The 263,590-nt window shown below is 45.3% G+C and overlaps 4 protein-coding genes, 1 long non-coding RNA gene and 1 other non-coding gene across 12 annotated transcripts in view; 3 read left to right on the top strand and 3 right to left on the bottom strand.

Moving 5' to 3' along the window:
* Positions 1-32,659: 32,659 nt before the first annotated feature.
* Positions 32,660-103,173, top strand: LIMD1 (LIM domains containing 1). Its single transcript, XM_032649384.1, has 8 exons — positions 32,660-34,766; positions 69,456-69,557; positions 93,028-93,095; positions 95,634-95,696; positions 96,579-96,709; positions 97,325-97,376; positions 97,890-97,958; positions 99,115-103,173. The coding sequence occupies exons 1-8, from the start codon at positions 33,380-33,382 to the stop codon at positions 99,250-99,252; spliced, it is 2,010 nt and encodes a 669-aa protein (XP_032505275.1). The 5' UTR covers positions 32,660-33,379; the 3' UTR covers positions 99,253-103,173.
* A 3,292-nt stretch (positions 103,174-106,465) lies between these two features.
* On the bottom strand, positions 106,466-106,538 carry TRNAR-ACG. Its single transcript has one exon. It is a non-coding gene; the product is annotated as a tRNA-Arg (tRNA).
* A 307-nt stretch (positions 106,539-106,845) lies between these two features.
* SACM1L (SAC1 like phosphatidylinositide phosphatase) lies at positions 106,846-163,656 on the top strand. Of its 2 annotated transcripts, XM_032648051.1 has the most exons (20): positions 106,846-106,978; positions 123,695-123,792; positions 126,461-126,535; positions 128,063-128,190; positions 134,269-134,418; positions 137,187-137,246; positions 138,156-138,189; positions 142,421-142,522; positions 144,588-144,673; positions 145,454-145,540; positions 146,048-146,116; positions 149,260-149,339; positions 151,800-151,898; positions 154,445-154,583; positions 156,659-156,728; positions 156,845-156,917; positions 157,703-157,796; positions 157,916-158,008; positions 158,678-158,735; positions 161,817-163,656. In XM_032648051.1, the coding sequence occupies exons 1-20, from the start codon at positions 106,947-106,949 to the stop codon at positions 161,951-161,953; spliced, it is 1,764 nt and encodes a 587-aa protein (XP_032503942.1). In that variant the 5' UTR covers positions 106,846-106,946; the 3' UTR covers positions 161,954-163,656. The 2 variants fall into 2 exon arrangements, with proteins under 2 accessions (XP_032503942.1, XP_032503943.1); XM_032648052.1 differs by lacking the exons at positions 106,846-106,978; positions 128,063-128,190 and having other exon boundaries at positions 123,718-123,792.
* A 3,550-nt stretch (positions 163,657-167,206) lies between these two features.
* On the top strand, positions 167,207-173,274 carry LOC116761801. Of its 2 annotated transcripts, XR_004352110.1 has the most exons (5): positions 167,213-167,284; positions 167,945-168,072; positions 169,320-169,720; positions 171,329-172,346; positions 172,987-173,274. It is a non-coding gene; the product is annotated as an uncharacterized LOC116761801 (long non-coding RNA). The 2 variants fall into 2 exon arrangements; XR_004352111.1 differs by having other exon boundaries at positions 167,207-168,040.
* Positions 168,088-211,843, bottom strand: SLC6A20 (solute carrier family 6 member 20). Of its 5 annotated transcripts, none has more exons than XM_032648050.1 (11): positions 211,664-211,829; positions 199,264-199,404; positions 197,388-197,479; positions 193,245-193,472; positions 189,033-189,143; positions 187,838-188,079; positions 186,456-186,618; positions 177,177-177,381; positions 175,537-175,696; positions 174,039-174,204; positions 168,088-168,234 (listed from the first exon to the last, which is right to left on the bottom strand). In XM_032648050.1, the coding sequence occupies exons 1-11, from the start codon at positions 211,782-211,784 to the stop codon at positions 168,157-168,159; spliced, it is 1,707 nt and encodes a 568-aa protein (XP_032503941.1). In that variant the 5' UTR covers positions 211,785-211,829; the 3' UTR covers positions 168,088-168,156. The 5 variants fall into 5 exon arrangements, 4 of the variants coding, with proteins under 4 accessions (XP_032503941.1, XP_032503940.1, XP_032503938.1 ...); XM_032648049.1 differs by lacking the exon at positions 168,088-168,234 and adding an exon at positions 172,276-172,551 and having other exon boundaries at positions 211,664-211,843; XM_032648047.1 differs by lacking the exon at positions 168,088-168,234 and having other exon boundaries at positions 173,389-174,204.
* A 47,580-nt stretch (positions 211,844-259,423) lies between these two features.
* The window catches only part of LZTFL1 (leucine zipper transcription factor like 1), a 26,016-nt gene continuing 21,849 nt past the window's right edge, over positions 259,424-263,590 (bottom strand). The window contains exons 8-10 of the mRNA XM_032647318.1: positions 262,064-262,240; positions 260,951-261,054; positions 259,424-259,849 (exon numbers count right to left, since the gene is read on the bottom strand). Coding sequence (XP_032503209.1) covers positions 259,831-259,849; positions 260,951-261,054; positions 262,064-262,240 — 300 coding nt within the window. The 3' untranslated portion in view covers positions 259,424-259,830. The remainder of the gene's footprint in view (positions 259,850-260,950; positions 261,055-262,063; positions 262,241-263,590) is intronic.

Genomic DNA, 263,590 nt, shown 5'->3' with positions numbered 1-263,590 from the left:
GTGGGAGCGAGAAGGTGAATTGAAAAGCAAGCGAGGATGAGCACGAAGCCTCTCGAGCAGCCTGGGAGCTTCTGGACCCCAGACATTGCACTGCCTTAGGCAGGTGTTAGGAACATAAGGCTAAACTGAGGAGGCACAGGGGCTGAGGAGCAGCGTGAGCAGTCACTGTTGAACAGGTTACAGAGCCTCAGCATCGTGGCGGATTGTCTCCCGCCTTCAGGCTAGATGGAGAAGCCATTTGGATCGTGTCCAAATATCCATATGCGGAGTGGACACTGGGGTCTTCAGAAGTTGCTCAGGGGAATTCCCTGGCGGCCCAGCGGTTAGGACTCAGCGCTTTCACTGCCGTGGGCCCCGGGTTCGATCCCTGGTCAGAGAACTAAGATCTTGTGGGCTGGCGCAGCCAAAAAAAAAGAAGTTGCTCGGAATCAAAAGGCAAGCAGGGCTAGTCTGGCTGCCAGCACTCCCACCACTTCTCAGCCCTGCCGTGCAGGCTGTTTCCACCCCAGCCCAGCTGGACTTGCCTGCCGGGCCTTCTCTGATCCTGGTACTCAGGCTCTTGGACGAAGTACCACTTCCCACTGTGAATGGTGAGCAGCGCTTCCTAACCACTCCCTCAGGGTGTAAAATTTGCTGTGAAGTGAAGCGGAACGGAGCTGGTTCCAGCCTCGGATGGAACCAATCTCAGAGCCCGCTGCAGCTCAACAGGGAGTCTGCTCATGTGCGCCGCAGATGGTGATGCCGCCATGGATGTGGCCCCCAGAGCCAGTCATTAGGAAGAGCAAGTCCACCGCAGGGGGTGGGACTGATGCCACCCAGGCATCTCCTCCTGTGCTTGAGCCACAGCAGTTGGCTGCCAGGGAGACCCTGTGTCATTGTATATTAGGGTGATCCTGGGTTTCTGTGAAGTCAGCTATCAGGTGCTCTTACCAGAACTGGCCTAAGCCACTGATTACTATTTAATAGGGGGAGGAGGAGGAGAATCTAGCCATTCTGTGACACTGAAAATCTGTATTCATTCTCTGATGCCTTTTTCTGAAGTAGCCTCAGATGTGGTCCCCTGCACTTCAGCAGTTAACAGATGACTTTTTTTAATGGAATAAAATGTTTGTCATGTATGACTTTGGGACATATGTGTGATCCTGGAATAGCCACCATATTCCAATTCTGGGAGTTAATCAGGAACAGATTGAGGTATTCCATCGTCATCTGAAGCACTGGCTATGTGCCTGACTCCACGTGGACTGTTATAAAGTGGGATGCATGGGGAACTTACAGAACATGGTAGACCATACTGACTCAGGAATGTTAGTAACAGCAACTAAGTCACTTGACTCAAACTTAATATTCTGCCTGATCCCCATGCCCAGAAATCCTGGTTTAATTGATCTGAAGTGCACTTGGGCATCTGGGAAATCTTAAAAGCTCCACAGGTGATTCTAATGGACAGCTAAGTTTGAAAACCACCGGATTAATTGATGCATTTGAACCATATGTCTAACTAGTCCTTTCTCTCCCTAACCTTCAGCTTAACTGGGATGAATTTGATAACGACCAAAACACAATGAAGTAGAGCTGGGAAAGACTAGGACCAGAAGGGAACGCAGGGGCCGGAACTCTGGAGCAAATATTTAAGATGTTCCTAGAGCTGACTTGAGTGTACACAATCCAATTCCATGTACCAGCAAATGTGGATTAAATATAAGTGAACGGATGAGGCTATTTGGTACAAGGAGGCGAGTGAGTGTTTTTGCTTGATTGTCTTGTTTATTCCAGAAGTAACGTAAGTGGTCTTGAGTCTGTCAACAAGATGAGTGTAGGGAGCCCTTTGCACATAATCTGGCCAGAGCAATGGGCGAGTCCAGCCTCAAGGCCACTGGACTAACCAGCACGTCTTTGGAGACCTTTTTCTCCAAGAGGATAAAACTTTTAAAAACAAGAGCTCATTGGTACTACTGAGATGGTTGGTGTAATGGAAAAATTGAACAGAAAAATCTGATCCCTGGGGTGGGAAATGATCTCAGTCCTTTATTAACTGCCTTGATTAGGTCAAAAACTGGACTCAACAAGTTCACTTGCATTATGTCATTTAATTTCCACTAAAACCCTAGAGGGAAGGAATTATTCTCTCATAAATATGAAGATACCCAGGTTCTGAGGTTCAGTAATTTGCTCAGTTTCCACAGCTAAGTAGAAGAACTGAATCCAAACCCAGGTCCTCTGGCCTCCAAATCCCCTTATGCCATCCACTGTACCTACCAGTCCCCTCACCTAATTGCCCATCTTGCTTGAAGTCAGGAAAATTGAGATGTTGGCTGGAAGCTTGGTGCTTACTAGGGAAGCCTCGCGACTGAATGGAGTGGCCATTATTCTTGTTGCCTTTGCTGCCTTGGCTTGGGGTTTACTGATTGATGGCCTGAGGCTGCTGGGGGCAGATGGCCCAGTGGTGTGAGCTAGAGGTTTGTGGCCACATAAAGAAGTCCACCAGAAATCCTTGCAAGCCACTCATGGCCCACAGGCTTCTTGGCAGGCCAATGCTCAGACAAGATGGCCTCCAAACCAAAAGCTGAGGATCCAAAGTTGGCTTTGGTTTTCATTTCCAGGTGGTTTGATTCCCGAACTGAGCCCAAGTCAGGGTTATGAGGCCACTAGTGCACACGGACATGCAGCAACATGCACCTGGGCTGATGACATTTCTGCTGGGCCACAGTCGGCCATTACTCGGGCCAAAGAGGGCATGGTTCCTGCATCAGCTGCCCTGGCCTCCACCACCAGCTGCCCTCTTGGTGTTTCTCCGCCTAGGAGGGAAGGGAAGGAGGCAGACAAGTCTACAGGGTCATTCTGTGCACCAGGAACCGTGCAAGAGGTTTTGCTGGTGCTCTTAAATCCTCACATCAGTGCTAGAAAGTGGGAATTATGACCCACATCCTATAAAGAAGGAAACTGAAGCCTAGAAAAGTATAGTGGATTACCTACATCATGCCACTGATAGCTGCTCAAGCCAGGATTCAGCCCCAGTTCTGCCTTTCTGTTCACAGCTCATGCTTTCTCTTCAGCCCCAACCTGCCTTCAGGGAGGGAAGAAGTGGAGTGTCTTGGGAGGAAATACAGCTCTTGTTCTTTCTCTCCCGGGAATTCTGAACTGGAGCTCTGGCATGTATGTGGCCCCGCAGACTGGAGCCCCACACTCATGATTCACCTCCCCGCAGACCCTCCTTAAAGAAGGGGGCTGGGCTTTTGTACCCTGAATCTGTCCATCACTGGCTGTGGGCCAACACCAGGTGGAGGGGGATAGTTAGTAATTTCCTGGGCATCTTGGGATGAAGGGACTCCCACTGGCTCAGGGAAGGTTTCCAAAGAGGAGCACAACTGAGCCGTCGGCAGCCAGCATGCACGGGAGCTGGGGACAGGCACCCCTGCTTGTGAGGAGGACCCGGTGGAGCACCCAAGGCGACCACCACAAGAAGAGAAGGTGAGAGTCCTGAGAAGCAGCGAGTCTGTGGATGAGGAAACGCTCTAGACAGACACAGAGTCACAAGAGACGCGGATGAACATAGGATGGAGTGAGGACAAGCTGAGCTGCCTTGGGCCTGCCTCGATGCCCTGGGCTGGGTGGCTCCGGGCAGTGCTGCTGCATTCAAGGCAGTGGGTGAGACCAAACTGGAAGGCGTCATTCCCCCTTTTGCAGATGACAAAACCGTGGCTCACACAGGCTGTGACTTGCTTAAGGTCCTACAGCAAGTGATGGAATATCTTGACCCCCATTCTGTGCTCATTCCACTCAGGGGCCCCTGCCCCTACCCTGCAGGAAAAGCCTGGTGGTACCGCCAGGCAAAACTTAGCTCAGGAGGTAAATATTCTTAATTGTGGAAACCATCAGGGTAGACAAAATGAGTAAAGCCTGTACTCTGTTTCTTCCTGTGAGAAGAGCAAGCAGAAAACATCTGTTTCATGGGCTAAGTTCTGTCTGAAGCTCAGAGGGTGGGCGGCCAAAGGCTTTCATCCAAGCTGATGAGTCTGGAGATCGGAATCTGGGGTGACCAACAATGAGCAAGGAGGAACCCCCCCAAGGGTGGGTGGGCAGGCAGTGCTGGCAGGGAGGGGGCAGCCTGGAACGGCTGAGGAAGGGCCAGTCCTGTGGGGAGCAGCCTTGGATCCCAGGGTGGGGCCAACAGCCGTCCAGAACGGTTGACCTCACTCCAGATCTTCATTGCGTCTGCCCACATGAGGGAGCGGATGCAGGGGTAACAAGGCCCTGCGGGGGTGGGGAGCCAGGCCTGCTGGAGTCACGCGCCTGGAACCCAACAGTCATGACTCACCTCCATGCGCCTCAAGCCCTGAACTTGAATTCCAGTTCTTGTCTGGCTTCTGGAAGAGCAGGCCCGTGCCAGACACCCAGTGATGCCTGAGATGCCCCGATATCAGCAGCAATAATAACATTTACCACTTACCGAGGACTAGTTATGTGCCAGGCCCTGTTGTAAGAGCCTTACCACAGAAGGGGCCCAGCTCAAGACCACATGAGAGGCTGGCAGAGCCGTGATTCCAACCCTACTCCACCACATTGCTTCCCAAAGGCCTTGATGCAAACCAGCCCTGAGCCTCCTGGGTTTTCCAAGACAGCCCTGATTTCTGGCTCTCAGAGTACCCTAGAACCTGCCAAGCCCACACTTCCTGATCTGAGGACACCTGGGTGAGCACCTACCTGGTGCCCAGGGAGAGGTCTGGGCTTTCTCTCTGAGCCTGGGACTGACGACTCCCAGGGAGCCCTCACCTTTGAGCCCCATCAGTGAGACCTAGAAGTCAGGGGGTCAACTTTGCTCTACTCCACATACTGCGAGGAAAATTCCATGGAAGGGGAGACCTGGCCTGGGCCTGTGGGCACAGTGAGAGCTGCCTGGCCTCACAGCAGCTGGGCCAGTGTCTTCCCCAGAACATCCTTTCCTCTGCCCACAGAAGAACCTCATCTGTGATTACTTAGGGGTGGTTCGCCCCAGCCCCCTCTAAAGGTGGACTCGCCTGCCACACCTGCTGCAGCTGCACCCTCATGGGCTGCCTCAGGACCAGGAGAAGAACCGGGCCTGGGCAGGGATCCCCTTCCTCAGACACTGTGAGGTGAGGGGCGAGTGTCCAGTGGGTATAGTGGACACTGTGGGGTCAACTAGGGAGGCGGGGCCACCCAAAAGGTGCTATTATTCACTGAACCTGGAATGTCATTCATCAGGGAAAAAGCAGCTCCCTTCCAATAGAAACAGGGACAGGGTGGGCCAGTGGGGCTTTGCGAGGTGGGTTCCCCAGGGGGCTCGCTGTCAGTGGGCAGGACACAAGGCAGCCACCACGTGGAAATAGGCTGAAAAGCCAGATGTCACCAAGTATCTCCATGATTAGTTGTCTGTTAACCTGTTACCAGATAACATGTTAGCTTTCTAGTAATATCTTAATTGATTTTTATTATGGCCTGAATGTAGCCCCCTAAAATTCATATGTTGAAATCGTACTTCCAAATGATACTAGCAGGTGGGGCTTTGGAGGTGTAACTAGGTGAGGTCATGAGGGTGCAGCCCTTGTGGGTGGGATTAGTGGCCTCATGAGAGTCACAACAAAGCTTGCTTCCCCTCTGCGTTCTGCCACATGAGGACACAAGAAGTCAGCAGTCCACAACCCGGAAGAGGGTTCTCACCAGAACTCGACCAAACTGGCACCCTGATCTCAGACTTAGCCTCCAGAGCTGTGAGAAATAAATTTCTGTTGTTTATCAGCCATGCAGTCTATGGTACTTTGTTAGAGCAGCCAGAACTAAGACAACTACTAACATCTTAGGAGTCAGTTCCCCTCTTAGTGAGTGCAGTAGACCTCAGTTACAAGTTACCTCATGATTACCTGCAACCCCTTAACTGTGCACTAACACCTTCGTGGTCTGCCAGTGTCTTGATTGTCTACCAATCATCTTGAGCAATAATTTTTTAAAAATTATCAGCTGTTAATGTAACTATAGCAGATAAACCCCTAAGCCACAGTGGGCTCACTCACTCAGCAAACTTTATTTCTCATTCCCTAAGTCTAATCCTCTGGAGAAGGGAGCAGGGAAGGATCCTGTTCCATCCTATTCCAGCTTGAGGGAGGGACCCAGGCTGAAGGAACCTCCACCACCTTCACCTCTTGGCTCTCAAGTTACCCTGCACGTTGATATCCAGCCCTCAGATATGGGCAGAGAGAGGTGGAATTTCATGAGGTTTTCATGGGCCGGGTCTGGAAATGGCCATACATCACTTCTGCCCACTTTCTCTTGGCCTCAGGGAGCTGGGAAATGTGGTCCCAGCTGGGCAGCCCCTTCCCAAGAACAACTCTGCCTAAGGGAAGGGGAACCCAAATCTTCGGTGGGCAGCCACCTGCCTCCACCACCTGAACAATCTTTGCTTTTAAATTCTTGGCTGTCTGTGTAAATCTGTTATCTTCTAAATAACTCATTTGTCTGCTGACACCTGGATATATAGGCATCTCCTGAGTGACGACTGTTTACCTTCTAAGTGTGTGAACGCTGCCAACAGTGGCTCTGAAATAACTCATTCATCGCCTGCCGGCTGATGCCGGCCCTGCGCTCTGTCCTGAGCTCCAGGCCTCACTCCAGAAATGTATGAAATCACAGATCTGCTTTGTGCCACTTTATAAATGACTGATTTTTACTCCAAAGGTCCGTTTATTGGTCTCTAGTTCTCCCCACTTTCCTCCTCCATGAGATTCACTCATTGATTAATGCAGACAGTTTGGAGTGTTTTGCTGGTTTGGAAGATGTGGGGCATTTTAAAAGGTAGAGAAAGGCAGGTTTCCCACGTGCCCTGCTGGAAACCTGGGATATTCTTCAGATTCCTGTTACTGAAGGGTCAGAGCTGTTCATTAACGGTAGAAATGTGACACAGCCCTAAATGCTTCACCTTGTTTTGGCCCTGGAGACTTAACACCCCCACCCCACCCCATCCCACACCACACACGCCACACACACGCCACACACGCCACACACACACCACACAGATGCCACACACACACACGCCACACACACGCCACACACACAAACGCGTGCGCCACACACCACACAGACCACACGCCACACACACACACCACACACACTCCTCAGACCACATACACACACGTCATACACACAGCCCATACACAACACACGCATACCGCATACACACACACCCCACATATACACACCCACACCCACACCTCAACACACACACCCACACACACATAGATACCACACACACATAACACAATACCACACATACTGCACACACACCCCGCACCATACATGCCAGCATACAACACGTGCACAAGCCCACAGCCAGAAACCTGCTTTGGGGGAGGTAACTGGTAATTCAGTTTTGCCTGACAGAGGATGAGCTTCACACCAGGTGACTAGGAGTGTCGTGGGGAGGGCAATTTAGTCTTGAGGATTAATCCAAGCCACAGCTGCCAGTCAGGGAAGGGCCTGAGGCTGGGGCCAAGGCGGACAGTTACACAGGGAGGCCCCCATCCTCACCTGGGCTCAGGTGACACCATCACCGGAGGCATCAAACTGCAGGGAACCCTCTTGTGACAGCACCCACCTATGGTGGGAGTCGTCTGCATGGTTGATGGAAGCACAGTAATAAGTCGGGACTCTACTGTGTATTAAGTTTAACTTTGTGCAGAGATTGAGCTCGGCAAATGGCAGGTGAGATGGGGGACCCTGGAACTCGGCTTGGCTGGAGTCCCCGCTCTCCCAGGTACTGGTCCTGAGAGCTCAGCGGGCCGCTTAACCCCCCGAGCCTCCGTCTCCTCACCTGGGGAAGTGGGGATGACAGTTTTAACCTTGGCGTTGTTGCGAGGGTTCGATGAGTTCATGTATGTAGAAAGGCTGATGACTCGGCCAGTGTTCTTATGATTAAATGCTTTATCCCATTTAATCCTCACCAGATGTGCTGTGAGGAGGTTAACAAGCAGGGCCCCACTTTACGGATGGGCAGACTGAGGCTTGGAGCTGTCGGGGAACCTGCCTGAGGTCGCCAGCTGGTGAGTGTCTGGAGGTGGGTGCTGTTGGTTTCTGTTTCATGATCTGGGTGCTGATGGCAGAGTTTAAGAGGATTTGTTGACCTGTACGCTTAATGTGTATGAGTTTTCAGAATCTCTATTTCCTCAAATGTTCACTTTTTTTAAGAAGTCTATATAAGCTACAAGGATATATATTGTACAACACAGGGAATACAGCCAATATTTTATAATAACTATATATGGAATATGACCTTTAAAAATTGTGAATTACTGTATTGTACACCTATAACTTATAGAATATTGTACATCAGTTATACTTTAAGAAAAAAAAAATCTATAACACCAAGTGCTAAAAGCAAAAAAAGCCAGTCATGACCTACCCAGCAGGACCCTGGGCCAGCCTCCCACAGCTCAGAGGCTCCACCGCCCCACAGGGACGGTGCCCACCAGGATGCGCGAGGTCATGAGCTCTGGTACACAGTAAGTGCTTAGCACAGGATAGGTCCTTTCTCTTCCCCTTTTCCGCGCTTTCCTGGCCTGAGACAGGGCCCTGCGGAAGGGAACAGAGAAGGAGAGGAGGGTTCAGAGACCTGACCTTGGTTTCCCCATTTCCCCTCCCAGAGCCCTCCCTTTCCCTGCGGCCACAAATGACTGCCAGGTGGTCACAGGTGGGGGCAGGTGAGCTGAGGCACAGCCCCAGGGCCAGGGCAGGGGTCAGAGGTCTGGGCGGGGGCCTGCCTAGGGTAATGACAAACAGGAGCCTCCCAGAGGGTGGACTTGGAGGTCAGGGAGAGGTGGGGGCAGGGGGCGGAAGGGTCTTCGCTTCCCAGATCCCATCTCGTTTTTATGCAGGTGCTGATCTTTCAGTGCAAGAGCTAGGAATGTGAGTTGGAGGCCTCTCCCCACACACTCTACCTGTGCCCCTCCTCCCCGCAGGAGGTCCGGGACAGATTCCGGGTGAGGACAGAACACCGGGTCACCCGCAGGGTTGAGGGCATCTGTTACTGCAGCCCCACAAGCTGCCATAAACCTCTGATCAGCCGTGCTTTGCTCTTTGCTGTGCTGAGCAAAGTGTACCTGGAAATGAATAAGACGCCGTCTCCACATGATGGGTCCACTCCCTCCCACCGCTGCCTCTCCACACTCCTCCGAGGTCACTCTGCTCCAGAAACACCGGCTTCTTTGCTGTTCCCGGGCACACCAGGCACACTCCTGCCTCAACATCTCAGACTTGGAGTCCCTCTACCAAGAAAGCCCCTCCCCAAATCGCTCCTTCTCTCACCCCCTCCTGGTCTCTGTGCTCGTAAGGTCTTCCCTGACCATCCTATACCAAATACCACCCCATCCCCAGCATCCCCTACCCCCTAGCAAATAATGACACAGTTTGCATATTTATCTTATCATTTGTCTCTCCTTCCAGAAGGTCAGCATCGTGAGGGCAGGGACTCATGCAGCCTTATTTATTTATTTACAGCAATTTTAGTCTCTGCTGTGTCTCAGACCCAGAACACCATCAGGCACACAGTAGGTGCTCAGTAAATATTTGCATGAATGATTCTAGTCCTAAGTGGGCTCGGTGACCTTGAGCAAGTTGTTAAACCCAGCAGAGGTTTTTATTTCCTTAATTACAAATTGAGGGAATTCCCTGGCCGTCCAGTGGTTAGGGCTCCGCGCTTCCACTGCAGGAGGCACGGATTCGATCCCTGATAAGGGAACTAAGATCCCACATGCCATACGGCGAGGCCAAAAAAAAAAAAAAAGTATAACAAAATTGACACAGTGATGCCAGCTGCTGGGTGAGATGGGCATCCTGGAAGGGAAATCTGCTGAAAATAGTCTGGGGATATTTTGTAAACTAGAAACTGTTGAGCAGCACTAAGTAACAGTCTGGGGGTTTCTCTGCCAGGGGAACAAAAGGACAGCAACTGGATGGTTTCCTGCTCTGTCTTTCAGTTAAGCCTTCAGTTCTGGCCTCTCTTGCCTGGGCTGCCACAGAGTCATTGTTAAACGTCAGTCATGGGACATTGTTGGAGCACATCAGCCTCTTGCAAATATTGTTTGTGTGTGTTTTAAAGTCTTGGTTGTCAAGGGTTGGGCTGACCCTAAGGACTGGAAGCCCTCAGGGGAGAGAGCTTCAAGTAAAGCCACAGGGAGATGGTGAGAAGGCAGTGAGTTGCTGCTGGCGGAAGCGCTGTGGGTTTATTTTTAAGGCTGGAAAGGAGAGGTGAGGGAGCAAAATGTGATGCAGTAATCGGGGCCCAGCTGTCCCTGGCCTGTTGCTGGATATTTCCCCCGAGGAAGGAATGAAATGGAACTAAGGTTTCTATTTATCATAAGGCTGGGGCCAGAGCCCATGGGAGCCAGGCAGGGGAGATGGGCGGGGGACAGCCATAGACCAAAAAGAGCCTGTTGCTATGTTGGTGGTTGTGGACACTGGCTGTGGATCACAATGACCCTCTCTGGGCTAGATCCACAAAACCACTGGACAGTAGCATAATGCAAGACTGGAAAACAGTGACCCATGGGCCAAATCTGGCCCACCACCTGTTTTTATAAGTAAAGAGTTTTATCGGAACACTGCCATGCTCGATTATTTATGAATTTTCTGAGGCTGTTTTTGCAGAGTTCAGTAGTTGCAACAGAGACTCTATGGCCCACAAAGCCTAAAATATTTATTATCTGGTCTTGCACAGAAAAAGTTTGTTGAACCTCAGAATGATGGGAGGGACACTGGGCTTGGGGGGCCTGAAAACCTGTCTTAAGTTCTGGTGCACCTGTTTCCCATCTGGTGCCCTCAGGCAAAGCTTTAGCCTCTCCAAGCCTCAGTTTTTCTACCTGTGAAATTGGGTGTTAATGCTCATTCTACCTACTTGTCATGAGTGTTGAATAGATAATATATTTATTATATCTCCTTGTATTATTTTTCATGGGTATTTTAGACGTCACAATGTGCAACCTTAACCAATAATAGTCTTCCTTGAGTTAGTGTTGTAATCACTTCACAATGGACAAATCTAACTGTTCTGACAGAACTATCCCCTCCTGTCCTTTTGTCAAATTATTGTCAAATTATGAGCTATTGTCAAAATTATTTATACATATGTTATAAATCCCACACAAATTGCTTATTATTTTTGCTTTAAAAACAAAAAAAAATAGTCTTTTATGTTTACCCAAATACTTACCATTTCTTATATTATTGATTCTTCCTGCAGATCTGGCCTTCAGTCTGAGATAATTTCCTGTTGGCTTAAAGAATTTTCTTTGGTATTTCTTTTTCTTTTTTTAATAAATTTATTTATTTATTTATTTATTTATTTATTTATTTATTTTTGGCTGCGTTGGGTCTTCATTGCTGTGTGCAGGCTTTCTCTAGTTGTGGCAAGCTGGGGCTACTCTTCATTGCGGTGCATGGGCTTCTCGTTGCGGTGGCTTCTCTTGTTGCGGAGCACGGGCTCTAGGCGCGCAGGCTTCAGTAGTTGTGGCACGTGGGCTCAGTAGTTGTGGCTCGCAGGCTCTAGAGCGCAGGCTCAGTAGTTGTGGCGCACAGACTTAGTTGCTCCACAGCATGTGGGATCTTCCAGGACCAGGGATTGAACCCACGTCCCCTGCATTGGCAGGCGGATTGTTAACCATTGCGCCACCAGGGAAGTCCTTCCTTTCTTTTTTAAAAAATAGATTCACATGCAGTTGTAAGAAGTAATGCATACCCTGAGAAAACCATAATTCAAAAAGAGACATGCACCACAATGTTCACTGCAGTGTTATCTACAATAGCCAGAACATGGAACCAACCTAAATGTCCATCAACAGATGAATGGATAAAGAAGATGTGGCAAAAAAAAAAAAAAAGAAGATGTGGCACATATATACAATGGAATATTACTCAGCCATAAAAAGAAACAAAATTGAGTTATTTGTAGTGAGGTGGATGGACCTAGAGTCTGTCATACAGAGTGAAGTAAGTCAGAAAGAGAAAAACAAATACTGTATGCTAACACATAGAGAACGGACTTGATGACATGGGGTGGGAGGGCAAAGCTGGGGCGAAGTGAGAGTAGCATCGACATACACACTACCGAATGTAAAATATTTGGCTGGTGGGAAGCAGAAGCATAGCACAGGGTGATCGGCTCAGTGCTTTGCAATGATTGAGAGGAGTGGGATAGGGAGGATGGGAGGGAGGCTCAAGAGGAAGGGGATATGGGGACATGTGTATGCATATGGCTGAGTCCCTTTGTTGTACAACAGAAACTAACACAGTACTGTGAAGCAGTTATACTCCAATAAAGAACTATTTTTCAAAAAAACAGATAACTAATAAGGACCTACTGTATAGCACAGGGAACTCTACTCAATGCTCTGTAATGACCTATATGGGAAAAGAATCTGAAAGAGTGGATATATGTATCTGTATAACTGATTCACTTTGCTATACAGCAGAAACTAACATAACATTGTAAATGAACTATACTCCAATAAAAATTAAAAAGGGAAAAAAAAAGTAATACAAACAGATCCTGTACCATTTCCCCCGATGATAACATCTTGCAGAACTGTAGTATGATATCACAACCATGATAATGAAATTAATAGAATATACCGATCTTATTCAGATTTCCTCAGTCTTTCTTGTACTGATCTGATGTATGTGTGTGCATGCGTTTAGTCCAGTGCAATTTGATCACAACAGTAGGTCCATGTGTCCCCCACCATAGTCAAGATACGGAACAGTTCCATCAGTATAAGAATTCCTCATGTCGCCCTTTTATAACCACCCCACCTCCCTACCACATCCCCACTCCTTCCTTAACCCCTGACAATAGCTAATCTGTTCTCCATCTCTATAATTTTGTCATTTTAAGAATGTTACATAAATGGAATCATATGGTATGTAACCTCTGGGATTGGCTTTTTTTTACTGAGCACAATTCCCTTGAAATTCATCTAAGTTTTTGCATTTATCAGTAGTTTGTTCCTTTTTATTACTGAGATGCATTCCATGGTATGCACATACTATCTGAAGGACATCTGAGTTTTTTCCAGTTTTGGCTATTACCAATAAAGCAGCTATGAACATTCATGTATAGGCTTTTGTGTGAACATGAGGTTTTATTTCTCTGGGATAAATGCCGAAGAATGCAATTCCTGGGTTATGTGGTAATTGTTTATTTACTGGCATGTTTTTGAGTTCACTGATTCTTTCTTACCCTGTGTCTAGTCTACTGTTAAACTTATATATATAAGGAATTCTTCATTTCAGATACTATATATTTTAATTGAAATTTTTCCATTTGGTTTTTTTTTTTTTTTTTTTTGCGTACGCGGGCCTCTCACTGCTGTGGCCTCTCCCGTTGCGGAGCACAGGCTCAGCGGCCATGGCTCATGGGCCCAGCCGCTCCGCGGCATGTGGGATCTTCCCGGACCGGGGCACGAACCCATGTCCCCTGCAATGGCAGGCAGACTCTCAACCACTGCGCCACCAGGGAAGCCCCATTTGGTTTTTTTAAAATAAGTTTTCATTTTTCTGTTGAATTAGTCCATTTTTCCCCTATATTTGTCTATCTGTTTACATAAATTCTTTAATGTATTTAAAGTTATTTTAAATACCTAGTCTGCTGATTCCAACAGCTGGGTTATCTGTGGGTCTGTTTCTATTATTTGTTTATTTTTTCACCATGAAAGATCACGTTTTCCTGCTTCTTCATGTGTCATAATTTTTTTTTTAGTGTATGCCAGACATAGGTATAAAAGCACACTAGAGGGCTTCCCTGGTGGCGCAGTGGTTGAGAGTCCGCCTGCCGATGCAGGGGACGCGGGTTCGTGCCCCGGTCCGGGAAGATCCCACATGCCGCAGAGCAATTGGGCCTGTGAGCCATAGCCGCTGAGCCTGCGCGTCCGGAGCCTGTGCTCCGCAACAGGAGAGGCCGCAACGGTGAGAGGCCCGCGTACCGCAAAAAAAAAAAAACACACTAGAGAATGAGGTGGATAATATTCTCCCCAGAAAGAACTTGCCCTGTCTTCTGTCAAGAAGCTAGAGAGAGGGGCTGATCTTCTCACGTGCTCAGGAGTTGAACTCTCGGGGGGCTAATAGCTTTGGTAGTTTCAGTTCATTAGTTTCAAGTCTTGAATGGGTGTCAGGCCCTTCCCTCTAGCAGAGATGGTCTCTGAACAGGTGGCTAAGGAGATCTGGCAATTCTGAATGTCATCCCCAGGAAGTCTGCTGGATTTCTAAAGGACATTCTTCTTTACCAGGCTAATCACTGTTCATCTACAAGGCTTCCCTCCAGGAAACCTTCCCAGAACTTCTAGGCTACGTCAGAGTTCTTCCCCCACCACCGCCACACGCACCTTCCACCATGCCTTTGCCCCATTGCTTTGGAATGACCTGGGTTTCTACTCTCTCCTACCCTCTCTCAATCCTGTCACCATGTAGGCTCCGTAAGAAAAAGGATTGTGTCTCATCCCTCTCTGTTTCCCATCAGTAGATAGTGGTTGTGAATTGGGTCAAAAGCTAACACTTACTAAATATTTTTGAATGAACAAGCAAGCTTCTGGAGGAGCGTATTAGCAGAGGGGTGTAGGGTCAACGTGGCATTTAGAACAGGGTTTGGCACTGGGTCTGCAGTCAAGCCCAGAGCAGAGAGGACCTTCATCCATCCACCTAGCCCTTCTGAAGGACACGGCTTTATCAGGCAGTTAAGAAAAGGAGACAACAAAGTAATCGAAGGCAGGGAAATCAACACTGACCTTGCTGGGCAGGTTTTGGGGATGGTTGTTACAGGAGGAGAAGCATATTTGGAGCATTTTATGCATATCTACATGTAACTAAGGAATTCCCTTGATGGAGGAAGAAGATTTAGGCACTGTCTTCCCATCGTGGAGGACTGGATAAGAGTAGGGGTGAGCAGCAGGTGACCCAGAGACATCCTTCCTCACTGACCGATGGCACATCGGCACCTACCCAGTTTCACCTTGTAAACTTGTTTCCAAGAACGTTTCCATCGGTACACATGCCAGAGTCACATGATGAAAATGAGGGTGGATGGGTACTCCCCATTCTGCGAGAAAAAGATGGACCCGGGGTCTGAATGATGGGTTCCAAAGAGTGGTTATGAGTCCCCTGCCACAGGAGACAGAAGCAGATGCAGCAAGATGGTGCCAAAGTGAGATGGTAATATACTGGCTGCTACTGAGGGGAGGTGCTGAGGATTGTGGGAGATCTCTGGCTCCTGAAGGGGAGTGGAGTCAGTCAGGTGAAAACAAGAAGGTGGGGTGGTCCCAGCAGAGGGGACAGCCTGTGCAAATGCTAGGCGGTAGGAAAGTACTCAGCATCTTTGAGGAACTGAAAGGCCAGGGTGACCAGGACATAATGAATGAGGGCAGGGGACCATGCAGACGTGGGCGGGAGCCCGTTTAACTATGTTAAGGATTCTGGATTTATTTGAGGTTGATGCTGTTTGCAGTTCGAGAATGCTGACTACAATGGATATTGGTTGAAAAAATGAGTGAGTGGGTGAATGAATACATATTATCAAGTAAAGAGATGAGAGGCATACAGACGTAAAAATGGAGACCCAAATGGGACAGTGAAACTTTCAGTTGAGGCCAGAGATGCTGAGAACTTCTTTCCCGTGTGGCACTTCCCCCCAGGGCCCTGGCCTGCTCCTGCCAAGTCACAGAGGAGGGAAAGAGGCCCTGCTGAGCTGGGGCCACCACCATCTGTGACCCTCCACGGGAGACCAGCTTCTCAGCCCTTGCACTTTCCTCCCAGGTTCCCGCTGTCTATACAGGGAAGAGACACCCACACACGCACGAGCAGCAGGGCCTCTGAGATCCAAGGCAGCCCTGAGAGAGAGATGAGACCCATAGAATGTTCTCTAAACAGTGCCCCTGAGTAAGGCATCCGCACCTGCAGAGCCACCACCCAGCCTCAGAGGGCTGACTTGACAGTTAGGATGCTTTACTGTAAAGGGCAGGAGGGCAGCCCCTCCAACCTCCACTTTCCTTCCTTTTCCCCTCAATTTGGAATCCAGGTGTAGCCCTGTTTTTCCATATAGATTTGGTGTGAGGTTTGTACACACTTGAGGGAGGGATGTAAGGGTGCCCTTTCAGCCAAGGTGACCCACTGCTGCCCAGGAGGTGACAACACTTCATCATGGCCTTTCATCCAGCGGCCTCCCCATCCCCATTTTAAAATTCATTCATGTGCATGACCACCTGGGGTGAAGGTTTAACTGGGAGTGTTTCTCACTGATTTTGAATAAACCCAGAGCCCCAGTAAGCCCTAGGAGGCTGCCTCCCTCTCCCAGCTGCGCCCCTCTCCCCATTGAGCTCAGCCACACCCTCTTTCAGTTCCTGGAGGGTGAGCACTGCCCCACCACCCGCTCAGTCCAGATGCCCAGCCACGCTTCCCCTGGTTCTTCCCCTCGGCCTGCAACACACTCCTGGTTGAAACGTCACCTCCTCACAGAGTCCTCCCTAACTATCCCACTCCTCACCTATGCTTTGTCCCTCCTGCCCGATTGCTCTCATAAGAACATGTTCTTTGCCTTCCCCAGCACTTTTTACAACTTGTAATTCTCCATCCATTGCGTGACTGTCCCAGGTGCATCTGCCTCCTGTTAGCTGGAGGCTCCACGGGGCCACGAGCACATCTACTTCATTCCCACGGCTTACCCGGCACTTAGCACAGGGCCAGGCACTGAGTAGGTGCAAGTAAATAATTGTTGAATGAATGAAATGAACTGTTATTACAGTGCATTTTCCAATCTGCCTCACTGCGAGATTCCGCAGTATCGGTTCCCGGGGCTGCGGTAACAAAGTACCACCAACTCAGCGCTTTAAACAGCAAACATTTATTCTCTCACAGCTCTGGAGACCAGAAGTCCAAAATCAGGGTGTTGGCAGGGCCGTGCCCTCTCTGAAGGCTCTAAGGGAGAATCTTCTTTGCCTTTTCCTAGTTTCTGGTGGCTGCCAGCAATCCTTTTTTTTTTTCTAATTTGAAATTTTTTAAAATTTTAGTGAACATTCCATATTGTTAATTTTTCTGTAATTTGCCTGTTCATATAATTTGGACATTTACATTGGGGTATTCTTTTTTTGTTTAATTTCTTTATTTTTCGCTGTGTTGGGCCTTCATTGCTGCGTGCGGGCTTTCTCTAGTTGCAGAGAGCGGGGGCTACTCGTCGTTGCGGTGCACGGGCTTCTCGTTGCGATGGCTTTTCTTGTGGAACACAGGCTCTAGGCACGTGGGCTTCAGTAGTTGTGGCACGTGGGCTCAGTAGTTGTGGCTCGTGGGCTCTAGAGCACAGGCTCAGTAGTTGTGGTGCACAGGCTTAGTTGCTCCACGGCATATGGGATCTTCCCGGACCAGGGCTCGACCTCGTGTTCCGTGGTTTCAGGACTTAATGAAGCTCAGGTTCTTGATGTCTCATCGCAGAAAGAATTCAGTGAGAGACAAAGTGATAGGTAAGAAGTGGATTTATTTAGAGAGAAACACTCCACAGACAGAGTGTGGGCCATCTCAGAAGGCGAGAAAGGCCTGCCAGCAATCTTGACATTCCTCTCTTGCCCCTGCATTGTCCCAACCTCTGCCTCTGTCTCCACATGGCATCTCCTCCTGACTCTCTGTGTCTCTCCTCTTCTTATAGCGATACCAGTCATGTTGGATTTAGAGCCCACCCTACTCCAGTTTGACATCATCTTGACTAATGACATCTGCAACTCCCCTATTTCCAAATAATGTCACATTCTGAGGTTCCAGGAAGGACATGAATTCTTGGGGACGGGGTGGACACTGTTCAACCCAGTACAGGTCTTCCGCTGCTCTTTTCCATCTGATTTCTCTACCTCCTGCCTATGTTCCACTCACTGCCAGCCCCACACCTCCCCTTGGTAAATGATAAAATGACCCTGTTACTTCACCATCCCTCCCTGCTCCCTCCTCCTCTCCCATCTCTCTTCTCTAATCTCCCAGCACCCAGAATCCCTGGTTAAAGTCACATTCCCTGACAAACAAGAGGATGGACTGCTGACTGCGTCCCATTGTGCTTTATGTTTCTCAGTGTGAAGTCACATGTCCCCTCATACTTGAACATGGGAATCACCAGCTCACTGAGGTGCCCATCATGGGGACACTCAGTGACTTGGGCAGACGTGAATTAAGACAGGCTGGAGCTCAGTGTCAGCGCTCTGCAGCAGGCACCACAAAGGCATGGGGACGCCACCTGCACCTCTCATGAGGGAATCTGTCTCTTCAGAAGGGGACAGAGGGAACTTCCCTGGTGGCACAGTGGTTAAGAATCCACCTGCCAGTGCAGGGAACATGGGTTCGAGCCCTGGCCTGGGAATATCCCACATGCCGCAGAGCAACTAAGTCCATGCGCCACAACTACTGAGCCCGTGTGCCACAAATACTGAAGCCCACACGCCTAAAGGCCATGCTCCACAACAAGAGAAGCCACCGACCGCAATGAGAAGCCCGCGCACTGCGACGAAGAGAGCCCCCACTCGCTAGAACTAGAGAAAGCTGTCACGCAGCAACGAAGACCCACTGCAGCCAAAAATAAATAAATAAAATAAGTAAAATTTTAAAAAATAAAATAAAATGTATAAGGAACTCAAATTTTTAAAAAAAAAAGGAGAAGAAGGAGACAGAGGGATGACCCCAATTAGAGACAGACTATGGCATAAGACTGACCTTGCCCTCCAGGCAATGAACACTGGGGCTGTTTGCTACACTCCCATCAATTTCTGGAAGCTCCAGGTGTGCTAACTTGGATCCTCTGAGACGCAAATACCAAGATGAGATTCCAAGCCTGCGTAGGGGATGGGGAGGGAGATGCGGGAGGCTGGGAGAAGGAGATGCTGGTTGACCCCTGGGAAGGAGAGAAGGAAGGGAGAAGAAAGGTCTTCCCCAGGCCAAAGTTGCCTGTTGGAGGAGCCCTGCATCTCCCAGGCACAGGCCTGTCTTAGCATCTGTTCCCGCCAAGCTGAGCCAGGGGCTGGGAGCAGCGCATGGGACATGTAGCCTCAGCACACCTGGGTTCAGAGCCTGGCATCAGGCAATCGTGCTCCCCACAGCTGGAGATTGGAGGGCCTACCAGGGGCTCCCAAGGGCCAGCAGTTCTCTCCCAGCCCTGCCATAAACTCAGACCCTACCAGGGGAAGAAGCCTGGGGTCTAGGGGATCCCAGGTAGGTCAGCTCTCAAGTGGGTGGGGGCTGCAGGAGGGGGGCCCAGGCGCCCTGAAGGTCACCCATGACAGCCAGCCTGCAGCAGGAGTTTCCATGAGGCATTTTCACATCAATTGAGGGCAGGATGCCCTCGAAGGAAATGAAACTGTGAAATCATTTTCAACACAAAAGGCCCATTTATTTTGACAAGAAAAGAAAATAGTCACTCCAAGCAGCCCTCAGATGTGGTGGGCGCCCTGTGGACACCCGCTGCATCTTAGTCTTATGGTCACAGTGCTCGGAGGGCATGGGGCACATCTTTTCCATCTTTTGGGGTTGTTTTTTTACAGGTTTAGAGGATTGTGATCATTTTTACTTCTCAGTATTTTGCATTTTGAGTTCCCCAGTAGACTGGTTGTGCTAAATTGACCAAGCGTAAGGCATAGCTTTGGCCTCAGGGGTACATTTTTAGCTCCTCAACCGTTGAGGCTCAAAGAAGAGGAGGAGGGTGGGTATGAAGACGTCAGCAGATGTGAAATCAGGCAGACAGAAATAAACGGCGATCCTCCTTCCTGTCTGTAGGGCTCACGTTCCCCATGTGGCAGGGCACTTCTCCCATGTAGCAGATGGGGAGTGGCTTAACACCCAGGTCCTCAGTTCACAGTTCCTCTAGCAGCTCCGAGGGCGTTCCTCAGGCTGCCCGCAGGCTGCCCTCACAGCTCACACCCCAACCATGTTGGTTGATGAAAATGTCACAGGCACTCTTCTCTTTTTCGTGTTGCTCTACAAACATAGCACAAAGGTCCCCAAGTCCTCTGGCGTGGAGTCACCCACTTCCATATCACCCAAGTGAAGTAGATCCAGCCCCTGTTCCCATGACACCAGGGAAGCCATGGCCCTCCCCACGGAAACTGTCCCCCACAGTGACCTCCATGGTGCAAACCCATAACAGGGATTGACCCTCCTCTTAATGTCACACACTCTTTCTTCTCCTGGTACCTCCCTGGCTGCTCTGCCTCAGGCTCGTTTTCTGTCTCTTCCCTCTCTTTGAGCTCTTCAGGACTTGGTCCTGGGCCCTCTGTCCTTCTCTAGCTACACCCCCTGCCCAGGTGAGCTCACTCAGCCTCACGGCTTCGAACACCAATGACTCCAAATCTAATGTCCAGCCAGACCTCTTTTCTGGCTGCTCAGCTGTCTTCTTTGCCTCTCCTCTTGATTTCTCCCTCCAACCCTGTTTCCCTCCAAGTCTGCTGCCTTTCAGTAAATGACCCGTCACCCGTCGCTCAACCATCCAGTTGCGCAAATGGGAAACTTAGGAATTATCCTTGATTCTCCCCATTTTCTTGCCTCCCACATATCCATCCACAATCTCCAGGTATCTCGAGTCCGTCCACTGTTTTCTGGCTCCAGGGCCATCTCCCTGATCTCAGTGCCATCCCCTCAACAGCCCTACAACAGCCTCGCCTTCTCACCTGTCTCCCGGCGCCTACCCTTGGCACCAACCCCACTCCCAAGTCTTTTCTTTTTTTTTTTTGCGGTATGCAGGCCTCTCACTGTTGTGGCCTCTCCCGTTGCGGAGCACAGGCTCTGGACGCGCAGGTTCAGCGGCCATGGCTCACGGGCCCAGCCGCTCCGCGGCACGTGGGATCCTCCCCGGACCGGGGCACGAACCCACATCCCCTGCATCGGCAGGAGGACTCTCAACCACTGCGCCAGCTTAGCTCAAATCACATACTTGCCTTAACAATCCCCAGGGCCAAACCCAGCGGTGGGCCATTGAGAGCCCCCTCCCTGTCCCAGCCCTGCTAGCCTCAATGCCCCCTCTCCCGCAGTGCTCCCTTCGTTCCAGCCACACTGGCATTGCTGCCCCAGAACTGGGAGTTGCTTTTCCTCTGCGAGAATGCTCCCCCAGTATCTGGCTTTTCCAGATCTCCCCTTAAATATTCTCCCTAACAGGCTCCCTGAAAATGCCTGTGCCTTTATTGTACAGAGAACTTTCCTCTCCCCCTTTACTTAAGCTCTTCCTTTTGGACTCTGAGCCGCATGTGTTTTGGGGGGAGGGGGTTGGCAGGCTAATAACCAAAAGGCTAACTGATGATTTTCATCTGCTCCAGGGCCTCACTGTTAGTACCACAAAGAATTGGCTGAACAAATAAATGACACCTGTTCTCTTGCAGCGCCACAGATCTCCTACCACACTTGTAGATGGAGCCCAGGGTCAAGGGCATGTGCTTTTCTCCCCAAAGACTATCTCCATGAGCTGAAGAGGGACCATGAAAAATCCTATTCTCCTTCTTCTAGGGCAAACTGTAGGGGTCATGGCATTTCCCCTCCTTGCTTGTGGTGACTACTTAGTGTACGGAGCTCTTGTTAGTACGGGGCAACTCCACCCCCTGCCCTACCTCCTCCCTTGGCAGCAGTGACTGAGAGGGGGAATCACCTGACTTAACCCGGCCGGTCAGAGTTCCTTCCCAGGAATTTGGGTTTGAGACAGAAAAAGCAGAGTCAATCTCCCAGTGATTGCCTGGACTCCAACAGGCAGGACCTGAGCGTTGGGGGTGGTCACTATGCAGCCAGAGAAGCCAATGGCGTGGCCGTGGTGAGCAGAGAGGAGAGGGCTGAGGCAGCACCCTGACTGAGCACCATCTTTCACACACCCAGCATCACCCGCATTCCGGGCCTTATACACCATGACAGATCCTGCTGTCAGCTTCCTTTATTCTTAAGGTAGGTTGAGATGCGCCCTTGTCACTTGCAAGCAAAAGAATCATAAATAATTCAGAGGGGAAATATTTGAAGATTCAGCCTATGGATGGTTAAATAATGGGGCTCTTTATGAAAAAGTCCCCTGCAGTCTGGCTTCTCTAGAACCAGACAGATCCCAGTGTGACCCTGGACTTATTACTTAACCTCTCGGAGACTCAGTGAGCTCATCAGTAAAGTGAGGATAATAATGTGCACCAGTGGAGAAGATAAAAGGGGTAAAAAGGTTATGGCAACCAGGATTTTCTTATCATCTGCCCAAGGCTCTCTATTCCCAGGCATTGGTGTATTTGGCAATAGTATCAAAAGCTGAGGCACATACCTTAAAGATGAGGCACATACCTTCTGACTCAGCGTTGCTTGTATAGGAATTTATCCCAAGGGAAGAGTCATATTATGCTAAGATTTATGAACATCAGTGTTTACCATAGCCGAGAATTGGAAACCACTCAATGGTAGGGAACCGGTTTCACAAGTCATGGTATATCACTGCCATAAATAATGTTTTAGATTGTGGGTCTTAACCTTTTTGGACCCCTTAGAGGATGTGAGGAAAACTACCAGCTCTGTCCTTGGGAAAATGCTCATAAATACACTGTCACGAAATTTAGCACATCATTTCAGAAAACTGGTGGATTCCCAGAAGCTCCATTTAATGAATTATGATTTGAAAGAATCATTTAATGATATGTGTCAGTGTACTCAGTGGCATAAACTGAGTAGAAAAAATTCAGACTACCAAGCAGTCTGTACAAAATGATCACAATTTTTTTTTTTTTTTTTTTTTTTTTTTTTTTTTTTTTTTTTATGCGTTACGCGGGCCTCTCACTGTTGTGGCCTCTCCCGTTGCGGAGGACAGGCTCCGGACGCGCAGGCTCAGCGGCCATGGCTCACGGGCCCAGCCGCTCCGCGGCATGTGGGATCCTCCCAGACCGGGGCACGAACCCGCGTCCCCTGCATCGGCAGGCGGACTCCCAACCACTGCGCCACCAGGGAAGCCCTTGATCACAATTTTGTAAAACAAAAATAATTTACGTACACACACATATTCATATTCATATTCATACACATACATATGGTCAGCTCTCCCTTTAAGAGAGAACCTGCCAAGAGGAGGTAGTTAGCTGAGAGCCTCCAGCTGCAACATTGGAGCCAAGGCAACGCTGTCTCCTGGCAGCCACAACCAATGACTAAGTGTGGTGGAGTACTCCGGCCTGGTCATTCCTGCCTAGCACGAGACTCTTCTAGGCAATCTTTGTGCTGGAGCTTTACATGGCGTTGGCCAAAACTCTCCCAGAGCTCACTGCAGTCTGAGGCTCTTCCTGCCCAATCCTCCTTCCTTCTCCCTTTGCCCTCACAGGTGTTAGACCTGTATCACAGTCTGTGGGCTCTCCCACCCACTTCTGGTCCCTCACCCCTTTTAATTTCACAGGTGATATTTGAATTAATCATTTGCACTTTAACTCTGTCTTGGCTTTTGCTGCCCAGGGGGCTGGCTTTGATATTCTTCTATGTACTTGCCATGCTTTCCCAAATTTTGTCAATTAAATTATTTTTGGCATCAGAAAACATGTTTTCTTTTACATGAAACACAAATACATATAAAGATGATATCTTTATATTCACATACGCTCTGCAGATTTGAAGCCCCGATCACGAAATACGTTTGCTTTACAAAACTTGCGTTTCGGGGCCTCCCTGGTGGTGCAGTGGTTAAGAGTCCACCTGCCAGTGCAGGGGACACGGGTTCGAGCCCTGGTCCGGGAAGATCCCACATGCCACGGAGCAACTAAGCCCGTGCACCACTACTACCGAGCCTGCGCTCTAGGGTCCATGAGCCACAACTACTGAAGCCTGCGCGCCTAGAGCCCGTGCTCCGCGACAAGAGAAGCCTCCGCAATGAGAAGCCCACGCACCGCAATGACGAGTAGCCCCTGCTCACCACAACTAGAGAAAGCCTGCACATGGCAACGAAGACTCAAGGCAGCCATAAATAAAATAAATACATTTTTTAAAAAATTGCATTTCATTAACCTGCATCAGTTGATCTCCTGTCTCACAAAGAAGACAGGATGCTTAGCAGCAGCAACAGAACTTTTGGAGCTTTCAGAGCAGAGGGCCAGCCCTGGGCGGGCTGGGTGTACCCTCTCTGTCCCCACTGGAGCCCCGTGCTATGCCCCAAATCCTTCGTCATTCTGTTCCAGCATTCTGGATCCTCTCTGCCGGAACAGGGCTGGATAACAGAGACACACACTCTTTTTTAGCTCCTTTTTTCCCAGATCCCAAGCAGATGGGGCCTCTTAAGGGTCAAGAAAGGTCCTGGCTGCTTTGATTCGTTGAGACTCCCAGTACATTTGAAAACAAATAGCATCAAAATAGAGTTCAAAGTTTGTGGCATATTTTAAATATTTACATTTAACTAAATAGTATGTTTAGCATGCTCAAACTCACACAAAACTTCCACACTCATAGCATGATTACAGGATTTTTTTTTTAACTGGAGTATAGTTGAGTTACAATGTTGTGTTTGTTTTAGGTGTACAGCAGCCTGACTCAGACATTATACATACATCTATTCTTTTTCAGATTCTTTTCCCATATAGGTTATTACAGAGTGTTGAGTAGAGTTCCCTGTGCTATACAGTAGGTCCTTGTCTCCTAATTTATCCCTCCCCCCCCAGGATTTTTTTTGTTTGTTTTAATGAGTTCCTTGTACCCAATATGGGCAATGTGGCTGGTAAAGGGATAGAGGCATGAAGATGTGTGATAAATGTCTTCTTGGTTCAATCTTGGTGCTTCTCTGTTTGCCTTCACTTCAAGACAGAGATGAAAGTGTGAGCCTGGGGCGCTGTGTGAGGGGCTGACAGCCCCCTTTGGCGGCCCTTTGGTAGACAGACCACCTTCTGCTTCTGTTCGGCCTGATTTTTTTCAGGTGGACCAGAGACTCAATGGTTTAATTTTTAGCTATCCTTCTTTTTTCTATCTTTAAACTTTATTGGCCTTTCCTCCCCACAAATACTAACTGTAACCTATTTACCCTAAAGCATGAAAAGACATGGAGGCTTTACTAAATGAAGGAGCCAGTCTGGAAAGGCTACATACTATATGATTCCAGCTATATGACATTCTGGAAAATGCAAAACTATGGAGGCAGAAAAAGATCAGTGGTTTTCAGGGGTTAGGGAAGAGGGAGAGATGCGTTGGCAGAGGAGTTTTAGAGCAGTGAAACTACTCTGTATGATACTATAATGGTGGATGCGCATCATTTTGCATTTGTCCAAGCCCATAGAATGTACAACACCAAGACTGAGCCTTCATGTAAACTGTGGACTTTGGGCGATAATGATGTGTTAACATAAGTTCATTGACTGTAACACATACACCACTCTGGTGCAGGATGTTGATGGTGGAGGAGGCTGTGTGTGTAGGGTCAGGAGGCATATAGGAAATCTCTGTATTTTCCACTCAATATTTCTATGAAATTAAAAATTGTACTTCTGAGTACACAGAAGTGTACTTTCCACTCAAAACTGCTCTAAAAATTAAGTTTATTTAATATTTTAAAAAGGACGTGTGGTTATTATCTTCAGGCTGCACCCAGTGGAGGTCAATTCCTAGGTGGGGAATTCGTGGATTCACAGACTTAGGTGCAGACTGACATCATTCAGAAATCACTCGAGGTAGAGAGCAGACATCCAGGGATCAAATCCCAACTCATCTACTTACCAGCTGTGCGTCCTTGGGCAATTTACTTAACCTCTGTGAGCCTCTGTTTCTCCATCTGTAAAATGGAAGTATAATGGAATTTATTTCAGACAGCTGTTGTGAGGATTAAATGAGATAACTTATGGCAGACTCTTAGCTGGTGCTCCATAAATATCAGCTATTACTAGCATTGTTATTATTCAAGATAATATTCATTCAACAGTAACTAATGAGCAGTATGCAAGGTACCAAGGTGAACAAGGCAGAGCTGGTTCCTACTGTCACAGAGCTTACAGGCTAATCCAATCCTCCCTCTAGAGACACAGGGTGTTGGGAACAGAAGACACAGTTCCCATTCAGGCTTTGCAGGCAAGCACCCACTGATATACACACCCTGGAAGCAGCTTCAGTAGCCAAGTGATTTCTTAGGTGATTTTGTTATGAGAGGTGATGTGGCACAGAGCCGGGCTGCCTGGGTTCCGATCCCAGATGCCTCCTAGCTGTGGAATTTCAGGCAAGTTCCTTACCTCCTCTGTGCCTCAATTTCCCCACCTGTATAAAGGAGGGGATAATGGAACCTATCTCATGAGCTGTTGGGAGGATTCAACCCTGTAACATATGTAGAATACAGAGAATGGTGCTGGGCAAAGCGTAGGTGCTATGATGCTTTTAATAACCGCTGTTCTTGTTATGACTCATCAACGGTTCTAACCCTGACCCCAGTGAGATGGTAACCAGCAGAAAACAAGGCAGAGCTCCTGTTGTCGATGAAGAAATCCAGGCAGCATGGTGGAGTTCTCAAGAATATACCTGCTTCGTGGGTGTTTATCCCACGGCTATGCTTGCACAGGTGTGGTACGGTTTATAAGTCAGTCATGGCCACAGAATACGTAATAGCAAAAGCCTGGAAGCAGCCTAGATTTCTGTGAATAGGAGACTGGTTAAGAAATCCATGACTCACCCAAAGACAGAAATATTAGCCCTCTGAAAGAATGAGGCAGCTGCATGTGAAATGATATGAAAAGATTTCCAAGAGTATTGTTAAATGCAAAAAGCAAGGGGCAGTGCACTTTTACTTTCTGTGTTAAGAAAAAGAAATGCGCGTGCCTGTGTACTTTGGTAATATGCCGGTGGTTGTCTCTGGAGGGGCACTGGGGCTCAGGGGCAGGAGGGACTCCTTTTTCCACTGGGTGCTCATTTGCACCTTTTGAATTTTAAGCCATATACATGTATTACTTTAAAAAAAAAAAAAGTAAGCAGAAAATTGGTGCCGATTCAAAACTCAATCCAGTTCATTGTTCTGTTAAACATATTCCGCTGATCTCCGAGCAGATGGCCCGGGAGGGGTTGGGCCAGGGCCAGGAGGCAGCCTCCCTCCCCGTGGGTGTGTGGGGAGCCACGTGGGGCCCTGTAGCTGGCACATGCCTGCAGCTCGTCTTCCCGTGTGGCGGGAGGCCCAGGGTGTGGGACTGAGACTGGGGAAGGGTGGGCTCCAGTAGCCTGGCAGGGGCTGCACACACAGAGCAAGGTCACGGTCCTAAATCTGGGTCTGGCCTGGGCAGCTTTCCAGGGGAGACAACCATGAGACAAAGCCTCGTCAGAAGCACCAGGAAAGGGCCTTCATCGCAGCTGCTTCTCTCCATTCATGGGACAATTCCACAGTGAAACTTGGGACCAGAAAAGCCTAAGGCTCAGGAAACAGATTTGGAAGGACCAGGGCTTCCTGGCCTGCTTGAGACATTGGTGGGATGGAAAGAGCCCAAAGGAACCTGGGTTCTTATTTCTTCATCCATTTGCCTGGCTGAAATACAAAGATTCTTTTCAGAGCTCTCCCTGAAGTAGCCCTCCAGCTTTAGGACACACACAGCATTGTGTGTAGGGACATTCCCTGTAGCCAAGCAAAAGTGACAGAGAGGCCCTTTCAGTTAACTGCAAAATAAGCAGGGCTCTGTCCAAAGACAGGAGCCCTTTGCCTCCTGGGCCCCGTGGTAATTCATAGGCTGTCTAAGCACCGTTTACTGCCTACAGCCTATTGGATGAGTGTTTTTCAAATGCCGTTTAGTCAATAATTCTTTATACACACTTATATAAAAAACATATGTATGCATGCAAACAGATATTCTTAAGTCCAATATCCTTTATACTTTCAGACACACACACCTACAATTCTATGTAGTCATACCCTTGACTAGCAAGATATATGATATGTGATGCAGATCAAATATTTGGTACAAGGTAATCAAACAAGATCTGCAGAGGTTTGCAGTGACATACAGTTACAAGAGTAATAATACAGCCTCCTTTCTTTGCTTCTCTGAATCTGGGTCACCATTAAGTCCAATTAAGTCTTTCCACCTATAGATGGTAACATTTGTACTCCCTTTTTTGATGTGTCTCGTGCATTCACTTACCAAGCATTTGGGGAACACTGCCAGGCACTGTTCTAGGTTCCTGGGATATAGCGATGAACATAATGTGCAAAGACCTGTGGCCTTGTGAAGTTGGCATCCTGATGAGGAGACAGCCGTTCACTGTGGTGGCAGGTGGGGATGGGGATGGATAGAGGGGCATCCAGACTTCCCAGGGGAGTGAGTGTTGAGTGGAGACCTGAGGACTGTAAGTGAAGGAGTCACGGGGATATCTGGGGAGCAGGCTCTAGGCAGACAGACCGCAACTCTCTTGCCCACTCTAGTTACGTTGCACTCACTTGGCAAAAGCCAGCCCTGGTTAGACCCAACTCTCCACCTACGCCACACCCACATCCGTGCAGCTGAACCTCCTCTGGAGAGACACGTGCCCCATGCTGGCTGGCCTCGTAGCAATTCAGGCCCAGGATCTGGGGTGGGGAGCACAGAGGAAGCTTCATGCTTCCATTACAAATGCTTCTCCAGCCCATTCACTCTCTCATCCCCCTAGACGGCCAGTTCCCAGCAACAACTCCCTGGCCTCACTCTCAGCTAACTCTCTTTACCTCCTATCCCGCTGAGGAAATTAATCAGAAGAGCTACCTACCACTCCAAGATGCGAACCCCTTACATACTTACCGATCAGATTATTGCCCAAATCCTTGCTCTTTATTACCATGGAAGAAATGTGCAGGGGAGCCCAGCCCCCCTTTGCTTCTCAGGCATGCCACTCCCCAAATCCTCCTCTCTCTCTCCTATATTAGCAATTCTCCTTTCCCTGGCCACTACCTCATTCACATCTGCATAGAAACAGGCAGTACCATTTCCCGTATTAAAAAAAAAATTTTTTTTTTTAAACTCTCTCTTAGTGGCACTTTTCCCTTCATTCCACTTTACCCAACAAAACTCTTGGGAAGAGTTGTTCAGATGGCTACCTGTCTCTAACCTCTCTCCTTCCTTGTACTCTTCTCCAAGTCTTTGCTCAGGGGTCACTTTCTCAGGGAGACCTTCCCTGACCATTGTACTGAAAATGGCACCCCCTCCATATGTCCTCTTCCCAGCTTCATTTTTCTCCCTAGCTCTCATCACTTGCTGATACCCTCTATAAGGGATGTATCCATTTTGTTGATTATCTACTCTGCCCCCCTACTGGGATGTAAGTCCAAATAGGACAGTGATGTCTGCTAATTTGTTCATCTGTCTGCCACATCCCCAGCACCTGGAAAAGGGCCCAGGGCATCAGAGGTGCCCAGCAATGTTTGTTTGGTGAATGAATGAATGCATGGTAAGGGCTGGGCGAGGAGCGGCAGGGAAATCACTGCAGCCGGAGCAGACTAAGCAGGGGGAATAGGGGAAATTAGGCGGGAGGGGTGGCAAGAGACCCGATCACATAGGGTCCAAGGGGAGGGTCTTACTCTAAGTGTGGTTTGGGACACTGCTGGAGGGTTTGGAGCTGCGAAGGGACATGATCTGATTGATGTCACTGAGACTCTGGGCCGGTCAAGGTGAAAATTCCACATTTCCACAGTATGCTCGTGGGCAGGCAATTTTTACATCCTCGTGCTCATGAAAATAGACTTCAAGGAAAACAGACTTAAAGGAAAGTTCTGTGTTGCTGATGGCTTTTGTTATATAGAAATGGCTTTACAGGTAAAATAGAATGTAGGACATTTCTCACTCAGCAAAATGCAACACAACAAAACAAAACATTACTGGTAAGCACTTACACAGAACCATCCATGCTCACCTACTTACTGATAAAAATATTTAGCTCTTCAGTATGTTGCTGTGTAAACAGCTGGTGTGCAAGTATTAACACATTTTTTGAGATGTTAACCAACAGACATTTCTGAGCCTATGGTACAGGCAAAACAGGCCTGTATTAAATAACCACAGCTGGGATTCTAAATGCTGGGCCCAGAATTTGAAAATGTCTCTGCCCCTTAAGCATTCAACAGCAGCAGTAAAACACCCAGCAGTCTCCTGGCGACATCCAGCATTTCTAAGTACCCTTTCAGGCGGTATACTATGTGATCCAATGCTCGTGAGATGCCATCTTTATGAGCTGTTTAGTAAAGGTATAAGGTATTTGCTAAGAGGGGACAAGATAGTCTGGCCAGGAACTATGTGGACTGTGGGTTTAGGTCTATGTGTTTAGTTGGTGGAGTTGGTGCAGCTGCTTCTAGAATTGCAGTGGGAGTGGGGAGTAAAGTCCACAACTCTGAGCGTTCCTGGCAAGCCAAAATGGGGGTACGGGGGCTTAGAAGGGGACCAAGGATGGTGGGCCCTGGCAGCTGCCAAGCTAGGAAGAAAAGAGAAGACTGATTCTAAAGAGGTGCTGGCTGGTGTTTATGGCTCTTGTACCAGGGTCCCAGTTATTATAACTGAGCACACAGGAAGCTGGCTCTGGGCTTGCTAGACTTTGCAGGGGGGCGGCTGCATGTTCCCAGTGCTTCGTTAGCTCCTTCCCCAATACTGAGGGTCAGGCAAAGCGGGCCACAGCCTTCCACTTTGATAGATGTCCTCACCCCTCTGGGCATCAAGGGTCATTGCCACAGTGCTTCTAGGAAGCTCGGGACTTGAGACTCTAGACCAGTGGTTCTCAAGTGTGGTCCCAGCAGCAACAGCATCACCTGGGAACTTGTTAGAGATGCAGATTCTTAGGCTCCACCCCAGAGCTGCTGAATCAGAAACTCTGGGGGTAGGTCCCAGCAACCAGCGTTGAATAAGCTCCCTAAGGAATTCTGATGCGCGTTGCAGTTTGGGAACCACTGATATAGACCAGTTCCAGGCGATGCTGCTGCTGCTGGTTCTGGGACCATACTCTGAAAACCAGTGTTCTAGAAATTTCACAAGCAAATCACTCAGGTAGGTTATGAGTAAATCCAGTTATTAAATAACAAGTATTACTGAATACCTAAGGGCTGTTTAACAGTGATTGCCTCTGTACAAGGGGATTGTGGGCAACTCTTAAAAGTTGATGTATCTCTGTATTGTTCAAAGTTGTTATTATAAACATGTATTACTTTTGCAGATAAAAAAAGATATTTTAAAAATATAAATACCTCATTCTTTAGAGTAGTGCTTCTCAAACTTCACTGTGCAAACCATTTAGGAATCTTGTTAAAAATGCAGATTCTGGTTCCATAGGATGGGGGCGGGGGAGGCAGGGCTGTGAGATTTTGCATTTTCAGCAAGCTCCCTGGTGATTCCAGTCTACTGGCCCACGGGCCACCCTTTGGATTTACAGAGTACAAAGCACTGTCATGTGTATTACATTTTTTGTTCCTTGTTACAACCCTGGCAAACAGATTCACTAATTCACTTATTCAACCATTAGGTTCTACAACATACATATACTGGACATACAGATATGGTCTAATGGGGTGGAAAACCAACCAACCACCAAAAAACCCACATGTAAACAGGTAAACAAATATAAATAGTGATCAGAACTGATCAGGAAATAAAGAGGGTACCGAAAAAGAAGGGCTCTAGGAGGAGGTGATTTTGGCAGTGACGGTAAGGATGAGCCACGGAGAAGTTCAAGGGCCAGCTCTCGGTAGACACCAGGAAGCTCCTGCAGCTAGCAGGCAGGGAAGGAAGACCCCCAAACCCGGACGGGGGAGAGGGTGGAAGCAGGGCCCGCCAGGACAGGAAGGCCGTGGTATTGGGCCGATTTCAATCCAAATGCGGGGTAAGCATTGAGGGTTTAAGCAGGGAAGTGACTGGTCTGGTATTTGCCTTGGGATCACGCTGGCTGCTGTTCAGGAAATGAAACCTCTCCAGGGTCTCCTCGGAGGTGGTGCAGGGAGTGCTGGGCCATGCGAGGGCGCCCAGGAGTCAGGCCCGGCGCCCTCAGAGTCGCGTGGATCTATTCGGGGGGGTCAGGAGTCCCCTCGTGAATAACGAGCCACCAGGGCACGTGTTTTTATTGCCGCACAGAGGACTTCAAATAAGCGCGCTCCGGGCAACAACATGACTTTTAACCCTTTCAGAGGACTTGGGCTCGCATCCGCGCTTTGCTGGTCACGATGGCATCTTGGACACTTCCCCCTCGGTGCCTCAGTCTCTCTACCTGTCTAGGAGGACTTGGGCCAGCCCACGGGTGACACCCTGGGTCGCCAATCCTGCATCCCCGTTTAGGGGGGAGGGAGGCTGGGGCAGAGGCGGCACAAGGGGCTGGCTTCCCACCCGGGAAACTGAGGCACGGTGGGGAGAGGAGCGCGCGCCCTCCACACTCCCGCAAACTCCAGGCGGCCCGTCTCGTCTCCACGCAAGCTGTCCAGGCCGCCTGCCAGCCGTCTCCACGGAGTGGCCCCCGCCCAGCCCTGCCCGAAGACCGGAGCTGGGCCGGGCTTCTCAGGGGGCGGCAGTGGCGGCGGGGAACTCGGCGCCATCACCGGGCTCGAGCGCTGGAAGAGACGCGCGGGACACACCTCCAGCTTCCCCAGACCGGTCGGGCGCGGGCCTGCCCAGGGGCGCCAGCCTCTGCGCGCGCCGACCCCGCCCCTCGCCGGCGCCCCCGCCCCTCGGCCTCCTCCTCCGCCTCCGCCTCTTCGCAGGCCCGCGACGTGCCCGGCCGGCGACCGAGCTGCAGGGACGGCGTCCGGCGCGCTCACTTCCGCGTCCCGCCGCCCTCCGGTCCGCGCGCGCCCAGCCACCGCCGCCATCGGACAATAGGCCGCCCGCCCGGCTGCCGTGAACTTCCTGCCGGGGCCCGGCCGGCCTGTGTGCCCCGGACCCTGATCCCTCTCCGCGCCGGCCAGGATCGCAGCTCCGCGCCACCAGGGGAAGCAGCGGAGGACCGAGCGCCCGGGACGTTCCAGCGCCTCCCGCCGCCGCGCCTTTGCTCTGGCCCGGCGGGTAGGCGGCCTCTGCGCTCTTCGCTCTGGGCGACTTAACCCTGTCCAGCGGCTGCTGCCTTGTTGTGGGTTTCCGAGTTTGGTTGCTTAAGGAGGATGTGATTTTTCCCCTCCTTATTTCTTTTTCCTTTTATGATTTGAAACAGAGAAAAGAACTCACAGCCAGCTCGTACAGCGAAGTGCCACCAGCTACCCCCACGTGGACACCTCCGAGAGGAAAGGGAATTGGAAGCAAACTTGGTCCAAGTGACTTTGAGGCCTTACCCTCGGCTGGACTCTAAGGCCTGGGGTCATGACTCTCATGCTGGGCAGGTGGAAGGCTTTACCTGTCCTGGGCTGGACGTGAGTCTCTGCCCTTCGCCAGCACCTCCACCGGCCCACCTCCACACACTCAATACCCAGCATCTAGGCTAGGCCCGGACACTTGTCAGCAACATGGATAAGTATGACGACCTGGGCCTGGAGGCCAGTAAATTCATTGAGGACCTGAACATGTATGAGGCCTCCAAGGATGGACTCTTCCGAGTGGACAAGGGTGCAAGCAACAACCCGGAGTTTGAGGAAACACGCAGGGTGTTTGCCACCAAGATGGCCAAAATCCACCTGCACCAGCCGCACCAGCTCCTGCAGGAGGAGACCCTGCCCAGGGGCAGCCGAGGTCCTGTGAACGGTGGGGGCCGCCTGGGCCCACAGGCCCACCGGGAAGCTGATGGAGGCAGCAAGGTGACGGGGGATGGCGCTGCGAAGCCTCCTCTCGCTGCCTCGACAGTGGCCCCTGGGACAGCCACAACCATTGCAGCTGGGCAGCCCTTGTCCCCACCCCAGGAACAGAGGGCCAAGCTGTGTGTCCGTGGCGCAAGGCAAGGCAGCCAGGACTGTGGATCCAAGGAGAGCGTGGCGAGTTCTGAGATGTCTGCTTTCCGTCGGCCGGGCCCCTGTGAGGATCCTTCCTGCCTCACCCACGGAGACTATTATGACAACCTCTTTTTGGCAAGCCCCAACTGGGGAGATGAACCAGCTGTGTCCCCCAGCATCAGACTGGGTGTAGGAAGTGGGTGGTCTGGCATGCCAGGGAGTGGCCCGCCACTGTCCACACCCTCCAGGGTCCATCACCTATACCAGCAGCAGCTTTCCCCGAGCTCCAGCAGGTCATTGCAGAGCAGCCAGGATGGTGGTGTTGGTGGCCACAGCAGTGAGAAGCCAGCTGCTCTTTGGACCACCGCCTCCTCCCAGCGAGTGAGCCCTGGCCTCCCTTCCCCAGGCCCAGAGAACGGGGCCCTACCGAGACCTGCTCAGCCCAGGACCCCTTCTTTCTCAGCGCCCCTGGCCCTGAACCGCTCCGGTCAGGGACCTCTTCCAAGAACAAACTCGGGGGTAGGGAGTGAGGTTTCAGGCATGATGCCCAAACCCACTGTGGACCCTCAACCCTGGTTCCAGGATGGCCCCAAATCTTACCTTTCTAGCTCTGCCCCTTCATCCTCGCCAGCCAGCATGGACAATATGCAGCTGGGTGCAGTCCCTGGGCCGGGTCCCAAGCCTGGCTGTACAGACCCTGGCGTTGGTCCCAAGCTCAGCCTTGTCCATCCAGTGATGTCTACCTTGCCCGAGTTATCTTGTAAAGAAAGTCCCTCTGGCTGGTCCTCTGATGGCAACCTGGGGCCTGTGCTCCCAGAGAGCCCCGGTTCCCCCAGGGTGAGGCTGCCTTGCCAGACCCTCATCCCGGGCCCTGAGCTTGGACCCACGGCTGCCGAATTGAAGTTAGAAGCCCTCACCCAACGTCTGGAGCGTGAGATGGATGCTCACCCGAAGGCCGATTACTTTGGTGAGTGAGAGACTGGTGTGATTGCCCATAGTGGGTGATGGGGCCCCTGCATTTGGGCATTTGGGGAAAGTGCCCCCCACCAGGGATGCTGTAGCTCTCCTTGAGTGGCCTGCCTTTTTGTGTGTGTGTGTGTGTGTTCCTCTTTCAGCTGCTTCTGAAACTTGAAAAGAAACTTGAAAGTATCCCTAGGCAGAAAGCAGATCTTGCAGCTGGGTGTTACCCATGTGCGAAGGGCAGGATTACTCATGACTGCTCCCCCAAAAGGGAAATGCTGTGATTTTGGATTTCAAAGGTTTTGGGGGTGACTTAGAGCCTCTCTCAGTGACTGGCTCAGGCAGGACTTGAATGGGCTTCTCAGGTCCAGGTACCCCGTGAGTGTTCCATCTGTAGCTGGCTGGGCCAGGTGGCTCTGACTGTTTGAGGACCAGTGGTCGGGCAGGGGCTCTCGGTGGCTCCCTATGTGTGCGCGTGTCTGCCTGCAGGTTCTGTGTTCAATTGAGGGAGGTGAAACACTGACACGGAAGGCTTTGTTCTAGAGCAGTAGTTCACAAAGTGTAGTTTGGACCCTTAGCCTGGGAACTAGTTAGAAATGCAGATTCTTAGGCTGCACCCCAGACCTACGGCATCAGAAACTGTGGGGTGGGACCCAGCAATCAGCATTTTCACAAGCCAGCCCAGGATCCTGACGTTCTGGGAAATTTGAGACCTGTGCATTAGGTACCTTCTAACTCAGGAACGGCACCCCACCCCGCCCCGCCCCCGCTTCCAGCTGGCAGCCAGGTTACACCCACAGTCCGTGGCTCCCAAGAGGATAGAAGATGCTTCTTGCTGGTTTCACTCCAACTTGCAAGTTTTGTTTTCTTCTCTTTTAAAGCCACAAACTCTTGGAGACTGCTAGCTTCAGCTTTTTTCTCCTCACAGGGCTTGGAGGCAGCAGAAAAGCAGTGATATGCTTCTGTTGAGTAATGATGTAGCCGTCTCATAGGAGAGCTAACTAGAAAGACAGCCTACTTTTAGAAGAGTCTGAGGGTTGCTTTTATTTTATTTTTTCATTTTTGAACTCTGCACAACTGAGGTCACGATTTCCCCACACGAGGCCTGTGAACCGTGGGAAGCTGAGTGCCGCTGGGGTGGCAGCTCTGTCAGGCAGGGTCCGGGAAGGCCCTGGACAGGGAGGGTGACCGGCTTGCTCCTTTCCGTCTACCTCATTCTGCGTCAGTGAGTGATTCTGTCCCGAGGTGCTTGGAGGGGTGGGGTCCGAGGCACTCAAGCTAGCACTGTGTTCTTGCTTCTCATGAGAGCCTCACGGGAACAGCTCTCACACCACCCTGGGCAGTCAGAGGTTGGGGTGACTGTTTACTGGCTTATGTTTTAGGGTACCCTCTTACTGTGAACTGTTCACTGGTTTATGTTTTAGAGCACGTAGCACCCTCGTACTGTGAACCATCTCTTCTCCTTTGCAAATCCCCCACTTTGGGAATAATACTTGGCTGGAAGAACTGTGGGTTTTTTAGTTCAAACTGTTGTTGAATTGTTTTCTTCCAGTTTTATTGAGATATAATTGACGCAGCATTGTATTAGTTTAAGGTGTACAGCATAACGATTTGATTTACATGCATCATGAAGTGATCATCACAGTAAGGTCAGTGGACATCCATCATCTCATGTGGGTACAAATTAAAGAAATAGGAAAAAATACTTTTTCCTTGTGATGAGAACTCACGACTCTTAACTTTCATATAGAACACACAGCAGAGTTAATTACATTTATCATGTTATACATTACACCCCTAGTACTTACATACCTTATAACTGGAAGTTTATACCTTTGACTGCCTTTGTTCAATTCCCCCTCTCCCGCTCCACCCCCCTCCCACCTCTGGGAGCCACAAATCTTATCTCTTTTTCTATGAGTTTGTTTTTGAAGTATAATTGACCTCCAACACTATGTTAGTTCCTATTACACAACACAGTGATTCGGTATTTCTATACATTTCGAACTGATCGCCGCAATAAGCCTAGTTACGATATGTCACCTTACAAAGATACTATGTAGTTATTGACTATATTCCCCACACTGTACATTTCATACCCATGACTCATTTGTTTTGCAACTGGAAGTGTGTACCTCTTTCCCTCACCTATTTCTTTCCTTCCCTACCCCTGTCCCCTCAGGCAACCACCTGTTTGTATCTATAACTCCGTTTATGTTTTGTTGTGTTTGTTCATTTGTGTTGTTTTTTTGATTCCACGTACACATGAAATACAGTATTTATCTTGAATTTTGAACTCAAGCTCATTAAACAACAAAACGGCAGTTTTATTTTTTCAGGGAGGCAAGTTTATACACTGCCTCAGAGCAGAGATACTGGCTAACACTAGCCATTCATTCAGCCCATGTTTATTGAGTGCCTACTTTGGGCCATGGGGTACATAATGAATGGGACGGACAGAAACCCCTGCTTCCCCAGACCAGACAGTGCAGTAGAGGGAGACAGGAGATGAACAAAATAAATAAGCAAGTATGAGGGAGAGAAATAGGAAGAGGAGAGGATGGAGCCTCCGGGCAGGGAGTGGCAGGGAGGTTTCTGGTTTTAAATCAGGTGATCAGGGAAGATCCCATCGAGAAGGTGGCATTGGAGCTAGGCTTGAAGGAGGCAAGTCTGAGTCTGCCCAGGGAAAGGGCTTTCCCAGCAGGGCAGACAGCAAGAGCAGAGGCCCCGGGACCTGGGCTGTGCCAGGCAATGTGCTAGACACTGTTTAATTTACTCATGTAATCTTAGGAAGCCCATTTCACCAACCTGGAAACTGAAGCTCAGAGAGGTTAGATTATTGATCCCAGGTCTCACAGCGGGGACTGGGTGTAGCTGGGGTCTGAGCCCCACAGTTGGGGCTCCCTGCCCATTTTTCTAACCAGCATTGCCCAGCTGCCTCCCAAGCACAGATGTGAAAGTCTGCTTTATTTATCTATTTATTTTTTTTTTTTTTTTTTTTTTTTTTTTTTTTTGCTGTACGCGGGCCTCTCACTGTTGTGGCCTTTCCCGTTGCGGAGCGCAGGCTCAGCAGCCATGGCTCACCGGCCCAGCTGCTCCGCGGCATGTGGGATCTTCCCGGACCGGGGCACGAACCCGTGTCCCCTGCATCGGCAGGCGGACTCTCAACCACTGCGCCACCAGGGAAGCCCTATCTATTTATTTTTATGGTTGTTTTTTCCTTAATTGAGGTGAACTTCCTATAACGTAAAATTAATCATTTTAATTAATTTGGAATTAATTTAAAAAGTAATGAGTGGCATTTAGCGCGTTCGCCGTGTTGTGCGAACACCACCCCTATCTAGTTGCAAAACATTTTTATCACCCCCAGAGGAAACCCATCCCCATAAATCAGTTGCTCCCTAATCCCCCAACTCTCCCAGCCCCTGGCAACCACCAGTGTACATTCTCTCTCTCTGGCTTTACTTATTCTGGGTATTTGATACAGAGGGAATCATATTGAAGTTATTTTTTGACTAAGCATTACATTCACGTGTAGAAAATTTAAAAGACGCAAAAACACATAGCGTGGAAAATGAGTCTCTTTCTCACCCCGGTTTCTAGCCGAGCATCCTGGCGTGATGAGTGTATATGTGTGTGTATCTCCCTGTGGGCCTGCTGTCCACCTGCTCTTTGCCTTTCCCTCTGAACAGTGCGTCTTGGCAGCTGTTCTGCATCAGCACGCGTTGAGTTGGCTCAGTGTCACCCTCGGTGGATGTGCCCCGGGTCACGTAAGCAGCCTCGTGGTGGACTTCAGAAGGGCCAACTGCAAGGTGAAAGCCTAGCTTTGTGACAGACTCCCGGGGGCGGGGCGGGGGGTAGGTTGCAGGGCTGGGGGCTTTGTGGCCTTTAAATGTTGCCTAGTTGCCCTCCGCAGAGGTCATGCCAGGGACCCCACTGCCCATCATATAGGAGAGGGCCTGCCCCCAACTGCTTTGGCAGCTGAGCTTCCAGCCACTCTAACGGGACTGGCCACGTGGCCAAGGAGGACGTCTCTCCTCTGAGCACCTGCCCGTCAGTATGTGGCCCAGCCCTGCTCTGGGACCTTGGACAAACTGTCCCTCTGAGACCTCCCCACTCATCCACAGTACGAGGCTCTTGGCTGGTTGAGGGGCTCACATCGGCAGATGTCTTTCCCTTCGCTAGGTCTGGTGTTATTTGAAAGATTTAGTCGGTCCAACACGCTACATTTATTACATAAGGATGAAATTTTACTTCTAAATAGAAGAATATCTATTGATACTGGGCTCTCGGCAGAGAGAATCAGGGTAACGTTAACAGTCATCATCGGAGTCGATGTAATTCTAGGCAGAAGCAAAGCAAAGTTGCTGTTTGGGTTGTTACCTGGACCCCTTCCTGGGCATTTGACCTGTGCGAGGAGCTTGTGAATCCCTGCTACCACCCTGGAGGACACTTGGGTTTGAAGACACCTCAGTGTCCAGTTATTGATCAGTTATTGATCAGCTTATCACCGAGGACTCTTCTGGCACTTTCCAAGGCCAGGTCTCTGTGGCTTCGGGACAGTTTGGCCCCAGGGAGGCATTTCTTCCCCCTCTTTCTCTCCCATGTTCCTCTGTGGCCTCTTTGTGTCTTCCAGTCCTTGAGGAAAGAGTTAAGGACAAACTCTTGATGCTTCTTAGAGAACACTGTTGGGTTTCCATCTCCCTGGGCCTTGCGCTCAGAAGATGCCCCCCACCCCACCGTGTGGTTGTTTTCACACCACTGTGTTCCCTGCAGAGGAAGTGAAGAGGCCCTCGTGCCGTTTGTTTACTCTCACCCGTCTTTTCTTCCACGGTAGCCATCTGTCCTCCTCACACTGGTCGTCTCCCCCCTTTCTAAGGAAAAAGGACCCAAATAAACCACCTGCCACAGGCTGGGTTTCCCGGGAAGCTGACTCTGAGACAGAGTCTAGCGTGCAGGGGGCTGACTAAGGGTGCTCTTGGGACCCTAACTGTGGAGTGAGGAGGAGGAAGCAGGAGTGGGCAGGGAGGACCCCAGCTGCCGTGCGGGCCTGACAAGCCTGGGCCGACCCCAAGGGGGCTCGGGAGCTGGAAAAGCCCTCAGGGCCGCCCCGCGTTCCGCCCCGGCGTGGAGGTGACCGGGCAAGGCGGCTCTGAGTCGCTGACAGGTGAGGCTCCCTCCTGCCCCCCCAGCGGCTGGGCCAAGACTCCTTCAGCGAAGGGATCTGGGTGTCCACCACATCCCCGGTCCTGGGCAGAGAAGACCCCATTCCTGGTGACCTTGGCCATGATTTTAACCATAGTGACGTCTGTTGAGCGCCTGTATGTAACCTTCACAGCCAGACTCCGTTATTCTCTGTTTACAGTTGAGAAACCAAGCCCGTGATATGCTCAGGACCACACAGGTGTCCGCGGTGGTGCTGCCACGCCAGGTGGGGCTCTGATCGCTTGCACGGGAGAACTAGGTGGTCTTTCGGGGCTGAACTGGATGTTCTCCATTTGCCCCTCCAGATTCACTCTCCGCCCAGCTGCTGTGGGGGCATCAGTGGCCTCCCTGCCCCTTCCAGGCCTTCTTCCCCATGGTCAGGACTCTGGACCTGCAGCCCCCGGCTCCTTCCCTCCCTGCTGTGTGTGGGTCTGGGGGACCAGGCACTGCTAGTGCCGCCCATGAGAGCCACACTCTGAGGCACCAGCGGGGTGGCGAGGCAAGAGGAAGCTGGTTTCAGGGTCTCTGTCACCCAGCAAGTGGACGGACGGGCCCTTCTCCACCTACATGGAGAGAGAAGCACCTGGCTCTGTCTTTAGTTTTCCTGTCTTGGGTGGACATTCCTGCTGCAGTATTTGAACTCAGAAAACTGCAACGGCAGACCTGCCTTAGCCTGAGAGCCTGAGAACAAGTGTGATTCCTTCTGGGGATGGTCCTGCCCTGCCAGGGACCAGGGAGCCTGTCACACTTGATTTCATTTTACTAGCGACGCAGGAGGTGAAATAAGCAGTCCAGACAAGGAACCCGTGAATGTCCTATCTGCTCCCTCCCATTGGACAGTCTCTTCAGCATCGAGCTGCGTGTTGTCTTAATGACCTTTCAAGCACGTCTTATCTGACTTGATCAGCAACAGACGCTTGAAATATGGGGCTTAAGTCCAGCCTGGAATGCAAAATTGAGGATGATTTTCAGAGCATTTGTCATGTAAAAGGAAACAACATGGGCCAATCCTGTAGAAGAGGGGCCCCTCCAGAATTCAGGACAGGGGCCTGTGTGCACCCCAGAGGCCCTGCTTACCCCCCAGATATCAGGCATTGCAGTAAACCCAAACCAAGTGCTGAAGTAGCAGAAGTGGGCAGAAGATCATTAACTACCTGGCCCTGTCTGAGTAGCTGGCATGACCAAGTGTGGGAACTTCTGCCCACATTCCTTTTGGAGACATGGTGCCATAATTTGGACCTGCCGAATCCAGGCTTCTATAGCCATGGAAGTAAATTTCTGATCCTTTGGTAACTTTTGTAAATGACACTCAAGAATCCAATTCTGGGCTTCCCTGGTGGCGCAGTGGTTAAGAATATGCCTGCCAATGCAGGGCACACGGGTTTGAACCCTGGTCCGGGAAGATCCCACATGCCGCGGAGCAACTAAGCCCGCGAGCCACAGCTACTGAAGTCCACGCGCCTAGAGCCCGTGCTCCACAACAAGAGAAGCTGCCGCAATGAGAAACCCACGCACCACAACGAAGAGTAGCCCCCGCTCACCGCAACTAGAGAAAGCCTGCGTGCAGCAGCGAAGACCCAATGCAGCCAAAAATAAATAAATAAAATAAATTTATTTTTAAAAAAAGAATACAATTCTGCCTGTCTAGCCTAGCCAGTGTGCACCCTGAGACATGGGGATTCCCAGCTGTTTAGAAATTGGGTAGCTTATGTGCATGTTGTTTTGTAGGCCAGGTAATCTTCCCTTCAAAACCAGGAAGGTATATATTTTAAATTTTTTTTTTTTTTTTTCTGTACGCGGACCTTTCCCTGTTGTGGCCTCTCCCATTGCAGAGCACAGGCTCCGGATGCGCAGGCTCAGCGGCCATGGCTCGCGGGCCCAGCCGCTCCGCGGCTTGTGGGATCCTCCCGGACCGGGGCACGAACCCGCGTCCCCTGCATCGGCAGGCGGACTCTCAACCACTGCGCCACCAGGGAAGCCCTATATTTAAAATTTTTATTGATGTATAGTATACATATATTGTAGATGCTCAGAAAGTGAAGACACGCAGCACACAGATCAAAGCACAGAGCACGACTAGCACCCAAGAAGCCCCCTGCGTGTGCCCTCTCACAGTCACCACTACCCGCCAGGGAGAGTTGTGACTTCTGACTGCAGACATGAGGGTTTTTAAAAAAAATATTTATTTATTTATTTGGCTGGGTTGGGTCTTAGTTGTGGCACACGGGATCTTTCTTTTTTTTAGTTGTGCACGCTGGGTCTTCAGTTGTGGCATGCATGCGGGATCTAGTTTCCTGACCAGGGATCGACCAGAGATCGAACCCTGGCCCCCTGCACTGGGAGCACGGAGTCTTAACCACTGGACCACCAGGGAAGTCCCCAAACATGAGTTTCTGAGCAATTGTGTGGTTTGAAGTAACTTCTGAAACCTTGAGATAATTAAAAAACCTTTCATGGCAGGTTTTTGGATGGATGGAGAGCGCATGGCTGATCCGAGCGCAGCTGAGGCTGGGGCAGCAAGGAGTGCGTGCTGTCAGCAGGGCCATCCAGCTCACTCTGTACCGGTGGCTGCTCCCGTGTGGTCAGTGGTCAGGGCTCCAACACTGTTTTGGTCCTCTGTGTTCTCTGGAGGGATGGACTTTTCATCATACGCTTTAGCCCTGTCCCTACTGCCCGCTCTCCCCACAGGATTTCTCTTCTGAGATTTCGGGGTAGGGGGACGATCAGCAACCCCTACAGTTCATTCAGAGTGATTCATCTGTTCACTGGGTCCACATGTCGGCAAGGCGTGCTTGTCCACTCCCCGCTGTGCTCTTAGCACTGGGCTTGGGAGGACATTGGAGGGTCAGACTCAGCCCTTGCACTTGGAGTGACAGCCACTCTTCTGTCACCCCGGCCTCAGGCCTGCACTCGGGGTGTCCCTCCAACCCCGCCGTGATCACCGGCTTCTGTCGCACTGGCCTTGTTGCCAGTCCTTGAGCTAATGGAGTTCTTCCCCACCACAGGGCCCTTGCCCTTGCTGTTCCCCAGCCCACGTCCTCTGACCAGCACGCTGCTGCCCCCCTGCCATCCCCCTCGGGGTGGCGGGTCTCCAGCTGTAGCCCTGGCCAGTCCTGACAGCTGTTTCCCACGGCAGCTGCCTCATCCCATCAGGCTGTCTTTCTGAGGTTCTCCCTCCTCGGAATGTTTCTGCTCTGTTCCTCTGTGACCAGGAAAAAATGTCTTGTTTTTTCCATCTAATTTCCCTGCTCTTTCCACTCCTAATGCAGAACGTCGAATTGACCTTTAGACATGACTATTCTTGCCAGAGGTTTTTTTTTTTAAAGTTATGTTTCTTTACATCTCTGGATCTCCCGCTCAGGAGAAGGAACTGTGGAAGAAATGCATCAGGTGTTTGGGGGTGAAGCAACCAGGTGTTCTGGGCCCGAGCCTACCAACAGCCCCAGGTGTGATGTGGGGCTGCTTGCTCTTCCTCTGTGCTGAGCCAGGGCCACCTCTGAGGGCTCTTCCTAACCCAAAGTGCTCAGGCTGTGGGTACAATCGGATGCCGATTTTAGCTGATCGAGTAACAAGGGACTGGGCAGCAGTATTGTCCACAGTGGCGAGAGCCCGGAAAGGTGGAGGGCCGAATGGCCTAGCATCTCATCTCCCTTCCAGGCCTCTACAGAATTAAAAAACAACTTTTTTGTTTGTTTAGTTACAGTTACATTTTCAGTTGTAAGCGGTAGTCATTTTTACTGTAGGTATTCTGGAAAATACATACAGTTAAAACAAGAACCATGAATCACTGACATGCCTGCCACCCTTAGAATAATCAGTGTTAAGATTTTCTGCAGAAAGTTTCCAGTCCCAAGTAGCGGCCGCAGCCCGCGGTGATGCAGGCTGCATGGTGTGCTGTGGTTCATGGCTCTTTGGCCAGATGTAGAAGCGTTTACTGAGTTAGAAGCCAGTTTGCTCTGCGGTGTGTCTGATGAAAGTGAGATTAGGAAGGACTGAAGATTTCCTGTAGGAAACAACCACACATGGGGAGCCACTGATATTATGGGGGTCACCCACCCTAGAGCCCTTCTCTTAAAAAATAAATTTATTTTATTTACTTATTTATTTATATTTGGCTGCATTGCGTCTTCGTTGCTGTGCGCGGGCTTTCTCTAGTTGCAGCGAGCGGGGGCTTCTCTTCGTTGCGGTGCGCGGGCTTCTCATTGTGGTGGCTTCTTTTGTTGTGGAGCACGGGCTCTAGGCACGTGGGCTTCAGTAGTTGTGGCACGAGGGCTCAGTAGTTGTGGCTCTCACGGGCTTAGTTGCTCTGCGGCATGTGGGATCTTCCCGGATCAGGGATTGAACCCATGTTCCCTGCGTTGGCAGGTGGATTCTTAACCACTGCAGCACCAGGGAAGTCCCTCCAGAGGCCTCTTGAGACTCTCATTCTAATTAAACTTGGGGTCCCTAGTGTGGGGGACAGCTGGGAGCACTGGCCATGGGGCTCACTGAGCTTGTTTTTGTTAGCATATCCCAGGACATCTCTGAGGGCTCTTGCGGTACCCTCAGCGTTTCTGGGTCTCAGGCTTGAAATGGGACAGTGGCCTTGGGGCCTGGCCCTGTCAGGGCCCCAGATCGTGGGGCTGGGTGGTTGTCTGTTGAAGGAATGCAGGGGCCTCAGTTAGGGCGTGGAGGGGGAAGAGGAAGGGATGTTTAGCCAGGGTTACGGCTCTGAGATAGTTTTGCTAAAATTTATTGAGCAGGTTGCTCCGTGTCAGGCACTTTGCTAATCATCTCACACGCATTAACTTGTTTAATCCTCCCAACAACTCTATTTTATAGATGGGGAAACTGAGGTTCACAGAACAGAACCTAAGTAACTTGCCTAATGCATTTATGAAGGAGCTTTGCTGAGTCCAGGATCCTGACCGCCGTGCTGCGCTGGCTCGGAGCTCCTGGGAGCACGGTGGCTTTCTGACAAAGGGACCCCAGAGGGCATTGTGGCTATGAGTAAATCAGGCCTGAGGTCTCCCGCTTCTCTGGTGGAGCAATGAGGAGGCAGGCCGTGGATGGCTGCCCAAGCTGGTTAGAGGGGCGGATCCCACTCTTGCAGCTAGGGGTGCACCCAGGTTCATCTTCAGGTCAGGAGCCTGGGCTCGTACCGGCCCCTCCCTGCCGGGCAGTGACAGAATCGTGGAGGCTCAGAGGCACATACATGGGCTGCGTAGGGGCTTTGACTGCCCACAGCCCCTTGACCCTTGACTTTTCCTGTTCCCCTGAAGGGTGTTGGTTAGGGCGAGCGGGCCATGCCCTCAGGGGTGCCTGTGTGACACCCCCAAGGGTTCTGGGCAAGGGCAGGGGTGTGCCAGCCCACACTTTCCTTGGGGGCAGCTAGGATGCCTTGGTCTAAGGGTCAGTATCAACCCCAGGCCGTGTGCGGAGATGCTCAAAACCCAGCGTTGGATGAAACTACACTCAGAGTCCATCTGGCAAACCGAACAGAAACCTTACCCTAAAACAAAACAGGCCTCCAAAAGTTCCCAGGCGTGTTAACCGCAGGGTAGTACTTGTCACCAAATATTTATATCCATTTCGGGTTTTGTTTTTCATCTGTCCCCTCCCAGGGAAACCAGCTGGACACAGAATCTCAGGGTCACGCTGGAAGGCTGGAGGCTCTCTGCCTGGGTGTTTCCGAGGGAGTATTTTAGATCCAGGTTATTTTTAAATTTTGAGAGCCACGGTGTTTAGACTTGGCCAAGTTCTTCCCTCATCTGTTTTGTTCTGTAGTTCGTCTCTGTGTGTCCCAGGGGAGCGTGGTCCGGTTACTCCCGGTCACTGGAAGTTGGTCAGGAGCGTATCAGGGCCTCTACCTTCCTTCCCCCACACATGTCTTTGTAACATATTGAAAGTTCTGGAAGCCTGCCATGATGCTGTCTGTCATTCAAGAGGAGGGGACTTCAGTTCAGCGTGGGTCTATCCTGCCGCTGATCCTGGGAGGTGCGGTGACCCAGGTCATTCAGGACGTCGTGGACAAGGCCCCCGTCTTATAATGCAGGCCCTGAGTCGGGGTGAACCCATCACAGCAGGCTCTGGGCCCAACTGCATGTGACGGTCACCTCAGCACGATAAGACAGTAGCAGATTGGCCTTTTGCTGCCTAGAGCCTGACAGTGGCTTCCCTGTTCTCCCAAACCTCCCCATGAGCTGAATTAATGGTTTCCTTTCAGCGGAGCGGAGCCGAGTGGTGGCCATGTTTGCTCACATGACGATCAGGGCTGGCCCCAGGGAGCGGGGTAGAGGTTTCCCATCTGCTGAAACATCGCCTGTTCTGTTCCCCTCTCCAGCTCCTTACTTTGCATTGCTTCCTGCTGGTGCAGTAAGGTAGTGAATTTAGAGAGAGATGGATTTCAGGGCTGGGCCCCAGGGCGTTTGCTGACAGAGTTACTGTCACATGGAACATGCTGGCAGCAGGCTCGGCAAGATGCAGGCCTGCCTGGCGATGCTTGAGGGCTGTGCCGGCTTGGACACCCTGCTTCACTTTGCTGCCCTTGGTTTCCTCACCTGACAGGGACTGGAGGTCCTGTGCTCCTTCTAATTCTGTTTCCTTTCCTGTGCTCCGAGCCTCCAGAGCCACGTTTGGATTCAGGGCTGTTGCCTGGGAGGAGACTCCTGGCTGTGAGGGTGACAGTGTTTGGAGGCAGGACCTGCTTCAGACACTGTATGCGAGGCATGCGGGCATCAGTTGAATGGAAGCTAGTCCCTCATTGGCTTGCAGAGAAACCAGCAAGAGCGCAGAAGCCCAGGGAGGGAAGGACATGGAAAACAACAGACACGCCCCAGGCAGCAGGCCAGTGGGTGGTGATGGCAGGCGCTTCTGGTTGGCCCACCAGGTCCCTCCGTGAGATCATGTCCCAGCAGAGGTGACTCCAAAATGCCCTTCTCCCACTAATAATGCTTGGTCATCATCGGCCTTGCTCATGAACTCAGAACTGTATCCTTTTGGGAAAAAAAATGGACACTCTATGATAAAACAGCCCTTAAGAAATAAGGAAAGTGAGGAAATAAAACCAAACACTGATTTAGTGATAAGATTCAATACACAAAACACGGGGCCTGGTCTATAGAAGTTACTCGTGAACTATTTGTTGAATGAATGAATCATGGCGTGCACTTCTAATGTTATGCAATCAGAGTAAAAAATCAGAATGTTTTAGTTACAATGCCTGTGGGCTGAGACGCAGTGGATGCTACAGACACAGTTTCTTTGTCACCTGTTCCCGGTGGTAGCTGTGACGTGCTGTGCTGATATCTGTGCTCCCCTGTCTGAGTAGAAGGATGAGCTTATTGGGCAAGGACTCGGGTGACATGGCCGGTGGCAGGTGGGCTAGTCTGTAAGCCTGGAGAAGTCCTGTTCCCCAGGGCAAACTTGAGACATGACCACGTTTTGAGGAGGAGGGGATTTCGGTAGGACAACGTGGAACCTGGGTGCATCTCTGGATGGTTTCCTGTCTTGCTTGGCTGGGTGGAGCTTTGGAGGCAGTCCTGAAGCAGGGGTTGTGGGCGTGAACCTTGAGTGGGGCACTGACTTTCCGGCCAGGTTCCCAAGGCTCTCACGGACCCCAACCCCAGTCCTACCCAGACCCTTCCCCCACCTCTGTCCATCACCACTTCCAGTTCCAAGCCCAAATAGCGTATTCCCTCAAGAGCCATTATGGATCGCCTACTGTATACAAGAGACTGGATTAGAATTTGTGGGGCTTCTTTTGTGCCAGACTTATTGCCTGGCCCTCTGCTGGGTGTGGGGTGTCTGTGCTGGTCACTGTTGTACCCCCAGGGCCTAGAGCAGTGCCTGGCACACAGTAGATGCTCAGTATGTACTTGAACAAATGGTGAACGCCCCGGCCAGTGGAGGGAAGGGATGTTCCCTGACGCCCTCCTGAGTGGCAGTGCTTTGAGTGGGGTGTTAACCCTGTGGCGGGCACACAGCGCCGGGCTGGCTGTCCACGTCCCTCACCCTGACTGGTCGTTACTCGGAAGAGCTTTCCTATGTGTGTAGAAGGTGTCTCGGGTAGCTGAGGAGTGGGGGCCCGGAAGAGGTTGGGATGCCAGGTTTGTCTGGGTGGAAACTTCACCGAGCTCCAGGGACCGGCTGAGCAGAGTCCTGGGGACGTTTGGATGGGAGCAGGGAGATGTGCTGACAGATGTGTTCTTAGCTGAGTAGACATTCCTGTTACACTGAAAATCAGAGTTTGAGGAGCTCTTTGTGGGAATGAAAAGCCATATAAGACTGTGGGCTCTGGAACTGCCCTGGGCAGACTGCTCAGCATCCTCATGCCTCAGTTTCCCCGTTAGGAAAATGTGGATATAGTTGTTGTGAGGACTAAGTTAATTAGTACAGTCTGTACCGGCCAGTGCGGGAGCCACAGCACAGGAGGCTACCAAGCACTTCAAGAGGGGGCTGGTTTGAGTTGAGATGTGCGATACATATGAAACATACGCTGGAGTTTGAAGACTTGCTATAGGGAGAAAAAAGTCAAGTACCTCCTGAATATTTTTATACTGATCGTATGTTGACATGAGAATACTTTGGATATGTTGGGCTGAGTAAAATACATCATTAAAATTAGTTTCATCTGTTTTTACTTTTTAAGCGTGGCTACTTGAAAGTGTAAACTGACGCGTGGCTTGCATTATTTTTCTGTTGGACGGGGCTTTGCTCTGTGAAACCCTTAGAACAGGCTCTGGCACGTGGTGATCGTTTGCTGGACAAGCACTTACAGTTAGTATTTTCTCAGGAGTATCAAAGCACCTTTACCTTTTTCCATCTGAAAGCCAAGCTCAGTTGATTCATTCATACCCAAAAATGCTTAAACAAAAGGACTGTGGTTTGTCCAAAGGAGACTGATGTCATGGTTGCCACCTGCACCCCCTGAACAGGCTCACTGAGGCTCATGTGTATTCTGATGGAGGAAGCAGATACTCTGGGGTCTGAAGCTGGTGTCTGCACAGGGCGTGATGAAGCAGGCAGTCTCTGCAGCTGAGCCAGTTTTCCGGGACCTTAACAGGCCCCTCAGTTTAGCAAGTATAGGCAGAGCATCCAGAGAGGTCACCCATCCCGTCTCTGTAGTTAGAGAAGTGTTTCCTGTCAAGAGGTGGGAAGTGGGCCCTTTGGGATTTGGCCCCTCTGGGGGCCCCGCTGACAGGCTGCCCACCCCGTGAGCCTCCAGCCAGGCTCTGGAGGCCTCGCCTGGGCGTGCAGGAGAGTGGCCAGATCAGGGTGGCTTTCCAGGCAGCTTCCAGAGACCCAGTTATCTGGGGCTTGTTGTGAAGTAGCTGAGGCTTCCCTCTCAGGTGGCGGGGCTCAGATGGAGTCCCTTTGTTGGCCAGCCTTACAGGTCAGTTTTAGAAGCCCAGTGGACAGGAGACGGCAGCCCCTCGTCTGTCCGTGGTCCACCTGTGGCTGCCACCCTTGTTACCCATGCCTGACAGTGGGCGTGTGGGTGTGGGGAGGGCAACTCTGCCCAACTTTACAGCCAGGGAGCAGAGGAAGCCAACGGAAGGAAATAACATACAGTGAAATAACGTGTAGTTCGGTGAGTTTTGACAAACACATGCACCCGTGTAACCCACACTTCTATCAAGACAGAGCAGTTCCACCCCCAGAAAGTTCCCTCCTGCCTCTTCCAGGCAGTGTCCATCCCCAGGCAACCCCTGTTCTGATTTCTTTTTTAATCATTTATTAGTTTTGCCTGCCCCAAAACATAATGTAAATGGATCCATGTGGTATTCATACACAGTTGATCCTCATTATTCACGGATTCTGTATCTGTGAATTTGCCTACTTGCTAAAATTTATTTGTAACCCCAGACCAATACTCACAGCATGGGCTTCCCTTGGTGGCACAGTGGTGAAGAATCCGCCTGCCAGTGCAGGGGACACGGGTTCGAGCCCTGGTCCGGGAAGATCCCACGTGCCGTGGAGCAACTAAGCCCATGCGCCACAACTACTGAGCCTGTGCTCTAGAGCCCGCGAGCCACGACTACTGAGCCTGCGCTCTAGAGCCTGCGAGGCACAACTACTGAGCCCACATGCCGCAACTACTGAAGCCCGCACACCTAGAGCCCATGCTCCGCAACAAGAGAAACCACTGCAATGAGAAGCCCGCGCACCGCAACGAGGGACCCGGCTGAGGTTGATCTGGGAGAGGTTCTGCCTGCTTGTTTCTGCTCTCATATTGTAAACAAGTGTCCTTTTCATGGTCTGTTTAGTGCAATGTGTTTTTTTTGCATTTTTGTGCTCTTTGTTGATGATTTCTCTTTTTAAAATGGCCCCCGTGTAAAACAATGGCTGAAGTGACATCTAGTGGACCTAAACTTGAGAAGGCTGTGATGTGCCTTACGGAGAAAATACATGTGTTAGATAAGCTTCCTTCAGGCATGACTTACAGGGCTGTTGGCCGTGAGTTCAATGTTAATGAAGAACAGTATATACTAAATAAGGTGTCTTTAAACAGAAATGGATAAAACAAGTTGTTTTTTGTTTTTTTGTTTTTTTTTTTTTTTGCGGTACACGGGCCTTTCACTGTTGTGGCCTCTCCCGTTGCAGAGCACAGGCTCTGGACGTGCAGGCTCAGCGGCCATAGCTCACAGGCCCAGCCGCTCTGTGGCATGTGGAATCTTCCCAGACCAGGGCATGAACCCGTGTCCCCTGCATCGACAGGTGGACTCTCAACCACTGCACCACCAGGGAAGCCCAAGTTGTGTATTTTTTGATGGCTGAAAACGTTGTGACCAGAGGCTCACAGGAACCTAACCTTGTGTTTCCTCTGGGAGCAGTGATTCACTATTCACTAATTTGGTATTTGTGGTGACTTTATGGAACATAACTGACTCAAATAGCGAGAATATACTGTAGTACTCTTTTGTCTGGCTTACTTCACTCAGACAATGTCTGAAATTCATCTCTGTTGCCGCCTGTATCAGCAGTTGGTCCTCTTGTACTGCCGAGTAGCAGCCCATGGTATGAATACACCACAGTTTTTCTATTTCCCTGTGGAGGAACCTTGGGTTCTTTCAGTGTAGAGCCATTATGAATAAGTCTGCTTTGATCATTTGTGTGGACATATGCACTCATTTCTCTGGAGTATGTATCTAGGAGTAGAATTTCTAGATCATACGGTAGGAGTATGTTTAACTTTTACAGCAACTGCCAGAAAGTTTCCCAGCGTGACTGTGCACGTAACCTTCCTACCAGCAGTGTGAAAGCCCTCCCGTGGTTCTTTTATATATACTTAATTGAAGTATGGTTGATTTACGATATTATATTGGTTTCAGGTGTACAGCTTAGTGATCAGTATTTTTGCAGATTATACTCCATTATAAGTTATTACAAGATAATGGCTATAATTCCCTGTGCTATACAGTATATCCTTGTTGCTGATCTCCTTTATACATAGTAGTTTGTATCTGTTAATCCCATACCCCTAATTTGTCCCTCCTCCCTTCCCTCTCCTCTTTGGGAGAGGGAAAACCACAGAGCAGAGACTCTGGTCTCGGTTGAGTCTAAACCACAAGTTTGTTTTCTGTATTTGTGAGTCTGTTTCTGTTTTGCATATACACTCATTTGTACTATTTTGTATTATGTTTCTGTATCTTGAGTCTCTGTTTTGCATATCATTTATTTGTGTTGTATTATATAAGTGATATCATACAGTATTTGTCTTTCTCTATCTGAGTTATTTAGCTAAGCATAATATTCTCTAGGTCCATCCATGTTGCTGCAAATGGCAGAATTTCATTCTTTTTTATGGCTGAGTAGTATTCCATTGTGTGTGTGTGTGTGTGTGTGTGTGTGTGTGTGTGTGTGTATGGCACATCTTCTGTATCCACTCATCTGTTGATAGGTGATTACATTGCTTCCATATCTTGGCTCTTGTAAATGTGCTGCTATGAACATTGGGGTACATATACCTTTTGGGGCTTGTTTTTTTTTTTTTGGTCACACCACATGGCAAGCGGGATCTCAGTTCCCTGGCTGGGGATCGAACTGGTGCCCCCTGCAGGGGAAGCACAGAGTCTTAACCACTGGACTGCCAGGGAAGTCCCTGCATGTACCTTTTTGAATCAGTGTTTTCATTTTCTTCAGCTATATACCCAGAGGTGGGTTTGCTGGATCATACGGTAGTTCTGTTATTATGTTTTTTCGGAACCCCCATGCTGTTTTCCTTAGTGGCTGCACCAGTTCTGTGGTCCTTGACTCGAGCGGGCTCAGGAGTTTCTTTGGGCTCTCTCTGCTTGCCACTTTCTCGGCCACCTGCTCTCCAAGCTGGTGTTGCTTGGCTAATAACCTTCCAACTTCTTCTGTTGAAATATCTTCACAAGACATTTTCATCCCTTTTCTGGTAGTTACTATGCTCTTGTTTTTTTTTTGTTGTTGTTGTTGTTTTTGCGGTACGCGGGCCTCTCACTGCTGTGGCCTCTCCCATTGCGGAGCACAGGCTCCGGACGCGCAGGCCCAGCGGCCATGGCTCACGGGCCCAGCCGCTCCGCGGCATGTGGGATCCTCCCAGACCGGGGCACAAAGCCGCGTCCCCTGCATCGGCAGGTGGACTCCCAACCACTGCACCACCAGGGAAGCCGTATGCTCTTGTTTTTTTAAAAATTTTATTGAAGTGTAGTTGATTTACAATGTTGTGTTAATTTCTTCTGTACAGCAGAGTGACTCAGTTATACATACACGCTAAGGGAACTATGTTCTCTGAAGGGTTTGATTTTTTTCACCAGCTTTCTTCTGTGTTTTTTGCCATTTTTAAAACATTTAAACAAACAGAACTAACTGTAGAAAAGTCAGAACATATAGACAAAGATAATAGTAAAAGGCACCCATGGTTCTACCTAGGGATAATCACTGTTAAGACACACTCTTTTAAACACATAGATATTTAATTTTTTAAGCATCTTAGTGAATTGAGACTTTGGTGAGAACTGTGCTGGTAGAAGGCCTCTCGGTATGTCACAAAACTAGAGATCAGAAGCCAGTGAATGAGGCACTTTCCATTTCTGTTGCTTGTTGGAAGTCGTACTTCCGTTTAGTTTCTGGAAGTGCCCAGGGAACTTTGTGTCACCCCAGCTACTGTCTTGACTTTTTTTGCAGGGCCAGCGGCCAGTAATTATGGAGTCCTCACCGAGAGCTGGGGGCCTCTCCCCGCTCCACGCAGCAGGAAACCCTTCTTCCCTCCTGTGATCACCAGCAGCTCATGGGGCTCAGTCTCAAGGCAGCCGGAGAAGGGTCGGCCAGTTCTGATCATCAGAAAGTCTTTCTTCTGTCTGGCCAACCGTCTTCCTGAAGATCTGACCCAAGTGGCAGCCAGGTTGAGCCTGTTAAAATGGCCAAGTCCTGTCACTCCTGGGCTCAGAAAAAACCTTTCATTCCCCTCTTCCCCATTCCTCACTCCCAGAATTAGAGCCATCGTCCAACTAGCCTTCTCCGTCCACATCCTCCCTCTCCTGGTCCATGCATGGTGGACATCACTGTTCCAAGCTCCTTCCTCTGGGTGGGTTAGTTGTTAAGGCCCTTTCCTGAAAGATGTCTTGTTCTTGGTCCCCCAGGAAACTCATGTCTGTGTGTGCCTTGCAGGTAGCTCACCTATCCTGCAGATTCTAAATGGATAGTCTTAAAAAGCAATGTTTTGGGGCTTCCCTGTTGGCGCAGTGGTTGAGAGTCCGCCTGCCGATGCAGGGGACACGGGTTTGTGCCCCGGTCCGGGAGGATCCCACATGCCGCGGAGCGGCTGGGCCCGTGAGCCATGGCCGCTGAGCCTGCGCGTCCGGAGCCTGTGCTCTGCAACGGGAGAGGCCACAACAGTGAGAGGCCCGCGTACCGCAAAAAAAAAAAAAAAAAAGCAATGTTTTGTCTTTTCTCAGAAAGAGGAATGAATGATTTACCCTGTGTTACACTCAGTCAAGCCTAAAAGTGATGTTAAAACCTCTGTTTGAAAACCACCGTTCCCATGTGAGGCTCAGGACCATTTATGGAGGAGCGATGTGCAGGGGTTTCACCCGCGCCATCTCTCAGGCTCCCTGAAGCCCTGCAGTGCGCCGGTGACTACTTCCCCGTTTTGAAGCTGGGGGGAGTAAGACAGAGCGATGCAGTAGCTTGCCCAGGGTGGTTCACTCGCTCAGCCATAGAACCCGACAAAGCCTGCTTCCAGACTTTCCCTTTGTTCTAAGGGAAATCTTTCGGTGGTGTTACTCTGCCACAGGCACTGAAGCTGGAGACTCAACTGAGACCAGAGTCTCTGCTCCTGGTTCCCCAGGGTGGGGGAGGAAGGGCAGGAAGAAGGGCTCTGTTTGGAAACTGGAGAGAGCAGACATGTCCCCTCAGCTTCAAGGTTCCACCGGCACTGTTCACTATGTCTTTGTCCTGCTCCATCACACCCTTTTCTCGTCTTGGGTGAATGTGGATTTAAAGCATCTCTAAACTAAGCTTCGTATTACTTCTGAGGAAAGTTCAGGACTTTATTTCTTCCTTAAAAAAACGACTTTCAGGGGCTTCCCTGGTGGCGCAGTGGTTGAGAGTTCGCCTGCTGATGCAGGGGACACGGGTTCGTGCCCCGGTCCGGGAAGATCCCACATGCCGCAGAGCGGCTGGGCCCGTGAGCCATGGCCGCTGAGCCTGTGTGTCCGGAGCCTGTGCTCCGCAACGGGAGAGGCCACAGCTGTGAGAGGCCTGTGTACCGCAAAAAAGCCCACAAAAAACAAACAAACAAAAGAAAAACGACTTTCATTCCTGTTCCTTTCTGGTTCCACGTGGTTAACCGTGCCTGTGGCATTGATTGGACCATCGTCTGAGGCTTCTCACTGATCTGGGGTCACTAATCTCAGAGCTTCTCTGCACCACAGCAGTCCTCTCTGACCCAGATGGTGACTGGGCACCCCGCCTGCTGTGTTTTCCCTTGTGGGGTGGATGCAGAGCATCGGGGCGCTGGGAAAGTGCCGAGTAGGGAAATGCACAGAGCCGTGTGGGCAGCAGAGGAGCCGGGGCGGGGTGTGTGGGTTGATCCACTCATTCATTCATTCATTCATTCAATGAGCAAACGTCCATCGAGCGCCCACGTGTGCTGGGCAGGAGCAGTTACCCCTCTGTGCAGTTAGATGCCCTGGGGGAGCGGAGGGGAGCTCAGATCTGAGTGCCTGGGGTCCCCCACAGAAGGACTCAGGAGTTTTGTGAGGTATTTGGAGTGTGGGTGCCTGTCAGGGGAGTGGCTGATATGTTTTCAGTCTCAGGCCTGGTAGGAAACTAGGGAGGAAAACCCCTTTCCTGGAAAGGGAGGGAAGGAAATGAACTTTTGGGGGGTACCTCCCATGTGCTGGGAGCAGTTGCAGGCACTTACATGATCTCAGTTAATCCTCAAAGTTACCCCATGAAATGTATATGTTATTAAAACTCATCTGGCAGGTGAGGAAACTGGACTTGTGCCCAAGGTGGGATCTGAACCCAGTGTTTATGCCCAAACCCACTCTTTCCAGATCCACCACAGGAGGGGGCCGGGCCATCCTCAGGCTCAGCAGGAGTGGCCCCTGGTCCTGGGGCTGGCGATGCTCCATGTCCTGATGTGCTTGGTGTTTACATAGGAGTGCTTATTTTGGGAAAAATCATTGAGTCGTAAACCATGGGGTTTTCTTTATGCATGTTATACTGCAGTAAAAGTGTTTAAAAAACAAAAAACAAAAAAACACCAAAACGCTCCCTAGAAAAGGATAATGAACTCTAAAGTGTTTTACCTGCTTATCTTCTTGCCTAAATTGGTCACCAGTTGTGTGGACAATAAAGGCCACCTCTTCTTTATGCTTGAACTTGGGTTGCCAGATTTAACAAATGAAAATATAGGACACCCAGTTGAATTTGAATTTCAGAGAAACAATGAATATTTTTTTAGTGTGTAAGTAGGTACCATGCAATGTTTGGGACATACTTATACTACACAATTATTCATTTACCTGAGATTCAAATTTGCACGCGGTATACTTACACTAAAGAATTGCTCACTGTTCATCTAAAATTCACAGTTAACTGGGCGACTAGTATTTTATCTGACAACCCTTGTTTGAGCTGAGAGCTGAAGGGGGTGAGAAACGCCACTGAGCCTCCTCTGAGAAATCAGAGGATTCTGAGGCCAAAGGCAAGAAAATAATCTAGGAGAAAAGCAGTTGGGGGCAGGATGTTAGCTGGGGGATTCTGAGATGCTGGAGGGAACTTGAACCAATGTCAAGAGAGGGTTATGCAGAATAATCTGACAGGTAAGGGAGTAGTGATATAAATGCTGTACCACTCAGCCTTCAAAATGGGTTCTGCTGGAGGTTGATGTTTGTTCTAGCAGTTTATGTTTGTGCAAAGATCCTGGGGAAAATGCACAATTTTGAGCCTTCTCACAAGAAAGAGTGATGTTAGAAGTGAGCTACCTTGAGAAACTGGCTTCAGAATCTGTGACAATTTGAGCAACAAAACAAATAATGATAGAAATGGATTATAACCCAGAGAATAAAATAAATATCCGTGAGTCCTTACTGAAATAAATAAATGGGGAGAATTGGGGGGAAAACTCTTGTACAGAAGATCCTATTAGTGAAATGTAGAAAGAAAGATGAAGATAGGAAGGTCACCATTTGAAAAGACCATTGTAATAATTGTTTCAGGCAAGAATCAGTGGAGGCTGAATAGTGGGCAAAAATATATGATGAACAAATGGGTATTTGCTTAATGTCAAAGTGTTTTCCCATAAATGTCTTAATAATTACAAAGAGAAAGTAAAACTTCACAGTGGAGAAACCTGGCAAACTCTACCTTAAGAAGAGATCAAAGTTAATCTCACCAGTAGTTAAGACGTATCAATAGCATGTATATCCTGATATGATGCGCTGTAAAGGGCACATCATTACTTCTGGGGTGTTCCTGCCAGATACACATAACCTCGATCTGATCATGAGAAAACGTTAGACACGGCCAGAATGAGAGACAGTGTGCAAAATAATTGACCACTGCTCTTCAAAAGTGTCAAGGTCATGTAAGACAAAAACAGATAAAGGATCTGTCTCTCATAAAAGGAGACCAAGGAGACACTTACTAAATGCAGTGGATTTAGTTCTGGCATTGGCTCCTGGTCCAAGAAAAATGACATTAGTGGGACAGTTGCTGAAATTTGAATGAGGTCTATAGATTAGTGTATGTGTGTGTATGTGTGTGTGTGTGTGTGTGTGTGTGTGTGTGTGTGTGTATAATATATATAATATGTATTATATCAGTGTTAATTTCCTGATCTTTGGTAATTGTACTGTGGTCGTACAAGAGTTAACATTTGGGAAATCTGGATGAAGGGTATATGGAAAGTCTTTGTATTACTTTTACAACTTATTTGTGAGTCCAAAATCACGTGAGAAGCCCCTGAAAGTGAATGAACTTGGGGGTGGGGTGGGGGGAGCAGTAACTTTGTGTGTGGGGAGGGGCTGGTTGAAGGGCTGCAGGATGCTCTGAGGAGCAATCTTCCTGTAGGTATCAGAGCGTGAGGTGGCGGATTTGCATTATATTGAAAACATTGTTTAAATCTTAAAAAAAACCTTGTTTTTGATTATGATGGTAATGTATCTTCATTTTCGAATATATGAAGAGGTTAAAGAATGACATAAAAATCCTCCCGAGCCCCTACTTCTCAGCAGTAAACATGGACGATAATTAGTGTTCTTCCGCGTGGTCATGACTTTATCTGTAAACATACTCTTTAAAAAAACAGAATAGAGAACAATGTGTCCATATGCATCGTGGTCCCCTCCCCTTTTTTCATTTAACATTGTATTGTGAACAGTTTGTGTCATAAAAGAATACTCTGGAACTGTGTTGCTCAATACATGGGATTATTTAAAATTAAATTTTAAAAATCCAATTACTTAGGTGTACTAGCCACATTTCAAGGGCTCAGCAGCCACTTGAGCTGTCATATTGGACAATCCAGAATAGAACATTTTCATTATCACAGAAAAAGTTCTATTGGGTGGTACCGCTGTAGAGTATGATATTTTTAAGCTGTGTAGTATTTATTTATTTTGCGTTACACGGGCCTCTCACTACTTGTGGCCTCTCCCGTCGCGGAGCACAGGCTCCGGACGCGCAGGCTCAGCGGCCATGGCTCACGGGCCCAGCCACTCCGCGGAACGTGGGATCTTCCCGGACCGGGACACGAACCCGTGTCGCCTGCATCGGCAGGCGGACTCTCAACCACTGCGCCACCAGGGAAGCCCCTGTGTAGTATTTATTTAACTTTACGTCTTCATTCGGGTATTTATATTGTTTTCAATTATCCATGCTTAAGTGTTTTAATAATAGTTTGATGACTTTTTTTTTTTTTTTTTTTTCGGTACGCGGGCCTCTCACTGTTGTGGCCTCTCCTGCTGCGGAGCACAGGCTCCGGATGCGCAGGCTCAGCGGCCATGGCTCACGGGCCCAGCCGCTCTGCGGCATGTGGGATCTTCCCAGACCAGCATGTGGGATCTTCCCAGACCGGGGCACGAACCCGCGTCCCCTGCATCGGCAGGCGCACTCCCAACCACTGCGCCACCAGGGAAGCCTGACTTTTTGTTTTTTTATAACTGCTTTACTGAGATGTAATTCACTCGCCATAAATCCACCCTTTGATAGTGTACAAGTCAACAGCTTTTAGTATATTCACTGAGTTGTACAACCATCACCACTGTCTAATTTAGAACATCTTCATCACCCCAAAAAGAAAACCCACCCCCATTAGCAGATGCCCCCTTACCCCCTCTCCCCCAGTCCGAGGCAGCCACTCATCTGCTTACTGTCTCTGCATATCCATTTTGGGCAGCATCTTTGATTTTTTTCTTTGGGAAAAATTCTATTAAATTCTTGGATCAAATGGCGTGAAGACTTTTTAAGGTCTTCTTCTAGTTATTTATTTACTTACCGCGCCATGCCACATGCGGGATCTTAGTTCCCCGACCAGGGATCAAACCCACGCCCCCTGCAGTGGAAGCTTGGAGTCTTAACCACTGGACCGCCAGGGAAGTCCCATTTTTAAGGCTTTCAATAGGTGGTGCCACACTGCCCTCCAGGAAGGTCGTCCACATTTATGCTTCCACTAACAGTGTACGAGAATGCCCTTTTCTCTGCACCCCCTGTGACACTCACCATTGTTATTATCATTGTTTTTGTCTTTGCTGCTGAGACAGTGACGAGTGGCACCCACCTTTGCATTTGGCTCCTGGGTGGAACACCTTTTCCTGTGCTGATTGGCATATTTCTATTTCAGATTAGAGTTGAGAAAGATAACTGGGCTCTGTGCAGAGAGACTGGAGGAGGGGGAGTACGCAGGTGGGCGAGCCCAGAAGCCACAGCACAGGGTGCCCTGGAGGCTGTTGAACTCTTTCCTTCGGAGAGCGGAGAGCAGGGAATGATTCGGGCCAGAGAATGGGAGTGCGCTGGGGCAGAAGTGCCCCTGCAGGTTGTCTGGCAAGGCTAGCTAGAGCTTACGGTGGTGATTGGGAAACTGCGAGAGAAACTTCCTTTCCCACTGCAATGAAGTGAAGCCGTCGTTGGTTTTGAATAGCTTTGAGATTGAAGAAAGTAGCCTGCTGCAATGACCCCGTAGCCCAGAATGGCCTTGAGTACGTCCTTTGTAGCTTGGTGAGAGTATCACCCCTTGACCTGGGAACTACAGGGTGCGTGGGAGAGAGGGCAGGCAGGGGAGGCCCGGGTGCCGGGGAGGATGTGTTTTGTTGTGTTTTCTGCATCCATGGTTCTCAGCCTTGGCCGAGCCTTAGAGTCAACTGAGGCGCTGTGGTCCCATCCCCAAATTGGAACCAGAGTCTCTGGAGGTGATGGTGGGCATCTACTTTGATTCCTTCCTTGAGAGGCAGCCCTCTGCCTGGGAGGCAGGAGCCCGGCACCCACCGCCTTCAGGGCTTTTTCCATGAGCTTATATTGTGGCTAGGAGGAAGTCTGTTGCTGAGGCCATTGGTCCAGCTCTGCCAAACGCTTGGCCCCTCTTCTAGAACCTGTTGACTCCCAGAGCTGCCCAGAGCCGCCCAGGTCCATAGGCTGCAACCTTCTGCTGAGAAAAAGCCTCGCTCAACTTGTGTGCAGACTAATTCATCCAAATCTGTCCTCTCAGCCACCCCCAACCTGACTGCATGCCCTGCCCCTGGCTTCTGCCCCCTTTCAGCGTAGTATGTGGTCCACGGCTGTGTGATGCCATGTGATGTGCAGCATCCGTTCAGAGCTAAAAAGGACGCCCGCACCTCTCAGAGGCCTCCCTTCCTCACTGGGAGAGGAGTGGTCACCCGGACAAGGCCCAGGTGTGAGCTGGAGGTGCAGGGCCACTCCCATTGGCTGGCCTGATGGAATCTTTTTATTTCAAACCTTATCCTAACAATAAAAGGTGGCGACTTGGCTGTGTGTTCAGTTGAAGGAGTGCTGCACGGTCCTCAGGCTGTCTGCAGTAAGGAGGCAGGGATTCTGCTGTAGCCAAAACCTCACGCTGAGGCTGCTTTGCGGGCCTCCTTGTTTATAAATCCTGCCTTTGCAAGCCAGTAGGGAAGATGCCATGGCCCTAAACCCAATTTGTTTTTTGGCTTTGGGTGTACAGGAGATCATTGAATGCCAATTTGGGATCACTTCCTTCACATGGAACGCTGCCCAGGCTAGGCTGGGTGGTGTCTGCATTCGATCAGTTAGGCTGTGTTATTCGTTCTCAAATAATCTTCCTGGAACTGTTGCAGTGGGCCGGGACATTCCAGGAGGCAGAGTGGGCTCTGTCCCATCTCAAGTGTCGTGGTTTCCCTTTTGTCTGTCACATACTCTTGAGGTTCCACTGATACTTTTTTTGAGAAAAATTTCTCCCCGCTAAGCCGTTTGGAAACCACTGTTGTGCACCAAGAGAGTTAGGCCGGCTTGAATTAGTATATAAACAAAAGGTTTTCAAGATACTGGATTCAGGCAAGGATAGACAATGATCCTTGAGAGATGGGAAGCAAATGGGGCAGGCCCTATGATTGTCCCAGCTTACTGCCTTGAGAGAGTTTCCAGACATTGACACAAGGAGGGAGAAGGGAGAGAGAGCCTGGGAGACTCCTTGAGTTAAAAGGCTGCTGAGGGGACTTCCCTGGTGGCGCAGTGGTTAAGAATCCACCTGCCAAGGGGACACGGGTTCGAGCCCTGGCCCGGGAAGATCCCACATGCTGCGGAGCAGCTAAGCCTGTGCACCACAACTACTGAGCCTGTGCTCTAGAGCCCACGAGCCCCAACTACTGAGCCCATGAGCCACAACTGCTGAAGCCCGTGTGCCTAGAGCCCGTGCTCCACAACGAGAGAAGCCACCGCAATGAGAAGCCTGCGCATCACACCAAAGAGTAGCCCCTGCTCGCTGCAGCTAGAGAAAGCCTGTGTGCAGCAATGAAGACCAACGTAGCCAAAAATAAATAAATATACAAGTAAATTAATTAATTAAAAAAAAAAAGTGCTGCTGAGATCCTGGGGGGAGACTAAGGCAGCTGGATTTCATAGGACTCTAGCAAAATCTTTCCAAAGCATGTATCTGGTAAAGGACTTGTCTCTTGAATATGTAGGAAATTCTCATAACTCAAGAAAAGGAAAAAAAAATGAGCAAAAGATTTGAACAGACACCTCACCAAAGAAGATACAGATGGTAAATAAGCACAGCAAAAGATGCTCTGGTGCAACATCGTTAGTCACTGGAGAAATGCAAATTAAAACCACAACGAGGGGGGAATTCCCTGGCGGTCAACTGGTTAGGACTCCGCGCTTCCACTGTAGAGGGCATGAGTTCAACCCCTGGTCGGGGAACTAAGATCCTGCGTGCCATGCAGAGCAGCAGAAAAAAAAAAAACAAAAAACAGAACCAAAAACACAGTGAGGTACTACTACCTACCTATTGGAATGGACAAAATCAGGATGACTGCCATTCCAAGTACTGGCAAAGATGTGGAGAAACTGGAACTCTCATAAACTGCTGGTGGGAATGTGAGATGATAGATCTTCTTTGGGAAACAGTTTGGCAGCTGCTTCTTTTTTTTAAAAAAATATTTATTTATTTATTTTGGCTGCACCAGGTCTTAGTTGCAGCATGCAGGATCTTTTAGTTGCGGCACTTGGACTCTGAGTTGCAGCATACAGGCTTCTTAGTTGTGGCATGCAAACTCTTAGTTGCAGCCTTCGGGATCTAGTTCCCCGACCAAGGATCAAACCCTGGCTGCCTGCATTGGGAGCTCGGAGTCTTACCCACTAGACCACCAGGGTAGTCTGGGCAGCTTTTTAAAAAGTTAAATATACACTTACCATAAGCCTGAGCCAATCCACTCCTAAGTTACCCAAGAGAAAAGGAGAAATATGTCTATACATAAACACTTGTACACAAGCAGCTTTATTTGTAACAACCCCGAAGTGGAAACCACTCATGTTCATCACCAGCTGAGTGGCTAAAAAAATGGTGGTCCCATCACACAATGGACAGCAACTCAGCAGTGAAAAGGAATGAGCTCTTGGTGTATACAGAAGCTGGGTGAATCTCAGAATCATTATGCTGAGTGAAAGAAACCAGACAAAAAACGAGTACATGCTCTAGGCTCCATTTATATAACCTCTAGAAAATACAGACTGAGCTCACATTGGTGGTATAGTGGTGAGCATAGCCTTCCAAACTGATCTCTGCTGACAGAAAGCAGAGCGGTGGTTGCCCAGGGAGGGGGCATTAGAAAAGGCGTGAGGACATGTGGAATCTTTGGGGATGGTGGGTGTGTTCACTGTCCTGATTGTGGTGATGATTTCACAGGTGTATTCAAATATCAAAAGTTATCAAATTGTACAGTTTAAGTATGTGCAGTTTATTGGGTGTCACTTATACCTCATTAAAGCTGTTTAAAAAAATATCCCTCCGGCTAGAGTTTGGAGAATGGATTAGAGGGCAGTGAGTCTAACTACAGGGCAATAGTTGCATATCCTTTCCTCCCTTCTCTTAAAGTTTAATTCCTTCTTTCCCTCACTTTCCTCCTGGCTTTGGAGCTTGGATTACTATAGCAATATGTGATTGACATTTTATTGCTTTCCTCTGTTGAGGAAAAGTAAGGATTTCCTTTAAAATCTTTTAACTAAGGGACCATGTGGAAAGCAAAGGGTGTCTAGGAGTCTTTTCTTCTTGTTGAGTCCTGTCTCGGAAAAACTCACTTCTGTTTCTTTGTGCTACCAGTGCTCACACTTCTGACACCAGATGTGTGGTTTTTCCCACACCAACCAATTCTCCGACACCAGCCAGGTGTCCTACAGTTCAATTCAATCGGATGCTAACTGGAGTTAGCACAGACCCCACAGGAAGGACTCAGTCCTACAAGTCCCCCTCCCACTTTGCCAACTATGCCTCTGACTGGCTATAAATCAGAGTTCCCCCCACCCCCTCCTTGGGTTTGATTATTTGCCTTAATGACTCACAGAACTTAGGGAAACACATTTACCAGTTTATTATAAAGGATATGATATGATGGATACAGTTTAACAGTTGGATGAAGAGATACATAGGAAAAGGTCTGGAAGGGTCCTGAGTACAGAAGCTTCTGCCTGGTGTAGTTGGGGTGTGTCACCCTCCTGGCATGTGGTTGTGTTCACCAACCTCGAAGCTCTCCGAATCCTGTACATTGAGGAGGCTTCATCATGTAGGCATGATTGATTATTAACTCATTTTCCAGCCCCTTTCCCCTCCCTGGAGGACGGAGGGGTAGGGCTGAAAGTTCCATACTTATAAGCCTGGCTTGGTCTTTCTGGTGACCAGCCCCCAACCAGGAGCCCACGCAGTGTTTCCTCATTAGAACAAAAGATGCTCATTTTGCCCAGGAAATTCCAAGGGATTTAGGAGCTCTGTGTCAGGAACTGGGGTCAAAAACCAAATATTAGCAGGAACTTGGGGCAGAGACCAATATATGTATTTCTTATTATTTCACAAGCCCGAGCCTCTGCTCGGCCCTGGCCACTTAAGCAAACTTACAGCACAGGACTTTGGGTGAGATTGGTCAGCTCACCTATCAGGAGTGGCATAGTCTGGTTTCCTGGCTCCTTGGATGACCATTCCATGAGGGCAGGGTCGGAGTGCAGTCATGCTGCTCACCATCCTACTGCCAGCGTCTGCAGGGAGCCTGGCTCCGAGTGAATGGTGGGGAAGCACTCGTGGGGTGAATCCTTCAGCTGCAGTGTCCCTGGCAGACGGGTAGGAGGAACAGAGGGTCTGCGTGGGGGCGGCCTTGTGATGGAGGTCCCTGGCAGAAAGATGGCCTTGTGTGCGTGGGATAGGCCAGCATGGGAGGTGGGCCGGGTGGCCACCAGGAGATCTGGGGCAGGGCTGGTCTTGGGTCTGAATCCCTGAACAGGTTGTATGTTGGGGGCAGCGGGTGGTGAGTAAGGAGCTCCTTCTTTTTTTTTTGGGGGGGGGGGGCGTGTGTGTTGCAGGAATAGCCACACAGCTGCCAACCAGATGGGAATAACGGGACCTTTGAGTTAGAACTTGGGCTCAGATTCCATCTTTCAAACCTCCCAGCGGTGTGACCTTCAGCGAGTTACAGCACCTTTCTAGGATTTCTAGAACGTGGCTTTGAGAAAGGGGATGCACATTCAGCGTGCACTGGATGAACACTCCTAGCTCAGGCTCCGGGAGGTACGTTATTTCCTAGAATATGAGATTTACTTTGTCTTTTTTTTTTTTTTCCTGCCAAAGGAAGACTAGATCTATTTCTTGCCCATGAAGTACTTTTCTGTCCATTTACCACAAGCCACAGGGATGAAATATTTTCTTACCTACTTGGCTTCTTGTGGGACCTCCTCCGTCCGTGACTGATGGTTTAGAGCACAAGCGGCTTCCTTCCTTGTTTTGTATCTGCACTCGATGCTCAGAGTGGTGAGAAAGGATGTCAGCATCCCCAAGGAATGAGAGAGAGTGAGGGGGATGCTGAAGTCAGTAGGTCCCAGCCCTTGGGTTAAGAGGAAGCCAGAGAGAGTGTCACTCTGCTGACTGCAGGAGCGGAGGAAGGCCTGATGTGGAGAGATAACGCAGCAGGAAGCCCAGGGAGGCCTGGGCAGTTGTCAGTGTCCACTGGAAGATGCTGCCCACCCTGTCTCTCACTTTACGAGCTGGAGTGAGAGGTTGTCTGATTTTATTCCCCAAGCCCAGGCAAGATGAGTTCATGTCCTTGTGACCCAGGAGCATCCCTCTGACTCAGGAGATGTATTCCACCTCTCCTCACTGGCAAGCTGTCTCCAAGGGGGTCCTCTTCCCACACTCCCATGCAGACAGGTGGAAGGGCTGATCACTGCTTCAGTTGAGTCTCACTGCTTCTCTGGGCTTTGCAGCTAACATTTCTACGGGGCTTAAGCGCAGAGACCACAGTGATGGAGAGGGAAGAAGTGAGGTTGCGCTTGGGGTGGTTTTGTTCCATGTTCGTGAGCAGAATTACATTCACGTTGCTTTGAGGTTCCATCCAGGCTGCTTTGAGCGTGCTTTGGTTGCTGCCGGACAAACCAGCCGGTGTTGCTCTTTGTAAAGGTTTAGAGTCCAGTCCCAGGGCACTTGGGATGGGTGGTCTGGAAATCAACCCCAGGATCACCAAATAGTATAATTAATACCTTCTCTTTGTCCGATAGTTGCCGTTTTTCAAGAGAAAGGTCTCCCCCCGTCACCATGTTTGAATTATACCGTCAACCAGGGCTCAGTAGAGGCCCACGTTGTCTATTTCTCTATTTTTATGTGTGTTTGTTGAGGGCATAGGAGTGCACTTTGTCAGGGGCTGCAGGTGTTCAGAGATGCATAAGACTCTGTAGAAGGCATTTACAGGGGTGTGTGTACCCCAGGTACAAGGAGGTGAGGGCCAGGGCAGAGGGGAGGCGACACAGGCTGTACGTGGAGCTGCACAGAAAGTGATTCAGCTCGACAGTTCTTCACGGAACCCTTGCGGAGGCCACAGTTAAGACGTGGCCCTGTCTCTCTTTTTTTGGATTTTATTTTATTTTATGTTTCAAACATTTTTATTTATTTATTTTACTGAAGTATAGTTCATTTACAATATTGTATTAGTTTCAGGTGTACAGCGAAGTGAAAAGAATATATATATTCTTTTTCAGATTCTTTTCCATAATGTTATTACAAGATATTGAATATGCGTTCCCTGTGCTGTACAGTAAATCCTTGTTATCTATTTTATATACAGTAGTTTGTATCTGTTAATCCCATACTAATTTATCCCTCCCCCTCTTTTCCCTTCGGTAACCATAAGGTTGTTTTCTACGTCTGTGAGTCTATTTCTTTTTTGTAAATAAGTTTATTTGTATTACTTTTCAGATTTCACATATAATAATGTCTTTGTCTGACTTACTTCACATAATATGATAATCTCTAGGTCCATCCACGTTGCTGCAAATGGCATTAGTTCATTCCTTTTATGGCTGAGTAATATTCCATTGTGTACCTATATACACCACCTCTTCTTTATCCATTCATCTGTTGAAGCACTTGGGTTGCTTCCATATCTTGGCTATTGTAAATATTACCGCTATGAACATCGGGGTGCATGTATCTTTTCAAATAAGCGTTTTTGTCTTTTCTGGATACATGCCCAGGAGTGGGATTATTGGATCATATGGTAATTCTAGTTTTAGTTTCTTAAGGAACCACCAGACTGTTTTCCATAATGGCTACACCAGTTTACATCGATGTGGCCCCTATCTTGAAGGTGCTCCCAATTCACTAGGAGAGGCAGGCAGTGCCCAGGTAACCAGTAACCTGCCACAGCACAGTAGGTGCCGTGTCCAGTGCTGGGCACACCAACCCCATTGCTTCCGTGTCCACACACACGCCTAAATGCCAGAGGCCCCGCCTGGCCCACTTGGGCCACCTGCTTCATTGGCCGGCCGCCAGCACCACTGGTTTCTAGAGTGATAAGCCTGCTGCAGCAGGTTTAGAGAGGAGTGGTACTGGCAGAACCCTGCCGTCTTCACTCTTCCCTGCTAGCTGGACACAGCTCCGATTGTGCCAGCAAAGGAATGCAGTTTGCCCAGAACGGATGTATTTCTTGACTTAAGAGCAGCCTAAGTTGTATGTGAAATAATCAGACAAAAAGAAATGCTGATGCCTCTGAGTTCCTCGATGTTTTCAATTTCATCATGCTGTTTGCTAGGTACAGAAATACCAGCTGTCCAGTAGTTTCATCCTGCATATGTGTGGGCGTGTGCGTGCATGCGTACCCACACACAAAGGTAATTTCATAGCCAGTAAGAAAGGGCGGAAGAGAAGGGCCTTGGGGAACTTGCTGGGGTGTTGGAAACATTCTATATCTTGATCTGGGTTTACATTACATAGGTTACTTGTCAAAACTCATTGGATGATAGCCTCATAATTTGTGCATTTCACTGTTTGAATTTTATCTTGGAAAAATAACTGTAAGCAAATAATGGACTCATTAATGACATGCAGGCTGAAGTGTTCAGGGTGAAGTGGACTGCTGTCTGCATCTTACTGTGAAAGGTATCACAAATAAGATGGATGGTTGGATCGATTAAGGGATGGGCAGCAAAATGCTAACAATTGTAGAATTGAGGTGGTGGGCATGTGGGTGTTCCCTGTATGATTCTTCCCATTTTTCTGCATGCTTGAAAGTTTTCATAATAAAATGTTAAAGCAGAAGAACTACAAATACCCACCACTTGTGATCCCTAGAACTTTCCATAAGCGAATTCCCCCAAGAGCCAGTTTTCTCGGCTGACCCAGTACTGTTCCTACAGACGGCATCACCTGCTTCCTAAGGGAGTGTTGGTGAAGCGACGTGAGGGCCCTGGGCTTAGTGTGTTCTCTGTGCACCTGGCGTGGTTGGTGTGGGTGTGTTTCATGAAGGATGTGTTAGCTTGGACTTCCTTTGAAGGTGATGCAGTCTATCAACTTGAAATGATAAGAACTCTGAAACACAGGGCTTTCTGCCCTGTAGGCAGAATGTGGCTGGGGATTTGCAGCCTTGAGAACAGCCTGACAGATGGGAACCAGAGCTAGAAAAGGCTGGCTGAGCCCCTGACCAAGGACATGAGCTGGCTACCCTGATGGATGCTGGGGGACCTTTTTACGTATATTTAAATTTTTGAAAAATTAGTTATATATATTTTATATATAAAGTGTATAGAGATGTATAATTGATTTTTCAAAAATTTTAACATTATACAGTATATTTAAACAGATCCAGGGGAATTCCCTGGCAGTCCAGTGGTTAGGACTCGATGCTTTCAGTGCCATGGGCCCGGGTTCAATCCCTGGTTAGGGAACTAAGATCCCACAAGCCACTCGGCACGGCCAAAAAATTAAAAATTTTTTAAAATTAAAAAAAACAGATCCAAACACTTTTTGAGACTAGACTTTTTTCAGCTATAACAATGCCTGCCCTTGTAAGTTTTTTTTTTAATACAGAAGATGGAGAGAAGTAAAACCAGCCATAATTTTATAGTTTTGGTATATTTCCTTCTTGAATCTTTTTTTAAAAATTTCATGCATTATTTACATAATTGTGATCTTTTTCATTTGAGTATAATGGGGGAGTTCTTTGGAAGGGAGATTCCAACACCTCCTTTTATGTGGACTGGCCCACATAAGGGACCATATAAAGGAACCGAAGAGTGGGCATAGGGCACAGACAGGGGAGCCCCGAGCAAAGGCAAGGAGCTGAGACCCAGTGGCCAGGGGCAGGCGCAGGGCAGAGCACTGGGCTTGCAGTCTGAGAGACCTGGGGCTTGGGGGCCTGATCACTCGTTGTAAAAAGTGAGGTTAGTAAATCCCCGTTGGTGGTTCCCATTGTAAATTAAAGGAAATAATTTGTTTGAAGTTGCCCAACCTGTGTATTTGGCATATTGTAATCCTGGTGCAGCATTTGGACATTGTCTTATAACGGTGGGAGGCTTTGAAAACTTTGGGCAACGGAGGAGATGGAAGAAGTGGAGATATTCTTAACATTAGCACACTGGTGTGGAGGGGGCCTGAACACGAACCTGGGGCCTGATTCCTGCAGTGGAAAGAACTGATAGTTGAAAGGCTGACGGAGGGAGACAGCATGAGAGAAAGACATTGCAAAGGAGTAAGCCTCCGGATTTGGTGATGGGCTGGTTAGGGGAAGGGGTGGGTATCTTGCTTTGTCCTTTGGCTTTTTTTTTTTTGCGGTACACGGACCTCTCACTGTTGTGGCCTCTCCCGTTGCGGAGCACAGGCTCCAGACGCACAGGCTCAGCAGCCATGGCTCACGGGCCTAGCCGCTCTGCAGCATGTGGGATCTTCCCAGACCGGGGCACGAACCCGTGTCCCCTGCATCGGCAGGCAGACTCTCAACCACTGCGCCACCAGGGAAGCCCTGTCCATTGGCTTTTTATCACTCACTTTACACTGTTTCCCTCCTGACTCACTGCCGTGTTCTTTCCCTTGCAGGAGCCTGTGTGAAATGCAGCAAGGGGGTGTTTGGGGCCGGCCAGGCCTGCCAGGCCATGGGGAACCTCTACCACGACGCGTGCTTCACCTGTGCGGCCTGCAGTAAGTGTGTGTGTGTGTGTGTGTGTGTGTGTGTGTGTGTGTGTGTGTGTATGCGTGTGTTGAGGGACAGGGTAAGGAACACAGGGAACCAGGAAGGGAGGAGACGGAAGAGCATCCTTCCTGGAGACACTTGGCCCATGTCCCTCCATGGTCCTATGGGAAGGCAGGACAGTGTCCTCTAGAACAGGGTTTTGTACCACCAACACAAGGCCCATCAGGGTAAGCTGACTTATCACAGAGTACCAGGGTTTGCCTGGGGCCCACTCTGGTGGTAGTGGAGCAATCCCTAATAACATCAGGTTTGTAATGCATATCAGAGGTCTCAGAAGAGTTGGGAGGAAAGCGCTGGGATTCACCATTGTCTGCCCTGTTGTCAGTTTTCTCCGCCACTGTGGAGACCAGTCAGTCAGTTACCCCTGTGTGAAGTAGGGTCCTTTCACAACTCTTTGGCCCCGATCTTTCATTTGGAGGCTGCTGTTCATTGTGAAGTGTGAGCGTGTGCGTGAATGCCTGTGTGTATGCATGCCACACACGTATCGATGCCTCTTAGCAAACACCTCTGGGCATCTTCGTACTGCATTATGGGCATTGTGCCTAAAGCAGCAAACCAGGAAACTAGGCCTGCGCTCAGCTCAGCAAACTGCTCATTGAACTGATGCCATCTACAGTGGAAGATTCTAACACATTGCAGGCTGTTTGCCAAGTCTGACGGAGCCATGAATTGTGCTTTTTTCACGGTCTCTACCAAAGATTAATTTTGAGGAGCATTTTTGAAAAATGTCCCACTGACATCTCCACTTCTACACCAAGGCTGGCAGCTGTCTATTAAAAGGAAACATTACAACAAAGCCAAAGAGAGTCCGGGACCAGGGGGTCTTATCGTCTGGCCCAGTGGTCCTCAGTCCTGGCAGTTCATTAGAATCATGGGAGGGTCGGGGGGAGAGATTTTAAAAGCCAGTGATGGACTTCCCTGGTGGCACAGTGGTTAAGAATCCGCCTGCCAGCGCAGTGGACACGGGTTTGAGCCCTGGTCCGGGAAGATCCCGCATGCCGCAGAACATCTAAGCCCGTGCGCCACAACTACTGAGCCTGTGCTCTAGAGCTCGCGAGCCACAACTACTGAGCCCGTGTGCCATAACTGGTGAAGACCGCGTGCCTAGAGTCCGTGCTCCACAATCAGAGAAGCCACCGCAATGGGAAGCCCGTGCACCGCAACGAAGAGTAGCCCCCGCTGTCCGTAACTAGAGAAAAGCCCACGCACAGCAATGAAGATCCAATGCAGCCAAAAAAAAAAAAAAAAAGCCAGTGATGCCCCAGCCCCACCCTGACCAGCAGAATCAGAAGCTCTAGGGGTGAGGTTTCTAGAGTGGGGCACATGTATTGTTTCTAAGCTCCTCCGGTGACTCCCAGGTGTGGCCAGAACCGAGTACCTGGGATTAGTGCCAAGCTTCTCATTTTAGAAGCCTCCGGAGACGGAAAGAGGAGGGACTTTCTCGGCTGGTTTGTGGCACAGCCCTCAAGAGCCCTCTGGTTCCCAGTCTGAAGTTCACCAGGTGGGCATGGGCCTGCCATGCCTTGGTGGCACAGGCATATGCCCAGTTCCAAACCTTAGGCTTCATCCTCACCGTGGTTTCCCATAAAACACATGCCTAAGGGTTTCCGCCTTGATCGTTGCTCACCTTTGTAGGGAAAATTGTGAAAGACTTTGAGATGGATCACACCGTCTCCCGAGAGTCCGCAGTGGAAATGTAGGAGTTTTCTGGTTATTGGATTCCCTGGGTCTCTGGGCCTTTCCTTGCCTTTGAGCTGTGTTACACTCTGTAAGTTGCAGAGTCTTGACGGCAAGGCCCGTGATTCCTGTCCACAGCAACGCAAACCGCGTCTGGCAGAGATTGACCAGTTTTGCACCCATTAAGCAAATTTACTTCAGCATTTCTGATGGCCTGCATGTGGATGGTTCTTTGCTGTCTCCCAGTTGTAACATCTTATTGGTCTCTTATTCAATGATGCATTAAATAAAATCTTTGACCTGTGTTTGCGTTTTATCTGTAAAGAGTTGTGATCACACCTTCTTTTAAAAATTATCTTTGACTTTTGGCTCCTGTAACTGTTTCTTAATATTTGCTCTACCTTTCAGGAAAAAAGAAAATAAATATTGAGTAGAGGCTGTTTTTATATCTCAAGCAATTACCATTTGAGCTAGAAAGTTGTTGGGGGGCAAAAACTACTGGTGAGTCTGTTGATTCCACCAGTGGCTGCTTGACTAGCTGGCAGTTCCTTAATGGGCTGAGTTTATTGTCAAATTATGACAAACACAAACACTCAGGAAGACAGCTGCTTTGGGATTTTGCTTGTTTCTAGCATTTAAGGCCCTTGTGGTCTGGTCTGTGTTTTATGCTTCCTACTTCCTTATCACAGTGAGACAATTTGTCTCTTCCCCATTCACTCCCTGGAACCTCCTTTCCCCCCTCACTTCGTTGCATTTAAATTCTGTCCAGCTTTAGGACCCAGCTCCAATGCCTCCTCTTCCAGGAAGCCTTCCTTGTTCCCCAAGCAGGAAAGAACCGTTTCTCCTGAACTAGGCATGCCCTGCCTTCTCGCATAAACAGTGAACCACTGTCTGTGATTCTGGTGCTGCCAGCAAACCAGGGCCTAGAGCAGACTTGCTGAAGGAAGGTCTGAGTTCCATCAGAAAGTGAGTGTGGTGGCATTCCTGTTGTGGGTAAGCATACAGCTTCCTCCCCACTCACAGGGAGCAGTTGGAGATCCAGGCACGTGTCTGAGCAGCTTCTCGTGGACGCCAGAAGTGACTTGCCTTTGTTCAGTTAACTTACTGCTGCCAGTAACTGCTTTCAGCAGAAGGAGGTGCCAGGGTGGCCCACGTCCTGCCTCTGCGAGTCCTCAAGGATGTCTGCATGAGCCTCGGCACATGGACACAGCACAGTGGGGGCCGGGCTCTCATCCAGTCCGTCCCCTCCTTCGTTGGGGAAGAGAAAATTGGGGTCAGAGAGGGAAAGAGACTTCTCGAGGTCGAAAACCGAGCAGTTGAGCTGAATCCATGGCTCCTGAATCCAGATTAGGTTGGCCTTGCACATCTGTTTGTCTGGTTGGTTACAGTGTGTGTGAGAGCGTACTGTATATATGTGTGTGTGTGTGTTTTCCCATTTCATTTATGAGAATAATCTAGCTTGAAACACCGTCAAGATGTATTTCTGTAGGTACACGCACGTGCACACACACCGGCACGTGTACACACTTACTACTTGGGTCTTATTGATACTTGATTAAAGCATAATATTGGGATCTTATTGAGAGCTCACATGCACTTACAAGGCCAGGCCAAGGCCCGACTGATTTGATCAGTAAAGGTAAAACAAGCTACTTCTAGGTTCAGACAATTTATTCCCTTCGTGAGCAACAAAAAGGACATGCCGAAGGTGCCTTTGTCCCTTTCCCACACCCCAAAAAGGACAACACTGAAACAAAAGGGCCGATGACTGCAGTGTAAGTTATGGGATGTTAAGTAGTCAATCCTGAACACGGCTAAGTCGTCATGAGTCAGCAGCTCCCTTCATTCAGAGGGGTGGGGCAGAGAGCCCTCACCTCATCAGAGGTGAGAGACTGTCTCGTGTCCCAGAGACAGCCCTAGAGCAGTTCCTCACAAGCCGCTCGTCCTTTGTCCCGGCAGGATCCCAAGGTGTTTCACACGCCCAGACAAACCTCTGACTCCGGATGGTGCAAGTTCTCCCGGGCACCTCGGCCAATTCCCCATCTGCCAACAGGCAACAATGTTTAGTTCATTTTTAGTTGTGGGAACAACATGACAGCCACAAAAAATTTTAAAGACAGTAACCTGGTTTGTTATCATTCTAGAACAGGTATTTGCACTAATATTTTCCCTTCGAGATTTTGTCCAGATTTATACACATTTTTTAGAGTTGTGATCATAGAGTGTAAACCAGTATTGTATCCTTTTTGATTTAATATTGTGTCATAAATTCACCCTAGTTTGTAGTCTTCTTCATAATAATCATTTTAACAGTTACATAGCTGTCAACTCAGCCGTTCCTCGGTTTGATGGCAGGGAGCGAGTGTCTCCGTGTCTCGGGTTTGTTGGTTATTACACGTGGCCCCAGTGAATGTCTTTGTGCCTGCGTGCTTTTCTCCCTCTGCTGAGTTGTTTCCTTGGTGTTCGTTCCCAGAAGCAAGCATTCAGGGCACGATGCGTGGGCGTTTATGTGGTTTGTTAAAGTTCTTTTTTGACATGCTCCTCCCTCGGCAGTGGGTGTGTTTGGTTGCCATGGAGATGTGTGCTGTGGGTCTCCGTCTCCCACCTCGGCTCTGCCCACCCAAGGTGGCCAGGCCCCCCGACTGGATGCTCTCAGGAGCTGTTGGCACAGCATGGGTGGGGGGAGGGTAGGCATGGCCTTGGCCAGCAGCCATGTGCCATGTGTCTGGACACCATGTGTCAAGTGGCCTGAATGAGGAGAAGCTGGCGCCTGTCTGTGGCTTGAGAGAGGCGGAACAAGAAGGAAGAAAAAGGGTGCGGGACTTGGGGGGTCAAGTGACGTCTCCTCGGCACCTTCCAGGATAGACTGTGAGGCAGAGGGAGGCCAGGCTCTGTGTCCTCACCCCAGGCCGTTTTAGGCCCAGAAAGTAAGATTTTGTTCATTTTGTAAAGACTAAATAAATTCCATCCTGGAGGCATGGGGAAACCAGTTTGCCACGTTCACGGCCCCTACTGCTTTTTAGCTGTGTGAGTTGGAAAACGATGGACGAGATACGACATGCTCCTCCCCAGAAGCTGATAGACCACAGGGTGCCCTGGTCTTTGGGGTAGGGCTTGGGGGGCAGGCAGTCCTGAGGCGGATGGGGATTATGCCCAGCACAGGCCTGAGCTCAGAGGAAGGCAGCTGGGGGCCGGATGGGGTCCACTGACAGAACAGGGCTGGGATGTGCAGGTCATGGCCAGAACAGGTGACTCTTGAGTGTTGTGACCTAGTGTTTATGTGCCTGAGTTGGTGGTGCACTTAGGGAAAAAACACAACAAAAATAAGGATATATGCCACTGCCCATCCCACCTTCCCAAAACCAAACATCCATGCCTGTTAAAGGTTGTGAAGGGATTTTATAGTGAAATCTCACACATTTATTTAGACCCCATCTGGGAAAGTCTGTCTAACAGAGTTAGTGAAATCCTGCATCCAGAACACCAGAAAGTGCCATTTCATTCCGTCAGGTAAACGAAGCAACTAGAAATAAGCCCAGAGCTGTGGGACGGAGGTTCTTAGTGAGTAAATCAGTGATTGGTGATTCATCCATCAGTAAGTTCACATCTGAAGTGCGGCAGGGTTCTTGGTGGTTGTTTTGTTTCTCTTACCAAGTCTAAGCACTGCCTCTGAAATCATGTTAACCTTTTTCATGGACTTTGTATATGCCTCCTCACCAGCCCAGCCTTTGGAGATGCCCAGATTCTGAAATAGTTGAGCCTGAGCTAGGGAGGTCTCCCTTTAATTCATGGCAGGCACGCTTTCTTAAGAGTCATCTCAATATTTGTAAGTAATTCGCAGGTGAGCTTTCTAGCTTACTTTCGGCCTGACCCTGCCCTGATCCTCTCACTCGCAGTAGCTCACTAAATCCTTATTAACAGCCCAGTGAGTTCAGCATTGTTATTACTCTCATTTCACAGACGAGCAGAGGCTTGGAGAGTTTCGTTTGCTTGTGGTTGGTTATATCGGTGTTAAATAGCCTGGTTGGCACTTGAACCAAGGACCGTGTGGACCCACAGCCCTTGCTTGCAGCCACCGTATCAAATTAGCTTTGCTTAGAGAGACACTGGATCTTGCCATGACATCTCAGGTTCATCTCTGCCTGGGGGCTGTGTGACAGCAAAGGTTGGGTTTGGGGATACTTTTGACTTGTGAATGCAGAAGAGTGGCCTTGTACTTGGAATAGGGGAGCTAGAATTCAGTAGTGGGTGGGATGTACCCGTAGGAGAGAAGTGGATTAAGGGCTTTGATTAGAGGTCTGTTCCTTTTTAAGGGCTTTGATCCCTGAATTTCTGAGCTGTTGAGTCATCCCAGTAGTCCTCATCAGATTCGGCATTTGTGTGCGAGCTGAATGAGTCAGCTGGATCTAGGGAAAAAGCTGAATGAAGATCATGAAAGTGAGAAAGGGACAGTGGGCAGATACAAAGGAAATCAGCGGGTGAGGGTAAAATCAGGAAACGACCAAAACAGACGGAGCTGGGCAAAGGGCTGTGCAGGTTGGAGGAGAGCAGAGGGGTGGCTTTTACTTGACGTGTCATCAGACGGTCACTTGTCCCTCTCCAGCAAACCCAGTTCTGCTACGTGCACCAGCATTGGGACCAGACTTGGTTTCCCAGGTCAGACTCTGTCGATGCAGTGAGAAGCCATGATGTCCCCGACAGTGAGAGAACATCAGCTTCTTCGTGCCTGTGACACTAAAGGAGTCTCTGGAATTTTTAAGCTATGTTGTGAGGGTAACTCCAGCGCGACCTGTGTCATTAATTGCCACACCTGCATTCCAAACACTTTTCTTATATTTGCACATGGATAGTTTGGGTGGAGATCTGCACCCTTCCCTCCAATAATCCCAGACCAACGGTGAGACTTGGTGGTACCCAGTGTGTGCTCAACTCTAAGAGCAGAATGGAGGGTGCTCTGACACGACGGGGCTCATCACACCCTGATAAGCACATGACGTTACACTGGGTGCCTCATCTCAGACCCAGAACCCTGGATTTAGGGAGTGAGGTCTTTTACAGAAAACTGAGCTTTATTCTGGCACCACAGTTACTGCTTGGGCCTCCTTTGTGCCCTCATCTTGCTAAGGGCATCTCTTCTCTGTTAAATGTTCTGTCTCTCAAACGTTCTCTTAAACTTCTGTCCCCACCTCTGGCCCTGTGATGGTTAATTTTATGTGTCAACTTGACTGGGCCATGGGGTGCCCAGATTTTGGTCTAACATTATTCTGGGCGTCTGTGAAGGTTTCTTGATGGAGTAACAATTGGTAGACTGAGTAAAGCTCTCCCTTACGTGGGTGGTCCTTACCCGATCAGTTTTGTTCAATAGAACAAAAAGGTGGATGCTTCTGGAGTAAGGGGACTTCCTCCTGCCTGACTGCCTTGAACAGGGACACCCGTTGTTTCCTGCCTTTGGACTGGAGCTACATCATCACTGTCCTGGGTCTCCAGCCTGTTGACTGCAGATCTTGGGACTTGTCAATCCCCATAATCATGGGAGCCAATTCCTTACAGCCCATCAACCTCCCTCCCTCTCTCTCTCTTCCTCCTATGCCTTCCCCGTATATATACTGACAGTTTCGTCTGCACCCAGGCTTTCTATCAGTGCTCTGATGCCTCTGACACGGGTTGTACGATGAGCCACTGTTTGCAGAATATTTGCTTGGTCATCTCACGCCCCTCATTTGCACAAGAGGAAGTGGAGCCCCAGAGCGGTTGCATAGCTGGTCTGTGGGGGACTGGGGTCCCGAGTCAGGTCCAGGTGGCTCCACAGTCTATGTTTTTGCCATCTCTCCGGTCCTCACCCTTTACCAAACACCAGCCCCAGTCCCGAGAAGCTTGTTCCACCTGCAGACATCCTGATTCCTGAAGTCTACAGAGCAGAGGCCCGCGCGTGCATGACGAGCATCCCAGGGGGGTCCGATGCAGTCAGCTGGGATCTTGTCTGTGGCCATGTGACTGGCCTCACCCCCACCCACTTACCTTCATTTGTCCCCCAGCTCCCTGGCTGCTTTTCTGAGCTCTAGACGTGCACCGTCCAGTAGGGTAGCCACGGCCGCATGTGACTTTTGAGTGCTTGAAACGTGGCTAGTGTGACTGAGGAGTTGACATTTTTATTTCATTTTAATTAATTCAGTTTAAATTGAAATAGCCACACGTGGCTAGTGGCTACCATATTGGACATTGTAGGTAAAGTCTCTACTCCTAAGCCATAGTTCACTTATTAATAAGAAACAATCAGTAAGTTTATTGTTTTTACTTTATGCGTCACAAAGGCAATATAGTCACATTGTAAAAAAAATACATGTGGAAGAAGAAAATCACCGATAACCCCAAACCAAACCAAAACAAAACAAAATAATGTTGGCTATACCCACATGGACATCATTTTTGCCAGGTTGTCATCACAGTACTTGCTTTTATGTTCTGTTTGTTCCATTTAGAAGTACGTCATATGCTTCTTCCTCATTGCTCTGTGGTCTTCTGTTGACTTGATGACTCACAGCCAATGCAATCTTCCTGCCAGTTAAAGTTTAAAGGGGACGAGAATCCTTATTACCACATGAGCCAGGCGTGGATCCTGTGATCAGGTTTTCAAGGACCAGATGCACCTCCGGGGCACTGAGCAGCCTGGGAGTCTGGCAAATCCATTGCCAGGACAGACTGTGCAAGCAGCAGCCCCTGCAGTGTCCACTGTTGGTGGGTTTGCAAGCCAGCGGGGGCCCGGGGGCCCCACTGGGGGAAGACCCTCTCTGTTCCTCCTGTGGATCACTGCTGTCCCTCCTGACTGCCTCAGGTCCTGTTTGCTGCCCTGCCCACCTCCATCCACACAGTTGGCCTTTGAGCACAGCTGTGAGGAGACCACTCCCCTGCTCTGAGGCCTCAGCCACTTCTTCTCATAACATCATAGTCCGATTCCTTTACTTGACATTGAACACATTCCTTCCCTTTCTTGTCTGCTCTCTTGCCACTGTCTCCTCCACCCTGTGTCCTTCGGAACCTCCGGCCACACTAAACATCACCCACCCTTTCCTACCCCTGTCTTGTCGCCCTCACACTTCATCCCACCAGGTACGCATCACTGTCCAAGCGATGTCCTCCATTGTGATCTCTGCTGTGGCTCCTCTGATGCGGGTTTCATACACACCTTGTTCATTTACCTGTCTTGTGGTGTTTTGAATTATGATTAGATTGAAACTGTTGGCAGGGGTCTATGCCTCCCCCTCTGTGGTCAGTTTTGTGAGAACGGGGACAGTGTTTAACTGACCTTGATTTACCCTTGATCTGCCATCTTTAGTATAATGCAGGGCACACAGTTAGCACTCAGGAAATGCTGGAGGGCACAAAGGTGGCATTATCCATTACCCTGTACCCATAAGCTTTCACTCCCCATTCCCCATCCCTCTTTTTCTAGCCCTAAGCAAGCACTCCTGTATAGATTTGCGTACTCGGGATGTTTCATATAAATAGAGTCATATATATGTGGTCTTTTGTAACTAGCTTCTTTTACTTAGCGTAATGTGATCCAGAGTCATCCACGTTGTAGTGTGTATCAGAACTTCCTTCCTTTTATATTTATTTATTAAAATATTTATTCATGTATTTATTTATTTTTGTCTGCGTTGGGTCTTCATTGCTGTGCGTGGGCTTTCCCTCGTTGCGGTGAGTGGGGGCTGCTCTTCGTTGAGGTGCGTGGGCTTCTCATTGCCGTGGCTTCTTTTTGTTTTGTTTTGTTGCGGAGCACGGGCTCTAGGCGCACGGGCTTCAGTAGTTGCAGCATGCGTGCTCAGTAGTTGTGGCTCGTGGGCTCTGGAGTGCAGGCTCAGTAGCTGTGGCGCACAAGCTTAGTTGCTCCGCGGCATGTGAGATCTTCCTGGACCAGGGATTAAACCCATGTCCCCTACATTGGCAGGCGGATTCTTAACCAGTGCGCCACCGGGGAAGTCCCTCCGTTCCTTTTTATGGCTGAATAATAATCCATCGTATGGATAGACCACATTTTATTTATCCATTCATCAGTCAGTGGACACTCGTTTCCACTTTTTGGCTGTTATAAATAAGGCTGCTATGAAGATTCCTGTGCATGTTTCTGTGTGGACATATTTTTTCAGTTCTTTAGGATAGATATCTAGGAGTGGAATTGCTGTGTCGTATGGTAACTCTATGTTTAACTTTTTTGAGGCACTGTTTTGCAAAATGGCTGTACCATTTTACATTCCCACCAGCAGTGTATGAGGGTTCCAGTATCTCCACATTCTTGCCAGTACTTGTGATTGTCTGACTTTGATTCTAACCATCCTAGTGAGTGTGAAGTTGAATCTCAGTGTGGTTTTGATTTGCATTTCCCTGATGACTGATATGGAGCATCTTTTCATGGCCTATTTGTATGTCTTATTTGGAGAAATGTCTATTCAGATCCCTTACCCTTTTTTTTTTTGGCTGCACCGAATGGCATGTGGGAACTCAGTTCCCTGATCAGGGATTGAACCTGCGCCCTCTGCATTGGAAGCTCGGAGTCTTAACCACTGGACTCTCAGGGAAGGTCCCCCCTTAGCCATTTTTAATTGGGTTATTTGTCTTTTTATTATTGAGATCTAATGGTTCTTTATATGTTCTACATGTAGATATCCTGTTAGATATATAATTTACCAATGTTTTCTGTTATTCTGTGCACTGTTGTTTCACTTTCCTGATGTTATTATTTGCAGCACAGAAGTTTTAAATTTTGATATAGTCTAATCTATCTGTTTTTTCTTTTGTTTCTTGTGGTTTTGGTGCTTTATCTCAGAAAACATAGACCTACCAAATGTCACAAAGATTCATGCCCTGAGAGCTATAGTTTTTAGCTCTTAGGTTGAGCTCTTGGATCTATTTTGAGTTAATTCTTGTATGTGGTTTGGGGTAGAAGTTCAGGTTCATTCTCTGGCGTGTGGATAGCCAGTTTTCCCAGCCCCGTCTGTTGAAAAGGCCGTTCTTTCTCAGTTGGATTGTTGTGGCAAATTCGTTAAAAATTCATTGACCCTAAAATGTAAGGGTTTACTTCCGGTCTCTCAGTTTTCTTCCATTGCTGTAGTCAATTATCTTTTAAAGAGATTTAACTAATGAGAACAAAATCTTATATTTCCATGCAGTTACTGTTTCTAGTCTTCTTCATTCCTTTGTTTAAATCCAGATTTTCATCTGGTACCATTTTCTTTCTCCTTAAAAGACTTCCTTTAGGGCTTCCCTGGTGGCGCAGTGGTTGAGAGTCTGCCTGCCGATGCAGGGGACACGGGTTCGTGCCCCGGTCTGGGAAGATTCCACATGCCGCGGAGCGGCTGGGCCCATGAGCCATGGCCACTGAGCCTGCGCGTCTGGAGCCTGTGCTCTGCAACGGGAGAGGCCACAACAGTGAGAGGCCCGTGTATTGCAAAAAAAAAAAAAAAGACTTCCTTTAACTTTTTTTTTTTTTTCCTTTGGTAGTGCAGATCTGCCCGTGCAGAATTGTTTCAGCTTTTGAATGTCTGAATTCAGCCGTACTTCACTTTGGTTTTAAAAGATATTTTTTCCTGTGTGTGGAATTCTAGGTCGATAGTTCTTTCATTTTTAAAAAATGTTGTTTCACTGTTTTCTTGCTTGCTTTGTTTTCAATCAGAAATCCAGTGCCATCTTTATCTTTGTCTCTTTGTGTGTAACATGTCTTTTTCCTCTAAGATTTTCCCTTTATCATTGATTTTGAGAAGTTTGATCATGATGTCCCTTGGTACACTTTTCATGTTTCTTGTGCTTGGGGTTTGTTGAGCTTTTTGGATCTGTTAGTGTATGGTCTTCATCAAATCTGGAATATTTTTGGCCATTATTTCTTCAAATTTCCTGCCACGCCCTCCTTTCCCCTTCAGGGACTCCAGTGGCCCCTTGGTCCGGCATCTTGAAGTTGTCCCATGGCTCACTTTAATGGTCTTTTCTTTCTTTCTTTTTTAAAAAATTTAATTGGAGTATAGTTGATTTACAATGTTGTGTTAGTTTCAGGTGTACAGCATAGTGATTCAGTTATACATATATACATATTCGTTCTTTTTCGGATTCTTTTCCCATATAGGTTGTTACAGAGTGTTAAGTAGAGTTCCCTGTGCTATATGGTGGTTTCTTGTTGATCATCTATCTTATATATAGTAGTGTGTGTATGTTAATTCTAACCTCCTAATTTATCTCCCCCCCACATTAATGGTCTTTTTGTTTTTTAGATTCTTTTCTCTGTTGCATTTTGGACAGTTTCTATTGCTATGCTTTTAACGTCATAGATGTTTTCTCCTGCAATGTGTAATCTGCTTTTAATCCCATTCAGTGTATCTTTCATCTGACATTTTAGTTGTCATCTCTAGCAGTTGAATTTGGGCCTCTTAAAAATATCTTCTGTGTCACTGTTTAACTTTTGGAGCATATGGAATAGAATAACAATAACTCGTCCTTCTTTACTAATGCTAATGTCTGTGTCAGATCTGGGTTGATTTCCATAGATTGATTATTTTCTCCATTATGGGTTGTGTTTTCTTGCCTCTTTACATGCTTGATCATCTTTGATTGGATGCCACACATTGCGAATCATACCTTGTTGAGTCCTAGATATTTTTACATTCCATTAAATCTTCTTGAGCATTAAATCTTCTGGGGTGCAGATAACTTATTTAGAAACAGTAATCCTTTCCACTGTGGTTTTTATGATTTGCTAAGTGAGTTTAGAGCAGAGCTCAGTCTAGGGGTAATTATGCCCCACTCCCGGGGCAAAACCTTTCTGAGTATTTTACTCAGTGTTGCGTGGATTATTATGTGTTTTCCTAGTCTGTCTGGTGGGAATAGACCGTTTCCGGCCCTTGTGCACACCAGGTACTGTTCTCTCTCATCCTTTCGGATGTCTTTTACCCCCAGCGGTGGTTATTTTCTTCACAGGCATGTGCTGATCCGTGCTCTGCTAAATCCTCAGAGGAGACCCTCTGCGAATCTCCAGGATTTTTTCTCTGTGCAGCGTTCTTTCCTCTGACTCAGATAATGATGGTCTGGAATAGTGGGCATGGAAAACTAAGGAAAAAAAAAGACTGGGGAGTGGCTAGTGAGAAGAGGATTGCAGTGAGGAGTGGGCTACTCAGAGTGTGGTCCTCAACCAGTGCTGACCAGTAAGGACAGAAGCACAGAAATTGAGGCTTTTCATAACACTCTCAACAGAAACTGGAAACTTCCATAACAATTTGACAGAGCATGTTGAGGCTTGGATTTCATATGTTTCATTTTCCCACATTATTGTATTTTACGAGAAAATAAGTCTGACAGGTGGAAATTAAAAACAAAACCCCCAAGACCTGGCCCTTTACCACAGAAAAACTGAGGAGGGAACAGTGACCTGGAGGATTTGGACAAAGAGGGAGACGGAAGTGGATGTGACTTTTAGTTTCAATAATTGAGGGTTTTTGGGCTTCCCTGGTGGCGCAGTGGTTGAGAGTCCGCCTGCTGACGCAGGGGACATGGGTTCGTACCCCGGTCCGGGAGGATCCCACATGCCGCAGAGCGGCTGGGCCCGTGAGCCATGGTCGCTGAGCCTGCGCGTCCGGAGCCTGTGCTCCGCAACGGGTGAGGCCACGGCAGTGGGAGGCCCGCGTACCGCAAAAAAAAAAAAAAATACTTGAAGGTTTTTGAAGGGATCCTGGCAACGGTGCCTTGCGTCACATGCTTAGCATGAGCCAGTGCTGTGCTGGGCCCCACTATGATCCCTGATTTTGTCCTCTCCTCAGCACCCTCTTTGGAGGAACCCAGGGGTTTAGGTGCCCAGCCAGCCTCTCTCTTGGGAAGTAGCAAAGCCAAGGACCCCAGCCTGAGCTTTTCCACTTTCCTCTTTCTTCCTGTTCCTCATCCCCCTGGGGCAAGATGAGCCTGTGGAATCCAGGTTGATCTGTTCACTGGAGCCGAACCAATTTGGTTGGTTTCTTTCTGTTGCTTTGTTGTTAGCAATACCTTCTAACCGTTATCCTATTCTGGAAAAAGCTGTTTGAAGCAGTAGATCCAGTAGACCTTTGTGGCTGATGCAAGTGTTCTATAGCTGCCCTGGTCACAAGTGGCTTTCAGGGACTTGGAATGTGCTTATTCAAGTTGAATTGACTTTTTTCTTTTTAAGATTTATTTATTTATTTATTAGCTGCCTCGGGTCTTAGTTGGAGCACGCGGGCTCTTTGTTGTGGCGCACGGGTTTTTTCTCTTCTCTAGTTGTGGCGCGCAGGCTCCAGGGCGCGTGGGCTCTGTAGTTGTGGCGCACGGGCTTAGTTGCCCCGTGGCATGTGAGATCTTAGTTCCCTGACCAGGGATCCAACCCGTGTCCCCTGCATTGGAAGGCGGATTCTTTATCACTGGACCACCAGGGAAGTCCCTGAACTGAAATTTTAATGTTATTTTATTTAATTAATTCAGTTACATATCAGCAGCCACACATGGGCCGGTAGCCACTGTGGACGGCACAGGTAGAAGTTACCAGTTGGAACGGTGCAATAAAAACATGATCTAAACAATTGCTAGCTTTTACTTTTCTCAGGAAGTATCTTCCTTGTTGGGAAAACCTTGCATTTTTACTTTTCAAGGAGATATTTTAGAAACTGAAATTGGCGGTGAAGTCTTACAGCCAAGGGCCAATTACTTTTCCAGAACAGATGAGTTGTTTCTATTTCTAGAAACAAGGGAGAATGGTGAGTATTGCAAGTTTAGTTTTATTTGTCACATTAAATGGTCAGCCTCTCTTTGTGTCATCCTCAACCGCTGTTTCCTTCACCAGGCTACACTGACTTTATCCACATGTTTCTGTTTTCATCTGAAGGTGCCCCTGAAGGCATATATAAAATACTCATTCACTGCATCTATGGGAAGTGACTTTTTGGAACGGATTCTCGATGAATCTTTTTTTTTTTAAATTGTGAACATTCTTTTATTTATTTATTTATTTTTGCCTGTGTTGGGTCTTCGTTTTTGTGCGAGGCCTTTCTCCAGTTGCGACGAGCGGGGCCACTCTTCATCGCGGTGCGCGGGCCTCTCACGGTCGCGGCCTCTCCCGTTGCAGAGCACAGGCTCCAGACGCCCAGGCCCAGTAGTTGTAGCTCACGGGCCCAGTTGCTCCGCGGCATGTGGGATCCTCCCAGACCAGGGCTCGAACCCGTGTCCCCTGCATCAGCAGGCAGACTCCCAACCACTGCGCCACCAGGGAAGCCCTCGATGAATCTTTACATTTATTAGTGAATATTTTATAAACTATTGTTGTGATCGGAAAATAAAGAGCAACTTTGAGTACTGTATTCTAAAGCTGTGGAAAAGCTCTTTATTTGGTATATTTTTCTTGTGCATGTCGCTATCCGTTTCCTGTTTCAGGGACTAGAAGCAGGATGATTCTGAAACTAGAGTTATAAAGATGTAACCCGGACACACCCGCCCTCTCAACAGCTTTATGTTTGATGCTAATTGTTATAGGGATGGTCTAGGTCTTAGCACTTTGTTTGAACAAGATGAATCTCTTCAAGTGGAGATGCTGTTTCAGAGACAGTCCTGAGGCATAGCCTAACTCTGTGGTTCTCCAAGTGTGGTCCTTGGACCAGCACAGTCAGCATCACCTGGGAACTCATTAGAAAGGCAAATCCCCAGGCCCTTCCCAGACCTACTAAATCAGAATCTCTGGGGAGGGGCCCAGAAATCTGTGTTTCAGCAAACTCACCAGGTGGTTCTGAAGCATGCTGAAGTTTGAGAACCGCCGGCTTAATTTTCTGGTGTTCACGCCTCGACCATTGTTTTATCTTCTGGTGTGTATGAGCTCTGGCATGGCACAGCTGGCTCCAAGTATGTGCCACCATAGGAAATGTAAGGACAGTGATTTGTCACCACTCAGGGGAGTCACGTGGGGAAGAGGTGTGATTAGGAAGGTCAAGAATCCACCTTCTTTCCCTCCCACAGTCTGAGAAATACTTGTTCCGGGACAAAGGGATAGTATATTGTTAGGGGAAGGGTGTTGACTTAGCACTAGTGAGACCTGGGTGCAAATCCCAGCTCTTCTGCTTAGCTTCGGTCACACAGCCAAGTTTGCCTGACCACTTAAGCTTTTGTTTCCCCATCTTCAAAACGAAGACTCAGTACAACTGCATATAATGCGATAAGTGGAGTTAACCTGCTTAAAGCGTGGGGTCACGTTATTGCAGGATTAAGGAAATGACCCCCGCCAACCTTCCAACACCCGCCTGCCTGGAATTCGCAGCCGGTAGTGCTGCTGCCACCTGTCCCTGTCGTGGCTGTGGTCTGGCGCCACCTAGTGGTGGTTGTCTGCTCTAGCTTATTTGTCGATGAGGGTGATTCTGGATCCTGCACTTGATTGGAACTTTCCGGACAGTGGCCGTGATTCCAGGAATTTCCAGGTTCATTGGTTTCTATTTCATTGGCTAGATCTGGAGTAATTCAGATGGGAGGATACTTCTCTCTGCCTCCCTGCTTCTCAAGATGAGTTTGCTTGCTGTTTCCTGCCTGGCCTCACTGTCACTCCATGTGTCTGTGGTAGAAGATGGGGGTCAGTCACCAGTCACGTTATAGCCACATGGGTGCCATCGCAGGGGATTTTTACAGAATTGTCAAGACAAAGAGATACAACGTAGGTAAAGTGCCCAGTACACAGAAAGTGCTTTAAAAAATGAAAATGCCCTTCTCCGTTCCCTGGTAGGAAGAGAGAAACTGGAATCCACGTGGAGGTGTGCACTCAGCAAGCATTAAATAGTGCGGGCGGGCTCATGGCACAATGGAACAAGCACGCACGTCAGAGTCAGACAGCCTGGCTTCCAACCTGCCCACTTACTGCCTGGGCTAGCCTCTCTGAGCCTTGGAATTTATGAAATGGAGATGATAACTTTTAACGTATAAGTATGGTGTTTTTATGAAGAGAAGAGGAAACCCAGAGAGCTGGGAGCAACCCTGGGTGTCATTTCCAGTGATTCCCAAGAGTAGGCAATTCCTGCATCTTTGCACTGCTCCATGATGTTGACACGTGACAGGTTCTATTTCTGCCTAATTCTTGGGTGAACCCTTTCCACGCTGGCTGGATCCTAGAGTAGGTGACACAGAGTGGTTTGTGAAAACATCTCGTGAAAGGCATGTAGCAGGTGTGGACAGAAAGGGGGTTAATGATGCAGTGATATGTGTGGCAGTGTTTTCAGACACCTTTAAAACTTTTTTTAGTATATGAAACTTCTAAATATAGTACTTTGAAACATAGAAGGCAATCAACAGATGTTAATTTTTTTTCTCTCACTCTGACAAAATGCAAACTAAATATGGGTGTGGGAGCCAGTTTCTAAATGCAGGGGGTCTTTTAAAAACTTTAGTTGAAAACCGGAGGTTGGAGTCCTTCAGAGCAGAGGAAGGCCCCACCTTCTCAGGACTGTGGCGGAGTCCTAAATATTCTTTCTTTTTTTTTGGTAATAAGGAAATGCAGATGCAACCTCTGAGCCCTCCCTGGCTTCTGGGGTCTGGACATGGGACTCCTCAGCTCTGGGGCCTGGCAGCAAAGGATTTGTCTAGGGAGTTCCCTGGAGGTCCAGTGGTTAGGTCTTGGCGCTTTCGCTGCCGAGGGCCTGGGTTCGATGCCTAGTCAGGGAACTAAGATCCCACAAGCCGCGTGGCCAAAAAAAAAAAAAAAAGAGGATTTGCCTAGCCAGTGGGCACTTTTTAAAATGATGATCAAAGTGATACCTGTTCATTATCAAAAGTTTGGGGATGTGTAGGAGAGTATAAAGAAGCAAACAACTAGCGAACATCCCGCCACCCCACATCCTACAGATACCTACCGTGTATGTCTCCTCAGAGGCACTGTCATTCTTGGACAGATTTCCTTTCCAGTCTTTTTTCTTTGGAATTTCTTCTTTACGTTAGTTGAATCTTACTTTTTTTTTTTTTTTTAACTTTTCACATTATTACGTAAGAGTTTTCTTTTTAAAAATTGAGAAGAAAGTATTGTTTCTCAGATTATGGATACATAATTCCAGAAAAATTTAATCTAGAAATGTATGAAGCAGAAATTTCTCTCATACCATCTTCCAGTGTCCTGAATACTAGAAAAAAATTTAAATATTGAAAAGTATGAAGTGGTAAGTGAAATTGCCCTTTAATACAACCTGTCAGTGCTATATAAGTTTTAAAAAGAAATTTATAAAATTTTGAAAATTATGAAATTTCCCTGTCACACCATCAGCCAGTGCTCACCACTATTAGTCTTAATATGCAGTCTTCCAGTTTTTTTTTCATATCAGTGGTGTATGGGTATAGGTTACTGAAATGGAATTGTACTATAAATATAGTTATCTAGCTTGCTTTTTTTCACTTACTAATGTTAATTTGAGTATCCTTCTATATAGTATAAGCATTTTCGAATACCAATGAAACACTTTATTTGACTGGTATTTTAAATGGCTACATATTACATTTAAATGTGTTTTGTTTTATGTGGTCATTTCTCTAAGGCTGCCAATTTGGATCTAAGCAAACATTTATTCACATTTCCGATTCTTTCCCTAAGCTAAGTCCCAGACAGCCCAATTGAGTCAGAGGTAAACATTTTAAAGTTTCCTCTCCAGGGTGAGTTAATCATTTTACACTCTCCTCTATAGCTTACAGAAATATGCACTGACAGCCATCACAAATGAATATGACTGTTTAAAAAAATCTTTGTTGTCATCATAAGTGGGAAAAGCTCTTGTTTACTTTGTGTTTCTTACAGTGCTGGAGGGTTCGACACTTGTTGCACGTGTGATGATTTTCCTCTATGATTTTTGGAACAGGTGATCTACCCTCTATTAAATCAGAAAGCTAATTCCTGCTTAGATTCTTTAGAACTTCCCTGACCCTGTTCCAGGAGCCAGAGCGGGGCGTTCTCCACGCCTTGCCTCAGTAGCCTCACCTCTCTCTAGGAAGTCCTGTGCGTTTCCAGACGGCCTCCTCGCTCCCTCTAGTGGCCTCCTCAGTAGGTGCAACCTCGCTTCCCTTCCTCTCATCAGAACCAGGTCATCCCAGTGGGACGTCCCAGAAGGCAGCAGCAGAGCAACGCCCTCCACGGACTTGCAGCCAGACGGTGTGGGGATTGTTTTCCTCTTAGGGTGGGCTGTTTGCGTCCTTGTCGCCTTGGCTGCTAGGGAGGGACTGGAAGCAGGACATAAGCTCTCACCGCGAGCCTGGCAGGGACACAAGGTAGAAAGGATACTCTAGTTAGTTTTCATTTTCCTTTCTAAAACTGAGCCCTGCGGAATCTTTTTATAGAGGGGAAATTTGTAAGTCAGTAAAGTAATTAAGTTTAACTTCCATGGCTGTCAGAGGGTTCTGTTAGTGAACCCTGAAATCACTGAGCTGTAGGCACTCATTCTTGTTATCCTAGTTTAGTTGGGAAATGCTTTTGAAGGTTCTAGAATGAGAACTTCCTAGAACAACTTTGAGGTAAGGATGGGAGGGAAACTTTGGAGAACTAAAGACTTCTAACGTATGCCTCATTGCCATTCACACTCTCTCACTCCATTAAAGTTTGTTTCAGGCAATAAAAATAATATACATAACCATTGCAGAAAAAAACTAATAACATCACCATTTCCTTTACTCAGAGATAATGACTGTGTATGAGCATATAAGTGTGTCTGTATATCCATGTCTGTGTACACACACACACACACACACACACACACACACAGATGTTTTTAACCCCATTTTGCAGTATTTTAAATATTTCTCCACTAAATATTTTTGGAAAACAATCTTTTTTTTTTTCTTTTCACTCTCCTCTTCCTGTCAGAAACACATTCTTTAATATGGCTTCGTAATAGTACATAATTTATCTGATAAGAATTAGATATTTGGTTGACACTCATTTCTAAAAAAATGTACTTATTTAATTTTTGGCTGCGTTGGGTCTTTGTTGCTGCACACGGGCTTCCTCTAGTTGCAGCAAGCGGGGGCTACTATTCCTTGCAGTGTGCGGGCTTCTCATTGCGGTGGCTTCTCTTGTTCTGGAGCATGGGCTCTAGGCACGTGGGCTTCAGTAGTTGTGGCACATGGGCTCAGTAGTTGTGGCTTGTGGGCTCTAGAGTGCAGGCTCAGTAGCTGTGCTGCGCGGGCTTAGTTGCTCCATGGCATGTGGGAATCTTCCCGGACCCATCTTCCTCGAACCTGTGTCCCCTGCACTGGCAGGCAGATTCTTAACCCCTGCGCCACCAGGGAAGCCCGACACTCATTTTTTTGTAAGCTGTTATAAATGATGCTGTGATGAAGATCCTTTAAACAATTTGATTATTTCCTTGGGGTAAGTTCCTGCAGTAGAATTTTTGGGTCACAATAATCCAAACTTTCTAAATTCTGTTGAAATTTGATATTAAATTTGTCTTAAAAAGCCTGTTTCAGTTTCTGCTTTTCCTTGCAGAGTGGAGAGTGTCAGTCTGTCAATGTCATTACCAACACTGTCATTCTTTTTAGCCTTTGCTAATTGGATAGACAAAGCTTGGTATACTATTTTAGTTTGCAGTTATAAAAAAATATGAGAAAAGTTAAGGATTCTTTTATATTCATTGGTCATTCATACTACTTTTGTCATTTTCCCCCCATTCTTTGCCCAGTCTTAAAATATTGGGCTGTTCATTGAGTAATTTGCATATTGGGGTTAAGTTCTGTTTGTCATATAGTACAGGTGCTTTTTCTAGCATGTCGTTTGCCTTTTGGTTTATAGTGTTTCACCTAAAGAAGCTGTGTGTGTGCCGTTTAAAAACGACAAGAAAACAAAAAGCTACAAGAAAGTACCATAGGAAATAACCCTCATTTACGTACCACCCAGAATGCACAAACATTTATCTGTTGTCATTTTGGCTTATTTTTAATAAAGGAAGAAGAATATTACAGATAAATTGGAATCATGTTGGTTCCCCCTCCTGTCCCATTTCCCCCTTCCGCAGGGCAGGTACTATTATGAATTGAGTGTATGGATCCTTCCAATCCCAGCTTTTATACTATTACCTCATATACAAGTATCAATAGACAATATATAGGACTAGTTTTTGTGTGTATGTAACTGACATATACACTCTCTCTCAGAATAATGCATCATTGAACAGTTTTCCTCATTTGCATATGAGGATTTTCAGTTCAATTCATAATGATACATACAGACCTAGCTCATTCATTTTGATTGCTGTTTAGTATCGCATCCATTGAATATAACTCTAAATTCTTCCTCAATGTATTTATCAATTTTTCCATATTGGTGAACACTGAAGATGCTCTGGGTTTCTCAGTTTTCATTTCAGCCCTGCAGTGAACATCCATACATGCACCTCCTTCTGCACACTGGGGGATCTTCTCAAGGGGTGTCCCTAGCGGTGTGTTGTGGGTAATGTCAATTTTCAGGTCAACTGGCTCTTGCCAATTCTTCCCAAAGTGGTCAAGCCAATTGACATTCCCACCAGCAGTGTGAAAGGGTCCCTCTTTTGTCTCACAACTTTGCCAAGACAGGTAGTTATCAGACTTGGTGAGTTTTGCCCATCTAGGGATGAGTTATCTTCTCATTGTGGTTTTAATTTGCATGCACTGATTGGTGGTGGGATTGAACATCTTTTTCAATGGTTGTTGCCTAGAGTTTAACAGGTTTTGTAATAGGGAAGAACCTTTGTATTCTATTACAAGTTAATCCTTAAAGGCATGTTGCCTTTAAGCTTAAAGTATACATAATGGCCCATCTCTGGGAACCCTGGCTCCCAGGTAATGCGCATTAAGCTAAAATACCTTTGTTTAGCTCACAGGAAACATCATTTGTTTAGCTCACAGGCCCACCCGTGAATGGCTGCATCCCCCCCGGAGGCTGACTGGAACCAGGAAATGTTCGGCTTTACTCCCTCCCCTTTAGTATAAAAGAGCCTGAATTCTAACTCAGCCACGGTGGCTCTTTGGAATAGAAGTTTACCGTCTTCTTGGTCTTCTGGCTTCCCGAATAAAGTCGCTATTCCTTGTCCCAACGACTCGTCTCTCCATTTATTGGCCTGTCGTGGGGCAAGCAGTATGAGCTTGGATTCAATAACGGTTTTCTCTTCTCTACACCTTCCTTTGATCTTTTTCCCCATTGGGTTGCGTGTCTTTTCTTAGGATTATTAGTATTCTTTGTATGTTTTAGATACTAATGCCACGTTGTATGTTGTAGCCATCTTCTTGTCCCTGACTTGCCTTTCCTTTTATTCCATTTATTGCCTTTCCCTTGGTTAGACTGCTACCAAGACCTCTTAGTTTGAGGCTGAGTTGAAATTACAGTTACGTCCTCAGGGGATGTAGCACATGCTCAGAGCATTAAAACGTTCTAGAGGAGCCCATCAGAGGGTTGGGGAGACATTGAGATAACAGTAAATCTGGCAGCAACTAACACCCCGCAAAGGGTCTGACGGAGAAGGTCAGGGCCTTCCTGTTAAGCTTAGTATAGAGGCAGGCAAGTGGATGGTCAGTGCATGGAAATTCTTACCATGCTAAAGTCAAAGACAGTTGCCTGTATTTTCTTGTAACAGCTTTTGTTTTTCGCACTGAGGTCTTTAGTCCATCTGGAGTTTTTTGCTTTTGTAGTTTCATTTATTTCTTTTTGTGGCTTTTCCCCTACGTTGATGCTTTCAAAGTCCTCTCTGAGCTCCGATGAGTCTCCATCAGCAACCTCTCCCTCGTTACCTTGTGCTCTTTGCCTGCTCTGGGGCGTCACAGGCAAGGACACCCATTGTGTAGGGAGGGGACTTCTCTGTGTCTCAAGCAACCATCAATATTTTTGACATCGGTGATTTTGGTTTCAGGTGACTTTAGGCCTAAGGAGCTTGATTCCACTAGTGTTTAGAATTCATTCAGTCTTTGAAACTTTCACGGAGTTGTTGGGGTGATTTGTGCGTGGCCCTGGAGGTTATTCTCAGATCTGGGGTTGCTGCTGAATACAGATCCAGGGTCCCCCACCAAAGACGCTTCCGCTTACCTCGAACAGGTGGCCCATTTGGTTTTTTCATAAGGGATCCAAGGAATTGATACAGTGTGCTATTCTTGTCAGTGTCCTAGCTCTATGGAAACTTAAAGGTACATCTAAAGAGTCAAGGTGCTTGAATTTTTCCCACTTCCACCCAACCCCACTGAGATCAAGAGAAATAGGAAAAATCATCATTTTTTCAACAGTGTGTGTTTTCTGTCGTTCAGATGAAAAAAGATGTGAAAGTAAGGAAGATAAGAGCTCACCAATTTATAGGAATTTCCTGATAGGTTGTCACCAGCATCCCCTGGAGAATATGTCAAAGGTGATGATGCCCAGTGTCTGTGGGAGACGGCAGCGTCACAGGAGACTGTTGCCTGGTATCCCCACATGTGGATGCCTCTGCCATCTTGTCACCCAGTGTCTTGCTGGCTTCTTTCTCAGCAGAGAGGAGGTGCGAGAAGTGGGTGTAGGATGATTCCCAAGTCAGTCTGCCAGGCAGCAACCACCAGGGAACCCTGTCTTCTGGCCTGAGTCTACCTGTTACCAAGGACCACAGCAGCTTTCAGGAACCAGAAAATGTTATCGATAATTGGCATTTTTTGCATGATTATTTTGCATTATTATTCTTTCTGCTTTAAAAGATTTTGCCTTTCTTTTCTCACTGCATATTAACATTTTCTGTTTACCCTGCCTTTGTGTTTTTTCCTTAGGCCGGAAGCTGAGAGGAAAAGCCTTTTATTTTGTCAACGGCAAAGTGTTTTGTGAGGAAGACTTCCTGGTGAGTTTGTCACCCAAGCTTCCCCTCCTTTCAGTCCTGCCCTGAGTCAGGCGGGGAGCGTGCAGAGAAGCTGGGCTAAGCAGAAGAAGGTGGTTTCTCTCTGCGGTCCCTAGTGCCATCTGCAAGCTGCACTGCTGGAGAAAGGTGTCCTGACTTTCCTTCTGCAGAAGCATGGGGTGGCCCACGTTCCCAGGCAAATGACAAACTGCAGAGCTTTGTGCTTTTCAGGGACTTGGGGGTTGCTCAGCGTGTCCTCTTGTGCTTTGCCCATTTCTGCCTTCTCCACCCAGCTCTTAACTCTCTGGGACCCTGGGCCCCTTACTTCTCATCCTGCCTGCCTCTCCCACGCACATGAAAGTCTGCCCATGTGCCAGTGACTCCCACGTCCGAACTCCGGCCACGGTAGGCGCCTCTGAGGCCAGCTGTTCACAATCTCCCTGCCCGTCAGACAGTCCCCAGGGTTGTCCCCAAGCCCATCCGCCAGCCCCTCCCACTGTACTTGAGAGTCACCTGAAGCAGAAAAGTCCCCTTGCCTGGGACCTTATCTCTGAGAACAGTGTCCTAGGTTCCTCCTCTAGCCCTCCGATTTCCTATCTCTCCTAGAGTGTGGCCAAGCATTGGGCCTGGTGCCCACCGCGTCCTCCCCCAGGCCTGTGTGGCTCGTGACGTCAGCATGGCTCCGCCGGCCCCTCGCTGCTGTGCTGCGTCACTGCCCGGGCCCGGGATCCAGGGTTCAGAGCATGCGCAGGAGCTCTCCGCGGTCTGGGCAGCCTCCCATCTCACTCACTCTGAGGCTTGCGGTTCTCTGCACGCCATGGCCCCATCCTGTGTGCCTTGGCTTGCACTGGGTCCCCTGCTTGGAATGTCTTCATCCTTCGTTTGCCCAGATCGCCCGACGGCCCTCACGTTCCCCCGCCTCGCAGTGGATCTCCCCTCCTGTGTGCTGCTGCCCCGGGCTTGCCAGTGGTCAGAGCACCTCGTGTCTGTTTACACGTCTTTCCCTGGCTTGACCGTAACTTCCTAGGGAGGGAGGAACCTGCTGCTTCACCTTTACACCTTCAGACCCTAACACAGTGCCAGGCATGGAGCGCCGACCGGTCAGTGGGACCACCAACGTGAGACCCAGAGCTGGCTCGGGGCCAGCTTCTCTGGGGATGTGTGGGTTGACTCATTATGACTCGTGTTTGCCGGCAACCGCCAAGCAAACCCAAGGAAATTGCTTCCTGCGTGCCCTCAGGAATCACTTCCTCCACATGTTCACTTCAGTCTCCGGCGCTGTGTGTTTGATAGTCAGATGGTGGCACACCAGAGTTGACTGTCTCCCAGTTTCACATCTGATGGGCCAAGTGCCTGTCCTGCTTCTGGAGTCTCATGGGCTCTTGGTGGGCCAGGTGCCCACCCCTGGGCAAAGTCTTGGGTGCTGGACGACTGTGAGGCTCTGATTGGCCAGGTCTGAGCCAGTGCCTTGCCTTGGAACCCATCATGGGGTCAGCCCCACGGGAATCACAGGACCACAGGATGGGGAATGGGGCTGGATCCCCAAAGAAAATAAAGAACTGTTACCCCTAGAATCAGGAGGAAGTGCTGGGCAGCAAAACCCCACACTACGTGGTGTAGAGTTGCAGAAAATTTCCCTTTTCTTTTCCACCTTCCTTTCCATTACATTTCCCTTATTAAGTTGTGTTTGCAATATTTAAGCTTCTAGTATCTTCCAGCGTGTAGTATCTAGTCTGTTTTCTGAGGTGAGTTCCTCGTTTCTTTCAAGACTAGAGCTGTGTGTGTGTGTGTGTGTGTGTGTGTGTGTGTGTGTGTTTTGGTAAGGTAAGGTAAATAATGTTTATCCAGTTTCTTTGAAGCTAATTGTAAAAGGCATTGGCTTTTAAATCAGACCCAGACTTGAATTTGAATCCCGTCGTTACCCCTTGCAGGCTGTGTGACCATGAGAAGGTCAGTTAACCTTTCAGAGCTTCCCTTTGCTTCCATTTGAGAAACGGTGTAATATATACCTTGAAGAATTGTGTTTTTTTTGTTGTTCTTTTTGTTTTTGTTTTGAAGAATTGTTTTGAAAATTAGAGTGATGGTCTCAAACTTGAGTGTGCATCAGAATCCCCTGAAGGGCTTGTGAAAACTCAGGATGGCTAGGCCCCACCCCCTGAGTTTCCAGTTTAGTAGGTCTGGGGTGGAGCTGAAGAATTTGCGCATCTGACAAGTTTCCAGGTGACGCCAGGGAACTCTGTTTTGAGAACCACCGGATGAGAGACTGACGCCTCTCTCTGCGCAGCCCCTTATGCAGAGCCTGGCATGTCATGGGCGCCTGGGTGCAGCTGTTGAAGGCGAGTGGTATTAACATTTGTAATGGCTTTTGTGGCAGAGGATATTCCGTGATTCATCACACTGTTGTCCCCGGGGTCATGACAGATCCTGTGTAGAGTGACACATCTTTCTGAGAAATTCCTTGTGTTCCTCATGACTGGCGGGGAAGTAGCAAGATTCCTCTGCCCCGCCTGGGTTTAACTTTCTTTTCTCTTTCCACTGCAGTACTCTGGTTTCCAGCAGTCTGCTGACAGGTGTTTTCTTTGTGGACATCTGATCATGGACATGGTGAGTAGGGTCAGCCGAACAAGATAATAGCATGGTGGGAGGGGGAGGCATTCAGAGAAAAAAGAAATTAATAATTGAGAACAGTGTTTCCTACCTTGATTTGTGGCTACATCTGGTTTTATTAAAAGAAGACCCCATGCTTGCTTGCTTACTGTAGTAGCACCCGCATGGTGAGTTAATTTGGTGACTCACTGACACCACCGTAGACAGGACGTTCTTTCCCTCTCTTCTCTCTCCCACCCTCCGCATCTAGGCTCTGTTCTGGTTTCAGGATGGCCTCTTACAGTTCCAGGTATCAGTCACATCCAGATCAAATGATGCCGAGAGGAAGAGGGTGCATGGGGCTTTCTCCTCGTTGTGTTTAAAAGCAGCAGCAACAAAGAGGCTTTACTTACAATTGAATTTGAGATAATCCGGGGCCGAGTCACGGGCTTCTGGATTATCACGCTGCAGAGTCAAAGCTGCTTAGTAGGGGCACCCGGGAGAGAGAAGTTAAGAGGTTTTTCCCAAGCTCTTCCATTTCCTTGTGGAGTTTCCTTTAATCTTTCAATGTATTTGCTGCTTCCCAAATCTGAGGTGGAGCCTTTCATGGCCCTGCTTTGCATCATTTCCTGCAGAGAATCATGCTTTTTGATCGAGAACCCTCCCTTCTGGAGGTTTGTGAAGTGCAGGAGAAGGATACCATTTGGTTTCCTCCTATTTATACCTGTAACTAGGTTAGCCTTTCCTGCCCCCATCATTGCTTGACTTGGTCCAAGGGAAACTGGGATGAGGGTGGCAGTTGCTCATATGGACCCTCAGCCTGATGTGTCTCTCCCTTCCACTGGCACTTCCTTCCCTATAATCCCAGCTGAGTCCTAACCTCTTCCTTGGCACCCCCAGATCCTTCAGGCCCTGGGGAAGTCCTACCACCCCGGCTGCTTCCGCTGTGTCATCTGTAATGAGTGTTTGGACGGGGTACCCTTCACTGTGGACTCAGAGAACAAGATCTACTGTGTCCGGGATTACCACAAGTAAGGAGAGCCACTCGGGTAAGCCACACTGGCTGAAACTCAGCAGGGTGGAGGGTGGGGACCTGCTGAGGCACGTCTGCAGGCTGCTTGCACTGTTGTCGACAGTGCAGCGAACGTGCAATGGTTTTGAGGGGTGCAGCACGGGCCTCGGGGGTCAGCGGATGCCCGTGCAGACAGGAAACTGGTTAAAGAATTACATTTACTGGGAAACAGGACCAAAAAACCTATAATCAGATTCCTGACTAGGCCTCTGGAGGAATGTGCCAAGCCCTGTGGCTCCAGCCTTACCAGACTTCAAAAGGCCCTGATTCAGGGCTGGTCTCCACCACCCTCAGCTTGCCTGGGCCTGTATGAGGCACCATGAGGGGCGTAAACAGGTCAGCCTCCAGCCCTAGCAGAGTGAGAGGGGGCAAATGCGCTTGTTACCTCTGAGGAACAATCCCGAAGCAATAGTCCCAGGAGTGTGCCAGGTCTGTCTTTATAGACGAACTAGAGGGATTCACGTGAAGAGTGATGGGTGGGAGGCAGGGCCGGGCCAGCGAGGAAGGCTCCAGGCACAAGTCTCCCCGAAACACCTCAATATGCCCTTCACTGCTTCTTTGCTTCTCCCGCCAGGGTGTTGGCCCCCAAGTGTGCAGCCTGTGGCCTTCCCATCCTTCCACCTGAGGTAAGATGCTTTTTCAATTCTGCTCCTGGGGTCTTCCAAGAGATGAATATTTCCCTGGGTCATTTACAAGATCTGTGTCCTGTCCTTATACCTTTGTAAAAATACTTCTAAAATCTCAACTCTGAGATAAATGGTGTCTTCACCAAGAAGCCCGTTTCTCATTAGCTGCCTTCCCTAGCCCAGTGTCCTTCTTATGCCCTGTTTGTCCCTGTAATTGGGTCAAATTCTCTGACTTGATACTGACTCCCAGATTAGATGAGCAGATGAACAAGACCAAGTAGGTGGTTTTTTCACTGTTGACTCTGACATTCCAGATGGTAGAACTGCATCCCTCTCGGTTCCTCTCATCTACTATATGTGTCCTTTTTTCTGCTGGTGTTAGTATCCACTACTGATTCCTGCACTTCTCCTAAGGCCACCTACTTGCTGCCCCAGAACCCTCCCCCACCCTCCTGGCAGCGGAGTCCGATGGCCCCCCATATAGCCTCTGGTTCTTGCTTTCCTTTGGTCCAGGGCTCAGATGAGACCATCCGAGTCGTGTCCATGGACAGAGACTACCATGTGGAGTGTTACCACTGTGAGGTAGGCCCCTCCCTGCCCTAGAAGGCCCCCAAAACCCATCCTAGAAGTCCAAGAGGAAAGCATCGTGGGTTGATGGAGACAGGATGTGGGCAAGGGGCTGCCCTCCAGAGCTGACAGAAGAAGTGGGGTGAAGCCTGATTTGGTTGGTGGTGGGGGGAGGGAGGTTGGAGAAGATGCATAAAAGTCTTTACTGTTTTCTCCATGTTTGTGACCACCAAGTCCTGAGCCGGTCACAGCTGCTCTCCCTGAAGCCACAGAGTGGGAGGGTCACGGGGAGTGTGGGCTTCAGGTCCTTTTGGGGGGCCAGATTGTCAGGCTGGTGTGTGATTTGAGGAACAGACTCCCTCCCCTCCAGCTTGTAGTCTGTTCTATCTGCCGGGAACCCCTTTCTCAACCGAGCCCTGAAAATCATGAAGAAACCCCCCTTGGAGACAGGCATGTCACTGGTTGGTGTAAAGGCAGGTGGGGCCCATCTGTCCCTTCTCTGTTGTGTCACACCCCAGGCTGAAGGAGTCACTGGTGCCCCATGACTGTCAGGAGAGCCAGAGGTTGTGAAGGGTGCAAACGCGTTAAGCGCTTGTGGAATTTCAACCAGAATTAAGTGGATTCACCCAAGGAAGGAGATTTATTTTGTGATGCTGTGGGTAGGGAGAACAATGAGTGTGGGTGACATATAGCTTGATCCCACTGCCAGCATTGAAGAAATAGGTGGGAATCACTGTTGGTTGGTACCCCAGGTGCTGGAAAAAAAGGTAAAGACACTTGCTCAACTGTGCTTTTATTCAACCCAATATATCCAAAACGTTATCGCCTCTACATGCAGTCGAGAGAAAAAAATTTTCCTGAGATATTTTATATCGTTTTTCTGTCCTAAGTTTTGGAAATCTGGTGTGTGTGTTTGCACTGACATGACATCTCATTTCTGACCAGCCCCATTCCAAGTGCCGGAGAGCTTCATGTGGCCAGTGTTGGACAGTACAGTCCAGACCCTCACTGGGCTGGAGCTGCGTGTCTCCGCACCGGCATGTTTTTTTGCCCGGAAAGAATCACACAGCGCCCTCTGCTGGTTGTACGGGACTGTGTGTGGCCTTTGTGTCACTCTTGCAGTCTGTTTTGTTTTGTTTCGTCACCACTGGATATTTTTGCCTCACCCCAGGACTGCGGTCTGGAGCTCAATGATGAAGATGGTCACCGCTGCTACCCCCTGGAGGACCACCTGTTCTGTCACTCCTGCCACATCAAGAGGCTGGAGAAGGGTCACTCATCCACAGCCCTTCACCAGCACCACTTCTAGCCAGAGCCTCCTGCAGACCTCACGGTGGGGAGGAGCCAGGGTTGCACCATGAGGAGTCCGCTGGTTAATTCCTGTCACCCCTGGGGACGGATTGGGATTGGGGGAGTGGAGGGGAGGCAGGTGCCTTTCCTTTAAACAGGGAGGGGATCCCTGCTGGTCTGGGATTATGTATTTTCCAAGTGCCTTTCACTGCTGCCACACCCTCATCAGATTACTCAGGAAGAAACCCCAGCAAGCGAGTGGCATGTGACAGGAGATCTCATTAGTGTGACTGAATGAACCTTCCTGTCCCCTCTGGGAAGAGTTCACACTTCAGTGGGAAAGGTTTGCACTGAAGAGAGATTTCAGCTGCTGATATGTTCAATCCTTTCCCTCCCCTTCGGAAAATACCTGCACCCAAACACCCCCTCCCAGCCCCTCCCCCGCCCCACACACACCATAATTTAAGATTTCCTTCCACTCCAGAGCTTCAGTTCTTCTGTAGAATGGCTGCAAATTTTAATTGCATCATTGCAAGAGGGATGCTCTGACATGTGCTTTGTATCTTAGGAAGAATTCACTTGGTAAAGCAGAGCCAAGGTTTGAAATAAGTGAGATGGGGTTTTCTCCTTGTAGCCTAATAGCATTCTGTGTGCCCCTGGGAATCTTCACTCCTTTAAAGGCAGCTGGCGGCCTGATGGAGGATTGATCCTGTTCTAGGAAAGTGTGCTTTGGGATGAGAACTTGGTGCAGGCGCCAGGCCTCTTTTGCCCGCCTGTTGTGCTTTTTTTCCTCTGGAGCTCTCAAGAATCTGGGACTTCAGAGTTCCCCCTGCAAAGGCTGGTCTCGGGATCTTTCGTGGGGATCCTCTTATGCCTATTTTTGCTTCTTTAACAATGGACTTTGGGGAAGTGTGCCCACATACTGAGACCTGACCCCTTATTAATGAGGAGAGTTTTTGTGTGTAAGATCTCAAAGCCAGCCTGGGAGAGAGTGCCTGAGCATAAGTTATGATATTCATTTCACAGGTTCCTCTCTTGCCAATTCAGGCATTATGCTGGAAGAAACCAGTATAAGGTACACCGCTTTTGTCTGTTTTTTTTTCTTTTTCTTTCTGTAAAAATTGTTTCCCTCTACTTTCAGTCTCCCACACACAAAAAATACCTCACAGATAAGAGCTTCAGATTAAGGAGGAATTTGGCCATCACACTGGACTCAGCCAGTGTGTGTTAGGAACCTCTGGCTTCGCCCAGGTCAGACCAGTGGGTCAGGGCACTGTAATCTTAAGTAAAGTTCAGCTGGGAATAGATCTGATTGATACTGGGTGCTCCTGCCTTATGCATTTCATCATGCTGGCTCCCCGGGATGGCAAGGGCTAAGGGAGGGCCACCTACTGGCAGGATTTCAAGGCCACCTCTGCACTGAAGAGGCAAAATGTGCCCTGTGTGTCACACTCCTGAGGCCAGAGGTCAATACCCCTGGGTATTTCAATGAGAAGAAAGTGTGAGAAAAAGGTTGGCTGGCATTTGGCTTCTCAGCCCATGGGGAGGGACCCTGGGCCTTGTCGCAGGAGGGCAGGGGCCATCTCACCACTGCCAGCCAGGCTGGGAGCATCTGCTCTCTGCCGCCTCACCTCACATCCAGAGGGAAGGGATTGGGTGGCTGGGGCCTCGGAGGGCGTCAGTGGAACCCAAAGGCACAGGGACTCACAGACTATTCACTGGGCCCAGTTCTAAGCCTCTAAGCCATGCTTTGACTCCTTTGGTAGCAGTTGCCTGTAAGAAGCACAGAAATGGCACCATGGATTGTCTTTTCCATTTTTGTTAAATTCATTCTGCTGGAATCCTTTGGCCAGATGTCACTTCAGCCCAAGCTGTGTGATTCTATTGGTTCCTTTTCACAGGCTGAGCCTCCTACAAACCCATGAATGTTGATAGGAGGGCTAAAAATCCAGGGGGCTGGGGAGGTGAACCCTGGGGTCCCCCCTCCCTTCCCAGCACACCATCCAGCTCAGCCTTGGCAAGGCTGGTGGGCAGATGGAGCCAGCCAGTATGTCTCAACCTGTCTCTGCCAACCTAGGATTATTTCTGGCCTTGATGACACACCTTTGCTCCACTGTCAAGTCAAGCAGAGGAAAGAAAATTGCCTTGGAGCCACATCAGAAGTAGCAGGGGTTTGTTTGCAAATTGGTAACAGCTGACCCTTGAACAGCACGGGTTTGAACTGCATGGGTCCATTTATATGTGGATAATTTTCAGTAGTAAATACTGCAGTCAGTACTACACGAGATCTGTGGTTGGTTGAATCCACGCTGCAGAGGGACCACGGTTACGGACGGCCGACTATAAGTTATATGAGGATTAACCCTTAAGTTGTTCAGGGCATAACTGTAGTTTAAAAATCTGATTCACTTTTTAAATGAAATTTTTAAAGTGTCCTTGATTGAGGCAATTTTGATATCTCAGCAAATATTTTATACTGCTGAAGAAGAACAATAAGAGAATTTCTAGACAACCTCAAAATCTGAGCAGCAACTTCTCTTACTGTCAGTGTCCCTGGAGAGGGTAATGGGTAGGAATCTCCTACCGGTTTTGTCTCCTCCTCAGGCCCTTGCAAAAAAACCATGAATAGATGCCCACTTACCTGGTATTTTAAACTTTCTATAAATTATTAGCCAAATAGAGCTATAATGGGGTTGTATTTCTAGGCATGTAGAAAGAACACACAAGCACTTCGTAGACCGGGATGAATAAGTTTGTTTTAAAAGGCAGAGCAGATAGCCTTGAGTTCCCTAGATGACTCTTGGACTTTAGATAAACAAGAATTATGGCGTGATTCCAGATGCCAAAGCCAGCCTCCAGCCTTCTCCCTTGCCTCACTTTGCCCTCTAGTTTTTTCTTGTCATTTTTCACCCCCCCCCCAGCTAGGGTCATTCAAAAACGGCCTGAGTTATCTGAGAAAAGTCAGGAATGCAGCTTGGCCTGTCATAGCAGGATCCTCTCTCTCTGACATTATCCTCCCATCTGCGGCTGAGTAGAGAGTGATTTGTTCATTTTTCACACAGAGGGGCATTGAGTCCTGTTGGGTCATTGCCTGCACGTGGCGGCAGGGCTTTCCATCTCTCCGTGGTTAGTGCTTGAGCGAAAGCCTCTTTCGGCTGAGTCCACTGAGGTTGTGCCACTGAGTCCTGGGTGGCCGGTGGGATTACCAAGGAGTTCTGATTGCTTTCAAGTGCTGCCATCACCTTGTTTCCGTGGACTTGAGTTACCCAAGATGAAAAACAGAAATGTTAGAATTTGAGAGAATGATCTGGAATTCACACTCCTTTGCAGGCTGTTTTTGTGTGCCGTTTCCCACACGTGTGAAAGTATGAGAGCTACGACGGCTGCTAGTGCCCTTGCAAAGAATGTGTGCAAGACTTGACCCCAAACCATTGTTGCTTGATGCGCTTGTTAAAACTGTCGACCAGGAAACCAAGTGCTTTGTATTCTCCTTTGTGCCAGGAATGAGTCCTAATTTCCCAGTTACTATTGGAAGTAACTTTTAAAAGCAGTAGGAAAAAGATGAGGAAGATGTGTTAGCTATCAGTTGTTCTGAGCCAGAACTGGACAGATAAGGGAAATTTCTATCTAGTGTATGAAAATTTCACTCTGCAGGGAGATTATTTTCCCCTGTGTCTCTTCTTTTACTTTAGTTGATTCAAAATATTGTTCCTGTAAAATTATTCAAAATTTTACTGTTACTATAAAATTATTCTGAATATTGTTACCATAAAATTATTCAAAATATTGTTAACTATAAAATTATTCAAAAATTTACTGTTACTATAAAATTATTCCAAATATCATGACAATAAAACTGCCTTAATTTGTAGACTATTAAAGTGATCTCCAACATAATCATGTTTACTGGGTCTGCTTTTGTGTGTATGCGGTAAGCAGATGGGGCTTTTTGCTAACGGGATTTGGTCTTTTAGAGCTCTCGATTCTTTTTTTTTCTTTCTTTCTTTTCCATTATGGTTGATCACAGGACATTGAATATAGTTCCCTGTGCTATACAGTAGGACCTTGTTGTTTATCCATTCTGTATGTAATAGTTTGCGTCTGCTAATCCCAAACTCCCAGTACAACTCTCCCCCGCCCCCTTGCCCCTTGGCAACCACAAGTCTGTTCACTATGTCTGTGAGTCTGTTTCTGTTTCATAGATGAGTTCATCTGTGTCATATTTCAGATTCCACTTAAAAGTGATATCATATGATATTTGTCATTTCTGCCTTACTTCACTTAGTATGATAATCTCTAGGTCCATCCATGTAGCTGCAAATGGCATTATTTCATTCTTTTTTATGTCTGAGAGCTCTGGATTCTTAAAGAAATATTCGGGCGTTGAAACTGTGTAGGGTCTCAGATTTTATCCTACTGGCAAGCTAATAAGCTAGCATGCCATGGTTTTGTGGATCCTGGCAGAAGTTATAAGACTCCTGGGTCAGAGACAAAGGACACTTTATTACTCACAGTTGCAGCAGTAGCATTTCACACTGTAAGCCTTTGCACTAGTTGCCTGAGCTCCAGTTCCTACAGGGCCCCGTGAAGGGGGCCAGGTGATACCTGCATATGCGGTGGGCTGTGTTACAAGAGGAAACCCAAGCTTAGAGAACCACAATCTTTTATAAATGGGCAGTAAACCTGCCTGACTTTTGCTCCAGAGAGAGACACTATCTCTTCCATCCAAGCCTGTTTACTTCTCAAACATCCTTGAAAAGGTAGTCTGGAAGTAAGGCAGTGCCTCCCTCACAAGGCGTGTAGGAATGTGAGAGACGCTTAGAGAATCGTCTTTCAGTCTTTCAAGCATCCAGTTTCTTCACCTGGGACCTTATTATTGAGACTTTTCAGGTCATGCTCAAAACGGTGGTCGTTTTGTCTCCTTCCCTTTTGTGTATGTTACTGTTTTTTCTAATGAGGTTATGACCAAAGAATTCCAGAGGTGAGTGACCCTCTAGAGTTAAGGCAACCACATACAGGAAGGCAGGACTTGCAGAGGGAAGGGGCAAGCAATGAGAGAGTGGCTATTCCGATTTTTACAAATGTAGGCTGCTGTTTTTCTATGACCCTCCCTGATGCTACAAGGGATGAAGATGTAGTCAGGGGAAATGTCTGGGCCAGGGTGTGCCCAGGACTAGAGATGAGGTCTCCCGATTGCTAACTAGCATGGGAGAAGGGGTGAGGAGCCAAGGTATGTGATTGCCATCTATACCCAGACAGGGAATAGCCCTGAGTCGACTCACGTGGTCAACCCTCTGGTGCACAATAAGCCCTCGGGCAGGGTGGCTTTGGGGTCAAAAGCCTGGATTCAAGTTCTAACTCAGGCTCCACTACCAAACTGCTCAATGAACGTAAGCAAATTTAGTTCCCTCATCTGTAAAAATGGGGATAACAACTGAACTTACCTTACAGGACTATTGTGGAATTGACTGAATTAGTCCAAGTAACGAGCTTAGAGCTCTTAATTTTTCAATAATAGTCACAGGTTTTAAGACTTACTTGATCTTTCCATTGGGACAACTAACAAAATAAATTACAAATGGGTTAAAGTACATGGACAAAACGATACAAACACAATTTGAAAAGAGCAACAGAAGAAACCATAGGGTAAATATTGGTAAACTGGAATATATAAAAGTGAAAATTACTTGAGGTTCAAAAATATTATAAGGAAAAGGAAAATATAAAAGATAAGCTAAAAATTGCAATGCGTTCGATAGCTGAAGAATTAATATCCTTAATATATTTAAAAGTTTAAATCTATAAGAAGAAAATGAGTACATATATCAAGAGAAAATATATACATCAAGTAATATAAGTAAAAGGAAGTTCTGTTTCTCAGTTAAGAAAAGTGCAAAAAAATCATAATGAAATTTATAATACTCAGTGTTAGCATGCAAGGAAACTGATGCTATTGATGTAAATGTGTATTTCTTTAAATTTTTTGGCAGGCAACTTGAAAATATATGCCAAAGTCCATGAAATGGACCTTAAAAATGTCTCTCTGATCATTCAACATCTAAAAATTTATAAGGTATCAGAAATAATTCAACATAGCATTATTTTTAAAAAAAGTGTTAAACTGACAACAACCCAGATTCCCAACAAAGAGGGTAATGTTTAAAATATCTAGTTTTTTTATGGGTTATCTTCAAAGAATGTTTAATGACCATAAATCTCAGACCCAAAGCTAAGGAGACAAAATGAGAACACAAAGACATTTGTGACAAAACCCCAAATTTGGAAAAAATACGTGTGTAGGTTTATATTAAAAAGTGTGGAAGAAAAGTAAAAGTCCATAAGGAAAAAAAATTATGACGTTAATAGTAATGACGGCGGGGGCGGGGATTATGACGTTAATAATAATTATCTCGGGATGGGAATTTGCGTTTTTTTGATTCCCAGTACTTTTCTGTATTTTACAAGTTTCCTGTAATTTGTTCAGGAGGAAAAAACGTTATATTGGAGAGATTAATTGATCGACTGAATGATTAGTTATGGACAGTGTCGGATGTTTCCGCCACTTTTCAGGTTTGACTCCCCTTTCCGCCACAGACCTTTTGGTCCTTCTCAGGTCTTCCACCCAGGCGCCAATAGAATGAGGGGTAATATATAATACTAGATTACCTGGGGTCTTCGTACTGCAAAAACACCCATGTGCTAAGGTTTGCCGATTCACTGGGGACCAGGAGCTCTCAAGGGACAGGGCTGCAGACTCCGATCACTTTGCGGACCCCCTCTAACGCGCGCAGCCGCACTGCAGCGTTCGCGTCTCCGGGACAGGTTAGACCCAGAGCTCACCAGATCCCGGTAAACTGGGACCGTGCCGCTTTTTACGTCACCGTAGGGGTTCTGCTCCACGGGAAAAAGGGCCAGAACTGCTGCCTTAAATGCGCTTTTGTGTCATCCGCTAGCTAACCTCGGGCCACAGCACGCCCCCCCTACTGCAAACTACCACCATTCTAGGTGTGTTTTCCCACATGTAACCCATTTACAGAGTCTCCTCGTGTGCATCATTAATTAGGACGCTTTGCAGTTTACAAACCACCTCACACAACTCCGGCTTCCAAACACAGCTTAAAAGATGACATTTCGGGCACAGTAGCGTTAAAATTCAAGATATTTAACCTTCACACCAGAGTCCTAAGGACGTCCTGTAACGTCAAACCCAGTTGTAGCTAAAAAGCACGCCTCGAGCCAGCCAGGAGTCGAACCTAGAATCTTCTGATCCGTAGTCAGACGCGTTATCCATTGCGCCACTGGCCCCGCACTAGCAAGAATAGCACTGTAGCATAGATCACGCCTTACGCAGCTACAACAGGCTCCCCGACACTAGCGCTGCGCTTCGCCCCTGCACCGGGCGTCACGGCGCTAGTCCACAGCTCCCAAGGCTCCGCCTTTTCCCCCACCACGCGCTCCGCCAATCCGCAGCGGTGACGTCACGGCGCTCTTCGGCGCACTCCCATCCACCGCATCGGACTGCGCCTTTAGCGTTCTATAGCGCGCGCGCTAAGTTTGTCCACGGCCGCCTCCCGTTCGGGAGCAGCCCGGCGGGGCAGGGAGAGGAGGTGGGACGAGGCGGGGCGTTGCGGCCGCCGTGCCAGGGTGACCGGTTTCGCTGTATTCGAGGTGGCGGGGCGGGTGGAAAGAGCAGGGAGGAGGCTGTGGTGCAGGATGGCGGCAACAACCTACGAGCGGCTGAAGCTGTGAGTTCCGCGGGCCGGAAGCCGTTGCCCGAAGGGGTCTGCGGGGCGGCGGGTGGGGCGGCAGGTGTGGGCCGCCGGCAGCGGGGAGGCTTCTTGAGTTCCGGGGCTGCGGGCCGGGTGTGGGAACCCCGCGCGCTCCTCGCCTTACTTGCCGGGCGCGGCCGCTCGCGGCGCCGCGCCCGAGTCGCCACAGGCCCGGGAGCGGCTGTCCCGCCAGCTTTTCTCCGCTCAACTCGGCCTCAGAGCCCACGGCAAGGGACCGAAGCTGCGCACCGTCTTCCGGCGAGCCCGGCTCGCCGTTTGGATGCAGCCCTTCGGGGCACGCTCCTCCCCACTTTATTTTATTTTTTATTGTTTGGAGAGGTGGCGGCTAAATTTATCCTTATTGCTTAGGAGAGAAAACGAGAAGTTTTTTTTTTATTTCATGGACCCATAGCAGCATGTTAGAGGCCACACACAAATGGATAAACCTTTATCTGGGCATTGAAGCCTTCGTGACCGGTCTTGAGGATGCATGAAAAATTTAAAGTACAGTCAGTACTCTTAAGGTTCTAAAAGGTTTACTTGTCTTTAAATATTATACCGCCATATTATACCGCCCAAGCATAAAGAAGATTGTTAAGTCCACGTGGACAGTCAGGGGCTACTGTCGAGAATTTTGGCCCTGTAAATTGACTTTTCGGTAAAGCCAAGCTCTTGAGGCTCTGAGAAATAGGCTCTGGTTGTTAGAGTTGTAAATTAGGTATTTGTAGGGTTTGGGGTTCGTCCTGGGTTTAAAACAAAAGCAAAAACATGTATTTCCCTTAGCATTACTATCAGCCCCTATGCTTTTCTTGTCTGTGAATAACTTTGTTCTACTCACTTTGTGTTTAATGCTTTACCTCTAGACTGAAAATCCAGTGACCACATCTCAAAGTCTTTGGCAGCAGCAGCAGATGTGATTATTGAGAAGCTTATCTATCCCTAAATAAGTTAAAACATCTTGGGACTTAGGCACAGTTATCGCATTTCCTATACAAGGATATGAGGACATCAAGATGTGGTTTCGGCACTTCCTATGCTCCCCAGAACCTCAAGCTCACTTAACTTTCTGGAAGGTTCAGTTAAAAGTTAGGGCTGCAGAATTGGAAGTGAGGCCATCTCGACATCAGATGTTTTGCATAAAAGAAGATTACTTTTTCCTCAGCCCACCCCCCTCACCACTTATCTTCACTGTAATTCCCTTGAAAAACCCCAGCTGCACACTTCCCTCCATATTTTCCTTGTTAGATTTCCTTATTCTCTCCCGCTTCCCCATCACAGGGTGATCACCTTGTTGGTGAATGAGTCTAGGAAAGTGTCTTTGACTGAGGTACTGGCGGGGCCAGTGTCACGTGTGCTGTGTTGGCTAATTAGGTTATTGTTGTCTACCTGATAGTCACTAAAGGGTTTTAATGTGATCCTACACCAGGTCTCAGTTGTGTTTAAGAAATATGGAGCCTTGGCTTGATTGCCGCTCAGCGTTAGGTTACGAAATGCAATCGAATTTTCCTGTGGCAAAGATTGAATGGGATGGAGAACTTGAGAGTTATGATGATAACTGCCAAGGAGGCAATAAATACACTAGTCCAGACCTTAAAAAAAAAAAAAAAGCTCTATATCCATAAAAGAGAAAGGAAATTTGGCACTGAAGTGGTGACGCTGATGCTTTTGTATTGATTTTTGTGAGAAGTGGAAACTATAAATTTGTTTGGGGGAGAAAGTAAATCTGGGGTTATATGAAAGTCATTCTCTAATTTTTCAGTGCTTAACTTTTTTCCCTGAAAAAAAAATAGTTCTAAATGCTCCTGTAAATGAAGATACAACTTTTTTACAACTTTGTTTTTCTTTGCCAAGGAGTTTGTGAGTTGGAGTCTCTGCTCATTTCGTTTGGCCCTTGCTGCTCTGAGGCGTGGTTTTAAAATGGGGCCTCCGACCTAAGGTGTATTCTTTTTTAGATGCATTGGAGGTGGAAGTGGTTTCTGATCCATATAAGAATTATAGGACATAATGGCCATTTGTAAAAGTGCCTAGAGATATGTTTTAAGGAAGATCCGTACAAGAGATAGTTTGATTATTGTATTATGAAAGTATTGTTATTGGGTTTATTTAAATATCGAAGTGCTTGGGATTTTAAAAATTTGTTCTGTGTTATGCCATACATTTTTTCTAGTCCATCTCTGTCCTGTGGTGTTCACCTTCCTAATGCCCTAAGTTTCATCCTCTACTGTCCCGCTTACAATCTCCAGTTCCATTTTATTGACTTACAGGAATAAGCCCACATTTCTTAGCCACCTGTATTCTAGCCTCTTCACAGTCTATCCCCTAACCTTATTTCCCGTAACTGCCCAGTGCTTTTTTTTCTTCTTTTTTTTCCCTTTCACCAGACTTGGCCACCCTCTTTTTGCTTCAAGCTTGGGCTTATTTTGATCTTTCTATCCAGAATGTTTTCTTCCTCTCTTCCCCTCTTTACATGCTGATCACATCTATGGTAGAGCCGAGACAACTCTGGTTTTTTAAGTCAGAACAGACTTAGATTTATTTAGACTTAGATTCACCTGCTATTTGCTGTGTGTCCTGACCATGTTACTTAATCTCTCTGAATGGGGTTTTCATCTGTAAAATGGGAACGTTTCTACTTCACAGTATTATAAGGACTGAAAGAGCGTAGATGAAGCCAGCATACTTAACAGATACTCCTCGTCTCTGCGAAGCCTTTTTTCCAATGTCTTTTCCTTCACTGAGCTCCCATAACAGTCTACTGTCACAGGAACTAGACACCAAACGTCTACATGAGTTTTCACATTCTGTCTCTTATGATTCGTTAGCAGTGTACTTACTGTCTGATGGACACGAGGACTGAAAGAATGATCGAGCCATAGCACTGTTTGAACCACTCACTTTGCTGCCTAGAAATGATGAAGTCATTAATAAATACTTTGTTTCTCCAACTAGGTTACAAATATGTAGAACATATTAGAAACACCTTAACATTGATTTCTTCTCTAGTCCTCAGTTCCTAACGTAAAGCCTGGTGCATTGCAGGTCCTCAGTGGATCACCTAAGTAAATGAAAAGAACTTTCCAGTAGTCCTCGGACATGGTATAGAAATGAGTTACTTAACAACTGAAAATAATTGACATGTTCATTATGGATTTTTGATGTAGAAAACAATATTGATTTAAACATCCAGGCAGTTCTTAATATTCCTATTTTGCAACTCCTTTTTTCATTTAAAATCATTTGTGTAAGCCTTTGTAATGTCAAACAGTGATAAGTTTGAAATTGCAAGACAATTAACAGAAATCCATGATTGGAAACCTTTAAAGCATTTTTTTTCCTTTTAAAGGTCAGGTGAAAAAAGTATAAGGCAGAAAGTGAATCAGGTTGCAGCTTCTATCTGAAGAAACATTGTTTCCTCAGTTAAGAATGGACTTTCTTTTTAAATCATTGTCATAGCTGTGAGGTCAGCCAAGGGAGAGGTGATAGAATCCTGAGGACGGATGTAAACTAAGCAGTTCTGTGATGAAGATATATGTAGTTTATACAGTCCAGTGAACATTCAGATTACTCACACATCTCTCTTCTTGACTGCCTTCATCCAATTCCACCTCTCCCGTCCACCCCCGCCCTCCCGCCCATCTCTGATAACCACAAATCATATCTCTTTTCTTTGAGTTTGTTTTTGAAGTGTAATTGACCTACAATGCTATGTTAATTCTTGGTACACAAGATAGTGATTTGGTATTTTTGTACATTTAAAAATGGTCACCATGATAAGTCTTGTTATGATATGTCATCATACGAAGATATTACATAGTTATTGACTGTATCTCCACAGTGTACGTTTCATACCCTTGACTCATTTACTATGTTTTATAACTGGAAGTTTGTACCTTTTAATCTCCCTCACCTATTCCTTTCCTTTCCCTACCTACCTCCACTCCGGCGACCCTCTGTTCTCTGTAACTCTAACTCTGCTTCTGTTTTGTTTGTTCACTTGTTTTTTAGATTCCATGTATAGGTAAAATCATACAGTGTTTGTCTTTCTCTTTCTGACTTATTTTACTTAGCATAATACCCTGTCGGTCCATTGGTTGTTGCAAATGGCAAGATTTCATTGCTTTGTTATGGCTGAGTAATATTCTGGTGTGTGTGTGTGTGTGTGTGTGTGTGTGTGTGTATCTCATACATGTTTTTTATCCATTCATCTATTGATGGGCACTTGGGTTGCTTCCATATCTTGGCTTTTGTAAACAGTGTTGCATTGAACATAAAGGTACGTATATCTTTTCTAATTAGTGTTTTGTTTTCTGTAGATAATTAGGAATGGAATTGCTGGATCATATGGTAGTTCCATTTTTAATTTTTTGAGGAAGTGCCATACTCTTTTCCATAGTGGCTGCCCTAACTTACCAACGGTGCAGTGTTCCCTTTTCTTGACATTGTCGCCAACACTTATCGTATTTGTTGTCTTTTTGATAATAGCCATTCTGACAGGTGAGAGGTGGTATCTCATCGTGGTTTTGATTTGCATTTCCTTCATGATTAGTGGTGTTGAGCATCTTTTCATGTGCCTATTGGCCATCTGAATATCTTCTTTGGAAAAATGTCTGTTCAGATCCTCTGCCCATGTTTTACTCATGTTGTTCATTTTTTTTAAAACTTTATTTATTTTTTAATTTATTTTTGGCTGCTTTGGGTCTTCACTGCTGCGCACGGGCTTTCTCTAGTTGCTGCACGTGTACTTCTCATTGCAGTGGCTTCTTTTGTTGCGGAGCACAGGCTCTAGGCACGCGGGCTTCAGTAGTTGTGGCACGAGAGCTCAGTAGTTGTGGCTCGCAGGCTCTAGAGCTCAGGCTCAATAGTTGTGGTGCACGGGCTTAGTTGCTCTGCAGCATGTGGGACCAGGGCTCGAACCCATGTCCCCTGAATTGGCAGGCGGATTCTTAACCACTGCACCACCAGGGAAGTCCCTGTTCATTTTTTTTTGGATCTTGAGTTGTTTGAGTTCTTTCAATATTTTGGATATTAACCCCTTATCAGATGTATCATTTGAAAATATATTCTCCCAGTCAGTAGGCTGCCTTTTTGTTTTATTGATAGTTTCCTTCACTGTGCAAAAGCTTTTTAGTTTGATGTAGTTACTTTTGTTTATTTTTGCTTTTGTTTCCCTTGCCTGAGGAGACATATCCAAAAAAAATATTACTAAGACTGATGTCAGAAAGCATCCTGCCTCTGTTTTCTTCTAGAGGTTTTATGGTTTCAGGTCTTACGTTTAAGTCTTTAATCCATTTTGAATTTACTTTTGTGCATAGTGTGAGAGAGTAGTCCATTTTGATTATTTTGCATGTAGCAATCTCGTTTTCCAAGCACGCTGTCCTGGAGAATGTTCCATGTGCACTTGAAAGAAGTTCTTTCTTTTTGTTAATGTGTATATCTTATAGATTTTTGGTTTGTGGTTACAGTGAGGTTTATATATAGCAGTCTGTCTGTCTATGATTATTTTAAGCTGCTGATCTCTTATATCAGACACATTTTAAGAACCCTGCATTTTTGCTCCTCTCCTCCTCCTTGCCCCGCATGCTTACTCTTTTGATATCATCTTTTATATCTTTTTGTTTCGTGTATCCCTTAACTACTTATTGTGGATGTAGGTGATTTTACTGGCTATATCCACTGGCTGCAGAGCTCATGGTGTCCCAGAGCTCGTGTTGGCCTGCTGGTGGGCAGAGCCCGGGCCCAGGGGGCTGGGCTCGGTCCTGATATGGCAGGCTGTGGGACTGCGGTGGTCTTGGGGCTGTTGTCTCTCCACTGGTGTGTGGGGCAGGGACCTAGGGCATCCCAGGGTTCGTGCCTACACATGAGTGGGTAAGGCTGGTCCTAGGGCTAGTGCCAGCCCACTGGTGGGCTGAGCTGGGTCCCAGGGTCTCTGGTGGCAGGATCCTGGGGCTAGTACTGGGACCCTGGTGTCTAGGGGTGGTCCTGTGCCCTTTGGTGGACAGGGCTGGGTCTTGGGGCATAAGAGAGCATGTCTGCTGGTGGGTAGGTAGGGCTGTGTCTCTGCCTGGCTAGTTGATTGGCCTGAGGTGTCCCTGGTACTGATGCTGATGGAGCCAGTGTAGGCAGTGGGTGGGGCCAGGTCCTTGTGCTAGTAAGCTAGAAGGAGGACTCCAAAATGGCACTTGCCACCGCCAGTGTCCTTGTGGTAGAGTGAGCTTCTAAAGATGGCTGCCACCATCTTTGTCCCCAGGGTGAGCCAGTTGCCTCCTGCCTCTCCAGGATCAGCAGGTGAATCTGACCTAGGCTCCTTTCATATTTTTGCTTCGGTCCTGGGTCCTGGAGCATGTGAGATTTTGTGTGTGTCCTTTAAGAGTGGAGTCTCTTATTTCCCACAGCCCTTTGGCTCTTCTGAAAGTAAGTTCCACTGGCCTTCAAAGCCAAACGTTCTAGGGGCTCATCTTTCTGATGTAGGAACCCCGAGCTGGAGAGCCCGATGTGAGGCTGGACCCCTCGCCCCTTGGGGAGAGCCTCTGCAGTTGTAATTATCCTCCCATTTGTGGGTCGCCCCCACTGTGGTATGGGTCTTGGTTACACTGGCTCTCCTCCCCTCCTGCCCGTTTTGTTGTTCCTTTTTTATATCTTTAGTTGTAGAAGATCTCTTCTGCTAGTCTTCCAGTTTTTCTCATCAGTAGTTGCTCTGTAAAGAGCTGTAATTTGGTGTGCCTGTGGGAAGAGGTGAGGCCAAGGTCTTCCTGCTCTGCCATCTTGGCCACACATCTCCATGGGCCTTTATTTTCAAAGCTTAATAGGCTTTGAAGTCCATGGTCTCTGGGATCAAGAAGAGAGAGTGCAAGCTCATGCCTATTTTGATATATCTTCCAAAATATGTGTCATCTTAACAGAAACTAGGACTCTGGGTTGATATCAAATCCCCTGTCTTGAAAGAAACTAGGTAGTATTCCTGTTCTGTTAGTTAATAGTTGATACCTATTGGATTCTGATAACCTCACCAGTTTATTGTAGTATACAGTATTACTTTGAACTTTAGAGATTTGATATCAACAGCATAGTTAATGACCAGATAATCTTCTTGGAGGGAATTTCTTTAACTTCTAAGATCTATTTCATAAATAAGTAATGTGAGAGAGTTTTACTGAAATGAGAAACATCACACCAGTTGAGGGCCATTCTTTTTGCAACAGGGAGAAGATTTTGCCTAGATATTTGTTCATCACTGAGTCTTCTGTCTTGGTTTCCATGTACTTATTACATTGAGAACTTAGCAGAGCCTGTTGACTGGTTAATTTTGGAAAAACTCCAGGCAGAACTTGGTGTTAGTGATACTTTGTAGACTTTCTATTTAGAGAACACCCTGCTTCCTCTTTCTCTTCTTATAAGTTACAGTATAACTTCAAATCCAGTTAAAATTTGACCTCTCATGATCTTTCCTTAGCTAAGAGAAAAGAAACAATTTTTAAAATTCCGTTTATTCTGTCACTGAGCCAAAGAAAACATTAGTTAAGGGCCATATAGAAATAACAACTTAATGTATGTGTCTTCTGACTAATTATGTTCTATTCTCTAAGAAAATTGAGCTTTTACTATCTTGTGTGAGAATACCAATGGGAATGGATAAGCTTAGAGTCCTTGTCTGCAGAGGCTTGGTAGCCTGTTTGGTGAAGATTTTTTTTTTAATAAATAAATAAATTTATTTATTTGTGGCTGCATCGGGTCTTTGTTGTTGGATCTTCATTGCTGTGTGCAGGCTTTCTCTAGTTAAGGCGAGTGGGGTCTACTCTTTGTTGTGGTGTGCGGGCTTCTCATTGTGGTGGCTTGTTGCAGAGCTCGGGCTGTAGGCGCACGGGCTTCAGTAGTTGTGTCACGCAGGGTCAGTAGTTGTGGCGCATGGGCTTAGTTGCTCTGCGGCATGTGGGATCTTCCCAGACCAGGGGTCGAACCCATGTCCCCTGCATTGGCAGGCGGATTCTTAACCACTGCGCCACCAGGGAAGTCCCTGGTGAAGATTTAAAAACAAAAATAACAATAAAACCATAACCCCAGCAAAAATTATACCCTGAATGTTTACTCAAGTGTTTCTGACTGTAAGTGCTAGAGAGTTAAAGTTAATTTCATGAGCTTTTGAAATGAAACCTGGGAGCATAAAGCTTACAGAATAAAATTTATTGCATAAAACACACTTCAGATCAGTATTAAGGCCAATTAAACAATGGTGGGAAATGGAAGGAGGGAAAGGAGAAGAGGAAGGCAGCAAAGGCATATGTAGATAGCTGAGTTGGGATGACACTTGCTGTTATTAGTTGGATGAATTAGAGCGATTACTTGTAATTAGTCTTAGAAATGTTGATTAGCTGGCAGTCTCTGTTCATATCTCCAATTCTTGCTCCAATTCTTAAGCCATTTTCAATAACATTTATCAGAGCAGCCTGGTGGCAGCACCAGCAACTTAGATTCTAGCAACATCTCTCTGAGAGGTAAGACCCAGCAAAGGTCCCAGAGCCCTTAGGCTAGATAGAACTCTTTACCTTGATCCACAATTACTCTTATTTTTGTTCTTTTAACACCTTTTTAAGCTTAATTTTTATTATAATCTGAGTATATGGTTTAAAGCTAAGTAACACAAAGCTTAAATATTAAAAGAGCACTTTTCAGCACTCCCAACTCCCACTGTCCCAGAGGCATCTATCAATACTTTCATTTTTTTACAATGTTTATTTATTTAGGTTGTGCTGGGTCTTAGTTGTGGCATGCAGACTCTTAGTTGTGGCATGTGAACTCTTCGTTGTGGCATGTGAACTCTTAGTTGCAGAATGCGGGATATAGTTCCCTGACAAGTGATTGAACCCGGGCCCCCTGCATTGGGAGCGTGGAGTCTTACCCGCTGGATCATCAGGGAAGTCCCAGTATTTTCATGTTTTTAAGCAGTTTCTTCTGGTATTTTGCTTTACACTTCTAAACAACATGCTTATACTGCTATTTCCTGATTTGTTTTTCAGTTTCAGTCATATGATGACTTTTTACTTCAGAAGATGAGAATTTAGCTTTTATACCTCTCTTCCTTTCCTCCTCTCAGTGTGGTTATTCAGTGTTCACATTATTATGGTTGTGTAGGTATGACTCAAAGGAAGTCAGTAATGTATTATAATTACATTTCCTTATAAAAATGCTTTGTTTTTCCTTGAATTAAAAAGTTTGCTTGACTTTTCTTTAATGTACCTGTTGCTAATTAATCTTCAGTCTCTGGGACAGCAGTAAAACTCCTCTGCTGATGGTAACTGTCAATTCATCTTCTTCTGTGAGGCTTACCTCCAGGAGCCCTATCCCCTCTCCTTTAATCTGGACTGTCTGTTCTTTAGGCCTGTTGCATTTACCATCATCATGAGAATTTCTTTTACCTCTCTCCTGTTTTGAATTCCAAGTCTAACTTGATTTACTCCATGTTGATGAAACAACTTTTCCTTCTTTCCAAGAAAGAGTGAAAGAGAAGTATCTTTTGAGATATTGCACATCTGAAAATGCTTTCATTCTGTCCTCACGTTTATTTGTTAGTGTGACTAAGTAGAGAATTCCCAGAAATTATTATCCTTCAGAATTTTAAAGACCTTGCTGTTGAATAGTCCAATGTGTTGCTGTTGAATAATCCAATAGTGTGGCTGTTGAATATTTCAGCACTTCTTTCTTAGTTTTTTTTTTTTTTTTCTGGAAACTTTGGGATTGTATCTCTATGGTATTTTGAGTTTTACACTTAATGTGCCTCTGTGTGTGTGTGTGTGTGTGTGTGTGTTTCATATATTTGGTGGGCCTTTTACATCTGGAAACTTGTCCTTTGGCTTGAGGTTTCTTCTTTGTTTTTGCACTATTTCTTTGATAAATTTTTTTCTTGTGTACTCTCCTGGAATTCCTGCTAAGTGGATGCTGAACATCCTGGATTGTACCCCTCTCTTTCTTCCTGTCTTCTCTCCCCCTCCTGTCTCTTTCCATCTCCCCCTTTCTTCCTTCCTATGCTTTTCCGTTTTACGGCTCTTATCTTTTTATTCTGTTCTCAAGGAGAGTTCTTCAGTTTTATTTTCCAGTCCTTCTACTGAATATTCAAATAATTATTTCTGCCGTCAGTCCAAAAACATATTCTTGCTTGCTGAATCTCCTTCTCCCCCCCTCCCCCTCCTTCTTTTTGGTATTTTTGTTTCATGAGTGCAATGTCTTCTCTCTCAGGCTACCAGTTATAAATGTGTTTTGAAGTTTTATTCTGTTCTCAGCATAGTTTGTTTACCCAAAGTTATTTTTCTCTTTGTTTCGTTCTGTGTCTTCTGTGATGGAAGCTTAGCTCAAATATCTGGTGATCCTCGGTTGTCATTTCATGTTTGAGAATGAGGCACTAAAAAATGGATTGGAAGGGTCTGTTTGTGGGTCAGGATTTGTCAGTTGGTGGCCTTCGCTAGAGTGATGGTGCAGGAACTCAACTGTTTCTTTGGGGGAGGTGCCCTAAATGTCAGCATTTGCAGGTCTTGTCTTTTGGGCTAGTAAGTTTCTTCAGAGACAGTATTCATAGCTCTTTCGGGAGTTGGGGGAGTGGGATGCTTGGCTTTTAGCCTTCTGGGAACCTGGCAGAGGAAGAGGGTGGATGACTTTCCCAATCTGTAAGCAGACCTTCTCTGTGTCTCCAGACTTTACTTGACTCACTGTGGTCCTCAGCTGTGCCTGGTTTCTGGAGTTCAGGTCTTCTCTTGTTGAACTGCTGTAAGCATTAAATCATATGGTTAGGGAGGTACCTGGACTCTAGGTTTGGGTAGGGATCTGATTGTTCCTTACACAGACTTTGAACCACCTTACTCTTACCCCCAACCCTGCAGTTAATCTCACTGCCCCACCTCATCCCCAACCCAAGTCCTTAGTTCTTGAGGCTTTTCAGCACTCTACAGCTGGAGTCTGCTTACTTTGTTGGCTCTCACCCCATAGGCAGTTAGATTCTGTAGTAACTTAATTAGCCCATTTCTAAGCACTTTTCTTCTTCCACACCTGCATTTGAATGACTAGTATCTGCCCTACAGCCTGCACCCACCTCTTGGTACTACCCAGATTCCATCTTCTGAAAGAATATCAAGGCTTTTTCTCTGGAGGGTTTTCACTCTTGGAAATTCATTTCATTCTACTTCGATTACAAAGCTAATTTGTTGATCTTCTCATTTCACATGTACCTAGCCAGACTGGAAGTGTTATATATAGTATATTTCACCTTCATATAAAAGAAATTTTCGTTTCTAACTTTGTAATTTTAAGGATTTTGAACACATAGTGAGGTTATTAACTTTGACTGCGATTATTAGGAATGCAGCTATTTCTGTGGCTGTATATTTTTTGTATATGATTTAAAGTCTTAATTCAAGATGTATATATATATTAAAAAAAATAAGTTGATTTGCAGCTGCATTGGGTCTTCATTGCAGTGTGTGGGCTTTCTCTAGTTGTGGCGGGCAGGGGCTACTCTTTTTTTTTTTTTTTTTTTTTTTTTTTTTAGGGGCTACTCTTCGTTGTGGTGCGTTGGCTTCTCATTGCGGTGGCTTCTTGTCGTGGAGCACGAGCTCTAGGTGTGCGGGCTCAGTCGTTATGGCTCATGGGCTTAGTTGCTCCGCGGCATGTGGGATCTTCCCAGACCAGGGCTCGAACCCGTGTCCCCTGCATTGGCAGGTGTATGCTTAACCACTGCGCAGCCAGGGAAGTCCCCAAGATGTATGTATTTTTTCAGTGTTCCACACCCTTCCAGATCAGTTTTAAATTTAAATGTCAAGTTGGGAAAATTTTTTTAATTGCTTATATTAGGGATACTTTTTGTTCCATGTATATTTTGAAATATATTTATTTATGTATTTATATATATTTTTTACATAATTATACATATTAAAATTTTAATAGGAGATTTTTCTGCTCTTATAAATATTTGATTTTATAATAAATTTCACTGACTAAAAGGTATCTGTTAGGTAACACACCAAAACTTGTATATGGAAACAAGTATGATTTTTTTAAATTCATTGACTTCATTCAAATAATTTATTTTTATGGTAGAAGTTTTGCAGGTGAGAAGCTTAAATACATTGGTTTTAGGGCCCCGTCAGTTACCAAAATTCAAGGATGCTCAAGTTCCGTATATAAGTGGCGTAGTGTTTACATATAACCTATGTACATCCTCCTGTATATTTGAAATCATCTCTATATTATAATACCTAATACAATGTAAATGTTATGTAAATAGTTGCAAATACAATGTAAATACTATGTAAATAGTTGTAAATACAATGTAAATGTTATGCTGGTGTTCAGCAAATTCTAGTTTTGCTTTTTTGGAACTTTCTGGAATTTTTTTTTCTTGAGTATTTTCAATCCACTGTTGGTTGAATCCACCCTTGTGGAACCCATGGATAAGGAGGACCTACTGTATATAGATAAAAGAAGTCAAAGTATAAGAGGGTGGAGCTATTGAGGGAACACAGTATGCATTTCTCTACTGGCTGTTCATTTAGATGCAAGCTTTGTGTTTTTGTCCACTGTATTGAAAAAGTGGAGGAATTTGATTTCTGAGATTGTATGTTGATAATCATCTCTTATATTCAGAATAACATTAGTTATTAAAGAAGTAACACTATTTGTGTGAAGTAAACTGTGGTAGCTTCCCCCTCCCCAAATACAGCTGTGAATTTAGAAGAGCTTAGGGCCCTGAGCAATATGAAGAAGATGGATATAATAAAACCCAGGGACTTCACTCGTGGTCAGAACTGTGTAGCATTCATCAGCCTTTGTCTCAAATGTAAAACTAAAGCGGCTGAGTAGGAGCAGTGGTGATGGCTTTGTCAAGAGACTGAGACAGCAGAAGAGAAAACTAAAGCTCAGTGGTATGAGGTCATTTAGTAAAAAAAATAATGCCGCCATTTCGTGGAGTCTCTTCTTAGTGCCAGGCATGTCACACATATTCTCTCATTTACCCTCACCGATCACTTACCACTTTTTAATAGAGAGAAAGCTGAGCTGGGAAGTTCAGTGTTTGTTCAGGGACTCATGACAAGTAAGCATGGAGTTGGAATTCAAACCAGGTTTGTAAGAGCTTAAAACCTGTAATTTTTTCACCATACTGTGTTACTGGAATTTGAAGGCATCATCTTTTGGTAGGATGGCCCAGAAATTGATGTGTTCAAGATCCTAGTCAGTCAGGAAAACATTGTTACTTATACTTAGGTTAAGACATAAGGAAAAAACCTTGGTTTAATAAAATATAAATTAAAGACACTCCATTAAAAATGGTTTTTAAAATGTTTTATCACTTAGAAACTCACACACCAGGTATCAAACTCAATTGAAGGAAACATCTCTTTGTTTTGTTCCAGGAAGATAAAGTGTTTTTGTGTTTTGGCCAGGGGTTAATGTGGAGATTATTTCATTCCAGGAGGGATTTGATCACTGTAGTAGTTTTCTATTGCTGCTGTACCAAATTACCATAAGCTTAGAAACTTTAAACAATACAAATGTATTATCTCTTAGTTACTGTCGTTCAGAAGTCCAATATGAATCTCACTGGGCTAAAATCACGTTTCATAGTGGAGGCTCTGAGGAAGAATCCAGCTCATTCAGGGTGTTGACCAAATCCATTTTCTTGTGGTTGTTGGACTAAGGTCCCTGTTTTCTTGCTGGCTGTCAGCCTGAGGCCACTCTCCTGTCCCTGCACGTGACCTCAACATCTCAGGAACTACCAACAACTTGTCACATCCTTCTCATGATTGAAATCTTCATTGTAGGAAAGCATTTCCCATTGTAGGAAAGCATTTCACGTGACTCTTTCAGATCCTGAGCCTGTTTAAGACCTGGAAATGCAGTGGGACATCTGATGCACAGGCATTTAAACAGCATTTAAAAGATTGGGGGTTGTTAGGGTGTGGAGGGATTCTAAAGAGTGAGGCTTATAAAATGCCCTCTGATTTAGAGAAAGAATTTTTTCCAAAGGCTTTTATAAAGAAGTCTTGTTTTTCAGGTCTACTTTTTGTTTAAAATTTTTGTTTCTATTTGGTACTTGTTTTTTTATTTATCACCTACCTCCTTGGCCCTAGTACTTGTGTAATGCTTAGCACATGGTAGCTTTTCAAAAAATTTATTGACTTACTCCTGGAGTGCAACTTACCCTTGCACAAAACATCTTCAGATATGGACTGATGTGTTGGATTTTTTTTTTTTTTTTAATGATTCGAGACTAGAGGTGAACTATCCTATGACTAGATTGTCTGGAAGTTTTTTTACACTTCCTTTAGTTTGTTTCAGGACCTCTCACTTTGCTTCTTTTTATAGGTTTATTGAAGCATAGTTGACATATAATAAACTGCACATATTTAAAGCATGCACTTTGATACATTTTGATATATTTTACACCTGTGAAACCATCACCAGTATCAAATGAATACAGTCATTACCCTTAAAAGTTTCCTTGTCTGTAATCACTCCCGTTTTCCCTTCTTTGTGCAAGTTAAACATACAACTACAATATGACCCAGCCATTCCACTTCTAAGTAGTCATCCAAGAGAAAGGATGCATATGTCTGCCTTAAGACTTGTACTAGAATGTTCATAGAAGCTTTATTCATAATATCCTAAACTGGAAATGGCACAGATGTCCATCAGCAAGTGAATGGATAAACAAATTGTGATATATCCATACAGTGGACTACTATTCAGGAATAAAAAGGAACATATATTTAGTTTGAATTGAAGACTGCCATATTTGAAGCAGATTTGTTTCCTTTGTTGCATTTCTTATTTTGTATTAAAATTGACTTTCATTTCCTTGGCATACCCCATTCCCACCCCATGGAGGAAATATTAAGAAGTTAGTTATAGATGAACCATAAAAGGATGTAAGTTATATTTGGATAATTAAGGGTTGATTATTCCTCAAAAACTAAGTCAAAAATGGTCAGTATAGTTTGTTCTGCTACAGGACTTGTTTCTGTAACACCAAATAGATTATACATGGTCAGTAAGTAAGAAATGATGGGGCTTCCCTGGTGGCACAGTGGTTGAGAGTCCGCCTGCCGATGCAGGGGATACGGGTTCGTGCCCCGGTCCGGGAAGATCCCACATGCCGCGGAGCGGCTGGGCCCGTGAGCCTTGGCCGCTGAGCCTGCGCATCCGGAGCGTGTGCTCCGCAACGGGAGAGGCCACAGCAGTGAGAGGCCCGCATATCGGGAAAAAAAAAAAAAAAAAAGATGTCAGTGATGGTGTGTGGGTTTATTATATAAGATTTTTCATTGGCAAGAAGAGTAGAACAGAGGGAGTAGAATTTAAAAGGAAAGGAAAAAGCCCTCAGATTGGCTGCTGCACAGACAGATGTTCTTTCAAGTGTCGTTTAAGAACAGCAGAGATTAGTCCCTGGAAAAACAAACAAGCTAGTTCTCGCCCCAACTCTGGTCAGCTCCTGGAGGCCCTCCATACCTGCGGGTTCCGTACCAGCAGGTTCCAACTTGGTTGAATCCACGGTTGCAGAGGGCTGACTGTACTGCACCATTTAATATGAGGGACTTGAGCATCCACAGATTTTGGTATCTGGAACCAATCCCCGGCAGATACCTGTATTTACTCCTGTGCCCACCTTAACAACAGCCTCAGTCTCCATTGTTTTAGTGCCTGCAAATCTTTATTTTAACTTTATTTAGTTTTTGTTGATTGTTATTTCCTGAGGCAGTCCCCAGCCATGCTGAATTGCTTGCCTGGAGTTATCCGTTGTACCTCCTGAGGAGCCAACTGTTAATTTTTGTTGGACTCAGGTTACAAAGTTGCATAAATTCTGAGTACTCTGCTAATTGTACCCCCTTTATTTTTTAGTTTGCAGGATGCGGGTTTTTTTTTCAAGAACACATCAGTGGCATTCAAACAAAATACAAAAATGTTAAAGTAGTTTATTTTAAACAATTTCCTGGAAATGTGTTTCTTAGTGTTTTTAGCTAATACTTAAATCTTGGTTACTATGTGTCAAGTGTTCTAAATGCTTATCAAAGAGTATCTCATTTTATCCTCACAACAATGCAATTTAATGAGTCTGGTATTATCCTTATTTTATGGATAAGGGAACTGAGGAACACAGGGGAGGAGTAACATGCCCAAGTTCACACAGCACAGTCTGGTTCCATAGAATGTGCTCCTGACTACTGTGCTACATTGCCTTCTGCACCATGTTGAGTATAAATTAGATTTTAGTATGATTTTCTTACGTAAGTCAGAGTGGTAGTTTTACAGCGAATTAAAACCGTATCAGCATTAAATTAGGTGAAAAGAGTTGCAGTGAACACATAAGGACAGCATAATAGCTTTATCTATTCAGAAGCTGGGAAAATGTCATTTTTTTTTTTTTTTTGGCGGTACGCGGGCCTCTCACTGTTGTGACCTCTCCCGTTGCGGAGCACAGGCTCTGGACGCGCAGGCTCAGCAACCATGGCTCACGGGCCCAGCCGCGCCGCGGCATGTGGGATCCTCCTGGACCGGGGCACAAATCCGTGTCCCCTGCATCGGCGGGCGGACTTTCAACCAATGCGCCACCAGGGAAGCCCAATGATGTCAAATTTAAACACTGTTCAATTGTTATAACAGGTTTTTTTGGAAGTCTTCATTTCACTTCGTTATTTATGGTTTTAAATTTCTTCTTAGGCATATCACACCTGAAAAATTTTATGTGGAAGCTTGTGATGATGGAGCAGATGATGTACTTATCATCGACCGTGTGTCCACAGAAGTTACACTCTCAGGTATTTCATGGCCAGATTTAGAAGTGTCTAGAAAGAGTTTACACTTAAGTTGCAATAGTTAAATTAATGAGATCCATGTGAGTGTGTGGATATCTGAGTGTCTTCTTAGAAAATTTTAATTCTTGCTACCTCATTTGATTTTTATGCATTAATTTTATACTTTTTCCTTTTCATGAAAAGGAGAAATGATCTTGAAAATTTTAGGTAGCATTTTACTATTCATAAGGATTTAAAAACTTTCTTTATTTGTTCCCTTATCAATACCGTAACAGGATTGGTTTTGTTGGTATGTTAGGTTCCTTTCTAGCTGTAAGATTTGAATTATTTGAGTGTGAGAAAGTTGTTTTAGCATTAAGTGTGTGGAATGTTAACAGCTGATTTGGTTTTGAAAATATTCATGACTATGAGGATAATTTAATAAATGAAAAATAATATATACATCACTGGGTAAAACTTGTGTTTTAGGCAGAATGATTTTCCTAAGCTTTATCTATCTATCTTATCTATCAATCCAGTTATAATTTAGCTTTGCTTCTCGGGTGTGTGAAAAGCAACTTGTTTTTCAATTGTGTGGAACACTGATTTCTGACTAGATTAATGTGAAGTAATTTTGGTAACGAATTAATGTATCATGTGATATCACATTTAGAATTTCATATGTTTAAAAATTTACCTCTAGATAGTGTTCTGTATTAATTTTTTTCTGAAGGGCAGTCTTTGAGTAACCATAGAGTAGGCATTCGGTAAATGGTAAATATCCTTTGAACGGATTAAGTGAAACATGAAAATATTTTGCATAGGATACTAAAGTGTAAGAAAGGTAGGACTATAAATCTCCATTTCCTTGGTTGTCTGCTTTTTCTGGTAAGCTTTTCCTTTGACCAAATAAAGTAAGAGCTGTTTTAGTTTGATAATTTGGCATTTCCTGTGACTGTTGCTTGGTGACTGCTCTCTCAGAATAGCTGACTGATTTTAACCACCCTTAGTGTACTTCTGAAATTTAGTCCCACTACTTCTTTATAACATATTGATTCAACCCAGTGTCTTTTTTGGAGGGGAGGCGGGCTGGGGGTGGTGGGCCTTGCCACGAGGATCTTAGTTCCCCGACCAGGGATCCATCCCGTGCCTCCGGCAGTGGAAGCTGGACCACCAGAGAATTCCCTACCACCTAGCGTCTTATAAAAACTTTAGTATGGATGTATTTTCAATTATTTTTTGTCCTTTCAGTGACATTTTATTTGTAAGTAGGGAATGCAGACCCATTTGAGTGGACAAAGCTAAAGGTTTTGAATAGTTTGGATGTAAAAATGATAAGCAAACAGTCATTGGTAGACACATGAAGAGATACTTTGACCTGAAGCTAGTGATGATGAGGGGCTGTCCATCACAGTTTCTCTGGCAGTTTCCTTTTACCATTGGGAATGCAAACCATTGCCACCGAAAGAGGAATTTTTTTTCTTCCCTGAAAAACCAACATAGTCTTAGGAATTATCATAGTGTTATTGCTATTATGCTCCAGTTAATGTAACTTACAGCTGTATCAGTAGTACATTTATGTTTATCAATGATCTCAGTATATTCAGAATCTTCTCTGAGCTTTAAACTGCACTGGTATTTCCATTTTTCATGGTAATTAATTATGGCATAGTATTGCTAAGTAAATTGAATTATTGAGAGAAACAAGTGAATTTTAGACCTTATTCAGAATTAGTTTATTTAGAAAAACAGGACTGCCTTTAAGAAACAGGACTGGAGTTTACAGCAGTGTTTCAAAATGGGTCCCAGGCTGATAATTAAACTGTGACTGAAAGAAAAATTTTATAGCCACATAGGTTTGGAAAACTTTGAATTAAACAGTGGAACAGCTTTCGTTTACTGTAGGCTTTCTCAGAGCCTTTAATTTCCTACTGTGCATTGTGACTCTGGGAGAAGGAGTAGAGTTAGTATGGATGTAGCAAAATAAGTTTCTTTGACTGGGAGACCCTACCCCCCCCCCCCCTTTTTGGGCATTATTCCCTAAACTAGAGTTGTACAAAATATGTTTTGTGAAACATGTTGGCTTAAAGTTTAACAACTGTGAAATGAACCTTGTAATGTAAGGTAGTCTTTATTAATAATGGCATTATTGATAAAATCGCAGCTAATGATATTGCCTCCCTGGATACCTGTATCAGTTTCTTTTAGACGTGAACAGGAGGCTTTTCCTTCCTCCTCCCCTCTTGAATCTTGGCCTCCATGTCTCACATTCTTATTAGGGAATTAGGCGAGTCCTTTTTTTGCATTCCATTTGTTGCATGTTGAGATTAAAATCTTGTTTCAACTTCCATTTACTTTCTAATTCTCTTAAAGGGGTAAAGATTTGGTTTCTGACAAGAGGTTGAATAAATTTGGTTGAAAATTGGCATTGGAAATAACCCTTAATTTACGTAGTGAGGTTGCTGAAGCATGTTACTTTTGGCACCATATTCTAGACAGGCAGAGACCTTTATATGTAACATGGACATCATTGTTTTATATTCTGCCAAAGTGGAGGTCTAACGCTAATGAAGGAATATTGTTTTCTTAGAACAAAGCGTGCATATTGAAGTAACCATTGAAATGAAACTACATTTCTCTTTCAGTTGGTGAGCTTTTTCTAAGTGATTTTTCTTTACTTTCTTCTTTAAAGTCAAGAAAGATATTCCTCCTTCAGCTGTCACAAGACCAATATTTGGTATACTGGGCACAATTCATCTGGTGGCAGGTAAGAAAAATGAGCTAAGATGGACAAGAAGGTAATTAAATTGATGCTATTAGAGTATAAGATGAAGGCACACTTTATATCTTGCTTTAGGCAATAAATCTGTAGGTGTTTGTCATTCATTTATACCGCAAATAGCAAGTGGTTAAATTTGTAAGCCTGAGGTTCTTTTTTTTTTAATTAATTAATTAATTTATTTATTTTTGGCTGCGTTGGGTCTTGGTCGCTATGCGCGTGCTTTCTCTAGTTGCGACGAGCGGGGGCTACTCTTCATTGTGGTGCACAGGCTTCTCATTGCGGTGGCTTCTCTTGTTGCAGAGCACAGGTTCTAGGCACACGGGCTTCAGTAGTTGGGGCTCATGGGCTCCAGAGCACAGGTTCAGTAGATATGGCACACGGGCTTAGTTGCTCCATGGCATGTGGGATCTTCCCAGATCAGGGCTCGAACCCGTATCCTCTGCATTGGCAGGTGGATTCTTCACCACTGTGCCACCAGGGAAGTCCTGGACCAGAGTATTCTCAACCTTCAACTCCATGGCTCTGTGTTATTAGGAAAGTGATGGTTTTTAATCTAAATTTTATTTCATTGAACTTTTGAAAAGTTCCTATCGTATCAGGCACTGTGCTGGATGTTATTTATAAAAGATGCAAGTCCCTTTTGTCCTGTAGCTTACAGTTGAGTGAGAGAGGCATTTAAATAGTAAATTACTGCAGAACAATGTAACAAGTTCTAGGAGAGAGATGTACATAGGAAAACTTTCAGGGAGGGCACTTGTGGTTAGAGCCTTGAACAGACGTGAAGAATTAATCTAGTGGTAAAGGCTTACCCTGGTTTATTTGTGGGAGGAGGAGGTGGCCAGGATCAGGGTTGGTGTATTAATGCATGGTGCTGGGATCGCTTCTTGATTCCTGACCACCCATCTTTGGAATGTTGCAGTAACCAGTTAGTTATACTGCCCCAGCACATTTCTCTACCATTTAGAATGACATGAAGGACATGGGAGGTGTAGATATCTGCAGTGGCCAGATACTATGACCTATGATGCTTTAAGCTACACGTCGGGAAATGCATTAGCAGAGGCCCGTATGCTTTGGAGATGACAGGAGAGTGAGAGAGAAGCGTTCTCTGTCTGTACTTTCCATCTGCTAGGATCACTGCTCTGGTTACCAGAAGCTTTTACTTCTATCTTTCTGAGAAAAAATTTGATCTTTCAGTAAAAATTTGTCTAAATAATATGCTGGTCTTTCTATTCATAAATTATAAGATTGCTTTTCAAAAAGTATGGGTCCTTTATCTATTTAGCACAGCTCTCGCCTTTATTTATTTTGGCTGTGCCTCAAGGCTTGCAGGACCTTAGTTCCCTGACCCGAGATCAAACTTGCACCCTCGGCAGTGAAAGCGCGGAGTCCTAACCACTGGACTGCCAGGGAATTCCCGTAACTCTTGCCTTTAAAGAATAAGGACTGCTATTTCTGGCTTTACAGTTGCCTTATTTCTATTTATGTGTACTTGGCTCTGCTTTTTTGCAGGTAATTATCTAATTGTCATTACCAAAAAGAAAAAAATAGGTGAATTTTTCAATCATGTAATCTGGAAAGCAATAGATTTTGATGTCCTTTCTTATAAGAAGACAATGTTGCACTTAACTGATATTCAGGTAAGAACTGGAAGCACTTACTAATTGCAAAATCCAAAGAAGTCCCGTGGGGTGGATGGGGAAGGGAGGTGGAACACAAAGAATGTTTGATGGATTTCTTTTAAACCTAATTTTTTAAACAATGCATAGAGCATGGTCACTCTACATACCTAGCCCTAAAGTGTATTTTTTAAAAAAACTGTTCATATATTTTATTGCACCTGGGTTTTTTTTTAACTGACTCAATTCTTAGATATGAAATTTCATACGAGAGAAAAGGACAGACTGAAAATGCACATGTAGTCAACACGTAGATTTAACTTCATATCCTTTTTGTGAAGAAATAAAATATTAAATATCTTTCCACCATTGTAAAGCAGTTATACTCCAATAAAGATGTTAAAAGAGATAAAAATAAAAGGGATGCTCCTATATATTACTAAAAAAAAAAAATTATCTTTGAAGTTCCACTCATCCCGTTTCATTCCCTCTTTCCCTAGGGAGAAAGCTTTCTTCAGTTTTGCCACATGGGACTATAAGTGTGTGTGCATGTGTACACGTTCAAACAGTCCTCTTTTTGCACAGTTCCTATGTGCATGGATTTCAGTTACCACAGTTTAGTTAACACCAGTTCCCAACAACACAGTTTAAATTTCAGTTACCATGATATATTGACCAAAGAATTAGCTCACCAAAGATGAAAGTGCAATGAAACAAAAAATGACGACTCTAGAAGTGAAATTCAAACTGAACATGAATAGAGTATAGAAGAAATAGCTGATGGTGGGAATAAGAGATTCTGGATACGCAGCCAGAGGTCTCAGTGAAGGTGATGTTATCGACATTAATGGTCAAGTGGTTGTGATGAAAAGGTTGAACGTGTCCCAGAGCAAGTAATGCCGGTAACAAACTTCACGTTAAAGGAACTCACAGAAGTGTTTCATGATGTTAATAGTACAAAGGATTAAGTGTTAGAAGCTAGTTCAGGCTTAGATGTACGACAGTTCATCAGGGTGTAGAAAAGATGGTATCATAAGTTACATGATGAGAAGAATGCAAGCACTGTTCAGGCTACTCTTGATAAATTTTGACCAGAAGTAAAATATTTTTAATTATCAGTGTTTCAAATTACAGTATACTAAACAACGTGTTACTATTTTTTCATTTCCCTATACATTTATAACTTACAGTAGGAGAGTTTTTAATGTGTTGATTAAAAAAATTTTAAGTCACGGAATGATCCTAACTTTCCTATTGATTATTAAGATAGTTTAAGATTATTAAGATTAAGATAACATGGTCATTTTTATAGTCCCACCCTATCATGCAAAGTGAAGATTGCCTGTATTCATTTTCAAATAATATCTGTTTTTGCTTGCAGTATATTTTAAAACTTACATGAATGGCATTAACCCTGTTCTAGTTTTTGAAAATTACTTTTTTTTAAGTCAACATTATGTTTAGAGATTTACATATGTTGAGTACTTGTTTTCTAAATGTACTTTATAGTATTTGCTTTTTAAAAATTTTAAGCTGTATTTTTATTCCCAGGATTACAAAAAGTTTGTTTTTAAAAGAAAGCTAATTATTCTAAAATATGTATCTTACCTGTGATAAACATTAAAAAAAAATCAGTCCTAGCACTATTGTCTTATTGACTAAGTAAAGCTGTAGAGTATGGTTTTTATACTTTAAGCTTAAAATTTCTTTCTTACTGTATATCTATCAATATATTAATAAATTCTCTGAGACATGATAATTTAAGGCAATAAAAATGGTTGTTTTCATTTAATAGCCTAGTAATATTTACTTGAACAGTTTCTTCTTTATTGCTATAGTTTGTTTTCAGGCTATGTAACTAATTTTAGCATTCCTTGCTGTATATGCTTTGCTTATTTATACGTTTCGTGTTTTTACAAAAATGTTGAGGCCAAATTAAAAATTTTGTATGTAGATTCGTAACATGAATTAACACGTTAATCATTTGCTAAACATTAGACAGTAACAAACATTAAAAATTATTTTTTAAAACAAGGATAGAAACAAATGTCAATCTTGGTATTCATTGGGAAAGCCAGCTAAAATGATTATCAGAAAATAAATAGATATACTGCTTTTACTGGATCTTCCTTTATTGCTTATTGAAGTATAATTGACTTACAATATTATATTAGTTTCAGGTATACAACATGGTAATTCAGTATTTTTATGCATTTTAAAATGATCACCATGAGAAGTCAAGTTACCATCTGTCACCATACAAAGTTACTAAAATATTATTGACTGTATTCTGTATGTTGTATATTATATCCCCATGACTTACTTATTTTATAAATAGAAGTTAGTATCTCTTAATCTCCCTTACCTATTTCATTCATCCTTCCTACCCCTCCCTCCCCACTGGCAACCACCAGTTTGTTCTCTGTCTGTGGGTCTGTTTGTATCATTTTTTTTCCTCTTTAAAAAATTTTTTTATTGGAGTAAAATTGCTTTACAATGTTGTATTAGTTTCTGCTGTACAATGAAGTGAGTCAGCTATACCTATATCCCCTCCCTCTTGGACCTCACTCCCACCACCCGCCCCTATCCCACCCATCTAGGTCATCACAGAGCACTGAGCTGAGCTCCCTGTTCTATACAGCAGGTTCCCCCTAGCTAGCTGTTTTACACATGGTAGTGTATTTATGTCATACCTAATCTCCCAGTTCGTCCCACCCTCCTCTCCCCCCTGCTGCCCGTGTCCACATGTCTGTTCTCTATGTTTACATCTCTAATCCTGCCCTACAAATAGGTTTATCTGTACCATTTTTCTGGATTCCACATATATGCGTTAATATACGATACTTGTTTTTCTCTTTGTGGCTTACTTCACTCTCTATGACAGACTCTAGGTCCATCCACATCTCTACAAATGACCCAATTTCATTCCTTTTTATGGCTGACTAATATTCCATTGTATATATGTACCACATCTTTATCCATTCATCTACCGTTGGACGTTTAGGTTGTTTCCATGTCCTGGCTATTGTAAATAGTGCTGCAGTGAACATTGGGTGCGCATATCCTTTTGAATTATGGTTTTCTTGTCAGTGTCTTACAGTTTTCTAATGATGGGTCTTTTACCGCCTTGGTTAGATTTATTCCTAGGTATTTTATTCTTTTTCATGCAGTTATAAATGGGATTGTCTTCTCAGTTTCTCTTCCTGTTAGTTCATTGTTACTGCATAGAAATGCAACAGACTTCTGTATATTATTAATTTTATATCCTGCCATTTTATTTTTAAATATTATTTTATTTTTGGCTGCATTGGGTCTTCATTGCTGCATGTGGACTTTCTCTAGTTGCGGCAAGTGTGGGCTACTCTCCGTTGTGGTGCGCAGGCTTCTCATTGCAGTGGCTTCTCTTGTGCGGAACGTGGGCTTTAGACATGCGAGCTTCAATAGTTGTGGCACGTGGGCTCAGTAGTTGTGGCTCGCAGGCTCTAGAGCGCAGGCTCAGTAGTTGTGGCGTGTGGGCTTAGTTGCTCCACAGCACGTGGGATCTTCCCGGACCAGGGCTTGAACATGTGTCCCTGGCATTGGCAGGCAGATTCCTAACCACTGCACCAGCAGGGAAGTCCTATTCTACTAGTTTTTTGGTGGCATCTTTACTTTGGGGTTTTGTATAGTATCATGTCATCTGCAAACAGTGACAATTTTACTTCTTTTCAATTTGGGTTCCTTTGATTTCTTTTTCTTGTCTAATTGCTGTAGCTAGGACATCTAATAATATGTTGAGTAAAAGTAGTGAGAATGGGCATCCTTGTTTTATTCCTGATCTTAGAGGAAATGCTTTCAGCTTTTCACTGTTGAGCTTGATGTTGGCTGTAGGTTTGTCATATATGGTCTTTTTTTTTTTTTTTGGCCCCGTCACGTGGTTTGTGGGACTTTAGTTCTCTGACCAGGGATTGAACCTGGGCCCTCAGCAGGGAGAGCACGGAGTCCTAACCACTTGACCGCCAGGGAATTCCCTGGTCTTTATTAATAATGTTAAGGTATGTTCCTTGTATACCCACTTTGTTGAGAGGTTTTATCATAAATGGATATTGGATTTTGTAAAAAGCTTTTTCTGCATCTATTGAGATGATCATATGGTTTTTATTCTTAAGTTTGTTAATGTGATGTATCATATTGATTGGTGGATATTAAACTGTCCTTCCGTTCTTGGGATCAGTACCACTTGATCATGGTGTGTGATCTTTTAAATGTACTCTTGAATTTGGTTTGCTAATGTTTTGCTGAGGATTTTTGCATTTGTGTTCATCAGTAATGTTGACCTATAATTGTCTTTATCTGGTTTTGGTATCAGGGTAATGCTAGCCTCATGGAATGAGTTTGGAAGCATTCCTTCCTCCTCAATTATTTGGAATAGTTTGAGAAGGATAGGTGTTAACTCTTCTGTCAATGTTTGGTAGATTCACCTGAGAAGCCATCTGATCCTGGACTTCGTTGGTAGTTTTTTGATTACTAATTCAGTTTCGTTACTGGTAATAAATCTGTTTATATTTTCTGTTTCTCCCCGATTCAGTCTTGGGAGATTGTACGTTTCTAGAAATTTATCCATTTCTTTTCGGTTGTCCATTTTATTGGTGTACAATTATTTGTAATAATCTCTTATGATCCTTTGTATTTCTGTGGTGTTGGCTGTAATTTGTCCTCTTTCATTTCTGATTTTAGTTAGGCCCTACCTCCTTTTTTCTTAATGAGTCTGGCTAAAGGTTTATCAATTTCTATTTATCTTTTCAGAAAAACAGGTCTTAGTTTCATTGTTCTTTTCTGTTGTTTGTCCTGGGGTGTCCCGGCACTGGTGCCGGCCTGCCGGTGGGCAGGTAAGCCCCTGCACTAATAGGCCAGAAGGAGGACTCCAAAAGGGCACTTGCTAGCACCAGTGTCCTCGTGGTAGAACAAACTCCCTGAGACAGCTGTTGCCAACATCTGCATCCCCAAGTAACAGTCCCAGTTGCCTCCTGCCTCTCCAGGAGGCTCGCAAAGATCACTAAGTGGTTCTGACTTAGACTCCTTTTAAATGCCTCCATGCTAGAGGACTTGGAGCATGTGAGATTTTGTATGGGCCCTTTAAGAGTGGAGTCTCTGTTTCCTACAGTTGTCCTGCTCTCCTGCACACAAACCCTTCTGGCCTTCAAAGCCAGACATTCTGGGGGCTTGTCTTCTTCGTGCAAGATCGTTGGCCTCAGTAGCTGACGTGGAGCTCAGACCCCTTGCTCACTGGGGAGAACCTCAGCAATTGTGATTATTCTCCCCATTTGTGGGTCACCTACCTGAGAGTGTGGGTCTTGACTATACCAGGTCTCCACCCCTCCTACCCATATCTTGGTTTCTTCTTTATATCTTTAGCTGTGAAAAATCTGTTCTACTGTTCTACTAGTCTTCAGGTTTCTCTCACAGATAGTTGTTCTGTGAATAGTTGTAGTTTTGGTGCACCTGTGGGAGGAGGTGAGCTCAGGGTCTTCCTACGCTACCATCTTGGCCACTTCTCTCTCTCCTGGACTTTTCAGTCTTTGCTTTTTTTTTTTTTGGTAAAGAATTCCATTTTACTTCCCAACTAGCCCAAACCAGTAAAGTTTCTTAGGAATGAGGATGGTATTGTTCTCTCGTTATTGACTCTGTTACTGGGCCCCTCGTGAATTTATGTTTTTCTTCTGTCAAGTGAGGATAATTAATGCTAAACCAGCAAGGGGTTGCTCTGAAGATAAAGGAGAATCTCTGTAAAGTGTCTGGGGCACAGTAGGTCATAACCTAAGGTGGTGATGTTTTGGTAAAGTAACTCTTCTGCCCTTTAAAGTAAAAATTGTGAAGGATACCAATGGGAAAGGAGGTCTCCCTAATCAGTTAATATAATACCCTATGGTGTGGAGCATTGTCCATGTATCAGGAACTGTCCCAGGTCCTGGGGAAATGGTGAGCATCCTGCCCAGTCTTTGAGCCAGTGGCATTTAACAGGGCTGAACTTTCAGGTTTTTATTTTCACTCTTTTGTCATGTTGATAGATTCCTTTTCAAGTACGAGATAGACTGATTATTTGCTCTCCTTTGTTTACAGTTACAAGATAACAAAACTTTCCTAGCAATGATAAACCATGTCTTGAGTGTGGATGGATTTTATTTTTCAACAACATATGATTTGACCCATACTTTGCAGCGGCTGTCTAACACTAGTCCAGAATTCCAGGAAATGAGTCTCTTGGAAAGGGTAAGCTTAATCTTCAGTTATTATTACTTTTTTTTTAATTTTAAGGAGCTTTTCTCTATTTCATCCATAAAATACATATTGATTTTTCTCAGTCCTGGCTCTATCAGGATCATGTATGGGGCTTTGAAAGTATACCATGTTTCAAATAGACATCTCATTTCCAAATTCAGGACCCCAGAATCTGTGTATGTTACACAGACAGGATTGAGAACCACGGGGGTCCATTTTTAGAAATCTAGCTTGAACATGAATGTTGGTAATTTCCTAGCTCTCTGTGTTCTGTGTTGTAACAGTTATTAGCATTAGGAACATAATTGTACTTGTAAAATTAATGTTCTAATGGATGATGTTCTTTCTGCAGTGGTGCTTTTTATAGTTTTTACAAGTAGAAAAGTAACAACTTAAGAACTTGAAAAATATGCTTTTGTTTAGGGTGGGGTTTTTGGTTATTTTATTGACTTAACTGTATCTTTAAAACTGGACCTCAGGTGATTTCAACATAAAATTTCTGCTGTTCAGGAACCTAGATAATTGCTGCCTTGATTTTTTTGTTAGCAAAAGTAGATACGTTTAGGGGGCAGACAGCATTTAAAAGGCTGCTGTCAAAAAAAAAAAGTTGTCAGTTATCTGTTAGTTTGGACCATACGAAATTGCCACTAACTGACCATATTTGACCAATAAAAATGATCATTTTATATAGCTCAACCTATATCTTTTTTTTTTTTTGGCTGCATTGGGTCTTTGTTGCTGCGTGCGGGCTTTCTCTAGTTGCGGCGAGCAGGGGCTACTCTTCATTGCAGTGCACAGGCTTCTCATTGCGGTGGCTTCTCTTGTTGCGGAGCACGGGCTCTAGGCGCGCGGGCTTCAGTAGTTGTGGTTCGTGGGGTCTAGAGCACAGGCTCAGTAATCGCGGTGCACGGGCTTAGTTGCTCCGCGACATGTGGCATCTTCCCGGACCAGGGATCAAACCCGTGTCCCCTGCATTGGCAGGTGGATTCTTAACCACTGCGCCACCAGGGAAGTCCTAAATCGATATTTTAGTTGACTGGCTTTTTAAAGGCTTTATAGTCTAATTTTGTAAGATTATATGTAGGCTTCAATGTAAGTTTAGACGTAAGCTAAGCAATGAAGAAATTTGGCTTTTAACTGCAAAGAGACTCTTGCTTTTTTGCTACAGTCTCCATTCACTATGAAATGTCTCTCAGATGCCTGCCATGTACCAGGCACTGTACTAGCCAGCGGCCACACAGGATGAAAAGACATGCCCCTGCCTCTCGGGAGCCTGCAGTCTACTGGGGAAGTGGAAGTCCAGGCAATCACAGAACAAGGGACAATTGCTGTCACAGAGATAGGTACCCAAGTGTGGTGGGATCCTGAAGGAAGGCGGGACTCACTCTGTCTGGGGGAGTCAGGGACGACTGTACAGAGGAAGGTGGTTTTTGAGCCGAGACTTAATGATGAATAGGCCTTATTGATCAGGCGGCAGTGGGAGAAGGAGGGTTCCAGTCAGAGGCAGTGGCAATATTAGGCTAAACTGAAGAAGCCATCTCATCTGTTGGGATGAGAGGGAATTTTTTGTCAGCTAATCAGAAGAGTCAAAGTTACCATAACTTGGGGAATTACAAAAGTGATAAGTGAATCATATATACAATAAACATTTTATCTCAACTTAAAACATAAAATTTTACATTGACTGGTCAATCTTTTGATGTAGGATCATAAGCTTTCTTTGTTTTTGGTTCCTTGATTCCTAATTGTCTTTCCTGTGTAAATTATATCTATAATGCTTTCCAGTTTGAGTCTCTTTAAAGATTTTGACACAGAGCAGTCTGTTTGCAGAATACCATATATTTTTACTATGTTTCTCCAGTCTTTTATAGTTGCCATTTTTACTCCTAATTCAACAGTTTTGTTCTTAGCAACTTGCCTTTTATCAAGTTCTGTTGTAAATCATTCAACTTTATAGAAAGATCAGTTTATTTTTAAGTCATATTTCATTGATTTATAAAATAGTTAAATTATGTTATGAATAATAAGAAAAATTGGCACAAACTGATTGGGAACACACAGTTCAACTGGTTATGCCTGAGTGCAAGAGCCACTCCTCGTGACTTTCTGCTGGGGATGGGGGACAGGGAGTGTCCGTTGCTGTGTTTCATAAAGAGAATGAAGAGAATTGGTTAGTCTACTGAGTTGTTGAGGGAGTTTCTTCTGTATAGTTTGAAAGTCAGAGTGGCCAAAGATGAGAGCAGAGAGTTAAGTAGGGGTTGCCAGATTCCAGGACTGGTTAGGCCATGTGAAGATTTGGTTCTTTAGATGACTGTGAGCCAGTGAAGAATTTCCAGCAGACAGGAGACGTGTCATGTTAGACAACAACTGCTGGCAGCATGTGGAGGAAGAGTGTGAAGGGCCAGGCTAAGGCTTGAGGCGAGGGAGGCTGTTTTAGTAGTTGGGATGCAGTCAGGTGTTAGCCAGGGGTGGTGAGAAAAGATATGTAGAAGAGGAAATGGATCTGGAAGGGGATTTAGGACTCGGTGATTGATTAAATATAAGAGAAAGAGCCTGCGGGGACTGCCAGGTTTCTGTATGGGCCAGCAACACTGGCTTGAGGCAACGAGACAGGGATACCCGAAGTGTTCTTTTTGCAACATGTCAAAGAGACCTGCTCCTAGCCACCAGGTGGAGACATTGATTGTTATACTTTTCTTTCTGTAGAAACTCAAATTGGCAGGAGATACTGAATATTAATTTTAAAACTTCTCTCTTAGGCAGACCAGCGGTTTGTATGGAATGGTCATCTTCTAAGAGAACTTTCTGCTCAGCCAGAGGTAATGTATACTAAATAAAACCAGCTTATTTGTTACAGTTCAAGCTTTAATTGAATACATGTTATAAAATGGCTACCTAATCGCCAAGGATTTTGGTAAAGAATTCTAATTTAACTCTGTTTATAACTTACGGACTTTGATCCGATCTACCCTCCCACATCATTGTAGGTTGAAGAAGCCTAATTATTTTACTCAGATCTTCTATAGAAGCCTTAAATAAAGAAAAAAATAGCTCCATATAAATACATTGCTTTCTATAAGTGAGAGAGAGAGAGTGGGTCTTGGTAGATGAATAATGTTAGAAATCGGGCCAGAGCTAATTCCCCAGGCAGTGGAGAGCTTTGCATTTGTCTTCCTGTGGGAACCTGACTCCCTTCAGTCACCCAGGATAGACTTGCATAGGTGTCACCTTCCTTTGTTCTTGGTTTATACAAATGAGATGTAAACAAGGAGGCCACCTAGGAAGCATAATGTATTGAATCTAGGTAAACAGAGTTGCCTAATGGCATTATCTCTTGGCATTTGCTTTGCTTTTTTGGGAAAAGTAGTTTAAACTGCAAACCCTTAATGTGGAGATATCTTTTCCCTGGAGCAGTGAACTTGTTGCGGGCAAAGACTGAAAAGGAGGGAGATAAACATCCTGCAACTTCATGTAGTTTTATTAGTGTTCCAAAATCTGCAAATGTTCAAGCCCAAATGATTGTAGCACATACTTAAATTTTTTTAATTAAAAAGACAACGTTACACTAGAGAAATGTCTTTAAAATTAAAAGTTACCCATAAGCTTACTACTTTGTTTTATTTGTATATTACCTCCCCATCTGTAAATATATTTTATATACTGCTTCTTTTTGTTTATTATTTTTGAAGTATATTTATTCCTAAACATAACATACATCTTCATTTCAGGTCCATCGGTTTGCTCTTCCGGTATTATATGGCTGTATCCTTACATATTACTCTTTAGTCTTCTAGCAGCCTTTATTTAAATGTTATTAGAATTTAGATTTAAAGACAGTCTCAAATATTACATGAGGAATTAGTAGAAATCTCTTTTGATAATAATATCAAACCATTAACATAAAATCTTAGAATACTGGTTGTAAATGACCATTGTTTTTTTAGTAGAATAAACTCTTTAGACTGACTAATGCTCTCTGGGGCTGGTGTTTTAAAAGAAGAAATATGTCCACTGTGTTTTGGCTTTATTAGACTTTGTACCAATAAACAAGAATAGTTTTAGCCTACTGAAAATTTTCCTTAGCAATTAAAAAAGTTAGACTTAGGAACTAGGGTAACCAGCAAGTTGGAGAGGAGAATTACAATTAAAAATTATATTTGTCATTTGAAATAGCCACAGAAAAATGAAAATACATGGTGTGCAAAGAATGATGCTTGGGGTGAGGTGTAGTACAAATACAAAATGAGTAATGGTTATCTAATTGTAAGTTCATTTTTAAAGCTAATCTTTATCATAGAAATCATAATAAAAATAGGGACGCAAAGTGAGCTGGCTGTTAAAGGGTAAGCACAATGTGCTGATGAGTGCCTGTAGTCAGGACTCTGCCCTGCAGAAACTGAGGGGGTCTTTCTATCACATACCCCCAAAGAAGCTTATTAACTAACACACAGTCTGTGATTTATTTGTTCATTATGTTAGTATGATTTCCTTAAATTATTATGCTTGTTATACTTAAAAACAGAAAAGTAATGCAGGAAACATTTTCCACAGTTGTGGGGGAATAAAAATCAGAAAATGTCAGAACAAAAGCTCTTGTTTATTTTCCCTGGAGCTCTCTAAGTTCTCCTAAGGATTAAATAATAACAAGCGTACTATTTAGGTAGTGCTTTAAGGGTTTGGGCCAATTGTGTGTATGTTTTTTTAATTCCAAAATGAGATTGTGAATGGGCAAATAATAACAAAGGAGATTATAGAACACTTTTTCTAGGTGATTTTAGAAAGTTTATCTATTTAGCTTTAAATCTGAAGTTTTACATTGGCTTTTGTTTAGTGTAGCTTTTTGACTAGACCTGTCCTCAGATGTTTCCTGTACTTAGAGAGAGATCAGCAAGAAAAAAGGGCCCAAGGTGGGAGTGTGACTGGAGCAGAGAATGGACAGGGAGTAGGAGCTGTGTTCAGAGAGGCTGCTGGACCCACGTTATGCAGGGCCTCAGAGGCTTTGTCTTTTACTTTAACTGTTAAGGGAAACTATTGGGGTTTGAGTAGAGGATTGTCATGGTAAGACAGGATCACTCGGACAGTGATGTAGAGAATATGCCAAAGGTGAGCAGGGGAGGATGCAAGGAATAGCTAGGAGCAGTTGTAGTAATCTGGATGGAAGGTGATGTTGCCTGGGACCAGGGCGGTAGCTGATGGTGATGAAAAATGGTCAGGTTCTAGATATGTTTTGAAAGTGCAGCTAAGAGGATTTTCTGACAAATTATACATGGGGAATGAAGGAGGGTTGAGTATGAGTCTTAAGGTTTTTGGCCAGAGTAAGTGGAAGGAAGCCATGCATTGTGGTGGGGAAGAGCCGAGGTGGAAGGCAGGCCAGAGTATCTGGACTTCTATTTGGACATGTTGAGCTTGAGATTTCTGTAAATATCCAAGTAGAGATTGTCAAGAAGACATAGATTAATGGAACTGGAGTTTAGGAGAGAAGTCCATGTTGGAGACGTAAATTTTTTTTTTTTTTTGGAGACATAAATTTGAAAGTCCTCAGGGTACAGATGGCATTTAAAGCCATGAAGTGGGATGAGATCATCAAAGGAAGAAATGTATATAGAGAAGAAAAAGGTGTGGAGAAAGAAGACAGCCTGAAGGGGGTTCTAGATAGTGAATAAATGCTAGAGCCACGGACTACAGGCCTCAGGACAAAGGACTTCTGAAGTGGGGGAACCAAAGTAAGTGAACTGAAAGGACGAGTCATATAGAGTTACTCTAAGATTTGAAGTTGGAAAAATGAACCAGCAAAGGCAAGTGAGGAAGAGAAGAACCAACCAAGTGAGAGTAGTGTCCCAGAAGCAAATGAAAATAAGGTTTCCAGGCAGAGTCTCATCAGCTGATATGCTGCTGGTTGTTTAAAAATGACCATTAGATTGAGAGTCCACCTACCGATGCAGGGGACACAGGTTCATGCCCCGGTCCGGGAAGATCCCACATGCCATGGAGCCGCTGGGCCCGTGAGCCATGGCCGCTGGGCCTGCGCGTCCGGAGCCTGTGCTGCGCAACGGGAGGGGCCACAACAGTGAGAGGCCTGCATACCGCAAAAAAAAAGACCATTAGAGAGGGAGGTTATGTTCCTGTTTCTCCCACTTCTCCCCAAATGGGGGCTGTTACCAGATGCTGGGAAGAAAGATTTTGGAGAAGGTGGGAGCACAGTCACATGCTGGAGCAATGTCCTTGAGTGTGTGAGGGGGTGGGGTCTAGTACACAGGTCGAAGGCCTGACATAGACAGCTTATCCACCATCCAGCTCATCCGCCCTAGTAGAAAGGAAGCAGCTATGGTGGACGTGGAGGCTAGTAGGTAGATAGATGTGGGAGCATGTGGATGGCTTTTATTTTCACAGTGAAATTGGAAGCAGTGCCATTAGCTGTGAGTAGTAGCTGGAGGTTGAGGAGAAAGTGTGAAATGGGCATCCCAAGTGGGAGTGCATGGCCCTGAGAGTCACTAATTGATAAAAGATCAGAAGTAAATACATCAACATTTTAAAAGTTGTGTCATGGTGGTGGGATTCTGCATGATTTTTCTTTTTCTTTCGTTCCTTACATGCTTTTGGATGGATATTCATCTTGTAATCAGAAGAAAATGATTCATAAAACAGACATATTCCATGCTATACTCAGTTCTCTCAGAGGCAGACTCCATGTCTGATTCATCTTTGTGCCCTGCTCCAAATGAATGAATGAGTAAATACGGCTTTGGAGTCTTCTCTAGTACTGTGGTTTGAGAATTGGGAGCTCAAGATGACTCATTATTAAGTCTGATGATACCAGGTGATAGAGAGGGATGAATCACAAGAAATTCATATTGCTAGTATCATTTGGTACCACTATTTTGAAAATTATTTGGCATTTCCTTATGGATTTACCAGGCCTTCCCCTCTACATACACAATACATTTATACAGGAGGTTTTTCAAAAATGTTTACGGCCCCACTGTTAGAGCAAACTCTGAGCACCACGAGTTCCATCAGCAGAAGAATTAGGGCTGTTGTGGTATGGTTCTTATAGATTGCGCACAACAATGAAGAGGACCAAACTACTGCTTCATGCAGTGCAAGGATGACTCTTAGATACTTACTGGGGGCATAAACAAGGACTTGAAGCTTTTTAAGAGTGTTGTGCCATTTTTATAAAACTCAAAAGCAAGCTGTGTGTTTTCACGTCATGGTTGCATATAATGAAACTAAGAAGGCAGGGGAATCGTCTCCACAGGGCTTCTGGGGAAGAAGGCAGTTGGATGGGATGAAGAAGGAACAGATATTAGATTCAGGGCTTTGATACTTTTTGCAAGTTGGAGGTAGGTTTATAGATATTTATTTTATTATGCTCTTAATGCTTTATAATGGATGAATCAAATTATATTAAGCAAAATGTTATGTATAGGAAATAACCATAGGGCAAACCCAAACCTATGAAGAAGAGAGAGATACATTCTGTTTCTGAATAATCTTTAATTTACAGTTTGATCTGTAAATCTTTATATACTTAGCAAGTTATTGGTAATTATAATTATGCATATAATATAAACTTCAGTAGCTTAGTGTTTTTCCCCCCTTTTTTCCACTTCTTATTGGAAGGTTAATCTATTTTAAATGTATAAGTCTTTCATTCAAAGATTTTTTTGTGATATGGTTAATATTTAATTCTTTACTTGCAGAAAGTGGTTAAGACTATCTGGGAAAGGAAATCATATTATTTAAATAGAAACACTGTAATGAACCACTTAAACACACTGACTGTATGTCATTATAGGGTTACTGACTTGACAAAACTTCACAATCAGTACTAAAGGCTTGTGAATATTCATGAGGAACCAAAAATTTGCATATTCTCCTTTTTATTTTCTAAAGGCAGAGTCATTCTTACTAGGGTAGATGGATTCAAATTTCATCTGAAAATAATACATATGATTTTGCAATATGTTATATTTTTCTTAATGTAGTTAAGTTATTACTATGCACTCATGTTCTATTAATGGAAAATACTTTGATTGGATTCTCATCTCGAGGAGGAGTTGTTTCAGAGCTGGTGTCCGCTATTATGTAAGAGGTGAGATTAATTTTGTCAGCACGATTTGGTACTGGGTTATATCTATCTCTAATTAATGTTTGGCTCATGGTAACATGAATGTAACCTTTTGTATTTTATTTGTTTCATTATCATTTGATAGCCTTGCTAAATATTTGTCTCCTGCTTCATTATGATAATTAGGTAGGTCTTCTGTACTTTACTCCAGCTACTGTAGTTACATTGCAGATGTTAATGAGACACTGTAGGCTGCTTCTTACTGCTTTAAGAGGAATTGATCATGTTATTTGCTGGATGTCTGAGAGCATAGCTGAACTCACTATAGTTTTCAATAACCTAAACTCATATCAGAAAGTATTTTCTTATATTGCTCTTGGTTTCTTTGCATGTATGAAGCTAGACATTTGACCTTATGCCTTCAACTTTGAAGATTTACATTTGAGCATTTATTCTTTAGGCTTTGTGCTAGCAACACGCTAATTTGCTTAAACGAAGCTTTTAAAATCTGTATTAGAAGTTACTGTCATTATGAAAATGAGTTTCCCGAACTCTTGTTTTTTTTTTTAAGCCAGAGTATATCAGAGTAGAATCCTATGGACCCTTAGGTAAATCATAGAAGTTTTGGGCCAGGAAGTTGTAAAAGTCATTTGGTTAATCTCCTTTAGTATAGGTGATATAGCAGAGGAAGAAAGACATTTAGTGAGTGACCTGGCCAAGATCACACAACCAGGATTAGAGTTAGCAATGCCCTTGTATCTAGATTTTCTTGGTTGGAATCATGTTTTTTAATTAAAAGTTTTGAATTGGTAATGCAGTCACATAGATCAGGCATCAAAGGTATAAAAAGATACGCAGTTAAAAAATATTTCTCATTTCTGACTTCGTCTGCTGCATCTTACCTCCCGACCAGCTGATCTGTTGTTAGTTTACTTATCCTTCAGATAATTTTTATGCTATTCCAAGTATGTTCTCCTTCTTTTGCAGACAGTGGTTGTATACTGTGTACATTTTCTTGCACCTTGGGTTTTTTTAACTTATATATTGGAAATCGCTTCATAAAGATGTCTTGTACGCTCACTCGCTCTCACACACACAATCTCACTCTTATTCTCCATCTCACTTTTTAAAATAACTACTTTAAAATAACTAAAATATTTTATTTATTTAAAATAATAAAATATTATTCCTTAATGGGAATTCTGGACAGAACCAAGTATAGCCCATGCTTCTGACAAGTAATTTTAGAACGTACTGAGAAGGCATTTTATTGCTGATTTGACTATAATTTTTTTCCCTTCTGTTAATATGTTAACAGAAACACTGATGTTATATGTTACACCTCAAAATGTTATATGTTTTAGAAGTACGTCAGATAGAAAGAATGTTGAGAAATATTTGAGATCATTAAAAATCTGTTGGGTTTTTTTTTTTTTTTTTTTGTCCTAATTGAGTCAGGGACTCGCTTGAAAGTTGCCTTTGCTTAGCAAGCTTTTCTTATGTAAACAAGATAGTAAGGTAATGCTTCAAACATTTGAAAGAATTAACCAAATCAAGGATAAATATTTAAGGGCAATACTTTTCAAATTAGTTTTTATGGGTATATCCATGGAGTTGTAGAAATTGTAGGATCATATACAGTTGTGCTTTCATTTTGGTAATTAAAATTATACGCATCTGCTGGACCATTTGCATAATTATAACAAAATACTGTTAACGTAATGGCCCACATTTGCATTTAATATTGTGTTTAATGGTGTTAACTTCCAAAATTGGGATCTATGGGTATACTGTCAGAGGTTTTTGAGAACTTGTTTTTTCTTTAAAATGTGTCCAAAATTTGAGAAACACTGTTTTAGAGGGATTGTGTATATATAAACAATTGGTATATTAAATAGCAGCCGACATTACTTGTTTGTTACTAGGTCGTTAATACTCCCTTTAAGCCTGTTTAAGTGAGTGAGCTTTGTGAGCTTTCTGATGGTGGGCTATGCATTTGTTTGAAATTTAGTTTTCAAGTTAGAGTGAATTAGTGAGTTTCTGATGTTTTTCTTATGTAATAAATATAGTTAATTTTTTTCCAATTCAGGAATTGATTCTGAAGGCCATGCAGCTAACTTTGTAGAAACAGAACAAATTGTGCACTACAATGGGAGCAGAGCTTCATTTGTACAGGCAAGTTAACGTGTCTGTTAGGCAGCCAGCCAGTTGGTCTCTTCTACTTGGATTGTAATTTCCTGACATATTGTTGAAATTTCTCTCCTTTTAAAAGTAATATCGTTGTCTACAATATGGAAAGAGTTCACCCCAAACAAGGATATTCCATTAACCTGGCACTCAGTTGCTGACGTTTTCTGCCCTTGAATTAAATAAATCCCTAAAGGAGAGGGTAGGGTAGGAGGTGCAAGGGTTATGGAAATGGAGCCTCTCGTCTGCTTAATCCCTTAGACTTCTTCAGGGCAGTGACGACAGGACAAGCAGCTGGCTTATGACTGACTTTACCTGCCTTGCATTCATTGTGACATAATATCTGGGTTGTGGATCACTTACTGCTCCAGAGTATTAATGGCTAAAAATATTTTTAAGTTCATAAACATATTCTTTTGAGAATGAATAAAGCAATTTCTAGTTTTATTATAATGCCAAATTATATACCAGATGTAACTTGGTAATTTTTACTTGTAGATAAAAATTGATTTATTTTAGAATTTAGGAGAAACACAACTGTCTACTACACAAGTGCATGTATATAAAATCAGAAAAAGTCCTTTCCAAATGCATGCCCCAAAATACGAGTTTTAGGAGCCGGCATGCATGGATTTCTTTCATAGTTAGTAGATTGCATTTTTATTTTTTCTTTTGCAGTCATTGATATTGTATATACCGCTGACAATAAGGTGAGAAAAACAAGTTTGTGCATATGTTTCTTTTTACATATCTTTTCTTTTCTTTTAGACTCGAGGATCAATACCACTTTACTGGTCTCAAAGACCAAATCTCAAGTACAAACCACTGCCACTGATCAACAAAGTAGCAAATCATGTGTGTATCTTCCATGCTTTTTTCATTGGCTATAAATAGAAGCTTAGTGGCATTATAGTTTGCGTATAGAGCATGTATTTATTTCTTATAAGTCAGATTTCAACATCTTTGAGGCCTTTCTCCTTGGTTCTGGCACTTAGCGAGCTTATAAACCAAAGGGCTGTGTATGTGGCATGTTAGAAATGTGGAAAAACAAACTGAATGACACGGTAAATTTAGATTTTAGAGATCTCAGTAAGATTTGCAGTCTTACACTGTTTAGAATATTTAGTGTATTCTGTTTGACATGCTCAGAAATAAAATAGTAATATTGTAGCTCAGAGTAGAACGGCTTATAATTACTACTCACTACATGGTATTTAGAATATCTAGAAGACATAGTCCACCTTAATGTCATTCTCTTGAATATAGAGATAGGACATTTAAGGAGACACTTTTAAACATCTTATAAGTATTCTTATAATGTAATCTGGTAAAGTATATAACTCTTTTTTTCCCCCTCTCTAGATGGATGGTTTCCAAAGGCATTTTGATTCACAAATAATTATTTATGGAAAACAAGTCATAATCAATCTGGTATGTTTCTTACATTTTGGGGGGAATAAAACCTTAGCATCCTTTTTTTTTATTAAACAAAATTTATCATTTTAACATTTTTAAGTGTGCGACTCAGTGGCATTAAATATTTTACAGTGTTGTGCAACCGTCACCACTGACCATTTCCAGAACTTTTCGTCATACCAGACAGAAACTCAGTATCCATTAAACAGTAACTTCCTATTATCCCTCTTACCTCAGCCCCTGGTAACTCTATTCTACTTTCTGTCTCTATAAATTTGTCTATTCTGGGTATCCCATATAAATTGTATTGTGTAATATTTGTTCCTTTGCATCTTATTTCCCTTAGCAGAATGTTTTTGTTTATGTGGCTCCAAGTTACTTTGTAGTGTCCTTTCATTTTTACTTGAAGAACTCTCTATAGCATTTCTGGTAGGGCAGGTCTAGGGATAATGAACTCCCTTAACTTTTGTTTATCCAAGAATGTCTTAATTTCTGTCTCATTTTTGAAGGACAGTTTTGCCAGATATAGAATTATTGGTTGACAGTTCTTTTCTTTCAGTACTTTAAATATATCATCCCATTGCCTTCTAGCCTCCAAGGTTTCTGAAGAGAAATTGGCATATAATTCTATTCAGAATCCCTTGTATGTGATGAGTCCTTTCTCTCTTGCTGCTTTCAAGATCCTCTCTGTCATTAAGTAGTTTGATTATAATGTGTTTGGTGTGTTTCCTTGGGTTCGTCATATCTGGGGATTGGGCACTTCTTGGATTTGAAGATCTATATCGTTCATCAAATTTGGGAAGGTTTTTTGACATTTTCTCTTTAAATAATCTCTCTGCCCCTTTCTCTCTCTCTTCTCTTTCTGGGACTCCCATAATGAATATGTTGTCTGTTTGATGGTATCCCAGAAGTTCCTCAGGCTCCATTCAATTTTCCGATTCTTTTTTCTTTCTGCTGCTTCAACTTGATTATTTCTTTTGTCTTATACAAGTTTGCTGATTCTTCTTTCTTCCTGCTCAAATGTGCTGTTGAACTCCTCTGGTGAATTTTTAATTTCCATTTTGTACTTCTCAGCTCCAGACTTACTGTGTGGTTCCTTTGAATACTTTGTTTCTTTGTTGATGTTCTCATTTTTTTCATATATGGTTTTCCTGATTTCCTTTAGTTCTTCGTCCATGCTTTCTTTTAGCTCTCAGCATATTTAAGACAGTTACTGTGAAAGCTTTTTGTTATTTATTTACTTAAAAAATTTTAAAATATTTATTTATTTTTGACTGCATTGGGACTTTGTTGCTGGGTGCCGGCTTTCTTTAGTTGCAGCGAGCGGGAGCTGCTCTTCATTGTGGTGCATGGGCTTCTCACTGTAGTGGCTTTTCTTGTTGTAGAGCGTGGGCTCTAGGCACACAGGCTCAGTAATTGTGACTCGAGGGCTCTAGAGCACAGGCTCAGTAGTTGTGGCACACGGGCTTAGTTGCTCCAAGGCATGTGGGATCTTCCTGGACCAGGGCTCGAACCCGTGTCCCCTGCATTGGCAGGCGGATTCTTAACCACTGCGTCACCAGGGAAGTCCTATTTATTATTATTTTTTAATTTAGCCACGCCATACGGCTTTCAGGATCTTAGTTCCCCAACGAGGGATGGAACCCAGGCTGCGCCAGGTCCTAACCACTGGACCACCAGGGAATTCCCTGAAAGCTTTTTATAAATAAGGCTTCTGCAGGGATGGTTTCTATCAATTTATCCTTTTCCATTGAATAAGCTAAGCCTTGTTTTCTTGTGTTTTTTGGTATGCCTTATGATTTTGTTGTTGTTCTTGAAAACTGGGTATTGGATGTTTATAATGTAGTAACTCTGGAAGTTAGATTCTTCTTTCTCAGGGGTTTGCTGTTTTATTTTGTTTTTGTTTTGATTATTGAATGCTGTAGTAATCTATTTGTTTTGAGACTTTTCCAAACTTTTTGCAAAGACTGTTCCTTGTTGTGTATGCTCACTGAAGTCTCCGTTCTTTTAAGCTTGTTTTCAGCTAATGTTTTGACAGAAATTTCCTTGAATACAAGGAACTGAAATAGACAAAGGAAAAAACAAAAAAGAGAGAACAACCGCATCTCCTAATCTCTGCAGACTGCTTCTGTGTTGGAGCAGTCCTTCACTTATTTAGTTAGGCTTGCTCTGAACGTAGGGATTAGCCTGAGGTGAAGGCTTAAGGTCTTTTCAGGACTTTTCTGAGCATGCATCTTGCTTGGGTATGCATATGGCTGTCTAAAACTCTCCGTATACGTGGCTGCTTTTGAGTATCCTAATTTCTCAAAGAGTGTCACCCCAGCTGCTTCTGCAGGCTTTAGATGGTCTATTTTATGTCTCCACCTGAAATATCTTGCCCTAGGCGTCTTGGTTTATAGTCCTCTTGTAGCTTATATGAGCAGTGTGCAAATAAGGTCTGGTCTGCTCCGATTTGTGGAGGGGGGCTGAGAACTGTGTTGCTGCTGCTTAAGCTAAGATCGTCATTGCACTGGGGAAAGGGTGAGATAAAGGCAAGAAAAATGCTACAGAATTGTCCTACTATTTTGAGGATGGCTTTATCTTGATTGGACATTTGTCTGGTTGCTATAAACCTTTGACTGTTTTCTAGAGCTCCTACGAAGTTGGCTTAGACAGCTTCTCTTTTTTCTGATGTTTTTGTGAGGGTATAAGAGCTTAAAGCTTCCTAGTCTGCCATTTTGCTGATGTCACTCTGTCCTTCTAATTAAACTTAAAAGAAAGCTATGGTGGGACTTCCCTGGTGGCACAGTGGTTAAGAATCTGCCTGCCAACGCAGGGGACACAGGTTTGAGCCCTGGTCCGGGAAGATCCCATATGCCGCGGAGCAACTAAGCCCGTGTGCCACAACTGCTGAGCCTGTGCTCTAGAGCCCGCGAGCCACAACTACTGAGCCCACGTGCCACAGCTACTGAAGCCCAGGTGCCTAGAGCCCGTGCTCCACAACAGGAGAAGCCACCTCAACGAGAAGCCCGCGCATTGTAATGAAGAGTAGCCCCTGCTCGCTGCAGCTAGAGAAAGCCCGCGTGCAGCAATGAAGACCCAACACAGCCTTAAATAAATAAATAAACAAACAAATATTTTTTTAAAAAGCAGGCTGTGGTGTTTTTAATTTTTTACAGGTTAATCAGAAGGGCTCAGAGAAGCCACTTGAACAGGCGTTTGCAACAATGGTGTCTTCCTTGGCAAATGGAATGATCAGGTACCTCACTAGAAATCTGTTGTAGGTATTTTCACAGTAGATGTGCAATGCATATATACGTAAGTACATAGATCTCTCTAGATGTATTTCAGTTTGTTGTTTTAAAAGCATGATTTTGTTAGCTTGAAATTTCCTCTGGCATAATTCATGTTGCAGAATAACTTCTTAACAGTTGAATTTTAATTTGAATTTTGTTAAAAGTTTAGCCCTTGATTAAAATCCTCTCCTTGAGGCTTTGTGTCGCTCTGCCCATTGGGTCTTGAATTTCAGTTACTCATGCTCGTTTGGTGTGGTCTGCCTGGTCCTGACCACCACACGAGCTGGAGCAATTTACTGTTGCATGGCGGCCTTGTCTGGAGCAGCAACTTGCCCCTCCTGTAAGGCAGCAGGCAATAGTTACAAATTCTGTGTAGCCTTGTCAAAAGAGGGGGGATCCTAAAACATAAACAGTTGCCCTGTGGAAATGTGCAGGGTAATGAGTCAGCCCATTTGGAGCTTCTGCATTAGGAAACCGGGGTAGGAGGTGGGGGTATACTGTGGTAGGAAGTCACAGGCACTGGGGGAAGACTTTAAAAGAAACGGTACTCGGTTATTTGGGGAGAATTTTTTTAACCTCTGGAAATTTTTAAACATACACAAAAATAGAATGATATAATGAACCTTTGAGGAAGAATTTAAGCCTATTGTCCAACTCAGAAACTCTAGCAAATTTATCAGACCCTTACTCCATGCCCATTTCTGCCTTCTCATAGTGGAACCTGCCCAAGCACACTTGGATGAGTCAGAGAAGTGATTCCTATCCAGGATGTGCCTCAAAATCCTCAGAGGAATTACTCAGAATATACCTAAGACCTGAAAAATCAGCATCACTGGGTTTAGAGTCCAACATGTCGATTCTGGAAAAAGTTTATCTGCTGCCTCCTTTGTACACCCCTGGTTAAGCCCCTGTCTGTGCTTCAGAGGGTTTCTGTAGGTATACTTACCTCCAGAGTTGCCTCTAGTGCTTGTAGCAGCAGCTAACTTTGAGAACTTGAGGCATAAGTCAGAGTCTAAAGTTATGCCCTTGGTGTTCCAGGGCACTTGGAGGTTACTTACTGCTAAGGAATAAACACCCTAAAGCTATTGTTACCAAAATAGAATGATGTAAGACATTCTTAGAAGACACAAATGTAATTTTAACAAATGTAATTTTAGAAGGATACAACCTTAAGAATCCAAGTGCATTTATGTGCTAGTGAGCCACTTAAATTTTTCAGGCAAGTCTAGAGCTATGGTCAGAGCACTCCAAAAATAACTATCACACCACCACTTCTAATGGAGCTGCCTTTGAAAATGCTTCCCCCCACTCCCAGTCTTCCCAAAGTCTGGCATCACAGTTGGCTAACTTCTGTTTTTATACTAATTTCTAAGTACCCCATTCTCCCCTGAGATAACCATTGAGGTGATAGAAGCCCCTCTCTTGACCTGCTGGAAGCCCTCCCTACATTGATGTCCCTTCGGCCATTGGAGCCAAGGCTCCATGAGAGCAGACACCTAATCTGAATTTAACTCTGTAGATGAGAGTGTAATGTTCTTCTAGTCCTCCTCCTTTATGACTTGACTTGATCCCTGAATAGGAAGTTGGGTAGAAGTGGAATGTGTGAGAATCTTCATGTACCCTGGTGCCCAGGTTCTCTTCATTCTTTCTTCCTCTCTTGACTTTCGGGAGTTGGTTAATGATTTTTCCCCCTCTCAAGGGGCAGCATTTTCCAGCTCATAGTAGGGCACCTTCACTGTTAGATATGTTCTAACTTTGAGATTTATACCTCTTAAATATTAGGTAACTGAAAACAGCCCATTACAGATTGATGGACAAGAAAATTCTCTCTACCACATGTATGTGTGATGTATGGATAGTGATAATGAATATTTTGGTAGGATGAACAGTAACTAACCAGAATGGGGACCATCCTGCTTCTGTTCTTCTCACAGCCCCTAATACACAACAGACAGTCCTTGGACTGAATTGCATTTGACCATTTTGAACATCTTAATTGATCTGAAAATCAAAAAAAGACCCTATTCTTTGCACATGGGGGTAGAGAATAAATATACAGTAGATATTCAGTTGGACAAGGCTACTTTATATTAACATGCCTGATTGCTGTTCCTGAGCTCACTTCTGTAGCATTTCGCTGGGCTTCTTTACTCCTATCTCAGGCCCTCTAGAAAAACATATGAAGATAGAAGAGAGTGTGTGTGTATTTTTTTCCTTCAGTAGATATGAGCATGAGAAGGTGGGTGTGTCTGTGCATGCCTGCATGCGTGTGTATATGTGTAGTGGTAAACCCAGAGTGAAGGAGGCTCTACTGTTCCCAGGCGATGTGTATGTAGAGAGGAGGATCAGCTTATGAAGGTATTATTAACAGAAAGAAAATGAATAATCTTTAGTCACTTTCTGAATATCTTTTCTTTTGGTAGATATATTGCCTTTGACTTCCATAAGGAATGTAAAAATATGAGATGGGATCGACTAAGTATTTTATTGGATCAAGTAGCAGAAATGCAAGATGAATTAAGGTAAGCTATGTTATTTCCCTACAGAGGTTGAGGGATGAGGTAGGTGCATATGTTAATCATGTATATTATGCATTATCTAACAGACTTACAGATACAGTTCACTAGGTTGATAGCACTTGTCTCTACTCTGATTTGTAGGGTTTTTTTTTCCCCTGAAAGATGAGACTTGGTAATTTTTAAATATTTAAAAATTCTTAAAAATGACCCAAGTCCAGGTATTTTCATATTTTTATGTATTATCTTCTACGCATTTACAAATTTTTATATAATTGAAGTTAGTTTGCTACTGTTTTATGTTCAGTTATTTTCACTAGACATTTTATCACATTTTGTCATTAGCCTACCAGGTCTTTGTAATGATAGCATTTAATGGCTTTTCTGTGTTCCATTTTGTCATAGTACAGTTTCAGTTAAATGCTTTTCTTTGCATCGGGCATCTGGTTTGTTTCCTTTTCTCTACCATGAAAGATTGTGCTGCAGTGAATCACTCTGGGTATAAATATATTTTTACTTCTGTTAAACTGTTTCCTGAAATAAATTCTTGAGGGTAGGATAATGGATCAAAGGGTCTGAATATCTTCATGGTACTTCTCATATGTGTTTACAGTGTTACTTACTGTGTGGGTTCATATATTCGCTGTACTCTATGCACATGTCAGTCTTTACCTATTTTTAAAGCCAGAAGTAGGAATCTGGAAACCAGTCTCATTTTGTTCTGCCTGTGTAGTTCTAATGCACTGTGTAATTTCAGTTACACAGTAACATAGTAAAACTTCTGTAGACATTTGCTCAGCTTTTTTTTTTTGTGTGGTACGCGGGCCTCTCACTGTGTGTTTATTATAAATAAATAATATTTATAAAACATGTAGTATTTAGTTTATAAGTACTAATGGGGTGCCAACACTCACATGCACTCTACATATACATACTCTAATCGAACTTCACCAGTTTGGCATGAACCTCATGTAGAATTTTAGTCTAAACACATTCTTATAAGCCTTTTTTTTTTTTTTTCTTCTCTGCCACACCTCACGGCATGTGGGAACTTAGTTCCCTGACCAGGGATCGAACCCATGCCCCCTGTATTAGAAGCACGGAGTCTTAACCACTGGACTGCCAGGGAAGTCCCTTAAACCCTTAATTTTAAGGTCATGATTTTTAGCCCTCGGTGAATCTATTGTGTTTCTCCCTCACTTTTTGATTTTGGGGAGTAATTGCAATAAAATTAATATTATCTAGTATTCATTGTATTCTCTGTCCCATACACTCTGGCTAAGCACTTTATATGCATTTTACGTTATCTCATTTAAACCTAAGAGCGGCCTAATGGTGATGCTGTCATCTTCATTTCGTGGGGGAAAAAAAATTTAGGCTCTGAGAGATTAGGTTAATTACTTAAAGTTACACAGCTAGTAACTTGCCTGAGGAGCTAAGGGTAGCAAACCAGTTGTTTGCTGCCAAAGTCCATGCTCTTTACTGCCACACTGTGTCAACATTGTCAAATTTTTGAGTTCATAGAATGATCTGAACAGATTGTTAAAAATGACAAACACAGGAACTGGTAACCATGGTTGGCTCCAGTGCAGATATCTGGGTGGTTCAGGGGAGAAAGGAAAACGGATTTTTCAAATAATACCCTATTATACCTTATAAATTTAGTACTATTTGCATATATTACCCTTCTTTTTTAAATTAATTCATTTATCTATTTATTTTATTTTTGGCTGCGTTGAGTCTTCATTGCTGTACATGGGCTTTTCCAGTTGCAGCGAGCAGGGGCTACTCTTCGTTGCAGTGCATGGTCTCATCACGGTGGCTTCTCTTGCTGTGGAGCGCGAGCTGTAGGCACACGGGCTTCAGTAGTTGTGGCTCGCGGGCTCTAGAGCGCAGGCTCAGTAGTTGTGGCTCCCGGGCTTAGTTGCTCCGCGGCATGTGGGATCTTCCCGGACCAAGGCACGAACCTGTGTCCCCTACATTGGCATTCTTAACCACTGCACCACCAGGGAAGCCCTATTACCCATTTTAAGAAGGGATTTTTAAATATTTTTAATGCACAATATCCAGCCCTTGCTTCAGAGAGTCTTACTCAGTTTATTTCAAGGCCAAGCATCCTCATTTTTAACAGACATCTCAGGGAATTCTGATACAGATAGCACAGGGGACTGTGCTTCAAGAAATCCCGACGTAGGGGGCATAGGTGCAATAATTATGTCAAAGGAAGATCTCTTCTGGCCTTAGGGAAACACGGTGATGTCCATAGCCATCTTTACAATACTCCCAACTGTCCCTTTTCACATCTCTTGGGTGAAGTGACCTTGATGCTACAGTTGTTTTGAGATAGGGGCTGTCTTGCCTCTTCTGTTCAGACTTCCTTTTGGTCTTTGGTAATCAAATATACCTGAACTGTACATTTCCCATCTGACCTTTTAATTTAGGTTTAATTCAGTTTTAATAATGTCTCTGACATGGACCTGTGTTATAAGAGGTCTGTCCTTAGTAGGCTTGGCTGACTTTGGTATGAGAGTGTTTATATAAATATGTTTTAGTTATTTTCTAGTGGACTCTGACGGCAAGGTGGTGACTAACCAGGAAGGCGTGTTCCGCAGCAATTGCATGGATTGTCTGGACAGAACTAATGTGATCCAGAGTCTGTTAGCTCGTCGTTCGCTTCAGGCCCAGCTTCAGGTACAAATGCTTGTTTTCTTTTATCAGATAAACAATATAGCAAAAAAGAAACTTCATCTTTAAAAACCAATAACAAGAAACATTCACATGCCCCCGTCCTAACCCAATTCTTTTTGGTTTTGTGTCTTGCCATCCGTGGATGTACACTTTGTCCATAATCATGGTCAGTGTATGTACAGTTTTAAATTTTGCCTTTTTGCTCTAGCATTATATGTGATCATAGTTTTTTTTTTTTTTTTTTTTTTTTTTTTTTTGCGGTACGTGGGCCTCTCACTGCTGTGGCCTCTCCTGCCGCGGAGCACAGGCTCCGGACGCACAGGCCCAGCGGCCACGGCTCACGGGCCCAGCCGCTCCGCGGCACGTGGGTTCCTCCCGGACCGGGCCACGAACCCGTGTCCCCTGCATCGGCAGGCGGACTGTCAACCACTGCGCCACCAGGGAAGCCCATGATCATAGTTTTTAAGAGGTGCATTGTTGTGCTATAATTTACTAAGCCATTTAGGTTTCTATATTTTTGGCTTATAAATAAGACTATAGAGAATATACCTATGTATATTATTATTAGCTTGAATTATTTCCTTTGGGTTAACTCCTGGGTTAAAGAGAATATATACTTTCCAAGAGTGTTACACCAGTTACCCCTAAGACTAGCCAGCAGTGAAAAGTGAATCTTGCCAGCATTAAATATTTTTATTTAGAAAGGTTTTATTTCTTCTTTAATAGTACAGAATAGTACCTCAAAAGTTGTTTTCGTTTGCACCTCTTTTATTGTTTGGCAAGGGATATTAACTCCCAGCTATAAAGTTTCTGACACAGCTTTGCTTTACCAGTAAGACTGTGTTGTTGAGAAAGAATAGGCATAAATATTTTCTTCTCTTTATATTTGGAATTAAAAATATGTATATCCCAGATTTCCAGATCACATTGGCATTTGATGTAGGGAGCAAACAAAATGCATCCCAAGTGGTTTCCTGCCTAAATAATTTGTAAACATTCAACTTTGTTTATGACAATTTTATGGGACTCAGGGCAGAATTATGGAGGGAAAATACCTCCCCAAATCCTCAAGTAGGACATACCAAAGGAGTGGTTGCCCTCTTTGAGCATTCTCTAGCTTGTATGGTACTGTGTCCTTGTCAGTCTGTTGGATTTATTGTACTTCAGAATATATTTTTCAATAGAAACAATATTAGGAATGGTTGTTTCCAAGGCTAATTAACAGAACTCTATTTAACTAGGTTTTGTAATCTGTATTTAACTAATTTACATGCTAAAAATAGTATTATAAAACCTAACCAACCTTCAGAGAGTCTTTGGGCAGGAACGTCTCTAGCCTCAGTGCCAGCTAATGTGGGGACTCCAGTTGTGCCTTTCCCCTTCCAGTGAGGGCAGGTCATTGAGCATGGGCAGGCCCCATTCTGAGGGCGAGAGAGCGAGATGTCATTTGAGCTGAGCAGTGAAGATGGTGGTTCTAAGAGGGTAGCGGGTCTGAGACAAAGACCAAGGCAGGAGTTCCTAATCTGTGGTCAGTGAACTCCAGTGGGGAGTCCATAGAGAGCTTCAGCATGCCCAGGAGTCCTCTGAGATGATATGCAAAGGGCTGTTTGTGGGGAGGTAGGTAGGTAGTAGTCATCCCAATTCTCAAAGGGTCCCAGGGTTAGGGGATAAGTTTGGAGGTCAGAAGTCTGGAGATGGTGAATTGTGAGGAGGTAGAGGGGTAAAGTCAGTGGAAGGTTGGGGGTGGCAGGAAAGGAGGTAGTAATGGCTGGAATCCTGCAGCAGCCTTCCCTCTCCCCCGTCCTTTCCCTTCTGCCCCTGTCTCTGAGTTTACAGTCTTGCCACTGTTGCTGCGGTGCTGGGGCTCAAGGGAGAGTGGGGGCTATGGGCAGAAGGAAGCCCAAAGAGAGGCTTTTGCAGCCTGGCCTGAGCGGGAGAGTGCTGTGGTCCCCACGTACAGGGAAAGCATCTCCCACCTACAGCCAGGTGACAGATGATCTGGGGACTATGCTTTTTCTTCCTAAGTCATATGTGCTGAAATCTGTTACACATAAACATAGGTATGATTCTTATTCCAGAGACTAGGAGTTTTGCATGTGGGACAAAAGCTTGAAGAACAAGATGAATTTGAGAAGATTTACAAAAACGGTAGGTAATTTCTTTAACAGAGGCGAGGTTACTCAAAGTCTGAAAGAAATATTTTGGATTTAGAGCATTGGTTGTTATTTTAATCATTATCAGCTGATTTTTACTCTTTCTCACAGCCTGGGCTGACAATGCAAATGCTTGTGCCAAACAGTATGCGGGAACTGGTGCCTTGAAGACTGACTTTACCAGGCAAGCCATGCTTTAAAATCACATTCCAGACCAGCGGTTCACAGCTCTGGTGCATAGTAGATCACTCGGGGCAACTTCTAGACAATAGCAACAGCAAACCACCAGTGCCTGGGCCTCATTTCAGACCGGTCAAGTCAGGACTGCAGGGAGATGGGGCCCAGGCACTGGTGTCTTCTTAGCATCCCCGGGTGATTCTGATGCGCAGTGGGGGTTGAGAACCATGGCTCCTTAGCTTTTCTCAAAGCTTGCTGTGCACCTGACTCGCCCCAGTCCCACTCAGCAGGTCTGGGGCAGGGCCTGAGATTCTGTACCCAGGTGGTGCTGGTGCTGTTTTCAAGGACCACACTGGGTAGTGAGAGGCTAGAATGTTTTGAATTTGTTACACATGGTGGTTGGGTCTTTTTCTGCTATATGGATTCCCTGGGAGCAAGATAAGCTTTCTAGTCTCTTTGCTGTTTCATGCCACTTAACCTGGGCTGTGTGTTTCTCTTCTTATTTCTTGTCTTTGCAAGTGGAACTTAGCGTTTTTCCTCTTTGTGCCTACTTTGGTAATATTTTAGAAATAGGATACCCATTTCTTGGACCCGATATTGGTTTCTTTTGTGAGGTGTCTCCTTCATATATTCAGGGATGTTTTTTTAAAAAATCTTTGTAATTCACCTATCTCCATACCACATACTTACTGGCTGTAAAACAGTGTGAGAATTTTATATTTTTGCATATTAATGCATAATTGCATATTAATGCAAATCTGTAACTCAAAACTTAACCTCATATTTAACCAGAACTGGGAAGAGAACTCAGTTGGGACTTATAATGGATGGCTGGAACTCACTGATACGGTATTACAAGAACAACTTTTCTGATGGATTTAGACAAGTAAGTTTGTTATTTGATGCTAATTTTTGGTCATTAGGTGGCTGTATCTTTGTACTGTTCTTCAGTAATATAATCATATCTAATTTGGGAGTTACTAATTTCCTTTTTATCTCTTCTAGGATTCCATAGACTTATTTCTTGGGAACTATTCAGTGGATGAATTAGAATCTCATAGCCCTTTAAGTGTTCCAAGGGATTTGAAATTCCTGGCTGTAAGAAACGTTTATGTTTTTCAAGTTGTTAAAAGCATTGTGTCTGAAGTTATAGATGGTGCCAACTCCCCTTGATATAAAACATTGTATGTTGTTCTAAATGGAACATAAATATTTAAGTGTCCCCAAGGGGCAGATCAGGGAGAGGAGTAAAATAACTTTGGAATGTTTGTCTTCTTTCAAACTTGACTGTCTTTGGCAGATCCTCTTTAAGTGAGAACACAGACGCAAGGGGAGTGTGAGGGCTTCTCATTTCTGGAGACTACTCCCCTGAGGTTCAGGGATTGCCGGAGGCAAACTTGTGACCTGGAAAGTTGACTCCTCTGTTCACAAGACTTTTCAAGAGCCTCTCTGGGGTCTCATTCCAGTGGGCAGGGTGTCCTGGAGTGGAGGGGCCTGGTGTCTGGGTTCTCATCTGGGCGACCTCCCTCTGCTTAGCACTCCCTGGTTTGGAGCAAAGCCATGTTTTTTCAGATCTTTTAACCTGTTCGAAGATTTGGGCAGTTACGATCAAAACTCTACATAATGATGTTTTGCTGAAAGAAAGATACTTTGTATATTGGATTGCAGAAGGGTTTTATTCTCTTTAAAGCAAAGCATGCATAACTGATTGTACAACCATTGATTAGCATCTTATGTGATGGTTTCTCTTTCCGTTTTCTTTTCCAGTTGCCTATTATCATGGTTGTCGCCTTTTCCATGTGCATTATCTGTTTGCTTATGGCTGGTAAGTCTGCCCTTGTTTCACATTCTTACAGTCATTTCTTAGAATGTTGATCTTTCCTGTACAGCGTCTTAAGTGTGCACCTATTCAGTACTTGATGTTTCCCTATTGAATTGAATGAGTAAAGTGGGCAGGTGGGAGGATTAGTCCTTAGATGTGACAGAAGGAAAAATGTATACTCAGTAGCTTGATACTTTTTTTTTCCACTTAAGCTTTTTAAAATATTTTTTTCTTGCTATCAAAGTAATACATAGTAATTACAGAAAATACAGTTGGGCAAAAAAGAAGATAATGTTATTTATCCCCTTGCCTTTCAGAGGTAAGCTAATTACTCTTAACATTTTGATGTTTTAATCTTTATAAGTGTGTATTCTTGTTTTCAAAAGTGAGATACAAATTTTTTTGTAATCTGTTTTTTCACTGAGCAATATAAATATTTCCCCACGTTCTTTATTTTTAATGGCTGCACAGTATTCCATTAATGGATGTATAATTTATTTAACCAACCACCTATGTTGGACAAATAAATGTTATTATAGATGAATACATTACTTCTTAAATTTTAATAGTGAAATTGCCTAAGAACCTGAGCTGACAAGGTCTTTATTGGTTTTCTTTTCTCTCTCAATGTTCCTCTGTGTTACTAAGTTAATGGAGACATTTTCATCTTAAATGCATGTTAAGCAGTGTTCAGTGCTCTGGGAGTTTGAGTCTGTAACACGTTGCATTGTGCCTCGAGGTGCAGCCTTAGGCACCTCCAGTCACATCCTCTATCCTGAATTCACTGGGCTGACATTTCTCTGCCTGGCTGACTTATGCCATCCTCAGGCTCTCCTCTCATGAAGTGTCTCTCTGTTCTCCCACACAGACCTCATCTCCCCCTTTCTGATTTCCACAGCATTTTGTGTACCTCTCTTATAGCACTTTCTTCTTTTAACCTTGTAAGCACCTAGGGATTTCTTCTTCAGAGGCGCTATACTCTTTGGGTCCTGAATGCACCCAAGGTGTATTTCTGTTTGTGTGGTAGTGATTTGCATACTCATTCGTCTTTCTCACTGAATCAGCAACTTTTTGAAGGCAGAGATGGTGCCTTACTCATTGTTTTACCTCCTGTGTCTGGGATACAGTTTTGCCCTCAGTAAAACTTTGCTGAATTAAGGACTCCTCACCCCCCACACCCCACAGTAATTCTGCCAGCTTCTTGAGGGGAGGCTCAGAACCTGTTCATCTCTAATCCCCTCAGTGTTTAGCAGTGTAGGTAGTCATGACACAGGGAGGAGCTGTCTTCTTGTTACTCTAGGGCAGGGGTTAGCAGACGTTTTCTGAAGAGTCAGATAATAAATATTTTAGATTTTGTAAACTATATACGGTCTCTGTTTGCAGAGTTTGTTTTTACAGTTCTTTAAAAATGTAAAAGCCATCACAGTGCAAAAACAAGCCGAGGACTCGAGTGCAGCATCACTGTGCGGCATGACTAGGGGTCTGTGTCACATTTGGGGCAGGAAGGAAGAGGACAGGGCCAGCTGGCATGTGCTGCTCACGGTTCAGTTCACACCCTAGATCCTTAGACTTCTCGCTTTAAAACATTGCCCATTGGATGCCATTTTCTGGGAACCACTCCACTGCTGAATTAGTTTTGTTATTTTGGTCTTTTTATATACTTACATTTCCCTGTGGAACCTCTGGAAAGGCAGGGAAATCAAGACCAAGACTCAGCCTAAACAAATGGACCATTCCTTTGGGGAGTGTCCCAGAGTGGGCTTGTGAGGGACTGCTTTTTTCTTTATCCAAAAAGAGTTTTAAAACCCAGAGCTGTCAAAATTAGCAGTTGTGGAAATTTGAATGTTTTCAAGTGAAAAGATACTGGATGCTGTGGTTAGTAACATCTCATGTCAGTTAATTGTTGTAAAGTAATGATCTTTGTGGTGTTTAGATATGACAGTGTCTGATTTCTAGCCCCTACTTTGGTATTTAAGAGAATAGCAAATAAATGCAAGCATGTTCTCTGACAGCTTATTAGGAAAGTGTCTACACCCTGATTTCCTTTCTGGCGTGCCCTCTCAACTGGCTGTTGACCTCTGCATGTTTCCCTGTCAGCAGGTGAGGCCAGTACTATTGCGGGAGAGAAGCAACACTGGGTTCACCTGTTCAAGGAGTTGAACAAAATAGACCTTTTCCCATTGGCCTGCTGCTTCTTCCTTCATGTACTCTAGACTTTGAAAAAAAGTGCATATCAGGAGAGTTGTGTTAAATATGTTGTATTTATTGAGTTTTGTTTTATACACTTTATTTTTTTTTTTTGGTACGCGGGCCTCTCACTGTTGTGGCCTCTCCCGTTGCGGAGCACAGGCTCCGGACGCGCAGGCTCAGCGGCCATGGCTCACGGGCCCAGCCGCTCTGCGGCATGTGGGATCTTCCCGGACTGGGGCACGAACCCGTGTCCCCTGCATCGGCAGGCGGACTCTCAACCACTGCACCACGAGGGAAGCCCCTATACACTTTAATACATAACTTTTCTGAAGCATGTATATTAGTAAAGTTATTTTCCATAACAGAAAAACCCGAATGAACTTTTTGGCCAACCCAGTATTTTTTGTGTTGGCATTTTAGTAGTAGCTGATACCTGTCATAGATAGGACTATGAACTAAACTATTAGTAATAATTTCTTATAATATTAAAGTATATAATCTAAAACTAATAATTACTATTTGCTTGATATAACCTGAAATTAGTTTAGTTAAGCGGTTCTCAAAATGTGGTCTCTCGACCCATAGCATCAGCATAATCGGGGAACTTGTTAGAAATGCAGATTCTTGGACGCCACCCCAGGCCTGCTAAATGGGACAGACACGCTGGGGTTCAGCCCAGCAGCTGATTCTTTATCAAGCCCTGAAGCGGATTCTGTTGCCAGCCAGAGTTTGAGAACCACTGGTTTAAACCTTAATTGAGAGGTTCTTATATTTTTCCTTCGGATGTGTTTGTAAACTTTAATGTTGTCAAGATGTGCTAAACGGCTGAAAGCTGGATCTAGTATCAATAAAATGACTTGTTATTTATCAGCTCTTTGTTTTTAAAATCAACAGGTGACACCTGGACAGAAACACTGGCATATGTGCTCTTCTGGGGAGTTGCAAGCATTGGAACATTTTTTATTATTCTTTACAATGGCAAAGATTTTGTTGATGCTCCCAGATTGGTCCAGAAAGAAAAGATAGACTGAATTTGTGTCTGTGGAAAGCGGCTTGGCTTGGAAGATTCCATTATGCAGAACTGGAGTCTTTACTGACCCGCTTTCCACGTCAGCCCAAGGTCTTTTTAAATCCTTTATCCAAAAGCACATCTTGCGCTTTGTGTGGGGGTGATGACTTAGAATTGATCTGATGTTACTGCCTTGATGATCTCTTTACTATGGGGATGGTTATCATTTGAAGCTATTCTATAATTAAAATGTAACCTCAATTCAGCTCACGGAATGGAAGGAATCTATTCATTGTCAGTTTAATCAGCTGTTGCAGAATAAGTAATATATTTTAAAAAAATCTAGCTTCTTTCCTTATTTAAAACAGTGAAATTATTTTTCTAGCTCAGTTTATTGTCACTGTAGAAGCAGTTTCTGTTAGCAAGCATACTTTTCCATACATCTTTGGACTTTTCTTTAGTTTAATAATAAGCTAACTCTACTCTGTTTATAAAATGTCTTTTCCATACATCAAGTAGTTGGACGAAATAGTCTGTGACTACATGGTAGGAAAGAGGAGACCAGGGTCTGGTGTTCCTTTGGAGCTTCAATTGGGCTGCCTTATGAGTTCAGTCAGCTTTAGCTGTGCAGTTTAAGTGTGATGAAAAAGGTTCAGGTGTATTTTATCTTTTTTAAAAGGTGTAAATGAAATCAAAGAATGTGAAGTCTCTCTCTTATGCTAGAGGTCCAAAGCCTCCTCTGTTTTCAGGATTGCCCCAGTGTGGAAAATGCCCTTGGTTGGTCAGCTCCTTCATTCTGGACCTTTCGGTTTCTTGGGGGTCTTTCATGGAGACATGCAGGCCTCTGAGCGGGTCTTGTGCTGAATCCGAGGTTGCACTTGGAGGCAGCAGCTGCTTTTCCACGCACGGTAGTGTCGATGCTTTTCCCTATTTAAGGGTTTTTGTTAGCTGTCAGTAAGTCTAAAATTTAGTGCTTCCAGGTAGTTACAGCTCTCCAAATCAAGGACCAACTTAAACTTTAATTTATGTGAAGAAATAAATCTGAAAAAATACACTCTAGAAGCTGTGCATAGTTCTAATTATAAGTCAGACTGTATATTCAAATTGTAATTATGAGGTTTAAAAATTAGAAAAGTATGTAAGGAAGTATAATTGCCACTATTTTAAAATAGTTCAATTAAATACTGCTACAATATTTGTGTTGTGCTTGAAAATATGTACAGTTTTTTCAATGGTAATACCTTTTCCTGTCCTTAAATATCTCTAAAGAGCGCCTTGATTTTAACATTACCTTTTTTCCAACATTATCTTTTATAAACATTAATAAGAGTTGTTGCTTTTAGAAACTTTAAAGGAAATAATAGCTGGAAACCCCTCTGTAGCTTAAAGTCAGTCATTAAAACTCACAATAGGGTAAGTAATTAGAACTACCTACTCTTGTAAATAAGCATAATTCGTTCCAAAGAGGAAATATCGAAACTTAGTTCATGTCTACTGTAATGTATTACTCAGATGCTACTGGGCATTTCACATTAAGAACTTACTTCAGCGACCACAACAAAGACCAAATCTGAACCGCTGACGTGGCTGTTTTGCAGTGAATGGGCTAATGTTGGTGTGTTAGATCTTAAGGTATCAATATTTCAGAACCCTGCAATGATTATATTTCTAAATTCATGTACTGTCCATCCGTAAGTGAAAATAAAATGTCATACTCTTTTCTAACTAATGTTGGTGTCATTCCTATACCTTGTTTTACAAAGGGATGTTCCTTTTTATAAAAAACATGCAAAGCAATGTGTGGTCATTATAGAAGAATTAGACAATGTAAGCAAGCAAGAAAATGAGTAGCTTCTGAAATTCTACTTTCCAATTATGGCCACTTTAAAAATTGTGTTTATCCTTATAATTATTTTTCAGTTACAGATATTCCAGGGGAATATTTAGTATAGTGTTCATTAAAAGATGTCCCCTGTATTCCCACCTCCAAATTGTAATTTCTTTTTCAAAATGATAGAGGCTCTCAACCAAGAAGTGGGACAATATGCTTATTAGAAAACGTCCTCTCAGGCCACAGGAAGATGTCAGGGAGCCCGAGGGAAATGCTGATGTAGACACCTCGGTGCCTAGGAGACCCTTGCACGTGTGTGTGTGGTGTGTGAAGGGTGTTTTGGGGGGAAGTGGCTTAAACAAGGGTTTGGGGGTTTTTCCTCCTGCTTGCCTATGAGTCCTGATGTCAGAAGTTTTCCTACTACAGATAAATTACAATAAGTCTTTAAAATATTATGTTCTTTGGCACATGGACCTCTCCACCTTGGCAGCTTGGTTCACCAAAGCCAGCAAGATGGAAGTCACAGTCTTTTTTAACCTAATCTCAGAAGTGTCATCCCATCATTTGTGCCATATTCTATGCATTAGAAACAAGCCACTAGATCAGCTCACTCGGGGAGGGGATTACACAGGGCATGAATACCAGGAGGTGGGGCTCTGTGGAAGTCTGTTCCCACAGCCTGTAAGGAGAGAAAAATCCAAAGTCATGATTCAGAGCTGGTGCTGGAGGGAATCGGGTGTTTCCTGTGCTGTGCCTTTGAGGTCTTTGCCTGTTTCTGTTAGATTGCTTGTCCTTAAAGATTTCTGAAATTCTTTATATATTCTGGAGAGTAATTCTTTGTTGCTTATATGTACTACATATATCTTCTTCTAGTTTGTGGCTTGTCTTTTCATTTTCTTGTGGTTACTTTTGGTGAAAGAAGTGTATAATTTCAATGGTGTTGAATTTACCAGAAATTTCCTACCATCCCTTGTGCTTGGGTAAGGCAACATTGCTCAACACCAAGGGACTTCTTTTCACATAATTTTGCTTTTTCATGTCAGGTCTTTTCCCATTCTATAAAGTAAGGAAATGGTCTGTGTCAATCCAGGTAGATCAGATTATGCTGCGGTAACAAATGATCCCCAAATCTCAGTGGCTTTAAAAAAATGAAGACTTATTTCTCACTCATTCTATGTATCCTTGAAGGGTCTGCTGCAGCTCTGCTACGTGACATCTGCATCCTGGGACCCAGACTGACGGAACAGCTTCACACAGGAACATTACCAGTTGTCCTGGCAGAAAGAAAAGGGAGAAGTTTCTGCTTGAAGGTGACAATCTCTTCTGTTCACATTTCATTGGTCAAAGCAAGTCGCATGGCCATACTTGAAGTGATGGAGGGAGGAGAGTGTAGCCCCTGGGGAGGGACTGTGTGCTGTCATCCGACACAGGCTCCAGTTTTCTTTTCCCACTGGGTTAACGGGAAGAGTTAGCAGAGAGCCTTCCCGACTCCCTCCGTCCTGCTGTGCGATGCTGCCACCATCACACATCAGGCTCCCCTCCACTTGTGGGGTTTCGGCTTTCTTTTCTGTCCTGTTGGCCTGGGTGTTTTCACTGCTGAGAACTCTTCCTCACGCAGCTGTGTCTTGCAGGATGCCCTGGCTCTTCCCTGAGCTCTGGGCCCCCAGTTTCTCAGTCTGTTCGGCAAAGCATTGTCCTGAGTGTTTGGACTAACACGAGTCCTGTGTGCTCAGAGCTGTTTTTTGACAGTAGGGATCTGTGGTGAGAACCATTTGGAAACATTGGGTTAAACATAGTCAAAGACTTGTCTCAATTCTCGGACTTGTCAGAGGTTTGACACCCCTAGAGGGTGTGCAACGCAGCAGCACCCAGACTTTTTGGTCTGTGGAATTTATTTACAGAGCATCTCAATAGGACGATTCTGTGAAACTGATTTTGAGTAAGGCTCGTGAGCCTTATGAGGGCGAGCACTCTGGCCATGGAGTTAAAGAAAACATGGGCTCTAATTTATATTTGGACCTACTTGTGTGTTGAACTTGGTCTCTTAACTATAAATTCTTGGATTCTCATCCATATGGCAGTTCCCTAGGATAACACATGCACACGGACACAGCCCTGCTGAGAAACCCAGGTAAATCTACAGGCGGGAGCTCTTCCTTGATGTCCAGCTCTCATCCTCTGTGTTGGACATCACGCAGAGGCTCCATAAATGGGATTTCACTGCGGGGGTGGAGGGGGAGAGACAACTAAAAGGAGTTGTGACATGTTTAATTATTACCACGAATGCCCTGGTCCTGCGTGAACTGGTCAGATGGCCTGTTTGTTCTTAGCACTTCCCTTTACAGATTATTCTGAGCATAACTTTGTCTTTGCTTTTTGTTTGTTTTAGCCAAAGGCCCAGACATTCGTCTTTCTTCACCATTTTCAGTGATGCGTGCCTGTTGCCTGTTTATTTTTCTAGCTGTAGGAAGCTAAAGTCGCATCTATTAAAATATCATGTTACATTTTATGTCCTAAATTGAGCTCCTATTAGATTTCGGTTTAAACATAGACTCTGAGGTTAGGAGAAGTAGAAAGTACAGGTTGTAAGTCATGTTTGGAGAATTTAAGATGGCCTTCTCCTGACCTTTTGGGAGCACACATTCTCCTGGGTTCTGTCCAGCTTTATTCACAACTCCATTGCCTACTGATGTCTCCTCTCTGCTTTATCCCTGTTCTAGTTATCTATTTCTGGAAAGTAATCTCACAGTGTTGCGAGTTAGGAATGGAGCCTGGCACAGCTGGGTGATCTCTTCTGTTCCAGATGGCACTGACAGAGGTCACTCAGTGATATTCAGCTGACAGAGGGGCTGGTCTCTGGTCTGCGCTGGTTTGGTGCTGCACAAGGGTGGCTGGAAGGTGGACCAGCTGGTTCTGTGAGCTGGAGCACCTCCGTGTGGCTTTGCAGCACGGCAGCCTCAAGGTCGTAGGACTTCATACCTGGTTGGCTCACGGCGGCCGGAGTGAGAGTTCCAGCAAACCAGGTGGAAGCTTGCATGGTATGATCTAGCCTCTAATGTCCAGTGGTGTCCCTTCCGCCATACTCTATTGGTTGGAGCACTCACAAACCCACTCAGATTCAGGGGGAGGGACACAGACCCCCTCTCTCAATGAGAAAGATGGAAAAGAACCTGTGGCCCTGTCTGGACACATGTTGGATTTTTTTGTAGGCTTTGGTCCTAAGCCCTCATCTCCATGTACACACTTACCCCAGGTGATGTCATTTAGACCCATGGTTTTAAAATAGCATCTTGGTGCTGTGACTCCCAAATATATATACATCTAGATCGGACCTTTCCAAAAGGTTCAGATTCTAATGTTCTGCTGCCTACCCGATATTCCCACCTGATTCACTGGCATCTCAAACTCAGTATGGTCAAGCAGAGCTCTTTTTTTTCCCCCCAAAGCTCTTGATTTATACTCTGCAGACTGGTTCCATGCCGAGTTTTCTCCATCTCAGGAAACGCCACCAGCATCCACCCAGTAAGTCAGACATTTCATCCCTCTCCTCTCAACTATGCATCCAGTCCATAAGCAAGTCTTGGCAACTCTCCCCTGCCAAAATATAACTCAGACCCACCTATTCCTCTCCATATTCATTTCCAAGTCTATGCCACCATCATCTTTCCCATGGACTTCCTAAAGTAGCTCCTGGAATAATTTTCCAAGGTCCCCATCTACAACCCTCACCAGTCTGTTCTCCACAGCTACAAGTGATCTTTCAAGTGTAAACTAGATGACGCAGGGCCCCACGTTAAACCCTCAGGTGAGATTCTCTTGCTCTTTGAAGGAAACCGGAGCTCTGTTGTGGCCTATAAGGCCTTATATGACCTGGTCTCTGCCCACTTCTCCAAGCTCATCTCCCATCGCTCCCGTCCCCAGTCCAACCACAGGCCTCCTTTCTGCTCTTTCTCCCCTGAGGGCCTTTGCACTGCCATTGCCTCTGCCTGGACAGACCTTCCAGCAATTCCAATAACTAGTTCATTCTTCTTCAAAATTCAGTCCACGTATCTCCTCCTCGACCACTTGATTGAAGCACTGTCCCTCTCACACCATCACTTGGCCCATTTATTTCCCTCTTAGAAAAGATCACAGTCTGTAATTATATCATTTGTTATCTGTCACTGTCTTTTTCCCTTCCAGAATTTAAGAGCCATGAAGTCCAGAGACCAGAACTTTCCCCAGAGCCTACACAGGGACTGGATTGTAGTATACTCCGTAAAGGCTGATCCTGTGCAGGTGGGCAATACGAAAGGACACATGAGTCACATGTAAGAGACTGGTCAGAAAATTCTGCTTGAGAATTTCATATTTGTAGACGTACTTTTTGCCTTGCAAAGGATTGTTTAAATCGCTCATTTTTTTTTTCTTCCTGACTGGATGCTGAGTAGAAAATGGTTGGGTGAATTAATTCTCTTCCCCAGCTTTTCTGTCTATAAAGTGGAACAGCCATAAGTTAATTTTTCTATGTAAAATAACTTACAGAAATCTAACACAATAGTTTACACGCTCTTTCCGCCCCAGGACAGTTCTGAGGTCACACCCAAACCTATTGTGTGGGTTCTCATGGCCTCAGCCAACAAGGGATTCTGAGGTGGGCAGACTGCCCAGGGCACCTCTCAAAAGGGTTGGAAAGATTCTGCAGCAATTCGGAAGAGCTCACATTCTGTTTAAATCCAGCAAATTAGAATTTTTTCCCCTAATTTCTCTTTTGGATGCTACCCTTCCTGTTATCATGTGATCCTCTTCTCATGTGATGGCCTTCATACACTGCATTGGTGCGGTTTCACTGCGTGTGAGGAAGCAAACAGAGAAGGCAGTAGAAAAGAGACCAGATGGATTCTCCTTTATTTTCCTTTTTTTTTGTTTTCAAAATTAGCTAGTATGTTTACATAAGGAGGGAAAATCTTGTGTTGAGAGGTCTCAAAACAAAACTACATCTCATAAGTGAACAAAAAGACCTAGAGATATATTTGTTTAGGGTTTTATTTATGACAATTGCTAAAAAAAAACAAATATTTCCCTACCTGATTCTTTAGAACTAAGAGTAGGTGTGTTTTTAGTATAATCAGAAAGCTTTCTGGAGTCCGTGTCTGGCTCTAATGTCATTGTACTGCTAAGGGCACAGGGATGAAACGTGCCTTTTTCTCTCCAGCTTATTGGAAGAGGGTGGACAAATGTTAAGATGACTGCTTTTGTGCAGTCCCTAGAAAATAGTCAAAGAATTCAAAGAATTTTTTGAAACAGGACTGAGGATTACTATGAAACGTTCTGCTCTTCGTGCAGTTCTCACAAAGCAGAATAAAACTGAACCCAAGCTGGAGACATTTTCATCTGGAGCACATTAGTCTATAATAATGGGACTTCACCTGTTCGACTTCTGTGAGCAAATATTTTTCTGGAGAAGTAACTTTTCCATACAATTAGAAATGCTCAAAAGTGCTTTCAAAATTTTAAAGGTCACTTTCGATGTAAGTGTGCTTAAATGTATGACACATTTTCCTTCTCTCTTAAATAGGGCCCTGGTTCTCAGATTGGCAGGTTCCCAGGCGTGGCCTGGACACCAGGAGTTTTCAATGCTCCCGGGTGGTTTGAATGGACACTGAGGTGGAGGACCTCTGAAGTACAGCAACGGTGAATGAAGAGCTGCTCTAGAACAACATTTGTGTCTATGCTCCTGAGGATACCTAGCATTCAGGGCTGAAATACCCAGGTGATGACCAACCCCCGAGGGGCGGCCCCTGTTGTAAGACAGTGACCAGGGCTGGGGGCTCAGAGACTGTGACCCGTAAGGATTCAGGAACAGACTCTGTGCTGTGTATTTGCTGTTGAGTGTGCTCACTCTCCAAGCCTTGATAGCTGAGGTTTTGTGACACCGAAGAACCCTCTGGTAAGAAATCGGAGGACTGACTAATTGTGGTAAGTAAATGCTGGTTCATGCATTTTAAAGCCAAGTGATTTTTTTTTTCTTTTCCATTATGGTTTATCACAGAATACTGGATATAGTTCCCTGTGCTAGAGTAGGACCTTGTTGTTTACCCATTCTATAAAGAATAGTTGGCATCTGCTGATCCCAGCCTCCCAATCCATCCTTCCCCCACGCCCCCTCCTCCTTGGCAAACCACACGTCTGTTCTGAGTCTGTTTCTGTTTCATAGATAAGTTCGTTTGTATCATATTTTAGATTCCACATATAAGTGATATCATATGGTATATTTGTCTTTCTCTTTCTGACGTACTTAGTATGATCATCTCTAGGTCCATCCATTTTGCCGCAAATGGCATGATTTCGTTCTTTATGGCTCAGTAATATTCCATTGTATATATGTGCCACATCTTCTTTATCCATTCATCTGTTGATGGACATTTAGATTGTTTCCATGTCTTGGCTATTGTAAATAGTGCTGCTGTAAACACAGGGGTGCCTGTATCTTTCTGAATTATAGTTTTGTCTGGATACATGCCCAGGAGTGGGATTGCTGGATCATACGGCAACTCTATTTTTAGTTTTTTTGAGGAACCTCCATACTGTTCTCCATAGTAGCTGCACCAGTTTACATTCCCACCAACAGTGTAGGATGGTTCTGCTTTCTCCACACCTTCTCCAGCATTTGTTATTTGTAGACTTTATTTATTTATTTATTTAGCAGGGGCTACTCTTTGTTGCGGTGTGCGGACTTCTCATTGCAGTGGCTTCTCTCGTTGCGGAACACAGGCTCTAGGCACGCGGGCTTCAGTAGTTGTGGCTCACGGGCTTTAGAGCGCAGGCTCAGTAGTTGTGGCACACAGGCTTAGTTGCTCCGCAGCATGTGGGATCTTCCCGGACCAGGGCTCGAACCCATGTCCCCTGCATTGGCAGGTGGATTCTTAACCACTGCGCCACCAGGGAAGCCCTATCTGTAGACTTTTTAATGATGGTCATTCTGACTGGTGTGTGACATTTTGATTTGTAGCTTTGATTTGCATTTCTCTGTTAGTGATGTTGAGCATCTTTTCACGTGCATGTTGGCCATCTGTATGTTATCTTTGCAGAAATGTCTATTTAGGCCTTCTGCCCATTTTTGGATTGGGTTATTTTTTGTTGTTGACTTGTATGAGCTGTTTGTATATTTTGGAAATTAAGCCCTTGTTGGTAACATCATTTGCAAATATTTTCTTCCAGTCCATAGGTTGTCTTTTTGTTGTGTTTATGGTTTCTTTTGCTGTGTAACAGCTTAAGTTTGTTTAGGTCCCATTTGTGTATTTTTGCTTTTATCTCTGTTCTCTCGGGAGAGTGACCTAAGAAAACATTGGCACGATTTATGTCAGAGAATGCTTTACCTATGTTCTCTTCGAGGAGTCTTATGGTGTCGTGTCTTATATTTGAGTTTATTTTTGTATATGGGGTGAGGGTGTGTTCTAACTTCATTGACTTACATGCGGCTCTCCAGCTTGCCTAACACCACCAAGTGGTCTTTTTATGGGCATCAGGTGAAGCTGGAAGTTCAAGACTGCCTAAGACCTTTCTAATGCGTATTTCTTGTTATAGGGAAGTTTATGGCATGAAAAAGAAAAGCCGTCTCTAGCTGATGTCCCAGGTGAATGTGTAAGTGTCTTTAAAGATGTCTGTACAGATCTACTCAAAGAAACTTTGTGTGCTGCACTGAGAGCATGGAATTGAGGAGTGTTAGAGCAGTAAGGGACCTCCTCACTTCCGAGATAACCCTGACCTACTTATTGCAGTTAAACGACAGGAGACGTTCACAAGGTGGACTAATGCTGTATCATAAATACGGTGTCTTCACTTACTGGGTGTTCTGTTTGAGAGCCGTCTTTCTATACATTTTAGAAAACTTATGTACAGATAAATAATTTAAAACTAAGTTATGGTCTTTCCTATAAAGAGTTGGTCATCAGGTCCAAATATAACTTTAGGTCTATGGGAAAGTTAGCTTCACTTTCATCCTCATAGAGGCTCTGGCAGCTTTTCAGTGTCGTGAGACACCAGGGCCGAAGGTGGTTTGGGTTGTTTGTAGAGAGGACTGGTCTTGGACCCACTGAGAGGCCTCAGATTAGGGAAAAGTGACTCCTTTTGTGAGCTCCAAACAAAGGCCTTTCTTTATGGCCAGTGATTGCAGGTTCACCATGACTGAAAAAAGAACTAACTGATTAATGTTGCGTTGAGGACATTCAGATTAGTCATCTTAGTTAAAAAACTCCTTTTCAAAATTCTCTAAAAATGAATGCCCGGATCTCACCAGAAAACATTCCTTAAATTTTATCCCATAAAAACTGTAGTCAAATTTCAGCTCCCGGTGTGCCCTACTTCTAGGACTTTGCTAGAGTCGAGCAGTTGTCTTCAAGACTGGCTGTGAGAATTCTGCCTCCGTGGTGACAGGGAGGAAGCACCGTGTGTGACTCTGGGGGTGGCGGGTGGGGTGTGTGTCCTGCTGAGGGAGTAGTCTTTCTTTTCACCTTCCTAATCCTTTCTAGACTCGAGAAGACGATGGGCTGAGTGCTTCCGGAGTCAGTATTTCCAAAAGCAGCCGAGGCGGCTCCATCTGTACGTAAGTGGCTGTAAGATAGTGAGCGGCTGACGGCAGTCTCGGGGAAGCCCAGCTCTCAGGCCACGGAGGCTGTGTCTCCCTGCTTGAGGTGGCGCACGATGAAAGTCCCCAGGGCCCCCAGGGGGATGCACATGGTAGAGGAGGCCACGAGCAGCCCAATGATGGCCAGTGCATACGGGGGGTAGTCCTTGGTCACAAGCTGGCCCTGAAGAAGGAACCTGAGTGTCAGAAGAGAAAGAACCTCCCGTGCGGAGCCTTCTGAGGGCACCACCCCTCCGGGCCTCAGGCTCTTCAGTGGGAGGAAGAGAGCATCTGCGGCCGGGCATCCTTACACCCGGGGCCACCCCAGCTCTGCGTGCAGGTCACTAGTGGCTCTGCTGGGCAGACTAACTCCCCCACTCCCCCTGTGCGTACTGTTTGGAGCTACCTGGCAAGAGCAACCATGAGAATAATCCAAGGCTTATGTTCAAGGCAGCAGCAGGGCACCTAAACGTAGGGGCTACCTGTCCAGTACAGCAGCCATCAGGCATAGGTGGCCATTGAGCACTGGGAATGTGGCTGGGGATGCGCAAGAAGTGAATTTTAAATTTTGTTGAAATTTCAATAGCCACATGTGGTTATTAGCTTCTGTGTCCAGCAGCACAGCTCTCATCTCAGGAGAAGTGTTGATGGACCTCAGGACTTAGTTGGAAGAATGATGGATGTTTCCGTAAATGCAAAACTGATGAGAAACCAGTTGAGGCCCAAAAGCCACTAAATGCTACACTACCTTTCCACAAAGGAACCAGAGGACAGCTAAATCCAGGGAGCAGGTACTTGCTGTCAACCAAAGCACATATGGTTTGTAAACCAAAATGCCACCCGGAGTGTGGCCGCGGGAACCAACCCACAGACTTCTGTTGCTCGTCTGTTACTCATTGTGTTCTGTGTGACGAGTACAGGAAGTGGGAGGAAACATAAATGATTTTAGCAGTTTGACAGCATATAATCCTGTGTCTGCTGAATCTGATACATATTTGGTGCTTGTATTTGCTCTACCACCTTTTTTTTTTTTTAAAGGAATTCACTGTTAGTTGCATTTTCCAAAAGTATCAGGCTGCACACCCTGCTCCTCCACTGCAGGGTGGGAAGCCCTGCTCGGCACCACTGCCAGAACCAGACGCAGTGGCGCCTTCCCAGCCCTGGTGCAGTGTGGAGTGTGTGGACTGGAGCACGGGCCCCGTGCACCCTGTCTGCACACACACCATATGCTAAGAGGCAGCATCTTCTATCCACAGGGAAAGAAATCCAAATTGGTCAGTTGTACTACTTTCCTTAAAAAGTAAATCTTTTTTATGAGAGTGTGTCTGTGCAAGGACAGCCAAGGCTGACCCTCAGGCCCGGTGCCGTGATACGGCTGTCCAGGTTGTTAAAACACTGATGTGCTGCCCTCTGCTGGGTGAGCAGATGCAGCCCAGCCTCCTGAGTGCCCCGCTCAGTCCCCGGTTCTGTCCTAGCAACTCCAGTGTAAACGCCAGTCCCTGCCCCACCCAGCTCCTCAGGGGCCATGCCCTCCAGCCTTGCTTGGCCTTGCCTGAGTGGCCTCAGTGGACAGAGGCCACCAGGAAGTTCTGGATGGAATCTCACTCTCTTCACTGCAGCCCATGTTGAAAAACTCACAGCCCAGCTCCTGGGCTCAGTATTTTTACATACCTGGGAGGCGTCCCAGGCTTGGTACTGCAGGGTCCCTGTGATGATGTAGTCACTCAGGTAGAAGACAAAGAGGCTGATGATGAGCAGCGGGCTCACGCCGCCCCACATGGCCTTCCAGTACCAGTTCAGAGCGTGTCCAGTCATAGCCTTAAGGTCGCTTTCGAATCTGTTCGGAGGTGGGGAGAGAAAGCTTGGATTATCCATGCTGTTGGCGCCAGGCAGTCCAGGCCACACCTCCTCCTCTGCTCAGGAAGATTCTGTGCTGGGCGCCACTGATGTCTGAACACGACCACTGGGCGGTCTCTGATTCCTTCTGGGGGTCTTGGGGGCAGGGAGGGAAGAAGGGCTGAGGCCGCCACAGAGGGGGCAAAGCAACCATCCATAGGTGAGTGGACATCAGAGGCCATGCTCCTGGTGCCGGCCTTCAGCTGGAGGCTGCCTGTACACCAGAGGGCCTGGCGGGGCGCCTGTGAAGCCAGTCCTCAACACCAGGGGACCCCGAGGGCAGCCCCGCTCCACCCCTCCCACCCTGCCGTCAGCAACTCTCCTTCCCCCTAGATATGCCCCCACAGGGGAATCGCTTTTGTCCCCTGGAACCAGAGCAGGTTTTCTGGGGCAGAGGGAAAACCTGAAGGAAGCAGAAGCACCTTGGCCCTGACCCGTTGGAGCTGGCATGGAGTGCTGCTTCCCAAGTGTAGCTGCCTGCAGCCCACCATTGGGATTCCCATCGTCTGTGGGCTCTTTTTTTTTTCTTCTTTTGCTGTACGTGGGCCTCTCACTGTTGTGGCCTCTCCCCTTGCGGAGCACAGGCTCCGGACGCGCAGGCTCAGCAGCCATGGCTCACGGGACCAGCCGCTTTGCGGCATGTGGGATCTTCCCAGATCAGGGCCCGAACCCGTGTCCCCTGCATCGTCAGGCGGACTCTCAACCACTGCGCCACCAGGGAAGCCCTGTGGGCTCTTTTTAGCAATAGCATGCCAATATATCCGTTTTACCAGGGATTGGATAGTCTAATCATATTTTTCTGCCCCCCCACCCCACATAGAAATGAGGATGGAAAGTATCTCAGCACTTTGAGAAATGCTGACCCAGCCACCTCCCCGTTTCCCAGGGGAGGGGACCGAGGTCCAGGGCTGTGATGTGACTTGCCTGAGGGCACCCAGGCCCAGCATCCGGATTGGTGTCTTACCGCCAGTCCCGGGCCTTTGAAACTGCTCCCCACGGCAGAAGAGGCAGCCATGGGGGAGGGGAGGGGGCCGGGTGAGACTGTCACAGCAGGAACCACAGCCCCTGCCTCTCCTGGACCCTGCAGCGTGTCCATCACCACCTGCCCCCCCTGCTGCCACTGACCTAGCAGGAGCCTGGGCTGTAGACCACAAAGACCCACGTGCATAATGTGAACACCTGGGACTCTCGAAACTACATGTGGCAGAAAGTGTTGTGAGGCGTGGCCTTCACGGGTGGGTTTCCTGGGCGGCGGGCGGGGCAGGCCTCCTACCTCCTCAATCCGTACAGGTAGCACACGGCGGCCGCCTCCACCAGGACAATGAGCAGCAGGGGCAGCGTGGCGGCGTAGTCATTGAAGATGTCGAACCAGTAGTTGCCGGCCTCCACGGTGAACACCAGGCCGATGGCACAGCTGACGAGGCACACCAGACCTAGGAGCACAGACCGCCTGCTCACCCGCCTGTGCACCCAGCTTTCTCCGGGGCCCAAGAGCCATGGACCCTGCGGAGGCGCTGGCCGCTCAGTTCATCCTCGTGGGCTGGCCTCTCTGCACGTGTGCGCCACGTGTGTGTGTTGGGCAGCGTGGGGCAAAGGTGTTGCGAGGAGTGTCAGCAGGACTTCCTGCTGCTAATTCGTGGAGCCGTCCAGTAGTGGGGAATCAAACTCGGTGGAAAAGAGAAACTTGGAGGCGTTGCTGTCTAGGGGAATCTCACCCAATCTATGGGTCTGGTGACTGTTTATCCCAGCAACTCAGCCACTAAGCTCATGGGAAGTGAATCAGGGGAGGAGACTTGAGCTGCAGGGCACCCCTCACAGGACCCCCTAGAGAGGATTCACATCTGACCAGAAGAGAGGAGTAGGGAGGGGAAGAGAAGAAACAAATGCTTACCCAACTGCTACTGCGCCCCAGGCACTTGCCATGCAGTGGAGCCTTTAGCTTCTGGGGCAGGTTATCAGGAGCCCCCTTCTACAGAGGGGGAAGCCAAGGCTCAGAGATGTCGGGTAACTTTCCCAACACTCCACAGCACAGAAAGAAAGTTGGAATTCAGACACAGGCCCTTCTGTCTCCAGAACCGAAGCTCTGGCTCCAGTCTCTGCTGCCTCCCTTGGGCACCCCACAAAGTATTAGACTCTAAAGCTCCCACCTGCCCTTTCCATGGCCACAGCCTACACTACCAGCCAGTGAGCCCCACTGCTGTCCTGAGGCGGACACAAGGAGAACAGGCTCTGTGCGGGAGGGGAGGCTCACGTAATGCTGGCTCCTGAGGGCAGGGAGGCTAAGCGCTAGAGGGCTCTGGTGGGAGCGGGGTTTGATGTGGGCTGGGACGAGGGGTTCTGGATGTGGGGGTGAGGAGTCACGGTTCTCTGGACCCTGCCAGGTTGCACTGGCGCAGATGGGTGGTGGAGTGAAGTGGAGAGGCAGGCCTGGATAAACAGGTTCTTGCCCCCACAAGGCAAAGGTCTGCCAACTGCAGAATGGGTAGATGAATTGTGGTGTATGGTCTTAGGCTGGATTATTACACGGACAGGAAAGAGGATGGGGATGGGGGCGTACTGATGGGGCAGGAGCAGGGAGGGGCTCTCTGGTGCGAGAAATGTACGTGTTGTCGTTATGCTTCAGTCAACACAAAGACAAAAGCAGGTTCTCTGCTAGCCTGGAGAGCTTTGAGGGCCGTGTCGGGGGGTTTGGCCTTTGCCAAGGTTGGGGTGACCACTTCACTCCCCTGTGATGTGGAGAACCAGATGCATGGGGTGAATCATGTGTACCAGGTCCCAGATTGCCCGAGAGGAGAGAGCCATGGCAGGACCCTGGTGAGGCTGCTGCGGCCTCTCGCTGAGCCTGCGGCCCCTGAGGAGACTCCCCCCTCTGCTCACTTCCCCGAGCCCCGCCGCCTTCGCTGGCCCACTCACCTGAGATTGCCTCTTTGGGCAGGTAGCTGGAGATGACCTTGCTGTCGGTCAGAGGGGTGAGGATGGCGGCCGTGTTCCCCAGCATGCTTCCAATGCCCAGCATCAGCAGCATGAAGAAGTAGAGCACCGACCACAGCTGGGACACCTCCATGTTTTTAATGGCCTCTGTGTAGACGATGAAGGCCAGGCCGGTGCCCTGGACGGCCTGCCCACAGGATGAAGACACCAGTTACACCGGGGGACTTAGGACTTAGGACTTCTTCCCCAGGTGCTAAGCTACTTGGGGAACCTGAGAATCAGCCATGAGAAGCCACATTCTGAGGTTGGATCTTCCATCTGCACACCAGCCCACTGAGGGTAAGCTGGGCTGGATAGAAATGCGAGCTGTCAGGAGCCCTTATTTGCAAAGTGTGAGGAGACACCTCAGTCAACTTGGAACACTGAGTTCCTCTCTCCTGCCCCAACTCACATCATTATGGATAAAGTATAGTAAGATAATGGTTGCATAATTTCTTTTTCCTGTATCATGACTGACTGGGTGTTCCGGGAGCTGAGATAGTGGAGCCACAGCTACAGGATCCAGAATGGTGGGGAGCTGGCCTGGTCGGCAGGCAACCAAGTGGGCAGGCTGCTCAGAGGCCAGATGCCTGCGGCGGTAACGCTGCTGTAGGGATACTGAACTGTGGAAATAGAGCCTCAGCTCCTGGTTGAAAGGGCTTATGGGTGGGGGGGGGGGGGGGAGCACCCCCTGGCTGCCAGTAGCAGAAGCAGCAGAAGCAAACACTGGGGAAGGCTTCCATTGCAGGTCTGAATTGGGTTACCTGTAAGACCACCAGAGATGATCAAGCGGTGAGCTTGCAACCCGAGATTTATAAACTGACCAGAAAACATGCCACTATGAGTGAAGAGTCAGCAGGAATAAGAACTAAGATTTCAGCACCCTTCCCCTGGAACGGCAGATGCTGGACTGTCAGATTCAAAATACAGGTCAGCTCAGCAGCGTACCAACGGGGACAATGGTGTTCATCCGCCCTGGGTGCAGACCATAAGGGAGTGATCACTTGCAGAGAATTTAAAAACAACAACAGAACCTACTAAAGGTGGCCGGCTTTTTATTACCATGAGCCGACAGCGCTAAGCAGTGTCACTGATAATACATGCCCGCAGAAGACAGCTGGGATGCAATAAAGGTGAACAAATAAAATAGCAAGCATGCCGGTCAATACAGACACTGTTGTATAAAATAACAGTAGCATCCAATTTATCAGTTTAAAAAGAATTGGGAACTTCCCTGGTGGCTCAGTGGTTAAGAATCCACCCACCAATTCAGGGGACACGGGTTCGAACCCTGGTCCGGAAAGATTCCACAAGCCACAGAGCAACTATGCCCGTGCGCCACAACTATTGAGCCCACACGCCTACAGCCCATGCTCTGCAACAATAAAAGCCACCGCAATGAAAAGCCCGGTCCTCATACCGCAGAGAAGAGTAGCCCCCCCACTCCCCACAACCCCACGCACAGCAGCAAAGACCCAATGCAGCCAAAAAAAGAAATCTGTTAACCTTTAAAAAATAAAAAGAATTGGACACAAAAGGTACTTAAAACAAGAGGGGTGAGTGAAAGTGTCTGAAAGTCCTTGTACTGTTTGGGAAGGAACTCAAGGTATAGTTTAAACTTTGTTAAAGATTCATGGAAAAATTCAAGTGGAAAAAAGTCTAAATAAATCAATAACCACACAATTCTTGGGCACTGAGCCAAACTCAAAAAGTAAGTGAGGAAAATTCCCAGGTGCCAGAAACAAAAAGGAAATTTGAACTGAGCAGGAACACAAGTAGGCCTCAGAAGTCATCTGAACAGGATCCAGGCCTTAAAGGCAGGGGCTGAGGTCTGGGGATCTGACACCCTGGTAGGGAGGGTCGTGCCACAGGTCAGTGTAAGCAGGGAGGAAGGAATAACAAAGTGTTGCCTCATCCACGAAATGACCTGGAATGGCTCCACCTATGAAATCAAAGGGCCAAAAAAACTCCAAGGTACCTTACTGGCAAGCAGAGCTATGGGCCTTTACTGTTCCCTCTTCCTGAAAGGCATTCTCTAGAGACACTTTCTAGAAGTATTTACATTAAATATAAGAATTAGACAAACATGCCCACTCTCATTTGCACTTCCACTGTGCTAGAAAAAAATTCCTAGGATCCGCAGGTGCCATAAGAATTACATAGAAACGTAAAGCAAATATATAGAAAAATACGAGAATAAGAATTCATCAAGGTTGCTAGATAAAAGACCAACACAAAAACCGTTAGCTTTCTTTTGCAACGAAAACCAGCAATGGTAGGAATTGGGAAATGAACACTATTTACAATAGGAACAAAACAATAAGGTTCATAGACATAAAGGTAAATCAAAGATCTGCCAGGATTTTGTGGAGAAAAATTAGTTGCAGAATATAAAAGAAGACTTCAGTGAATGATGAGAAAAAGCCTGTTCCTAAATCAGAAGTCACAGTTGAAAAAAATATTCATTGTTCCCAAATTATATTACAGAGTCAGTGCAATTCTAATAAAAGTTAAAGGGATTTCCCACCCCCCAGTGGAACTTGTCAAATTGACCTGAAAATCAATGTGAAAAAAAAGGTCCTAGGGACTTCCCTGGTGGCATAGTGGGTAAGACTCCACACTCCCAATGCACAGGGCCTGGGTTCTATCCCTGGTCAGGGAACTAGATCCCACATGCATGCCGCAACCAAGGAGCACGTGAGCCTTAACTAAGGAGCCCACGTGCCGCAACTGAGGAGCCTGCCTGCCTCAACTAAGAGCTGGTGCAACCAAATATTAAAAAAAAAAAAAAAGTCCTAGAATAATGCTGCTAAAATGGCCACACTATGCAAAAGCAATCTACAGATTTAATGAGATCCTTATCAAATTATGCATGGCATTTTTCACAGACCAGAATAATCCTTTATATGGAACCAAAAAAGACCCAGAATTGCCAAAGCAATCCTGAGGAAAAAGAACACAGCAGGAGACACAACCCTCCCAGACTTCAGAAAATACTACTAAGCTACAGTAAAGAAAACAATGTCATGGTCACAAAAACAGACATATGGATCAATGGAACAGAACACAGAGGCCCGAAATAAACCTACACACCTACAGTCAATTAATCTTCAACAAAGAAAGCAAGAATATACAATAGAGAAAAGACAGTCTTTTCAGCAAGTAGTGTTGGAAGCTGAACAGCCGCAAATAAAGTTAGAACACACCCTCACGCCATACACAAAAATAAGCTCAAAAGGGATTAAAGTCTTAAATACAAGATATGACATGATAAAACCCCAGAAGAGAACATAGGCAAAACATTCTGTGACATAAATCATACCATTTTCTTAGGTCAGACTCAAGGCAACAGAAATAAAAGCAAACCTACCAATGGACCCAATCAAACAAAGATTTTGCACATCGAAGGAAACCATGAACAAAAAGACAACTATGGACTAGGAGAAAATATTTCAAAATGATGCAACCTACAAGGGCTAAATTTCAAAGATATACAAACAGCATGTACGACTCGACAACAAGACAACCCAATCAAAAAAAATGGAAAAAAGACCTAAAACATTTCTCCAAAAAAAAGTATATATATATATATATATATATATATATATATATATATATATATAGCCAAAAGGCACAAGGAAAGAGTTCAACGTATATAATTATGACACAAATACAAATCAAAACTACAAATTATCACCTCTGCAGTACGAAGGACAATCAGCCTGGTCAAAAAACCCCAAAAAGTCTACATACAATAAATACAGGACAGTGTCTGAAGAACAAGGAACCCCTGGTTAGTGGGAAGGTAAATTGGTAACAGCACAATGGACAGCAGTAGGGAAGGTCCTTAAATAATGAAAAATAGAGCTCCCATAAGGTCCAGCAATAACACTCCTGGGCAAATATCTGTAGAAAACCATCCTTCAAATACACACATGGCCCCAACAGTCGTTGAGGTAAGATTTACAATAGCCGAGGCATCGAAACTACTGAAATGTCCATCGAGTTGAATGAATGGATAAAGAAACGCCATACGTGTGCACAGTGGACTATTAGCCAGAAAACAGAAATCATGCCATTTGCAGCAACATGGATGGATCAGGAGATGATCTAACTAAGTCCAGTAAGTCAGAGTAAGACAAATATATGATATCACTTACAGGTGGAATCTAAAAAAGGATACAGGTGAACTAATTGACAAAACAAAAACAGACTCACAGCCTTAGATAAGTAATTTAGAGTTACCAAAGGGGGAAGTTGCAGAGGGGGGCGACAGAAATTAGGAGGTTGGGATTAATACACACTAATATGTATGTATATATATAATTATAAAACAGATAATCAATGAGCACCTACTGGAGAGCACAGGGACTTCTACTCAACACTCAGTAATAACCTATGTGGGAAAAGAATCCGAAAGAGAATAGGTTCGTTCTTTTATATGTATACCTGAATCAAGCTGCTGTAAAACTCAAACACAGCATTGTAAATCACCCATACTCTAATAGAAAATAAAAAATAAATTTAAAAAAGAGGGAAAAAATGCAGACTATATTGCCCTGAGGCCTCGGTGACCAGGACTGGTGTCACATTCTTGGAGCCTGAGCAGGCTTGGGATCCACGGCTGAGCTGTCATGGGGCTGAGGGAGCTGGGGAGGATGTGCCAGCAAACGAGCCCCACCCTTGTATCTGTGGTGCCTGGTCCCCTCTGCGTGGGACTACAATCTCCGGATCCACACGGGTCCTCCTACTGCTGAAGCAAGCCTAGTGCACCCAAAGGATGGTGGACCTGCTGGGAGGAAAGAGCTGTGAAAAGACACCGGATCTCCACGGCTCCTGCTGGTGGGGTTCCCACCTCCAGCCTCCTTCCTTAGAGACGCCCCACCTACGAACCATGGCACCATCAGCATAGCACTACTGTAGGGGTTGGGAATCAGTCTGCAGGGTGAGGGGGGTGGGAAGTATCCAGACACAGGCCCTTGGGGTTTTCTTCCGGCGTTTTCCATGTAATTTAGAACCCAGGAACACAGCTTTCTCTAAGCCTATGGTTGCCCGAGTTACCAGAGTGGGGCATGAAGAAGTGCTGCCGCCTTGTGTCCGCTTCTCATAACAACATCCTTAAAACACTGCTCATGGTCGCTTAATATTCACAAGGCCTGCGGGGCACTAAATGATCCCTGCTCTCAAGAAATGTCCTGTTGTAGGTAACGGAAAAAGAACTCAAAACAGGGCCGACTTTCAAAACAATTTCAAGAGATTAACTTTACTCACCCTGTTGTGGTTTTTTGTTTGTTTTAAAGCACGTGAAAAGATGTTCAGCGTCGCCAACGAGTAGAAAAATGGAAATCAAAATGACAACGAGTTATCCCCTGGCACCAATCATCAAAAATTCTCCAAAGAATAAATGCAGCAGAGGACGTGGAGAAAGGGGAACCCAACAATGCTGCTGGGAGGAAGGTAAATTGGTAATAGCCACAATGAAGAGCAGTAGGGAAGGTCCTTAAAAACTGAAAAATAGAGCTCCCATAATCTCCAGCAATCCCACTCCTGGGCAAATATCCGGAGAAAACCATCTTTCAAATACACACATGCACCCCAATGGTCATTGCAGTAAGATCTACGATAGCCGAGGCATCAAAACTACCGAAAATCCACCGAGATTAATGAATGGATAAACAAGACGCACTACATATACACAGTGGACTATTTCCCAGCCAGAAAACACAATGAAATCATGCCATTTGCACCAACATGGATCAGGAGATGATCTCACTAGGTCCAGTAACTCAGACACAGTAAGACAAATATCATATGATATCACTTACACGTGGAATCTAAAATCAGATACAAATGAAATAACTGACAAAACAAAAACAGAGAAACAGCTTTAGAAAAGAAATTCAGAGTTGCCAAAGGGGGAAGTTGCAGAGCGGGGAGAGAGAAATTAGAAGGTTGGGATTAACACATACACACTAATATATGTGTATATATATATATATATATATATATATGTATATATGTGTATATATATATATATATACACACACACACACATATATATATATATGTATAAAAATAGATAACCAGTGAGGACCTACTAGAGAGCACAGGGACCTCTACTCAACACTCAGTAATAACCTATGTGGGAATAGAATCTGAAAGAAAACAGGTACATGTATAACTAAATCAAGCTGCTGTAAAACTCAAACACAGCACTGTAAATCAACCATACTCCAACAGAAAGTAAAAATTCAATTTAAAGAAAAAAAGAGGGAAAAAACACCTACTATATTGCCCTGAGGCTTCGGTGACCTGGGCTGGTGTCACATCCCTGGAGCCTGAGCAGGACTGGGTCCCAAGTCTGGAGTATGCTGGGGCGGAGGGAGCTGGGCAGGATGTGCCAGCAAACGAGCCCCACCCCTTGGACCTGTGGTGCCTGGTCCCCTCTGCATGGGACCATAATCTCCAGATCCAGACAGGTCCTCCTACAGCTGAAGCAAGCCTAGTGCACCCAAAGGACGGTGGACCCTCTGGGTAGGAAGAGCTTTGAAAAGTCACCTGGTCTTCATGGGTTTGGTGGTGGGGTTCCCACCTCTAGCCTTGTTCCTTAGAGGCGCCCCCTGTATGTACCACAGCACCATCTGCATAGCACTTTTGCAGGGGTTGGGGATCAGTCTGTGCGGTGAGGGGATGAAGTAACGAGACGAGATGTAAACCCTCGGGGTCTTCTTCGGGCATTTTCCATGTAATTTACAACACAGGAATACGACTTTCTCTAAGTCTCTGGTTGCTGGAGTTACCAGAGTGGGGCATGAAGAAATGCTGCCGCCTTGTGGCCGTTTCTCATAACAACATCTTTAAAAGGGGGCTTATGGGCAATTAATATTCCCAGAGCCTGCGGGGCAGTAAATGACCCCTGGTCTAAAGAAATGTCCTGTTGTAGGTAACGGAAAAAGAATTCAAAACAGGGCCGACTTTCAAGAAGCCAGTTTCAAGAGTTTAGCTTTACTCACACTGTTAAAAAAAAAAAAAGCACAGGGATATTCAACATCGCTAATTATTAGAGAAATGCAAATCAAAACTTGGACAAGGTATTATCTTGCACCAGTTAGAATGGCCATCAACAAACGTCCACGAAGCATAAATGCAGAATAGGGTGTGGAGAAAAGGGAAGCTGCCTACACGCTGCTGGTGGGAATGGAAATTTGTGACAGCCACTATGGCGGACAATCTGCAGCTTCTTTAAAAAACTAAAAATAGAGCCACCATACGATCCTGCAGTCCCAGTCACGGGCGTAGTCCCAGAGAGCACCGTCATTCGGAAAGACACACGCACCCAACCTTTACTGCCACACTGTTTACAATAGCCAAGACATGGAAGCAACCAGAATGTCCATTGACAGAGGAATGGATAGAAAAGATGTGAATATATGCGACGGAATATTACTGAGCCATAAAAATTGAAATAATGCCATTTGCAGCAACAAGGATGGACCTAGAGATTATCATACTAAATGAAGTCAGACAGATAACGACAAATATCATATGACATCATTTACAGGTGGAATCTGAAAACTGATACAAATGTACCAATTTACAAAACAGAAACAGACTCTCAGATTTAGAAAAGAAATTTAACAGTTACCAAATGGGAAAAGTGGGGTGGAGGAGGTATAACTTGGGAGGTTGTGATTAACATATACGCACTAATATATATAAAAGAGATACCAATAAAGACCTACTCTGTAGCACAGGGAATTCTACTCAACACCCTTTAATAACCTATAGGGGAAAAGAATCTGAAAAAGAATAGATCTGTATCTACGTATAACTGAATCAGGTTGCTGGATGTCTAAAACAAACACAAGAGTGTAAATCAACTATACCCCAATATAAAATTAAATTAAATTCAACAAAGTTTGAAAAACTAAATATGACAAATGAACTTATCTATGAAAGAGAATAGACTTGTGGTTGCCTAGCGGGGTTGGGGGAGGGTTTGATTGGGGGTTTCGGACCTGCAGATGGAAACTATACATATAGAATGGATAAACCAGAAGGTAGTATTCTACAGCACAGGGAACTATATTCAATATCCTGTAATATCCCATAGCGGAAAAGAATATGAAAAAGAATATATATGTATAACTGACTCACTTTGATGTATGTAAGAAAGTAACACAATACTTCAATTGTTAAAAGAAAAAAAAGTTGCCAGCATAGCAAATATAATTCTGTAAAATATAAATAAAGGTGATTTTAGTAGCAAAAGTTTTTTGGAAAAACCCAAATGTCTATCAGTAAGGGAATCCATAGGGAACTCCCTGGTTGTCCAGTGGTTAGGACTTTGGGCTTCTACTGCCGCTGGCCTGGGTCCAGTAAATTGTAGGATATTTGAATGATGGAATAAAATGTAGCTCTTACAGGGCTTCCCTGGTGGCGCAGTGGTTGAGAGTCCGCCTGCAGATGCAGGGGACGTGGGTTCGTGCCCTGGTCCAGGAGGATCCCACATGCCGCGGAGCGGCTGGGCCCGTGAGCCGTGGCCGCTGGGACTGCGCATCCGGAGCCTGTGCTCCGCGGCGGGAGAGGCCACAGCAGAGAGAGGCCCGCGTACCGCAAAAAAAAAAAAAGGTTCTGGCCTCTGGGGAGTAGTGAAAGCTTTGGAGACAGTAACAAAAGGGATTTTATCTTTATCCTTGAAATGTTTTTTTTTACATAAAAAAAATTGGAGCCCACAATGACAAAATATTTACAATTTTTCATTCTGAGAGGTGGATAGATGTGTTTGTTATATTATTCTTTATACTTTCCTCTATTTTTCAATTTTAAAAAGAAAATTTAAAGGAAGAAAGGACACAGGGAACCCAAAGGAACTGTGTAGAGACTGGGATTCCCGTGCAGCACTCGGGGAGACTAGTGGGCAGAGTTCTCGTCCTCTAAGAGGCACAAGGAAGGAGATACATATATAGATACATTTTGTTGTTGTTTTGGTTTTTTTGTTTGTTTTCACACCACGCACAGCATGTGGGATCTTAGCTCCCCGACCAGGGATCAAACCCATGCCCCCCTGCAGTGAAAGCGTGGAGTCTTAACCATTGGACTGCCAGGCAAGTCCCGAGTTTTCCCTGATTTTCACGGGGTGTGCATACCCCTCAAGTTGCACTTTCTCTAGAACAGCTCCCAAAGGGCCCGAAGCTCCCAAAGACCTTGCCAGCACCTTACCGTTTCCAGCTCCGATTCCAAGCTGCAGTTTTTAATCTGTGGGAACACCTCGCTGTACTTGCTGGGGTAGGCAGACGCCAGGTAACTTTTCACCTCCTCCAGGTTGCTGACTGTCAAAAAGCCATCTTCAAGGTCGAAAGAATTGGTCAGCAGCAGAATCACCCTGCAGAGCAGAGCAGCCGATTAACCTTCGCTGATTACAAAACCCTCTGCCTCTTCGGATTAGGTGAGGTTGCTCCAGCAAAGGGAATCTGTTGACTGGTGAGCTTTTAAAGGGCAGAGTGATTGTGAACGGCTTTGAAGAAGCCTCAGATAGGAACAGTGATGATCAAAGGAACCAAACCCCCGCAGCTGGGCCGTTTTAACCTCTGGACCAACACTGTCTGACAGAACTTCCTGTGGTGATTGGAACGTTCTCCATCAGTGCTGCCCGATATGGTGCCCACTGGACACGTGGCCGCTGAGGACTCTGATGAGGCCAGTGCAACTGAGGAACTGATTTAAAAGAACTTACATTGAAATGGAAACCAATTTAAATCAAAATTTCAATCAATTTAAAATTTTAGTTAATTTTTTTTAACTTATTTTATTTTTGGCTGCACTGGGTCTTCATTGCTCCACGCAGGCTTTCTCTAGTTGCGGTGAGCGGGGGCTACTCTTCGTTGCAGTGCACGGGCTTCTCATTGCAGTGGCTTCTCTTGTTGCAGTGCATGGGCTCTAGGCGCGCGGGCTCAGTAGTTGTGGCTCGCAGGCTCTAGATTGCAGGCTCAGTAGTTGCGGCGCACAGGCTTAGTTGCTCCGTGACATTTGGGATCTTCCCGGACCAGGGCTCGGACCCGTGTCCCCTGCATTGGCAGGCGGATTCTCAACCAATGCACCACCAGGGAAGTCCCCCACATTTTAGTTAATTTTAAATCAATTTACATTTAAATGTTTACACTAGCCCCTTGTGGCTAGTGACCACTGTATTGGACAGCATACCTTCTGGATGATGTTTCTTATATTTTGGGTAAGGGGCAGCAGAAAGTAGATCCTGCAATCTCCATGGCTCAGCTGGAGAGCTCTTGGTTACTTCTGAGGGGGGGAGATGGGGTAGAAGAAGCTAAGGTTTATCTGTTGAATGCCCTATTGGCACTAAGTGCTCTGAATACACAAAACTGCCCTCATTCCTTCAGGCAGACGCCGGCTTGCCTTACGCTCATCAGCTGCCGGTGGTTCTGATTTGAACCCTGGATTGAGGACAGCAAAGCCTGTGCCCTTTGCCCCACACCCCTTGACTTCTGGTGTCTGCCTCCTCCCAGAGACCCTTTCAGCTCGGGCCTTTAGAGGCTCACTACCCCCCCCCCTTGAGGCCTGGGGCCCACCGGATGACCCAGGCTTACTTGTTCAAGCAGCTTTCGTAGTTGAAGGTGGCCTTGAAGCCATAGATGGAGAAGGTGACGACGCTGGCAAAGATGGAGGTGGAACTGTTGATGATGGACACGATGACGGCGTGCTTCTGGCAGTTGTTGGAGGGCTCGTTGTAGCTGGCGAAGGCGATGAGGCTGCCGAACCCCAAGCCGAGCGAGAAGAAGATCTGGGTGGCTGCGTTGATCCAGGCCTTCGGGTTGGCCAGCTGCTCCATCTGGAAAGCCAGCAGGGACAAGACTGGAGAACCCCGGGTGGGAATCCCAGACTCCCAGATCAGCAGGGGGCAGGAGGCCCAGAGAGGGGAAGGAAATTGCCCATGGCACACAGCCAGCCAGATGCAGGCCTGGGGCCCGAACCCAGCTCTCCTGGCCCCACGCGTGCCCAGCCCGGTCCTCAGCAGATAAAACGCATCCTCTTGTCCTACCCTCCACTGCCTCTCACCTGCAGGAGGTGTGCAATTGAAAAGTGTAAGATAAAATAAGTTTTAAAGGTATTGAGCCCCTGACCCATGACCCAGGCACTGCACGGGTCTGGGCCTCCAGAAATGGCGGTGCTGGTGTCTAGGTCTGGGTTGTACCGCAGCACTAATGTTAGGGGGCATTTGGAATGTGATGGGGGCACTAATGGCAGGGTGCTGCCAAAGTCATTTTGTTTCCAGGGACCAGATTTGCTAAATGAATAACTTGTCCTGCCCCAAAGGCAATGGTGGCCTCCCTTGATTAGCATCAGCTGTGGGGTGACTGGGGAGCGGGGTGCCTGGGACTGGATCACGGAGAGCCCTGCGGAGTATGGATGCACCCCTGTCGGGAGCGGGGTGCATGAAGGTGCGAGCAGGAGGGTGAGCTGACTGGCGTGACGCTCCTGGTAAACAGCTTGGTCCACAGGCTGGAGGGAGGGTTTGGGGTGAGACTGGGGTGAAGGCCAGATGTGGGGCTGGGGTAGCAAGAGGAGAGTGGACGGAAGATGTGATGCCCCAGAATTAGCAGGGCATAGGGACTGCCTGTCTGAGGACGGAATCCATGCCCCTCCACTGCCTGGCGGGCTCACACCCACCTTCCCCGGGTCCACTACTGTTCCCCCAACCCTTGGTCTTCCCCCTTCCACCCATCCTGGAAGGTGGCAGGATGAATGGGGGTGCCCTCGGGACCCCTCCCCTCCAGCCCATACCTTGGGAGTGAACATGTATGCCAGGCCGTTGGTGGCTCCGTGGAGCGTGAGGCCCCTGACCAGGTAGATGATGAGCACGCAGTAGGGCAGCAACGCAGTGAAGTACACCACCTGCAGGCAGCAGAGGGCAGGGTCAGCCTCCTGGAGATGCAGTGACTACAGGACCCTTTTGCCCAGGGCAGACCCGCCATCCCCACAAAAAACCATGGCACTGTCTTGGCTGTTCGGGCTACTGATAGCTGGAAAGGTATCGAGAGTCTTGGTCAGGCACAGGTTCCGAATTTGGGAAACAGGGTGGTGGGATGTGGATGCCATTTAGTGGAGAAGAGGGAACAGGTCCTAGAGACCTCGGTCCTCCACCCTCCCTTCAACCCGAACTTCTTCCAGAAAGGATTTGAGGCAGCCCACAAAAATACATCATCACATTAACATGTTAAAACTGCTAGATAAAGATATCTGTGTAAAAAGAAAATGTGGGCAATCCAGTAAGATAAGCCCAAAGAAAAAGGCAGCCCACAGAATAGGTGTGTGAGGTGCTACCCAGTTTCTGAGCCAGATCGATCTCTGAGCTTCCTCGTGGCCCAAGCAAAGCAGGAAGCACAATCACAAGATTTATATTGTCTCTGAAAGGAAGAAAAAAGTCCAAGAGCTTGGAGGAAGGTCAGGTATCCCCAGGACTGCAGCCTGAGAGAAGCTTAGCCATGGGTGCCATAAAGGAAAAGTCTTGACCACTGGTGTTCCTATAATAAATACAATAGAAATTCAGTGATTTTTAATGAAAGGCCTCACTTCCAGAGGCTTTAAAATTGATGGAATTTTCTGTGAACCAAAACCTTTCCCTGCTGACATACGTCATGGGTTCAGTGATGTTTTATCTTTGCTTTCCATGGTGGATTTAGAAGTAGCCTCTCATATTCTGGGTAATTTTAACTTTTACAAAGCCTTACAATAGGGACCTTCAAGTGCATGGATGCCCATCCAGGACTGGAATTTTTTTTTCTCTATATCAACTTGTACGTGCACAAGAGCCCCATATATAAAGCAGTGAAATACTTTGCAAGTTTGTTTGTTTTTGGTGAGAGCAGTTCCCTTAATGTTGACATCCTCCTATGAGAAATACAGCTGGTGACCCAAGTCCAGATGAGCCCGAGTTGCACCTGGCCCGACATTCCCAGAGGTGTGGCACCCATCTTCCCATGAATTTCCAAGGTCACCAGAGTGGTGCTGTCCCCTCTCACCCTGGGAATGGCAGGCAGAAGTGGGGTGTCTCTTTTATGACTGCTTCTTAACTGAAAACACTGAACTTGAGATGAGTAATAAATCCACCTGAGATTACAAGAAAAACCAGGTCTGAGGTGGAAATGGATAGGTGGAAAGAGAGGGCATCCGGCCAGTGAGCTGAAGGAAAGCAAGAGACAACAGGGGAGGGGTGACCAATGTCGGTAACCACTGGACACTTAGAGGACACTCAGAGCAAGCCCTTGGAATCTCCCCCCTTCCCCTCAGGTGAACAAGTTTCCCGGAAGGCTCTCTGGAGTCGAGACCAGGCTGGCTCACTTCTCCCCCATCAGGGAAGCTGGCAGGTTTGCTGGACACATGATCCAGCCTGAACTATTGGGAAAAACCATCTCTAAATAATCTGAAGAAAAAAAAAACCATTTCTAAATAATCTGGAGGGGTAAAAAGCAGATTCCAACAGAGAAGGCCAGGATATGGCACACAGTCTTTAACAAAATTAATTCCCATAAATAGAGCTGTTGGAGCTCATACAACTCAACAACAACAAAACACAACCCAATCCAAAGATGGGCAGAAGACCTACATAGACATTTCTCCAAAGAAGACATACAGATGGCCAATAGGCACATGAAAAGATGCTCAACATTGCTTATCATTAGAGAAATGCAAATCAAAACTGCAATGAGGTACCACCTCACACTGGTCAGAATGGCCATCATTAAAAAGTCCACAAATAACAAATGCTAGAGAGGGTGTGGAGAAAAGGGAACCCTCCTACACTGTTGGTGGGAATGTAAGTTGGTGCAGCCACTATGGAAAACTAGTGTGGAAGTTCCTCAGAAAACTAAAAATAGAGTTGCCATGTGATCCAGCAATCCCACTCCTGGGCATATATCCAGACAAAATTATAATTCAGAAAGCTACATGCACCCCTATGTTCACAGCAGCACTGTTTGCAATACCCAAGACATGGAAACAACCTAAATGTCCATCGACAGAGGAATGGGTAAAGAAGATGTGGCACATGTAAACAATGGACTATTACTCAGCCATAAAAAGAATGAAATAATGCCATCTGCAGCAACATGGATGGACCTGGAGATGATCATACTAAGTACGTCAGAAAGAGAAGGACAAATACCATATGATCTCATTTACATGTGGAATCCAAAATATGACACAAATGAACTTATCTACAAAACAGAAAGAGACTCACGGACATAGAGAACAGGGGAGGGTTGGATTGGGGGTTTGGGATTAGCAGTTGCAAACTATTATATATAGGATCAATAAACAACAAGGTCCTATTGGATAGTACAGGGAACTATATTAAACATCCTGTAAAAACCATAATGGAAGAGAATATGAAAAAGAATGTATATAAATGAATCACTTTGCTATACCCCAGAAACTAACACAACACTGTAAATCAGCTATACTTCAATTTAAAAAAATAACTAAAGAGAGCTGTTGGGACACTTCTGTCATGGAGAGAGGTGTGGCTTAAGCAGAGGAAACAGACGCTAAGAATGAGTAAGTTTTCATGGCACGACATGTCCTCATCTAACAAGTTTCTAAATGATCTGGTAAAGGGATGGCCTCATTAAGTCTCCAAGTTTGCAGACACTGCCCTCGGATCTTTTGGATCATGGTCATGATAATCTGGCATAGACCAACTGAAGAAATTTTATGAGCATAAACTATCGGGCAAGCTTCAAGACGGGACAGAGTGAGTTGCCGCAGACTCTAAGCTTTCCCCAGGAAGATTCACTAGTCCCTCAGTTCGGCGGTGAGATGGGGTGTTGTTAGGGCTGAGATGCTGGCCACCACGAGGTCTCGGAAACCAAAAGAAGATGTCCTACTAGGCATAGTACGGGGGCATCACAGAACACCTAAAATACCGTGGGTAGTTCTGGTCTTGATGCCTCAAGAAACACATGGTGGGGCTGGAGAAGGCAACTCAGATGGCCAAGAGGATGAGGACAGGTGGACTCTTAGGACCTTCAGAAGGGAAAAGCTGGGGGATTAAGTCATGAAAAGTGTCAGCAAACAGGAGGTGGCTCACCAAACTGAGATGATGGGGAGTTTCTGGGACAAAGCTGGGTCTGCCTGGCTCCATCCTCACTACTTGGTGCCCTTGGGCAGGACTTTACCTCTCTAAGCCTCAGGGGAGTGGGACAGTGAAATCTACCATGACGGACTGAAGACTGATACAATGTGCATGTCTAACCCAGGGTGAGAGGAGGGACTGAGTATGAGCAGGGCACACTGGGGGGTTAAGAGCGCCTGCTGCAGCTTGAGAGAGACGGAAGATGAGGGAAACTCTCCAGGAAAACTTTCTACGTGGAGCAGATTAAAGAAGTGTCTCAGCCCCAGCAGGAGTATAAACCTGGGGACACACCAAAGAGTAAAGGTTTCTGTATCAGGCCCGACAGCTCTGGAGGGTCACTGAAAGCAGCTTAGACCAAAGCTGAGTTCTGAAACTCGGCTGCAACCCAGAATCACCTGGAGAGCTTTTAAAATCCCAGTGCTCAGGGGGGACCTCACAATGATCATTCTGGAACCTCTGACAGTAGGACTGAGACAGCAGAGTTTTAAAAGCTCTCCAGGTGGTACCACTATGCAGCTAGGGTTGAGAGCCGAGGGTGTCTTGGGGACATCTGCCAACGTGAAGTTTTCAAAGCAAGGAAAACTCTGTTTAGTTGCTTGGCACCCCTTGGGTGGTGCGGGTTTGGGGCTGGGACAGAAATGCTCATCGTTTTAGGAAATGGGAAGGTCCTCATTTCGAGATTTAGGGTTGTGACTTCGAGCACCGCTGGCCATCTCTAGAGTCACTAGCAGATGACTCGTGCCAGCATCCCTGTCCTTGCCCGCCCCCACCCCGCCCAGCTTCTGCCCTTCGACTGCAGAGGCAGCCTTTCTCACACACACACACACACACACACACACACACGCCCCGTGCCGCCGTCCCACCTTGCCGGTGGACTCCGTGCCCCGCAGGATACACAAGTACACCAGGAGCCAGGCCAGGATGAGGCACAGCGCTGGCTCCCACTGCACCGCCCCGCTCTCCTGGATGGACGGCGAGATGTTGAGGGTTTTCCGGTACCAGAAGTACTGCGTCGAGGAAGCCTTCTCACACTCCTCATCATAGCCCGTACGGTTGCCATTCAGTGGGCACATGGACCACGGCAGGGGATCCTTTGGGATCAAGACAAACGTTATACACAGAGGTGAGGGCTGAGGCCAAAGGTCGGGGTGGGGAGGACAGGAGGTGGCCCTGAGAGGAGTCTCTTGGAAGAGGATGCTGGTCCCCAAAGGGCAGGCAGCTGAAGCCCCTGAAGGCAGACAGGGAATCGAGGGGTTTGTCACGGGCACGGATGGGGCTTGGGCAGAGAGGTCAGGCAGGGAGGGGCTCCACACTCCCAATCTGCCAAACTCTACGGTGGGTCTGAGAGACCAAATCAAAGGGACAATGGCCAGACCAGCTTTGACAAACGAACTCTGTAGCCACCAGCCCAGGAACCCAAACCATAATTCCGGCAGTAATCAGCCCAGAGTGGACACGACTCGGTCACCGGCTGCAGCTTTCCAAACTTGTGTTCCCTCCAACTCAGGACCAAGTGGAAAAAGCCAAATACGCTCCCCTCACCAATCACACAGCTACAGTTTCCACGCCAGCACACTCCAATCAGGGCACACCTGCAGCCCTCCGTTTCCCACTAGCACGATTTCCCGCTCCTCTGCCTGTCCTGCCTGGAGTTTCTGCCAAATACAAGTGAAGGTGCTGACCTCTCGCTAACGAGCTCCGGATAGACAGCCTCTGCTCGCTCTCATTTGGGTGGTCTGTTTATTTCCGCAAGTCCTAGCATGAATAAGACTTGGGTCCTGCCCTCACTGAATGGTGGTGGAGACGGGCGTTTCCTACAACGGGCACTGGGTTTGGAAGTTAGAGGGGGATGCAGTTCAGCCCCACCACAGCCATCTTCTGCATCTAAGACAGACACAACCCAGCACTGATGACTTCCTTTGAGCCTGAGTCAAGCTACGCCTGTAGCAGTTCCACTCCTGGACTTCGTAGATAGAGCCAGTAAGAGCCTCTTCTGCTTCCACTAGTTTGAACAGGGCTCTCTGTCACTTAGAAACAAAAGAGCCTAAATGGTGCATGTACAATGAACACGACCCAAGGCCAAGAGCTAAAGAAAAGCTCTGAGCTGAGTGGGGGCGGGTGGTAGATTCCAGCTTGGAGCGGGAAGGGGGTTAGGGGGTCCCACCTCTGCTCTGCCAAGACCAGCCCCTCATTGATCAGATTTCATTAGACAAAAACTCTCCACTGACAGAAGCAAGTCTAACCCCATTGGGTTCAATCCCTGTATTTCACAGGAAACAGAAATGAGCTCCAACGGCATCACTCCCTGATGGGCCAGGGCCACTCTGCCCATGAGTGGCTGGAGCCCAGGTCTGTCATCTGGAAAGTGCTTGGGGCCCATGCTGGTAGGACCCCTGGCAGCAACAGGGGGCCCCTCACCTGCTAGAATATAAGAGCTGGTTTCTAGCTTCCACCTAAAATATTTCCAAAGGCGACCACCAGCAATTCCTCCTCTTGAGAGGTGGCATCCACTACCCCTCCCTGTGAACCTGGGTTGACCTGTGTCTTGCTTTGATCAACAGAAAGCAGTGGAGTCAAGCTGTGTGACTTCCTGGCCTTGGCATCCCACGGCCTTGCAACTGTTACTTTCACCCTCTTGGAAACCAGCTGCCCTGTACAGACACTCGGGCTTGACGGCTGAGTGAGGAGGACTTGTGGAACGAATGGCTATGTGGAGTGAACTGAGGTGTCTGGCGACAGCCAGCACCGAGCCCCTGTCAGGTGGGAGGGTCCCTGTGGACCTGAAGCCCAGACCACAGTCCCTTGGGTTTGCCTGGCCCGTATGGGACTGACTGGGTCCATTCACTAGACCACTGCTGTTGCCAGCCCAGCCCAGCCTGACTGCCAACCTTGGCTACACGTACATGACTTAATCACTCGCGGGGTGGGGGGTGGGGGGGTGGGGGGGGCTTTAAAAACTCGGATGCCTGGGTGCAACGCCAGTGACTCGGATTTCATTGGTCTGGGGTAGGGCCCGGGCCTCAGAATTTTAAAAGCTCCCCCAGGTGATTCCAGCAAGCAGCCAACATGGAGAAGCTTTAAAGTACAGAAGGACTTAAACTGACCAATTCTCAGCACCCAGACTCTCCCCCTCTGCATCAGTGGGTCAGGCAGGGATCCCTGCATGTGTTTGTAACATCCCGGTGCTCCCCCAGGGAAAAGCTGGAAAGCCCAGCCTGGTGGGAGGTGGACAAGAGCACAGACCCTGTGGCTAGGCTGCCGCATCCAGCCTCCCAGCTACTCAACTCCCCTCTGCCTCTGGTACGCGCTGTGTCAGCACCACACAGTGCGGTGATGATCACACAAGCGAATAGTTCTGAAGTGCTTGCGACTCCAGCTGGTCCACAGCAAGTGTGAGTGTCTGTTGCTGCAGGTACTATCGTTACGGTGTGACCATGAAGGAGGCTCCAGGGCAGAGGGAGAGGCCCATGGATCTCTGAAGGCTGGAATGAATAATCAAGTGATTTTCAGGAATCACTGATTTTCACACTTCTGAGGGTTAGGAAAAAGTACTCCCTTACTTGAGACACTTTATTTTTGCCTTTAGAAAATGGTCAGATTAGGTCAGATTATCCTGATTTGTTACAAGACACGTTGCTTCCACCTTTGGAAAACTGTCTTAAGTATGCAGACATATAGTGCCTGAGACATGTATGGCAACCCCTTAATTGGAATGGCATTGTGCAGTGCACAACCTGCCCAACCATACATGACAGCCCAGCACAGAGGAGGGAAATGGTTACCAGGCTGGAGAGTAGAGGAGCTGCCCTCCACCCAGAAGGCAGAGGACAGGCAAGGTTGTGGCTAGTCTTCATGGAACTCTAGGTTGAGCCAGGGAAAGGATGAGGGGCTACAGCTATGCTCAGGGCAGAGTCCTTCCTGTCAGGGACATGCACAGGGCATTTTCCAGTGAGATGACCTGGGTGGGGTGGACTGGGAAGCCAGAGTTGGGTGTGGATGTGGCACCTTCTGAGCGTAGATGCTGACTCCTGATTATTGAGGTCATTAACCCAAGCATTCCTTGGGGCCCCAACGATTCAAGGCTGTGCCCAAGGGCTCCAGATACTGGCCTCACAAATTAGGGTCAGTTCATAGTCCATGACTGGCCCCATCTAGCTTTTGGGCCTTGGAGGTAGGGTCTGTCCCATGAAGGCTTGGCTCAGTGGCAAAGGGTAAGGCATCCAGCCCGTGAGCTCCTGTCTCCTCTCTCTCTTTTCCTATCTGGGAGGAGGCCGCAGGAGTGGGGTCCCTGATAGTGAAAGGCAGACTCTGAGGAAAAGACGTGAACGTGGGCAGTGGACGGGAAGTTGCCATTTTGGATATGAAGACCACCTCTCGGTGTGGAATTAGGGTCCTCTCTTCTCTACATGTTCCATTTCCTTCCACATTTTCTACAATGAGCATCAGCTATGGTTATAATCAGACATGCATTTTTAAAATGTCTAATCTTGGGAATAGCTACTATTGTGTTACAGGGGTGACAATGGTCCTTCTAGGAGAACTTTTGTAGAGAAAAGGAGGGGCACAGCCCAGAGTCAGAAACCTAGAAGGACAAGTGACGAGAGGCAGGAAGGGGGAAGAGGAGGGAGGCCGGTACTGTTATGCTCAGTGGGTGGAGCCCTTCCCCATCAGTTCTCTCCACAGGTTTCCCCCTGGGCCCCCTCTGCAGTGGTTCTTAATATTTTTGGGGGGGTCACATCCTTCAGAGAGAACCCGATGAAAGCCATGGGCCTGTTCCCCCAAAATGGGCACATACATCACACACAACAGCAGGGGTCCATGGATCCCTGGCTCAGAAGTCCTCCGCTTGATTGGGGGCGCCCAGCCAGCCCCAGCCCTTCACACCACTTCCTGATAGCTCCTGACTCCCTCAAGGCTGCTGCCCCCACGCTCCACCCATGTGCCGGCAGTGTGCACTCTGTTGCCCTCCCCCTTTCCCGCTCTGACCCCTGCTCGGGTGCGCTCACCTGGAAGGAGTGGAAGAGGTACCAGAAGGCCCAGGCGTTGATGACATTGTAGTACATGGAGAGGAAGAAGGACACCACCACACTGGCCACGCCTGCAGGGACAGGATGCAGAGGGTGCTGAGGACGGCCCCTACCCCGCCTGCCTGGACGGGGCAGCAGGGGTCCCGCCCAGAGCCCCCAGGACATGCCTGCAGGGCCCGCCCTGGGATAGCAAAACCAGGTTTGTGACCTGGCACCTGCGAGCACTTCCTAAGGGTTAGTCTCTTCCACAACCTCTCTCCCCATCTTCTGGGGCATGAGGCCTGTGATGTTCTTTTGATGTGCTTAGGTCCTCACAACGATGTTGTGAAATGCCATGTTATGCCTACTTCGCAGAGAGGGAAACTGAGACACAGCACTCGCCCAAGACCACACAGCTATTAAGTGGCACGACTAGGATTCGCACCTAGTGGGAGAAGCACTTTGTCACTGATACCAGACATAACAGTTGCTCTGTCCCTGGCTCACCTGAAGCTGGGTCATTTGTGCCAAACCCTGCCGAGCAGTGATGGGGAACATGGCGTGAGGAGGTGTGTCAGGAGTGGGGGGGATGGGGGCTACCCCTGACCTGGTCAGCCCTGCGGGGAACCAGTAGTGTCCTGGAGCTGGCCCTCACCAGCCCCGAGAGCCGCTGTGCACAGCTCTGCCCAACCCCAGGCTCCGGGACATCTCCTTAGAATTTGACGGTGGCCGTGGTGGCAGTGGTTACACCCACCAGTATCAGTAAATGCTACAACCAGGCCTTCCCCTCCCCCACCCCACCTCACCGAGCTGGTTGTTAAACATTCACGAGCAACCCCGATTGGCACCAACATCTGGTATTTTTCCTATTCAGCAAATGCTGCCTCAGAGAAGGCCTCTGTGATTGATAACTCGGGCCAATTGTAAAACCACACACCTCTGTGTTAAATATTAACAGCCATTCAAGATGAGGAGGCAGTTCGATTTGGAGGTGATTCGTGAGGCCACCGGACACATTTCTTCTGCATCTGAGACTAAGTCACATCCAAGTTCACATCCTCCTTGCTCCCAGAACTTTCGTGTCCCCCTTTCTGCCTGGGGGGTGGGAGAGGTGAGCAGAACAGACCGTGGCCACTGCTGGTCAAAGTTCAGCAGAGGAGCCCCGGCCCAAGAGGGCCGCACAGGTCGGGCAAAGATCTCCCGCGGGCACCCCGGACACTGGCTCAGAGTAACTCAGGGGAGGCAGGATGGAAAGCAGTGCCCCTCTTGCCATCCACTGTGCCTCGGCCTCCACGTACTGGAGATGTTAATGGCACCCACACCCGCTCTTGGCCTCCATGCACTGGAGATGTTAATGGCACCCACACCGCTCTCGGCCTCCATGCACTGGAGATGTTAATGGCACCCACACCCGCTCTGGTGTGATGAAGATTAAATGAGCTCACACACATACACACACATGCCAGCACCTTGCACAGAGCAGGTGCTCAGTGACAGAGGGAGCCGTTATACAGGTTCCCAGAATGGTTGCTGGACAGGACACGGAGTTACAGCTCCTTTCTTAGGCAGCTGTTTCCCTGTTACAAATGAGCAAACTGAGCCCCAGAGAAGCAATGTGGCATCAGTTCCCCAGGGGGTGTGCATCCTCCCTCTGTCACCGTCCCATGGGTAAGAAATCCGGCCCCTCTCAGCGCACATTCTATGGCACCTGTCCTGGGCCTTCTGCCCGCCCCACTCAAGGGCTCTCTCTGGGGCCTCATGCTTGCCCCTTGCTCCAGCAGCTTTGCCAAGGGACTCCCCCCACCGTCACCTTCTCCTGCCCAAAACACAGTCTGGGGGTCCACAGGTGGGAGAGGACTGGAAAGCACCCACTTACCAACGCCACTGAGGTAGGGGTTGATGGTCCTCCAGGCGCCGATGCTGCCCTGGCGCATGCGCTGCCCCACTGCCAGTTCCAGGTACAGGAGCGGCATGCCCTCCACGGTGAGCATGATGAGGTAGGGCACCAGGAAACTACCTGTGGTGTCCAGAGCCGAAACCAGGCCATCACCCAGGGCTTTACTCTGGAACCCACCGAACCTCTGTGCAAAAGGCCTTCCATCCACCCTCCCGTCTTTCCACTAGTCTATTCATCCTTCTACCTTTCCATCCATCCTCCATTCCTTCCTGTATTTTATCTTTCCCTCGGAATCCATCTTCCTCTTTCTACTCATCCTCCATCCTTCCACCCATCCACTCTTCTGTCTTTCCATCCATCCAGCTGTCCCTCTATCCTTTTGTCTTTCTATTCATCATTCCATCCATGGATGACATACAGCCACATCAGTTGTTAAGATCGTTAAATACGCCCATCCTGGGTGGTACATTGCCACCAATGCCAAGACCCTTGAGAGCCTTCCTCAAGGCCTCAGCTGCCCCAGCCCCTCTGCCAGAAACCCCCATTCCATTTCTATTGTAGCAACTAATAGCTGATCAGAGTCTGGACCACTGAGTGGTTAAACGTTTTGAACATCACCTCTGAATCCAGTCAGCCAGCCACCCACCTCCACACACTTCCTTTGGGCTTTTGACATGGCCCAGATGGTGCCCCACCACCTGGGTGGAGGTATTACACCAAACAGCTGTTTTACTAAACGCTTCCTCTGGGCCGGGCCCTGAGCTGAGTGTAGGATGGATGCGAGAGGAGCAGCCCTGCTCCCTGCCCACGAGGGATCACCTGGGCAGAGGAATTTCAGCTGCTTCATGATTGCCTGGAGCCACAGAATACTCCTCTGGGCCTTTGTCTTCAGAGATGAGGCAAGGGATTGCTATGTATGTGTGGAGACAAGGAGGTTCCCCGATAGACCGAGCCCAGGCCACCAGCTCCCTTTACAGAGCACCTCTGTTGGATGTATATCCGTTTTATACAGTGGCCTTCAGCCTAAGTTTTCTTTTTTTTTTTTTTTTTTTTTGCGGTACGCAGGCCTCTCACTCTTGTGGCCTCTCCCGCTGCGGAGCACAGGCTCCGGACACGCAGGCTCAGCGGCCATGGCTCACGGGCCCAGCCGCTCCACGGCATGTGGGATTCTTCCCGGAGCGGGGCACGAACCCATGTCCCCTGCATCAGCAGGCAGACTCTCAACCACTGCGCCACCAGGGAAGCCCTAAGTTTTCATTTTAATAAAGGGTATTATGACTAGTTCAAATTTTAAACCCACTGGTTCCAAAGGAGCCACCTGCAGACAATGGCCCTCGGTGAGAGTGGGGAGCCAGGACGTGTGAACGGAGCGACAAAAGGCCCCCCACTGCCAGACACATGGACAGAGACGGCAGCCTGCGGGGGCGTCCCCCACCCTGGCTGCCCCACTGCTTCTCCTGCTGGTCCCGCCCCATCCTCTGCAGCCCCTCGGACATCCCTCCCCCAGCTCCTAGCTCCTTGGCAGGGGACCTGAAAAACGGTTCACTGGGAGAGGAGGGCAGGACTTCTGATTAAAAGAAAACCCTGACTCTACAGCTGCAGGGATTAAAGGCTGGTTACAGAAGGAACTGGCTCTGGAAGTATTAAGGTAAACAACACGATACGTATGTTCACAGGAACGTCTAATATTTACAAAAATACCTCCATTGTACATACGTAGTGTCCCATAACTCACTTCTCTCCCAACAGGATCTCACCGTCGTTCTCTCGACCACACCGTGTCCCTTCCCATCGCCCCTTAAGCAGCTGCACAACATACCCCCGGGAGAAGGAGCCTAGAATTTCTTTCATCACATCAGTCCCCGGGCACTTAGGCTGTTGCCAGTTTTCTGCCGTCCTAAACAAAGCCTGGTCCACGTGTTTATTTCCTCGGGACAGAAATCCCAGAAGGAGAATGGCTGGCACCAAGGCCAAGCAGAGCCCCCGCGAGGCCCTCTCACGACGGAGAGAAAGGTGCCAGCGTGTGCTCGGGAGAGCGGGCCCCACGTCACCAGACCTCCGTGCTCCCAGCTTCGTCCTCCCTGCTTACATCAAGGCTGCAATGAATCCTGCCCCCTCGTTTCTGGACCCCGCTTTGAAGACTCTGCCAGACCCTGCTCCCTTCCTGCCCAGCAGGGAGGCGTTGCAGCATCTTACCCGGTTCCTCTCAACAGCAAGGAGTCCACGAGGCTGTCAGGGGCTCCCACCCACCATATACCCATCAGTATAGGTTGCGTTGGCACAACCTGCCTGGAGCAGCATTCGAACCCTCAGTGGTTATAAGAAAAGATTATTTTCACCCAAGATGTTAAACAGTAGCCACAGGAGGCCTGGCAAGGTCCATGGAAGGGTTTTCTCTTTCACAGAGCCTGCTTGATGGTCCACTGCCTGTGGGAAGGTTGGACATTCAAGGCCTGGTGCCCAGATGGGTTCTTTAGCGCTGCCCTTCAGTAACTTCTATTACCCCTCCCACTGCCCAACCATCCAAACACACACACAATCCCAATGGATCTGCTCTGTGATCACTTTCTCAACAAATTATGCTAGAACACTGAACATCCATATGCAGAAACAATGAACCTCAACCCATGTATCACATTTTATACCAAAAAAAAGCCCTCAAAATTTATACCTCAAAAAGTCCTACCACACAACATTTCAAAGGGACTTATTTAAGCCTGCTTCTGGGAGCCACTGATTCACAGCAGGGCAACTGGGAAGGCCTTATCCCAAGTCAAATTAGTATTCACTTTCTCAGTTTTGCCTGTTGACTGTGGTCTCCAGGATGAATGTAGTTCCAATGCCTTAATCCAAATCAGGGGATAATTTCCTCAAGGAGGGCTTTAACCAATTAAAGAGTACTGATTTTAAAAACTAAGAACCTTACACTGCCACACACAAAAACAAATGGTCCACAAAACATTCTCCTTTCCTTCTGAAGGTTTTACGATGCACCGTTATCATGAACCCGTCTTTTCCTATTAAACTTAAATGGTCAATTGGGACAAGTGGTTCTGAGACCATCCTTCCACCACTGATTAAGACTGGGGTGGCAGGTACTGGGGAATAATATTCACTTAGCCTTCTGAGCTTTCTGGGCAGACTTGGTGACCCTGCCAGCTCCAGCTGACTTTTTGTCCACTGCTTTGATGACACCCAAAGCAACTGTCTCTCATGTCACGAACAGCAAAATGGCCCAGAGGAGGAGAGTCAGAGCAGCTCTCAACACACATGGGCTTTCCAGGAACCATATCAATGATGGCAGCATCCCCAGATTAAGAAGGGGGCCATCGTCCAGCTTGTCCCCCAGACAATCTTCTTCAGCCCAGCAAACCTGCAAACAACGTGAGCTCTGTGACAAGTCGGTCCAGGTGCACATGCAGCACTGATTTGGCCTTGATGGTTCAAGATAATCCCCTTGAGCTGTGAAGCCAGCTGCTTCCATTGGTGGGTCATTTTTGCTGTCATCAGCCACACTGCCACAACAAACACCTTTGACAGACACGTTGACACACTGAGGCTCACGCTGTCCCCAGGAAGGGCTTTACTCAAAGCTTCCTTTGTGCATTTCAACTGTCTTGACTTCCTGCAGCTCAAGGCATTTGAGTCCAGTCCTCAGTGGTGCAGGTTCCTGTGTTGGGTCCCCATCTGGGGAGGTCCAATAGCCACCTCTGGGTTATTTTTAGCACAAATCATGCAATTCTGAGTGACTTGCTGGATGGTCTTTTGTAGGTTAGGCCCCATTATATGCTTTTTTTTTTTTTATGGCTGTGCTGAGTGGCCTGCAGGATCTTAGTTCCTCGACCAGGGACTGAACTAGTGCCCTTGGCAATGAAAGCACCAAGTCCTAACCACTGGACTGCCTGGGAACTCCCCTGACTTTTGAATCCATTGTAAGGTGGCACCTCTCCCTAATGGACGCTATTATGAATGTACCACAGCACAGTGTCCAAGATGCCTCAGGGATCAAAACAACTCCTTGTGCGCTACATTCCCAGCCAGTGAGGCGTGGTCCAAGTGAAACCTCACTCTTCGGCCCTCACCTTGTCCTTTTCCGAATGCACCGGCTGGTATTTTGACGAGTCTATCAATGGAAGAAGCGATTCTCTTGCCTCAGAGATTGTCCCAGCGTCCCTTTTTTTTTTTTTTTAAATCTCTCAAAATATTTATTTCAAGTAGAAACGGGGAAGACAACAACATGTAAAATAGTTAAGTAAAAAGCCTTGACAAATACACTCATTTGGTCATCAAGATATAAAAAGCTGAAAATATTACATTAGGTGTTTTGATTGAAAACAGTGTTACTCTAGTCAAGTAGGAAGCCCAAAGCGGTCCCCGACTAAGAGTTAAAGCTCGTCTCTCTATTCGCATACACAGCCCTTAGACAAGCGTCATATGTGTTTTTATCCAGAATGGTTCCCCCCCCAAATCCTTATCTTTTTATTTGTGTTACTTATACGGAAATTATTCAGTGTGTTTGTGTGCTTTTTATAAATAAGTTTTTTATTTTTCTGAATGCCACTAAGCAACCACATCAGCCTCGGACAATATCTGAACCATTTTTACAAAAGTGGAAAAAGCCAAATAAAGGGTCTCAGGTTAAGTGAGAGGCGAGGGTGGGTTATTAATCGATATGGAATAATTTGTTTGATCAGCACAGTGACATTGCTGAACGTACTTTGAAAGTTGGCCCCGCCTGATAGCAATCCATGTGGATGCAAACCTCTCGGTCCTAGAATTCTTTCTCAAAGGTATAAATGAGGCACAAAGAATCACTAGGAGAAGGATTAGTAAAAGCTGAGTCCTTGCCACGAGTGGGGTGCTGGCCAGAGAAAGTCAAGTCCTTGTACACCCAGTTGAAATGCCAAGTGTCCTGGCACGCCTGTCCCCAGGGGTTGTCCCATAGGGCACATGTGAGTTGGTCTGGTGCAGGAGAGACAGACTTATTTGGATGAGGGGTACCCAGCATCCTCCGGAGAGTCAGGGGGGTGGAGCAAACCCTTACCACTGAGGCCACTGCAGCCTCCAGGTTGCCATCCTGGGTTTGTCAGCCGGTCTTTGCCCTTTCCTCCTGGGCCATCGTGCGCCTCCTGACACTGAAGGCGGAAGGGCTGGGCCCTTACCTCTCTGGTGACTTACCTCTCTCCCAACTACTCACCTTCAGGGAATTCAATGCCACTGCCAAAAAACTGCCGTTTCATTTTGCATCTTCTTTCTTCTGTTGTTGTTCCCTGTTGAACACTTTTTTTCTTAATTTTATTTTATTTATTTTTGGCTGTGTTGGGTCTTTGTGGCTGTGTGCAGGCTTTCTCTAGTTGCAGCGAGCGGGGGCTACTTTTCATTGCAGTGCGTGGGCTTCTCATTGAGGTGGCTTCTCTTGTTGCGGAGCACGGGCTCTAGGCATGCAGGCTTCAGTAGTCGTGGCTCCCAAGCTCAGTAGTTGTGGCTAGCGGGCTGTAGAGCGCAGGCTCAGTAGTTGTGGCGCATGGGCTTAGGTGCTCTGCAGCACGTGGGATCTTCCCGGACCAGGGCTCGAACCGTGTCCCCTGCGTTGGCAGGTGGAGTCTTAACCACTGCACCACCAGGGAAGCCCTGTTGAACACTTTAAAAAGCAACATCTACCAATTGAGAAGGGTTCATTTCAAATGAATCCTGATTTTTTCAACTTTCTCCTGATATAAGGCACTTTGCCCTCCGTAAAAAAGGTCAAATTTACAATTCTAATATTTTCAGGGGCCACACGATCTGCATTAGTATAATGTCTGTAGGCCTGATAAATCTTCTCCAAGAATTCAGAGGGGTCTTCATTTGTTTTTTTGCTGAATTTTGTTCAACCTCTTTTTGCTTTGGCTCCCCTTTTCAAAGCCCTGCCAAGATGCACTGATAAGTGATGTTCTAATAAGTGCAGTCCTCCCTCATTGGGTTCCAATTTGGTTCAGCTGTTGGTACTGCCAAGTGGGTTCAGGTGTAGGAGAGCTCCCTATAAAGGAGGGTTGCAATCTTTTCAAATAAACAAGGCTGAGAAACCCAGCTGGCTGGCTGTTGGCATTTAGGCCCCCTATGAGATAATGGGGTAAGGGAAACTCCTGCCCCGGGAGCAGCTCCTCACCCCAACTGGGTGCCCTGTCGGGTCTTAGATGGCAATACCATACCAGGCCCCTGTGCCCCAGGAACTAACACAGGATTTTCTAGTTGATCCCTAGAAGGAGGGGCAGTCCCGAGCTCAGCTGGAGGAGTTAAGGTCTGAAGCAACCTATCCTCACTCTCATTCCTTTCTTTCTCTTATTTTCCCTGATGTAATAGCACAAATACTTGCACGTAAAGAATGTCATCACTCTTCCCCACTTCTTCACAGAAAAGCCACCATAAAACCATAAATAGCAATTAATCATCTCTAACAATTAAAAGGATGCCTTTTTGCCTTGGCATCAGCCAACCAGGAGGAATTCTGGGCTGGGGCTTTTGATGATTTTAGGAACCAAGTGGAACCTTTCTCTTCTCCCTGGGAATGTCCTACAGACAGGTCTTCCCCCCCCCCCCCCCGCCCCTTTTCTATTCCTTTCCTCCATCTGACATCACTAAGAGTTTTTTTTTTTTTTTTGGTGGTACGCGGGCCTCTCACTGTTGGGGCCCCTCCCTTGCAGAGCACAGGCTCTGGAGGCGCAGGCTCAGCGGCCATGGCTCACGGGCCCAGCCGCACCGCGGCATGTGGGATCCTCCCGGATCGGGGCACGAACCCGTGTCCCCTGCATCAGCAGGCAGACTCTCAACCACTGCGCCACCAGGGAAGCCCCACTAAGAGTTTTAAATATCACAAAATTGATTTGGCTGTAAATGGAGAAAGAGTACCAAACAAAATGAAATGAAAAACCCAAAGAACAAACAGAAAATCTAAATGAACCCTCAAGTTTGGTCTTGCGGTTTTACATATACCAACGACATAGGAGACCACAAACGACATAATTAACACAGCAAGGGTAGCAGTATACGGTGCACAGCGTCCCAAGATAACTCTGCCTAAACCCCTTGTGGAGTTTCTAACAAGTACTGTGGCCACACAATGTTACAATAAAATATCATCATCTTCTACTCATGGGTCATGGCTGTAATCAGATCACTTATCCAAAACACACCTCAGAGGACTTTTTTTTTTTTTTTTGCGGTACGCGGGCCTCTCACTGCTGCGGCCTATCCCGTTGCGGAGCACAGGCTCTGGACGCGCACAGGCTTAGCGGCCATGGCTCATGGGCCTAGCCGCTCCACGGCATGTGGGATCCTCCCGGACCGGGGCACGAACCCACGTCCCCTGCATCAGCAGGCGGACTCTCAACCACTGCACCACCAGGGAAGCCCCAGAGGACTTTCTTCTGGGGTAGTTGAAACAGTCTCCATTTTTAAAGACAGAAATTCAAAACAAACAAAACACAAATGGCACATACCAACGCTAGTAGCATCCAAAGAAGCAAACGAACTGGGTAAAAGTCCAACAACTCTTTCCTCTCTCCAACAGGGTACCCCACTCAAATACAAAACAAACTGGGTTATTTTGGAGAAAAAGCCCCAAATGGAGAGGAAATAAAGTTTCCGGCTGTACACACCGGAGTGACTTACCCTACTGTATGGAACCCGTCGGCTCCCAAATATCAATTCCTTGTTCCAATTGCCTAGCACTGGGGCAGCCAGTGCCACTTTGGGGAATTTTGAAGGGCAGATTCTCTGGACAAGTGGTCCCCAGCAGCTGCTAGGGCCTTACCGGAAAATTCCCCAACCCAAAACTTGTTACCGAGTCCAAGCTTGTACTGCACGACAGGCCAATAAATCTAGAGATGAGTTGCTGGGGGAAGGAACAGCGACTTTACTCAGAAAGCCAAAAAACTGAGAAGGTGGTGGATTCGTCTCCCAGAGAACCATCTTGCCTAAGTTAGCATTCAGGGTCTTTTATACTAAAGGGGAGGGAGTAAAGCCAAGCATTTCCTGGTTCCGGTCAGCCTCCAGGGGGGCGGGGGGGGGGGGGGGGGGGAAATGCAGCCATTCACAGGTGAGCCTCGTCAGGATGTTTGCTGTGAGCTAAACAAAGGTATTTTAGCTTAATGCTCCTTACCTGGGAGCCAGGGTTCCCAGAGATGGGCCATTATGTATAATTTAAGCTTATAGGCAACATCCCTTTACTGATTAACTTGTGATAGAATATAAAGGTTCTTCCTTATTACAGGCCCAGCCTAACCCCAACCTAACCCTCATCACATCTCTGTCTCAGTCCCCTGTGTCCACCCTACATGCGCCTGGCACATGTCAGGAGCCCAGGAGTGTGGTTGTCACCAGGAATGAATTTGGAAATCCCAGGATGAGCAGCAGATATGGCACTCCCGGGGACATTTTCTGACGTTTGGGACCCAGCCTCTTGAGCTTACTTTACAAATTGTGTTTGATACTTTACAACCTCTGAAACTCAGGTTTCTGTTCCATCCAGGAGCACTGTAGAAACACCAAGGGCCAGAGACTGAGCACAACACACACACGCACACACTACACAAGGGAGCAGCCGTCGTGCTGCCCACCCGTCCATCTGTGGACTGGCCTGGTGTGGCTCCATCCCAGGCCGGGTGCTGCCCCGAAGGGCTGTGGCTCCAGGCATGCCGGGGCTGGCTCACACCAGCTCTCACATCTCCTCCCAACCCCACATTCCCAGACATTCCACTGGTTAGTCTGAACTTGGCCACAGTGGGAGTATTTACACCATGGTCATCAGCAAATGCTATAAATTAGGTCCTGCTCCTCCCTCCAAAAGCCAGTTGTTCTACATTATTGGCACCCCACTGCCTGCCTCCCAGCAGCTGGTGGTCTGGGCTGGGGGATTCCTCTAAAGTGTGGTCCATGGACCAGCAGCATCCACTGGCATCACTTAGGAGCTTGTCAGAAATGCAGAATCCTGCCCTCCCCCACAGTTCTCCAAATCAGAATCTCTAGGGGCGGGGCCAGCAGTCTGTAGTTTATCAAGAAGCTTCGGTGGGCAAAGTCTGAGATGCAATGGCCTAAGCACCAGAGAGGCGCAGAAGGGGCTTTGAGGAAAAGCGTCATTGTCCCACTGCCTAGTCAGGTGTCTTCTGACTGCCCCTCTTTATGGGTTAAATATCATACAGAGAAAATTTAGGGGAAAAGAAATCCACATTTCCATGAGCCACATCAGTGTTCTCATTCTTCCATGTTTCTTCCATGATTTGAGCACATTTATATAAAAGTCAACAGCAGGTGCACTCATTTTCCACATGTTGGTATACAACACATTTGCATCCCAATTTCTTCCTGAACAACCACGGCCTTAGACTTTGACTTGGTCTCCAAGGCCTGCTGACTATCAAGCACAGATTTTGTGCAGTTCCTTCAGCTGCCTTTCCTTTGTTCTAGCGTCGGGTGCTGGCACCTGGAATGTAATCTTCAGAATTAACATTCCTTGTGCCGCCTGGCCCACAGAGCAGGAAGGAAGCCTCATGGGAAGGAGCACGGACCCCTAATCCTTTTTATTCTGGGAAGTATTTTGGCGCAGCCTGGCTCTGCGGTTTATAAACAAGCTCTTTGCTGGCTGGCGGGGGGCTGGGTGGTGGAAGCCAGGGCTCTGTGTAGAGGGAAGTTAGACGCCCCTCTGGAGCCTTTCATGATGCGGTTGGTTACCTGTCAGGTACAGAACGGGAGTGTAAACAGAAATCACTTATTGTAGGTGACACCGTTGGGCAGTGAAAGGCTTGGGAAAACCACCAGCACCCCTGCCTCACGAACTCCGCGGCTTTTCATAACAGACCTGGCTTCTTCATGCAACAAATATTCATTGGGTGCCTCCTCTGACCGCACCACTTCACAGAGACGGGGCTAGTGGGCGACAGAAACTCTAGAACAAAGTGCAGGCCTTCTGCCCAGGTGCTGGAAGTGCCCCAGGCTAACAGTGGCATCCCAGGTGGAGGAATAGCTTGGGCAAAGTGTGGAGGTAGAGAGTGGTCATTCACTAATGGACAGTTGTTCAGAACAGTTGGCAGGGAGGGGGGCTGCAGGAAGATCAGTGACAGGAAATGAGGTGGAAACAGGGGCAGGTGTTAGGTGGTCAAGTCCTTACCAAGCCAGGATAAGCTGTTTGGTCTTTGTTCTGTAGACACTTATGACTGAGAGGACGCCATCCACCTAACCTACATCTGTCCATCCTGGACCCATCCATCTGTCCATCCATGGACCCATGGAGTCCGTCCCTCCACCCGCCCACCAATCCATCCTCTCCCCAGTGTCCATTTGCTGGTCAACCATCATCCATCCATCTACCTTTCCACCTATCAGCTTAAGTATACTCTGTACCAGGCACAAGATTTCTTCTTTCTTTTCCTGGGTCTTGAAGGTCTTGCCGTGTCCCTAGCAATTTATATATACAGTTGACCCTTGAACAACACTGGGTTTGAACTGCATGGGTCCACTTATATGCAGACTTTTTTCAGTAGTAAGTACTACAATACTATACAATCCCCAGTGGGCTGAACCGCAGATATGGAGGAACTGTGGATGCGGAGCGCCAACTGTTAGTCATATGCGAATTTTCAGGGATTTTCAACAGCGTGCAGGATGGACGCCCTTCACCTCCATGTTGTTCGAGTGTCAATTATATTCCACCTCAGAACTACCCCACCTTACCAGTGTCCACCTGCAGACTACTCAGGTAATGCTGTTGTTAGAAATAAGGAATTAAATAGTCACGTGACAGCAAGGCTCACCTGGCCTCATGTTTGGGAAATGTGTAGCAGGATAAAGGTATCGTGGGTAGGTGTGCTGAATGCCGAATGATGTGGAAATCTCATCCTGACAAATAATTCTCACGAAAGTCAGTTATGAAGCTGTTGGAGCATATGGGAATACACGTACTTCACATACTTATGAGATATATATATATATATATATATATATGTGCCTTTCAAATTAAAAAAAGGAGTCAGAGGATTAAGAATGCACTATTTTTTTAAAAAACTGTACATTCATCTTCTGTCAAGTTTTTTTTTTTGAGTTGGGAGGGGTGGGTGAGAGTGAGGGAGTAGTGTTTTATGTTGGTCTTCTTGAACAGGTTAAACCTAGTAAATACTTTGGTCTAACATCTTTCATTGTCCTCTGCGGTGAAAAAAACCACTCATGCTGAGTATAGAAGACACCACAACACACACACACACACACAGCCAAAGATAACTATTGTTTTATTCTCTTTGGTATGTTTTTGTTCATTCTCTTTTCTCTGCATACTTTAAAACATAATTGAGATCATCCATTTTATACAGCTTTGAATCTGACTTCCCTCCCTCCATTTAATGTATAACATGAAAAGATGCTCAAATACATTTTTTGAAAAACCTTCTTAATGGCTTCCAAGAGCACCACCACGTGCATGTTCCATAACTGATGGAACCAATCCCCTTTAGCTGAGGGCTTAGGAGGTTTCCCATGCCTGGCTCTTATTAAAAGATGGAGGCTATCCTTCTACTGTCTACTTTCTGTCAGAACTATTTTCTTTATGTAGAATGCTAGAAATAGAAAAACTCAGAAAAAAATTTTTTTAATGCTGAGACTTCAATCTCTATTGCCACCTTGCCTTCCAAAAAGGCACTTGACCCTCACTGAGGTTCTCTGGCATGTCACAGAAGGCGTCTCCAGCTCCCTGGAAGGTATGCGAATGCTGTGTGGGTGCGTTGCTGTCTAGTGAGCGCACTGTGACACTTCAGAGGAAAAATTTGTAAAAAACCAAAACAAACGAACAACACTGCAATAGAGTGATTAGCCTTCCTGCCTACTGTGGTCCCAAACCCAAATCAATCTTGTGATAAAAAATTTAAAGAAATAGCTCAAAATCCTTTTATCCTGAGTTTCAAATCATGCTGCCAGGAATGTTTCTGATCTGAAAGTTGTATAATGAGTTTCTATTGAACAAGACGATTTCCTGCTGTCAGACCCCTGCCATCTCTTCTCCCGAGGGAGGAAAACAGTGTACCCCCCACCCCGTGCCTCCTACTGCTCACAGAGCCGCAGCCTGACCAACAAGGGTGACAAGGGCGTGCTGGGGGGCTTGGCCGCCCCGGGGATGGGGTCGGGGCTGCAGAGGGCTCGAGAAGGCGCTCTGGATAAGAGCTTCAGCTGTGGACTGAGATGTCCTAGGTCCGATTCCCGCCTTTGTGACTCTGGGCAAATCACTTCGTTCTCTGAGCCTCAGTTTACTGGCAGGCAATATGGGGCTAACCCCAGCGCGCACCCCCAGGCCACTCGGCACAGAAGGCGACCCCGCGGGGTCTTGAGGGGACTGCGCAGCCCGGGCGCCGGCACTCACCTCCGCCGTACATCTGGCACAGGTAGGGGAAGCGCCACACGTTGCCCAGGCCCACGGCGTACGAGATGCAGGCGAACACGAACTGCAGCGGGGTGGCCCACAGCGGCCGCGCTTCGTCCATGGCCCCGGAGCACGGCGCGCGGCGCGCTCGGTGCGCGGCCGCCAGGAGCGCCGTCTCGCCCGGCTCGACCTGGGGATGGCCCCGCGCCTCTGCCGCGGCGGCTCGCCCGCTTTTTAATTGCTAATCTCATTAACGGCGCTCGCGTCGGAGGAGCGAGGCTGGTAAATGGATGACGGCGAGCCCCACCCCGCCGCCGGGCCGCCGCGGCCGGGAAGGCACCCGAGATTGCGCCGTACAGGATGGCGCCCGGGCCCCTCCAGCTCGACGTGGGGTCTGGTGCTTCGGCTGTGGAGCTCCTGGGAGTGGCTAGGTTCCCTCGAGCACCTACCCAGCATTTACAGAGTGTCTACTGTGTGCCAGGCTTTGTCTGGGGACAGGGCTGTGAACACCACAAACATCCCCAGCCCTCCCAGAGCTGACATTCTGGTAAAGGGAACTGCTTAAATGAACTGGATGAAATAGCCCATTTTCAACTATTTTTGACCTACAGAAAGGATAATTCCATATGGTTTACCCTAGTCCATATTTAAGACAGAGAGAGGCAAGGAAGGCAACTAAGGCAAAGGGGTTAGCAGTTCTGGGGGCGGGGGGGGTAGGCTGGGGTGGTCAAGGAGGGCTTCCCAGAGGAGGGGACTTACATTTGCCCAGAGACCAGAAGGAAGCAAGGGACTCCCCCCACCTCTCCAGCGGAAGAGAAGTGATCCAGGCAGCCATCTCCTTCCGTTCACAGACAGGTTGTGTGTGCCTACTGTGTGCAGGGCCGGGAGTCTGGCTCTGTAGTGCAGGATGGGGCCAGGAATCAGGTTTCGAACAACCACTGTGGGAGATTCTACTCCTGGGGCCAGAGATTCTGGTTCACTAGGCTTGAGCAGGTGGGGGCTAAGAAACCTCATAGTTCTACCAGTCTCTCAGGTGATTTGGTTTAAGGAGGTCGCTAGAAACGACTAAGTCAGGCGCTTTGGGAGTGAAGCAGGATCTGGCTTTGAATCTCAGTTCTGCCACCAACTTGGCTATGTGACCTTGTACAAGTCATTTAACCTCTCTGAGCCTCTGTTTCCTTATCTATAATGGGAACAAATATTTTCCCCTTCCATGAGTTCATGTGAGAATTAATTGAGAATTTAGCTTACTATCAGGCACATACTAAGTGCTCCGCAAAGAAGTCATTACTACAGGCTGAATGAATAACACACTAATGACATACTTTCAACAGTGCACCTGGTACAGAGTAAGAGCTAAGAAAATACTTGATAAATAAGTAAAATTAAAAGGAGGTGAAAAGCAGAGCTGCCAGTGGGAATCTTAGTTGATGCCAAAATGAAATCACCACTGTGGCTCAACCGCTGGTTGGACTGTCCCAGGGGTTCCTGCCTGGCTAGCGGCACAGGAGAAAGTGGGGTGTGCTGAGGAAGATAGGGGCTCCTCAGACATACCACCTGTCCTCGACCTTCCTACCTCCAACAAGCAAAGGAGAAAAAGTTCTCAATGCAGCAGGGGAGACGATTTTGATTTTTAGACTTCGAATTCTAGGGAGTGTTTTTTTTTACCCCTCACCTCCTCCCCAGAGGAACCCACTACCCTGGTTTCTATCCCAGAGGTCAGTTTCAGCTGCTCTGACCTCTACAAAACTGAACTCAGCAGTATGTGCTCTTTGCTGCCTGGCTTCCTCGGTGGGATTTACTCACATTCTGGTGTGCAGTGTGTGATGTCCTTTATCCCTGCCCTCTAGGGTTCTGGGGTATGAACATACTCGAGTTCATGGCTGAGGGACGTTTGTGTTGTCTCCAGTTTGGGACTGTGATGAATAAAGCGTTACTGAACATCCTAGTACGTGTCCTTAGGTGCGTGCATCCACTCATTGCTGGGAACTCCGGGCCATCAGGTAGGTATGTGTGCACCTTTAGTAGACATTGCCAAACTGTTTCCAGAGAGGTAGTACCAGTTTACACTCCCGAGAGTTTCAGGTGCTGTGCATCCTCACCAACACTTGTCATTGTTTTCAAAGTTCCACCCGGTCTTGTAGGTGTGTAGTGATACTTCGCTGTGGCTATTAATTTCCCTAATGCTAATAAGGCTGCATACCTTTCCACAGGCTGATTGGGTCATTTGCATATCCTCTTTCATGGAGTGCCTGTTCAAGTCTTTTGCCAGCTTTTAAATGGCTTGTCTGTATAGTTCTTTATATATTCTGAATATGGGTCCTTTGTCAGTTTTATGTATTACAGATTTCTTCTCTCAGTCTGTGAGTTGCCTTTTTATTTTATCAGTGGTGTCTTTTGATGAACAGACGTTCTTAATTTTAATAAAGTCCAAATTTACCAATCTTTCACCTTAGTCTTCTCCTTTAGTTTTTTTTTTAATGTCATTTTAAGAGACCCCTCCCTTACCAACTCCAAGGTCATGATGATATTCCTGATAATTAAAATTTGTGGCAAAATAAGTCTCAGAGACCCACAGAGAGGGCTGCCTTTTAATGCTGTCGAATAGTAAAGAAGGCATGTTGCTGCCTCTAGCCATCCGCCTGGCATGCTCTTGTTCTCATAAATGACTTTTCCCTAGACAGTACCTGGCTATGTGGCCGCATTTCAGACACTGGGCACCTTGGAGAGATGCCCAGCCTGTTACCTGGAAGAGGAGGTGGCTTGGCGTTTGTTGGTTTGACATAAGCAAGGCCCCTCTTCGATTCCCTCCCCCAGGGATCAGGCCAGCACCTCTGTCCAGTCACACTGGCAGACTCCCTGGGAGCCTGTTCATGCTGTGAGGCCCTGGGTAGGGCTGTGGGTAGCACAAGGAGGCATCCCTGTAACAGGACTAAGTAACACCTCAGGCCTCCTGGTAACATCCCCACACTTTCCTGAACCCCATCTGACAAGACTCTAACCTGACAAGACCCATTGTGCTGCTGTGGCTGCTAGGAGAGGACAGAACAGGCCTGGGTGGGTGTGCTTGCCCAGGGAGCCAGCAAAGCAGGGGGGTGGACGTTAGTGGTGGTGGGCTGGCAGATGGCTAACAACTGGCTCTCTGCGGCAAGAGCTCTGATATGTAGGTTTACCAATTTCTATGGTGTAAATATTCCCACCACAGCCGATTCCAAGCTACCAACATGGTGTCACTGAACATGGAGTTGGGAGAGAAGTGCAGTAGCTCACCGTTAAACAGAACGTCCACCACACATATGCAATGATACAGATAACCTCAAGAACAGAGCTAATAGTGTAGAAAATAATTAGGAAGTGGTGGGCTTTGAGTATTGACTACCTCTGTTTTAAATAATTTGTTAGTTCATATAACTTAATTTTTAATAATGGCTGTGTTTACGGGACTTCCCTGGTGGCACAGTGGTTAAGAATCCGCCTGCCAATGCAGGGGATGCGGGTTCGGGCCCTGGTCTGGGAAGATCCCATATGCCGCGGAGCAACTAAGACCGTGCGACATAACTACTGAGCCTCTGCTCTAGAGCCCACGAGCCACAACTACTGAGCTCTCGTGCTGCAGCTACTGAAGCCCATGCGCCTGGAGCTCATGCTCTGCAACGAGAAGCCACTGCAGTGAGATGCCCGCACACCCCAACGAAGAGTAGGCCCCCGCTCGCCACAACTAGAGAAAGCCTGCGCACAGCAACGAAAACACAATGCAGCCAAAAATAAAATAAATAAAAATTTTAAAAAAACACGAAAAAGAAAAGAATTCTTAAAAAAAAAAAAAAAAGGCTGTGTTTAGCAATCAAGTCACAAAATTCCTGAAAATGTACCAGGTGGCACTCACCAGCCTGTAGGTGCTGGCCCAGCACTCTACAGGGACCCAGGGCTGGGGAAGCAACTTCTGTGTGGCAGGGGCGAGGGGAGCGAGTTCAGCTCTCAGTGGTCAGGGGCCCAAGGGCAGCAGGGTTTTCGGCTTAGCTAAGCCCCACCCCTAGTGCTCCCTGGGGGCCTCCACTAGCAGTGAGGAAGAAATCTTCCTGCGGACGGCCTGTCTAGTCTCACTGTGCCACGTCACGCAGGACGCACTCCCTGAAGGATAGGCCAGCCTGCCCGAGTCATCTAATTTAGGGAAGAGGGTGGAGAAAGTGGGGATGGCCCCGACTCGGCTGTGTGGGTGTGGGTCGTGGCCCCGCGCCAGCGTTCCAGTTTCTCACCCACCAGCTATCGCCACACAGCTTTCAGTACGTGCTCACCCTAGTGATCCTGCTGTTACTTAATCCCCTTTCAGTGGCTCGCAGTTCCCCACAAGATAAAGTCCAAACTCCTCAGCCTGGTTTGGAAGGCTCTAGGAATTTTAAAAAATTGGGCCCTGAGGAATTTGACCCTTGCTTACCTAGGTTCCAGGAGAAGCTAGACTTTTCACCTCCCGGAAAATGCTGTGCATTTTTATACTTCTGGGCAGTTCCCTCAGCCAGGAACACCTTCTCCCTTCTTCACCCAGGAAAAGCCTGTCCATTCTTCTCAACCCAGATGGAATATTACCCTGTTTAAGAAGCCCCAGCACCTCTATCCCCAGCCAGAATATATCACTCCCTCTCCCCTGCCCTCAAGCCTGGGTGTACCTCTGACTTCTAACACTTTCAGTGCTGCCTTGTCAGGAAAAGTGTAAGATACATGTCCCCTCTGGGCTGTGGCTGGTATCACGTCTAAGTCATCCTTTTTTCCCTAGTGCCAGGCGCACGGTTGAGTCTAACTGAAGTTAGCTGATAAAGGAGAAGCCTGCTGCAGAATCTGAGCACTTCAGTATAAATTCCATAGCATCCAAGACCCCGAGACGTCCATGTTGCAGAAGGTTTCTTCAGACATTTCAAGTCTTTATTGCCCACCTACTACTGTGTGCCAGGAACCAGCTTGGGGACTTGAGGTAAAACCTCTGAACAGGGCCCTCCCTTCCCTGCTCTCCAAGGCACCTGCTCACTCTCTCACGGGAAGCACAGAGACACACACAGTGCAAATAGGCGTGTGGAAGCCACCAGGAAGAGGTTCTGCAGAAGAACACTGAAGCTGCTGTGGGGACTGGTCTAGCTCAGGTGGTGAAGATGAGGGCCCTCCCAAGAGCCTGGGGGAGCCCCTGCTCCGGGGCTGAGTGTGTGCACATATGTATGTGCATGTATTTGTGTGTGCCTGCATGTGTACATATGTGGGTGCATACATCTCTGTGTGTGTGTGTGTGTGTGTGTGTGTGTGTGTGTGTGTGGTGCTGAGGAGACAGTGAAACTGAGCAGGACCCTCTGAGGCCTTCCTGGGTACAGAAGTTCCTCTGTGTCCCCGTTTCTTGTTTGTAGAAAAAGGCTTTGGTCTCCTAGGCCTTCCCTGAGTTCCAAAGAGCAGACTTAAGCAATTACTAATTAGGGAAGTGAGGGCATGCAGAAACAAAGAGAAAGCAAAGGGTTCCATAGGAAAACCAATTAGTTCAGTGATAAAACAGTCTCAGTTTCCCCTCAAGAGACACACATAACAGTCTGACGCACATCTTTGAGTTTTTATGCAGAAACTAAGACACCCGCCCAGGTGGAGGACTACAAGCTGACTCCAAGATCCCAGACTGGGACCAGAGGGAGGGTTGATAATTAAGATTCCTGAAACACCAACCTGTTACCTCAACACCAACCAATCAGAAGAAAGTCTTGCACCCTGCAGCCCTCACCCCAAACACTGCCTTTAGAAACCCTTCCCTGAAAGCCATCGGGGAGTTAGGGTCTTTTGAGCACGAGCTGCCTGTTCTCCTTGCTTGGTGCTCTGCAAATAAATGCTGTACTTTCCTTCACCACAACCTGGTGTCAGTAGATTGGGTTTGCTGTGCAGCAGGTGAGCAGACCCAAGTTCAGTTCAGTTAAAGTTTTGGCAACCATGAAACGACAGCTGTCCCAAGTGGGCATCTTGCCCATGGCACATTGTCCCCTGGCTGGTGGTGACACTCAGATTCTGTCCAGCAGCTGCCTGAGCACCTTTGTCTCAGGGGCAAACCCTAGAACTTGCTGCTGGCCAGGCGCTGCTGACCCATGGTGCCTTTGGTTCTATGGTGAAGGAAACAAGGCTCTGGTCCTGGTTTCTTAGGCACCTCTGGCAAGTGCCAGAACCTTGTGTGGGACATCAGGATATTCTTCCCTACTGGGTTGCCTTGATTGGAATATCCTTTTTGGGAGGGAAAGGCATAGGACTTGATCATCTGGTTTTGGGTGGAGTACTGCTTTAATTGGATTTTCCATTCTGGGTTGAGGAGTTCCTTGGCCATCAGGCACCACCTGAGTGGTAATTGGGAAACTCCCTGTTAGACCAAGGCTTGCCTGCGCCCCCATCTGGAATGGCAAGTAGGAAACCTTCCATTCTTGTGCTAGGGAACTGCAACCCTGAGAGGCCATCAGATACTGATCTGCCTGTTTCTAGTAATACCAGCCGTGTGAAAGAATAATGGGAATCCATAACTCTGTTCCACCTTGTAGTCCCATATGTGGTGCTCCAAGGACAATGGTGCTTCAAGGACAAAGGACAACCCTGCCTGAAAAAGTGTCAGCATCACACCCCCTACCAGACTCTTAATCGCCCTCCCCACCATGTTGCGATGGTTATGAAATTCCTGAGCCCACCTGGGTGACACCCACCTGGGTAACGGGACCCGTCCCAAATAAGGAAAGGCATCTGCCCTGTCCTACTCCCACCCTATAGAAGGAAGGTATATGTGCCTCGACCAATCAGCAAATGAAATTTTCACTTGGACCATTCCTTTGTTTTCTGGCTATAAAAACTGATCAATAGCACATGTTCAGTCTTGACTCTCCCAGACTACTAGGAAGTCTGCCCGCTGTTCTGGCAGCAACCCTTCCCTCTAATAAATTCTATCTTCTTTACATTCTGCCTTATGTCTGGAAATTCTTTTCCAACCTGCATTCAGACCACAACACCCTAGGGTGTATTTTGCAAAACTGGGAGATCTTCAGCTATGCTCCCATGAAGGAAAAAATGATATTTTATTGTAATACTGCTTGGCCTCAGTACTCCCTGGGATCTGGAGAACAATGGCCCCTCAGTGGTGCTTTAGATTATAACACCATCTTTCAATTAGAACTGTTTGGTAAAAGGGAAGGAAAATGGGATGAAATTGCTTATGTATAGGCTTTTATGATATTCTATCAATGTAAGCCTTTTGGAATTGGTTTGGCTTTTATCTTGGGTGTGTGCATGAGTGTCTTGGTACATTATGTCCAAATCCTGTTTTCTCTCCCTGGTTTTGACCCTCATTAAGGGGTCCTGGTTTTGGGGGAAACTCTACCTGTAGGAGAGGAAGAAAGTGAAAGGATTAATCATTCTCAGAGACATTCCTGGTATTGACCCTTGTTAGAGGGCCCTGGTTTTGACCATTTAGAGGGTCCTGGTAACTTGAATGTGGTCTAGACAGTCCTAGAAACTGATAGTTTAAATTTGGTCTGGAGTCTGATTCAGAGCAGGTAAGTTCATCTGGAAGTGTGAAGGTGAGTGAACGATAGGTATTATTGTCTATTACTGTGGTTTGTTTAGACTGAACTGGCTATTTGAGAACTGAAGGAAACCACCATGAAAATGGCCAAAATGGGCTCTTTTGACATTCCAAAACTGGTTTTTGCATATGCAGTTAGAAGATGCTGGTTTTCTACGAGGAACTTATTTTTTTCTCCGGGTGCCTTTGAGATGTAAATGTTCTACCAGGGCTCTCAGGAACTCATCTTATCTGACCCTTTCCTATTCCTAAGACTGAAAAAAAAAAAAAGGGGGGTGGGGGAAGAGGCCTTTTAATTCAAGCAGGAAAACTATGAGATATCTGTGTCCACGTGGATATATGTATGTCTGTGTATATTATAGATATGATGTCTTTACCTCCAGGTGGTATTATCAAAATTAATTTGTAAATTAGCTCTATTTAACTGGTTTAAAGGAAATTTAAGTGCTTATATAAATTCTTGGAAATATAAAGGAAACTGATCAGAATGAATTTCAGGTTCACATGATCTGGGAAATATTCAATATTGAATTAATATCTGGTATTAAAGTTAGTGTAGGCTTGTTGGTTTAATTGGTGAGGATGTCTTTGACATCATCAATATTGAGTATGGTAGTTTTATTGTACCTAGTCTAAATGTATCATTAATTACCATAAATATAAATGGATTAAATGGACCAGGTGAAAGAGACTATAAGACCAGAATAAAAAAATTCACACATACACTTACATGCCATTTACAAGAGAAAAATCAAACAAGATCACAGAAATATTTACAGTAAAATGATAAAAAGGATATAGCAGGATAACGTTATCCAAAAGAAAGCTAAGAGGAGCTGTATTACATCAGACAAAATAGACTTTAAACCAAAGAGTGTTATTAGTGATAGAAAGAACATCTATCACTAGAAAGATGTAACATTCTGAAAGTTGAATACAATTAGTAAAATAGCTTCAAAAACCAGGAAGCAAAGAGTGATAGACTGACTACAAGGAGAAACTGACGTATCTGCTATCATGATGGAGATTTCTGCACTCCTCTCTCCATTGTTGGTAAAGCAGAAAATAAAAAGTAAAGAACAAGGAATGGAAAATGATATAGATTATTAGAGTAAGAGCCAAATGGAACTTTTAGAAATGAAAAATAACTGAAATTAGAAACCCAATGAATGGGTTTAAAAGTGGATTAGACACAGTTGAGGAGAGATTTGATGAACTCAAAGATATGTCATAAGAAATTTTCTGGAACACTGCACAGAGAGATAAATAGGTAAAAAATATGAAAAGAAGTTAAGATATATAGACAAGCTATGCAGGGCAATAAACGCTTACCTAGAATTCTAGAATGAAAAGAGAAAGAAACTGAGACAGAGCCATACTTAAAGTACTAGGAGCTGAGCATTTTCCACTATGGATTCATGCAGTCCAGTCAATCTTATGCAGGATTAAAAAAAAAAAATCTATCTATCTATCTCAAGATGCATCAGGATGAGGCTCCAGAACATCACGGTGAGCGCTCAATCCACGACACAGGTCTCACTGCAGAGGATTGTTTCATTTTGGGGATTTTGAAAAAAATAGAAAGGTAGAACTTAGGGCCTGGACAAGCAGAATAGCATACAATTTACAAGAGTGATAAGAATTCAAATGTTCTACAGAGGTGAATAACTTTAGACTCTGTGATGGTATGCAAAGTGAACATTTCAGGGAGCTGATACCAAATGCTTTTTATAGCTCTCCAGGATCTAATCAGTGTTCATATATTGCATTTGGTTGTTATGAATAGAGTTGCTTTTAGGACAGTTTTCCTACCTTTTAAATTTCATGATAATTGACTTTCTGAAGAGACCAGGCTAATTGTTTAAATTGCAGAATGTCCTACATTCAGGATTTCCCTGATTGTTTCATTGGGGGCCATTTAACACTGTTTTTTCCTCCTTATAACTTGCAGAGGACATGTTCAATTTAGTCTTTATATGGCATGTGTGATATATACTATAGCACTGTAAATGCACTTAGGCAATTAATTGTATTTGTTACTGACAGACTTTGGGAAAAAAATGAGTATGTAACCTGAGTTTGCGATTTACGTTCACAAAATGAGAGACAGTACTGACATTCTCCACTAAATTTAGACTATCTGGCACATCTAAGTGAGGCAGAATGCCCCTAGGATGGCGAAGAATCACTGGCTAGGACTGAAGTCCGGTGACCGCACAGAGCTGGGACTGGGGTGGCAGCTGCAGGCTGTGGCTCTGCTTCTAGGGCTGCTTCTGCTGTGAGATATGAAAAAACTAATGGGACACAGATTACTTTGATGGCAGATTTAAAAATGAGAGAAAAGAAAATGAGAAGTCTAAGCCTTGAAAGCAAAGAAGACTTAACCTAAAATGATAGGGAAATCATAGCATAAGTGTGTTTTTTTTTTTTTGCGGTACGCGGGCCTCTCACTGTTGTGGCCTCTCCCGTTGCGGAGCACAGGCTCCGGACGCGCAGGCTCAGTGGCTATGGCTCACGGGCCCAGCCGCTCCGTGGCATGTGGGATCCTCCCGGACCGGGACACGAACCCGTGTCCCCTGCATCGACAGGCGGACTCTCAACCACTGCGCCACCAGGGAAGCGATAGCATAACTGTTTGAATTTGTATACTTTACTATTACTTACTGGTAAAAACTCAGGGCTTTGTGAGACTCAGAGTAAGGTTAAAGAAAATAATAAATTTAATATGTTGTGTCCTTTTGTCCACATGCCCACTTCCAAAGGACAGCTGTTTCAAGAAAGCAACCTGAAAGGCTTTTCTGTAAACGGATCCTTCTGTTGTCTGAAGGAACTCATTCGGGTAAAGAGCACCAAGTAGGCGTTGTTTAGAAAGGCCCAAATGGAACAAACAGGGATTTTTCAGGTCAGAGGGAACAGATGCAGAAACAAGCTTATTTGGAAAACATTGTGGCTTCTCACCACGACCACTCAGCTGATCACCTGCGTTAGTAAGATCCAGCCACATACTATGAAAACACCGGCCCGAGAGCAGCGATGAACCATTCCGTACTTTGTGTTGGTGTTGGCTAAATTTATTTCTTCACCTCAAATATTTTTGCTGGGAACAAGCAATCAAGACCAACTAGAAGGCATAATCTGGTGGAGAAAAACAGAGCCCTGTGAAAATATCTTCAAGGGTCAGAGGACGCCTGGGGCCACGCTGTCTCAATTAGTGACCCCCAAAGGAGTTTCACTGTGTCCTGCTGTGCTGTTTTGTGCCTGTTCTCTCATTTCATAACAGGAGAAGCCCTATGAATCTCACTCTGCCAGAAAACGCACATGCTTCGTTTCACAAGCTCAATAGCTCAAATTACACTGGATTTCTTTCACCTGTCGATATGCAAAATGTGGTCTCTGGCCCAGAATGGGCACCACTGGGGAGCCTGTGAGAAATGCAGACTCTTGGGCCCCTCTCCAGGCCTCCTAAGTCAGAACCTACGTTTTAGCAAGACCCCCAGGGGATCTGTAGGAAGGTTAAAGTTTCAGGAGCATGCTGGTTCTTCAACCTGGTTTCACGGCGGATCCTCTATGCAGATTCAAAGCACAGATGCAGGATGCCAAGTGAGTGTTCGTTTAGAAGTCGCGTGGCATTTTCCACCTTTCAAATTTCTTCTCTAAAATATACTGAGTCAACAGAAAAAAGATCTTAAAGATAATTTTGTTGTATATGCAAACAAAAATTTCTCCTCCTGAACTTGAGGAGCTCGAAATCTTTTCCCTGCTTACCAAGGTGCCACATTGCCTGGATATAGTTCAAGGCCCTTGGGGAGGGATTTTGCTACATGGATTCCCTGCTGTATCACAGGGAGTGACACACTTCCCAAATTTCTGACTTTCTGTTTTCCATTTCCCAACATACAACCTACCCAGAATTACATTTTATCACGGTCTGTCATGTTTTGTTTTCATTTATTCAGTACTTTAAAATTCCGACTATATAGGATACCTACAGGAAAGTACATTCACATGTGTGTAATGTAGCAAATAATTGTTAGTGCCCATGTAGCCACCACATAAATGAAGAAATAATGTCTACTGCTCAAGAGCGCTCTCCACCCCTCCTCTCTGCAGTTCTCCAACGCCCCACCTGCCCAGAGATTACCACTATTCTGTTTCTTAGCTTTTCTTTATGATTTTACTATCTATCCCTAAAAAATGTAGCTTGGTTTTGCCTGGTTTTGAACTTTATGGAAATGGAATCCTAATGTATTTTTCTGTTTTACTTCTGTTGTTTAACATCCTGTCTGTGGGACACATCCATGTTGTATGTAGCTGTCACTTGTGTATTTTCATTGCTGTAGACAATTTTATGATTATAGCACATGGGAATTTTCAGTAGAACACTGTGTAATTCAGTCTATTTTTTTTTTTTTTTGGCTGTGTTGGGTCTTCATTGCTGCACGCAGGCTTTCTCTAGTTGCGGCGAGTGGGGGCTACTCCTCATTGTGGTGCGTGGGCTTCTCATTGCAGTGGCTTCTCTTGTTGCGGAGCACGGGCTCTGGGTGCGTCGGCTTCAGTAGTTGTGACTCACAGGCTTAGTTGCTCCGCGGCATGGGGGATCTTCCCGGACCAGGGATCAAACCCGTGTCCCCTGCATTTGCAGGTGGATTCGTAATCCCTGTGCCACAAGGAAAGTCCCGATTCAGTCTATTGAACTTTGTTGAGACTTGCCTCACAAGGTATAGTGTGGCCAATCTTTACAAATATTCTCTATGTGGTTAAAGAGAGAGTGGATGCAGCAGTTTGAGGGCAGTGCTTTATTTGTCTATTAGGCCAAATTTACTTTGGTATGGTTCCTATCTTCATATTCTGATTTTTTTTTTCTCTGCTTGCTCTGTCAATCACTGAGAGAAGGGTGTTAGTATCTTCCACTATGATTGTGGATTTGTCTAGTTCTCCTTTTAATTGCATCCATTTTTACTTTATAGATTTTGAAGCTGTTAGGCAATCAAACTTTAAATTGTTATATCTTCCTGGAGAAATAAAACTTTTATCTTATAGAGTGACTCTTTTTTATCTCTAGCAGTGTTAGATTCTCTTTTTATTTGAATAATTTACCTGCAGATTGCTGTGTATTTTTTACGTGCACAATCCTGCCATCTATAGATAATGACTTTTTTTCCCCCTGGACTCATGCTTTGGTTTGAAGCTCCAGCACAACGTTGAATAGAAGTGGGAAGAGCAGGGGACTTTACTGTGTTTCTAAGATCAAAGGGTAAGCATTCCACACATTACTACTCAGTATGGATGTTGAGTTTTATCAAATATAAATCAAATCAGGTCACTCCTCCGCTCCAACCCACAGGTGGCCTCCCCATCTCACTCATCACAAAAGACAAAGTCCCTGCAGTAACCTACAAAGCTCTGTATGACCTGACCCCCTCACTGTTTCTATGCCCTCCTCTCCTACTACTTTGCCTTGTTCAAACTACCCCAGGCACAGTACCAGATTGGTCCTGCCTTGGGGCCTTTGCACTGGCTCTTTTCTCTGCCTGAATGTTATTCTCCCAGATACGACATGACCAATTTCCTTACTTCCTCATATTTTTGCTCAGAAGTCTCCTTCTCATGAGGCCTTAGTGATAATCTCAGCTAAAATGGCAACTGCCACCCCCAGGCTGTTATACCCTCTTTCCTGCTTCATTCTATCTCCTTGGCCCTTATCACTATTTAGCATATAATGTGAGTTTCTCATTTATCAGGTCTGATTCATTAGTTTATTTAGAGGTAATTATTGATTGTCCCTATGTGCAGGGCCCTGTTCTAGGTACTGGGAATGCAGCAGTAAACAAGACAACCCAGACCCCAGGCATACATTCTAGTAGGAAGGAATACAAGAAAACACACTGCTGCTTCTCCATCTCAAGAAAAAAATCCCTCTGCTTGACCCCACTTTCCCTCCTGGCTTCTGTCCTGTTTCTTTCTACTCTATCTTATAGCAAAACTCATCAAGAGATGTCTATACCTACTTTGTCTCAGTCTCTCTCCTCCCATTGCTTCTTACAGTTAACTGTCTTGTCAAGGTCACCAACGAACCCAGACGTGGCTAAATCGAGCGGTCCGTGCTCAGGACTCCTTCCCTTGCCCGCTCAGCTGTTTCTGACCCAGGTGCTCACTCCTTTCTCCTGGGGCACCTTTCCTAGCTTGCTTCCAGGACAGCACTGTCTCCTGGATTCATTGCTCAGTCTCCTCTGCTGATTCTTCCTCTCTCCACGATCTGTGATATTGGGCTTCTCACCTACACTCACCTCTGTATCTTTCTTCTTGCGGTACGTGGGCCTCTCACTGTTGTGGCCTCTCCCGTTGCGGAGCACAGGCTCCGGACGCGCAGGCTCAGCAGCCATGGCTCACAGGCCCAGCCGCTCCGCGGCATGTGGGATCTTCCCGGACTGGGGCACGAACCCGTGTCCCCTGCATCGGCAGGCAGACTCTCAACCACCGCGCCACCAGGGAAGCCCTGTATCTTTCTTTATTGTGGTTTAAAAGCCACTTATTCATTTATAACTCCCAACGTTGTATCTTCAGCCCAGACCACACCTCAGATGTTTAGACTTGTATGTCTACCACCTCCCCAAATCCCCATTTGGAGGTCTGGGGAGGGAGGTATCTCAAACTTGTCTAAAAGTGAATTTCCAATCTTCGATTCCCAAGACCTGCTCCTCATCCCTGATACCAAGTCTAACCTTTCAGTTGCTCAGACCGAGACCTTTGGAGTCATTCTTGATTCCTCTCTAATCCTCACTTCCAATCTGAGCTGCTGTCCTTTTCGTTTACCTTCAAACTATACATCTGGAATCAAACTCTCCTACACTGCTAGTAGGAGTATAAGCTGTCAAATTGGAAAACTCTGGGGCAGTACCTGAATATTTGTACATGCTGCTATCGGGCAACGGCACTCCTAGATGTATGTATCTCCAAGAGAAGATCCACCCCAGATGTTATGGCAGCATTCTCTGTATTCTCTGTACTAGCCCAGAAGTGGAACAACCCCCAGTGTCCAGCAACAGTAGAATGGATATGTAAATTACGGACTATTCACTGAGGGAACACTATACAGCAATGAGGATGAACAAACAATTGCAACATACAATAACACAGATGAATCTCACAAACAGAATTGAAAGAAGTTGGACACAATATATACTGTATGATTCCACGTATATAAAGTTGGAAACCAGCCAAGATGAATCTCAAGTGCTAGAACTCAGGAAAATGGTTACCTCTGCAGGGAGATGGTACCAGAAGGGGGAGCACAGGAAACCTCGGGGGGGCAGACAGAAGTACTATTTTTTTTTTTAAACTTCTGGCTGTGTTGGGTCTTCACTGCTACGTGCAGGCTTTCTCTAGTTGCGGCGAGTGGGGGCTACTCTTTGTTGCGGTGTGTGGGCTTCTAATTGCAGTGGCTTCTCTTGTTGCGGAGCAGGGGCTCTAGGCGTGCGGGCTTCAGTAGTTGCAGCATGGGGGCTCAGTAGTTGTGGTGCGTGGGCTCTAGAGCACAGGCTCAGTAGTTGTGGCGCATGGGCTGAGTTGCTCCGCGGCATGTGGGATCTTCCCAGACCAGGAATCAAACCCATGTCCCCTGCATTGACAGGAGAGATTCTTAACCACTGTGCCACCAGGGAAGTCCTGGGGGGCAGATAATAAGCGATTCTTCACCCTGCTCCTAAACGAAGTGTTTACATTGTGAAAATTCTATGCACTGTGCACTTATGATTTGTGCATTTTTTTTGAATTTATTTTTTTATACAGCAGGTTCTTATTAGTTATCCATTTTATACATATTAGTGTATACATGTCAATCCCAATCTCCCAATTCATCTCAACACTCCCCACTCGCCACGCCCCCGCTTTCCCATCTTGGTGGCCATACGTGTGTTCTCTACATCTGTGTCTCTATTTCTGTCCTGCAAACTGGTTCATCTGTACCATTTTTTCCACATAGATGTGTTAATATACGGTATTTGTTTTGCTCTTTCTGACTTATTTCACTCTGTATGACAGTCTCTAGGTCCATCCACGTCTCTACAAATGACCCAATTTCGTTCCTTTTCATGGCTGAGTAATATTCCATTGTATATATGTACAACATCTTCTTTATCCATTTGTCTCTCGATGGGCATTTAGGTTGCTTCCATGACCTGTCTATTGTAAACAGTACTACAATGAACATTGGCGTGCATGTGACTTTTTGAATTATGGTTTTCTCTGGGTATATGCCCAGTAGTGGGATAGCAGAGTCATATGGTAATTCTATTTTTAGTTTTTTAAGGAACCTCCATACTGTTCTCCATAGTGGCTGTATCAATTTACATTCCCACCAACCGTGCAAGAGGGTTCCCATTTCTCCACACCCTCTCCAGCATCTGCTGTTTGTAGATTTTCTAATGATGCCCATTCTAACTGGTGTGAGGTGATGCCTCATTGTAGTTTTGATTTGCATTTCTCTAATAATTAGTGATATTGAGCAGCTTTTCATGGGCTTCTTGGCCATATGTATGTCTTCTTTGGAGAAATGTCTATTTAGGTGTTCTGCCCATTTTTTGATTGGGTTCTTTGTTTTTTCAATATTGAGCTGCATGAGCTGTTTATACATTTTGGAGATTAATATTTTGTCCATTGATTTGTTTGCCAATATTTTCTCCCATTTTGAGGGTTGTCTTTTTGTCTTGTTTGTAGTTTCCTTTTCTTTGCAAAAGGTTTTAAGTTTCATTAGGTCCCATTTCTTTATTTTTGTTTTTATTTCCATTACTCTAGGAGGTAGATCAAAAAAGATCTTGCTGTAATTTATGTCAAAGAGTGTTCTTCCTATGTTTTCCTCTAAGAGTTTTATAGTGTCCAGTCTTACATTTAGGTCTCTAATCCATTTTGAGTTTATTTTTGTGTATGGTGTTAGGGAGTGTTCTAGTTTCATTCTTTTACCTGTAGCTGTCCAGTTTTCCCAAAACCACTTATTGAAGACACTGTCTTTTCTCCATTGTATATCCTTGCCTCCTTTGTCATAGGTTAGTTGACCATAGGTTCGTGGGTTTATCTCTGGGCTTTCTATCCTGTTCCATTGATCTATATTTCTGTTTTTGTGACAGTATCATATTGTTTTGATTATTGTAGCTTTGTAGTATAGTCTGAAGTCAGGGAGTCTGATTCCTCCAGCTCTGTTGTTTTCCCTCAAGACTGCTCTGGCTATTTGGGGTCTTTTGTGTCTCCACACAAATTTTAAGATTTTTTGTTCTACTTCTGTAAAAAATGCCATTGGTAATTTGATAGGGATTGCATTGAATCTGTAGATTGCTTTGGGCAGTACAGTCATTTTCACAATGTTGATTCTTCCAATCCAAGAACATGGTATATCTCTCCATCTGTTTATATCATCTTTAATTTCTTTCATCAATGTCTTATCATTTTCTGCATACCGGTCTTTTCTCTCCCTTGGTAGGTTTATTCCTAGGTATATTATTCTTTTTGTTGCAGTGGTAAATGGAGTGTTTCCTTAATTTCTCTTTCAGATTTTTCATCATTAGTGTATAGGAATGCAAGAGATTTCTGTGCATTAATTGTGTATCCTGCAACTTTACCAAATTCATTGATTTGCTCTAGTAGTTTTCTGGTGGCAACTTTAGGATTCGCTATGTAGAGCATCATGTCATCTGCAAACAGTGACAGTTTTACTTCTTCTTTTTCTATTCGGATTCCTTTTATTTCTTTTTCTTCTCTGATTGCCATGACCAGGACTTCCTAAACTATGTTGAATAACAGTGGTGAGAGTGGACATCCTTGTCTTGTTCCTGATCTTAGAGGAAATGCTTTCAGGTTTTCACCACTAAGAATGTTTGCTGTGGGTGTGTCATATATGGCCATTTTTATGTTGAGGTAGGTTCCCTCTATGCCCATTTTCTGGAGAGCTTTTATCCTAAATGGTTGTTGAATTTTTCAAAAGCTTTTTCTGTATCTATTGAGATGATCATATGGTTTCTATTCTTCAGTATGGTGTAACACAATGATTGATTTGCATATACTGAAACATCCTTGCATCCCTGGGATAAATCCCACTTGATCATGGTGCATGAACCTTTTAATGTGTTGTTGGATTCTGCTTGCTAGTATTTTGTTGAGGAGTTTTTGCATCTATATTCATCAGTGATTTTGGTCTGTAATTTTCTTTTTTGTAGTAACTTTGTCTGGTTTCGGTATCAGCGTGATGGCGGCCTCATAGAATGAGTTTGGGAGTGTTCCTTCCTCTGCGATTTTTTAGAAGAGTTTGATAAGGACGGGTGTTAGCTCTTCTCTAAATGTTTGACAGAATTCACCTGTGAAGCCATCTGGTCCTGGACTTTTGTTTGTTGGAAGATTTTTTAATCACAGTTTCAATTTCATTACTTGTGATTGGTGTGTTCATATTTTCTATCTCTTCCTGGTTCAGACTTGGAGGGACAAATTCTTTCTAAGAATTTGTCCATTTCTTCCAGGTTGTCCATTTTTTGGCATAGAGTTGCTTGTAGTAGTCTCTTAGGATGCTTTGTATTTCTGCAACGTCTGTTGTAACTTCTCCTTTTTCATTTGTAATTTTATTGATTTGAGTCCTGTCCCTCTTCTTCTTGATGAGTCTAGCTAATGGTTTATCAATTTTGTTTATCTTCTCAAAGAACCAGCTTTTAGTTTTATTGATCTTTGCTATTGTTTTCTTTGTTTCTATTTCATTTATTTCTGCTCTGATCTTTATGATTTCTTTCCTTCTACTAACTTTGGGTTTTGTTTGTTCTTCTTTCTCTAGTTCCTTTAGGTGTAAGGTTAGATTGTTTATTTGAGATTTTTCTTGTTTCTTGAGGTAGGCTTGTATAGCTATAAACTTCCCTCTTAGGACTGTTTTTGCTGCATCCCACAGGTTTTGGGTCATTGTGTTTTTCTTGTAATTTGTCTCTAGGTATTTTTTGATTTCCTCTTTGATTTCTTCAGTGATCTCTTGGTTATTTAGTAACGTATTATTTAGCCTCCATGTGTTTCTGTTTTTTGTTTTTTTTCCTGCAATTGATTTCTAATCTCATGGCGTTGTGGTCAGAAAAGATGCTTGATACGATTTCAATTTCCTTAAATTTACTGAGGCTTGATTTGTGACCCAAGATGTGATCTATCCTGGAGAATGTTCCGTGTGCACTTGAGAAGAAAGTGTAATCTGCTGTTTTCGGATGGAATGTCCTGTAAATATAGATTAAATCTATCTGGTCTATTGTGTCATTTAAAGCTTGTGTTTCCTTATTAATTTTCTGTTTGGATGATCTGTCCATTGGTGTAAGTGAGGTGTTAAAGTCCCCCATTATTTTTGTGTTACTGTCGATTTCCTCTTTTATAGCTCTTAGCATTTGCCTTATGTATTGAGGTGCTCCTATGTTGGGTGCATGTATATTTATAATTGTTATATCTTCTTCTTGGATTGATCCCTTGATCATTATGTAGTGTCCTTCCTTGTCTCCTGTAACCTTCTTTATTTGAAAGTCTATTTTATCTGATCTGAGTATAGCTATTCCAGCTTTCTTTTGATTTCCATTTGCATGGAATATCTTTTTCCAACCCCTCACTTTCCGTCTGTATGTGTCCCTAGGTCTGAAGTGGGTCTCTTATAGACAGCATATATATGGGTCTTGTTTTTGTATCCATTCAGCGAGCCTGTGTCTTTTGGTTGGAGCATTTAATCCATTCACGTTTAAGGTAAATATCGATATGTATGTTCCTGTTACCATTTTCTTCATTGTTATGGGTTTGTTTTTGTAGGTCCTTTTCTTCTCTTGTGTTTCCCACTTAGAAGAAGTTCCTTTAGCATTTGTTGTAGAGCTGGTTTGATGGTGCTGAATTCTCTTACCTTTTGCTTGTCTGTAAAGCTTTTGATTTCTCCGTCGAATCTGAATGAGATTCTTGCTGCATAGAGTAATCTTCGTTGCAGGTGCTTCTCTTTCATCACTTTAAATATATCATGCCACTCCCTTCTGGCTTGTAGAGTTTCTGCTGAGAAATCAGCTGTTAACCTTATGGGAGTTCCCTTGTATGTTATTTGTCGTTTTTCCCTTGCTGCTTTCAATAATTTTTCTTTGTCTTTAATTTTTGTCAATTTGATTACTATGTGTCTTGGCATGTTTCTCCTTGGGTTTATCCTGTATGGGACTCTCTGCACTTCCTGGACTTGGGTGGCTATTTCCTTTCCCATGTTAGGGAAGTGCTCGACTATAATCTCTTCAAGTATTTTCTCGGGTCCTTTCTCTCTCTCTTCTCCTTCTGGGACACCTATAAAGCGAATGTTGTTGCAGTTAATGTTGTCCCAGAGGTCTCTTAGGCTGTCTTCATTTCTTTTCATTCTTTTTTCTTTATTCTGTTCTGCAGCAGTGAATTCCACCATTCTGTCTCCCAGGTCACTTATCCGTTCTTCTGCTTCAATTATTCTGCTATCGATTCCTTCTGGCATATTTTTCATTACAGTTATTGTGTTTTTCATCTCTGTTTGTTTGTTCTTTAATTCTTCTAGGTGTTTGTTCTTTAATTATTTTATGTGTTAAACATTTCTTGTATCTTTTCGGTCTTTGCATCCATTCTTTTCCTAAGTCCTGGATCATGTTCACTATCATTATTCTGAATTCTTTTTCTGGAAGGTTTCCTATCTCTACTTCATTTAGTTGTTTTTCTGGGGTTTTATCTTGTTCCTTCATCTGGTCTTTTCATCTTGTCTATCTTTTTACGAACATGGTTTTTGTTTCACCTGCTGCAGGATTGTAGTTATTCTTGCTTCTGCTGTCTGCCCTCTGGTGGCTGGAGGCTTGTGCAAGTTTCTGATGGGAGGGACTGTTGGTGGGTAGAGCTGGCTGTTGCTCTGGTGGGTAGAGCTCAGTAAAATTTTAATCCACTTGTCTGCTGATGTGTGGAGATGGGTTCCCTCCTTGTTGGTTGTTTGGCCTGAGGTGACCCAACAATGGAGACTACCCAGCTCTTTGGTGGGGCTAATGGAAGACTCTGGGAGGGCTCACACCAACGAGTATTTCCCAGAACTTCTGCTGCCAGTGTCCTTGTCCTCACAGTGAGCCACAGCCACCCCCTCCTCTGCAGGAGACCCTCCAACACTAGCAGGTAGGTCTGGTTCAGTCTCCTATGGGAAGTGCTCCTTCCCTTGGGCCCCGATGTGCACACTACTTTGTGTGTGCCTTCTAAGAGTGAAGTCTCTGTTTCCCCCAGTCCTGTCGAAATTCTGCAATCAAATCCCGCTAACCTTCAAAGTCTGATTCTCTAGGAATTCCTCCTCCTGTTGTTGGACCCCCAGGTTGGGAAGCCTGATTGGGGGCTCAGAACCTTCACTCCAGTGGGTGGACTTCTGTGGTATAAGTGTTCTCCAGTTTGTGAGTCACCCACCAGCAGTTATGGGATTTGATTTTATTGTGATTGTGCCCCTCCTACCATCTCATTGTGGATTCTCCTTTGTCTTTCGATGTGGGGTGTCTATTGTGGTAAGTTCCAGTGTCTTTCTGTCGATGACTGTTAAGCAGTTAGTTGTGATTCCGGTGCTCTTGCAAGAAGGAGTCTATGCACTTTTATGTAAGTTTTACTTCAATTTATTTTTTAAAAATTTTAATTTAATTAATTAACTTGTTTATTTATTTTTGGCTGCATTGTGACTTCATTGCTATGAGTGGTATTTCTCTGGCTGCAGCGAGCGGGGGCTACGCTTCATTGTGGTGTGCAGGCTTCTCACTGCAGTGGCTTCTCTTGTTGCAGAGCACGGGCTCTAGGTGCACGGGCTTTAGGAGTTGCGGTGCATGGGCTCAGTAATTGCGATGTGCAGGCTCTAGGATGCATGGGTTTCAGTAGTTGTGGTGTGTGGGCTCAGTATTTGTGGTGCATGGGCTTAGCTGCTCCGCTGCATGTGGGATCTTCCCAGACCAGGGATCAAACCCATGTCCCCTGCATTGGCAGGTGGATTCTTTTTTTTTTTTTTTAATTAAAAAAAAGTATTTTATTTATTTTATTTTTGGCTCTGTTGGGTCTTTGTTGCTGCATGTAGGCTTTTCTCTAGTTGCAGCAAGCAGGGGCTACTCTTCGTTGCAGTGCACGGGCTTCTTATTGCGGTGGCTTCTCCTGTTCTGGAGCACAGGCTCTAGGCACGCAGGCTTCAGTACTTGTGGCACGTGGGCTCAGTAGTTGTGGTGCACAGGCTTAGTTGCTACACGGCATGTGCGATCTTCCTGGACCAGGGCTGAAGCCTGTACCCCTGCATTGGCAGGTGGTGTGGGCGGATTCTTAACCACTGCGCCACCAGGGAAGTCCCAGGGGGCAGATAATAAGTGATTCGTCATCCTGGTCCTACATGAAGTGTTTACTTTGTGAAAATTCTTTGCACTGTGCATTTTTATGTAAGTTTTAGTTCAATTTAAAAAAAATTCCAGACTCAATCACACCCTTACCACCTCTGCTGCTCCTACCTTTGTCTAAGTCATTGGTTCTCACCCGGGTGAATCCTAAAGTGCTCCTGCTCCCAATCTTGCCCAAGGAGAGTCTGTTCTTTTTTTTTTTTTTTTTTTTTTGCGGTACGTGGGCCTCTCACTGTTGTGGCCTCCCCCGTTGCGGAGCACAGGCTCCGGACACGCAGGCTCAGCGGCCACGGCTCACGGGCCCAGCCACTCGGCGGAATGTGGGATCTTCCTGGACCAGGGCATGAACCCGTGTCCCCTGCATCGGCAGGTGGACTCTCAACCACTGTGTCACCAGGGAAGCCCAGTCTATTCTTAATATACCCACAGACTGGTCCTTTTAAATGTCATCAGATTTTATCATTCCAAGGCTCACAACCACAATGTTTCTTTCAGAGTAAAACCTTGAATCTCTCCAGCAGTCCCCCAGGCCAGCATGATCCTGCCCTGCTACTCTTGCTGACATGATTCAGGCATGTAGCTCCTCGCTGCCTTTCAACACGCCAGGGCCACTCCCACCCAAGGCCTTTCCCCTGGTGTTCCCTCGGTTTGGGATGCTCATCCCCCAGGGCTGACCCCTCACAGCCTTGGCTCAGTGTCGCCTCAGTGAGGCCTACTCTGACCCACCCACTGATCTTGCATCCAGCATCCCTCTGGCACTCTTTGTTTTTTTTGGCTGCACCACGTGGCATGCAGGATCTTAGCTTCCCGACCAGGGTTCGAACCCATGCCCCCTGCAGTGGAAGCACAGATTCTTAACCACTGGACCACCTGGAAAGTCCCCCTCTGACACTCTTAATCCTCCTAATTCTACTCTGTTATTATTACGTTACCACAGCGCATTCTTCTTCTAACATACTGCCAAAACTCATCAAACTGTACCTTAAAATAGGTGTGTGTTATTGTAAACTTTATCTCAAAAAGGTGGTTAAAAATAAGGTGGTTTATTTGTTTAGGATAATGTAATAATTATCTAAGGGAAATACCCACCGTGGACCCTGGAGCAGGTCTAAAGATGTTACATTAGAGTCCAAAAACATGTGGCAAGAATGCATAGTGGTAGGAATGTAAATTGGCACAGCCACTGTGGAAAACAGTACAGAGGTTCCTCAAAAAGCTACAAGTAGGGACTTCCCTGCTGGCGCAGTGGTTGAGAATCCACATGTAGGTGACACGGGTTTGATCCCTGGTCCGGGGAGAGCCCACATGCCACGGAGCAACTAAGCCCGTGTGCCAGAACTACTGAGCCTGTGCCCTAGAGCTTGCGAGCCACAACTACTGAAGCCCACACGCCTAGAGCCTGTGCTCTGCAACAAGAGAAGCCATTGCAATGAGAAGCCTGCGCACCGCAACAAAGAGTAGCCCCTGCTTGCTGCAACTAGAGAAAGCCCGCGTGCAGCAACGGAGACCCAAAGCAGCCAAAAAATAAATAAAATAAAATAAATAAATAAAAAATAAATTAAAATCTTAAAAAAAAACCCACAAAAGCTAAAAATAGAACTACCATATGGTCCAGTAATTCCACTCCTGGGTATATATCTGGAAAAAACGAAACACTAATTCAAAAAGATACGTGCAGCCCAATGTTCACAGCAGCACTATTTACAATAGCTAAGACATGGAAGCAACCCAAGTTCCCATCACAGATGAATGGAGGAAACCATAAACAAAAAGAAAAGACAACCCACAGAATGGGAGAAAATATCTGCTAACGATGTGACTGACAAGGAATTAATCTCCAAAATTTACAAACAGCTCATGTGGCTCAATATTAAAAAAACAAACAACCCAATCAAAAAATGGGCAGACGACCTAAATAGACATTTCTCCAAAGAAGATATACAGATTGCCAAGAGGCACATGAAAAGATGCTTGACATCACTAATTATTAGAGAAATGCAAATCAAAACTGCAATGAGATATTACCTCATACCAGTCAGAATGGCCATCAACAAAAAGTGTACAAACAATAAATGCTGGAGAGGGTATGGAGAAAAGGGAATCCTCCTACACTGTTGATGGGAATGTAAACTGGTACAGCCACTATGGAGAACAGTATGGAGGTTCCTTAAAAAAACTAAAAAAACCCAAAAAGTTACCATATGATCTGGCAATCCCACTCCTGGGGATATATCCAGAGAAAACCATGGTTCGAAAGGATACATGCACCCCAATGTTCATTGCAGCACTGTTTACAATAGCCAAGACATGGAAGCAACCTAAATGTACATCGACAGATGAATGGATAAAGAAGATGTGGTACATATATACAATGGAATACTACTCAGGCATAAAAAAGAATGAAATAATGCCATTTGCAGCAACATGGATGGACCTGGAGATTATCATACTAAGTGAAGTAAGTCAGACAGAGAAAGACAAGTATCATATGATACCACTTATATGCAGAATCTAAAAGAAATGATACAAATGACTTATTTATAATACAGAAACAGACTCACAGTCAGAGAACAAACTTATGGTTACCAAGGTGGGGGAAGGATGGCGGGGTGGGTAGATTGGGAGGTTGGGATTGACGTATACACACTGCTATATTTAAAATAGATAACCAGGGACTTCCCTGGTGGTCCAGTGGGTAAGACTCCACGCTCCCAATGCAGGGCCTGGGTTTGATTCGTGGTCGTGGAACTAGATCCCTCATGCATGCCACAACTAAGAGTTCACATGCCGCAACTAAGAGTCCACATGCTGCAACTAAGTCCGCATGCCACAACTAAGAAGTCCGCATGCTGCAACTAAAGATCCTGTGTGCTGCAACAAAGACCCGGCACAGCCAAAATAAATACATATTAAAAAAAAAAAAAAAAAGATAACCAACAAGGACCTACTGTATAGCACAGGGAACTCTGCTCAATATTCTATAATAACCTAAATGGGAAAAGGATTTGAAAAAGAAGAGATACGTGTATATATATATAACTGAATCACTTTGCTGTACACCTGAAACTAACACAACATTGTTAATCAACTATACTCCAGTATTTAATAAAAATTAAAGAAAACCAGACAAATGGATAAAGAAGATGCGGTGTGTATATGTGTGTGTGTGTATGTATATATATATATATATATATATATATATATATATATATATATATATACATACACACACACACAATGAAATATTAGCCATAAAAAAGAATGAAATCCTGCCATTTGCAGCAACATGGATGGACCTAGAGAATATTATGTTTACTAAAATAAGACAGAGAAAGACAAATACTGTACGATATCACTTATATGTGGAATCTAAAAAATAATACAAATGAATGTGTACTCAAAACAGTAACAGACTCACAGATAAAGAAAACAAATTTGTGGTTTCCAAAGGGAAGAGGAAAGGGGGAGGAACAAATTAGGGGTATGGGATTAACAAACTACTATGTATAAAATAGATAAGCAACAAGGATATATGGTATAGCACAGGGAATTATAGCCATTATCTTGTAATAACTTATAACTGAGTATAATCTGCAAAAATACTGAATCACTATGCTGTATACCTGAAACCAACATAATATTGTAAATCGACTATACTTCGATTAAAAAAAAAAGAATTAAAGTAGAAGGAAGCAGAAAATATAAAATTAAAGTGACAGAAGGCAGGTGGTTCCGACTACTGGGAGCCTGACCAAGGAGGCACTTGCAGAACGGCACTGTTAACAGAATCCACGTTTGGGCCACACAGCAAGTTCCTCACCTTCTGCGTGAAGCCCTGGGACACAGATCGGCGGCCTTAGTAATTTAAGAAGACCTTTCACGGTTAACAGAGCAGCTGTCCTGGGGGTAGTGGTCGTTGTTCATTACCCACCCCCTGCCATCTAACTCACTCATGTTCCTCGCTATATGTCTGCTCTTTGTTTTAAGATGGGCTTGTTTCTGATGATAGATAATTGACTCTACATACAAAGTGGAGTAAACACTGGTTAAAGTATTCAAAGGTTTAGTTGAATATTAATCAGCTATTGATTCAGAAAGACTATTGGTGGCTTTCAAGTAACAGCTGCTTTACAAGGAAGGAAAATTCCAGACCGATCTCTAAAATAAATATTGACGCAAAAACCCTAAATAATATATCAACTAATAGGGATCAGCAAGGTGTAAAAGGACAGTACAACATGACCATTGCAGGTCATGTCCCTTGGGAAGCAGACTCTGAGGTGTGCTGGTGAGGTGGACATTTATTAGGGAGTGCCCTTGGGAAGGGAAGGAAGCAGGACTGGCAGGCCCAGTGCAAAGGCTCTCAATCCTGAGGGGTGTTCTGAGGATGAGGCACACTTCAGCACAGTCCCATGCTGGGGATTTATACTTCTCCATAAACAGTTGGATGCAGTCACCCTGAAGGGGAGTGTAAACCTGGGCGAAGTAGTTCTCTTTAGCTGGGCAATCCACAAAGGGCTGACTGCCTTGGACGTTTCCAGTAGCTGGGGCCATAGTCCTTTGTTCCAAACACGCAGCAGCAGCCAAGGTGAGGCGGTGGCTGGACTGAGTCACATGGTAGAGATACAATAAGCCGCTTTTACATTCAGGCGGTTTATTACTTACTTAGACAATGGAAGAGAGGAAGGCAAAATGGGCGAGCTCTCCGGGGCCCTTCATGCACATACCAGAAAGGACAGCACCAAAACAAAAACAGCAGGGTAGCTACAACAGAAGCTGTGGGATGCCACGTTGCTGAGGAGCCAAGTGTAGACTGCAGCTAAGCAGGTCTACCCCGAGTTTATGAGAGCTTCATCAGAGTCCTCCTCCCAGGGTATTTAGGTGGGGGAAGGGGAGATAGCCTTGGAGCAGCTCCTCACCAACCTCCCACCCTTGTGCTACTGGGAAAATCACAAGGTGTTCTGCCAAGACTCAAATTAGCTGCAGTTCAACCCTTGCCCGCATGGTCTACATGCCCACAGCACCCACCATGATGACCAAGTGGAGTATGCTTCAGGAATCTAAGATTAGTTAACATTAGAAAATTAAGTGTTGTAATTCATGACATTAACAGGAAAAAGAAGAGAAGAATTAAATCATCCCAACAAAAGCAGTAAAGGCACTTGGCAAAATTCAACACCCATTTATAATTCTTATGAAAGCTCTTATCAAACTAGGAATAGAAAAGAGCATCCTTATTCTACTACAGAATATTGTGAATATTATCCTTATTGGTAAAATACTTTAAGTTTCCCCCAGAAATTGGCAACAAGGCAAGGATACTCCCTATTACCACTTCTATTCAACATCATACTAGAGGTCCTAGCCAGTGCAATAAAGTAAGAGAAATAAACAAAAGGCATACTACCTCACTTATCCAGAATTCATTACATGGAAACATCTATTTGAAACAAAGCTGATGACCTGGAAGGTTAACTTTCCCCTATAAAGCAACCTAAAAAGGTCTTGGAGCAGCCAAGATGTCACAAAGTCTATGCACTTCACTCACAGGGGAGTCCCTTAAGCCCTCACTCTGAGGATATGTAACTCTAATTAGCTTCTCTATTTATTTTCCAAACCCATACCACATTAGAAATGGCAACAGAGAAGCAAGAAGAACTACAATCTTGCAGCCTGGGCAACGAAAACCACATTCACAGAAAGATAGACAAAATGAAAAGGCAGAAGACTATTTACCAGATGAAGGGACAAGATAAAACCCCAGAAAAACAAATAAATGAAGTGGAGATAGGAAACCTTCCAGAAAAAGAATTCAGAATAATGATAGTGAAGATGATCCAGGACCTCAGAAAAAGAATGGAGACAAAGATCGAGAAGATGCAAGAAATGTTTAACAAAGACCTGGAAGAATTAAAGAACAAACACCTAGAAGAATTAAAGAACAAACGAACAGAGATGAACAACACAACTGAAATGAAAAATACGCCATAAGGAATCGATAGCAGAATAATTGAGGCAGAAGAACGGATAAGTGACCTGGGAGACAGAATGCTAGAATCCACTGCCATGGAACAGAATAAAGAAAAAAGAATGAAAAGAAATGAAGACAGCCTAAGAGACCTCTGGGACAACATTAAATGCAATAACACTCGCATTATAGGAGTCCCAGAAGGAGAAGAGAGAGAGAAAGGACCCGAGAAAATATTTGAACAGATTATAGTTGAAAACTTCCATAACATGGGAAAGGAAATAGCCACCCAAGTCCAGGAAGCACAGAAAACCCAAGGAGAAACATGCCAAGACACATAGTAATCTAACTGACAAAAATTAAAGAAAAGGAAAAATTATTGAAAGCAGCAAGGGAAAAACGACAAATAACATACAAGGGAACTCCCATAATGTTAACACCTGATTTCTCAGCAGAAACTCTACAAGCCAGAAGGGAGTGGCATGATATATTTAAAGTGATGAAAGAGAAGCACCTACAATGAAGATTACTCTAGGCGGCAAGAATCTCATTCAGATTCGACAGAGAAATCAAAAGCTCTACAGATAAGCAAAAGGTAAGAGAATTTAGCACCATCAAACCAGCTCTACAACAAATGCTAAAGGAACTTCTTCTAAGTGGGAAACACAAGAGAAGAAAAGGACCTACAAAAACAAACCCATAACAATGAAGAAAATGGTAACAGGAACATACATATCGATATTTACCTTAAATGTGAATGGATTAAATGCTCCAACCAAAAGACACAGGCTCGCTGAATGGATATAAAAACAAGACCCATATATATGCTGTCTACAAGAGACCCACTTCAGACCTAGGGACACATACAGACGGAAAGTGAGGGGTTGGAAAAAGATATTCCATGCAAATGGAAATCAAAAGAAAGCTGGAATAGCTATACTCAGATCAGATAAAATAGACTTTCAAATAAAGAAGGTTACAAGAGACAAGGAAGGACACTACATAATGATCAAGGGATCAATCCAAGAAGAAGATATAACAATTATAAATATATACGCCCCCAACATAGGAGCACCTCAATACACAGGCAAATGCTAACAGCTATAGAAGAGGAAATCGACAGTAACACAAAAATAATGGGGGACTTTAACACCTCACGTACACCAATGGACAGATCATCCAGACAGAAAATTAATAAGGAAACACATGCTTTAAATGACATAATAGACCACATGGATTTAATTGATATTTATAGGACATTCCACCCGAAAACAGCAGATTACACTTTCTTCTCAAGTGCACTTGGAACATTTTCCAGGATAGATCACATCTTGGGTAACAAATCAAGCCTCGGTAAATTTAAGAAAATTGAAATCGTATCAAGCATCTTTCCATATCACAATGCTATGAGATGAGAAATAAATTACAAGGAAAAAAAATGTAAAAATCACAACCACATGGAGGCTAAACAATACGTTATGAAATAAACAAGAGATCACTGAAGAAATCAAAGAGGAAATCAAAAAATACCTAGGGCAAATTACAATGAAAACAAAATGATCCAAAACCTGTGGGATGCAGCAAAAGCAGTCCTAAGAGGGAAGTTTTTAGCAATACAAGCCTACCTCAAGAAACAAGAAAAATCTCAAATAAACAATCTAACCTTACACCTAAAGGAACTAGAGAAAGAAGAACAAACAAAACCCAAAGTTACCAGAAGGAAAGAAATCATAAAGATCAGAGCAGAAATACATGAAATAGAAACAAAGAAAATAGCGAAGATCAATAAAACTAAAAGCTGGTTCTTTGAGAAGATAAACAAAATTGATAAACCATTAGTCAGACTCACCAAGAAAAACAGGCAGAAGACTCAAATCAACAGAATTAGAAATGAAAAAGGAGAAGTAACAACTGACACTGCAGAAATACAAAGGATCATGAGAGATTACTACAAGCAACTATATGCCAATAAAATGGACAAATTGGAAGAAATGGACAAATTCTTCGAGGGGCAGAACCTTGCGAGACAGAACCAGGAAGAAATAGAAAATATAAACAGACCAATCACAAGAACTGAAATTGAAACTGTGATTAAAATTTTTCTAACAAACAAAAGCCCAGGACCAGTGGCTTCACACATGAATTCTATCAAACATTTAGAGAAGAGCTAACATCTATCCTTCTCACACTCTTTCAAAATATAGCAGAGGGAGGAACACTCCCAAACTCATTCTATGAGGCCACCATCACCCTGATACCAAAACCAGACAAAGATGTCAAAAAAAAAAAAGAAAACTACAGGCCAATATCTCTGATGAACATAGGTGCAAAAATCCTGAACAAAATACCAGCAAACAGAATCCCACAGCGCATTAAAAGGATCATATACCACGATCAAGTTGGGTTTATCCCAGGAAGGCAAGGATTCTTCAACATACGCAAATCAATCAATGTGTTACACCATATTAACAAATTGAAGGATAAAAACCATATGATAGGGCTTCCATGGTGGCACAGTGGTTGGGAGTCCGCCTGCTGGTGCGGGAGGCGCGGGTTCGCGCCCCAGTCCAGGAGGCTCCCACATGCTGTGGAGCGGCTGGGCCCGTGAGCCATGTCCGCTGAGCCTGCGTTTGCGGAGTCTGCGCTCCGCGGCGGGGGAGGCCACAGCGGTGGGAGGCCCGCGTAATCACAAAAACAAAAACAAAACCAAATCCATATGATAATCCCAATAGATGCAGAAAAAGCTTTTTTTTTTTTTTTTATTAATTAATTAATTAATTTATTTATTTTTGGCTGTGTTGTGTCTTCGTTTCTGTGCGAGGGCTTTCTCTAGCTGTGGCGAGCGGGGGCCACTCTTCATTGCGGTGCGCGGGCCTCTCACTGTCGCGGCCTCTCTTGTTGTGGAGCACAAGCTCCAGACGCGCAGGCTCAGTAGTTGTGGCTCACAGGCCTAGTTGCTCCGCGGCATGTGGGATCTTCCCAGACCAAGGCTCGAACCTGTGTCCCCTGCATTGGCAGGCAGATTCTCAACCACTGTGCCACCAGGGAAGCCCCAGAAAAAGCTTTTGAAAAAATTCAACACCCATATATGATAAAACCTCTCCAGAAAGTAGGCATAGAGGGAACCTACCTCAACATAATAAAGGCCATATATGACAAACCCACAGCCAACATCATTCTCAATGGTGAAAAACTGAAACCATTTCCTCTAAGATCAGGAACAAGACAAGGTTGCCCACTCTCACCACTATTATTTAACATAGTTTTGGAAGTTTTAGCCACAGCAATCAGAGAAGAAAAAGAAATAAAAAGAATCCAAATTGGAAAAGAAGAAGTAAAACTGTCCCTGTTTGCAGATGACATGATACTATATATAAGAGAATCCTAAGAGTAGCTACCAGAAAACTACTAGAGCCAATCAGTAAATTTGGTAGAGTAGCAGGATACCACAGAAATCCCTTGCATTCCTATACACTAATGATGAAAAATCTGAAAGAGAAATTAAGGAAATACTCCCATTTACCACTGCAACAAAAAGAATAAAATACCTAGGAATAAACTTACCTAAGGAGACAAAAGACCTGTATGCAGAAAACTATAAGACACTGATGAAAGAAATTAAAGATGATACAAACGGAGAGAAATACTATGTTCTTGGATTGGAAGAACCAACATTGTGAAAATGACTATTCTACCGAAAGCAATCTACAGATTCAATGCCATCCCTATCAAACTTCCAATGGCATTTTTTACAGAACTAGAACAAAAAATTGTACAATTTGTATGGAAACACAAAAGATCCTGAATAGCCAAAGCAATCTTGAGAAAGAAAAATGGAACTGGAGGAATCAGGCGTCCAGACTTCAGACTATACTACAAAGCTACAGTAATCAAGACAATATGGTACTGGCACAAAAACAGAAATATATATCAATGGAACAGGATAGAAAGCCCAGAGATAAACCCATGCACATACGGTCACCTTATCTTTGATAAAGGAGGCAAGAGTATACAATGAAGAAAAGACAGCCTCTTCAATAACTGGTGCTGGCAAAACTGGACAGCTACACGTAAAAGAATGAAATTAGAACACTCCCTAACACCATACACAAAAATAAACTCAAAATGGATTAAAGACCTAGATATAAGGCCAGACACTATAAAACCCTTAGAGGAAAACACAGGCAGAACACTCTATGACATAAATCACAGCAAGGTCCTTTTTGACCCACCACCTAGAGAAATGGAAATAAAAACAAAAATAAACAAATGGGACCTAATGAAACTTAGAATCTTTTGCACAGCAAAGGAAGCAAAAAAAAAAAGACAAAAAGACAACCCTCAGAATGGGAGTAAATATTTGCAAATGAAGTAAGTGACAAAGGATTAATCTCCAAAATATACAAGCAGCTCATGCAGCTCAATATCAAAAAAACAAACAACCCAGTCCAAAAATGGGCAGAAGACCTAAATAGACATTTCTCCAGAGAATATATACAGATTGCCAATAAACACATGAAAAGATGCTCAACATCACTAATCATTAGAGAAATGCAAATCAAAACAACAATGAGGTATCACCTCACACTGGTCAGAGTGGCCATCATCAAAAAATCTACAAACAATAAATTCTGTAGAGGGTGTGGAGAAAAGGGAACCCTCTTGCACTGTTGGTGGGAATGTAAATTGATACAACCACTATGGAGAACAGTATGGAGGTTCCTTAAAAAATTAAAAATAGAACTACCATATGACCTAGCAATCCCACTGCTGGGCATATACCCTGAGAAAACCATAATTCAAGAAGACACATGCACCCCAATGTTCACTGCAGCACTATTTACAATAGCCAGGTCATGGAAGCAACCTAATTGTCCATCGACAGACAAATGGACAAAGAAGATGTGGTACATATATACAATGGGATATTACTCAGCCATAAAAAGGAACGAAATTGGGTCATTTGTAGAGACGTGGATGGACCTAGAGACTGTCATACAGAGTAAGTCAGAAAGAGGAAAACAAATATCGTATAATAACGCATATATGTGGAATCTAGAAAAACGGTACAGATGAACCAGTTTGCAAGGCAGAAATAGAGACACAGATGTAGAGAACAAATGTATGGACACCAAGGGGGGAAAGTGGTGGTGGTGGTGGGGGGTGTTGGGATGAATTGGGAGATTGGCATTGACATATATACACTAATGTATATAAAATAGATAACTAGGGCTTCCCTGGTGGCACAGTGGTTGAGAGTCTGCCTGCCGATGCAGGGGACACGAGTTCGTGCCCCGGTCTGGGAAGATCCCACATGCCGCGGAGCGGCTGGGCCCGTGACCCATGGCCACTGAGCCGCAAAAAAAAAAAAAAAGATAACTAATAAGAAACTGCTGTGTAAAAAAAAAAACACTAAAATTCAAAAAAAAAAGGACAATCATTGATACTTGCAATAGTGACTTTGAATCATCAGGAAAAGATAAGATTATGCTTATGACTTACTGCTTAAGAGGGCATAAAATTGTATTCTGCATTAAAGATGTTTCAAATGGCTGATTTTAAAGAAGTTTTGTTCATTTATATGGAGAAATTTTAGTTATCAGAAAATTACAGACAATACAGCATACTTTTTTTGTTGTTGTTGGTTTTTGGTTTTTTTTTTTTTTTTTTGGTACACGAGCCTCTCACTGCTGTGGCCTCTCCCGCTGCAGAGCACAGGCCCTGGATGCGCAGGACCAGTGGCCATGGCTGACAGGCCCAGCCGCTCCGCAGCACGTGGGATCCTCCCGGACCGGGGCACGTACCCGTGTCCCCTGCATCGGCAGGCGGACTCTCAACCACTGCACCACCAGGGAAGCCCAATACAGCACACTTTTTGACAACCAACCCGAAGTTTTCCATGACTTAAGCAGTGCCTGTGCAGGAACCAGAAGTTCAGTTTCACAAACATTTGGATTGAGCTCCTATAATGGGCCCGATCCTTGAGTCACACAGATGGGGTCTGGTTTGGGTACTCAGTCCAGGTACGTTCTTTTTTTCAGATCTGTTACTACTTTAAGGCAGCAATGGCCAGGCCATGTGAGCACACTGAGCTGAAAAGGCCAAGCACGTTTGTCATTTCCTCTAATTTGCGTTTACCATTTTTAAAAAACATTTATTTCATTTAATTTATTTTTGGCTGCAGTGGGTCTTCGTTGCTGCATGTGGGCTTTTCTCTAGTTGTGGCGAGCGGGGGCTACTCTTTGTTGCGGTGCACAGGCTTCTCATTGCGGTGGCTTCTCTGGTTGTGGAGCATGGCTCTAGGTGCACGGGCTTCAGTAGTTGTGACACACTGGCTCAGTGGCTGTGGCTTGTGGGCTCTAGAGCACAGGCTCTGTAGTTGTGGTGCAGAGGCTTAGGTGCTCCGTGGCATGTGGGATCTTCCTGGACCAGGGATCGAATTCATGTCCCCTGCTTTGGGAGGTGGATTCTTAACCACTGTACCACCAGGGAAGTCCCTTGAGTTTACCATTTGATGAGTGAGTACTGACAGCATGTATGGAATGTCCATTGCATTTTCTCTTCTGGTCATTGTGCGTCCACATGTCCACATGCTACTGATGCCTCACAAATATCCACTTATCCTAACCTGGACGTGGCCTGCTGAAGATTGTGTCTCTTCATCTGCGGGCCTTTCTTGGCTACTGGCACATGCAGAACCCAGGCACAAGAAGTGCTGAGGTTTATCATCCCAGGAGCTACCCTTGACCTGATAAATAAGGAGCTGGTGGGTCATGCCCTAGCCTCCTCACTCCAAGGTGGGACTGAGCGTGGTGGTCCACACTAGTTACCTGCTCATCAACATATATCCTCTATTGGCTTTCTTCCCTTTTCTGTGTCATGCCCCCAAGCCCTCACCAAGCTTACCTCCCAAGTAAGCTCCTTAAAACAAAATCCTTGTCTCAAGGTCTTATCTTAGGGGAGCCCAGCTAAAACAGAAGTGACCCTAGAAAACAGTCCCTGGTTGAGATAGTGGACTTGGATGCCAGCCATTTGACAACAGGATCCCACTGCTGATGGTAAGTGTGGTGGTGATAATCTCTGGTGCTCTGCTGGGTCACAGTTACCAAAACTCCCACCTGGGATGGACTGGGATAAAGGAAGAGGATGACAGGCCATGATTAGCCAAGTGTCACCTCAGGAAATGCAGTGACAACTAGAATGCCCCATGGCAGCATTTAAAGAGACCCATCCATGTCTCCTACATGCAGCAGAGAGAAGGTGCTGAGAATTAGGCCCAAGATTACATTATAAGAGTGGTGCATCCCCAATGTTCATTGCAGCACTATTTACAATAACCAAGACATGCAAGAAGTCTAAATGTCCATCAAGAGATGAATGGATAAAGATGTGGTACATATATACAATGGAATATTATTCAGCCATAAAAAAGAACAAAATAATGCTATTTGCAGCAACATGGAGGGACCTAGAGATAAGCAGATGATGTAAGTCAGACAGAGAAAGACAAATATCATATGATATCATTCATATGTGGATTCTAATTTTAAAAAATGATACAAATGGGGCTTCCCTGGTGGCACAGTGGTTGAGAGTCCACCTGCCAATGCGGGGGACATGGGTTCGTGCCCCGGTCCGGGAGGATCCCAGATGCCGTGGAGCGGCTGAGCCCATGAGCCATGGCCGCTGAGCCTGCAGGTCCGGAGCCTGTGCTCTGCAACGGGAGAGGCCACAACAGTGAGAGGGCCGCGTAGCGCAAAAAAAAAAAAAAAAAAAAAAGGGCTTCCCTGGTGGCGCGGTGGTTGGGAGTCCGCCTGCCGATGCAGGGGACGCGGGTTCGTGCCCCGGTCCGGGAGGATCCCACGTGCCGCGGAGCGGCTGGGCCCGTGGGCCATGGCCGCTGAGCCTGCGCGTCCGGAGCCTGTGCTCCGCAGCGGGAGAGGCCACAGCAGCGAGAGGCCCACGTACCCCAAAAAAAAAAAAAAAAAAAAAGATACAAATGAAACTTATTTACAAAACAGAAACAGCCTTACACAGATATCGAAAACAAGTTTATGGTTAGCAAATGGGAAACGTTGGGGGGAGGGATAAATCAGGACCTTGGGATTAAAATACACACACTACTATATATAAGAAAGGACCTATTGTATAGCACAGGGAACTCTACTCAATATTCTGTGATAACCTATATGAGAAAAGAATCTGAAAAAGAAAGAATATATGTATAACTGAACCACTTTGCTGTACACCTGAAACTAACACAACATTGTAAATCAACTATAATCCAATAAAATTTTTTTAAAAATACGAATTAAAAAAAAAAAGTGGTGCAGTTACAAAGGGAACCAAATTCTCATGCTTGGAAAGACTCTTGCTCAGGTCAGAGCTCTGACTGGGAAGGAATGGGTCTCTGAGACATGAGTTGGGCCCATTTGGGTAGATGCCCTCAAGAACCTGGACACTCCAGACTCCCCTGAACCCTTGGGTGAGTCTAGCAAGTGGCTCACTCCTCCTTGCTAGAGGAGAACATTCTCTCCTTACCTGGAAATCATTCAAAGGCCTCTCTTCAGAGAGAAGATTGGCAAGATAACCTTTGTCCTCCCCAAGATCTGCCCCCACTTACTCCTAAACCAATAAATAGGGGTGAGAATCAGTATGGTCTGTGTACAGAAATATTGTCCTGCTTGGAGAGGGAACAAATTATTGCCCAAAAGAGCTGAAGAACCTGGCTAATATGGACCGGCAGGAACTGGAAGAGCATGTATGGGCGTGGATCTTGAGGATGATGGAGTGGGAGGTAGAACAGAAGCTGGATAAGGAAGAGTTTATTGATAAGGGGGCCCATTTCTGTGACTTAGGATTTGGCACCTTGGCAAGGACACTTGAAGCCACTCCTAATACATTGCTGCAACGGCTCCTTGGAGCTCAAAGATGATGGCGTACCAAAATGAGTTGGAGATTCCATAACTTCACTGGCAGAGTACTGAGGAGGGATCAGAAGGCTCAGAGGGACAGCATGCTAGAATGGATATAGGACACGAAAGCCCACCCACAGGCAGAGGGTAATTCCCTTCACCGAAACAGTAAAGAATGCAACATTAGCACTGTTGAGAACTTAGTGGCTGCTGTCCTATTGGCTGAAGTTGAGAGTAGGAGATGCTGGTACATAACTGGGCTCCCTAGGGTCAATGGATAGGATTCCACAATAAGAGTCTAATGGCAGCACTTAACCATTTGAGAGAAAAATGAATGCAGTAGCCTAATGGGCTGCAAGGCCAGAATAGCAACCAGGGGGCTGAGGATCAGTAGCTAATAGATTATGATGTTCCTAGAGATGAGATGAATGGGCAGTCAATGAAGTTATTTTTTGCATTATAAAGCCAAACAAACAGCTGATGAGTAAAAAATTGATGTCAGTCACCATAATGGAAAAATCATGATCTCTCCTACAGTTCCCATACCTGAGTCAGTTCTCAGTTCCAGAGCTCATCAAAATTGGAGGTGAGATGGGTCCTCTGAGGAGGAACCTTACAGTGCTATGGCAATCATATTTAAGAAATATGCCCTCCAATCTTTCCCAAAGAGCCCTGTGGCTATTTATCAGAGTAACTAACCACTGGGAAAGTGGAATATACACATCTTTTGAGCGCAGCTGAACATAGGACCTGAGCTGACATACTTAGGGGATCCAAAACACCATGACAGCCCCTGTTAGAATGGGGCTATACAGGAGCCAGACAAAAACAAAGTGCTAGCTCAAGTCCATCTCAAAGTGGATCCAATGAGTCTGTGGATCCATCCTGTGGTTACTTCCCTGGTTCCTGAGTAGATAAGTGGGTTGAGCGTACTTAACTGATAAGACCCTCACATTTGTTTCCTGACCTGAGGAGTAGAACCATAATAGTAGAAAAGGCTTATTTTATGCTCAAAATGCCCCCCCCAGCCTATCACCCCTCCTGGCCAAAATGAGAGGCAACACAATGTCCCAAGTGTAACGACAGTGATCCCCATGATATCCCGCTGAATAGTTCCTGCAAACAACAACAAACCCCCAAACAAAACCCACCAAGATAAAATGAAGCACAAATGGATAATGGAAGATGACAGAGGACTAATGCAAAGCAAAAAGTAGCTTCAAAGAGCAGCTGCTGTGCTGGAAGTGGTACCTCTACTAGAACAAATCAGCACATGGGAATATAGCTCTGACCATTTATTGGGTCATTCAGAAGGCTTCCAGTTTTCAGTACACAGAGTCAGAGAGGGCTCTGTAGCCCTCTGTGCTTCAGACTACAGCACAGAATGTGCCCTTCCCTTTGGGCTACATGTCCTAAAAGTTCCACAGTGCAAGAGGCAGCTGAGGTGAAGGGACTGACAAGCCCCCAATATGACAGTTGTGGTGCAGAAACTTCTAGGTTTCTGGAGCAAGGCAGCAAAGAACTATTCACTTTGAAAAGCAGGTCCTGGCACGCTACTAGGCCTTTGTAGAGACTGAGTCATCCACCATGAGCTAAATATTGTCAGAACCACTAAATCATATGGTCAAGCAGGTACATCATCAATCCATAATAAAATAAAAATGCTATGCTCAGGATTGGGCCAAGAAGGTCCAGAGGGCACACTCAAACTGCACAGATGGTCTAGACTCCCATGTCATTACACTAATACCTCTCCTTTAGCTCACACATATGGCGAGAGAAGAAAAAAAAAAAAGCCCAGGTTTGGTAAATGAATGGGTCAGCTCAATGGCTGGGGATAAGCCCCAAATGGCTTGCTACTGATGTATAATTCCACTCAGTGACTGAAAGACAGTTTGGGTGGAAATTCCCCCAGTGGGCAGAACTTCAAGCTGTACACTTAATCAACCTGGTATGGAGGGAGAAGAGGTCAGATGTAAGAATATGTATGGACTTTTAAAAAATATATATATTTATTTATTTATTTTTGGCCGCATTGGGTCTTTGTTGCTGCGCACGGTCTTTCTCTAGTTGCAGCGAATGGGGTTACTCTTCGTTGCGGTGTGCAGGCTTCTCATTGTGGTGGCTTCTCTTGTTGCGGAGCACGGGCTCTAGGCACATGGGCTTCAGAAGTTGTGGCATGCGGGCTCAGTAGTTGTGGCTCATAGGATCTAGAGCACAGGCTCAGTAGTTGTGGTGCATGGGCTTAGTTGCTCCACGGCATGTGGGATCTTCCCGGACCAGGGCTCGAATCCGTGTGCCCTGCATTAGCAGGTGGATTCCTAACCACTGTGCCACCAGGGAAGCCCCTATATACGGACTTTTGAAAGTGGTGAATGGTTTGACTGGAGGCCAGGATCCCAGAAGGATCAAGTTTGGAAGACTGAAAATGAGGAGGTCTGGGAAAGAGGCATATGGATAGATTCACGGTAAAGAGCACAGAGAGTGTGGGGATGGATTTTTTTTTTTTAAGATTTAATTTTTTAGAACAGTTTTACGTTCATAGCAAAACTGAGTGAAAGGTACAGGTACCCATATACTCCCTGTCCCCACACACGAATAGCCTCCTTCACCAGATAATAACATCCCCTACCAGAGTTGAACATTTGTTACAACTGATGAACCTACATTGACACATCATCACCCAAAGTCCACAGTTTATCTTAGGGCTCACTCTTGGTGTTGTACATTTTATGGGTTTGAACCAATGTATAATGACATGTACCCATCATTATAGTATCATGCAGAGTACTTTCACCAGCCCCCCCATCCTTTGTGTTCCACCTATTCATCCCTCCCTATACCCCCAACCCCTGGAAACCACTGATATTTTTACTGTCTCTATAGTTTTGTCTTTTCCAAAATGTCATTTAGGTGGAATCATATAGTATCTTTTCAGATTGGCTTCTTTCACTTAGAATGCATTTCATGGCTTAATAGCTCATTTTTTAACATTGTCTGGATGTACCATAGTTTATGCATTCACCTATTGAAGGACATGATGGTTGTTTCCAAATTTTGGCAAATGTGAACAAAGCTGCTATAAATATCCACGTGTAGGCTTTTGTGTAGACATACGTTTTCACCTCCTTTGGGTAAATATCAAGGAGCACAATTATTGGATCATATGGCAAGTTTGTTTAGTTTTGTAAGGAACTGCTGCAATGTCTTCCAAAGTGGCTGTACCATTTTGCATTCCTACCAGCAGTGGATGAGAGTTCCTGTTGCTCCACATTTTTGCCAGCATTTGGGGTTGCCAGTGTTCTGAATTTTGGCCATTCTAATAGATGTGTAGTGGTTTCTCACTATTGTTTTACTTTTCACTTCCCTGATGACATATGATGTAGAGCATCTTTTCATCTGCTTGTCAGCTGTATATCTTTTTGGTGAGGTGTTTAAGATCTTTGGCCCATTTTTAAATCACGTTGTTTTCTTATTGGTGAGTTTTAAGTCTTCTTTGTACATTCTGGATAACAGTCCTTTATTAGATGTGTCTTCTAAAAATATTTTCTCCAGTTTGTGGCTTATCATCTCATTCTTTTGACACTGTCTTTTGCAGAGCAGAGGTTTTTAATTTTAATGAAGTCCAGATTCTCAATTCTTTCTTTCATGGATTGGTGTTGCATCTAAAAAGTCATCGCCATACCCAAGGCCATCTAGGTTTCCTCCTATGTTATCTTCTAGGAGTTTGACAGTTTTGCATTTTATATTAGGTCTGTGATCCATTTTGAATTAATTTCTGTAAAAGGTGTTAGGTCTGTGTCAAGATTCATTTTGTTGCATGTGGATGGCCAGTTGTTCTAGCATCCCTTGTTGCAAAAACTATCTTCACTCCATTGTACGATCTTTGCTCCTCTGTCAAAGACCAGTTAACGATATTCATGTGGGTCTATTTCTGGACTCTCTATTCTGTTCCATTGATCTATCTGTCTGTTCTTTCACCAATACCACACCATCCTGATTACTATAGCTTTATAGTAAGTTTTAATGTCAGTCCTCCAACTTTTTTGTTCTTCAATATTGTGTTGGCTATTCTGAGTCTTTTGCCTCTCCATACAAACTTTAGAATCATTTTTGTAGACAAAATGATCTACTAAATCATGTCTACAAAATAACTTGCTAGGATTTTGACTGGGATTGCATTAAATCTATAGATCAAGTTGGGAGTAAATGGCATCTTGACAATACTGAGTCTTCCTATCCATGACTATGAAATATCACTCCATTTAATTTAGTTCTTCATTGATTTCTTTCATCAGAGTTTTGCAGTTTTCCTCATATAGATCTTTTACATCTTTTGTTAGATTTATACCTAAGTATTTCATTTTGGGGTAAAGTATATGGTATTGTGTTTTGAATTTCAAATTCTACTTGTTCATTATTGGTATACAAAGAATAAGATTGATTTTTGTATATTAACTGTGTATTTTGCAACCCTGTTATAATCATTTACTAGTTCCAGGAGGTTTCTGTTGTTGTTATTGATGATTCTTTCCATATTTTCTAGATAGTCATATCATCTGTGTACAAATACAGTTTTATTTCTTCCTTCCCAATCTGAATACCTTTTATTTCCTTTTGTCTTACTGCATTAGCTAGAATTTCCAATACAATATTGAAAAGGAACAGTGAGAGGAGACACCCTTTCCTTGTATCTGATCTTAGTAGGAAAGCTTCAAGTTTCTCACTATTAAGTATGAGGGATGGATCTTTTTATCTCTTGTCAATACCCATCAGAGAACATCCATTGTAGAAGATGCTGAACTACTATGTGAACAGAATGACTTGTCCACAGATGTCAGCCAGCCTCTGTCCTCAGCTGCTTCTGCTTCAGTGTCTGGATAATGAACCCATAAATGAAGTAGTCATATTGATAGGGTTGGAGGCTCTGTATGGGCCCCCTCTCTACAATGCTCATTTAGTTACTGCTACTGCTGAATGTCCAAACTATTAGCAGTAGAAATTTGTGCTGAATCCCTTATATAGTGTTATCACTCTAAGAGAACAATCAGCCAATTTGATACAAGTTGATTATGTTGGACCTCTTCCACTCTGGGACGGGCAGTGATTCATCTTTATTGGAACTTACATGTATTTCAAACATGGGTTTGCCTTACCTGTCAACCATGCCTCTGCCAATACCACTACTGAGGGCTCACAGGGGTTCCTGCATAATGTTGTCTCAAACCAAGGACCCACAGAAAGGGACTAAAGTCAAAGAAGTATGACAATGGGCACAGGGACACAAGGTCTACTGGTCCTATCATATACTACATCACTTGGAAATTGCCAGATTATTAAATGTTGGAATTACTTGATAGCAGATGATGCCCCACGGGGCTGAGGTGTAGTCCTCCATGATACGGTATATATATTGAACCAACAACCAGATCACATAATTCTGGGAACCAAGAGGTGCAAACACTGTGGGTCCTCTCACCATCATTTTGTTACTCACTTGGGGATTTTGTGCTTCATGATTCCACAGCTTTAGACACTGGGGATTAATGTTTCTAGACACAGTAAGGGTTCTACTTGACCCAAAGTTATGATTGCTGCCTGCTCATTTGGGGGCTCTTCAAGTCCATGGACTAGAAGGCAAAGAAAGGAGTTACCATACTGGCAAAGGATAACTGACCCTAATTATCATGAGGAGCTTGGGTTGTTGCTACGCAATGAGGCAGGAGGAGGTTCTTCTGGACTCAGGATTCATAGGTGTGCTTCTTGGTGATACTTGGGGATAGTAATAAATGGGAAATTTCACAAATAGCAGCACAACAAGAGCAAAATAATCATGGGCTCAGACCCCTAAAAGAGGAAGGTCTGGCTCACTAAGCAAGCAATTCTGACAAGAAATGTTGGCTGAGGGCGAGGGGGAATCTAGTACAGGTAGTGGAAGAATGTGGAGATGTTTGCCTGTGTCTCAGGGGGTCCCCAGCAGGACTGAGCCCCAGCTGTATTAGTGGTGACTCTCTCAATTTGTCTCAAGTCTTCAGTCTCCCACAGGACTTCCTGGAATCACTTCCCAAATAAACCACCTACACCCAAATCCTTATCCCAAAGTCTGCATTTGGGAGAACCCCAGTAAGACCCTTTTCAACAGTAATATCATGAGGTCTTTGACAAACACCTTGCCGAAATCCTCATATACCACATCTCTCTCTCCTAAAAGACAAACAAGTTTAGTCTGCTATGATTTCTTGCTAAGGAAACCCATGCTGGCTCCTGGGGATTATAAGTTTCTTTTCTAAGTACTCATGAAAATCCATTTAATAAGTTATAATTTGATAGTAGGCATATTGCTACTTTTTAAAAATTATATTTTCAAAGTCTAATTTGGCTTTGTTTAACATTGGTGGATTTTTATCTGGAAAATACTGAAACTTTTTTTCTATGTGGTGTTGAAAATCATTTTCTTTAAATATTGCCTAAATACTATTATTTCATCTAGATACTAAATATTTTGCTGAGATGGTTTTTATTCTGAAAGACTTGCTTACATGAGAGAAATCATGTGTTGAATTTATAATGCCAAAGCTTTATGTGTTAAGTATTTACACGTAAGCAAAGGGAAATCATTAAAGCCAATTTTTTTGGCAATCCAATATATCTAAAAGCACCAAGCATTTAAAGATGTAAACATCTCTTCAGAAATCGGTTGCATTTCTTTACACTAACAATGAAATATCAGAAAGGAAATGTTAGAAAACAGTACCTTTTAAAATTGCATCAAAAAAGAATACCTAGGAATAAACCCAACCAAGGAGGTGAAAGATTTATGAAAACATTATAACATTATAAAACATTAATAAAGGAAATTAAAGAGGATTCAAAGAAATGGAAAGATATCCCATGCTCTTGGACTGGAAGAATTAATACTGTTAAAATGGCAATACTACCCAAAGCAATCTACAGATTTAATGTGATCCCTAACAAATTATCCATGACATTTTTCACAGAACTAGAACAAATAATCCAAAAATTTATGTGGAACCATAAAAGACCCAGAACTGCCAAAGCAATCCTGAGGAAGAAAAAACAAAAGCAGGGGACATAACTCTCCTGGACTTCAGACAATACTACAAAGCTACAGTAATCAAAGCAGTGTGGTACTGGTACAAAAACACATATAGATCAATGGAACAGAAAAGAGAGCACAGAAATAAACCCACACACCTATGGTCAATTAGTCTTTGACAAAGGAGGCAAGAATATAAAATGGGAAAAATCCCTTCAGCAAGTGGTGCTGGGAAAGTTGGACAGCTGCATGTAAATCAATGTACTTAGAACATACCCTCACACCACGCACAAAAATAAACTCAAAATGGCTCAATGACTTAAACAAAAGACATGACACCATAAAACTCCTAGAAGAGAGCATCGGCAAAACACTCTCTGACATAAACTGTATGTTTTCTTAGGTCAGTCTCCCAAGGCAATAGAAATAAAAACAAAAATAAGCAAATGGGACCTAATCAAACTTACAAGCTTTTGCATAGCAAAGGAAACCATAAAAACAAACAAAAAGACAACCTACAGAATGGGAGAAAATATTTGCAAATGATGCGACTGACAAGGGTTTAATCTCCAAAATATATAAACCATTCATACAACTCAACAAAACAACAACAAAAAAACCCAATCCAAAAACGGGCAGAAGACCTAAATAGACATTTCTCTAAAGAAGACATACAGATGGCCAGTAGGCACATGTAAAGATGCTCAACATCACTATTTCTTAGAGAAATGCAAATCAAAACTACAATGAGGTACCACGTCACACTGGTCAGAATGGCCATCATTAAAAAGTCTAAAAATAACAAATGCTGGAGAGGGTGTGGGGAAAAGGGAACCCTCCTACACTGTTGGTGGGAATGTAAATTGGTGCAGCCACTATGGAAAATGGTGTGGAGGTTCCTCAGAAAACTAAAAATAGAATTACCGTATGATCAGCAATCCCACTCCTGGGTATATACCCAGACAAAACTATAATTCAAAAAGATACATGCATTCCTATGCTCATAGCAGCACTATTCACAATAGCCAAGACATGGAAACAACCTAAATGTCCATCGACAGAGGAATAGATAAAGAATATGTGGTACATATATACAATGGAATACTACTCAGCCATAGAAAAGAACGAAATAATGCCATTTACAGTAACACGGATGCAAATAGAGATTATCATACTAAGTGAAGTAAGTCAAACAGAGAAAGACAAACACCATATGATATCACTTATATGTGGAATCTAAAGTATGGCACAAATGAACCTACCTATAAAACAGGAACAGACTTGCAGACATAGAGAGCAGACTTGTGATTGCCAAGGGGGAGTGGGGGAGGGAAAGGGATGGACTAAAGTTTGGGGTGAGTAGATGCAAACTATTACATTTAGAATGGATAAACGACAAGGTCCTACTGTATAGCACAGGGAACTACACCCAGTCTCCTGAGATAAACCATAATGGAAAAGAATATAAAAAAGAATGTGTGTATGTGTGTGGTTGAGCCACTTTGCTCTACAGCAGAAATTAGCATAACATTGTAGATCAACTACACTTCAATAAAAAAATAAAGATGTAAACATCTCTATTAACCCTTTTCAACTCATCAGAATGGAAATAACAAATAGCAAAGGTTTTATAAAATAGGATAACAAATTCAATGTAGAGCAATATTTTCCGTATGAGTTATATAAAATATAAACAAATGATGATTAAACATTAATATGACTCAAATGTAATACATAATGAGAAAAAATGAACACTTAAATATTGAACAGAAGAAATTAATAACAAAAACCCTTTACAGTTTACTTTTGTCAATAAAGGGTCTGAGTCATAATTTAGCAGGAGCCTTGAATATTTAAGCTAAACTAAAGCTGCATTATAACAGCCACAGTGCACAGTCTATACAGCTTAGCACACTGAAAGTTCAATCAGGGCTTGAGGCAACTTTCTTACACACCCAAAATACAGCAACTAAAAAGGCTTTCTTTCTTGGTTAAATGAGATAAATCTTAAGACTAGGAAACATTCAATAAATAAAAATTTAACATTGCATTTTGCTAGGCACATGAGTTAACACACACACACACACACACACACACACAGAGTGACAAAAACAGGCACAGAAAGTATTTATATGTGGAAGAATCATCACGTTAATTTATGTCAAAGAATATCATGTTTGTTTATCTTAATGCAGGGCCTAGTTAGGTTTTAAGGTTTCATAAATACTTTTGAATTACTGAACTGCATATATAGAATATTTAAAAGTTGCTACCGAAAAAAAAAGAAAACCAAGTTGAAATTCTACCTAGCAACATAGGTTTCTCAACATAACTTCCTTCCCTATGGACATCAAACTAAGAAACATGTAGAGAGAAAATAAATGGTTTTTGAAAGATACACAAGCCATTTAAAGAGGTCTGTTTCTGAATTACACAGAATATTCTGGTCTAAAAAAAATGGAATAGTTTTCAGAGAGAGAATCAATTTTTGCCTAAAGAAATATGGGGTGAGACTGGAACCCTCAGTGAAAGCTCTAAAAGGACACAGAACCCAATGAGTGACCTGAATAGTGAGGGATGGGTGAGAAACAACTATGCAGTAAGTGCTGGCTTGTTAGTGGATCTTTTCCCCTCCCTTCTCTCATTCATTCACCTTTTTAAGACTGCCTTCTGTGTCCTTTTGGGGGGAAATTATCTTACCCTTCATCATTTGTTCCTTCAGTACTTTAATATAAAACCTACAAGAAAAACAACAAATTCAAGGCTAGTATTAAGAGCTGGAATAAAGATATCAAGAAGCCTTATCCTTGGATCAGTAAACTCTTCTTGGTAAATAAAATCTTCATTTGTGGAAGTGGGATGACCTTTCTTAGCAGATGGCATTCATTTAGGGTGTGACACTCTGCTTTTGGAAGTGGGAATAATTACTTTCTAAATAATGTAATAAAAGTAAGTACTTTCCTTCTGAGGCATTATTGCTTTATGGACTTTATTTTGTTTATCCTTAGAGTATATTGTTTGTTGCATTACACAAGTGCAGATATGATACCTAACTTCTAATGATTTACCCAAAATCATACAAGAAAAAGCAGGACTAATGGAAATGTAATCAAAACCTCTTGAAAATTCAGTTACTGTAGATGCACATAAATAAATAAACTATAATCAAAAGTTGAATCTGAGGTCTGGTAACTGATTTTATGTTAGATAGAGGTCTTTTAAAAATTGTTCTTGGGTCTTCCCTGGTGGCGCAGTGGTTAAGAATCCTCCTGCCAATGCAGGAGGATTCTTAACCGCTGCAGGATTGAACACAGGTTCGATCCCTGGTCCGGGAAGATCCCACATGCCATGAAGCAACTAAGCCCATGCGCCACAACTAATGAGCCTGTGCTCTAGAGCCCGTGAGCCACAACTACTGAAGCCCGCGTGCCTAGAGCCCGTGCTCCACAACAAGAGAAGCCACCGCAATGAGAAGCCCACTCACCGCAACAAAAACCCAATGCAGCCATAAATAAATAAATTTATATATTAAAAAAAAAGTGTTCTCATTTAACATAACTTAAAAGAATATTCTGGAAACTGAAGTATAAAGGTTACATTTATTCTGAATCCAGATACTTTCTCAACTGTATAAGTACAGGATGGCTCTGCCTTCTCCATTAGTAATACAGACTCATAAGTTATGCTGCAAAAAATGTCTGACCCTCCTCAGCATTTAGCTAGAGAGACCAAAGGAGTTAACTGAAACCTCATGTTCACTGTTAATTTTCATTATAATTGGTAAAATTGATGCCTATAATAGATGGTATTCACATTTTCAATAAATTCATATTTTTTTGAGGATCACATATAGAAAACAAATTAGATTTCATGTTAAAAAATAAGGTTTATTTGTAAAGCTATCTTTAATAATTCTGTATTTTTCCTGGGGAATGCACAAGTACAGACAATGCTAGCTTTAACATTTATTGAGAAGGCGTGCTCTTTACACTAATGCAAAAGGATAAGCCTCTTCTTTACTATAAAGAATTCTCACTGCATTTGAACTAAGATTCTGGAGCACTCAGCAGAGAGGAGTTTGGGATGACAGGCCAGAATCAGTCAGTAGGTTTTCTCCTCAATTAGGTAACTGAAATAGGAACTCTAGTTCTAAATATCAGAAGCAAAGTCTAAATATTAGAAAACAACAAACTGCTTCAAATACATGCCTGAGGTGAGAAACAGCTTGTACTTTCATGTAGTGGCCGCTTCCAGATGAAATCTTCTTCAGTTTTTAATCTTCAGGTTCATATCTGGAAAGAGATATATATTCAATTACCAGCATAATGTCATGATACTTTTTGCCGTTGTTGTTGTTACCAAATAAGTTTACTTGAAACACCTCCAGTGACTAAACCAGTAATGTTGCATTTTTCACTTAAAATCACTGCTACGGTAGAAGTCAGATACATTCAAGGCATGATGAGGGTGACTCGGGATTCCTGCCACAGGTGGAGAATGGACCAGATAACTGCTGAGATACCTTCAGGTTCCAAGTTTCTACATGTGGCATCTAGATCTGTGATAGCTTAGTAGATTAGGGATTCGGCGGTAATTATGGTAATTATCTAATCGATGGCCTGATGGACACAAACAGCTGATATGGCTTTGTGAGTACAGGGTTAACAGACCCTCTTCTCTAAGGAAAAATATGATCTGGGATTCACTTTCTAGCTCTGGTACCCTGGAACCCTGCTAAAGGTAAAATGTCAGCTGAATTTCCAGGCAGAGCCACTGATGACAGAAATGACCCTGATTAGAAGACTCCATCTGGACCAGGAGAACTGTGAACAAGTATACATCCATGGCGGAAACCACGGCTTCGGCTTCCCTACAGTTGAGTCCCTCCCTCCCGGACATGTCCCTGCCTGGGCACCACGTGGCTGAACCAAAGACACTGGTCCTATATAGGGCATGGAACTTCTAAGCCACGCTGGCTCTGGCACCCACGCATGGACTCATTTTCTAGCACCTAAATTGTCATGTGAGAGCACAGTATGATCAGGTTGTGGGCTGCAGCAAGGACACCACTGAAGAGAAATGCCCAGTGCTGCCCTATGTGCTTGCTGTGGTTTCTGTCCAATATCCTGCTAAGAGAATCCACGGCCAGAGTAGCCTAGTGTAGCCCTGTGTGAGGCTAAAGGTTCGGCTGAACCTGAAAAGAAACGCTGGTGGGTGTTACAGATGAGGGCTGGCCAAAACCCCTCTGCCTTCCTCAGACACAGCCTTCTGGACTGAATGACAGAGCAACTCCCCACCGGCCTGACCTCTCCAGACACAAGGTTAGACTTAATGAAGGACAGACATCAACCCAGCAGGGAGACAATCTGAGAGACAGGATCGGTATGTCTTACTTCGCCAGTCTTTTCCTCAGGTCTTTGATTTGGTCATTCTTCTTGGTGAGAATCTCTTTCATGTTTCGATAAGCTGCTGTTTGTTGGAATTTTTTCTCTAATTCCTGCATAGTGAAAAATGTCCGCCCATTAATAAGAAATAGTTAAGGAAAGAAATAACATATCTGATGAAAATATGTATTTTGCCCTAATTTTACTAATATTGTGCTTATTTTATTTTCTAATTTTTACTATTTATTTATTTTTGCAGTACGCGGGCCTCTCACTGTTGTGGCCTCTCCCGTTGCAGAGCAAAGGCTCCGGATGCGCAGGCTCAGCGGCCATGGCTCACGGGCCCAGCCACTCCGCGGCATGTGGGATCTTCCTGGACTGGGGCACGAACCCATGTCTCCTGCATCAGCAGGCGGACTCTCAACCACTGCGCCACCAGGGAAGCCCTATTTTCTAATTTTAAAAAATATATACTTATATAAAATTAAGACTATTCAAACTTTAAAAATACATTCTTTCAAATGCGAAGCTAATAAAATAGTAACATTTCCCAAGTACAATATTAGAAAATAACTCAAACATACTATGCCACAGACATGGGAAATCTATTTGAAAAAGTAAATTCATTTTCAGGTAAAATAAGCATGCTCTTTTTTCCAAATCCCAAAATACTGCCAGTATTTGAAGAGGAGGATTTCAAATTTAATTACATTTTAGCTCCCATATTCTTAAGAGTCTAACCCCTAAAGCGAAAAAACCAGTTCTCCACATATCTCATATAAATTAAGAAAAAGGTACAGAACCCTTGAGAAAAAAGCCGCTCATCCCTCTGCCAGACTGTAAGAGGGCTGATCAGGAAGAGCAAAATGGGTGCTCAGGGTGCCGGCTGTACGCCACCCTCAGTGGAGTATTTACCATAGAACAGAAGGAGTGTAGGTTTTTATTATCACAGATATTTTAGTGCCAAAGATGGAAGAATCTCAGTGTCCCCAAATGATAAATCTTTAGAACACAAATTGCCTAATACCTTGACAAAAAATGAAGTGAATATGTAGTTGTCCAACGTTTCCCTTAGTTACACTGCATTCATCACTTAATCGGATATAAACAGACAAATCTGACCTTTTCAGCCATGCTCAGCTGCTCCTGCACCCTGAGCAGGTCATGCTTGGCTGTCGCTAGATTCTCCTCCAGGGACTTCTGGTTTTCTGTCTGGTCATTAAGTGTCTTCTGAAACTCACTCTTTAAAGCAGCAACTGTGTTTTCCAAATCACTCAAGTCTTGGGTCTTTATAAAATCCTATGAAAGATACATATACTCACATGATTTCATGCTGACATCCTAAATAGCAACTGCTTTAGATTCAGCATCACAGGTGACGGAAACAGATGATGATGTGTCTTGTGTGTGCATGTCAGCATTCCCCGCCAGCCTTCTCTGCCACTGCAGCCCAGTCAGGGTCACCAGCACACCCAGTTCACCCTCAGCACCCAGTGCACTGTGTCCTGAGCACAGCAGACACTCAGTGGTCACTGATTTCCACGTATGTAAAATATGATTTATGAACTGCTGGAATTCCAAAAGAGGAACAAGAGAGGTGGGATCCTAAATTTGACAAGATTGTGTTTCCCCGAGTTGGGGTGGCAAATAGGCTTCATTTTTGAAAAGTTAAGGTAAAAAAATCCTGGTGAAGAATTTTTAATGATACAGATGGAAAAATAATAAAATTAATACAATTTATACAAAAAATGTAACAGACATGTTTTACAATATTATGAGAGCCTAATTAATGCTTACTGATTATATGGCTTGCTAAATTTACAAGATTTTAAGTTTTTTACATTAATTTGATATGCACATATTTGTATACTTCGTCAGTGTAATATAAGCAGCTGGATCTTCTACCTGGATCATGTTTTTAACTAGATAAAATTTATAAAGACAAAAGTTATATTAATGACAGGAAAATGGTCTATAATTGCTAACTATGAAGACGAAGCACTACTATCAACAAAAGAAGAATTCCTTACTTAGTTTTGAAATCTGGTTTTTAAAAAGATTTTATTTCACTGCATCTAGTGAAGGCCTGTACGCATTTTGCTTTTGCCAAATCTTAAAAGCAAAATTGGAGCAAAACCTTCAATGGCTTTTAAAACAAATTCATCATCCGAAAATGTTGGTAACTGGTTTACTTTTGAGAAACTAAAGCCGTTCTGGAGTATTTAGCTGTTTTATGGTCCTTGGTATATAATGATTGAAATTTATGGTCCTTGGTATATAATGATTGAAAATCATATATATTTCCTTTTTGTTTTAGCCATATAAGACGCATCCAAAAAAAAAAAAAAAAGACGCATCCTTTTATTTAAAAAATACCTACAGACTGGGCTTCCCTGGTGGCGCAGTAGTTGAGAGTCCGCCTGCCAATGCAGGGGACACGGGTTCATGCCCTGGTCTGGGAAGATCCCACATGCCGCGGAGCGGCTAGGCCCGTGAGCCATGGCTGCTGAGCCTGTGCATCTGGAGCCTGTGCTCCGCAACGGGAGGGGCCACAACAGTGAGAGGCCCACATACCGCAAAAAACAAAACAAAACAAAAAACCTACAGATAAAATAATGTAATGTCTGAGACTGGCTTCAAAAAAACATG

Source organism: Phocoena sinus, chromosome 11, assembly GCF_008692025.1.
Source record: "Phocoena sinus isolate mPhoSin1 chromosome 11, mPhoSin1.pri, whole genome shotgun sequence".
NCBI lineage: Eukaryota > Metazoa > Chordata > Mammalia > Artiodactyla > Phocoenidae > Phocoena > Phocoena sinus.
Note: the sequence above shows the minus strand (reverse complement) of the source record. Positions and strands in the feature narration are given on the sequence as shown.

What these genes read in the sequence shown, in the direction of transcription:
- SLC6A20 (XM_032648047.1), bottom strand. Translation starts at nt 211,784, where the DNA reads ATGGACGAAGCGCGGCCGCTGTGGGCCACCCCGCTGCAGTTCGTGTTC. An exon ending in GTGCCAGATGTACGGCGGAG is followed by an intron (nt 199,405 to 211,663) that starts GTGAGTGCCGGC and finishes TGGACACCACAG; the next exon opens with GTAGTTTCCTGGTGCCCTAC. An exon ending in ACCTCTTCCACTCCTTCCAG is followed by an intron (nt 193,473 to 197,387) that starts GTGAGCGCACCC and finishes TTGATCCCAAAG; the next exon opens with GATCCCCTGCCGTGGTCCAT.
- SACM1L (XM_032648051.1), top strand. Translation starts at nt 106,947, where the DNA reads ATGGCGGCAACAACCTACGAGCGGCTGAAGCT. An exon ending in ACCTACGAGCGGCTGAAGCT is followed by an intron (nt 106,979 to 123,694) that starts GTGAGTTCCGCG and finishes ATTTCTTCTTAG; the next exon opens with GCATATCACACCTGAAAAAT. An exon ending in AACAAGTCATAATCAATCTG is followed by an intron (nt 146,117 to 149,259) that starts GTATGTTTCTTA and finishes AATTTTTTACAG; the next exon opens with GTTAATCAGAAGGGCTCAGA.
- LIMD1 (XM_032649384.1), top strand. Translation starts at nt 33,380, where the DNA reads ATGGATAAGTATGACGACCTGGGCCTGGAGGCCAGTAAATTCATTGAG. An exon ending in GACATCTGATCATGGACATG is followed by an intron (nt 95,697 to 96,578) that starts GTGAGTAGGGTC and finishes TGGCACCCCCAG; the next exon opens with ATCCTTCAGGCCCTGGGGAA. An exon ending in TGTGTCCGGGATTACCACAA is followed by an intron (nt 96,710 to 97,324) that starts GTAAGGAGAGCC and finishes TTCTCCCGCCAG; the next exon opens with GGTGTTGGCCCCCAAGTGTG.